This window comes from Cupressus sempervirens, chromosome 1, assembly GCF_028749045.1.
Source record: "Cupressus sempervirens isolate cs-2001-9-10 chromosome 1, ASM2874904v1, whole genome shotgun sequence".
Lineage (NCBI taxonomy): Eukaryota > Viridiplantae > Streptophyta > Pinopsida > Cupressales > Cupressaceae > Cupressus > Cupressus sempervirens.
In genome coordinates, this window is record NC_143118.1 from 705246913 (window position 1) to 705535270 (window position 288358).

General features: G+C 38.3%; 2 protein-coding genes across 9 annotated transcripts; one reads left to right on the top strand and one right to left on the bottom strand.

Moving 5' to 3' along the window:
* Window positions 1–33280: 33280 nt before the first annotated feature.
* Window positions 33281–234174, bottom strand: LOC149579892 (uncharacterized). 8 transcript variants are annotated; one of them, XM_089787654.1, is made up of 8 exons: window positions 234082–234174; window positions 216706–216860; window positions 212843–213561; window positions 143269–143503; window positions 81076–81241; window positions 37915–38085; window positions 33847–34001; window positions 33281–33589 (listed from the first exon to the last, which is right to left on the bottom strand). In XM_089787654.1, exons 3-8 carry the CDS (start codon window positions 213480–213482, stop codon window positions 33361–33363), a joined length of 1596 nt encoding a protein of 531 aa, XP_089643780.1. In that variant the 5' UTR covers window positions 213483–213561; window positions 216706–216860; window positions 234082–234174; the 3' UTR covers window positions 33281–33360. The 8 variants fall into 8 exon arrangements, with proteins under 8 accessions (XP_089643780.1, XP_089643800.1, XP_089643772.1 ...); XM_089787674.1 differs by having other exon boundaries at window positions 33770–34001; XM_089787646.1 differs by lacking the exon at window positions 216706–216860.
* LOC149579893 (uncharacterized) lies at window positions 123876–124396 on the top strand. The gene is made up of 2 exons (XM_089787632.1): window positions 123876–124169; window positions 124274–124396. Exons 1-2 carry the CDS (start codon window positions 123876–123878, stop codon window positions 124394–124396), a joined length of 417 nt encoding a protein of 138 aa, XP_089643758.1.
* Window positions 234175–288358: the final 54184 nt, after the last annotated feature.

Here is a 288358-nt window from a genome sequence, read left to right on the forward strand (position 1 = left end):
TCAGAGCATTATTTGTGGCACTGAACATTATTTTGCTGATTATGATGTATGATGCTTTATTTCAGATATTTGATTTCTGTAGTTTAATGGTTTATAACGTATATGCTAATAAAATGAATGAATGCAAACTAACACTTTGAATCTCTAATTTTAATGAGTAGAATGAGATGAATGAATAGATTATAGAAGAATGGATGTTTTAAATTTCATGAAATTGTTGATGCGTATTTATATATATATATATATATATACATGTGCTTCTCGAATTACTGACGTGTGCAATGAGTGTGCAGAAAATTTAGCCGGGAAATCCAATGGGAAGACAAAAGCTGAACCCCATGTTTATTTTGTGCTATATTCTTTTTTTTTCCTAGTCCATCTTTAAGGTGTATTTTCTTTTGGTAGTTTGTTTCCCCTAGTTTTATTGTCCATATTAAATCCTTAAGTCTTAAAAACTTCAAAATTAAGTACCCTAGGGGTAAGGGTATGGGTTGGGAGTGTTTTCCACTCCCCAAGTCTCCTTGGTTGACCTTTATGGTCACTCAAACACTCCATCTTTGCTTGAATTCGAAATTGGTTGTCACTTCATAGGTTGGTGACCTTGACTCCACCAAGGGGTTTACCTTAAGCCTAGTTAAGTAGTTTCTTATTTAGAGGCATTTTGGAGGTAGTGGAGGGTTGTTACCCAATCTCTAGTTTTAGAGAGCAAGCTTGAAGATTGAAGGAAGGAGAAAGGAAAGAAGCTCTTCTCAAACTTCCATTGTTGCCATAACACTTGTGGAGGTAGGAATTCCTCTCTCATGGGCTTAGCTTTCATTTTATTGATCATGTTTGAATCTTGTTTATAGTGTTGTGAAGGTTCTTGTCTTTATATGTTTGTGTGTATTGGGAGGATATTGGAGGGAATTTTATCTTGTTTTGGATTTCATTTCTTGCTTTGTTGAGACCTTGTTCTTTGAGTTTTCATGGGGATTGTGAGGGCATTACTCACCCTTGGATAGGGAAGAAGTGGCCATGTACGGGGGTAGGGCTTTAGTTGGACCTCATTGCTGAGAGTCTCCTTTCATGGTGAGAGGAGGGAAAAAGGGTAGGGTGTATGGGCCCCTGCTTGTCATCACCTTCCTTATTGATGTTGTGAAATCATGTTTATGAAGAGAAAATGAATACCCTTGTGATTGGAGCCCCGAAAGGGCCTTATAATAGAATGGAAATTCTCAAAATTGAAGCCTCGAAAGGGCTATGTAATGGAATGGTGATTGACTTCTCCCATTGGGGGGGGTATGTTTGAATTGTTTCATGTTGTGATTTTCCACCTTGATTCAGTTTTGTCTTCCCCATTATTCTTTATTGTAAATTGAAGTTATTTGGAAGATAGCACATGTTGGAAATTTGTAGAGATTTATTTGAGTTGTAAAATGATGTAAAATGGATTGGATACTTGGAAGTATTGGGCAATGACCTCGGGTTTTCTTACTGGTTCTTTCTCGAGTGGAGCCTTTGAACCAGGATGAATAATAAGAGAAAGAAAAAAAAAAGATTATGAGAATTTCCTTGCATTGCTCCCATGTTTCTTTGGAAATTTGCGTAATGTATGTTAAATGGTCTTCTCATTGTGTGAAATTTGTTATAGCCAATTCCACCATCTTTTTGTTCATGCATGTTATTGTGATGAAAGTTTAAAAAAATTGGAAAGGGATATGTGAGAGAGAATTTTGGTTGTGTTGAGACTATATTATTTATTCTCAAGCCTTGGAATGTATTGAAGAAAGAAAGGAAAAATGTATTGAGTTATCATATATCTTGTATGATGTATTGAGAGTGTTGAATGATAATCTTGAATATGGAGAAATATGTTAGGAAAGGCTGAGTTCAAATAGACATTAGAATGGTATGGAGAAAATATATGCATTTGAATTTATAGAGAATTTAAACATCCATTGCAATCCTTCTATTCTTCCATTCTCATAAAATAATTAGTTGCATTATGTATAAACTTGGATTCATATACAGTTGTTGCATTTGTATGTGAAAGAAAGTAGAATTGTATTGATCCAACAACAAAGGAAGAGAAACTAAAGTAAGTTTATAAAAATGTTATGAGCAAATCATTTGATTAATTTATGGTTGTGTTCAAGATGTAATATGCAATGTATAGACTCACCAATCTATTGACACCCATGTCTCAAGATCAATGGAGAAATTTGATAAAGACTTAAACTCCAACACAAAAAAAAAATAGAGGCCTGTAGGTGCTCAAACTTGCTGGAAAATGTATGGGCAAACAAAACAAAAAAAACCCCTCTATTACAATCAATAAAATATAGAAAATCACCCTTTTAATATAGGTATTCAATGGGTGGGGCGACCTACCATATTAATTGCACTCAACAAAAGAAAAAAAAAAAAATTTATAAAATATTGAATTCGGGCAGAGCCTGCGGCTCGTACCCGGCGGCCCCAGAACCCGTATGCGTGGATGTCCCCACGCATACACATGCATGAGGACCATGCATTTTAATGCGTGGGATCCCCACGCATGTGTATGCGTGAGGCCCACGCATATATTGCGTGGAAGCCTCACGCATATCAATGCGTGGGGCAGCGCATTTTTTTTTTTTTTTTTTAAATTTTAGTTAGAATTAAATTTTGTTTAATATAGTTTAGTTAAAATAGTTGTTATAAGTTTTTTTTTTTTTTATATTTAATCATTAGTTTAATTTATAATATATATTAGTGAAGTTCATTAACAACTCATTATTATTTATAAATTTAATAATACTTACTTAACGAATTTAATAATTAATGAATATTATTAATTAAAGATTCTTTCTAAATAGTTTTATCTATTTTATTATTAATTGTTAATTTGTAACGTTAATTATTAATTTATGTGAATGCAAATATAATTATTAATTAATGTAATTAAGGATAACTTAAGTAAGTTTAATTATTCGTTTAGCAATTCTTAATGAGAAGTTTATTTTCGGGGTTAGTAAAATGTAGTTTAAATTTTATATGTCTTGAACATTAGAATTATATAGTTTAAAATGTGATCTATATCAATTGTAGGGACATGCAATCCAGATTAACTCATAGATTGTATGATAATTTTATTTTTACTCCTTTGTCGAAGTTGATGACTAATTCATATGCAAAATTGAAATTAATTGTATTTAAGGAATTTACTAATGTTCTAAGAATGTAAATCTTTTAAGGGGTTGTTAAATCTATTAATTAATTGGGCCTTCTAATTAAATAAGATTAGTTGTTAACTGAATCAATTGAATTGTTAAGAGTTCGTGTAATCGTCTTCTTGGCATCCTTGTTTCATGTGAACTTAACCATGTCAACTTAGTACACTTAAGTTTTAAAAAAAAAAAAAAAAAAAATTTGGTGTGTTTTTTTGGCCATAATTTTTGGGCATGACACAACTAAAGAAAGGTATAGATCAAACAACTTACGAATTATGGTATGTCTATAAACCTAACATCTATTATTTCAAAGTATTTGGCAGTGAATGTTATATCCTAAAAGAGTTAAGAAAAGGAAAGTTTGATGTGAAAAGTGATGAAGGCATTTTCCTAGGATACTCTAATAATAGCAAAGCATATAAATGTTTGAATCTTTCTACTCACAAGGTTATAGAAAGTGCACATGTTAAAATTGATGAGTTTGAAGAAAAGAGTGAAGAAGAAAGCAATAAAAAAATCTAAAGATTATATTAAAAAATTCTACTTTGAACTTGATGCATTACCTATTATTCAATAGATTACCCCACTCAAGTCACCTAAGTCTAGAGTGTCAATCAAGTTGCAGTTAGTGCAACCCAAGTTAGAAATAGTTTGAATCAAGTCTTAGATAGAGGAACCTAAGTTGCAATCTGTGGGAGCTAAGTCTTAAACAGAGCATAATTTGGAAATTCATAGAACCTTTGAGCATGGTGAACCAAGTGAATCTAGTCTAGAATCTAGAAGTAATATACCTGTACTTTGTATATATGTCAGAAGGCATCATGCACCTGAGAAAATAATTGGAGATTAGACAAAAGGCATAATTACAAGGAAAAAAATAAAAAGTTACATGTTTGTTTACTAAATTTGAACCTATAACTATTAATGATGCATCGAACATGAAAGTTGGATAGAGGCAATGAATGAAGAGATTGAGAAAATCGAAAGGAACAATACTTGGACTAGTGTTCCTAGACCCAAGGATAAAAATGTAATTGGTACAAAGCGGGTATTTAGAAATAAATTGAACAAAAATGGAATAGTCTAAAGAAATAATTCAAGAAGTGCAAGGGATACGCTCAAGAAGAAGGCATAGACTATGGAGAAATATTTTTTCCTATTGCTAGACTTGAAGGAGTCAGAACAGTACTTGCATATGTTGCATTTAAAGGATTCAAAGTGTATCAAATGGATGCAAAATCATCTTCCTTGAATGGAATTCTAGAAGAAGAATTCTACATTAATAATCCTGAAGGTTTCTTTGATCCAAACAAAAGAGACATTGATGCAGAGTGATCACAACAAAAGCTTAGTGAAACCACAAAATCCTAAGCCTTCAAGGTAAATCTACCATATCAACTCTTCTAGAGCCCATAATGACGCCTAATAACTTTCAATACAATCACAAACTCCTACACAATCTTTCAACCTTTAAAGCGGCTTTCCCTCTTAGTGATTCTAGGGATCAACAATGGGGAAATGGGCTCCAATCTCTTCTCTCGACCAAACCAACACTTGGAGCATTCCAAGGGACACTCAAGGATTAGGTTTCTACTAAAATTTGGCTTCTCCAACTTTGTTTATGCAAAGTTTCTCTTAAGAGGCCTAATTCTCCTTATAGCCTTTTTATTGGTTTTAGGATAGTAACTTGGTATTTTCCAATAGAACTTGGCTAAAAAACTAGAGTTTTAGATATCCTTTTGGAAGTTATATTAATTCCACAAAAATCAAGTTTCCAACTTACTCCAAAACCCATGAACAAAGATGGGTACCTAGGTCTGATTTCTTGGTTTAGAAGGTCTTAACTAACTTACTTCACCATGAAATAATCACTCACCATGTTCTATGGCATCATTTGGAGCCTATCCTCAAATTCCTCAATTTCTTAATGCATCTTGGATCCTCTATACAATAGGGACAAGATTTACAATAGGCCTATAATGAACATAGAGATCAAAAGAGATGAGAATGCAGATATCAATCATAGAGCTTGCCACATAGTCTAATTAATAAAGAAATGGATCCAAAAAGATTTCAAGCTTGATCCAATTCCTCATGCTATTCCTCTTCAAGCCACAGCATGGCCTATTAAAGGTACACATGCAAAAGTTACAGTACCAACCTTCCAAGCTCAGTCTCTAGTGAGTCTAGAAATAGTGCATCAAAATGAGTGGGAGGTTGAGTAATTTGAAGTTGACAAGGGAGTTAAAAGGAAGAGAACCCCAATAAAGGGCAAGCAATAAATGTCTCAAGCTCAAGAGCCTCAACTAGAATAGGTAATTCCTGAACAAGCAGTGCCCCAAGCTGACCCAACTGCTCAAGTCCAAGAATCAGGGAATGTGCCTTCACAGTAAGAATAGGCACAACAAGAGTAGGAGGGAGAACTAAGGGTGCCACCACCATCTACAGAGGAAGAAACCTCCCCCTCAGCTTCTAAAAAGGTCATGATTAGGCCCACTATGGTGCGAACAAGGAGGAAGTTAAAGAAGAAAAATACTCCACCAACACATGTGCTCTAGACAATCTCATAAGCTAAAGCAAAAGAAGAAGAGGGTGAGAAAATTGAATATGTCCCCTTGAGTCAAAGGACTCACTTAGCATGGGCAATAGAAGAGGAGAGGAGAAGTAGCTCAACATTGACACCTCCATCTTCTCCTAAAGAATGTATTCATGTTTCCACATCAAAGGATGAACAACAGCAATGGATAGATGATATGGAGGGGCAAGAAATGTATTTCTTTAATCTATCCAATTTTGACTTCATGCTAATGGGTATTGAGATGGTGGGAGAAAAGATAGGAGATACCCCCAGGAGTGAATCCTTAGGAGAGGACTAGAGTCAAATGTTGTCTCTACCTCAAGGACCCTTGAGCATACCCCAACCACCATCGCAAGACTTCACATTCATAGGAAAAAGCTTAGCAACACCACTTCCTCAGGCTACAAAAATAGAACAACAAGCAATGGAGGAAGCCAAGCCCCAGCAACCGCAAGCCAATGAAGTATTGGAGGAAGGGAAAACACCTGATGAGCCTCAACAAACTCCTCACAATATAGAGGCTAGAACCTTAGCCCATGTAAATAGAAAGACTCCAACTAGTGATCTTCCTCAATAGGAAAAGACTCCAGAGAGGATAGACAAGGGAAAAGGGCCTACAATGGAAACCACCTCTTCAGTCAAGTATGTGTCTCCAATAGGCACTACACTAGCATGGATGAAGAGGGAGGTTATATTTTGTCAAAAGAAGCAACTAGATTTAATTTCTAAGGAGGGAATGAGAGAGTTTGTTAAAGTCATCAAGAAGCCTGAGCCATGTACGGGTGATGCATGAGCACTATCCTTCATAATAAAAAACCAAGATCAGGACTTGTTGCCACATATAGATATTCCTCCTCCACATGTTAACACTAAGGAACTAATTCCTAACTATTACCAGATCTAGGAGGTCATGTTGGGAAGGCCCACAGTAGATATTTCAAAAGTGATGATCACTATGGGCATGAAAGAGGTGTTCAGACATATGGACCAAGATGAGTCCAAGTTTCTAATGTTGTGGAAATAAAAAAGGTTTTGGCAGGCTATTTGCATGGAGTTGTAGGCCCAATAGACATGGATAATCTAGAGATCACTCTTTCCATTGCATTAAAGAGAAAGGAGAAGGGGAGTGTACAATTGGATTCATTTTTTAGAGCATTTTAGTAATGGTAGGACAAATCTGAGGAGAGAGGTATACAAACAATATAGGGGAACTTGAACCTATTACTCCATATTCAATCGACTGCGGATAAGCTGGTATCTATAGTAAACAATGACTTTGGATTGATGTATGAGGTACACACCTAGGCTAAAGACCTATAGGTGCTCCAATCAATAACAGGTCAAAGGTAGCGTATGCTCATGGAAGTATATAAACCTGAGGAGTTGGATAAAGTTGATGATTGGATTGAAAAGATATTTATTAGCAATAAATTCATGGAGGGTCTACATGAAGATATTTAGAAAATAAGAGATCAAACTCAAGAGAAAATTTTGGAAATAGAAAGATATTACAATGTTGCTTTCCTTGAGATTTTTTAAGATGAGTCAAAGGCTAAGCTCAATATAGTGCAATCAGTAGTCTGAAAATTTTGAGGAACCTTTGAAGATGCTTCATCGAATGAAGATATCAAGCAAGGATTCATGACTGAAGAGGTATTTTGTCAGAGCTAGACACTAAACTTGAGGATTTTGTAGAAACCTCAATAGAAGTCAGCAATTATTGGCAAGTTGTAAAGGATAAATATGGATTTTTGGATTTACTAGAGGCTACCCAAGTAATGGAAATTATCAATAAATTCAAGGGGAAACATCCAAAAACTATTTTGGTATAAAGGAGAATGAAACCCAGATGCTAAAGATTTAGTTTTGACACTTGGGAAAAGCTTGCATTTTTGGAACCTATCATTAAGGTGCACAAGTGCACTATTCTCAGAGGTGCACTAATTTTGAAGAAGCAGAAGTGCACCAACAGTTAACTACCAGTTGTTATTTTAAGAGCATTGCATGCATTGGAAATGCATTTTGACGACAGTTCAACTCCCAAAAACATTCAAAGAAGGTCAAGCTTCCACTTTTAGACCTAGGAATGTATAGGATCATGGTGTGTCAAAAAGTGGTGACCTAAAACTTATTTAGTTTTGAAATTCCTCAACTCATTTCAAAATCTATTCCAACTTTTTTCGCACCCATCCTAATACCAAACGCAAACTATCATACTTTTATAAGGCCTATTATATATTTGGATAGCAACCCTACATGGTAAAGTTTAAAAATGTCTCGAAAACATGTTTTTGGCATGTTCTTGTGTGTTTCCTACTTCAAATATGTAGTTGACAACCTTTTTTCACCTAATAAAATGAAAGTGTTTGTTAAGAATGTTTGTAGCTTTCCATAAATGTAATGTCTATCAAATTATGAGTTCAGTAAGTAATTATTAATTATTTTATAATAGGGTTATGTATAAATTGTTGATTGACACACTGATTTAAAAATAACTATAAATTTCAAATGGTGCAACATTTTTAAAATCCAAAAGATGTACCACATTCTATACTTCTTCTACTATAAGGAAAATAAAAGAAAAATTTAAATTTTTTAGAGTTTTGAATTAGTTAAGGTGGTCAGACATAAGAGTTTTTTTATTACAAAAATAATATAGCAAAAAATTATTAATTAATTGTTTATTTAGAATAAAAATACCCAAAAATATGTGCCACGTTTGTGAATGAGTCTAATACTTATATCTCTAATCTTATTAAAAATATTATCATTTGATTTTTCTTAAGGTGGTTAGACATACGTCTACTTATTTTTGTCCTAAAATTTTTATACTATTGCATTAAAATTAAAAATTTTGACCAATCAATTTTTTTTTTTTCAGATAAGGCCTAGTAGTTTAGAAACTAAATTCAATTTCCTAGAGATTCTTTTCTATCAACTTTTTGATAGAAAGTTCATAACAAGTTCAAAATTGCACGTCAAGTTGACATAACACTAATTTTTTAATTTTTCGTTGCCACTTAAAGGCATAATTTGGTTTACCATGTTCTTGCATGTAACTAGCTTCTAGTGACCCTCAAATCGTCTTGCAGTTTCCTTCTTCTTATGCACTTCTTCTTTCATTGCTTGAAGTCATGTAAAGGATCATGCGCTCATTAATTGATATAAACAAGTCTGGAGACCTACTTAGCACCTTTAGAGAGTCAGTTTGTATATAATTAGATTTTTTTTATTAGTTTTTGGCATGAGCTACATTTTAAGAACTCTCTCTCCTAGCAAAAAGAGAGGAGATGATTTTTTATAAAGACATGGATGTAATATGTACTCCAAGCCATTATTTTGATGCAATAATATATGCTATTGGTGCTCTCATTCTAAATGTAGTTATTCTTGTTGGAGTGTGTTACTTTTGTGAATGCGTGTTCATGAATAATAATGGATCCAATGGCTTTATTGTGTTGTTATGATTCTGCAACCTTTTAGTTCTATTTCTTTTCTCATCTTAATGAATTTCACTAGCGTACCAAGTTGGAGAAAATATCACCTATTGTTCCTGCATAGCTTCTTGTCTCACATGAGTGCACTTTTCATGGCCTTGTGATTTGATGAGAAATGAAACATCTTTTGGATATTATTGAGTTCCCATTGACGATTGCATTAGTGGAATTAAGGAAGTGTTGCTCTTATTTTCATTAGTTTCCTACCCAATCTTTTCAATGATTTAACTCATAGACATGTTGTTACTATAGTTTATGTCTAATTAGGAATTTCCTTTTCAATTTATTTCCTTAATCTCTCATTACCTTATCTTTGTTATTTTCTTTTCTAACACTTGGTTAAAATAGGAATTCATATAGCTGCATTGATAAGTTGCATTCATCATAAAATAGAAAATACCAAAAATATATCTCTTTTGTGGTTACTTTTCAAAACAACAAATCAAACATCTTGTCCAAAATCAATCAAACCAGCGAAGGCCTTCTCATGAACATACACATTTATTTTCAATTAAACGAATTCTAGTAGGTCGCAAGACCACCTAGAACCTTGGAGTTGATCCTAGATTAGCTTTTCAAATGAGGAGTTTGAAAGCATTCTTGTTGTTAATCATCATGCAAAATGACAGTTCAATAGAAGCAACACTAGAAGGAGGGTCCCAAACCATTAAAAAGAGAAAAACACCTTATTGTTTTGAAATTTTGTAGTTTTCAAAAGTTCATAAAATTTTCCATCAAAAACTATCAAAAGGTGCACAGGTGCATTATTTTGAGAAAGAGTGCTTTTCTAGAGGTGTACTTTTTTCTAGAATTGATGCAAGCTAGAAGATCTCGATCCGCCATCTCTGTTTTAGTGAGCTTTAAGATCTGTAGATAGTGAACCAGAGTTCTTATAACTCAATCATTTTTATAAACCTCACAATGATAAAGGACTGCCAAAAATTCTACCACTTCCATTCCAAATTTCATCATCTCTAGTTCCACCTCCAAACCAACCTCCACCCATTGTTCCACAAAATACTCCACCAATGACCTTTTTTGCAAATACAGTAGATTCACCAATTAACTTGTAAGGTGCACTTAATGACCTTCCCAAGAATCCAAAGAAATTTTTCCCAAGGTTCATCTACATAGAAACATGAACATTTAAAGACCATATCAAAGTCTTTAAAGAAATATGCAATCGAAAGAAAGTCCAATGGGAGAATGTGGTCCTCCATTTATTTCCATACTCATTGGGAGAAGTTTCCTTTAATTGGTACATGAATTTTCCACCAAGATGTATCCAAAATTGGGTCATCTTCAAAAAAAATATACTTAAGCAATTCAAAAAATTCGTCAACCGAGCTGTGATACATCATTAGTTCATATCAATAAAAAGGGATCCAATAGAGACCATTTCACATTTAAATCATCGCTTTCATATGGCTTACCACAAGTTGGAAATACCCCATACTATACCAATTAAAGTTATAATCTAGATTTATCTTAATTATATGGACCATCTAACTACTATATTTTTACGAAGGTTGTCTATTGCAAACATTAACCCATTAGAAAAAGTCTTTGACAAAGCAATTATCTTTACCAAGCAAGCCAATCCTAATGGAGGAGGATTGATGGTCCCAGCTCAAGCGACTACAATGATACCAACATATCCTACTGGAACACCAATGATGCCTAGTCAATTCATTCCAATTAATCTAGTCCCGCTACAATAGGCACCAACTGTATTGGTTCCAGACATAACTTGCTTAGGATATGAACCTCCAAAAGTTGCTTTATTTGAGCAAAATATAGCAATATTCACTGAAGTAGAAAATAACTTTGCATCTGAGATTGGTCAACTCAAGAAAACTATGTCTCATATTACCAACAAATTAACCCATTTGAGGTTGTCACAAGGACAGAACAATAACTTTCAGAGAAGAAATGCATCCCCTTACAACAATAACTATGGTTAGAACTACAACAAGAATTTAAGTGGAAATAACAACGTAGGGAACCATTACAATCCTCCAAATCACAACAATGGCTTCCAAAGATAGAATCAACAATAGAATACTCATCCAAATAATGGAAGCATCCATGTTGATAATAACAATAATGCTCAATTTGTGTACATCAACCGGTATGATAGTAATCAAAATGTACCTAATGATGGTAGCTCATATTTCAATAGAAATCAAGAAGTGAACTAACACTTATGAGGCAATAACAGTGAGTCATCTATGCAATACAATGCTATGATGTTAGAGTCTTATGATTCTCCACAAAATCCTGAAATGGAAAAACCAACTAGTGAAGAATTCACTTTTCTATTCAGTCAAGAATTGGATCCTCAACTAGTAGAGATGTTAGCTTTTCAAAGTGACAATCAGAATACTTACAATTTACATAACCAAAGGGAACATATGACCAACGGGATTCCTCCTACCTTGCATCCAACACCATGTGATCCAAGAGCTAATAACAATCTAGTATCTAATGTAGATGCTCAAAAATTGTTCATGTAGATACTATCTAATCCCTTTTTCATACTAACTCATCCCATTTTATCATTTCACTAATTTTGATCTTTTGGCCAAACTTGATTATGTTTCAACAATATCCTTCATCATTCATATCCCCTTTCAAATCAATTGCAGATCGCTTCAAAATCAATTCACATTTCATCCAAACTTTCTAGAATCAATCAAAAACCATTTCAACATCATTAGAATCACATCCAATCAACTTGGAATCATCCCAAATCAGCTCTAATCAACTTGTAATGTATCAAATATCTCAAATCAATCATCATCTGTCAAACCCTAGGCATTGTCATGTCCCTTAGTGCATTGGTAACCTATCAAATCAAGTTGATACAATCTTAAAAGCCTAGGTTGTGATGTATCTTTTAACTTTAACAATAGTTATTCTTGTTTATTATGTCTTGTAGGTGTGAATAACATTAATCAAGATAATACCAAATCTACAAACTAACACCAAAACACATCTTGAACCTTGGATACTATCAAAATTTGTTAAAACATTACAAACCTTTTGTTAAACACTTGAAACTTTGAAAACATGGAAACTTGTAACCTTAGGGTCCTTGGCGTGATTTAGTCTTCATCATTGCATAAGACACCATTGCATTTTTCATTCTTTGAGCTTCACACTTGCTTCCTATAAGCCTCATTTTGCATCATTTAGTCCTCAATTTGCATTCTATATGTTTCATATTGCATCCCCTACACTTCATTTTGCATCTCCTATCCTTTACCTTTCAGCCCTCAATCTTCATCTTGCATTCCTCAACATGAGTTCTTGCATACTCTATCTCTCATTTTTCACAACCTAGTCATCATCCCTCATGTCCTAACGTTCATTTTTCATCCTTATTCTGATCATAACACTATCCCCTATCATCTAGCTCTTTGAAACAACAATCTAGAAGCCGCCAAGTCCAAAATCGCTCTAGTTTCAAACCACTTTACTAACCACACTTTCAAACTGCCAATTGTGCTCTAACTAGCCCCAACTGCACCAAAAGTGAGTTGGATCTATCTAAGCACACTTGGTTTCTTTAACACCTAGTTTGGACTTCTAGATATCATTTTGGGACTTAAGGAGTGCCACCAGGTGCCTGGATAGTTCTCCCTTGTTAATCATGTCTTGAACTTCTTTCTACATATCCTAACCCTAGTTTTCACACCTTAGGCTTCATTCCTCAAGTCATAACCTTCATTTTGAATCTCCAATTTGATCATAACATCATCTCCAACCAACTTGCTCTCTGGTATAATAGTATGGCAATCACCCGGTCTATGATTAGCAAACATTTAACCTAGCTTCCCAACTAGGTATGAAACTACCAACTATGCTCAGAATGGACCCAACTGTACCCTAAGTGTAGTTGGTACTGTCATGGTGCATTTGGTGTTGTCATAGTGCACATGGTGGCTAGAATGACCATTTTGAACCTCAAGACTGCATTTCGTGACTCTCGAACTACCTCCAAAAGCCTATATAGGTTCTCATTTTGAACATAACCCATAACATCATTTTGCACCCAAAACATCATTTTTCATCCTAGGATCCTTGGATCTTACATATCTAATGCACATAACCCTCATTTTGATCCTACCTAAACCTTATTTTGAATCCAAAACCCCTTGAACTTAGTCAAAAATTAGAACGAAGTATGAGTTTTAAGAGTATCTCCTAATGTTGGTGGATAATGGATCTTGACCATAGTCTTTTTGTCATTTTCTTGGGTCAAACTCTATCTATGTCTTGATGGATTTGACTATCATTTTTATCAACTTCATCTTTTTCATTTTTATCTCTTTTGATCAAGATCTAAAGTCCATATTCACAAGGTTAAACTCTTAGATTAATACTTTCCAAATATTTCTCCTAAGTTCAAAACATTGCATACACCCTTATCATAGCATTATCATATCTTGAGTCTCCCTAAATGTCATTCTAATTAACCCTAGTTGCATGATCACTCCCTCTTTCATTGTCCAAAACCCTAGCATCTTTTCTACTATTAAAATTTGAAAGAATTTGCCTTAGGGAAAAATTCACCCAACAACTAAGAACTCAAACACAAGCACAATTGTAGACCAGAAAGACTATGATTAGAATATCGATGTATTCAATTCAATATACATTAAAGTACACTAGGAGTGCCTATATATAAAGGCCTCTGAGATGCATCTAGAATGCCTAAGAATCAACTACATGATAAGTCATACAACTAGGCACATGTCCACTAGATATGGGTTATCCTCTATTAAGCATGGAAGTAAGTGAGATGATGAGAGGATAAGCCTACAAGGGTGTAACATGCAAATTTATGTTGTAGCAACATGTGCTAAAAAGAGAGTATGAATAACTGTGTTATCTACATGACAACTCAGTGAATGATACAAACTTCAGTGTTGTAGACACCATGTGCTAAATTAGAGTTGTGTACTTCTGTGTTGTCAACATGACAACTCATAAAAGTGTGCAAACTCCTAAGTGTCTCAAAAAAAAAAAAAAAAAAATGTAATAATCTAAGTAAACTTAAGTAAAGTGTAAATAGTAAATTTGTGTTTACACCAACAAAATCTAATCAACTTGTCTAAATCATTTGTCAAAACCACCAATCTTCTTGATCCCATATCCCCATCTTTCATGTTCCAAACATCATAATCAACCTTAACATACCTCCCTTTTCATTATCCACATTACATACAACCTTTGACATCACTCAAGACTACCCTAGTCAAAATCTAAAACATCATTCACATTTGCATGTATGCATCATTATGTTAGGTCATTTACATCTTGCATATCATAGCCCTAGGTCATTTTGCACTTCCTTAGGTTGAATACACTCTAAAACCCTTAAAAAAACAAAAATATTCATATCCTTCATACCAACTTCGAGATTATCAAGTTTCACCCTATTTTACCAACTATACCCTTGTTTTACCAACTGCACACTTTAGGTGCACAATTGGTAGTTTCAGTGCATAGTTGGTAGTTTCAGAGTGCACTTGGTAAATGGGAAGTTCATATTAGGTTCCAAACACTAAACTACATTTCCAAACCTTGCACTACATCCATAAACCCTAGGAAACACGTAAAAACACTTAGATCATCCATTCTTTGCATATTTGTCATCCAAACTTTTTTTCTTACTTGCATACCTTCAATTACCAATTGCATACCTTCTAGGCCCCAAGTGCACCAAGGGTGCACTCGGTACTATCAGAACCTAGTTGGTAGTTTATGTACACACTTGGGAGGCAGAGAATCAATTTTAACATTTCTCTATTGCATTTTCATCATTAGGTATCATGACAACGCTTACAAGGACACAAGAAATTCACAAACTAGAAGAGTTGTATCAACCCTTGTTTTCTAAAGTATAAACACAACCTAAAGCTCATCCAAGGTAGAATAAAACTAAAAAACCCTAGCAAATACTTGATAAAGATCAAACTGAAGTCTCACAACCTTTTCTTGTGGAGCTATTAAGAATGTATCTACCAAATCCTAACCATCAAGAAATGTTACAATCAACCATCAACAACACGTCTACCATGAAGTTCCCTCAAAAAACTTCCCCCACATGGAATGGTTCAATGGAGCCCTAATTTTGAACCCATATTCATGCCTATACCATCTAGATGTAAAATTGTACTTGCAACACCAAAGGATGAAGAAGCTTGCTCATTTGAATTTAGTTGACCTAGCACAAGTATATTAAATCCTTTGAATATACAAAAAAATAATTTACATGTAAGTGATGATGTTGATACTGACTATGGCATCAATGACAAATAAGTGGTTAGGGCTTTCTAAGACAAGAAATTCTAAAATAGCTGTAAACTCTTGGCAACCCAAGAAATCATCAAATTTAATCCAAATTTGGAAGGACCCAAGTCTAAATATCAAGGTAATTTAACATTTGAAAACATACAACCCATGATTAATTTAGACTTGGACAAGGGGAAACAATCTTTGGAGTTTTCAAACACAAAGATAACACCTATAAGGTCTCACCAATAATCAACCATTGAAATTCTCCAAAGTACTTTCGAATACATTAATAGCAACCCCTTGTTTGATGACCCTCCATCAATCTCACAACAAAACTCTTCCAAAGTACCCCAAGTGGATGTTAAGAATTGACCTCAATCAAATAATGCAACAACAAGACATGCCTAAGGGGGCTTGAGCTCTAGGGATGCCAAACATACCTCCTTTGGAGGGAAATCAACAAAGTATACCATTTCTCCTAACTCTACCCACTATTATGGCATCAAGTGTCATGGAGCCCCCTATGAGTATAACATGTAAAACATCAATTGCAAAAACCCCTATTGACACACAAAGGAAGAGTCTTATCAATATTTCACCCATTCCCCAAAGGAATGTAGCCCATTGTCATATAAATATGATGTCTCAAGGTGAAACATCAAACACCCAAAAGTATCAAAATGAAGACCTAACATGATGTTCACCTCTAAAGGATATAATCAACTACCAAGACAACAACAATCTCAAGTACACCAAGGACCCAACATTGCTAATGCACAACAAAGTCAAAATCCACCTAACATGTAGACAATATATCAAAATCAATATGCACAACAACAACCTCAAGTGGTGCAAGGACCTATTATCCCTAACACATAAACTAGTCTAAATCTACTTGACTTACATGCAATGTACCAAAAACAATTCCAAAAACAACAAGCCATGTTTGCTAAGTTACAAGAGAAACTAAAACAATAGTTGGAATAGCAAAGATGCCTAGAGCAAAAAATTTCCTATCAACAACAATTGTTACAAAAAAAACATGTGCCACAGATACCTCCACAACAACAATTGCATAAATGGCCTCTCATTCAACCAACCAAGGTATCTCATCAACAACTCCCAACAAATGGCACAACAACCACAAGTGATGCAACAACAACCCATGGTACAACAATTGCAATCTACACCACAACAAGGAACATTTTATCTTCGAGGTGCCAACATACCTCACCAACTAGAGACACATCACCCGAGTCTTTAGATACAGAAATGTCAGAACCAAGTATACATAGTTTTGTCCATAGCAAATGATCTACTCGTAGACATAAAAGACTTAGAGAAAGGCTTAACACTCAACACCCTAATCAGGATTTACTACAATATTTCAAACAATTAGCCAAACAAGTTGAGGCATTAGGAGTCCAGAAGAAACAAATCCTATACACAAAAAGGCATTTACATCATAATCCCTTTGACAAAAATATACATATGCCTCCATTCCCAAAACATTTCGAGGCACCAATATTTGAAATGTATCAAGGAAAAGGAAACCCAATTGACAACATCAGAAAATTATGTGTCACTTGTACTGAACTCAATGATGAGCCCACATATCTCATGAGACTATTCCCTCATTTTCTTAGTGTACTCACACTTGAATGGTACTCCAAACTACTCAGTAATATCAAATCTTGGTCAAAATTAGGAGACAAATTCATATCCCACTTTTCTTGAACATAACAAACAAGGTGACACTATCTGATCTATTCTCAACAAAATAAAAGACGGGAGAACCATTCATAATGTTCCTATTACATTGGAGAAACATTGTCAGTTAATACTCACTGAATATTCTTGAAGAATGACAAGTTAATTTGTGCATAAAAAACCTAATCCCTAATTTAATGTACAAACTAAAGATCAAAAGTTCGAGCACCATTGTTAAGTTATTGAAAAAGGGAACTAGCATTGAAAATGTCCTCATCTGCATAGGCATCCTCAAGACAAACAAGGAAAACACCAATACAAATTCGTCTAATGACAAGGCAAAATTATTCTCCAAGAACAATAATGTAACCAATGATGGTATTGTGGATGCACAAATGATCAGCATGACACAACCCCAAATGACTCAAAAAGGTCCAAATCCTACAAAAACACAAACTCCTAACCAAATATCACCTCAACAACAAAAAATTGAGTCCTTGACACATGATAGATTGCGAGAATGCCCTAGAAACAAAGATAGAAAATTTACACCCCTAGGGATACCACTCGAGAGTGCACTTCAACAATTATTGAGCAATGACTTCTTATAGTTCCCTTTGGTCAAAGATAAACCATCAACAAAACCCTATTGGTGGGGTGGCAACAAATTTTGTGATTATCACCACACCAAAGGACAAAATACCAATTCGTGTTTCCAACTTAAACATGAAATCCAAGACCTTATTGATGACGGTGTGATCATAGTCAATCCATCACTACTAGTATCCAATTTTGGTCATGCTATTTTTAAAGATCCTTTGGGTAATCATGACAAAGGGAAAGCCTATAGTTAAAACTCAAGCTCCTAGGATAATGTAAATTACACGCACACTAGCTATGACTACACCATCAATTGTTTCAATAATTCTGACTCCCGTATATGCACATCCACCTTAAATGTTGAAGATCCTCATTGTGTTGTCACCACCCACCGCATTCAGATTACCTTACTTGGAGTACCAGCTAGACCTATAGCCCTAGTTAGACCTACCACCTCTACTAGACCCACAACCCCTGGTAGACCTGCTAATCCTACTTCTTTAGATCACACCCTTGTATACTAGCTTGGAAAAACCCCGACACAAATATCCATCATGGATTTGCTGTGTGCGTCACTCCAGCATCAAAAGATCCTTGACCAAGCTTTAAAATAGTCCATAGTACCAAACAACATTGATGTTTCCTAGTTCCAGGCCATGGTTGGGAACCTATCCACATTACATCATATCACCTTTCTGCCCTGAGATATTCCTAAACACTGAACTAACCATAATGACCTTCTTAATCTCGAACTCTTTATCCATAATACTAATGTCAGATGTGTCTTGATAGATGGAGGAGCAAGATTGAACATATGTACCCTTAAATTTGTCAAGGGTTTGGCTTAATCTAAAGAAGATGTGGATCCCTCTCATAGAATCACAATAAAGGCCTGTGATGATGGTGAACACTTCTCCAAGGGTGTTATCATATTCACCATAAGAATTGGTCAGGCTATTGAAGAAACATTATTCTAGGTCCTAGATATCGAAATGAATTGTAACATGAAAGCGGTTCTTTCTACATATCATTAGTGTCTAAAGTTCACCTAAAACAATGTGGAGGTTACTATTGGTCAAGATCCTTTCTAGTTTTGTGCTAATCTAAGAGATGTTACTTCATACCAAGTCCCAACAAACAATAAAGTACAACCCACAAATTCCTCTAAATATGTGGATCCTGATATACTCCATATTAAGGCCAAGGAAAATCTGAAGATTAAAGACAAAGGATGTGGAGAATACTTTGTGTCTCAAGTATTCCACATTAGGGAGTCACCACTTTCTCCCCAATCTTATGGTAAATCACAACTATTGCAAGTAGAACATTCTAAGATTAGTACACAAAATGCAAGTTCTATCAATTTCATTAGTGGAGGTGGCGTACATGAAGAATATGTCTATGAGAATACATATGTCTGTATTGAGAAAGAAAAAGCAGAACAAGAACCCACTTTGATATCTCCTAACAAGTATGGACCTGGGTTTTCTATCATGTAGAAACAAGGATATGATGGATGTAGTGGTCTTGGACCTCAAAAACAAGCAATGATTGAACCTATCACTACAAAAGGATGACCTCCTAGTTTGGGGCTTGGATTTGAACCATTAGGAATAGGTCCTCCTAGTACTAAGGTACCCTTGTGTAAGACTATGAATGTTTTGAATGATGAAAATGCATTGATAGTCATCATGCACTTGACCATATATTTTTTGGCCCTAATAGCCTACCTATGGAGAATAAATATCTTACTATTACTCCACCCATCGCTCAAACCAATCATACACCTTGGATCGATACATTATGGGATCCAAGTCCTCCAGCTTTTGAGCATGAACCCAATAATACCACTGAATCTAATACCCATATATATACCTTTGACCAAAGCCCATTCAACATTGATGATTTCCCCTCAAGTTATCCTGAACTATTAGATTGGGACTAGCATGGACCACTAATCTTCAACCACTTTGACAAAGATGATGTTCTTATAAATGTCTTGGAACTATATGAAGGAATTAAAATTGATGGTTATATAGAAGAAATCCCTCTTGAAATAAACACATTGGCATATTTTGGGGAGTCAACTACATCTTCCAATGGCAAAATTGAAAACAAAGAAAAATATGGCAATAATAGGTCTGTTGGTGAAACCCAATAGGTACCATTAGATCATGAAAAAGAAAAAGTTAAGCATCTCCTAGTGATACAAAATAAGCAAGCTGATACAATGAATATAAGTGTTCCAACTCTCAACATGCAACAAAATCTTTTTCTCTCTACACTTGAGCTATCTCGGTCAACGTTCATGTGGGAAGTCATTGGTCTCAATCCTCCTAGTTCTTCCTTATATCAAACTATTTATACCAAAATCTTACTACCTAATTTATCGAACACCAAAAATCAAACCTCTATTCAGAAAGCCTTTGAGAATGTCATCATCAGTGACATCTTATACCAAAGATTCATTGACCCAACTATCCTCAGATGCCTTGATTCACGAGACGAATATATTGTCTTACATATGGTACACAATGGTATATCTTGAGGTCATTCTAGTGGTTTGATTTTAGCTAAAAACTGGGAATGAATCCTACATAGTTATAGTCACTTATGCATTCAAAGGTTATTAACTAGTAGCACTGACAACAAATTCATTGCTAGCATTTGTTAGCAACATCAATGATTATATCTAAAAGTCTAGAAGAAATATCAAAAAATGGAAAAAAAGAAGTCCTGGAAAAAAACGAAACAAAAAAAATCACAAAAAAAAAGTCATAAAAAAAATGGATGCCTTGATGAAAGCCTAGCAAATAGACATCTTGGCACAAAAATTTGAATCAAGAGAAAAAATTTGGTCAAAAGTGAAAATTTGGCAAATAGGCACTTTGGGCAAGTACCATGGTGAAAACCTAGCAAACATGTGCCATGCATAATCAATTGTTGCTCCTCCATCTATCAAGATTCTATCTAGTTTTTCTCTCTTTTGTCATTCTTTGATGACATCCTTCATATTGCAAGACATCCCTAGTCCTTGATCATGGCCCATGAACTAGTTAATATCTATTGTTATCTTAGCCAAGCATTGCCAATCTGTACATACTCTATCTTTGGCCTTTGTACATAGTTTGTGTCTTGTCTTAGGGAATATCACCTACATGGTGAGTGAGTTTGAAATTGAAGTGGGGGCATATCCAAGTAAGCACATCTTATCCATTGGACTCTTCACATATTAGATTGGAGCTAACATTTGTGAATCCTTTATGATCCTAAGAAAATCACAAAAATGATAAAATATCCTTAACAAACCCATAAAAATCATAAAACGTCCTGAACAAACCCATAAAAATCATAAAATATCCAAACAAATTCAAACAAATCATAAAATATCCTTTAAAATTTGTTAAAAATCATAAAATGTCTTGAACAAATCCATAAAAATCATAAATGTCCTGAACAAATTGTTAAAAATCATAGAATGTCCTACAAAAACACTAAACATCATAAAACATATTAAAATAAACCCTAAAAATCATAAAATGTCCTAAAGAAATGAGTAACACAAAAACATCAAATATCCTCAAAAGCCCTAAAAATCACAAGACCCACCACAACTTGCAATAAACCTTGTAAATACTCACTGTGGATAATCACCCCTTTTGCTTAAATACTTGCACTTTCACAGACTGAAACTTAAAGCACAACACTTGAATGACAATCACACTATCTAAGCAATGTCAACAAATAATCAATCCAACTTGTCACTATCAACCAAACCAACAATCTAACCTTTCACATTGTCAATCTGTCAAACACTCTTTGAAGACCTCAAACACTAAAAAGAAAGTAATAATGGACAAGAATAATTGTTGGCTCACGTTATTTAGTGAGTTATTTACTTTTACTTTGTTTTTCCTCTATCATGTTCCTATGCCACTCAATGATATAAACTGATCTATGAGAGCAGTCAAGATGGGTCATGGTCATATTTTGTTTTCTGTCAATTAAAATGTACCTTTGAGAGTCTAGGGCATGTATATGTGCCTTAGGAAGGATAAGATCATTTTTGTTCTACATCATGCTTTTTTACGCAAAAGGTTTGCATTTATGCTCTGGGCCTCTATGACCATGATGCATTGCATTCCATCTGCCATATCAAAATAAAGCTCCATAGACATATAGTGCACTTTATGAAAGAAAAAGTGCTCACCTCATTCCAACTAGTCCTCATCTCATCCCCTCTACCTTCTAAAATCTATTTCATCTACCATCATGGTCTTGTACTCTAATACACCAAAAGAATTATCATTCTACATTCCTTTATATGTCAAAAGTCCAAAAAACCCAAAGCAATACATATATGCATAAACATGGTATTCATATCATGTTTTACATTTTATTTGCATTCATTCTATATCATTTTAGATTTCATTGGCATTCATTTCATGAGAAAAAATGTGGTACAAATAAAGATATAATTTCCTAAGCATAACATGTGATAAACCAGCCAATGATGTCATCATATAAAGTCCACGTAGAAAATCATAAATGCATCCATATAAAACATATAAAATATGTTCATAATCCATCACATATAGTCATCATAACATGGTACATCTCATAAATGTCTCAAAAAGTATCAGAGTACATGATCATGGTTTACATCATTACTAATTGCCTGTAGGCATGAACAACAAAAGAGCATAACAAAAACAAAAGAAGCCCCTCTACACATGAGCATGTCTAAGTTAACCAGTATTGTCCCTAGCCTCACAGCCCCTATCCAGGCTTAAGAATGATCCCTCCCCTATCTATGGTGGCCCCATTGGTCTCATCACCCCTCCACTACTATGTGTCCTATGTCTATGCCAAGAGATAGACCTTGCTAACCGATAGCTCTCTATCCACTACCCTAGTGGTACTACCATCTCATAGTGATCCCTCCAATATTGTGTCTTTGTATGTGTTGCTACCATCATATTGGCAAACTCTTGAAATGATGTATCACTAAAATTGCTAACAAAGTCTTGCGACTCTTAGATGACCCTCTCTGCTCTTTGCATCATTGTGTTCCTCTCTGTCATAGCCTAGTCCCGCATCGCTATTGTTACATCCCTCTCTACTATAGCCAAGTCTAGTTAAACCCGGAGCTCTCTAATCACCTCCATCAACTCTAACTCTGAATGGCTAGGCCCTATCTATACTGGTACTAGCATCCCCCCTATGTCACCCATTGGATCCTCCTCTATGTCCATCACTACAACATCCACACCTCTATCCTCCTCATCATCTCCCCCTCGTCATCCTCTCCCCCATCATCATCATCACCCACACTATTCCCATCCTCATCATCATCTTCCTCGTCGTCCTCCCCCTCCTCATCATCATTCACATCTCTCTCATCACCATCCCCATCCCCGTCATTACCATCCTCATCCCTCTCATCACCATCCCCATCTCCCTCATTATCCTCTCCCTCCTCAGTATCCTCCCCATCCTCCTCATCATCCTCTCCATCATCGTCATCCTCCACCTCCTCGTCCTCACCATCCATGTCCTCCTTGTCATCCTCCTCCCCATCTTGCTCTACTTATGGTCTTTCCCATGGTACTGGCACTACCAAATCTATCAATGGCCATGGTTGATGCTAAGAAAACTACCAATCATATGATGGCATCATACCTTATCTATCACATCTTCTGCTACTCCCCATGACCTTGGTTGTAGCTCCTCCAATTGTGCATAGGCTACTTGTGTCCAAATTGGCACTCCTCACTCTCTGATCTCTACCCTAGATCAAGTGAACAATGTAATCCCTATAGGCACATCCTACCTCTCACCAAACTTCTATTGTACTTGCTCCAACAGATACATCTCAATCACCAAGTACCCAATCACTGTGGTCCCTATTAGATAGTGCTCTTATCTGCAATATAGAAGGTGGACCTCATCATCATTCCACATCACGCAATCTAAGGTCTCCATACAAACTATTTCATCATGTCCAACTGATGCCTAAAGAACTGGGTGTATCGTAGTGGTCCTCGTGCTAGTATCCCTCTAGAGTTGTATGCATAAGGCATGTCCTCAACCAAGTGCCTCTCCATTAGTAGCCTAAATATGGAAATATGCTAATAAGCCAAATCTACAGTAATACCCCCACTAGTGCTAAATGGTAACCCATCTTTATATGCAATTTGGTGTAGTAATGTCCCAAAGATGCATACATGTTCCTATCCATAACCATCGTCTCCAACACCCAGTCCCATCCTATAGGAAATCCATGCCCTTACCTATCTAGTGTTAGTAGTCCACTTACAACAAAGCTAATCATAGCAATAAGATGCTCATGATGCACCACCAGTAGCTCTCATCCAATCTCATAATCCTAATTTACTAACCTTGTGTCTTTGCAGCAAAACATTTAGTACAATGTTGCTCATCCGCTCACTAGATCATATACAACCAACTTCCCATGAATCAAAATCTAGAGGATGCGCCATACATCCTCTAGAGTCACCATGGCTTCTCCCATGGGAAGATGGAATGAATTAGTTTTTGAGTGTCATCTCTCTATCACCATCGTCAACAAACCCTTGTCCCATCTCACTTGAAGCATGAATGTAATGTGGTAAAACCTAAGCCTTGCTAAGATCTCTCATTCCTCAGCAATCATCTAATGATGTAAAGTCAATCTATGTGGTATGTGGCCCCTCGTTCGCAATAGAGATAGGTCCTCATGCATAACCATAGGTTGTTTGTCAACCTTTTGTGGCTTTCTACCAAGTCTAACCTACGTTTGACCCATGTTCGACATAGTTTGACCATTTTAGACCTTAGTTTGACTAAGTTTAACTTTTTTAAACATGTTTGACTAGGTTGACCTATGTTTTGAACTCTTTCTAGGGTTTTGAACATGCCTACCAAGTTTCAGGTCATTCTAAGTTCGTCTGCATTGGTTTTGACCCTCTCTCTACCTTTCTGTCAACTTTGACCCAAATCTGACTTAGGTTTGACTAAGTTTGACTTTTTTGAACATGTTTGACTAGATTGACCTATGTTTTGAACTCTTTTTATGGTTTTGAAAATGCAGACCAAGTTTTGAATCATTTTGAGTTTATTTGCACTCTTTTTAACCCTTTGCATCGCTCCCTATCAACATTCTTCCAAATTAATGTAACCTAAGTTTGACCATCGTTGACCACTTTTGACCATGTCTGATCAAGATAACCTATGTTCTAACCTTTTCCTATGGTTTTTGGCATGTGTTTCAAGTTTTGGGTTGTTCTAGGCCCACTTGGACAATTTTGGGGGGCCTAGAGCATCCTAGAGCACAGTTGGGGCCGCCAACTGCACTTAGTGCACACTTGGTCACCCTAAGTGCACTCAGTGCACAATTGGGTGTGTTTTGAGTGCACTTGGAGTGTTTTGATGCCCTAGTCAGCCCCCAAGACCCCAAGTGGGCCCTGTTTGACCCCTAAATGATAGTGAAAAGCATCAACAATATAAAATACATAAAGGAGGCCTCGATGTACTCATCAATGGTCCTGCATCTACTTGACATTGATGGGTATGCACTCATTCTCCATGATGTTGTTCCCTAGTTAACGGTTCCATTCTTCTTTCTCCAAATCTCTTTCTTCCAACTAAGAGGGTAAAAGTGACTTCCAAACCTTCTACAAGCCCTTTTATAGCCTTGTTGCTACCTAGATGGATGTGCAAGAGGCATGTTTTGTGTTGGTCGTGGTGCTTTTTTCACTTTAGACCCCATAATTTTCACATTTGAGCTCTAACTTGTGATCTGTTAGTTGTTATGGCTTAGCCTTCTCATTGTTAAAAATTGATCTATCAATTTCCTTTTTCAATTAATTTCTCAAGGGGGCAACCATATATACCACCCCTACTGGGGCATGCTTCTATGGATTTTGCATCAATGTTCTTTGACACAACACTCTAAATAACATTGTATTAAAGAGGGGCAAAATATAGATGCTCAAAAATGGTTCACATCTACTGTTAATCACTTTTTCATACTAACTCATCCCATTTTCTCATTTCACTCATTCTGATATTTTGGCCAAACTTGATAATATTTCAAAAATATCCTTCATCATTGATATCCCCTTTCAAATCAATTGCAAATCACTTTGAAATTGATTCCCATTTCATCCAAACTTTTTGAAATCAACCCAAAATAAATTCAACGTCGTTGAAATCATATCCAATCAACCTAGAATCATCCCAAATCAACTTAGAATTATCCCAAATCAGCCCTAATCAACTTGTAACATACCAAATATCTCAAATCAATCATCATCTATCAAACCCTAGGCATTTTCTTGTCCCTCAATACCTTGGTAACCTATCAAACCCATCAAATCTGATCTTAGTACTATAATGTCCCTCAGCACTAGGTCAAATCTATCATTTTTATCATCCAATCTTTGATATTGTCAAGTCCCTCAATGTCGGATCATGGCACTATCCAACCAATTTAATAACATTGATAGTGTCTTTTGATGTTATTATGATATGGTTTCAATCCTTAAGAGCCATATCCCTTAAAACCCATTAGGTTTGAAATTATGTTTCTAGTACTCTCAACAGCATCATCATACCATTGGTCTTTCTTTCAATTGTATAGTCACTATAGGAAAATGGAGCTACATCAAATGGAGAAGAAAGGACGTGAGCTACAATTGAAGAGGGAGTTTGACTTGTTTTATTTCCTTTATGCTTCAATTGGTTTTCATGGTAGATTAGAAGGGCTTAGTGTATGTTTATTGATTTTTGTGGTTGCTCATAGTATGATGTGTTCTAACCCATTTTCTAGTCCTACACCTACCAGAGCACCCTACATTGGGCAACAAAATCAAAATCAAGGGAACATGCCTACAATCCTAAAGAATCCTATATGGGCAATTGAAAAGTACAATGCAGTGGAAGATCTGAAGAGAACCAAGGCTAATATGTCCAATGTTTGATATGCTACAAAATTGTCCTAATCAAAGAGAAGTAGTGATGAGGACTCTTGATCATGCAAAGGCAATGTCTAATAAAAACATAGTCCCTCAAAAGACAGCATCTCAATAAATCGATACTTTTGAGGCAATGCCTACCACTTATAAAGATAAGATTGAAGTGTCTCCTTTTTTGCTTAGTCTTTGAATTTTTGGAAAGAACCTACACAATTGTCTCATAGATTCAGGAACTTTTTCCAATGTCATGCCACTTTAGATACCTCAATGGTTGGGAGTCACTCCTCAACCCTCAAATGATAGTAATACAACTTGACAAGATGGAAGTGAAATTTATCAGGGTATTGAGAGATGTTAGAATACAATTAACTATAGACCCCCAAATTCAACACATTATAGACATACATGTGGTTGAAATTCCCAAAACATACAAATTATTACTAGGTAGAGAATGGACAAAGTGCTTAAGAGGATGGTTCTCAACTAATTTTACTCAATTATGGCTACCTTGGAAGGGACTTAATAAACAAATCAAGATTGATGCTAAGCCAAAGTTGAAGACAATGATCATAGAATACAATGCACCAAATGAGGTAGCATTTTTTCAAGCTGAGTTGCACTCCTACAAAGTGATGTCTCTTGACATAACTATAGCTAAGAGACCCAACCATCTAAATAAAGAATCTGGAATCGCTACCCCAAAAGAAGAACTTGTCACTCAATTTGTAGATAGTATGGTTACAAACATACAATTCTTAGGCGAGGAAGCACACCCAAATATTTTGCTTCTTCCAAGATTCTGCAAGATGCACAAAGTCAGTCATTCATAATTTGAATGCTCACATTATCAGGGAGCATTTGGTAGGGTACTAACTCAAATAATGCAATCCAAAAATGGTCAAGTTCTAAATTACGTAGAAAAGGAAAGTTCAAATTTCTATGTGCACATCTAAATTTGTGGGGATTGATGAAGAAAGAGAAGATTCTAATGCGTCATTTAGTGACACTTCTTTTGATATTGGGGATTTATCTAATCCTCCACCTAGAATGATCAAAGTCCTAAGGAGAAGATGTTTTGTAAAAGGACAAGGTTGGACCTCGGTGGTTGTTCATTTGAAACCCCAAATTGATAAGATCGTCGAATTAATTATGAATATTCAAAGTCAACAAGAGGAAAAAATAAATGGCCCTTGTCAAAGATAAACTGTAGCAACTCACCAAGTCCACCACATGCAAGATTTCAATGGATCCCAAAGAAAAGATCTTTTAAAACTCAAGTAAAAGAAAAGCTACGTACAAATAAACATAAGTCCAAGAAGACCAAAGAACAGCCAATTTGGACACTCAGGTTTGATAGCTCTAAATGCAAATTAAGAGTTGGTGCAGGTATTGAATTAATTAATCCCTATGGTAGGTCCTTTCATGCAGCATCACTTACAATTTAGATGTACTAAAACAATTGCAAAGTATGAAGCCTTTAGTCATGGACTTCTCTGCGCATTAGAGAGAAATCAAAGCTCTCATAATTGAAGGAGGCTCTCAATTGGTCATTAGACAGGTGAAATCAATCTACTCTTGCAATAATAGGAGACTACTTATGTAAGAAAAAAGAGTTTGGGACTTATTGGAAGATTTTGAGGCCTTGAACGTAAGGTCCATTCCAAGGAAGAAGAACATGGTATCTAATGCCCTTTCCATTTCAGCAAGTGCATCGCAACCCATTAAAGGAACAAAGCTAAAGAGATTTCCAGTTGAATTGGTTGATGCCCTATCTATTCCAAACAACATTACAAACTTCCAAGTATTCCAATATGACCATCATATTAACGAGTTCATTATGTGCAACGGACTTTTCAAAGGACAAGAGATTGATGATACTCCTAGTGACAAACCCAAAGATGATGAGCTAGAGGATGAAGATGGGATTATAAATTTGAAGACCAATACTATTCCTAAGGGGATGGTAGAGTTGGAATGCATCCTCAATCAAGATGAATCAGCATGTAGAAAAGGAAATGTTGAAGAAAAGGGGATTGAAGATGTGATTCATATAATCTAGGCATGAAAGAAGATCCAAAGATGGTGAGAATTGGAAAAGTGTGTAACCCTTAAGAACAAGATTTTATGCTTCGATTGCTTATAGAATACAAAGACGTCATACCATGGAGTTATGAAGAACTCAAGATGTATAATCCTTAGATCATCACTCACAACATTCTATTGAAGCCTGATGCCAAACCCTTTTGTCAAAGACAGAGATTAGTGAATCTGATAATCAGGCCTTTGATAATGAAAGAAGTACAAAAGTTACTTGAAGCTAAAATTATCTTCCCAATCTAACATTCTACATGGGTTGCTGACTTGGTTCTAGCAAGGAAAAAGACAAGAGAAATTTGCCTTTGTGTGGATTTTCACAATTTGAACTTGGCTTCCCAAAAGGATATTTAACCTTTGCCCTCGCTTGATGAAGTATTGCAAATTATGAATGGGCCTAAAATGATCTCTTTTCTAGATGGATATTCTAGATACAACCAAGTAATGGTAGATGAAGAAGATAAGTTGAAAACTGTATTTACAACAAAATGGGGAACCTTTGCATACCGAAGGATGCCTTTTGGATTGATCAATGTAGGAGCCACATTCCAAAGAGTGATGGAGGAAGAATTCAAAGGGCTAATAAACAAGTGCATAGTTTTCTACATGAATGACCTTACTATCTTTTCTAAAGATAGGAGTACTCATATTGTAGACTTGAAACAAGTGTTCAACCAATGTCGAAGATATGGCATATCACTCAATCCCAAAAAGTGTTCATTCGGGTCATAAAAGTAAATCTTCTCAATCATATTATTTCTAAATTTGTGATATACATTGATCCCAAAAGGATAGAAGCCATTCTTAATCTATCATTTCCTCATAGTCGTAAAGAGCTAAAATATTTCTTTGGAAAAATCAATTTTGTACTTAAGTTCAAAGAGGAAATGATACAAGAGGATCACCAATTGCAAGAAATTGGTCTAAGAGTTTTGACAAGGGAAGGTGAGAAAATATTGTTGCATCAAGCTATCATAACCATGTTTAAAAGGATGAAAAGGGATTAAGGTGCCCCTGCAAACGTAGAAACATTGGTTGTTGAACTAAGGGCCCGTTTGGTGAGCGGAATAGGAATATGTATTCTGGAATACGTATTCCAAAAATTTTGAATTCCTTGTTTGGATGCACCAAAATGGGATTGGAATACGAGGTAAAATAGGAGTACGTATTCCAATTTTGGCCCAAAAACGGGGTTTTGCAATTCCATCCAAATAGGTGGTATTGGAATACGTATTCCTATTCCATTTTTTTTTATTTCAAAAAACATAAATTTTCGGGTCCGCGAATTCTCATCAAATATTGGCTGAACCAAACGGAGAACAGGAATACGTTCTATTCCGGAATACATATTCCTATTCCGCTCACCAAACGGACCCTAAATGGCTATATTCATCAACTAGTGGCCCTAATCAATCCTTGGGATCCTCCTTCCAACATATAAGTAGCTTTAGAGGCTAGGGGTTGAATTTCCAAAGCAAATCAATTTGTGTTACCTTATATAGAATGGCATTAAGATACAAAGAAAACAAGAGAGGAAATAATAACAAAAAAAATTGAATGTACATGAGACAATGCTTATGTAGTATTTTTAATTTTTATTTTGTAACAATCCGAGTTTTGAACTTTAAGACTTCCACTTCCCCAGTTCACTGCTAGGCTGCGGGTGGGACTCCTGCATTGCAGTTTTGCAGATCATGAAGAAAACAAGTGTGGATTAGTTGTTGGGAGCCACCATTTTGATCTAGAAGACAAACGTCCCTACCGAATGGTCTAGACAAATCGAGTTAATCACCAAGGACTATAAAAACCTGATGAATATCTTGTTTTTTCTACTGGGGAATCTATCGATAGACTGATGTAGCATACGGAGAATTTTGTAGCACATTTTGGCAGTAAAAAGAGCAAGTTGAAATGAGGGATATAAATGAGATCACTTACAGATTTTAAGCAACTTTCCATAGCGACTACACTGTGGAGATCATTGGTTGGATAATGGTTGTCAAGCACGTATTGGTAAACATTAAGGAAATTTAGATCGAAGATGCCAGTAAGAAGCTGAGAGCATTCTGAAAAAATAAGCAAGTGCAATTAAAAGGCATGGAGACCCCAGACATCAACGAGGAATTCAATGAGTTATCATCACCTTTGATTCCGCCTTCGTAAAGTTCATGGCCCATCTCTAATTTGATAGCAAACAATTTTTTTATAATTTTTGCAACAACATCGAAGATGCTTTCCTAGTCGGTAAGAAAAAAACGTGGAAGTAAACTGCAGTCCCTTTTTTGCTCAATTTTTAAAAATTTTGGGCATCAAATCGATGATATGTCCATCGATTCTCCCAAGGCTCGAGCTGATGAAGAGCTGCAATTTCTAAGGAAAACTCATGCAAATCCTGAAAATGCGTTTTTGTGCATGTTACAGTTCCACTGCCCAATCTAGACTTCATTCCCGAAATTCAAAGCATGTTTTGGTGTGAATGAAACCCATTTCTTGTTGCTAACTCCGTAAAGGAGTTATCCAACCATTCATTAATAATTTAAGAGTAGTTTCAGCTATTTTAAATGTTGTTTTAATTTTATTTCACCCTCAAATCATGCCTAGAAACCCTAGTTACAAATTTGGCAAAATTATAATTGTAAAACTATTTAAACTCCAAATTTGCTCGTAAAAAGGGCAGGAATTCTTTATGTGAATACTAACTACAATTGGCATTGCAATCTCAATGTGTCAAACTGTTGATCTTTGTGAATTTGAATGAAAAAATTCAGATCAAGAACCCTTTGTGGTGTTCAGAAGTTTTGCTTAAATCATTGAAATTGGTGTTGATTATTGAATACTTTCTTGTTGTGCTGGATAAAATGGTTGAATCTTTTTAATTCGTACTTTGGAGGAGAAATTTGTCTTGAATATGTGCATTGGTATGCTTTGCAATTTTTAGTTTTAAGAAATCTTGTGTTATTAAATTTCTATTGATGATAGCATTGTGTTATTATAAATCGTGGGTTTCCTGATTTATAAATTGAAGGGGTTTGGGAGTGGAGACCCTAAAGGGTTTGTTGGGCAAAAATGATAAGCTACAGAAGGTTTCAGATGTGAGAAAAGCCAGATGATAAGGAGTTGCAAAAAGAAAACTGTACAATTAAGAAGATCAAGCAGAAATGAAAAAATGCCTTTGTATGCCAGAATTTGTGAATTTTTCTAACTACCTTTTTCACTTTTTTTGGCCTAATGACCTTTAAATTCTGCCCAAATTCTGGTCTTCTCTACTTCTTCCCTTGCTACTTTTTTGTTCAACCTGATGTGGATAAGTTTGAGCCAAAGAGTGAAAAGAAAAAATACTCAGTATTTTCTGTATAATATGTTCATACACACCCAAGAGTCCCTCAAGAATCTGAACTTAGGAATTGGTAACTCCCTGGGGAAGAGTACTCATCAGGACTCACCTCACAAATCTATGGCAAGCTGGCTCACCAAGGCATAGGACTTGTGAGTCCTGACAAGTCTCGCAAAGTGCTATAACACTGGTAGATATATTACAAAAACCAGTACCTTATGTGAGCCAAGTTGTATTCTATTTCAAAAGCCAGCACTTTAAAGGCACCAAATGAGCTGAATACGTTAAGTGTAGCTTACAAAATATGTTTTCCCAGAAAAAATAAGGATATAAGCTGTTTGGAAAAATGGGGAAGTAAAAGATAGAAGTGAAAGAGATAAGTGAGAATTTGTGTTCGTATGGTGCTGCGTTTGCTTGATCAATTGATGGCATAAAACAAGGTTGTTATTCAGTTGGATCAGACTGTTTGTTGTCAAATGAGACATGTTTCAATGATTATTTGAGGATAATACATGATTTGGTAGATTATTTGCTTTTGCATTATTTATTCTTCTGTTTAATGATTTGATGTGGAAATTACCATTTGAATATGGTATGTTACTAAACTTTTGGATCAAGGATACCAGAAACATATAAATGTTTAGCATAGAGAAAATGAGAAATACAAACTTATCTAACATGATGAGGTTGAGGGTTCCAGGATCAATTTGTCTTATCTAAGTTGTTTCAACTCCATGTTCTTTGTAGATGGGGGGACAACCCTTTACTGTACTAGCACTTGCCATGAAAGAATTCAGCAAATGAAATATGTTGCAAATAAAATCAGTTAAGGGGACAATTACAGGTTAGTCAGGATATCTAAGAGAACAAAAGTATGACTGGGACCATTACTCGATATGCACGTTAAATTGTGCTGTCTGACTTGCATATGGGATATACATTTTACTATCCAACTAAAAATATCAATGCAAACCAACAGAAAGGAGGCCAGATTATGATACTTTTGAATAATGATGTCAGAAATGCTCAAAATTGTAAACTGAGGCAAATTTACATCTAATATCGGTTAGAACTAGATATTATCACTCATGTCTGGAAAGTGGAATTCGGTAATAATAGGAGCAAAGACAAAGAAAATAGTAACTAAAGTAGCCACAGAAAGAGTGAATACTGTAAACAATTTTTTGGGGTCTCTCCTTCTAACTAGAAGAAATCCTTCTTGACTGGAAGGCCCATTAGCTAGAACAGGGCAAACTAGAAACCCAAATATGAGGCCGGCACATGCTGCTCCCAAGTGCGTCCTACCATGGTACAACAAATTGTGAGTTATCCAGAAAGAAAATCTCAATGCTCTCAAATCTATATCAGAAAGTAGATGTGAGAAAAACTTAAAGGTAACAAGTTAACATCCCTAACCTGTAAAATATATTCTCAAGTGACCTAGAAGAATTGATAAGGAATAACAGAGGAAAACAATTCACCTCTCAGAGGAACATATTCAGAAACAAGAAACTGCTATATGGTCTGGAACTGCAATAAAAATGCTTCACATACATACCAATCATCAATAGGGGCCAGGAAACTCAAGCCAACGCTTATTGCACTGGCAAGAACCACTTTCTGAATCATAATATCTGCAGTTTCGTCTCCTATTGCCTCCCTGTTTTGGAATAGACACACGACCCAACAACCAATAATGGCAAAAATTGGACCCTGCATTTTTCCAAAATAGGAGCTTCATATACAGAATGAAAGGTATAGGTATGTCTGCAATAGTGCAATCTAGTAGCAGGCTAATTTTTAAATTAGTAATCTGAAAAAATTACAATCTCTTAGACATGAATATCTATAGCTTAACCAGTAAACGCTCCTTTTAATAGAGATTTGAGATATGCTGAAACCTGAGAAGTTCCAAAAACTCGATGTCAATCTATATGTTCTCATACTTGTGGCGGGATTGCTTTTGGGGCACTTCTTAAACATATCAAAACTGTATTGATCCTTAAATGTAATTACTAATACCTTCTTTCAAAAAATTGTAATTTTCAAAATCATTATTAAGAGACACATTATGTATAAAAATACCAAGCCTTCAATGTTCTCTGAGCATCCACCTCTCCTCATACACATCAGAGGTCAAATTTTCTGTGGGATGTAATAAGCACCTCAACAAAAAATACTACTTGAAAACTTCAAAAATATTGTTGCTTCAATAGAAGAACTTGAGTTTGTAATCTTCTCTATGAATCTTCCAACAAATTTTAGCAAGTGCCTTGTTCGGGTTGGCCTCCTTTACATATTTGTATTGATGTGTATATGCGTACATATACACATCCAAAACCATTCTTTTATGATCAAGTATGAGTATTGACAAAAAATTAAGTGTTTGTCTCATTTTGCACATTGTTCTTGTCTTGATAAATCTTTATTCTTTGTTCGTAATGGTGAAAGTAATCACAAAATTTGATACCCTGCAACCTACCATACAGGAACTTCAGAAATCCTTTTCTTAACGAGAAATTTCAGATTAAAGTGGAATGATATAAAATCATAAAACAATAGTTATATAAAATCAAAAGCAGAGTTTGATAGCTTAATGCAAAAATGCATTAATAATATATCAGTTAAACTACAGGAAAATAAAAGTCGGAAAAGATAATGAAACTTATCATTACAAACCAAATTACATTTACAGATCTAGAGAAGAGTTGTAGCACCACGTATGTTGAATTGATCAAGGCTATAAAGCAGTATTAAATAAGAATTCCAATGTGAGCCTTCGTATACTCCTTAATACAGAAAATCATTTTCAGCCATATACATAATTATGACAATTGCTAGACAGCTCCAAAATCTGAAATTTATTTTCAGAATCTACTTTAAAGAAAATAACTATAGTAAATTGATTGCAACCATGCCAAAATTGCAAAGGACACGGCTATCCTCCCTCCAAAATGCACTGTTGACCAAATTTCATAAAATCGAAAACATAGTGATTTGTTTTGAAATTTTCAGCATTCGATCTGCATATTTTGTAATAAAAAACAACAAAAAATTTGAGAAAAATTCAGTGTTTTCGTGAATCTGGAAAAAAACATGTTTGACCCTTTTTTGTCTTTTAGTGCATTTTGTCTGGAGATTAGCCAGCCCCAATTGCAAATACCACATGCTTTCTGGTCATTTATATTCCGTAAGTACAGAAAACTTGATATTGATTCTTCACTAGATTTGTTCTGATTTTATAGATGGACAGAATTCTAACTTGCTTAAAAACTCAAAACATGTGAAACACTGGGATCCATCCCCTGCCCCAAAACCTAAAGTCCCGATTCCCTAGCCATTTTGAGGATAGCAGGATGCCGGAGGGATGTCCCCCTGGCATCCCAAATGCCTGCTCAACCTTCAAAATGCCACAAAACTCCCCTGCCATTGGTGGACAGTTGAGGGTAATTTCTGGGAGGCCAACCGTAAACTATGACAAGGAATGCTCCCAATTGTTAAAAAAACAGATTAGTTTTGTTGGCTTCTATAACTCTGTAGGAGAATCAAATATGTGAGAATCAAAACAGTTATACTAATTTCAAATGTATGTGAATATATTCAATGAAATATACATTAAAATTTGCAATTTTTAATTTTCCAAGTCATGCCAAGTCTAGGTCTCAATCCTATGCTTGAAAAGTTTCATTCCTGAGTTTTGAAATTAGAAGAATGTCGTGTTTTATTTCTTTGTATAAGTGTACTTTATTTACTCCCAAAATGATTACTATTAGTATTTGCCAATTTGCCACTGACCATAGTCACTACCATTGGATGATCCCCTTCTACCAGAGGATGATAGTGACTCAAACGGATCTATGTCTTTGTATATTGATAGCCCAGATGAAGCTTAGTTTCATAGCCTATTTGTATTCTGATGGTTGAGACTTAAAGATATTAGTAGACTGTGGTTTCTTGATGTTTGAGACTGCTGTTAAAATTCTTTAATGAAATCTGTTATTCTGTTATGAAGTCTTGTTGGCATATTGATATTGTTGTTATCAGTTATTCACATATCTCTCACACTTTGTCTCTCTCTATAACGTATTTGTAGATCAACAGAAGATATGTGTTGTAATTGTAACTGCTGGGACTAATCGAGATGACACATCTGATCAAAAGGGCCAAGGAAAAATCTGTTATAAGTTGTGACAATTACAAATGACATATTCAATAAGAAAAGAACTCCTGACAAGCTTGGGACACTATGAGAACTTGAGATGAGATATATATAAGGAGAATAGGAATTATTTATTGAGACCTAACTATACGATGATTTGGTCAAAAAGATGATCTGCTCAATAATCATCTAGCCATGCTCAAAAATACAAGAGACCAACTTATGTTGGATGAAAAAATATTGAAAGAGTGTCTTGTACAGACATTGCATTAATGTCTCATCAACCCTTTCAACCATTTGTATCAAGCCTCAAGTAATCAATAAGAGCTAATTCCTTGGTAATTTCTGAGCTATGTAAACTTCTCTTGTATGAAGAAAAGCTATTTCTGAGCAAAACTTTATGCCAAAATACGATGAAGAACGAAATTAATTTTTAACCAATATAAATAAGGAAAATACAAGCAAGAAGATTGGAGAAAGGCTATTTTCCTCAAGGAACAAAGGTAGTTTCCTTTGTTTCATAAAACTTGATTGTCTTAAGGTGGATTACACCATTTTCTAATTGTAACACTAAAATGCAGAGAAATGTAATAATGGTAGTAATAATGGCAAAGATACAATGAATGATTTTGCTCTTTACTAGCATGTGATAGACAGAAGGAAGTGACTTGTGAGAATACGATGTTTTGTTCCTTCACGATTGATTAACTCCACAAAACAATTTAAAATTGAGAGAGAGATGCAGGAGGTAACACAAGAATACAACATATGGATGGTAAAATCATGTACAATATTTCACTATAGTAAAAGAAGTCAAGATGATCTATTTGAGGTAGAATTCTAATCTATTTATACATTTGAATCTATGAGACATGCTAAATTCAACCACCAAAGGTAGATGTAAAAAACTTGGATAGCAAGTAAAAGAAATTTGTATCCATTTGGATCCAACAGTAACAGCCAAGTATCTCGATCGGAATGAATCTAACTCAAAGCATCCAAATGAAAGCCCACATTTGGTGACCCAAGGGACCCCAAAAGGCAAATTTAAATCAAATGACCAAACAGTAACAACCAAGTATCTCGATCGGAATGAATCTAACTCAAAGCATCCGAATGAAAGCCCACATTTGGTGACCCAAGGGACCCCAAAAGGCAAATTTAAATCAAATGACCAAACCTGGTCTAACTGTGTTCCTTGTTGGATGAGAATGGAATTTGTAAGATTATAATTTCTTGAGGAGATTAATGATGAACAAATTTTCCAATGTAATAACCAAGCAACAATAGATGCAGCAATGCACCAATATGAAATCCATGAACTCAAACGCACAGCAATTTTTCTCTTCTGATAAACGGAAAATAGCATTGTTCCAATGTTCTCAAGACAATCGCAATAATATTTCAGATGTCTTATCTAATTGAAAATCAAAAGCACAACACTGACACAATGACCTGATAACTTACCGTACCACCTATGGTAGCATCCGGTGTATGGAAAAAACTCATCAAGTTTCCACATATTCCTCCAAGGAAGTAAATCATGCAAAATGCAAGTGATCCATAAGCACCATCAACCAAGGGTCCAAATGTGAGAAGTGCCCAGGAACTGAATGCAACATGCAACAATCCAGAATGCTGTAACATGGCAGAAAACAAAATTCATGGTTAATTAGTCTAGACACAATATTAAAAAAGATATATATATATATATATATATATAATTTAGGGTTAAAAGCTGACACATTTGAATTCCCGAATAACTAAACTCACTTTCATTTAGCACTATATCATTTGCAATCTTGCAGGCCCTGTCTTTTGATTCTATAGAAAATCTTCACTTAAAATTCTCATTTTTGATACCAAGAGCCCTTGCGGTGATGACTCTTATTACAGAAAAATCAAATGAAATGCTAGACCATAGAATTAGCAATTTTATTTTAAGTCAGATATGTAAATCTCTAGAACAGTCTTTGCTCATGTTCCAACTACAAATCATTTTCAGAAGAGTTTACTTTAACAAATTACCACATAATAATTTGATTTTCCAGAACAATACCTTTAAAGATCTTGATATGTAATTGTAACCCATGTATCGTTAAAACTAAAAATAGAAAATCCATTTTAGTACAATTATTTTGAATAAATAATCGCATTTGTTTGTAAAGATAAATATGAAATTCAGCTAAGCTCTTTTTTCCAAAAGGAAATTCAGCTGAACTCTTTTATCCAGAAGGATAGCTACAACATTAATTATTTTAGAGATATATTTATTCAGCATTGTGATGTCTCACAACGGATTCTGGGGAAGCACATACTTTTTGGTTCCTTTGATTTATTCCTGATAGGAACTATGCTAGGAAATATGTCTGTTAAAAAACAGATATATTGACTTTTGAATAATACCAAGAATATAAACCATGTTCTGATGTCCGCCTTGAAGTCATGGATGATTGGCAGAAACCCTCAGCCTATTTTAATTCTTGTCAGTTAATTAGGGAGACATTAAGGGAATAATAATTAATTAAATTGGTTGCTGCCACTTAGTGTGTCAATTAAGTAGTGGTGGTGTTGTTTCCCCACCAGGTTGATCACAGGCTTGTGAATTCACTGATCTGATGTGCTCGTGAGTTTGGGCCCCAACTATGTAACAAGAGGGTGAGGTCCCCCATTTGTGGCATCACTAATTCATAGCTCCAAGTCAAAAGCATTTCCTGTGGAGTCGGAAGGCAAGTCATGCTAGCATCACCAGCCATGTTAAAAAGTTTACCACGCACTTTAAAAAAAATTGATTAGATTAACTTGTCTAAATTAACTCAATTTATGGCCAATTTACATTTAATTCGTTATTTTATCAAAATTTGACAGTTTATTGAAAAAGAAACTTTTGGGGGGTCCAAATGTTTTTTATTTTCTTAAAGGTAAGTACTACTAGAGGGGGTAGATCCCTATATTAAAATCCAGAAGGATATTATAATACTTGTAAGATTCAGTTAATCCTGCAATTCATTAATTTCTTCAATTTATTGGGAAGAAAATAAAGTCCCTGAAAACACTTATATGATTGGCAAAAGAAGCCAACTCACATTTTTCAATACCCTCCCCGAATAGCACAAGAACCTTTGCAACAAAATAGTTCTTTTTGACAACCTCATCATCAAAAATACCTGCACTGTAGCCACTTTTCAGATTAATTTTTAATAGAAAGAATGTCAGTCTTCACCTCATGAATGCTCTCTGTCTTGACCAAGTTGTTCATGGAAATAGTGGAAGGATGTATGAAACTGATTGTCTGTGCAAAATTTATGAAGAAAATCTCCAATGGCATCCCATCGTGGATAATGTCTATTTGCAAGTTCTGATTGCTGATGGCTTGATTGACAACATTTTTTATCACATCTTCCTCCAATTTAATGGGCCTAATCAATTCTTGATCAACTGAATCCTCCAAACACCTGCATTTCATACCAAAGACTTTGTGCCCAGAAAAATGGGACCATTTGCTTGGCAGCATCACAGCTTAATTAAATAGAGCAGGCCAAGCACAATGTTGAAGAGCACATGCCACCCACCCCGCAAACCCAAGCACTAAATGGAAGTCGAGCACCATGATACAGCAGCAAACTGACTGCTAAGAACTGCCAATAGAGCCTCTGCTGCAAAAATCCTCCAACAAATAGGTGTACACAGGCTGATAGAAAGCACAAGGGAAACGAAGTTGTTAGAAACAATAGTCCACCAAGATAACTAAGAAGGCGGGGGGGTGGGATGAATCAGTTATCCAACAATTAAAACATTTATCTTTTTTAACCAAACTTAATCATTCAACCAAAGTAAACAACAACCACAATAAGATGCTCATAGACAATTACACCAGATATGTTGACTAGGGAAACCCTTGATCAGAGGGAAAACCCGGTGGGAATGATGCCCACAAGATGATGTACTAATATAAATATTCCTTGTTAGAGGATGGACCCTGTTAGGAGACTTTGAATCCCTATTAGGAGATCCCAAACCTGTTAAGAGTTGTGTCAACCTTGTTAGGAGTTGTGGTATAATATATGCAAGAAGAGCCCACTGCCCAAACATGCAATTTCAACTACAAGAAGAGCTCACTACTCAAACAAGTAATTTACTGTTATCTTCCTCTTTCCTCTATCATGTCAACCAAACCAATTACTGTCAGACCTTGTAGACTATGTCACAAACCTCGAATCACTTAGCAAAACCTCGGCAATGAAGTTTCCTTCACTTCCGCATTGCTCTACTCAACTTTGCATTCCGTACTCTCTGTTGCTTATCATTGATCACAAAGTCATATCATCACATACCGTGACGTAATGACCCTCCTCAAATCTGCTCTCAAAAATGCTGATGAAAGCTCAAGGAATTTCATCAAACAATTCACATGCAACGGACGTATGACTGATATAGTATTTTAGCTGGCTTTAAATGACTCTTTTTTCAATTTGCATCAATGAGAATCTTGAGCTAGAAGACTCCAAATGGACTACATAATGACCTAACATGAGTGTGCTACTAATTTTGACAATATTCAGTGCATATATATGATCTAAGTATGAGAAATGAATACCTACAGCCAACTAGCATTTTTACAAACAATTGGTATGCAAACTAACTAGTTGATAAATAATGATATTGAATTGCTTAAATGACACCAACAACTATTATCTTCTTGATTGTAATGAAATTTTTAATACAATGCTCATGAAATATGGCCAAGACTTTTGGCATTTACATGGATTACAAAATGATAATGCTAGTATAATGCACACTTACAGCTGAAACTTATAATGCCTTAAAAACAATACTAACAAGGGAACTTGGTTGTAGATGGCTGTAATAATTTCCTTCAATGCTGCCCCTTCTACTTTACTTTTCCGATTTGCTTTTTCGAATTGCTTTTTCTGATCTACTTTTTGAACTGCTTTTTTGAGCCTACTTTTTCGGTTCCGCTTTTTCGGACTGTTTTTTCGTATTTGCTTTTTCGGACTGCTACCATGTTAAATCTCAAGACCATATCTTTCAATGGCGTCAAGATTTCCAGCTTGAAGGGATTTCGTCTTTCAAACTATTGAGACATAATCTTTAGAAAAAATTTTAATTTTTTTGATATTTCCAAACATACTAAAAAGAAGCTCTTCCCTTTCTTTTATAGTGTTCTCACAAGAGCTCAATCCTTCGTTTTCTCCATTTGGGATAAAACATCACTCCCTTTATGTAACTTATGTCTCCAATGTGTTATAAAATAAAGGGGACTCTTTTAATTTAAATATTTCCCACAAACTGTAGTCTATGCATTAATAAAGTTAAATATTTAAATTTAACTTTATAAAATAGCTTTATCAATGCATAACAAATCTTATCAATGATAAACAAGTCTTCTTGTCGATTTTAAACAATTACCATCGACATACCGCTGCCACTAGATGTCCGACCATATCCAAGATGACTTACTATAAATAGTAAGTATGCCCAAAGTTGCCTCAAAACCCCACAGAAAGACCTAGAGCTGAAACTATCTAGGCCAAATGGCCTCTAAGTCTCTTTAATGTCCTAGTTAGCCTACGGGACCATGGAGAAATAGGCTAACAACAACAACATGCTATAAATGCTAAAAAGGGGACATTACACATGATAAAGGAAAATGTCCTTCCTTTATACCAAATTTACAAAACAATTCCCTAGTTCGGTTGTTAGACCTTCTCAATTAATTATTATAGGACCACATTAAGAACACATTACACTTAGTGATAACATTAATCTTCCATCTTGCAATTTGAATAACTTTCCGTACATGCAATATTATGACGAGCGAGCTTAGCCACGTCATCCTCAACATGTCTTCTCCATGTCCTCAACCTCGATCCTCAAGATATCAACTCTACTAAAAGATATAACAAGTTTACTAGAACATGCCTCTGTAAACTCTATCTCAAAACATACATCACCAAAACTTACATAACTTCTTCTAGACTTATCCTTTCTTCTTCTGACATTAATTGCATATACCAGATACTCAGAAGTATCTCCCATAACCTCGGGTAGTCATAATATTCAACTAGTCGTCTATACCAACTTGATCTTTCCACTGTTCTTATTTTAGATACCACAGAAAACTACTATGTTGACATCAATGACAAACTTAATCATGAATGTAACATATCATCATAGTAGTACTCCCCCATAGGAATATCATCAGCATTCATGCTTCCAACCAATCTTCCAACAGAAGTATCCTACACAATCTTAAATTTGGCAATGCTTTATATGTGTGAAATATCCCACCCTTGATCTGAAGTTTTAATTTTCTAATTGAGGGATTTTTTTTACTTGTGATTTAATTGCTCTTTATTTTTTTAATCTAATGTTTTTGGAATAGAAGTACAAGGCCAAATTTCACAGTTAAACCCTTGCATGCCAAAATTAAATTAAGCAAATATAGACATACCCGAATTGTCTGGCAATAGATAGTATATATTTTCCTAATAAGTTTGTTGACTAGCTACATGCAATTATCACATTCTGGAAAGTGACGATCAATCTTGGATTTTCATGCCTAGATTGGTGAAATGCATACAATAAATTTAATCATCCCTTTGCAGCCTTGTTTGGTCCAAAATGCACCATAAGAAAGCCAAACACTTTGTTTACCGCATAGGTTAATTAAGAAATGCACACAGAAATGCGAGCATAATAAATCTCCTTATACAGTGCCACGATCTCATGTGCCAACTTCTCCAGCGGAGTGTTGCGCGGCCCCAATTTCGGCTCACTGGTCCAATCCGCCAACATCTTTGGTGTCTCGACTACTGGCCAACCCCTCTCCTCAAAACATGAACAGAACTGTTGCAGACAAATCTCTCTGATGAAAGCTCGAACCAAATGCCACTCCCTCCGCCGAGTTATAGCTTGCAATGCCAAATCATGTCCCTTCCTTAGCGCAACCTTCATAGCCCTAAGGTAGTCTCTGCACCTATCCTCATCCAACCCATAATCCTCCTTTGCAAAGCCCTCCATCATCCATTCGGCATCACTATTTTGTTCCTCATCTGCGAGGAGCATGCCCACATCCGATGCGGCCTCCTCTGCTCTCGGCGCGACCATGGCCTGTGACACCCCCACCTCCTAAGGCTCTAGTCCTGTAGCTAATACACCTAGGTGCACGGGGGACTGGATGGATGGACCAACCTCGGTAGGGACAAGTCGGACTGCTGTCTCAAGAAGGTGTTGGCTCTATCTATTACCTCCGACTGCTTTAACTATGCGAACTCCGTGCCCTCCTCCTGCTGTGCTGGCTGGGCTGGCTGTATTGGCTCGGCAGACGCTACTAAAGCAGACGAAACAGTGACGACTGCATCACAATCAATCACTTCCAAGCGAACCTTGGGCTCAAGCTCTGGTGCTTGTAATTGGACACTCTGCGAGGTTGGCTACACTGGAACAACATCTGCTATGGCTGCAGAAAGTCTCTCCTGGAAGGGTTGCTAGTGTAATGACAGTTGTCGCTAATGGGACACACTCTGCTACTGCCCGAGGGACGTCTGCTACAGCCGGCGGGGTCATCACAACCGGTGCATGACGCTGACCAAAACAAGGAATGTGTGATGTGGGAGCGGACAAGTGCGCCAAAGTTGACAACTACGGCAGGGTGAAAAATGTGGGCTCACTATCTGCTGGTTCACTGCCCACCTCCGCGGAAGTACTTTCTTCCTCATACCCCGCCCCGCTGCTTTCCGAAGTCTCCTCCCGTCTGCTATCAGTGTCCTCGTGTGCTACCTGCAATCGCCAAAATACCTTTTTCTGTCCTGCGGCTATCCCACATGTCTAGATGTTGCCAATAAAATATCGAGGCTCTCCCGAGCCAACTTCCCCCGAGGTGACGCTTCAAAATCATCCATGGGTATCTAATTAACCGCTACCTCTAGAAACAAGCCAATCGCATGATATGGCATAAAGAATGTGTGATGCTGAAGCGTCATGAATTCCTCCATCCTATCGGCAAAGTCCGAAGCCCAATCATACACCGTAGTCTGCATGATGCCATTCATGAATACAACCTGCGGCAATGCAATATCTGAAGCTCGAGTCGCAACCGTTAACCTACTCTTGATCACATCCATAATGCATCTCTAATGACCCTCCCAAATGAAATCTCTATGGAGCCCTCTACATTTCGACCGCTTAACCACTGAATCCATCTCCTCGGGTGAAAGATCGCGGCCCACTAGTTGTATCCAATGCTCCTTCCTTTCCTAAGAGAGCTTGTGGTTTTTAATTTCCACCTTCTTACTGCCGGGGCCGGAATGCCAAAAACCCTCATGAAGTCCCTTGGTTTAAAAGACACCGTCATCTGATGCTTTTTGTACATAAATGTACTTGTTCTACTGTGCTGACTATATGTCTTTATCATAGTTCGCAAAACTGATTCAAATAATCGGATGGAGAAAATTGGAAGTTGGATGGCCCAATGTACCTGTGCCCATATCAGAATCTTCTTAATCTGGTCTGCCTCCAGGGTCTCATGCCACCATTTTCGACATTCACTGCCATTAAGACCCTCAAACTGGACAGTGAGATGAGTAAGTTCCTCCTTGACCTTCTGTTTCTTGCTAGTGGAACCCAACGGCCCTGCAACTCGGATCCCAGATGCCAAAACCCTTGCATTCTTTTCCATATGTGCCGCCAGCTGACTCTTCCACTGCTTCTGTTTGCCTGCCGATTCCATGCAATAACGGCTTCTCCTTCCTTATATAGGTTTCCTCCATCTGTTACAAGAAAATATCCCACTTTGCGGAAGAGGTAGAAGACCCTGCCGTAGCCAATCAAAGGACACAAGCACACCTTTCTCACGGGAAAATAAGGTAGCGGGTAACCTCGGGGGGAATCTTGCAATGAAAAACAATACACAACCAACCAAGCTATCCCTTTGAAGTTTCTCCTTTGGCAATGAGAAACAGAACTTTGAGAATCGAAGATCACAGTGGGAGTAGATTTTTCTGAGCTCGTTCCCAAGCATAGTCGGGCTTATCCAAAGTTCGATATGTTCTAATAATCAAACCCTCCATCATGCAATTGCATCAAACAGCTCCAAGTCACCAACCAATTCCTCCCAAGAATTTTGAGTAAATCCACAGGACAGAGCCAAGCATGCACGGACTGTGTAAATATCCTCCCTACGCTGAAGAAATAGAAGCCTTTCTCAAAAACAAGAAGATGAAGACGACCTAGAAGATAAACAAGAAGATGCAAAAGCACTCGCACTCGGAGAAACCTGCCCGTAACTAGGGAAAGACTACAGCAGAACACAGCCCGCGGGAGAGGATTACATGCATGGGGCAACAGTCGCCTAAGAATGAGTCGCTGCTCACATGCGTGGAGAAGCCCGTCAATCCAACATTCGCACGTCCACCGAGATGCCACAGTTGCTGTCCACGAAAAGCTCCAGCAGAGACGAACCCTTATCCTTTATTCAAGGATGACTACAATAGGAAGCAAAGTCTTCGAACCCTTGCACTGGAATTGTAGTCTGCAACTTAAACATACGCGATTACATCATTTTATTTACAACTTAAACATACTGAAGTCACCGCCATAGTTACTGCAGACTTAAACAAACTCATCAATGTGAATTACTATCCTATGGAAGCGACATCGATCAATAGGTGTTGGCGCCCATGATCTTGCTGATATGTTTATTGTGCTTGTCCTTCCATTTGATTCTCAAGAAGCCTGCAGAGAAGAATTCGTGCCTGGAATGGTCATTGCGTTCAACATAGTCTTAAGATGAAAAGAAACAGTCGTAGCCCCCGCCAAGAAACGCATTCCTACAGTTGGACAAGCTTCCATAGACAGGTGCTAGCGGAGAGTTGGCCGCAGAGCAATCTCCCGCGGACAGATGCCCGCGGGGCATCTCCCGCGGACAAGTGCCCGCGGGGCATCTTCTGCGGCAGGTGGCCGCAGACAGGTGCTCGTCGAGCATCTTCCGCGAAGAGTTACCCGCGGGGCATCCTCCCACGGCCCACTCAACTCTTTGTTTTCTTTTTTTCTTTTTTTTCTTTTTTTATTTACAATAAATATACACCTCACCTCAGTTTGGCATCGAAGCATCGCCATCCTCTGACGACAATAACGACGAGGGAATCATCTAGGCGTACGGCGACGACGACAGTATCTTTCTAGCTCGGTATATTTTCAATTTGGATCCGTTGACTGCTTGAGGTATCTCTTCCCAGTGCAAGGTTGTCAATTTGATTGCTCCATTGTCAGCGACCTCCCGGATCTGGTATGGTCCAACCCATCTAACCTTAAACTTCCCCGGCTTGATTTCATTTCGCCCATCGTACTTGAGTACCAGCTGCCTCGGCTAAAACTTGCTGAGTTTCAAATGCTTATCATGCCAAACCTTGCATCTTTTCTGTGTCACTTCTATCGCCCATTGTGCCAACAATTGCTTCTCGAGCTTATTCAAATCATTCAGCCGCTCCTTGAAGCTTTCGACGTCACCTAGCTTGTTTTCCAGTGCTATTCGCAAGCTCAAAATCATGAATTCCACTGGTACTACTGCCTCCTATCCAAACATTAACTGGAATGGTGTATGCCCTGTCGTCACCTTGTACACAGTGCAGTAAGCCCACAAGGCAACGGGTAAATTTTCCTCCCAATCTGCACCTTCAACCGTGCAAGATTTGTAGATGATTGATGCTAGGATTTTATTTGTAGCCTCGGCCTGTCTGTTTGCTCTCGAGTAGTATGGACTCGACAATGAATGATAAATCTTGAACTGGCTGGTGAGCAGTCAAATGACATGATTAACAAAATGTCCTCCCCTATCACTTGTTAATTACAATGGAATTCCATACCTGGTAATGATCTATTCATAAATAAACTTCGCAGTGCTGACAGCCGAGTTATCTGGTAATGCCCGTGCCTTCGCCCACTTGGTCAAGTACTTTGTTGCGACAATGATGTACCGGCACCATCGAGTCTTGCTCACCCGCAAGTGTCCAATAAAATCTAATCCCCACCGCTCAAAAAGTTCCCACGCATGGGAGGGGTTAAGTGGCATGAAGTCTTGCTTCAGCGGCTTCCCGGCGCGTTGGCAAGTGTCACATCCAACTACCCATTCCTGCGCATCGTTGTACACTGTCAGCCACCAGAGGCCTGCGAGCAATATCTTTCGAGCAGTGATGTCAAGTCCCATGTGTCCTCCTGCAGGATCCTCATGTGCTTCTTTTCACACCCACGGTATCTCCTCTTCTAACACACACCGCCGAAGAATATGATCCGGCCCCATTTTGTAGAGCAATCCATTGATCAATTGAAAGGTACGGCTGTTGATTATCAACTTGCGCCTTTCACTTGGTGGCATCTCAATGGGAAACTGTCCTATTGACAGGTACTCTCCGATACTCCTGTACCATTCCAGCAATACTACAATCTAAAACAGTTGCACGTCAGGAAAGTCGTCATTCACACCCTCCACTAGTTCCGCTATTTTGATCTACGACAGATTGTCAGCGCTGACATGTTTCTTCCCCAGCCGGACAATGATTTGAAAGTAAATTTCTGCACGAGAAGTAGCCATCTGTTGATCCTTCCTTGGATGACAGATTTATTAATCATGTACAACAAGGCCTGGTGATCAACATAGAACACAAATGGCGTAGCAAGCAAATAATGACGGAATCTTTGCACAACATATACCATTCCCAATGCTTCTCGTTCAGTCGTGTTGTAGTTCTTCTCCGCCTTTGATAACAACCGGCTGGCAAAGTATATTGGGTGATCCAGCCCGTGGTTACCTGTCTGTGCCAGGGTTGCTCCGATGGCATAATTGGAGGCATCCACATGAACATGAAATTCTTTATTCCAGTTCGGATATGCCAAGATGGGTGCAGTAGCCAGTCGTACCTTCAGCCCTTCAAATACCTCGTCTTGCTCTTTGTCCCATCTAAATGATTCTTCCTTGCAAGTTAACCTGTCTAGCGGGTATGACACCTTGGCAATATTTTTGATAAATCTCCTGTAATAGCCTATATGTCCGAGAAAAGACTTTACCTCCATCACATTAGTGGATGGCTGCATTTCGAGAATGACCCTCACCTTGTCGGGGTCTATCTTCAATCCTTCCTTACAGACAATGTATCCAAGCAGTCTTCCCTGCGAAACTATGAATCGGCACTTTTTGGGGTTCAATGCTAGCCGCGCCCTGCGACATCTCTCCATGCATTCACCAAGTGCTACCAGGTGTCTGTCCTCCGCACTGAATACTAACCAATCATCCAGGAATGCTTTGAAGTTGCTCACGGACATCTTGTCGAAGATGTGCAGCATAATCCCCTGGAAGGTGGCCGGCGCGTTACACAACCCGAATGGCATCCAATTGTACACATAGACCTCGTCTTCAATGACAAATGTTGTCTTAAATTTGTCCTCCGCTATAGAGTTTTGATTGTCCATAAAGGAGTAGATTTATGTCCGTCGACCTCCTCCAGAATGTTGTCTATGAATGGAATCGGGAAGGGATCCCTGATCGTGACTACATTCAGGCATCTAAAATCAACGCATATGCAGATCTGAGTAGTATCCTTCTTCAAGGAGATGACTATTGGCGACACCCATTTGCTGGTCTGTACCTTGAAGATAATGCCAGCTTCCAGCATTTGGTTAATTTCCTCCTTAACCCGTGCCGCATAGTTCTTGTTCATCCTATAGGGTTGCTTCCGCACAGGTACTGCTCCTTCGATCAGCAGGATGCGGTGCACACACAACTCCGGCAATACTCCCTTGAGGTCCTTGTATGTCCATGCAAACACATCCTTGTATTCCAGAAATATCCTGAATGCCGCTGCTTTGAGTACTGGATCCCAGTTATCTCCAACTAGTATATTCTTCGGCTCTAACTCATCCCCCAAATTCATCGTTTGCAGCGTGGCTTTGTTATACTTAATTGTCTCCCCTTTACTAAATGTATGAGCGGGTGTAACATCCAATGGTGCCTCCCCCTCCTTTACCTTAGTAACCTCCTTCGGAAATTCATTCCCTCTCGGACCTTCCTCAATTGATAGTACATTGCAGCTGTGAAACAATTCGTAGTCCTCCATTTACCAGTGGAAGAGACCATTGATTGAGTCCAGATCATCGTCTGTTGAGCCTCCGTCCAACTGCAGGACTCCCTCCTGATCCAGTTTCATCTGTTGTTTTCCTTCATCCTCCTCTTCCTCAGAATCTGATGACAGGGCCTCTTCCCCTGCCATTTGGGTGAGCAAATCAATGACAAATCAGCGGCCTTTACTTTCCAGTGATAAAGTGTTCTTCTTCCAATCGTGTCGGCCTCTCGCTTCGATAAGCCACCCGCGGCCCAAGATGGAGTTGTATCCTTTCCTCTTCAATGGAATCACCACGAAATCCAGCAAGAACGGCTGAGTGCCAATTGTTACCGGCTGTGTCGTGAGGATACCCAACAGTGTAATGCCATGTTGATCGGCTGTCAGCAACTGAAATTTCAGAGGCCACAATGTCAGTTGTCCAAGCTTCCTCCAAGTTTCCTCCGACAATACATTTAGGTCGGACCCTCCGTCAACTATTGTGTTCGTGAGAACACGTCTGAGGATCCCCATCTCGACAACTGCAAGGTGCCGTCTGAATGTCAGTGCCAGCAACATCTAATCTTCCCCGCCTACAGCAATCTCCTTTTCCTTCCCTCGACTTGGTTCTCCTAGTAACTTGGGAACTGGCGTAATATTTGTGAGAGCGGATTGGAGATGAGGCATGGTGAGGAGCAAATCATTTATCTTTACTGGGACTTCCGTCTGCAGAATTTGCCGTACTATGTTTTGTTTCGCGGAATTTCTTGTTGAAGTGCCAGTGGTGTCCTTCAACTGAGGTGTTACAGCTTGGAATACTTTTTCAACCTCCACCCATGCTTCTGCAAATTTCCTTTTTTCTTCGGCGAGGCCCGGGTATTCCTTTGCTTGTTTCCCCGTAATTGCCAAAACTTCTTCCTCATCCATCTCGACAGTGATCAAGTTAACTCCGGATTTTGGACACTTGGAGTTGTCGTGATCGCCGGGTCCACACCATCTGCACAATAATTTAGGTGTATTCGCTGTTGGACACTCTTGCGCAAAATGCCCCCACAAATTACATGCTCGGCACTGTACGATTGGCTATCCGTTCGCATCATACTGGATTGGGCTTCTGCTGGTATTGTTATTGTTATTGTTTGCATTGTTATTGTTGTTTTGTCCATGCATATTATTCCTATATCCTCTGGATGTGGCACGTGCATTATTGGTGTTCCCGCTACTACCCAACAGGGAAGTCTCCTATGCAAGAAGCACCTGACGTGATCCTCTGGTTTTCATGTGAAAGGGTCATTCCTTTGTCGAGTGGCCCATGATCTGACAAATGTCACGGAATTGATTCTTTGGATAGGATCCTTTTGTATGACCGTCGGTCTTTCGCTCCGGGCACCATAGCTCACTGCTTTTTGGCTCCTTCTGCATGTTTTTAAACTCCATCATGCGGATCATGTCCTTCTGTAGGGCGCAGACCTTCTTGCTACTGCCTTCATCGTCATTGCTATCCTCTCCGGAAGGCTCGTCATCATCCGAATTAGATGAGCTAGTCTTCTTCTTCTTCTTCTTTGTCTTCTGCTGACTTTTGAGGTTCAATGCTCTATTATAGGCTTCTATGTATGACGAGGGCGGCACAATTTTCATTTTCTTCTGCAAATTTGGGCGCAAACCTTCCACAAACCACCTTTTCTGAAGTCCGTCCACTGGCTTATTTTCCATTTTGTTTATCAAATCTTTTAGTTTCCTAGTGTAAACGCGGACCATTTCGTTCTTCCCTTGCTTAGTATTGAAGATCTCTACTACAATTTCATTATCGTCATGTAACAGTTGAAATTCGGCCAGAAACTCCTTTTTAATGTTATTCCAACTGTCAAGCTTCTGCGGATCAGTACTAGTAAACTAGTCAATTACCACGCCCCGTAGGGTGGCCAGAAATTGCCTCATCAAGTCGTCTTCATTAGTTATCCCATTTTCCTACTAGATCGTTTCACATGTTTTGCAATGTTGAATGGGATCGGTCGTACCATCGCCATCAAACTTCGGCAGTTTCTCTTTTGGTCCGGCCATCACGATTGGTTTCTGTAAATAGGCGTTGCTCGGTCCTGCAATACTAGCGTTGTTCACTCCCACACTGTGGCTTTGCACTCCCACACTAGCGGTCTGCACTCCCAAACCGGTGAACTGTTCTCCCACACCGGCGGACTGCACTCCCACATCGGTGGACTATTCTCCTATACCAGTGGACTGTTCTCCCACACCATCGGACTCAATAGCTGCGAACCTTGGTGAAGAAGGGTCTTCTGAAGTTGTCCCCTACGGAAGTGTATCCTAGATGAAGAGTTCACTCCACGCTTTTGCTTCGTCGGCACTCCAAGCCGTGCGAGTCGATGCTCTTTCATCTGGATTCTCTTCCCTCGGCAAACACAAATTCAAAAACTCCTCCCATGCTTCTTCCACCAATTCCACCCACTACCGAGTTTCCTCCAAAAATTCTTCTGTGCTCCGGTTTCCGTCTGCAATCTTCTGAAATCTCCTTTGGCGCTTTGCCTGTTGTGCCAAAATTAAATTTTCTTGCGCAGTACATACTACAGATTCCATCTTTTCCCTTGGCCTTATTTCAATCCTTGTTAAGCTGATTTGACATTAATCTTCATTCCTCCCACCTTCTAGGTTCATACGGCAATGGTGCCAAATGTTTACCGCATAGGTTAATTAAGAAATGCACACAGATAATGAACACGAACAACAAAACTCCTTAGATTATTCACATATGCTAATAGATTACATAACTGGTGATAAGATGCCTTACAATGACCCAAGAGGGTGTATAAATACTTTCTGCCGAACCTTCCAGAAGAGGTCCGTCGGCTACAAAACAATCCTAATCTACCCGTCGGCCCGTCGGCAACAAAATCTTTACCGAGAACAACACCCTATCAGCTACAAAATACACAATCTGCCGACTACACACTTCCTCTTGAAACCCTCAAATTGGTATTCTTAACAGTTGCAGTAATATTCCTTTTTGAGATGTAGGCAATAACTATTCAAATCTGCCCTTTAGAATGCCTTATTTAGATCTGCCCTTTAGAATGCTTTCAACCTCAACATTGCTAAATTGTGAATATATTCTTGATCTGGTGCCAAATTCTATGAAATTAAGCTCAATTGAAACCCTTGAATGAAGCCTCCTAAGATTGATGCTCTTGAATGATATTTCACATGCAAGCATTCAAATTATTGGGAGTTTTATTCCAAGAAGCCTAAAATTTTCTGATCGCAGCAAATGCTTGCTCACAGTTTCTCCCAATTCTTCCAAAATGCAATCTTCAATTATGATAATAATTATAGAGCTTCAATAACCCTTTTTATGCCTCCTCCAAAACCCACATACATTTCCATTATTCTCTTCTAACATTTTTAACACTATTAACGATCTCCATTATTTTAATTTGCACCATTCTCAAATTTGGGTGGCCACTTATTGAAAATACTTTGGTGACTTAAGTCACTTTATTGTTTTAATAAACTTTGGTGACTAACAAAGTTACTTTATTGTTTTATAACACTTTTTATGCCTCCTCCAAAACCCACATGCATTTCCATAATTCTCTTCTGACATTTTAAACACTATTAATGATCTCCATTATTTTAATTTTCACCATTCTCAAATTTGGGTGGCCACTTATTGAAAATACTTTGGTGACTTATAAAGTCACTTTATTGTTTAAATAAAGAAACTCTGGTGACCAATAAAGTTACTTTATTGTTTTAATAAACTTGGCTCTGAAACCCTAAAATGCCACAAATGACCCCCTACAAGGTCCACCAATTCCTAGATGGGTTCCCTATCCATTGTATTAGCCTACAAGAACCATTTTTTATAGGTTAGCCCTGATTAAGACTGAAAGCGACTAAGAAGGGGACTTCACAATTTGCCAAGACCATGTCCACCAATCCATCTCAATTCTTTGCTCCAAATTCAATTCATTCTTACACATTTTGAATCGTCCCTTTGTTGACTGAAAGACTTTCCATATGGTTTGCTTCATGATACATGTGTTTTATTCAACAAAATCTAAAATATTTCTCATTGCTATCCCACGACCCCTAGAGCTACCTCTCTCCTCTAACTTGAATTTGAGTAGCAAATGCAATGTTAGAAGTGATCCCGAAGAGGATATGAGTTGAGATACACAACATGCTCTCCAATGCCCCTTTCACTAGATATTAGTCAACACTATAAAATTTATTAGATTTCATTGGATACACCATACAAAACAATGGTCCAATCACCGTGAACTTAGATCATTAGACATCCCAATTAGCCAAAATGGTTGAAACAACTACACCCATGAAGGAAGCCAAAAAATTAGTTTCTAGTGTCAAGGCAATGTGTTGGTTTTTTATAGATACTAAAACCCCATTAATGAAGCTAGTAAGTTATATACAACCTCAATACTTTCTTGTAAAACTCCCTGACTTTCTAGGATATCACCTACTTAGTTTTCTTCTCTATACACATGTTAAGGAAATGTTTCCTGATGCATCCAAACAGTTCCATATCTTTTAAATCCAAGGTTAATGCAGATTTTTGAGTCGCATTGGTTCACATTTCCTAGTCCTTTTTCCACATAGAGCCGAAGTCCTTGAGAATGAGGCTCCATTTCTACATAGTTATTGGTGGTAAACCAAGCTTTCTAGATAAAACCCACATCCAATTGGTTCCAGATTCACTTAAGTTGCTCCATCAAAGTTGAGTTTGTATCTTCCATTTCCAAGTGCTTCTCATTTGGCCACATAGCTCTTATTGCATTGGCTTTTTGAATTCCTAGTAAGCAATTTTAACTTATTCCATTTCTTCTGAAATTCTTTATACTAATTTGTATAATGGATGTTGGTCCTTGTGAATTTGTTTGCATTAACAATTCTAGAGATTCCTTCTTTATTTTTCTTGATTAACTCTTCAATCATTAAGCTTTGATAGAAAAAAGTCCTAATTTATTTCTTTCACACATGTCATTCAAGCATTCAAGGGGCAACAATCTAGATATCACCCTATGAGTCATGATTCTTCATGATTGGCTAGCTAATCAAGAATTCAAACTGGTAACGTCTTGAAGAACACCCAAGTATTTGTTGGTGAGGCAGAGAGAAAATTCAACAAAAGGAGTTGATGGTTTCACCATCCATCTCACGTAAGAGGCATATGTTTGATGTAATATCCCCATTTTTTAGCAGGCTCTTGTATTTGGCTTGGTTAGTTCACCATCGCAATCCTCATGAACTAATAGTGGGGTTCGAGGGTCTCAATTGTGGGGTTATAGGCTTTCCAACAGCCTATGGTGTGTTTTGGTTTTGGGTGAGGGACTTACTATTTATAGTAAGTCAAAGTGTTGGTTTCGATATGCTCAATTGAGGTAAAGGAGTTGAGTGATGCTCTTAGTTTTTATTTCAGGCTTTTGGTTTGGGCTCCGAGAATCTTGGAGGGAGCATCTATTTATAGTAAATCACCCCGTTAGGTTCATTGACCTTCTTTCTTCATTAGGATCACTCTGGTGTTGGTAGATTTTGATTCTAATGCTTCTTCAATTGTTTTCACAAGCTGGCTGAATTATTTTTATTCATCTAATTATGTCAAGGTTGCTATTTTGTTGGTGTTGTACGTTGCTCACCTCAATATCATAGCTTGTTGGAATCAAGTTGAAAGATTTTAAATCATGGGCACAGGAAACAGTGACCTTTTGTGTCAGGATATTTTGTTATGGTAGAAAAGGTCATTTTTGGGAACCAAAAGTAATCAATAAATTATATTATAATAACACTTTGTTATATTTTAATGTTGTTGTGTGGAAACTTCTTTAGTGGAGTTCATTTGGGAAATTTGTGCCATTTGGAGATTATAAATCTAAACCCATTTGATGAGAAAAGCATCTGATCATTTGATTATCTTATTTTGTTTATCGTCTTTGTGACGTTTTTCTAAAGCTTTGATTTTAAATGCCCTTGCTGGATTATAAGAGTTTGAAATCTACAGCTGAAGTATTGTAGATTCAATTCTAAGAATTATTCTGAGACTGCTTGGCAAATTGTTGTGAGGTATACAATTTGTCGTTCATCCTGACCGTTGCTATAGTTTCTAAGGAGAGGGTTTTAGTTGACTGAATTTGTGAAGAAAATTAGAGGCTGTCATTTTGCATCTATAGGCAGCATTTGGGTTTTATCCACGCTTGGAACCTTTCACAAGGTCCAAACATCATCATTGGAGGCTGGGAAAATATTTATTGGAGCTGTGATAAATGTTTCAGGAGTTGCGTTCTATAGTAGGCCTGCATTACCTATAATTGGAGACCTGTGGCAAAAAAATTGAAGCTGCAATCTGTGCTTGAAGAGGTTCACAACACCTGTATTGGCTGTGTAAAAATAAATTCAGGTTCCATTGATATTAGTTTTAGCAAATTATCTTCAGTTTTCCTTTGCTATCATTTGTAATCATTGGAGTTGCAATAAATAAAGGTTAATTTCTGAATTGAATATACTGTAGCTGATTTGTTTTCAACATTATTATTTCCACTAAGTATTTTATAATTGGTCATCTAAAGATTCAATGAACAAACTCCATGCATAAAACATATTTGTTTATTCATCAGCATTACAATCGCTTAAAGCTTACTTCCCAAATGTTTGACGAAATGTCAATCAGTTAAATAATTAAGAAATTTAGTGTTTGTCAAAGCAAGAGCCAGTAAGGGTTCTTATGATGGTATCAGAGTGATTTCCTGCCATCTTGTGCGATAGGAAAATATTTATTAGTTCAGATATGTTGTTGTATATGGAGTGATCAGCACTCTAGCTTTTTTCAGCTATGGACAAATATAGGAGACCTAGTAGTTCTGGGAGCTGGCGGAGTACTGTGGAGAATAGCAAGTAAATAAATGCCTTGAGGAAGAATATGGAAAAACTTAAGCTTCATTAGAAGAGGTTGGCGGAGAGACTGTCAGATCCAGCGATGGTAGATAGGGCAGCAAGATATATGGTTTCAACTTTTAGGAGACCGACCCCAAGGATGCAGGGAAGAAGCCTTGAGCCCTCTCTGGTTGGCATTCAACAGGCAGATGTACCTATGTTCAGTACGGCATCCACTAGTCCTATTTCTAGTTCTAATGATGGACTTTCCACACAGAGACATGTGGATGTATTAGTGCCACTGGTGGAAAGCAGCACTGAGCGTCATCGAGTTGAGGATTCCAGAGTTGCTGATGTGGATAGTGAAAGTGCTATTGGGGCAGTAGTTACTGCTGATTGTCATACTCTCTTGAGGAGGGCATTGTTATTGGAGATTTATATGTTAGTTGTTGTAGTGTTGCTTCAGTGTAGGAGGCAGCTACTTCCTTAGGCGGGATCGATGCATGTATGGAGTCTCCTTGCTTCGATGTTGGCGACTTGGGTGTTACAATGGAGTCATTAGATGTCAGTTCATGCTCTAGCATTATTGATTCACAGCCTGATATTGAGTCAGGTGAAGGCAGTTGAGCATTTGTTAGGAGATGTGGATACAAAGAGTATGGACACCTCTGATGATTTGTTGGATGATGCTATGAACTCCATTGGGTATGATATCCCTTGCCAGGTATCAGGTGATGACTCTAAGGAGGTTTTGGATGGGTCCTAGGATCAAGATTTACAAGGACTTTCTATTGAGTGGGAACCAGTCATGCGAGGAGATCAATACAACAAGGGTGTCCACTTCTCCATAGGAAGTGTTGGTTGAGATACCAAGTAGTTATATCTTGGTTGTAGAGGTGTGCGAGGATGATATCATACATGTGGTGAGTAGTACTAATTCAGTTTCCTATCACGGTGTAGATAGTGAGGCAATGTTCTTGGAGAGGAGTCAAGGTTACAGAGGCATCATGTGACTAGTCAGCTGAAGGTGAGTGATAGTGACATCACTTCATCTCTAGAGGATTACGATGCTACCTGTCAGATGCTAGCTACATCTGGTTGGAGTACTCCATTGTCAAATGAACATGGTGATAGTAGTCTTTACCTAGCAGAGGTTCATGCACTTTGAGATGCTATTAGAATCTTGAAGCATAATTATTCACAGTTAGTTGCTGACAAGGATTACCTTCTGGAGTGGGGTAGCACCTGTTATGAGACATAATTAGGGAAAGAGGAGGAGGTGGTTGAGCTCACCTAGGAGCTTGAGGTGACTATGGACTCTCTTCAGTATACTTAGTTGGCTCTCCAGGAGTCACAGTCACGTTTGGATAAGTTGACCATGGAGTTGGAGCTCAGTCCACACCAACTACAAATCCCCTTAGCAGTGAGTTTACTTCCACAATTGGGTATGAGTGACATGATGATGTACCAGTCACATCCACCCAAAATATGGGTGCCGTAGGTATAGCGAAGATGAGAGCATTAGTGGAGACGAGCTCTCATCGTGATTTACTTCCTTCTACTAGAAGAGAATCTATTTCTTCATGTCATCTAGTTCATAGCATTGGACAGTTGGCAGTGCCATGTTTTTAGAGGGATCAATTGTGGGTTGCGAGGAAGTAGGTTGATGCTTCCACATTAAATTTCTACTGCACAATCTTTCACGGAGTATCTTTTGGAGGGTTTGGATGTGCAAGATGATTCATACAAAGTGTTTGAGGGTACTCTCATCCGAGGTTCTCATGCTATTAGGAGGGTGGTGGAAAAGATTGTAGAGATTTTTTCTACAATTCTTCCTCGCGTAAATCTTGGGTTTGCTAAGAGAGTTGTCTCAGATCCTACCTGATAAGTAGTTTAGAATCAGAGATTGGAGTGGTCTCTTGATTCTTAGGTCGATATTAATGAGCTCTTGACATAGATTTGGAGTTTTTATTGGCATTACACTGTGAGGCGTGCTCATCACTTCTCTCTTGACCCATAAGTAGAGGATTGGGTTTCAAGTCAATGTGGGTGGCTCCAATTTCATACCATCCATCATAGGATGGGTTAGCACCATCTCTTGCATATGGGATCAACAGCTACAAGTTAGACCACTTGCAATATCCACACAACCAAAACAGTTTATTAGAGGTTGGAGTTGGTGATAGTGATTCAAGTACTTATGGTCATTATCATCTCCACAGTGCAGTTGGGTGTGAGTGTCAGTTTGATAAGGACTCAGATGTTGGCAAAGTTGGTATGTCAGTTAGACTGAGTTCTGATGAGTTGTTACTGCCATCAACGCCTACAGTCAATTTCCAGATGATTTTGTCTTTGATATTAGTTATTTTGGTGTTGATGCTACACGAGTTGTTTGTACATTGCAAGGATAGTAGGCAATTCTACCCTTGGGGTTTGGATGAACTGTGATGTTCATTTGCTCTGAGATTTCTTGGGGACAAGCAATCTTATGGAAGGAGGACTCTAATGTTCCCATTTTTTAGCAAGCTCATGTAGTTGTCTTAGTTCACCATCGCGAGCCTTGTGAGGTGACAGTGGGGTTTGAGGGTCTTAGTTGTGGGGTTATAAGCATTCCAATAGCTTAAGGTCTGTTTAGTCTCCGTTTGAGAGACTTAACTATTTATAGTAAGTCAAACTGTTGGTTCCAATGAGCTCAGTTGAGTTAGAGAAGTTGAGTGATGCTCTTAGTTTTTATTTTGGGCTTCTGATTTTGGCTGAAAGAATCTTGGAGGGAGTGTCTGTTTATAGTAAATCACTCTGTTAGGTTCATTCGTCTTTCTTCATCAGGATCACTCAAGTGTTGGCAGATTTTGATTTTGATGCTTCTTCAATTGTTTTTGCAAGATGGGTGAATTATTATTATTAATCTAAATATGTCGAGGTTGCTATTTTTTTTGGTGTTGTATGTTGGTCATCTTAGAATCATAGCTCGTTGGAACTGGGTTGAAAAGTCTTAAACCATGGGCACAAGAAATAGTGGCCTTACATGTCATAATATTGTGTTATGGTGGAAAAGGTCAATTTTGGGAGCCAAAAGCAATTAATAAATTATATTATAATGGCACTTTATCGTATTTTAATCTTTTGATGTAGATGCCTCTTAAGTGGAGTTCGTTTGAGAAACTTGTGCCATTTGGAGATTATAAATACGAGCCTATTTGATGGGAAAAACATCCGATCATTTGATTATCTTATTTTTCTTATCATCTTTGTGACATTTTTCTTTAGATCTGATTTTTTGTGCCCTTGTTGAAGTATAAGGGTTTGGGATCTACAACTAAAGTATTGTAGATTCAATTCTAAGAATTATTCCGAGATTGCTTAGCAAATTGTGATGAGATATACAATTTGTCATTCCTCCTAACTGTTGCTACTATTTCTAAGGAGAGCGTTTTAGTTGATTGAATTTGTCAAGGAAATTAGAGGTTGTCATTTTGCATCTATAGGCAGCCTTTGGGTTTTATCTACGTTTGCAACCTTTCACAAGGTCCAGACATCATCACTAGAGACTGGGAAAATATTTATTGGAGCTGTGATAAATGTTTCAAAGGATGTGTTCTATAGTAGGGCTGCATTCTCTATAATTGGAGACCGGCGGCCAAAAATTTGAAGCTAGGATCTGTGCTTGTAGAGGCTTACGACACCTACACTAGCTATGCAAAAATAAATCAAAGTTCCATTGGTATTAGTTTTAGCAAAGAATTTGCATTTGTTCTTTTCTATCATTTGTAATCATCAGAGTTGCAATAAATAAAGGTTAATTTCTGAATTGAATATACTAGAGCTGATTTGTTTTCAACACTATTATTTCCATGGAGTATTTTATAATTAGTTGTGTAAAGATTGAATGAACAAACTCCAAGCATGAAACATATTTTTTTATTCATCAGCATTACAACTGCATCAAGCTTGCTTACCAAATGTTTGACGAAATGTTAAATAGCTAAATAATTAAGAAATTTAGTGTTCGTCAAAGCAAGAGCCAGTAAGGGTTCTTACATTTGAACCATGATATCCACAACTTAGCCTATCCCCTATCAATATTTTCTTGTATAGAGTTGTTCACAAGAATGCACCAGTCTTAAGAAGAACACACATTTGCCAACATATATTTATCGACCAATTTTCCTGTTCTGACCTTTTCACACCATCACCCCATTGCAAATGGCCTCCCCCACTTTTTACTTTAGTTGGTAGTTGTTGTTTCATCTTAGTGGTGGTATGGAAACATCCCAAGGTCTTGGAGTTGTCTTAGGTGCAAGATTGAGACCTTTGAGGTAAGCTGAGCATCCAATATTCAAATCCTCAGTTGGCTTGTTGGGATCTTGATGGTCTCACAATTTAATCTGCTCATCATGGAGGATATCAAACTTCGATTAATCCCACATACTAAAAACAAAATGAAATAAAATCAAGATTTAAAGCACCAAGTTAAGAGCCTATAGTGCATTGAGTTTGCATCCAATTTCGTTCAACACTTAGTCATTTTCAAGATGCTTTGTTCAAGCCCAACTACCCCCTAGTTTCCGCCCACTATTTAGATAGGTTGGTTGCATTGTCAAATAACATGAAGGATTGATTAAAATGCTTGAAGTGATAAAGGGAGTTGTTAGTGAGAGTTGACAAAAGATGAAGAGGGCATAAGTTTAAAATATAATCCGAGACCAATTGGATATGAGACTAATCCAAATGTTGAACACCAAAGAGCCAAGCCAAAGCATGGTGAAATCAAAACAAGGGACAACCAAAATCAGTTTTTTCTATGCCTTCAACACTTGTCATCCGTAGAAATTGTGTATTGGCCGATGGGTCGCTTCGGAAAGGAAATTGTGTATCGGCCGACGGGTCCCTTCGGAAAGGAAATTGTGTATCAGCCGACGTGTCCCTTCAGGAAAGTTCTTGTTATGTAGCCGACGGGTCCCTTCGGAAAGGTTTTTGTTATGTAGCGACATGTTGTATGTGGCCGACGGACTCCTTCGGGAAAGTTCTTCGAAAAGTATTTATAACCCCTTCGGAAAGCATTCTAATCATCATAGGAGATGATATCTTACCATCGAAGCATAATGTACTATTTGGCATATGCAAATAATAATAAGAAGAGTTCTGCTGTTGCTATTCGTATTCATTGTCTGTGTGCGTTTCTTAATTAATCTATGCGATAAACATTTGGCGCCGTTGCCCGATGGACCTGGTACGCAGGCAGGCGGATATGAATTAAATGCCAAATCAGTTGAACAAAGATAAGAATAAGCTGAAAGAAAAAGATGACATACATGTTGCGCAGGAAAATTTAATTCTGGCTCAGCAGACAGAGCGTCGAAGGAGATTTCAGAAAATTGCCGACGGAAACAGGAGCGCGGAAGGATTGTTGAAAGAGACTCGACAACGGCTTGATTTGGTGGAAGAAGCGAGGGAGGAGTTTCTGAACCTGCATACGCCACGGGAAGAGAATCCTGACGGAAGGAGATCGACTTGCACGGCTCGAAGTGCCGAAGGAGCACAAGTGTGGAGTTACCTTTTCGTCCGAGATATACTTCTGGAACGAACAGCTTTGGTTGACGAACCCTCTTCTTCACAAAACAGCGCGGAAGTCGAAAACAGCGCAGGTGTTGAAAATAGCACGGAAGTCGAAAATAGCACGAGTGTTGAAAACAGTGCGGGTGTTGCAAACAGCGTGGAAGCCGAAAACAGCGCGAAAGCCGAAAACAGCGCGGGTGTAGAAAACAGCTCGGGTGTTGGAAACTGCGCAGGTGTTCAAAACAGCGCGGGAGCTCAGAACAACACAGGTGCTCAAAACAGCGCGGGAGTGCAAAACAGCACAAGTACACAACAAAACTCTCAACATACAGTGATCATGGCAGGTCCGAAAGAAAAGTTGCCTAAATTTGATGGTGATGAAGCAACTGATCCCATTCAACATTGTAAAACATGTGAAACAATCTGGAGGGGAAATGGCATAACAGATACAAACGAATGGATCCGACAATTTCCTGCTACCCTACAGGGTGTTGCGATTGATTGGTTTACTGATGCTGATCCACAAAAATTAAATAGTTGGGATAACATTAAGGAGTTCATCGCAGAATTTCAACTTTTGCGTGATGATAATGAAATTGTAGCGGAGATATTCAATACCAAGCAAAAGAAGAATGAAACAGTACGGGTCTTTGCCAAGAGATTGAAGGACTTAATCAGTAAAATGGAGAATAAGCCGGCAGATGGGCTCCAAAAAAGATGGTTCATTGAAGGCCTTCACCCGAAGCTGCGGAAAAAGATGAAGATCGTGCCACCATCAACATATGATGAAGCGTACAATCGGGCAATGAACCTCGAAAGTGACCAGAAGACAAAGAAGAAGAAAAACAGCTCGTCCGATTCAGATGACGATGCATCTTTAGGAGAAGATAGCAACGATGATGAGGGAAAAGACAAAGAAGAAGAAAAACAGCTCGTCCGATTCAGATGACGATGCATCTTCAGGAGAAGATAGCAGCGATGACGAGGGAAGCAACAGGAAGGTCCGTGCCCTCTAGAAAGACATGATGCGGATGATGAAGGAATTCAAAAACATGAACAAGGAGACTAAGGGCAATGACCTATGGTGCACAGAGTGCAAGAAAGAAGGCCATACGAAGGGATCCTACCCGAAAGATCAATTTTGTGAGATTTGCCAGATTCTGGGACACTCGGTAAAGGAATGCCCTTTCAATTTGAAAGCAAGAACACCGCAGCAAGTGTTCCTGACGCAGGAGGCATCCCCGTTAGGAGGGAACGGGAATACCAGTACGGAAGGTGCCACATCGGGAGGATATAGAAACAATCAGCGCAGTCAAAACAACAACAATAATGGTGGGAGGAGTCGAATCCAGTACGATGCCAATGGTCGACCGATAGTTCAATGCCGCGCATGCAATCTGTGGGGTCACTTCGCCCGAGAGTGTACAACAGCGAACACACCGAAGTTGTTATGCAGATGGTGTGGACCTGGTGATCATGAAGATGCTAGGTGTCCGAAGTCGAGAGTAAACTTGATCACCGTCGAGACGGACGAAGAAGAGGTTCTGGCCATCACACGGCAGCAAGCGAAAGTGTACCCCGACCCAGCGGAAGAAAAGAAGAGACTGGAAAAAGCATGGGCTGAGATCCAGAAAGCAACACAGGCAGAAACGGCACACTTGAAGGACACGCAGAGTACCTCCGTACGGAACTGCGCAGAACAGAACATTGTATGGCAAATATTGCAAGTCGAGATACCCGTCAGGATAAGTGATTTATTGCTCACTATGCCTCAGCTCCAATCGGCACTCACAAACATCGTTCCCGCTGCTCAACTACCAGGAGAACATGGAAGGAAGCAGGAAAGTGGAGCAAGTGCAGCGTTCAAAAAGGAGAAGGAAAGTGGCACAAGTGCAGAAGATCCGATGCTGTTAGCTCTTTCATCCGGACGCTATTCGGCAGTCGTTGAAATGGGAATTCTCGAGACTGTATTGACGGAAACAATTGTGGACGGAGGGTCCGGTGTCAATGTGTTGCCTGAAGACACTTGGAAAAAGTTGGGACAGCCGACATTATGGCCGCCTACATTCCAGCTGCTAACGGCCGATCAACATGGAATCAAGCCATTGGGAGTCCTGACGACACAACCAGTGATGATTGGAACACAGCCATTCTTATTGGATTTCGTCGTGATCCCACTGAAGCGGAGAGGATATGATGCCATTCTGGGCCGAGGGTGGCTGATACAAGCCAAGGCGAAGCACGATTGGAAGAAAAATACTTTATCACTTGAAAGCAAAGGCCAGAAGTATGTCATCGATCTACACACTCAAATGGTTAGAGAAGAGGCTCTATCGTCGGATTCTGAAGGAGAAGACGATGAGAGGAGACAAAGTATGGAACCCGATCAGGAGGGAGTCCTACAATTGGAAGGAGATGATGATCTGGATTCAGTAAATGGTCTTTACCACTGGCAGATAAAGGATTACGAGCTCTTTCCAAGTTGTAATAGGCTAAGGATCGACGAAGGTAAGAAAGAAGAAAGAAATGAATGTCCGAAGGAACATAGAGAAGCCAACGGAGGAAATGAATGTCTGAAGGAACATGGAGAAGCCGAAGGAGGAAATGAATGTTCGAAGCAACACATAGAAGCCGAAGAAAGAAACACGGGTATGACTGAAGTTGAAGAAAGAACATACATTACGAACTCGAAAGGAGGAAAGATTCTACTGTACAATTGCGCAGGAAGAAAGTATTATGTCGAACCACAGATATAGCAGAAAGGTACCGGCAGCAAGGAAGACACACGATATGGTCTGCACAGGAAACAAAGAGGAAGGGTTCAATAAAAGTCGTAGCAGTACAGAGTGAAAGTGTTATTGACGGACAGAAGGGGCAGCTGACGGAGTCCATGGTAGTGAGCTTCGGGAACAAACTGGGCGATATGGAGATGACACAGAACAGGCGTAGCAGGTTTCAACTCAGACAATGGGTGTTGAAGTACGACGATCGGAATGAGATCAAACCAGGCAAGTTCAAAGTTAAGTGGGTCGGGCCGTATCAGATCCGAGAAGTAGAGGACAATGGAGCAACAAAATTATGGACTTTGGATGGACAGGAAATCCCTCAGGCGGTGAATGGCTCGAAGCTGAAGGTATACCACGGCCGGAAGACTTCTGTGTCACAGAATGGCCTTCAGGAGACCCCTTCGTCATTGCAGACCGACGGTAACGACGATCGAAGGAAAAACTGACTTTGCTATTCATTATTATTCCAAAAAAAAAAAAAACAAGAGAGAAAAAAAGTGTCATACGGTTTTCAGGATTGGAGAAAAAATTTCATAATTTAAGTGTCGTACGGGTTTCATGGTTGGAGGAAAATGTTCATAATTTAAGTGGCGTACGGTTTTCATAATTCAAGGAAAGTACCGTACGGTTTCCATATTGAAGAAAACAGTACCGTACGAAATTCATAGCCGATGGAAAGTGTCGTACGGTTTCCATATTGAAGAAAACAGTACCGTACGAAATTCATAGCCGATGGAAAGTGCCGTATGGTTTCCATATTGAAGAAAACAGTGCTGTACGAATTTCATAGTCGAAGGGAAGAATACCGTACGGCTTCCATTTCGAAGGTTAGTGTACGGTTTTGCTGTAGTACGGCTTTTTCTTACAGTGTACAGTTTTTTTAAGAGTTGCATGTTGTAACACTAAGACCACCGTACGGATTTTAATAGCTTGAGAAAGTACGGACTTTTTCACTGTGTGGATTTCACTACTCACCGTACGGATTTTATGAAGACTTGGAGCGTACGGATTTTTAGCTATTTTAACCATGTAAAATCACCGTACGGTATCCCTATATGGATTTTTGAGGAAAGCCATTGACACTGCGAATTTTGGCCGTACCGTGCACAGAATTTGGAAGTAAAGACAGCATACGGAATTTACAATTTGGAATGCAAGACTTTGGAGGACATTACAGGATATTGCATAAGGAGTTGATACAGTGGCAGGATGTATGGTGTAGCTATACATTGGTAGCACAGAAGGGTGACAGGAAGTTTTCTACTAATAAATAAAAAATAAAAAAAGTCGACAAATCAAGATTGCTCAGAATGAGTATCAGATGATGCCATAGGGAAGGGGAACCATCAGTGATTGCCAAAAAGAGTGTAGAATCGGCAGGAAATGACAGAAATGGTGTGTCCCGTGCAGTTTTGTGTGGGTCTCAAAGTGCTAATTTGGTCTTGGCGGCGAGGGGCGTTGCCCCTCGACCCCGCCTTGTACTGCAAGGAGCGCACTCGAGGTGCGAGGGCGTTGCCCCCTGGACCCCCAATCGTTGCGGATATTAATCATGGGAGTCTGACCAGTTGAGAAGAATTGGAGCTGCTGCAGGCATGGAGTGTCTGTGTACCAGAGGCACTGAGAGTAGGTGTTGGCCGTGAGGCTATCTTGGTGGATGCGTAGAGAGCTCGGGAGGAGCTGATCATCCAGTTGGAGGCAGTGCAGCGACACTTGGCTCAGGGTACCGAGGAGTTGGAAGCAGAGAAAGCAACACAGGTGGCTATCAAGCTCAGCTTGAGGAGTCAGTATTGTGTTAGCAAAGGCTATAGATGCAACAGGATGAATGTGAAAGTGATATTGTTGTATTAGTTGTTTGAGTTTTGTTCTGTAGTCGTCAGGAGACGACTTTTCTTTTTGGGGGGGATGATGTCATCCGTAGAAATTGTGTATCGGCCGACGGGTCCCTTCGCAAAGGAAATTGTGTATCGGCCGACGGGTCCCTTCGAGAAAGTTCTTGTTATGTAGCCGACGAGTCCCTTCGGAAAGGTTTTTGTTATGTAGCGACATGTTGTATGTGGCCGACGAACTCCTTCGGAAAAGTTCTTCGAAAAGTATTTATAACCCCTTCGGGAAGCATTGTAATCATCATAGGAGATGATATCTTACCATCGAAGCATAATGTACTGTTTGGCATATGCGAATAATAATAAGAAGAGTTCTGTTGTTGATGTTCGTATTCATTGTCTGTGTGCGTTTCTTAATTAATCTATGCGGTAAACAACACTTAGAAAATTCAATATTTTAGCACCCAATAAAGCTCCTATTTCCACCGTAACCTTATGTTCGAGCCCAACACATGTTTGATTTTCGAGTTCCACATGCACTTGCACCTAACACGATGGTGGTTTTCGCTCTTGTTATATGCATTGCACCCAACAATTGAGCAATTCCCAACTTGAACAAGGCAATGACAATGTTTTAGACCCAACTATCCTATGATTTTTAATCCATGAGACAATGTTTTGCACAAAACTAGGATGGAATTTCAACTTCAACAAAAAGTAAAGTACAAGCAAAATGCCCAACCAAGGGGAAAATTCTCAATTTGATCAGCCTGGATGCCTTGCATCACACCCAATGAGCATGTTGAATCCACTCTTAACATCTTGTAAAGTGCCCAACTATCAAATCTTTGAAAATGTAATGTGAAGTGCCCAACTCACTTGTGATTTCTACTCCAAAATGCCAATGTAACGCTCCCAACAACTGTTCAAAATTCACCCCAAGTCAAGTAATTGAGCCCAAGCGTAAGATATTATCTTCTCAGAATTGTGGGTTTTGAGATTGCTATGGAATCAATGGGCATATACACTAAATTTTATCAATTTCATTTAAGCAAAACAATTGTTAATATCTCGTAGAACCTATTTTGCTAAGGATCATCAAATATTTAGGTCAATTTAATACGATTTGGGATTAGTTGAATTTCAAAGGGGTCTACTTTATAGTAATGGTGTATGGGAAGCATTAAATTTGTTCCTTTCAAGTGTAGTTTCTATAAAGGGATGTTTTATTTTTAATTTAGTTGAAATTTTCCATTTTATGAGTTTAATGTATTTAATTCTTTTGTTTCCCAAGGTAACTATGAAAAAGGTTGCTTGAGCACAAGGAGAAGCTATCATAACTTCAAAGATATATTGAATGAACTCAAGCAAAAGATGGAAGAGGAATTATAAATTAGAGAGGTTCAAAACTTCAAAGATACATGTCAAAACATGTGTGCAACATCAAGCAAAACATCGAAGTAGAACAAGTCACAAGATATTCATTGAGGATGCAAGAGGATCAAGGTCCAAGTTCAAGTTCAAATCGTCAAGGCAAAATTCAAAGAGCAAGTTGTGCAAAGAATATGAACAAGTTAACAAGTGAAGAAAGGTCGGCATAAACTAGAATTTCCAAAGGAAATTCAAATTCAATTAAAAGATACATTGTTATCAAGCACTACATCTTTTCTACACATGCAAGAGCAAGGTCATGATATTAGGATGACATAAAGATTGTAATGTACGCAATTTAGCAACTTCCAGGAACAACGGTTGGTCAACTCATCATCGCAACCCTCATGAGTTGGTAGTTGGGTTTGAGGGTCTTAGTTGTAGACTTGCCATTTTTAGTTAGCATATTTTTGGCCAGTTGCTATTTTTGGCAGGACGGAGTTGGCATAGCAGTGATGGTCATTCATTCAATCATTTGCTCAAGATGAGATTTTTTTTTGGGGAGTCACATTTATTGCATTAGTTATAAGGCTTGTAATTATTGATGCACTATATAATATTAATGCACTTTACATTCTAAAGTGATGTGGTGAAGTTCAAGCCTCTTTAGTGAAAGGTGTAATGTTGAAGCCAAGTTGCACAGAAGGGATTATATATATGACTCTCATTTGGTGAGAAAGGCATCCAATTGAATATTATTTGCTATTGTAGTTGAGGGTTTGAGTTTTGAGAATTGCCTTTGCAGTTATCTTGCAAATTGCTGCTGTGGTATAGCAATTTTGCCAATTGCTTCTCTGTTATTTCTCTCTATATCTGAGAAGTCAATTTGTGTTGGAGAAATTGCCATCATTTGAGGAAGATATTAAGCTTATATGTTCTAATTGTACCTGCGCTTGGGATTTGGGCAAACTGTGTATGAATTGTGGGTTGCCATTTCACATTCTGAGGAACCATGTTGATCTACATTAGACTACTGATACCTGATAGGCAGTGTTTCATCATTCCGGAAGGGCTGCAATTGTTAAAATATCTGGCGTCCAATAAATTAGTGCCCATGATCAAGCAATTGGGGCCAGCATTCAAGATAACAACCTATGACTTACTTATCTAGCCCTGCGATTTTTGACATAGACCTGCCCTTGAATTTTAGAGCCTGTGATTTATTATTCAGGGGGCTGTGACTTCCTATAGAGGCCCTGCATATGCTAGGAAGCTCGCAAATATATTCTCTAAAGCCTGTGTTTGGATAATAGAAGACTTATTTAATTACTAGAGAGTTGTGATTCATTGGTGAGCTGTGAAAAAACAAGGCAAACTTGCCATTTGCATATTTCTAGGTTCCTTATCAAATTCATGTCATTTCTAGTTCTTCTTTTGCATGAATCAATTACGCGATTGGGCTTTGGTGCAGTAGTTCAATTAGCTTTTGTTTTTAGAATTTTAGTTTGAAGCATTTATACTAAAAAAACAAAAAAACTTATAAGCATTCAAAAATACAAACAACAAAAAAACAGAGAAAAAACACAAAAATTACATCTCAGTATCATCAACATTTTAGCAATGAGGATTGAGGATCTTTACAAAGATTTCAAGTATATAAAGTATCTACATCACTTCTATTAGTTCAAAATCATGGCAATGAGAAGATTTCAAAATGGTAGACGATAAAGAAGATTCTTGAAGTTAAATGGGAATATATGCCATCATAATCTATTGAATGCTTGATAATGTTGAGAATCAAGAGATTTTTTGTCATCAATAAGGAATTATTCAAGTGTATAGGATAAGCATGATGATGTGGTATACACTCATCTTCAACCAATCAGAAGGCTCCAATACATGTGCGCAGGAACATCCAATTAGATCATGCCAAATGTACCTGTGGAGTCCACTTAATGCTTCTACCTAACCAATTTTCTGATTGGTCAATTAAAGCAACGTAAGGTTCTCATTGGCCTACAAGGTGGTGCTTTTATGTAATTGGACAAGCATTTAATTCTTGTAGCTAGTAGTTATCCTTGGGCTTTCTTCACATAATTATGGCCCTTGCTTTTGAATCAGTCCTAATCGTTCATTGTGTTTGAACAAGTATAAAGGTAAGACTTTATCATTTGTAAGAAGAGATTTGGAGGATTATTGCAATAATACTTCCAAAATTGTTCGCAATTTATTGTTGGTTCTCATGATGGATTACTTGTGCAATTTGAACTATATCATGGTTTCTACATTTCCTCAATTAGAGTAGCTTTCCATCTATGTTAAGCAAAAGCATAAGTAGTTGAATGGGAAATGTTATTGAACAGTGAATTATAATGAAGCTGGTGTCCGTACCTTTTGATATTCATTGATTGCAAATATCAGGGCAAGGTTAGTCTAGGCCTAATTGCAAGCATCTAACTTCAATTGGAAATATTAACTTAGACTGCAGCTTCATTAGGTTTTTGAATGATTTTTGACAATATGAAAATCATACCTGCATCCTTAGAAGTAAGCACCCTCCTTTGCGTAGTTGGATTGGCAAAGAAATGATTAGCTAAAGTTTCACCTCATCATTAATGATCTCTTGCATTGCTAAAAGTAGATTAGATTTCTCAACCCATTCCTATTTGTAGTTTTTTTAATTAGAAGTAGTTGAAGAGCTCAAATTGCTAAATCATCCATATTTGCATAGTTGACATCCATTGAATGAGTAGTGTAAGTCCTCAAGTGATTACCAACAAATCACATCAATCAACTTAGTCAAATCCACATTAAGAAGGAACCTTGAGGTTGTCTTAGTTAATAACACAAATATATACATGTTTAGCAGTTTTCAGGATTGAAGATTTGGTGTTTAATCTTGAAATATAAAAAATTTCATCCTACATATTAGAGTGGTTGCGAAACTCACATCAACATGTTCATTTTTCTCTACACCTCTTGTATTACATACCCCAATTTATCTAAGTATTCCCCAAACCTCATCCTCCTTTAAAAGCATAATCCTACGATTATCTAAGGTTTGAGAAAATATATTTTTAGCATTCATTGGGATTCAAAGTCCAACGATATTTACCCACACATATCATTGACCAATTGCATTGTCCTCTCTTCTAACATAGTGTCTGACATGTCTTCCATCATATTGAAATATGCACATATCATTGACCCCTTGGCACGCATCTTGGAGACTGTGATGCATCATTGGTATTGGAGACCTTGTTTGAGATATCTCTAATTGCAGGAGACTTTCATCCACAATATCCTAAAGACTTCCATAGTCTCCTGTGTAAAAGGCATCGTCTTCCTCACAGATATAACAAAAAACATGAACTTTGATACAAATTTTCATATTTCCCCAAGTATGACATTCTTTTTCTTAAGGAATAGCCAAGAAGGAACTCTGGCTAAGGAGTTCGATATGGATAATCATGGCGAAGATGTGTAGGTGATAGATATAAGATTTTTCTGATTTTTGTTTTATGTTTGTGCATCAGCTTGGTTTGCATGAAGCTAATGTCAATATGTAATGTTCAATAAGGGAGAGCAATTGTCTAGGTCAATATTCAATTGATTGGGTTACTGGTTCACTTTTTTCTTTTGAAATCGCAAAAGTTGAAAGAGAAAAGAGGGTGACTGCATTCAGAGTTTTTGAAGACATTGAACCTCAATCATGCAAGATGTTGGAGGATGTTGAAGCATGTCTTTCAAGAATATTTAAGCGGGGCACTAGATAAAAAGGTAAGTTATGTCTTAAGTGATTTAGTTGTGGAAGGATAGAACATTTTTCTAATGATTCCAAGTATAAGGAATATCTTGGTGAATCAAAAGACAGTGATAGAAAGTTAACTAAAAGAAAGGTGATTTTGAAAAGAAATCAGTTTCAAAGGCAATGATAAAAAGAGCTTATGTTCCAAGGAAGAAAACTTTTTGAAGACGAAGATACTAACAAAATAATTGAGGAGTCTTTGTTTTTAGCTATTTCTCAAAAGAAAGAGATGGCATCGCATGCTAAAGTTGTTGCAAAAGCATGGGTTATAGATTTTGGATGCTCAAATCATATAGTAGGAGAGAAGAGAAGATTTGTCAAGTTTGAAGAATATGATGGTGGAGTGATTAGATTTGTCGGAGAGGGAAGTGCACAAATAAAAGGCATTGGAATCATTTCAATTGATGGTAAGCATAGAACTAACAGTGTTTACTATGTTGGAGGTTTGAAACATAATTTGTTAAAATTTAGTCACATGTGTTAGAATGATTATGAAGTTATGTTCAAACGTGATGATTGTGTTACTACTTACTAGAGAGAAATAGATTGGTAAAAGAGTTATTGAGGGTTTTAGGACTGTCGGACATGAGAATTCATGTTTTCTAACTTAATGCAATAGAAGATGGGGTGATGAAGTTGAAATGGAACTTGAAAAAGAGAAAGTAGATTTCTCTTTGCTAAAGAATCATGAGGAAAGAAAGGTTTAATTGGATGTTCTAGTGGAAGCCGAATGGATCATGGTGGACCAAATGAAAAAAGAGGATAAAAAGGATTTGGCCGTACGACATTGATAAGTGGGCATGAGTGGAATTTTGACCAGACCATACAACTGCCTTGAATTGCATGGACAAAGCATACACTATATGATAATTTTTCATATAGACTAAACTACGCCCACCACTTTTTTGATCCACAGGGAGTTGCATTTGATGGAAGTTGGCATTGTCACCCATGTAAAGTTTATGCAAATTCTGCTATATATCAGACTGAGATAATACCTTTATAGTGTTTGCTGAAGATGATCTTCCATAATTCAGACTTGTATGAAGTGTTACCAATAGTATAAATACTATTCTGAAAATGTTTAATCTCTGCAATGATTTGGATAGGGTAGTATTGCTAAAGGAATAGACCATGTAATATTTGTGTGTCCTTTATCCACAAACGTACCCTATATAAATATTGCAACCAAAAGGCATGTCCCTAGAAGGGACATATCCCTACCTAGGTCAGCCCTGAATTGTTCTCTTTAAAATCGGCGACTTTTACATGGAGACATATGTTAATACATTAAACTAACTAAGAATGATTTAGTGAATCCTTAACTATGTTGCCCAAAGGAGACGCCAATACCTATAAAGGAGAAGAAAATTACTTATAGGCTTTACTTCTAAGGGATTTCATGCACTCTCAAATCTGTACAATCTGTAGAATCAGATCAATATGAGATCGAAAGTTACAAAATTAACACTCCCTCTTAACTTGATAATCATACTAAGAGAGAACATATCTAGCATCATCAATTAAGATGAATAAGCATACATTGATACTCTATATCTATTTGAATCTTCGAAACATGTGGTATCATTGAACACATGATACTATGTCATATTACTGTACCTGCGATATGACTTATCACTTGTGATAACTGTATTGCATGGAAAGCAATATACAAGATAAAACTTGGAGAATGATTAAATTCTTCCTTTATCCAAGTTGTGACTCATAGGCACTGGTTGGCCTATATCACAACATGATCCTGAGTTAAAATCTAACAAAACATAGGATAAAATCCGGAGAATGATTAAATTCTTCATTTATCCAAATTGTGACTCAGACATAGAAATGTCTACATCACAATATGATCTTAAACTCATTTAGATCTGACAATAGTTCTCTACTGTTCAACACATTATCTAAGAGATCGTCATCTCTCATAATGTCTTTTATACAAGTGTTTATTATCTCAGAGATCGTCGCCTCTTAAATAATGAATACAAATGGTGAAGCCCATAACAATCAATAGCCTGACAGTAATAATTTTAAATTCAAAATTATTAATAATTAAAGAATACAAATGTATTACAATTCAACCATACCAAGTCTTTTCCTGAAGTGGTCTATCTTCACTCGAGAGAGAGGTTTGGTAAGAGAATCTGCTATCTAATTTGTAGTACAAATCTACTCTAATTTTACAGTATTCCTATCTACCATATCTCTTACATAATGGTAAGGAATTTCAATATGCTTGGATCTGGCATAAAAAACTGGATTCATGGAAAGTTTGATAGAACTCTGATTATCACAATGAGCAATAGTAGGATTCATGGGTTGACCAAATAATGCCACAAGTAACTTTATGAGCCGAACTGCTTCTCGAGAGGCCATTGTTGCGGCAATGTATTCAACTTCTGTGGAACTCTGTGCTACTAATGCATGTTTTCTGCATATCCACAATATCATTGCTGAGCCTAAACTGAAACAACATCTCAAAGTGCTTTTCCTATTAGTAACACTTCCAGCCCAATCTGAGTTTGTGTACCCATGCAAGTCCAAGTCAACTTTCTCATACTTGAGCCCAAAATTAAGAGTGCCTTGTAAGTACCTCATGATGTGTTTGACTGCAACTAGGTGAATCGCATTTGGCTCACACATAAACTAACTTAAGGCATTAACAGTATAGCAAATATCAAATATTGTAGTTACCAAGTGCGTAAGAGACCCATCATCTGTCTATAAAGAGTAGAATCTATGGAGGGTGATTTTGCAGCTGCTTCCTTAAGTTTTTGTAGATTAGTCTACACTGGAGAAGACATAGGTTTGTAGTTCCACATTCCAAATCTCTTCAAGATGTCTAATGTATACTTCCTTGATTAAGTATGATTTCAGAATTCTGCCATGCTTCCAGTGTTGGGAAGTAATGGAGTCCTAGATCTTTCATTTCAAATTCTTTGATTAGATCTTTCTTGCATTGATCTATAAAATGATCATTACCTGTTATTAGTAAATCATCAATATATAGTATCAAAATTATCATATCATCTTTATCCTTTTTATAATAGAGATTTGGATCAGCTTCATTCTTGGAGAATCCTAAACTGGAGAGATACTTATGAATTCTTTCATACCATGCCCTTGGAGCCAGTTAAGCCCATAGAGAGCTGTCTTGAGCTTGCAAACAAAGACTTTAGGGTTATGATTTTCAAATCCTTCAGGTTGTTCCAAATATACCTCTTCTGTAATCTTTCCATTCAGAAATGTTGTTTTTACATCCATCTGATGTACTTTCCATCCCTTCAACACTACAATAGCTAGGACTGCTCTTATAGAGGTGTATCTGGCAACTGGAGCAAAGGTTTCTTCATAATCAATTCCCTCCTTCTGAGAAAAACCTATGGCTATGAATTTGGCTTTATATTTTTCAATGCTACCATCAGTAGCATGCTTAATTTTAAATATCCACTTAGAAGAAACAATTGATTTTCCTTCAGGCCTTGGAACAATTTCCCCAATATCATTCTTAATAATGGATTGGTATTCTTTTGCCATAGCATCCTTCCAAGTTGTATGTTTAATAGCATCTGAAACATTGGTTGGTTAGTCACTCAGATTTATTGCATAACAAGAAAATCTGTTGGGTCTTTTGCTTTCTCTAAAGGTTCTAAATGGTGCAGCAAAGTCTTGTGCTTTCTCTACACTCTTCATGGCCCAAAGTGGTCTTTTTTTTGGATTTTGAGTTTCCTCAAGTTTAAGATTTTTAATTTCATCTTCAATTTCTTCAATGTTCTCCCTCTGAAACTCAGATTTAGTATTTTCTTTAGAACTAGGTAAGGGAGAGGGATCTTCAGAACTTAGGGCCCTTTTGAATGCTGAATCTTCTTTAAATATTACATCCCTACTAAGTTCAATGTTTTTCTGACCAGGTATGAAAATCCTATATGCTTTAGATGTTTCACTATACCTGACAGAAAGACCTTTCCTCTTGGAGGGTTCTAACTTATTTCTCTTTTCTTTTGGGACATGTATATATACTAGGCAACCAAATATCCTAAGATGGCTTATATTAGGTTTAACCTTAGTAAAGACTTCTTCAAGAGTTGTATCTCTAAGGTGGGAGTGAGGACTTCTGTTTTGAATATAGACAGCAGTACAAGAGGCTTCTTCTCAAAGATAATATTCTAAATTTTGATCAAATATCTTAGCTCTTGTTGCTTATATAATTGTTCTATTCTTTCTTTCTACTACCCCATTTTGTTGTGGGTTATAAGGAACGATATACTCCCTCTTAATTCCTACTTCTTTATAAAACTCTTTAAACAAATTTGAAGTATATTTCCCTCCATTATCAGTCCTAAGAGTTTTAATCTCGTGTCCTAATAAGTTTTCAATAAGGTTTTGAATTCTTTAAATCTCGTAAGGATTTCTTTTGATTCTTTGCATTTTAAGAAGTAGATCCAAGTTTTCCTAGAGAAGTCATCTATAAAAAGTATACTACCAAAATCCTCCAAGAGAAGGAACAAACAAAGGTCCACATAAATCTGAGTGGACTAATTCCAAAACATTGTTAATTTTTCTAGTGCTAGCATGAAATAGACTTTTGGTGTTCTTACCTAGAGCGCATCCTTTGCATATGTTTGAATGATCTTTATTCAACTTAGGTAAACCAGTTACCATCTTTTCCATAGTTGATAAGGCTTTGAAATTTAGATGTCTTAACCTTTTGTGCCATATTTTGTTTATATCAGCAACTTCATGAATTAAGGCTTCAATAGGTTGACCAGGTTTTGTATTTAATTCATACAAGCATCCCTTTCTTCAACCAATCAACTTTGATTGCTTGAATGAAGAGTTCTTAGACTAGGTCATTATTTTACCGTCCATGAATGCAACATTATGTCCATCTTCAAGTGTTGTAACATAAATTAAATTCTTCTTTATTCCTAGTACATAGAGTACTCTTTTGAGATGTAGAGAAATTCTTGACTTCAATCTCAAGGTGTAATTCTCAATTCCTTTGATTGAATGAGATGAATTATCAACGACGGTAACTTTGCCATCAACTTCTTCCGATATTGAATCTAGTACTTCTTTGTATCCTATAATGTGTCGAGATGATCCACTATCAATTACCCATGCTTTGCTTGATACTTTACTTGATAGTCAGAATACAATACATGATTCTCAAGATAATAGTTTTATTCTTTCCTAGTAACATTTGTACAGTTTACTTGCTGCTTTGTATTCTTAGGGCAATTAGATCCATAGTGTCCAATTTTTTCATATTTGAAGCATTTTATTTTGGATAAATCTTTCTTAGGTTTTTCATTTCTTTGATTTCCTTTCTTGTTTTTGAAGTGCTTCTTCTTATCTTTATAGGAATTTGTGTTGAGAACATGAAGTTTTTCATCTTCAATTTTCAATTTTCCTCCTTTCTTAAGTTTCCTAGATTCTTCTTGCAGGCAATCTCCTTTAAGTCTATTAAAGTCTGGAAGATTGTCTCTAGCACTTATTCCTTGTGAGAATGCTTCTAATGAATCTGGTAACCCATCTATAGCCATAAGTGTTAGTTCCTTGTCTTCAATTATGGTCCCTATACTTGCAAGTTCATCTCTTAGACTAGCCACTCTTAGGAAGTAAGAGTTCATAGGTTCTCCCTTCTTTATCTGGATATGATTTAGTTTCTTTTTTAGTGCAAGGGTTCTAGTTGCATTGTTAATCTCATATGCATTTAATAATGCATTCATCATATGAAATGTTGTTCGATGTTTCATTGGCATAGGTACTATTTCATTTTCACTCCATCTAATATGATTTGCATGGCTTTCCTATTTCCTTTACTCCAGATAGTTTATTAGTTTCAACATCAGGTTGCTTGGATGCTTTATCAACAAAATGTTTCACATCATTGTCTTCAAGAATCATAATAATTCTGAATTTCCAAAGAATGAAGAGTTCTTTTCCATCAAACCTATCCTGGGGTCTGATTGTGCTTGCCATTGAAGATAGAAAGATGTTGTTAAATATTTAAAGTCTGATTGTCAATTTGCAAAGCCTAGGTTCGACTACCAGAGCTCTGATACCATATAATGTTTCTCCAAATTCTGCTATAAATCAAACTGAGATAATACCTTTATAGTGCTTGCTGAAGATGATCTTCTATAATTTAGACTTGTATGAAGTGTTATGTCATGTCCCCATTTTTGGAGGCAATTTGATTTAATTAATTTAATTAATTAGGTTGTCCAAAATAATGAATATTTTATGCGGATGACTAATTAATTATTTTAATTAAATAAATAAATAGTATTAAGTTAATTATTTATAAAGTTATCAAATAAATAAATATTAAAAGGTAACTTTATATTTAATTAATTTAATAAAGTGACTTGAATTATAAAATATTTTATAAAGTCACTTAATAGATAAAATAAAATAATGTTCTAGAAGCTTCTGGAGAAAGTGGAGGAAAAAGAATAAATAGGCACCTCGAGCTTCATTCTAATCATCCAGATTTGTTGTTGCTGATGTTGATGTTTGTTGATGTGCATTGTGGAGCCTAGGGTTTCTGCAATAGTCACAACTAGCCATTGAGAACGAAAACTCTCAATTGGTACGCAATTTTGAGGGTGTGAAATATCACTTGAATTATTGCAGCTGGGAGGAAGATACTTCAGTCTTCTATTTGTGCTACATTGAGAAAAATATTTGTGGCCATTGAGAACGAAAACTCTCAATTGGTACGCGATTTTGAGGGTGTGAAATATCACTTAAATTATCGTAGCTGGGAGGAAGATATTTTAGTCTTCCATTTGTGCTACATTGAGAAACAATATTTGAGTACAAAAAGCAGGCCGAAAAAGCAGTTCGAAAAAGCAGGCCGAAAAAGCAGTTCGAAAAAGTAGGCCGAAAAAGCAGTTCGAAAAAAGCAGGCCAAAAAAGCAGGCCGAAAAAAGCAGACCGAAAAGGCAGAACCGAAAAAGCAAGTCCGGAAAAGCAATCCAAAAAAAAAAAAAAAAAAGCAATCCGAAAAAGCAAAGAAAATTATTACAGCCATCTACAATCAGGGGCGGCAGCTAGAGAGGCACGACTTGGGCACTTGAGGAGGTTATTTTCTGTTCAGTGGTATTGCAATACATTTATTCTCTAAGGCGACTTCATATGCCAGGTCTGATGTGTATTTTCATAGTTGCCTTTCACTATAGATTGCTATTGTAATTGTCATTTCGTATCAAACCTATCATTCATTAATAGATACATCATTCATTTTTACGTTCCTCACAATGGCATCAGCAATCCATGGCTTTAGTTGTATTTAATCATGCATGTGATTAGCGTACTGCTGTAGGGGAGTATTGAAGTTAGATATTTAGTGTTGCATTAGTTTTCATTGGCAGCTGTAGGTGCATATTACTTTACCAGCAATCATCATATTTTGATATCTTTGTAAATGCCAAGAGTCTTGGCTAACTTAGTATAAATATTGTATTGGATACTCATTCTCAATTAAGGAGATACAATTGCTGGTCATTAATAGTTGTCTTTGAGCGTTAATATATCATTTTTATCAGCTAGTTAGCTTGCATACCAACTGTTTGTTAAAATACCAGTTGGCTGTAGGTGATCATTTTCATGATTAGAACTCATATATGCATTCACTATTGCCAAAATTAGTTGCATATTTATGTTAGGTCATTGTTTAGACAATTTGGAGTCTTTTGTAAGCATTCTCTTTGAGGCAAATCCAAACAAGAATCACTGCAGCAATTTGAAAAGTTATATCAGTCAGAGGACCCTTGCTTACAAAGTGTTTGACGAAATGTCAAACAACTGAAGTATAAAGATTTTTGGTGTTGGAAGAAGTTATAACCTATTGGGTTTATTACATGTTACCAATAGTATAAATACTATTCTGAAAATGTTTTATAGCTGCAATAATTCGGATAGGGCAGTGTTGCTAAAGAAGCAAACCATGTAATATTCATGTGTCCTTTATCCACAAACATACCCTATATAAATATTACAACCAAAGGGCATGTCCCTAGAAGGGACATGTCCCTACCTAGGTCGGCCTTGAATTGTTCTCTTTAAAATCACCAACTTTTACATGGAGACATATGTTAATACATTAAACTAACTAAGAATGATCTGTAGAATCAGATCAGTATGAGATCGAAAGTTACAGAATTAACAACCCAAGCCATGTGACCATCAAACTTATGGAACATTACATGCATCAGGAAGATATCATAATTGAGCATTGTGCTAGGCAACCATAGGGTGACAAATGCTTTCTATGTACTAGGAATTGAAGAGACAAATGTAGTTCCGTGATACAATCGCTACATTCTCTTCGGAAGTACTTCCAAAACTTTTGAACTATCGAGTTTAAATACAAAGTATATTGGAAAAAGATAGTACTCTAAGGCATGTCCATTGGAGCAACTAGAGTAGCCAGTACAAAGAAGGAGGATCCTTTTAGGCATTTTATGTCTACAAAGCCTTCTCCCCACCTCTAAACCACTTATACCTATCCCTCATGTCATTTCAAGGATGGCAAGAAATTAGGGGCTGTCCCCAATCATTTGCAAAATTTAGGAAACATCTTAGAATACATACCCAAAACCAAGGGCATTCAGGAGTACAGACACCTATGTGCCCATGTTCTTGGGATGGACATGGATATCTTAGACATCCCTCAACCACCTCAATGACAGCCAAGCATCCCCCCATGGAAATGAAAGGCCAAACCACTCATTTAAATAAAAAACATATTAATTTTTTTTTGTTCTTATGGGATATATAGGTGCGTGTCATTCCTACAAACCCTCCCACACCCCCTATACACCCTATAAAGGCTAGCTAACATGGTTGTGAAAGGTAAAGGCATATTATGAATTGACAATAAAGTACACACCTAGCAAGTCTAGCGATTTCTCAACAAATACCCCTAGCTTAATAGGAGTTAAAGATGAGAAAAATCTGATCAAGATATAAATGGGTCCAATAAAAAAAAGTTTTTTTTTTTTTAAATTCAACTTTAAAATGTCAAATTGACACATGAGAAAAAAAAATTGTATCTGCAAAAACTTTCTAAACCATATTCTAATAACCTAGGTGGTACCAGACAAGGGAAGCTTTGGGATGACTCAATTCATCCACATAACTTCTGAAAACTGCATCCACTCAACAAAAAAAAGCGAGATAATAATCATAATTTGTGAGAAAATATACACTAACAACTCACTAAATAGAAGCTTTCTGCTCCAGCATACCAGAAATGTCGGTGTTATCAATCTCCACCATTGCCCATCCAAAATCAGCTCATTTATCTTTGCTCCATAAAGTAGGGGCAGTGACATACTCCCAATATCTGAACCTCTAACTGGACTTGCAAGCTCAAAAAGGTAAACTGCTATGTTGATTGCAATGAGAATATTTCTGCATAGAAGAAACATATTCGTGTTTACAACTCAAGGTACTTAACATCTTTCATGAAAATTCGATATCTAAAATTTAAACAATTTGCACAGGAATTTAGAGCTTTAATTATTCAGAACAAAGCATAGCAGATCATCTTATGAAACACATGCATGTAGTTGTGCAGGGCAGATCAGATTAAAAAAAGTAAACAGCTCATAGGACAAAATCATTTCTAGGCCGAATCAAATGGAAAAATCCACACTCCGCATTCCAAATAAACTTAAATATCTGTTAACACATACAGACTTGGTAAGGAACAAGGCAATTTCTGATCCAACTCCTACACATAACACAGACATGAATAATCTTTCTGAAACTTAAACTATGGAAAGAAGGTAGTTTTCTCTCACTTGCAATCAAGGGCCTACAGGACTGTCAAGGGTTGCAATGGATGTGTACTCACCATGTTCAGATAGTATACTAGATTTAAGAAGGCAGAAGCTTTGGCAAGCTTCATTATTATTAAAATTGGGAATGGTTTGTAAAATAAGATAATAGAGATCATGATTATTTCTATATTTATTGATTTATTTCTATTCTGCTTGTTGTATGCAACAACTTCACATTGAAATGGAAACAAATAACATATTTTTTTAAAGAAAAACCAGAAACATCTAATCCAAGTGTTGTTCCCAGCTTTAGCATGATACAAATTCACAAATGAAATTAAAATCAGAGCAGAGAGGAATACAACACTGGTAGTTTGGTTGGAAGAGAAGAAATTTTAAGTATACAGTCATGGATTTACATTGACCATTTGAGCCATTTTATTTGCCCTATCCGATTTTTCCTCTGAATATAACTTATGATGATATTACACACTAAATGAACTATTTTGAATCATTTTCAATATATTTGTAAGTCGCTACATTTTTCCTATTACTTGGCCAAGTAGTGTTTAGTTGCTAATATAACTATATTAATTCATCCGTTGATTTTATACTATTTTGTCAAGTTCCTGAATCTTTTGTTGAAATCTCAACCAGGTTCTGTGGGAATCAGTTTGATCTGCATAAAAGATCAGGGTTCAATGAAATGTTGGGTACAACCTGCATTTAAAATTTTAACCCTGATATCCCTCACTAAGATCTCTTGGATTTAGAAGCATACCTTCCCCTGCAACCACGGAACATCATTTACTTTAATGAGTGAAATTGTGTCGTGCAGATTTGAGATTTTTAGCAATAGAATGCTTTTTGAGGGGATATTTATCGCTGATAAGTAGAAACCAAAAGAAGAAGAAAACAAAAAAAAGCAGTTAAACGCAGGAGCTCCAAAGAGAGTAGACATAAGAGCAATTACAGAACTGTTTGTACACAATTTTGTAATCAATTTGGAAAGGTTTTCTGACTTATCTCTTTCTAGGTCTCCCTTGCCTTATTTCATTTGTTCTCTCCAATACAGTGGTATTAGAACCAAAGGCTTTAGATTGTATTGAACATTAGAGTTCTAGGTATTTTGATCTATTTTGAGTTTGGCAGGGACGAAGATTAAAGTTGGCAGTGGCAACCTATTAAAATAATTGTTTTATTTGGCTAATAATGGTCAATCGGAATATTAAGATACCTTTTAGTAACTTTCTTTATTCTTCAGTTCAGCTCTTATTCAGGGGTCTTACTTGTTATCGAAAGATCTTTGTGATATCTTATTAAGGAAACTTTTGCTCTTTAATTAATTAACAAATCTTTTAATTCTCGGAGTTTTAATACCTTATGGTATCAAAGCTTGGGTCTATGGAACCTCAGGATTGGTGAGTGTGACAATTCCATAGACGATGATAGTGACGAATTAATAAATTATACAATGCAACAGAGAATTTATTTCACAATTTTTGTAAGGAATTGTAGGAAGGGTTTTTTGAGCAACTTTTTAAATTAATAATCGTCAGTTTTCTACTCAGGAAAAAAAAATTGTTGGTTTTTATTCCAAAACAATTTTTTTTTCCTCCAGTAAATTGTGTTTCTTTAGATTAAAAAAATCCGTGGATTTTTTCTACAAATTACATGGTCTTTCATTTGCAAAGTCATGCCATTTGTTTCTTGTTGGTAATCACGGATATCTTCTGCATAGTCTTTAGTTTATTCCTAATATTTTCTGCTTGCAAAGCGACCAGGGCATCCTACATCACAATTTTTGAACATTTTTTATTTCAATAATTGTGTTCGTTATTGTGTGTTCTGCCGCGAATTGCACCACCGAATCAGTTTGTGCATGTTGCACCTAGGGTTGCAATTTTCAATGTTGTGCCTATAGTTTGTTTTGTTTTTGTTAGTATCAGTTGTTCCTTTTATGCAAGGTTGTGCAAAGATCCCTTTTTTTCCCTTTTTTCCAAACATTAGTTTTTCTGCTCAACCATTGATTTATTGGCTACATCTATAGGGTTTCAAGGTGCATGATCTCTGAGTTTTAATGATTTTTTCTGGAAAAAAATATCTTTCGTCTTCTAAGGGCATCTAGTGGCCTTAGCCCCGTTTTGTCAAAATCGAGGGTTTTAGCATCGTTTCTTTAACGATTTTTTATAAATAAAAATTAGAGATATTATTTGGCTGATTGGATTCTCAAACTAATTTTAGCATTTTTTGCTAAATAAGAATTCCATTGCAGTTTTCTTCATTTTCTATGGGTTTGGATAAAGGAGGGAGAGCTCCATTTCCCAACATCATATTGTAAGGCAGTAAAAAATTACAACACCTAGAGGTAGCTAATGCTACAAATCTTTAAGTATAGGTGTCTTGACTAAATAGTGCTTCATAGATCCCAATAGCTATGAGCATAAGAATTAGGTTAATCTTTAGTGGTTACTAGAGTGCATTTTAAGGAACCATGATGCAGGGACCTCCCTAAACACACCATATAAACATGCTCTTTTACAGAAAATGAGGGTTACCCATAGCATAACAAATATAATTGCACCAAAATTACAAGAACAAAAATAACTGAAACTAGAAATTACAATATTCTATGGACTATAACAATCTTGCAACAAGAAGTACAATTCAACTCTCAAATAAACAAGAGTTCTGCTCCTCTTCAGATAATCGGTCCCTTTGAATTATCCACATCACTCTAGATGATCCCCTCTATTGGCATAACTGTCTCAAAGCTTGAAGACTGACCAGTAGAATGACTATTGGACTTGGCTATGACGATGTTGTCATTGATGTCAAGTCACAAGAAGGAACCAACATAGGTAGAGAGAAATGACTGAAAAGGTACATTGATCTCATGTGTCCTATTTGCTTGAGATCTCCAAATCTATTCATTCACTTGCTCTTGCCCTCCAAGAACATGTTTTTGCTTGAGATCTCCAAATTTATTCATTCCAAATCAAAGAAATCTTAGTTTCGACAACAATCTGATAAGAGGAAATCCCCTTTTCTTCTTGTCAACTGCTGAAATGGTAATGGCTCTTTATGGTCATTGCCTAGTCTCTTTCATGATGCAGTGGGGTCCGCTAATAATTTGGCCGTTACTGAAACTCATGAGAGTCCCATTTGCCCCTTCCTAGATACCTTGTATACTAGTGGTTGTTAGTTTGCAAAGAAGAGGTTCGTATGTCTGGTGGGGTCCATGGGTCCGGGGGTGTTGCTTGTTTGATTAGAGACGACATTTTCAAGTTCACATCAGTGGTTCACTCTAATGCCTTTGTCAGATTCATGTGGGTCTGTATTGGGCGTCGGAATCACCATCAAAGGGACATCTTTCTTGCAGTATGTTATTTTCCACCGAACTCTTCTCCATATGCTATAAATGATGTTGAGGATGGGGATCCTTTTGGTGACCTTCAAGAGAGTATCTCACAGTTTGTTGCCTTGGGAGATATCATTATTCTTGGTGACATGAACCAAGAATCTTCAGACTCCTATACATGACCATGGCTCTCATTCAATTTGGACCTCTGAGATTGATCTGCCCAATATGGGACTTCAGCGTATCTTGGATGATGCCTCTGAGCCGCTCTCTTGTTATGGTCGCCACCTCCTCTAGCTCTATGAGTCTTCTGGTTTGTTGATCTTGAACGGTTTATCTTCCTTCCTTGGCTCTAATCTCTTTACCTACTAGCCACACTATAGTGGTGTGAGTGTCATGAACTATGTCATCACCTCTTCTTTCTTCATTCCCTCCATTCACAATTTCACCATTTCTCGTCTCTCCTTCGCTGACCATGCTCTTTTTAGCATTGCTATCCGCTTTTCATCTCAACTGACACTACCTGCACTCCTATGCTTCTGCTATGCCGAGGATGATGGTGGGTTTTTTCCTACCACCTTAGGAGACTTCTGACACCAACTAGTTTCAACAATTTGCATGCATCCTCTACCATGTTTGATTTACTTGCTTCTACCATTTGGGTGTCCACTCTCCTTGCTATTTCTCGCCGCTCCCCTCCTCTCAGGTCTAAGCATCGGAATACTTGTCCTATGAATCAATGGTTTGAGGCCAATTGTAAAGCTTTCTATTATTCTATTCACTCTGCTTTTGAGACTCACTCCCTTGTCTTTGCCCACCTGTGTTTATTTTATCTTTGTTTTCTTTGCCACAAGAAGCATTATTTTGCTTCTTCTCAGTGCAGATCCCTTTGCTCCACGCTTATTTAGAATTCCCAAATCTTCTAGCATACCCTTTTCCAAAGGTGTCCCCCCTCCCCCGCCCTCCATCCTTGACTTCCACTCTTTGATCTCCCACACCATTACACTTTATGACATTCCTAGTCAACCACCACTTCATTTCACTCCATCTCCTTACTACCATCTATTCACCTCCTCCAGTATTTTTGAGGCCTTTAGATCGATGAGATGCAATAGAGTTGCAGACGAGGATGGTTTTTAGGCAAAACTTTTCAAACTTGGTGCTTCAGTTCTTGGATCCTACCTCCCTACACTCTTTAATAGAGTGGTATGTACCAAGTTTCTTGAGTCTTGATCGCAACATGTGATTTATCCTATTCATAAGTCTGGGCCTACTTCGGACCCAAGTAACTATATGAGTATCATGATCGGGCATGCTTTTGCCAAACTTTATGCGACTGCCCTTGACACCATGCTATCTAGGGAGCTTGACAAGAGAGGGTGTAGGACTAAAGGAGAAGCTGGTTTTCGAGTTGACTATCAGAGTATGGATCACATCTTCACACTGAGGGCTATCATTGAAGCTAGGCACCGCTCTGAGAAAGTCTATTGCTATTTTGTGGATTTCCGCAAGGCTTTTGATTTTGTTCCTAGGATGGCCTTATTTTAGAGACTTAGCGAGATTGGGATCTTAGATATGTTGTTGACTACTATTATGAGACTGTACGAGAAGGTGACTGGTAGACTCAAAACACCAGAGGGCTTCTATGTTCTAATTCAGAGCACCATTGGGGTGAAGCAGGGTTGCCCTGTTTCTCCTACTCTGTTTGGATTGTATATTAATGAGCTCGAGGATTCCTTGTGAACTCCTCGCAACTTGGTGATGGGTGTTGTTTGCATCAGGTGTTGATCTCCATTCTCTTTTTCACAGATGATGTTGTTCTCTTGGCCTCTTCTCTTGACAGTTTGCAGAGACTTCTTGATGATTTGGCTTCTTCTTGTGATCAGCGTTAGCTCATGGTCAGTCTGGCCAAGACTCGGGTTATGATCTTTAATTGACCTCTCATCTTCATTTCTTTTTTCAAGGATAGGAGGTTGAGATCAGCTCTTCTTATATGTATCTCAGGGTTAAGTTTTCGAGACCCTACTTCAATTTGAGTCCAGCTATCCAGTCCAGGGTTAGTAAAGGCATTAGTTCTCTGGCCATTCTCAAAAGACAATGCTTCGGACATTATTTTCAGGACATTTCATCCAAGCTGTCCCTCTTGGACTCCTTGGTTAGACTGAATGTTCTCTATGGCTCGATGGTTCGGGGACCTTCTCTTCTTGTTTCTGATTGGGCCTCTATTGAGCATATTCAGACATTGCTTTTACGACGTATTATTAGATGTCATAGGCTCACCCCCCACAACATTGTCTTAGCCGAGTTTGGAGATCATCCTTTCAAACTTGCAGCCATTTTTGACTCCGTTTGGTTTCTTCATCGGCTTCATGGCTTTATGGATTCAAATGTCAACCGACATAGATACTCTTATCTGGCATAACATTCTTCTGTTGAGATTATGATATCCGACACTAGTATTAGATCTCATTGTCAATATGCCCTGGCCACCTCTCTGTTGGGTTTAATAAAGATTGAGATTGATCATCTTCCTCCATACCAATTCTTGCTAGATGCTCCTGCTCACCTCCTCCCCTCATGTCAAGAGTTGAACGAGTATGTCAGGCAGGATATCTATAGACATTACATTATCACTACTTGGAGTAATCCTCCTTCTGGATTACGTCCTAAGATGGCCTTTTATGCAAAGCATTTTCTTGAGATTCAGAACGCTATTATTGTGCATCCTGCTTATCTTTATTGGCTTTAGTGTCATACCCTATGCATCTCATTGGGTTCCTTCAGATTTGGCTCTCATCGTCTTCGGGTCCAAACTGAACACCATATGGATAGAGAAGATCGGATTTCTAGACTGTGTACTTTGGCAAAGATTGAGACTAAGACCCACTTCATATTTCGTTGTCCTATCTACTATGAGATCAAAGAGAGATTTTACTGCTTATTCAAAGATTATTTTTCTCTTTCAGCGTTCTTCAGCCATGTTGACCAACAGTGTCTTGCACTTTACCTATAGGAGGCCACCCAACTTCATGAGCAATTCCGCAATTAGCTACACCTTAGGTTCATACCTCAAACCAGCTCATTACTGCCTTTTTCTCCCCCTTGTCTCCACCACGAGTTGTGAAAAGGCCATCCATTATCACTCCCTCCAGATTGGTTAGACACTATACCAATCTTTCCAGGCAGTGACACTCCTCTAGCGGTTCTTGGCAACAATCTATCATTCTAAATTGTCCACAGTTATATCCTTCTATGACTGATTTCTTTGTGCCAAGGAATGATCCTTAGTCCTTACCTTGGTTTTCTTGGTGTCGTGTCTTGTTTTGTTTCTTCTTCATCACTGTTTGGTGCTCCTGCTTTGGCTGGCTCTTTTGTTTGTATGCTCAGTGCCATAAACCCCTGTGGTTTTTTGTTGGACATTAATATTATTATCTTATCCTATCTTATCTACCTAGGGTCGTTTTTGCACTTGAATGCATTCCCATGCATTTGCCGTCCAAATCCATGAAGAAATCTTTGCATTTCATGAATATTAGAAGCCATGTTTTTGGCAAAAAAAGTCCATTCTTGCTTGATTTTGATCATGTTTTTAGCTAAGGGGCATTTTGAAGTTTCCATACATGATCTTTCTATTGGCAAACACGTTTTTGCCCTTCATTTGCAAAATCAATTCACTTTGGAGCAGATTTCAAACGAATTTTTGATGAAAAACATTCCAAGAACTTGCATTTGCATTTATTAAAAACGTTGGTATATTAAGGGATTGTAGGGTACGTTTTGTGCATTCTTATCAAAAAAGGCCTCTTTCGATGCTCTTTTTGAATTCATCATTGCAAGGTTGAAGAGGTCCAAGTTTATTTGAGAATTTTTCAAAGTTCGAACTTCCTCCCCTTCATTCTTGGCATATTAATCTTCAAGGAAGCATTTTCCATTTTGCTTGTTAATTCATTCTTATCTTGTTATTTTGATTCATGTTTTAGCTTGATGTTACACATTTGTTGATGTAGATGCCATGAAAAGTGCATTTTCTTTTTAAAAATGATGAAAAGTCTCATTTTCATACTTTTGGGTTTTTTCCCAAATTCCAAATTTGATTTTGCATGTTGAAGTATCTCGTTTGTTGACATGTTTGAGTCTAATACCAAAGGTACATTTTTTTTTGTGCTTATTTTCGTTGTTTGTTTGCTTACCTTTTTGTTTTTCTTCATTTGAAAGAAGTCACAAGTTCTTTCCCAAGAAGTTGAGCTTATTTCACTTCACTCCACCTTCCATCATCGCATGCAAGTGCATCATTTCATTTCATGCCAAGGCACATTGCATCCATTCCTTTCATATGTAATTACACTTCATGAGCAATTACATGTAACTTCACTTTTCATGTCATAACACATCTCATCTCATTCTCTACATGCAATTACATGTAAACTCACCTTCTATCCACATTTATATACAATCTCACTTTTCATTCCCAATCTCATGTCACATATACATGTAATTCACCTCTCATGCAATGACATCTTGACAACTCATTTTTGACTTAAAGTCACTCTTTAAAAGTCAAAAATTTTGATTTGCATGCATTCCCATTCATTCAACTTTTATGCCTTAAAGCATATCCATAAACGCTCACTTTTATCTCATATTTCCATCTTCTCAAAGCCATATTTCAGCCCTTACATATGCATGTTATATCCTTTCAAGATCATCACACTAGATCTTTCAAGTGTCTAATCCATACTCCAAAAATTTTTTGTTGATTAAGCATCAACGTTTTTATGGAAACAATATCCTCTGATGATGTGTTCACATTTTGGAATTTTCATGCTACAACACAAGCACAAGAAATGCCCTCATCCACAAAATTGAAAGGCAAAATGAAAAATCAATATGATAAAGAATTGGCTCAGACAACTCCATCTCATGTCACATCTATTATTGATAGTGTGTCAAATACAAAGATCAAACATGTCGACATGATTGATTTGTTACGAAAAATAGAAGCTCCTCCCAATCATGAAATAAACACATCAAAAGGAGTAATACTCATTTGGTGTCTACATTTCCTATAATGCCCTAGAACTGGAATTTGATCTAGGATGTGCAAAGCATTTCAGTCCAAAGTCTAAAATGACCAAGGATGCAAATGGTAATGTCACTATTAGTCTTGATCCTGAGGTTATTGAAAAACTTTCAAAGTACCACACAATGCAGAATGTGTGGATTTGACAAAAGAAGCATCTTTGGAAATATGGAATGAAAAAAAGGGAAAATATCAAAAATATGTTAATTTATATCAATTGGATTCGAAGAGAAACAATTTGTCGAGATGGCCTAAACTCATTCATAGATCGAGTTTCAAGCTAGAATACAAAGACTTGATTACTCTTCTCAATAGAATATGCATGTTGGTAAACAAATTTATTCTTTTTTTATTATGACTCTTGAATGCCCAAATTATGAACAATATCTGATTGCAAGCAGTTGAAAAGCCACTTCTGGATAGATTGGCCTTTCTCTAAATTAATAGGTACAGCTCCCTATGGTGGATTTGCAATGAATTATGTTTCATTCCTAAAACTAATATGGGGGTGCGTTCTTGACCCGAGAACAGAAGAGGTAAAACCGAGCTAGACCTAAATAGGATCTAACTCAGGCAGAAAAAGATTTCTGAAGAATTGATTAAGTTCATGAACCCACACATCTTATGAACTCACAAAGCTTAATTACTTAAAATAGCATAACAACTAATACAAAACTAAATTAACTAGGATCTGAACTACAAAGAAGAAGAAGTTAACTAAAAGGAAAAGAACGTTTAAGAGATTCCTCTTTGAACATGCAATGACATTACTTATCACATCTGTTCACTGCCTCAAAACAGGGGAATGAAACTCCGTTCTTTCCTTTCTTCAATTTAGAGAAAAGAGAAAACATATAACTAACAACTAACAGAAATAGAACAAAAAATAGTTGATACAAAATACCATTCAATTGACTCTACAAAATCAAGTACTTCACACCAAAAATTTGCCGACCTTTTATTAATCTTTCAATTTCAGACATATAGGATTCTGCGATGACCATTACAATAGAAGTTTGTAATAACCCCAAAAGGTTATAATTTCTTCAATCACAAAAAATCCTTATACTTCAGTTGTTTGACATTTCGTCAAACACTTTGCAAGCAAGGGTCATCTGACTAATAAAACTTTTCAGATTGCTGCAGTAATTCTTGTTTGGATTTGCCTCAAAGAGAATGCTTACAAAAAGACTCCAGATTGTCTAAACAATGACCTAATATGAATGTGCAACTAATTTTGGCAATATTCAATACATATATGACTTAAACTACTTGCAAAATGCAGCTACAGAAATTAGTAATTATGACAAATACTTTGGATGCAACCTAGGATGGCATTAATGCACTTACAACCAAGTGGCATTAATATAAACACTTAGTATGCAAAATTATAATATTATTTATGTCAAAAAGAGAACTTACAGCCAATTGATATTTTGTCAAACAATTGGAATGCAAACTAATAAGCTGATCATCAACTCTAGAGTTGCAATATAAATAGTCTAAAAATTACAACGCTCTTTCAATTGCAAAATCCTAGCCTTCCTTTGATACCAATAATGCCAATTGGCAAACAAAGACAAGTACAATGTAAAATAATGAAGTGCTGAAGCTATATTTTGTACTCAGCTGAAAACTTACATTTCTCAGAAAATATGCCAAATGAGAAGTGAAGAACCTGATTGTGGATGCCTGTAATATTTTCCTTCAATGCTGCCCCTTTTGCTTTGTTTTTTTCCGATCTGCTTTTACCACTTGTTTTTTCCGGATTTGCTTTTTCGTTTTTGCTTTTTTGAACTGCTTTTTCGGATTGCTTTTTTCGGAGCTGCTTTTTTGGCCTTTTTTTTCGAACTGCTTTTTCGGCCTGCTTTTTTCGAACTACTTTTTCGGCCTGCTTTTTTTGAACTGCTTTTTCAGCCTGCTTTTTCGAACTGCTTTTTCGGCTTGCTTTTTTCGAGCTGCTTTTTCGGCTTACTTTTTGTACTCAAATATTTTTTCTCAATGTAGCACAAATAGAAGACTGAAGTATCTTCCTCCCAGCTGCAATAATTCAAGTGATATTTCACACCCTCAAAATTGCGTACCAATTGAGAGTTTTCGTTCTCAATGGCCAGTTGTGACTATTGCAAAAACCCTAGGCTCTACAATGCACATCAACAAATCTCAACATCAACAACAACAAATCTGGATGATTAGAATGAAGCCCGGGGTGCCTATTTATTCTTTTTCCTCCAGTTTCTCCAGAAGCTTCTAGAACATTATTTTATTTTATCTATTAAGTGACTTTATAAAATATTTTATAATTCAAGTCACTTTATTAAATTAATTAAATATAAAGTTACCTTTTAATATTTATTTATTTGATAACTTTATAAATAATTAACTTAATACCACTTATTTATTTAATTAAAATAATTAATTAGTCATCCTCATAAAATATTCATTATTTTGGACAACCTAATTAATTAAATTAATTAAATCAAATTGCCTCCAAAATGGGGACATGACAGTCCACCCTTCCTAAAATTGCTTGTCCCCAAGCAATGGTTGAACAATAAACCAATCAATCCGCCTGGATCCCAAATGTAGTCATGTACTATACTGCTATCAATCAACACAGGCTCCTGCAATATCCTCTGCAATATAACCAAGAGGAATCCATAATCAAACTGACAATTACAGCTCAACCAAACTCCAAAATCACAACTTAGTTAGAAACCCACGAGACACAAACTCTTAGAAAATCAAAACCCAAGTAAAGTGGACAAATGAAACTGCCAACACAATAAATACCATCAACGCATCCCACTGGCCTATACAGAATGTACAATCCAACTCTGCAACAATGGCGAACGCTCCCGAATGAAACTGTACCCAGTATGGAGAATCCACACACTGTACAACTCCTGCAGTCAACACAACTTTGCAGATCAACGGCCACTATTTCATAACCATAACTCCCATGCACTGCTGATGGCGAAAAGACATCACAAGATAAACAACAAGAAATGGAACCCAAACCAAATCTGCCTGCCATCAACTCCTCAACACAAGGATCAAAGGCTAACTGATGTACATACCCTGCAGTATAATGCTGATAAAAAGAACCAACCTCAGTTAACAGCTCACCATGAACAAGTGATACAACCCACTGTGACTGATCACCAGCTAAGTCAGGAGATGTCATAGCCAAAGGAGTAGAATCAATAACTACAACCGCTGAAGCATCACTCCCAAACTCCTGCTCTAAGTCATGTATTATCAAGCTGTCAACCGCAGAACCTATCGCCATGTCATGCCCATCACAACTCTCATCCCGAGGTATCAAACCATCCCATAACTGATGACAAGCACTAGGAACCAAAGTACATCTCTGTATCATCATCTCATCAACATGGTCATCAAAGGTAAATTGATGAGCATACCTCACAGTGTAATGCCGATAGAATGCGCTAATCTTAGTCAATGGCTCAGACTGCAATCAATCACTAACCAAGCTGCAACTGACTACTACCTTCGAAGACATCACCAAGGGAGTAGTATTACTAGCAGGAACCATGCCAACTGCCGGCTCACCAACATCACACATGATCTTTGATACATCTCTAGTCTCTGTGCCATCAATACTAGAGGCCACCACCATGTTAGGCATACCACAACAATCTGCTACAGCACCCAACTCAACTGAACCTGACTCTAGTGGGAACGAACTCGATATGCCAATGTTAGTATCAAGGATGGATGCATCCCCATCTCCACTATCAATCTCGACCATGGACATCCTCGAATCACTAGACACCACAGCTTGTGACTGTACAGAATTTGGTAAAGACTGCAGTCGCTCTAACTCCACGGTCACCTTAGCCAAATGAAATTGTGACTCCTTGAAAGCCAACTATGTACTCTCAAGAATCTCAGAAGTCACCTCGAGCTGCTGAGTAAGCTCACTCACCTCATCTTCCTTGGCCAATAATGCATCGTATGCTGTACTCCCCCACTCCATAAGATAATCTCTGTCGGCTACCAACTGCATATAATTCTGTCTCAGAATCCGAATAGCCTCCCATAAAGAGTGGATCTCTGTCAAGGAAAAATAACTGCCTCCCTGCTCATCACTAGTAGGAGAACCCCATCCATAAACTGCTAACAACTGACGAGCAGCATCGAAATGCTGGCAAGCGATAGCAATGTCTAGCTCACTAACTCTCAACTGACTGGACACATGATGGCATTGGCTAAACTGTCTCCTACAAACCTCCTCTGACGCACTGTCTAAAGGAATATCCTCAAAGTTACTGATCTCTAGAGTATTACCATCCATATCTTGCAAATCAACTCCAAAGCTCATATCAACATACAGAGTATCAAAAACTGTAGCACTGTTGTCCAACTCCTCTGTACCACAAGAAACTGCCAAAGAAACTGTCTTCAAAACTGCCCACTGCATCCTCCCGGATGTCATCAATGCCAATATGATCCTGGGACTCATCTGTACACACTGCCAAATATGAAAGATCATCAACACATTTCGGCAAGAATGGTCAACTGGATATATGAACAAAGCCCAACACTAGTGTATAAAAACTAATACCAACATCGGACAAGCTGCTGGCACAAGAAAAGACAACACCGTGCAATCTGCTAATCAAATCCATGATATCACCCAAACAATCACTGCTACCAAAAAGTGATAAAGATCTCCAATCGACTGAATCCCAAACGCCAATATAACAATCTCGAATCCATATCCGTAAACTAGAACCAGCTGGTAACTCAAGCAAACTCCTCACCTGAGTAATATGATTAATACCAACTAACTCCACATACCTGTCTGACATTTTCCCTGTATCCTGAATGTGAATGCAAGATGAACTCACAACATTATCAACGACCACATATGATCTGCCTGCCGCAGAAAACTGAGTATCAGGAGTGCAAGATGAAAGTAAGCTCAGCTCCATGCCATGCTCATTCCCATGTCTCTCCCAGTCCTGTAATGCCAATGGAGTATTCATCCAAGAAGCTCGAATGTCCTCAAGCTCGCGAGAAAGCCTGTCAACTTCCTCCTCCTTCCCCCTCAAGGCATCTGAATAGTCTCTGACAAGTTTAAGAAGATGGTCACGATCTAATAGAAGATGTAAATAACTCAACTTCATCGTTCCCATTCCTTCCCTAATCGCCTGTAAATCAACACAAGAAGACTTCGCCTAAATTCCCTTGTGTCTACCTTGTAACTAAATCATCTGGATGTGATCCTCTATCATATCCCACATCCTGTCATGATGAGATAATGAAGTCACAATACTATCTTCACTCACCTTCAACTGGCTGGACAAATCATGTGAAGTACTACCATCCTCATGTGAGGAAGCATCTAACTGTGCCTGGTACTCTCTCTCAGCAAAGTCATGAATGCTCAATGTTTGCTCATCTCTACCAAGTATCTCACCATCATGCACAACATCTTCATAATCATCAATTGAACCCACTATGCTATAGTCACTGCCTGTTGGAACCAAACCGTCCTGAGTACCTGAGACATCACCCTTTGGCAGCCTGTATACAACTATCTCAACTTGAGTACCAAGTTGACAGTTACTATCCATCAACGTAATATCCTTCACCACTTCTTCCTGTGGCTGAACTGAAACCTCTGACTGGTTGCAAACTTGTTTCTCGAACTCCTCATTAAGGTTCTTAGTAACATCTCTCACTATATCAATCAATGCTTTGCGAGAAGATTTGCCAAATCAAAATCCAGTCGACTTATCCACCTTAGCTGGGTCGGACAGCCTATCATTTATATGGTGGTGCTTAACCAATAGTTCAGACATGTTATGCCTTATTTTCCTAAGTTCATCTTGAATGTCTGAATAGCCATCCTTTCCACAATTTCGACTCTGGATACTGTGTCTATCAATTGTCCAAGATTGTGTCCTCAGAGACTTTGTACTGTACCTGTCCATTCTGGATAAAGTAGAGTGCTGATCACTCATGTAAGTCGGTTCTCACCCCATAGGATGGCAAGAAAACCGCTCTGATACCACTGTAATAACCCCAATAGGTTATAATTTCTTCAATCACAAAAAATCCTTATACTTCAGTTGTTTGACATTTCGTCAAACACTTTGCAAGCAAGGGTCATCTGACTGATATAACTTTTCAGATTGCTGCAGTAATTCTTGTTTGGATTTGCCTCAAAGAGAATGCTTACAAAAAGACTCCAGATTGTCTAAACAATGACCTAATATGAATGTGCAGCTAATTTTGGCAATATTCAATACATATATGACTTAAACTACTTGCAAAATGCAGCTACAGCAATTAGTAATTATGACAAATACTTTGGATGCAACCTAGGATGGCATTAATGCACTTACAACCAAGCGGCATTAATATAAACACTTAGTATGCAAAATTATAACATTATTTATGTCAAAAAGAGAACTTACAGCCAATTGATATTTTTTCAAACAATTGGAATGCAAACTAATAAGCTAATCATCAACTCTAGAGTTGCAATATAGATAGTCTAAAAATTACAACGCTCTTTCAATTGCAAAATCCTAGCCTTCCTTTAATACCAATAATGGCAATTGGCAAACAAAGACAAGTACAATGTAAAATAATGAAGTGCTGAAGCTATATTTTCTACTCAGCTAAAAACTTACATTTCTCAGAAAATATGCCAAATGAGAAGTGAAGAACCTGATTGTGGATGGCTATAATATTTTCCTTCAATGCTGCCCCTTTTGCTTTGCTTTTTTCCGATCTGCTTTTACCACTTGCTTTTTCGTTTTTGCTTTTTCGAACTGCTTTTTTGGATTGCTTTTTTCGGAGCTGCTTTTTAGGCCTGTTTTTTTCGAACTGCTTTTTCGGCCTGCTTTTTTCGAACTGCTTTTTCGGCCTGCTTTTTTCGAACTGCTTTTTCGGCCTGCTTTTTCGAACTGCTTTTTCGGCCTGCTTTTTTCGAGTTGCTTTTTCGGCCTGCTTTTTGTACTCAAATATTTTTTCTCAATGTAGCACAAATAGAAGACTGAAGTATCTTCCTCCCAACTGCAATAATTCAAGTGATATTTCACACCCTCAAAATTGCGTACCAATTGAGAGTTTTCGTTCTCAATGGCCAGTTGTGACTATTGCAGAAACCCTAGGCTCCACAATGCACATCAACAAACATCAACATCAACAACAACAAATCTGGATGATTAGAATGAAGCTCGGGGTGCCTATTTATTCTTTTTCCTCCACTTTCTCCAGAAGCTTCTAGAACGTTATTTTATTTTATCTATTAAGTGACTTTATAAAATATTTTATAATTCAAGTCACTTTATTAAATTAATTAAATATAAAGTTACTTTTTAATATTTATTTATTTGATAACTTTATAAATAGTTAACTTAATGCCACTTATTTATTTAATTAAAATAATTAATTAGTCATCCTCATAAAATATTCATTATTTTGGACAACCTAATTAATTAAATTAATTAAATCAAATTGCCTCCAAAATGGGGAAATGACAAAGTTCAATTGGTTCATCTCCTCAAAGAATGACAAATGGCAAAAAATCAGTTTGTCGTATTGCAATAATTACATAAGAAAGTGAAAATGGGGCGGAATGTGAATCACTTCATCTTCTTCCCCTTTTCTACTTTTGTTCTATAGGCCTTAGCAGCAACTATGATTGGGATTAGCTCTTCATGCCTAGGCACGTGTATGTTGGTGTATCTCAAGAGCCACTTAGAATGCTCCTTGGCCAACTCCTTCACAGCATTCAATTGATTTGACAATTCCTCCGTGGCGACATGTATGCATTCGCTGAGTTTCTGGAGTTCCGCAACTCTGTTTTGGTTACTAAAAGATACATCAATCAAACTATTTAAGAATTTGGAGAAATTTTCCTTCATGATGTTTATCCCAATGAGTGCTTTCCCTTGGCCACTAGTCTGTGAATCTATATGTAGCCCCCTCATGAGTTCAAATCCTCTATCTTGGGTCTTCTTCATCTTATCCTCTATTTCCTTGAGTCCTTTTATGCTAATAAGATCATTTTTGACTTGAACAGCATGCTCTGAAGCCATTCGGACAAAGTTTCGTCTCCCTTTGGCAAGATTTTTGCTTCAACGGCTTCCTTTGCCTTCATTTGAATGATCATCTTTAGAAGATAGATACAATCGTTGCTCTTCACTCTTTCTCCGGCCAAAGTACTACTATTTGTTAAGATGTTATCCTTCTTTGTTTCCAATCTTAAGATAACATTGCCAATTTGTTCTATAATAGAGACTCCCTCTAATTTGAGCTTTGTAGTCCAGTCTTTACCAATTTGGCCAAAGTGCCTATCTTCTTGAAGTTGAGAGATAAGGACTTGAACTTCGGCAGCAGTAGGATTTCTTGTTACTAATACTCCGGAGATAGTCGCCAATGGAGTGACCAATTGTCTGATGAATCTGTTCAACTCTTCTATCTCAGCCTTCATCCTAACTTTTGACAACTTCAGGTTTTCCAATTGTCCCTCAATTACTTCATTGGTTGACTTCCACAAGCCAACCTTGGTGTCATGTCTGCCCTCTCCAAGGTCCACCAAGTGCAAAGTAAAATCATCAATAGTCATATCTTCAATTCTTCCTTCTTTGTTGGGCTTGGCTATCTCCATGTTAGGTGCCCTATTTCTGGATCTTGCCCAAGTATAGACAAGGTTTTCTGCTTCTTCACCTTGGTTAATGCAGATCTAGAACAAACTACAAGGGATATGGTATCCTTGGCTGGGGCGCTTTCATCTTTGTTTTTTCTCTTTCCCTCCAGAGTATCCTCTAACCAGGAATCAATGCCTATCACCTTGGAGGCTGTCCCAAGTGAGTCTATGCTAAACATCTTCTTGACTAGAGTGATTGTCATCGTAGTTGAAGAGAAGGGATTCTTCGAGGCCTGAGAAATGAGCTTGGAAGAGCTCTGGCCTTTCTCCACCTCTGAGGTTCTCTTTGTTGCCTCATTAGATTCAATAGATTCATTGCTACTGCTCTTTCCATCTCCCAAATCTACTATCTGCACTGGGGAGCCACTGGGTTGCAGAAGTGTAGCACTTACAAGCAGAACTGGGCTATGATGAGGTGAGGGAATTGGGGTGACATTAGGAGAGGGGACTGGTGTAAAATGAGGAGAGGGAACTGAGGAACAACACTATCCTTTGGCTCCCCCATCTTCTTCTCCTCAGCATCAATTCGGGTCCCAATAACTGGGAGGGAGCCATCATGACAAGTCTTAGCTATGGGGATGCTCTTGTCTGGAGGTTGGTCACCTCCTCCCGAAGGTTGAGTTGGTCCTTGAGTTATAGCTAGTGTTATGCTTGGTGTAGCGCTCTAGGAGGAAGAGGGAGTTGTAGTTGCTGGAGAAGCTTGAGTGGTTGTGCCTTTACTCTGGCTTCTTTTGGCTGTCCATTCGACCCATTTTCCAGTTCTTTTGATGATTCAGGCCATCATGGTGTCTAAATCTTCCTCAACATCCTCATAAGGCTCCGAATTGATAGGAGTGTTTCTTAACTTAGTCAGATATGTATTAATATACATATATTGCCCATCATCCTCCAATCCTTCAACATTAAGATTGATATTATATATTTTTATTTGCTCCACTGTGAGCCTGGCGAAAGCACGATCTCAACTTTCAAATTCATCTTTACAATCCGCCCAATAATCTTCAACCGTGGTAATGTGTTTGATCACACTCTCAATCTGCAACACCTCTCTAGCATATCCATTCAAATCAAACATAGGTCATTCAGATCAAACATGGGTCTCAAGACCTCATACATCTTCAATTTGTATTTCATCTCGAACACGTTGAGCATATTCTCTGCATCAGATCGGGACTCGCAACTGAAAGCTCCTACTTTCATAGGGAACTCATATCCCTTCTTCTTCAAGCTTCCGCTTAGCACATTCACCTGGACCACCTGCCTCACGATCTCTATCAACACGATCATGTCGCTCGGATTCCTAGGCAATTTCAGGGAGAATCCATCGAAAGCTGCAAGACGCAAATATGAGAAAGATGAGAACTGAATAAAATGGCTTCCAAACTGACTAATAGCCGCCATTGCCTCCGGACTGAATCTCCTCTCCAGGCATCCTTGGAGTTCCCTGCAAATTCTCATTGTGAATGCATCATTAACTTTGACATACTCAGCATAACTATTTTGCAATTGCAAACATGGATAGAACTCATAACACTTCACATCATCAGGAAAGTTTTCTATTCTTGGAAGGCCTGGCCATAACTACAGAGATGCTAGTATGTAAATCAGAAAGGAAGACATATAGAAAGTGTTGTAGAAGTTTGCAGCGCTGAGAGCATTGGAAAGATTTTCACTTACCTCATGAGCCCAATCAATATATTGCATATCTAAAGAAATAACTTGTACCAGAAAGAAATACTGTTCAACGAAATTTAGAGCTTCTACCTCACCTTTCAGTCTGTGGAGGAGAACCAGAATGTTTACAATCTTAGGTTTGAGATTAGTACCAAATAGAGTTTTGGGGACCTTACTCTTGGCACTCTATAGTTTTTGAAACTAGGATTGCATAATTTCCTTTACACCATCTTCTTTGCAGAGAACTCAGAGACTGCCCCTACTATCAAATCCAAAAGCTCCTCCCGTTGTAGAACTCGGAGGCAATTCACCATAGTTTGCTTATCAATGGAGATTAATAATGTGTGATCAGGTAACACAATCTATCCAGTATCTAGATTATAGTGATTTATGCACTCATAAATCAATTCTGGAGCTTGGACTGCCACCAGCAAACAAACTACATCTACTAGTCCACTTCCTCGGAGCTTCTCAGTTATGGAATGAATCAGCTCCGACCTCAGCCTCCTTTGGAAATCTTGCATATCATAAAAACGGAGTGAAGAATCTGTGAAATTCTGCAAGGTGGACTTGATTCCATTTAGCCCATCAAAACCCGCAAACCTAGTTGTCATTTTGTCTGAGAATGAAATAAATTGAAATTTTGAATCTAGATGAAGAACAGGATATTGAATTTGCAAATACAGATTATTTGAAAGCGTTGTGCAATTTAACAAAATAACAGTTCAAGAAAAAGTAGTAGTTTGAATAACTATTATGTTTCCATCTATATAGGAGTCTCAATTCATCCATTGATCTTCAGGATTCTCACCACACGAATGAATTAAAGGATAAATCCGTTGAAACAATAAATCTGGGAGCTCTTATGGATATTTCGGTGTCTTTTCACTGTTTCTGTTGGCCCAACGGTAACTTTCCTTTAATTTGTACTTACTTTTCCGTTTCCTATTAAGTTTCGGAAAATTATGAACAGAGTACCCTGTAAGGAAATATCCGCCTAATTGAATTCTGCTCAATATAACTTTCCCGCAATGGTTAGATTGTTTCCATTATCATCTTAAGATATTTTGTGTAATTTGTGGGCCCAATCCACTTACAAAGTTGATTTTCTCATGAATGTGGAAAATCGTCCTCATGGGTTGAAAACCTGCCGAGGAGAAGACAATTCTCATTTTTCTGCCTAGGCTTTCTTTTAGACTTTATTCTTTGAGTTAATATTTCCTTTGGATTCGGAAAAGCTTAAAAGGACTGTGAAAGTTGAAAAGGGACACACTTTCTCGTTTCTTTCCTTTATAATTGCCTTTGGCAAAAAACGGACTTCGTGGGTCCAAAGCCCGCCGAGGAGAAGTCGGTTTTGAGTTTTCCGCCTAAGATGATTCTGAGTGCTATGATGAATCTTGAATGTTTCCCAATGTAGAATATTGAAGTGAAAATAGAGATTTTCCATAAGATAGCTCATTATCTTCTTACATCGATCCGTGAGCCTCATTTGTTGCTCTTTTCGGGAGATCCCCTTCATGGGTAGAAAACCTGCCGAGGAGAAGGCGATGCTCAATTTTACACAAGCTTCCTTCTTTCATCGAAAACATGATAAGCCATGAACAAGCCTAGCTTTGTGAATAACTTTTGCATGTTGTAAGAATCCTCATCAAATTAGGTAATAAGCTACCCGTAAACTCATAACAAGGAAAACCACCCGGCCATGAAATGTGGGATAAGGGAAAGATGAAAAATCCGATAGAGACTCTTTTTACCTAAGAGGAATTAAAACTAAACCCAGACATACTTAGGCTTAACTGAAACACAAAATTTTCCACTTTTGCAAAATGGTTATAGGGTGAAAAGTGGGGTAACAATGCAGTCTCAAGGATTACAGTGATTTTGAACAATGGATGTACAAGTTCATATTTCAAATCATTAGTAATAAGGAAAATATCTTTTGGGGAAAGCTTATCAGCACTATGCTTTGTGAGCAGCTACTCAATGTAGGAACATCAGGAACATTCTACAAGAATTCTTATCTTGTCTATATTGTTGCTGCTATGAGATATTTTCCAGGACTTTCAACCAAAGCAGACCGTCTTCAAGTTCTAGTTTGGGAGTCTTATGATTAGATTACTTTGACAAATAGCAAGTATCACTATAAGAGAGTTCAAGGTGCATTCTGTGGACATTTCTAGTGCTTGTTTGATAAGCAGTTGTCTATCAAAAGAGTGTCTAATGAGGCTTGGGATAAGGTTAATCAATATGGCTGCATCTTTCTTCAGTTTCCAACTTCTACCTATTTGAAAGTTGGGTATTTCAAAGGAGAACCATATACCTTACCTAGGAAATGCTACTGATAGGATCATTCTAATGGAATTGACCAAACAACTCATGGAGGTTCAATCTGATCAACATACTATACATAGACCAGGTTTTGGTATTTCTTCTGCTAAACCATTGGCGATCGGTCATTATATGATCATTTATGTACACAAAGCAAAAGCCATGGAAGCAAAACTTTAGTTGATTACATTGAAGAAGTTCAAAGTTAGATATCTAATATGATTTTGATTATAGAGAGATGAATTCAAAAATTAAGAAAGCATTTACTCATATTCATCAAATAGAAGACATTTGAATTGATATGTGGATAGAGTTGGATATCATGAAAATGGACTACTACACGTTAACATTGCAGCAGATTATTGATTTTAATATGCTTAAAATTCCATCTGATTTTCAAATTGAAGATGACAATAATAATCTTGATCCAGAATATCATTAGGTTGGTTTTGATAAATGATGCCCTTTTCCCATTTAATGGCAGCTAAAGAAAGTACTTCTATCATTAATCGATTTCAGTCCATCTTGGCAAACACTAACAAGTGGTTGAATGTTAAACCCCACATGGCTCTTGCACTCCTATCAAAGGTCACAAAAGGGTCAATCCAAAGTTAGGTTTGGATTGTGGAAATTTTGGTCCACCTAGAACGAAGTCACAATTAGAAATTGTGGTCAAAGATGATGCATCTTTCTCTAATGTAAAGAAATTTCTCAAATTCAAATTGAAAGGGGCAAAGAGATTTAAATTATTTCGGACAACTAAACAAATTCAAGAGTCAGAAGGAGAATCAGATGAAGGACTTGATGAAGAAGATGAGGAGAAAGGAGAAGTCATGATCATATCTCCTCCATGGCCTACACAAACTCAAGGACCATCTATGCAGGAAGTACCTTTTTTGGGTGCAATAGATGATGATGTGGATTCATTCTCCACTGTCTTCACGCCTTCTATCCTAACCTCAGAAGTAAATACATCGGCACTTCCTATATCTTTAGTAGCTCCTCCCATTTTAATAGCTGAACAATGCAAACACTTAGGGAATGTGTTCGAGGATTTTCCAACCCTCACAGAAGGTTAAGTTTCTCAACTTGATACATCCCTAATTGGTTTTGAGTTGTTCATGACAGAATCCTTCTATCATGCACCTATGAATTCAGCTGTACAAATTGAATCCTGCTTGGTCACAAGACAGATACAATCAGAACCAATGCCAACAGTCTCCACTATACCTGTTTCTAAAGATAAAAATTTCAGTTTTCTTACATGGTTGAGCAAGATTACGATGAAGAGAAGAAAGGTTACAGTACCCCCAGATGACCTTCCTATTAAGAAAACTAAGTCTAAGTCTTTGAAAAATAAGATTGTTTCTAGGATCATGGTCGATTCTAAAAAAATTAAGTTTGCAGAAGTTGTTGAACCATTAGTGGACAAGCCAATTGAAGAACTCAGTCGTTCTGATTACAAGTTCACTAAAGTGGAACTTGGAAAGCAGTCATAACTAGGATGTTTACAAGATGCACAAGACATACTTGCCACTGTGTCCAAGAGTAATCATGAATTATGGGAGAAGAAAAATCAGCTCAAACATGAGGTTGTTCATTTAAATTAGGTCATTCGACAGCAATCCTCACAACATGTAGTTGTTGTATCCCAGACACCTAAAGAGAAAAGGATAATAGAAGCTACAAAGTCTTGGATGAAAGAAGTCATTTTTAAAGGAGTATAGGCCATTACAAATACAGCCAAAGTCCTTAGACATATCAAAATTATGGAAGAAATGGTACATGATTTGATTGCATCTTTGATTCAAGAAGCTAATACTTTGAAAGAAATTTTGAATGACTAGGATGAGATCGCCAAATTTGATCTAGATGCCATGGTCACGTGTGATGTTCTTCCATCTTGTGAAATGTTCTATAGAGATCATGGATTCATGAGTTATAAATATGAGACACTGAGAAAGTTTGTAACAAAGTTGCAAGCAAATTTAGAAGATTGCAAAGCAATAGAAACTGGAATCATGAGCGACTTGGAACAAATGGGATGTCAAATTCTTTATAAACACGGTAACTTAGTTGTAGTTGAAGGGATGACTGCAGAGTATATAATCAGGATCGGTGCTGATTTAGATTCTAAGGATTTTGGTTTTCATAAAATAAACAGGTTTGCTTTGTACAAATCTTTAGCAAAGCACTTACAGGGTTCTCTATCAGGGAATTCTAAGATTGTGAAATCAGCTTATGTCGATGCAATGAGGATAGAAGCCATTTCAAAGATAATGGAGATTTCGGATCTTCTTACAGTGCGTGATGTCATCATCAAATTCAAGGCACTAAAGAACAATCTTTAAGATTGTTATTTTGTTTTCATGTTTGTAGATTGAAGAGGATGTATTTCATGAAGTTTTGTAATTACATGTAATTCGGTTGTATGCATGGTGACATGTAATCCAATAATTTCTCTTTATAGTCTAGAAGCTTTGACTATAGCTTATATCTCTTTCTTGATTCACAAAATAGTTAGGATACTTTACTTTTGGAAGTCTTTGTGCCTCAACTGTAAAGATTATTCTTATAGAATAGATTAAATCGGACTTAGAGTCAAATCGGTACACTTTCAACTAGCCTTTGAGTTAGTGTCAGTTTACTGATATCAACATTTACAACTCTAGATAGAAGTGTAGTTCAAGGTTTCCTCTTGCCCATTACTCGCTCTATAAGTGGATTCTTTCCTGAAAGCTAAGAGGAAAGAACATTGGTAATATCCTTTCAAATCTCTTAACTTCTTGCTTACCTTGAGTTGATCCAAGGAATGGTGAGAAGGGAGAGTCTTCCCTTCAAGGTAGGAGAGACTCTGTCTCACACAACGTGGCTAGTAGACTATGTACTTTATCACAAATGCCGTAATACTTGCCCTATGAACCAATGGTTCGATGCAGACTGCAAATCCTTCCATTATTTTATGCGTTCTGCTTTTGAAGCTCGCTCCACTAACTTTGTCCACATTCGCTATTCTTATCTTCGCTTTCTTCGCGGTAACAAGTGTTCTTTCGCCGCTTCCAAGTGCAAATCCTGTTGCTCCACGCTGATCCACAATTCCCACCTCTTTTGGCACACCCTTTTCCCCCGCAATTCTTCTCCTCCCTTCGCCCTCGACTTCTGCTCCCTTACCTTGCACACCATAGCTCTTTATGACATTCCGGGGCAGCCTTCTATCCATCCCTGTTCGCCTCCTTTCGCCCACCTATTCACCCCTTCCCACATTTTTGAGGCCATCAAATCCATAAAGTGCAGTAGAGTTGCTAATGAGGAAGATTTTCATGCTGAAGTTTTTAAGTTCAGTGCCTTAGTTCTAGGACCCCATCTCTCTATTCTCTTTAATATAGCGATCCACACTAGTTTTTCAACTTCTTGGTCCAAGCATTTGATTTATCCTATTCACAAGACCAGCTCAGTCTCTGATCCGAGAAACTGCAGAACCATATATTGAGCACACGTTTGCCAAACTATATGCGACAACCCTTAATACTCTCTTATCTGGTGAGCTTGACAGGATTGGTTGCAGGGCTAGAGGACAGGCTAGTTTCAAAACAAAGTATCAGACTGTAGATCACATCTTTACCCTACAGGCTATTATTGAGGAGGCTAGATACAGATCAAAGAAGATTTATAGATTCTGTTTCTAGGGCGGCTTTGTTTGAGAGGCTTAGAGAGATTGGCATATCTGAGATGTTACGTACCGCTATCATGGGACTATACGAGACTGTGGTTGGCAAATTCAGGACTCGTGAGGGTTTCTGAGATCCGATCCATAGCACCATTAGGGTTAAGCAGGGTTGTCCTCTCTCTCCTACATTGTTCGGGTTATATATTGATGAGCTCAAGGATTTCCTACGAAGATCCTTGCTCCCTGGTGATGGCTGCTATCTTCACCAGGTTCTGATCTCCATACTTCTTTTTGCTGATGATGTGGTTCTCCTTGCTTCCTCTCTAGACAGTTTACAGAAGCTTCTTAATGGCTTGGCTTCCTTCTGTGATCTGCGACAGCTTGTGGTTAAGTAAGACTCGGATCATGATCTTTAATTGTTTAAAGATTCCCATCTCCATTTCCTTTTTCAGGGCCAGGAGATCGAGATCACCACATCCTATTCTTATCTAGGGGTTAAGTTTTCCGGACCACAATTTAGTATGAGGCTAGCTATTCAGCCCAGAGTTAATAAGGGCATGAGTTCTCTTGCTTTGCTTGAGAAACAGTGTTTCGAGCATCACTTTTAGGATGCCTCATCTAAGTTATCTCTCTTGGACTCCCTTGTGAGGCCTACTATTCTATATGGTTTTGTGGTTTAGGGCCCATCTCTTCTTGGTTCTGATTGGGCCTCGATTGAGCGGGTTCAGACTTTATTTTTGAGACGCATTATTAGATGTCATAGGTTCACTCCTCATAGTGTTATTTTTGCAGAGTTCGGCGCTCATCCTTTCAATCTTGCGGCAATTTTTTATTTGGTTTGGTTCCTCCACCGCCTTCGTGGTTTTGTGGACCATGCTGGTGATTATGATCGGTACTCCTATTTAGCTTATTGTTTGTCTGTCTAATACGAGTCCTGAGTCTGCTTCTCGTGCACGTTATTGGTATGCACAGTCCTCTTCTCTGCTTGGTTCGCTTGGGATTGATATTGACCGCCTCGCCCCCTTTTAGTTCTCATTAGATGCCTTGATTCATCTTCTTGTTTCTGGCCAAGGGTTGAATGAGCATGTCAGACTTGACATCTATAAACAGTATTGTTGTCAATTAGGATTACACTTAGTAAGATGCAAAATTTAGCCATCTTGTTGAAACATGGAAATTCTCTCGAGTGGTAGGTTGTCCTAAAATGAGAGATGAATCTTCGGAAGCTAGACCGGTTCCTAAATAATGATCACCTAAAACTAAAGTTATATGCGAGATAAAGGATGAGAAGTGAACGACAAATAATAAACACTAACCTAAATGAGGTGATACACCGATGGTTTTGAATGTAACTTTAATCAACTCAACACAAATTACGCAAGACACAATTGATTCACAATATTCAGACAAACATGCAACTACAAAAGTGATTCTATGCAAGGACCGGAATCTTCTGCTTCGAAAGGAAAACCTAAGCTTTACCAATTTTCTACAAAAAGAACAATGGACAAAAACAAAGACCTATAATGACACGTATCAAGATTCAAATCTGCAATAAGAATAATAACCTTAAATGAAGGACGAACACAACATAAAAGTAAAGAATCCACAATATTGCACAAGAATCAATGAGAAAGAACTGCTGAATCTATATAACTAATGCTGAAAAACCTCCGCTACAAATTGCTCTTACAATCAACTCAAAATCTGCAATGCGCAAAAATCTGAATCCAAAAGAAGATACCTCATAATGAGGTGAATGTACAATAAATAGAGCTCATAATCCTAATTCGGATTTCAAGGTCATGCCTAGAAAAATAAGTCAAAAATGATACAAACTATGAAAAAGCCCTTGAAAACTTCTCTCAACCACCTGTCCAACTGATAAATAACTGGAAAACCGCCTCTAGCTCCTCAAAATCATGCATAAAACCCTAACTCGGATCTCACAATCAACCCAAAAATATAGCATGTAAAACACCTCAAAAATATGCAAAGTATGCATAAAACAGGCTGCCATAACGAACTACATGCCAAACTAGCCTTAACTACTCCATAAATCACCAAAAATAGCACTAAAGTGTCATCATTGCATGGGAAACTCAAACTGCCCTTAGCCTTCCAAAAACAGTGCCATGTTTGACTCCACAGTCTAGATTTCGAATTGTGAGTTCGAAAATAGACACTGAACTTCTCCCCTTTCATTAGGAATTAAAAAATTTGTTAGCTCCCTCTTAACCTCTTTATTATTATTGCACTTAAATTTGATATTAATAAACTGATTTATTTATCAATTTATTAACATTAATTACATATTTCATGCAAATAATAATAAATAAATTCTTTTGTTTAAAGTAAAAATTATTATTAATTAATTGATTTTTTTAAGCCACCAATTAATATAATAATAATAATTCTTTAAATAGAATAACATAATAATAAATATATTAACATAGCATGACTCTAATGTTAATAAATAAACCATTATGTTATTTCACTTTCCAAATATTTGAGGATGGACCCGAAATTTTATGAAATGAAGCTTAAGGGGTTTTAAAAGGCAAAACAAAGATGAAAGCCACTCATTCGATGCATTTCTTGGAAGGGGGAAGAAGAAAGGGAAAAAGGTGGAACCCTAGCCTCCATGTCTCCTGGTCCTGTGATTTTCTCCATGCTTTCTTGTTGACTGGATGCCATTTTTCTTCATTTTCCCCGTGAGCTATATGGTCGTCATTTCTTTGTTGGACGTTTCTCGGCATGAGATGTCTTCATACGGATTTCTTCATGGATGTCGTGAGAATTATTGGCATTTGCTAGCCATCTCTTTGTCTTGCTGTAATAGATGCCATTTTTTGGTATTTTTCCGCTGGGTTTTATGAGTTGTTGAATCTTTGAGAGTTCTTTCTTCATCTTGCCATGGCCGGACGTCTTGCACAAGGTCAATCGTTTTTTTAATGGCTCTTTTGGACGCCAAGCTTGCTGTTCACAGATTTATCATGGATGCTGGGTTATTCTTGTGAGTTTGATTTCTTCCTCTCATGAGCTTATTTTATAGCTGTTAGATACCATTCTTCTTGTTGATGTAGATTTAGTTTGTGGCTCCATTTTCTTACTATGAGCTGGAAAATTTGCAAGAATTTGTTGTAACCTGCTGTTGTTTTTTTTGTGATTTCATGCCATATTGTTGCTAGCATGAACTATAGAAGTTGTTTGCTGTAGATGAATGTTTACTGCTGTAAAAATATACCTCCATTTTATGTTATGATTTCTAGAGGGTTTCTTCTTTTAATGGTATGGGTTCCATATTGCATAATTTAAATAGTGTTGGAGTTACAATATAGGTTCTTGCTGTTTGAACCACCATGCATCTTTATTTCTGCTATTGAACGGAAATTTACATACTATTATTATGAAACTGTAGCTTCATTCTTTTTCTGGATTTGGTTTTATTGCATAAACTCTGATGTTTGTAAATTGTTGTAGATTGTCTTCCCTGCCATAGCTAATGTAGCTGAATATTATCATAGCATGAATATTTACATCTTACTATTATATTGGACGTGGTTGTTCTATGATGAAAATCCCTATTTGTTGTATGGTCTTTGGGAAAATAAATATGCTGAAACCTCTTAATATCTGCTCCTAGTATGACTGATCTGCCCTGATATAGCTGATTGCACCCTTACTGTCAGAATAAAACAATGATACTTTTCTTTATGAAGTGATTTATAGTAATCAGTCTGAAGCAACACAATTTCACCTTAGATTTTCCATTTCTTTCTGTAATATGTATGCTCAGCAACTTAAAACACCTAGTTCAATATAAAGGCAAGCATAACATAGCAATTTAAGAGGTATGTTAAATTGGTAACAAGTACATTGCCACTACCTGGGTTAACCCTCCTGGTGGACTACACCCACGGATGTCCTTTTACGCGCAGCACTTTTTGGAGATATCTGATGGTATTATTGTTCGTCCTAGTTATCTTTCCCGAAGGTGGTCTCACGCTTTGCACATCTCTTTGGGGTCTTTCAGTGTTCGTTCTCACCATCTTCAAGTTCAAACTAACCATCGTATCAACAGTGGGGAGCGGATCTATAAGCTTTGTACTTTGGGTGAGGTGGAGACTGAGACACACTTCATTTTTCATTGCCCCATTTATTATGAGATCAGAGGGAGATTTTTCTGTCTGTTCCAGGAATGCTTCTCACTCTATGATTTCTTTAGCTATTATGATCAGCACTATCTCGCACTTTACCTTCGAGAGGCCACTATGCTCAATGATAGCACGATCCAGTCACTACTTTCGCATTAGCACTCGTCTACTCAGCTCATTGCTGCCTTTTTCACGCCATTATCCCCTTTGCATGGTGTGAAAAGGCCTTCTAGCTCCACTAGATCTACCAAGTATTCCAGATGTGTCAGATCCTAGACCGGATATTTGCACCAACAACACTCCTCTATGAGTGGTCAAAGGCAGGGCCTTTACTCTTCGGCATGCTTATCATTCAATGACTGATTTCTTTTCGCCCAGAAAGGACTCCTAGTCTCTCTCTTGGCCTCCTCTCTAGTTCTTTGTTTGTTTTTTCTTGTTGTTGTTTGTATTTATTTTTCGAACACCTTTGTGTGCTCCAACTATTGTCAGCCTCATTGTTGTAATCTTGCAGTCCCATTGACCTTTTGTTGGTCTTTTGTTGGACATTAATATTATTATCTTATCTTATCTTGTTAGTTAGACCAGGTCAAAGTTGGTTGAGTTGCTCCCATTTTTTCCTCCTCAACTCCTTTGCCTATATAAAGGAGTGATCTCTCATTGTAAATCATCTTTTATTATTGTATGCAAGAGAGCTCTGGAGAAATTGTACAAGCATAACTTTGATTGTGTAGCACCATTTTGAAAGAAAAGTGAATACAAAGAATCAATTGAAATTGAACTTTGATTGAGTGAAATTGTTACTTGTGCAACTTAGAAGCTTTGACTATGATTTGCATTTGTTATCTTTGATTCATGTGTTTGTGCATACTTGGCAATTGAGTATAAAAAGAATTAGGAAGCAATCGGAGCCGAAGCTTTGACTGGAAGCGGTTGTGGAGATATATAGTCTAGAAACTTTGACTATAGCTTATATCTCTTTCTTGATTCACAAAATAGTTAGGATTCTTTACTTCTAGAAGTCTTTGTGCTTCAATAGTAAAGATCACAGTAACGAGAATCACCTAAAAATCGCATGAATTGGCGATTCACCGATCAAATTCACCCTGGACAATTTTTTTTTGAATCGGAAATCACCATAGCCGATTTTTCCTAGGTGAATCACATGAATCGCCGATATCAGCGATTCATGCAAAAATCGCATGAATCGGCTCAAAAAATCACCAGGAAATCGGCCGCAGCATGTAAAGTATGGAGTTGGAAATTTTTAAAAAATAACTTGTTTTCTTTACTTTCTTTTTGACCTATTTTCTTTGTTATAACCTTAAAGGGCCTTCTATTTGTTAAGCATGAGTATAAGAGAGGAAAAGTGAGAGAGAAGAAGAGAAAAGAAAAGCCATAAGTTTCTAACCGGCAAGAAGGAAAAGCACCAAAGAGATCAGTAGGCCATTTGGGGAGCCCATCAATTGCATTGGGAGCATTAAGGAGTCAATATCAACACTCCTCAACTCATTTGCAAGAGGTAACTGCTCATTTTTTTCTTGCATGTTAGCGTATTATGCATTTTTTGTTAAATTTTTATAGTTTTCAAGATTTTTAGTGTAGATCTTGAATGTTCTTTATTTTTACTAAGTTGCAAACTAGGGTTTGTTGTTTTGTAGCTTTTATTAGCTTCAAACTTTGATATTTAACATAAAAAAATTTATTGCAGCAGCCTTTGCTCTCATTTTTCACAAATTTGCAATGGGTAAAAAAGATGAATTTTGGAAATATAAAGAAGAGTTTCCTGGAAGAACCAAATATGAAACAAAATATATGTTTTGTGAAGAAAAAATAACTTCTAGGGGCATTTATAGATTGAAATACCACTTTGCTGGTATACCTGGACACGATGTTACAGTTTGCACTCACCAAACTCCTGAGACAAAATGCACTTGCTTAATGGCATTAGAAAAAATTTAAAAAGACAAAGCAAATAGGAAAATGCAAGTTGAAGGGTTAAGGAGTATTGGCTCCCATGTTCTTGCATCCGCAGCCGCATCCACATCTACATCTGCATCTGCATCTGCATCAGCTTTCACATCTATCAGCCGACTAGATGGTCCCCGTAGTGTTTCTGTAGCCGACGGATTAACTGTCGTCGGTGTTTTGTATTTTGTAGCTGACGGGTAAATAGTTTGTAGCGGACATAATGATTGTGGCCGACGGACTCCTTGGAGAAGGTTCAGCGAATAGTATTTATATCCCGTCTAGGATCATTATAAAGCATCATCTTCTATCTTCTATGTTCTATCATTAAACTTATCAAGCATAATGTATGTCTGGCATATGCGAATATAATTCTGCTATTCTGTTCCATTGTCTGTATGCGTTGATTTCTTTACCAGTACAGTAAACATTTGGCATCGTTGCCTTATGAATCTGGAAGGTGGGAGGAATGAAGATTAATGCCAAATCAGCTTAACAAGGATCTGAATAAGGTCAAGGGAAAAGATGGAACCTGTACTACGCAAGAGAATTTAATTCTGGGACAGCAAGCCGAACGCCAACGGAGATTTTAAAAGATTGCCAACAGAAACCAGAGCGCCAAAGAATTGTTGGAGGAGACTCCGCAGCGAGTGGAATTGGTGGAAGAAGCACGAGAGGAGTTCTTGAATTTGTGTTCGCCGAGGGAAGAAAATTCAAACGGAAGAGCATCAACTTGCACAGCTCGCAGTGCTGAGGGAGCACAAGCGTGGAGTGACCTCTTCATCCAAGATACACTTCCACGAGAGACAACTTCAGAAGATCCTTCTTCTTCACCAAGGTTTGCAGCTGTTGAGACCTTCGGTGAGGGAGTTCAAACCACCAGTGTGGGAGTGTAGACCTCCAGTGTAGGAGTTCAAACCACCGGTGTGGGAGTGCAGACCTCCGGTGTGGAAGTTCAGACCTCCGGTGTGGGAGTGCAGACCTCCGGTGTTGGAGTAAACAACCCCAGTGTTGTAGGACCCAATAACGCCTCTCTACCAAATTCAGTTGTGATGGCGGGACCCAAAGAAAAGCTACCGAAGTTTGAGGGCAATGGTACAGCCGACCCCATCCGACATTGTAAGACATGTGAGATGATCTGGCGGGCAAGTGGAATCACAGATGCCAATGAATGGGTCAAGCAATTTTCAGCAACCCTACAGGGTGTGGCGATTGATTGGTTTTCGAATACAGATCCACAAAAGCTAAATAGCTGGGATAACATTAAAAAGGAGTTCCTAGCGGAATTTAAACTCTTGCGGGATGATAATGAAATCATAACAGAGATTTTCAATACCAAACAGGGGAAGCATGAAACTGTTCGCGTCTACGCCAGGAGATTAAAAGACATAATAAACAAAATGGAAAGCAAGCTGACGGACAAATTGTAGAAAAGATGGTTCGTGGACGGCCTACGCTCGAAGTTGCGGAGGAAAATGAAAATTGTGCCACTGTCGTCATACACGGACGCTTATAACAGAGCCCTGGACCTCGAAAGTGAGCAGAAGACAAAGAAGAAGAAGACTGGCTCCTCTGATTTTGATGACGACGAGCCTGCCGGAGATGATAGCAGTGACGATGAAGGCAGCAGCAAGAAGGTTCGTGCCCTACAGAAGGATATGATCCGCATGATAAAGGAGTTTAAAAACATGCAGAAGGAGCCAAAAGGTAGTGAGCTATGGTGCACGGAGTGTAAGACTGACGGTCATACTAAAGGATCGTGTCCAAAGAACCAATTTTGTGACATTTGTCAGATCATGGGCCATTCGACAAAAAACTACCCCTTTAACATGAAGACAAGAGGATCTCCGCAGGTGCTTCTCACACAGGAGGCTTCCCCGTCGGGTAGTAGCGGAAACACGAATACCGTCGATGCTACATCCAGAAGATATAGGAATAATCGGCGTGGACAAAACAATAACAACAATCACAATACCAATACGAGCAAAAGCCGGATCCAGTATGATGCAAATGGACAGCTGATTATTCAGTGCTGCACATGTAACTTGTGGGGGCATTTTGCGCGGGAGTGTCCAACAGTGAATACACCTCAACTATTGTGCTGATGGTGTGGACCCGACGATCACGACGACTCAAAGTGTCCAAAATTCGGAGTGAACTTGATCACTGTCGGGGCGGACGAGGAAGAAGTTCTAGCAATTACGCGGCAACAAGCAAAAGAATACCCGGACCCCGTCGAAGAAAAGAGGAAATTTGCGGAAGAATGGGCGGAGGTTGGAAAAGTATCCCAAACAGCAACACCTCCAGACACCGCCGGCACTTCAGTGAGGAATTCTGCAGAACAAAACATAGTACGGCAAATTTTGCAAACGGAGGTGCGAGTAAAGGTAAATGATTTGCTTCTCACCATGCCTCAACTTCAATCTACTCTTTCAAATATTATAGGAGAATCAAGTCAAGGGAAGGAAAAGCCACCGGGAGAACCAAGTCGAGGGAAGGAAAAGGAAATTGTTGTAGGAGGAGAAGATCAGATGTTGCTGGCGCTGACATTCGAACGGCACCTTGCAGTCGTCGAGATGGGGATCCTTGGACATGTTCTCACAGACACAATAGTTGACGGAGGGTCCGGCATAAATGTATTGCCCGAAGATACCTGGAGGAAACTGGGACAGCCGACATTGTGGCCTCTGAGATTTCAGCTGCTGACCGCCGATCAACATGGCATTAAACCACTGGGTATTCTCATGGCACAACCGGTAACTATTGGCACCCAGCTGTTCCTGATGGATTTCGTGGTGATTCCGTTGAAGAGGAAAGGCTATGACGCCATTCTGGGTCATGGGTGGCTTATCGAAGCAAGAGCCCGACATGACTGGAAGAACACCTTATCACTGGAAAGTAAAGGTTGTCGATTCGTCATTGATCTGCATACCCAAATGGTAGGGGAAGAGGCCCTGTCATCAGATTCTGAGAGAGAGGAGGATGAAGGTAGACAACAGATGGAACTGGATCAGGAGGGCGTCCTCCGATTGGACGGGGGATCAACGAATGACGACTTGGATTCCGTCAACAGTCTCTACCACTGGCAAATAGAGGACTATGAATTATTTCATAGCTGCAATGTTTTGTCGATTGAGAAAGAATATCGGAAGGAGTTTAGTGAAGTAAAGGAGGGGGAGGCACCGTTGGATGTTACACCTGCCCATGCATTCAGTGAAGGGGAGACAATCAAGTATAATGAAGCTACGTTGCAAACAATGAATTTGAGGGACGAGGCAGAGCCGAAGAACATACTAGTCGGAGATAATTGGGATCCAGTACTCAAGGCCGGCATTCAAGATATTTATGGAATACAAGGATGTGTTTGCATGGACTTACAAGGACCTCAAGGGAGTACCGCCGGAATTGTGTGTGCACCACATTCCGCTGGTGGAAGGAGCGGTACCTGTACGAAAGCGACCCTACAGGATATCCAAGAACTATGCGGCACGAGTTACAGAGGAAATCAACCGGATGCTGAAAGCTGGCATTATCTTCAAGGTGCAGACCAGCGAATGGGTGTCGCCGATAGTCATTTCATTGAAGAAGGATACTACTCAGATCCAGATATGCATCGATTTCAGATGCCTGAATGTAGTAACGATCAAGGATCCTTTTTCGATTCCATTCACAGACAGCATTCTGGGGGGGGTCGCAGGACATGAAATTTACTCTTTTATGGACGGGTTCTCCGGCTACAATCAGATTTCTATAGCGGAGGAGGATAAGTTGAAGACAACGTTTGTCGTTGAAGATGGGTTCTATGCGTACAACCGGATGCCATTTGGGTTGTGTAATGCACCGGCCACATTCCAGCGGATTATACTGCATATCTTCGACAGGATGTCCGTGGGAAACTTCAAAGCCTTCTTGGATGATTGGTCAATATTTAGCACGGAGGACGGACACCTAGCAGCACTTGGTGAATGTATGGAGAGATGTCGCAAAGCCCGGCTAGCATTGAATCCCAAGAAGTGCAAATTCATGGTTTCGCATGGAAGACTACTCGGACACATTGTCTGTAAGGAAGCATTAAAGACGGATCCCGACAAGGTGAGAGTCATTCTTGAAATGCAACCATCTACTAATGTGACGGAGGTAAAATCTTTTCTTGGGCATATAGGTTATTACAGAAGATTTATTAAAAATTTTGCCAAGGTGTCCCACCCGTTGGATAAGTTAACTTGCAAGGAAGAATCATTTAGATGGGATAAAGAGCAGGACGAGGCATTTGAAGGGCTAAAGGTACGACTGGCTACGGCACCCATTCTGGCATATCCAGACTAGAATAAAGAGTTTCATGTTCATGTGGATGCCTCCAACTATGCGATCGGCGCGACCCTGGCACAGACTGGTAATCACAAACTAGCTCACCCAATATACTTTGCCAGTCAGTTGTTATCAAAGGCCGAACAGAACTACAGCACGACTGAAAGAGAAGCCTTGGGAATAGTCTATGCTGTGCAAAAATTCCGTCATTATTTGCTTGCAACACCGTTTGTGTTCTATGTTGATCACCAGGCCCTATTGTACATGATTAATAAACCTATCATCCAAGGGAGGATCAGCAAATGGCTACTCCTATTGCAGGAATTTACCTTCAAAATCATTGTCCAGCCAAGAAAGAAACATGTCAGTGCCGACCACCTGTCGCGGATCAAAACAGGGGAACCAGCGGAGGGTGTGAATGACGACTTCCCTGATGCGCAGCTATTTCAGATTGGGGTACTGCCAGAATGGTACAGGAGTATTGGCGAGTACCTGTCAACAGGACAGTTTCCCACTGGGATGTCACCAAATGATAGGCGCAAGTTGATAATCAAGAGTCGCACGTTTCAATTGATCAATGGATCGCTCTACAAAATGGGGTCAAATCATGCCAATAGTGGCATGTTGTGATGGGTAAGTTGTTATGTTGTTATCCTTGCCATCAAGGTTCAAATCTCATGGGGATGAGGTCCCCCGTTTGTGGCCTCACTGGTTCATAGCTCCAGGTCAAAGCGTTTACCCCTCTTTGAAAAAAAATGGGGTCGGATCATATTCTTCGGCGGTGTGTGTTAGAAGAGGAGATACTGCAGGTGTTGAAAGAAGCACATGAGGGTCCCACAGGAAGACACATGGGGCCCGACACCACTGCACGGAAGATATTGCTCACAAGTCTCTGGTGGCCGACGGTATAAAATGATGCGTGAGAATGGGTCGTTGGATGTGACACTTGCCAGCGGGCCGGGAAGCTGCTAAAGAGAGATTTCATGCCACTTCATCCCTCACACGCGCAGAAACTTTTTGAGAGATGGGGATTAGATTTCATTGGACCACTGAGGGTGAGCAAGACTCGACGGTGCCAGTACATCATTGTTGCAACGGAGTACCTGACCAAGTGGGTGGAGGCACGTGCGTTACCAGATAACTCGACCGTCAGCACTGCGAAATTTATTTATGAACAAATCATTACCAGGTATGGAATCCCATTACAATTAACAAGTGATAGGGGAGGTCATTTTGTTAATCATGTTATTCGACTACTCACCACTCAGTTTAAGATTTATCATTCACTGTCGAGTCTGTACTATCCAAGAGCAAACGGACAGGCAGAGGCCACCAATAAAATCTTAGTATCCATCATCTACAAATCCTGCGCGGTTGAAGGTGCTGATTGGGAGGAAAACTTACCCGCCACCCTGTGGGCTTACCGCACGGCTTACAAAGTGACGACAGGGCACACACCATTCCAGTTAATGTTTGGACAAGAAGCGGTAGTCTCAGCGGAATTCATGATCTCGAGTCTGCGAATAGCGTTGGAAAACAAGCTAGATGACGACGGAAGCTTACAAGAGCGGTTAAACATTCTGAATAAGCTGGAGGAGAAGTGATTGCTGGCACAGTGGGCGACGGAAGTGGCACAGAACAGACGCAAGGTCTGGCATGATAAGCATTTGAAACGTAGCAAATTCCAGTCGGGACAGTTAGTTTTGAAGTATAATGCTCGCAATGAAACGAAGCTGAAAAAATTTAAGGTGCGATGGGTTGGACCATACTAGATCCGAGAGGTTGGTGACAATGGAGCAATCAAACTGGTGACCTTGGACGGACAGAAGATGGCTCAGTCAGTTAACGGATCTAAATTGAAAATATACCGCGCAAGAAGGGTGTCGTCATCGCCCTATGCTCCCATGAATCCTCTGTCGTCGTCATTAAAGGACTATGAGGCGGCGACGCCAACTGGAGGTACCTCTGTAATTTAATTTTTTTTAAAAAATTGAAAAATAAATAAAAATAAAAAATAAAAATAAAAAAATAAAATAAAAAATTTTAAAAAAATTTAAGAAAAAATTTGAAAAAAAAAAAAAAAGACAATTTGGACAAAAGTCCTGCGGGCAGAGTCTGTCCGCGAGTAGACAAAAGTCCCACGGGCAGAGTCTGTCTGCGGGTAAATGAAAAGCCCCACGGGCAGAGTTTGTCCGCGGGTGGACAAAAGTCCAGCGGGCAGTCTGTCGACGGGCTTTACATTTCCTTGTCCGCGGAGTTTGGGATGTAGCACGTCAATAAAACAAAGGTTATTCTTCGCAAGTTATTTCGCAGGATCATCATATCCAATCTTCGCTGATGCTGGGAGGTGCTCGATGCTAGGCAGAACGGGAGGAGAATGAAGTTTAGTTTGCACGGATGTGAAAGACTGTCATCGGAAGCATCTTAAGCTGCGGAGTTCCTCTTGGCCGCGGGTTCGGCTTTGCAACATTTTTCTTTCTCCCATAACATCGAGGAAGCTGATCGGCAAGCTTTGAAATCCTGTAGTTTCTTGAAGTTTCTCAGGGCTTCGCCCAAACTTTCGCCTCATAGAGTTTGGGAGAAGAATCTCTATCCTGTTGGGCCTCAATAGTGAGATGATACATAGTTCCCACTACCACTTGCTGCTCCATTTTCACCACTCGGCTGAATGACAAAAGCCCTCTCTCATTCTGTTGCGTCTGAGCTCCTCTATCTCCGTGTTGTTCTCAAATCCCTGCACAACTTGCTTTCCTACACTCACCATGTTTTCAACTGCTTTCCCTCCCTCGCCTCCGGTCAGTACCGGTGATCGGGTTGTGTAAAATTTTGAAGGATTTAATTGCACAAGATTGTGTAAAACACATGCGAAGGAGAAATTTCGGAGGCAAAGCTCATTTGTTGGGTATTGTTCGCATTATTGGAAGGATTGTTGTTCGACATTTGTCGCACGCAGCCTTATTTTTCCGCAACATAGGGGTGCTTATTACGGCATATTCTTTTGCCTCTTCCGCGGGGTAAGATTTTTTGTAACGGACGGAGGAAATATATATAAGGGAAAATAAGCCATTTTGCATGGAGTCAGCAGGCAAGCGGAAGTCGTGGAAGAGTCAGTTGGCAGCAAATATGGAAAAGAATTCTCAAGAGTTTTGGCATCAAGGATTCGAGTTGCAGGCCCCTCGAGTTCTAGTAGCAAGAAGCAGAAGACCAAGGAGGAACTTACTTATCTCACCGTCGAGTTCGAGAGTCTAAGTGGCAGCGAATGTCGGAGGTGGTGGCAGGAGACCTCGAAGGCAGACCAGATTAAGCAGATTCTGATGCGGGCACAAGTACATTGGGCCACCAGCTTCCCATTTTCTCCATCCGTTTGTTCGAGTCACTATTGCGCACCATGATAAAGACATATAGCCCGCGGAGCAGAACAAGTACATTCCTGTACAAGAACCAGCAGATGATGGTGTCCTTTAAACCTAGAGATTTTACTAGGGTTTTCGGCATCCCTGGCCCCGATGGCAAGAAAGTGGAGATCAAGAACCATAAACTCTCACAGGAACAGAAGGAGCATTGGATAGATCTAGTGTGCCGGGATCTTACACCCATGGAGAGGGAGGCAGCGGTTTAGGGGACAAAGTGCAGAGGGCTTCGCAGGGACTTTATTCGGGAGGGTCACTAGCAGTGTATCATGGACGTCATCAAGAGCCAATTGACAGGTGCCACTCGAGCTTTAGATATAGCATTATCGCAGGTTGTGTTTATGAATGGTATCATGCAGGAAGTGGTCTATGATTGGGCCTCAATCCTGGCTGACAGGATGGAGGAATTTATGACCCTTTAGCAGCGAACATTTTTTATGCCGGACCATGTCATCGGGCTATTTATGGAGGCTGCAGCTAACCAGATTCCACTGGATGATTTTGAGGCTCCTCCAAGAGGCAAGTTGGCAGACGGGGAGCCTCCCATATTCTATTGGCGACACTTGGATACAGGAAGATCAGCAGCAGGCCACAAGAAAGTACTCCGTGGACTGGATGCTTCAGTAGGGACAGATAGCGGACGGGAGGGCACTTCGATGAGTGACGAGACTGAGTCCATGGAAGAAGAGGAGAGCACTTCGGCGGAAGTTGGTGATGAGGCAGCAAGTAGTGGGCCCACATTCTTTACCCCTCCCCAACTGTCAACTTCGGCGCACTCGACTACCTTCCCGACAGTTATTCCGCCGTTTGGCCAGCACCACGCCCCGGTCCTCATGTCTCCTCCAGCGGCGGCCGATGTCCCACGGACAATGACGGAGATGGTCCCACAGATAGTGACAGATGTTGTCCCGCAGACAGTTGTCGAGATATTGCCGACGGCTATAGCGGAGGAGATTCTAGTTGTACTAGCAGATGTCACCGTCACAGTCTCACAGAGAGCACAGTTGCCACCATCGGAGCCTGAGTCGCAGGTTCGGTTGGATGTCAATGATTGTGATGCAGTTGTCACTATTTCGTCATCTTTTTTAGCAGAGGCCGAGTCAGCCCAGCCAGTACCGAAGGAGAACATGGAGCTCACGTAGATAGACCAACCGGAGGTGATGGATAGAGCTAGTGTTTTTCTGAGGCAGCAGTTTCGACTCACTCCTGCCAAGCGAGGTCCGTCCATTCAATCTCCTAGGCGTTCAGGAACATCACTAGTAGTAACAGAGCCTCAGCTTCAGAAGGAGGGAATGCCACATGCCGTGGTTGCGCCAATAGCAGAGGAGGTGACACCGGATGTGGGCATGGCTCCCGCTGATGAGGAGAACAGTGATGCAGAATGGTCATTGGAGGACTTCGCCAAGAAGAATTACGGGTCGAATGAGGACAGGTGCCGAGATTATCTCAAGACTATGAAGTTTGCGTTGAAGAAGGGACACGATGTGGCAATTCAGGCCTTGACCCGGCGGAGGGAGTGGCATTTGATCAGAGCATATATCCGTGGGATCTGTCCTCGACGATTTCAGACTTGTTTTGTAGACAGGGGTTGGCCGGAGGTGGAGACAGCTGAGATTGGGCTACTGAGCCGAAGTTGGGACCCAGTGACACCCCTATGATGAAGTTGGCACATGAGATTGTGGGATTGTACAAGGATGTGTACTATGGTCATCGACGTGTGGAGGCGGACAGGGTTGCAGCAGAGAGATCATTGGCAGCTGAGAGGGAGGCTAGTAAGAAGCTCGCCGCTAACTTGGCCGACCAGCAAGCAGCATGGGCCACAGAGCGGGCAGTACTACTGGCAGATATGGCAGCAGCGGTGCAGGAGAGGGACGTGGCTAGGCTAGGTACAGAAGCGGCAGTCCGAGATAAGGATGCGGCTGAGCACAAGATGCAGTTAGCTAGGAGACAGGCTATGGATGCGGCACTTCTTCTGAAGGAGGCCATCGAGGTTAATTCTCAGATTCAGACAGATCTCCGCATCAGGACAGAGCAGGTGTATGAGTTACGTCGCCAGCAGCACACTTTTGGGTCGCCCCCTTCTCTCTAGTATTCCTCCTGTTGTCTGTAAGTTGTCTCCTAATTTTGTTAGTCATCAGGAGACGACTGTTCTTTCTTGGAGGGATGGTGTCAACCGACTGGATGGTTCCGGCGGTGTTTCTGTAGCCGACAGATTGACTGTAGTCGATGTTTTGTATTTTGTAGCCGACGGGTAAATAGTTTGTAGCGGACATAATAATTGTGGCCGACGGACTCCTTCGGGAAGGTTCGGCGGATAGTCCACCAATACTCATTAACATAACCCAATTTAACGAAGGAAATATCCCGTCTAGGATCATTGTAAAACATCATCTTCTATCTTCTATCTTCTATCATTACTCTTATCAAGCATAATGTATGTCTGGCATATGCGAATACAATTCTGCTATTCTGTTCCATTGTTTGTATGCATTGATTTCTTTACTAGTACGGTAAACAACATCCGTAGGTTGTGTTGGAGAGGGTTCTTCTAGGCCTCCTTTTTATCCTAGTTCTTCTGCTCGTGCTAGTGCTAGTGCTAGTCGGTCACGTACTGAGACAGAGTCCCACACCAATCTATTGCAGCCTAGAGTGCGAAAAAACAAAATGGATAGTTACTTTGTGCCCCGCACTACTCCTGGTTCCCAACCCACACTTGAGGGCAGGGGTTTGAACAAGGAGATTCATGATGCTGCCAGAAAGGAGATATGCAAATTTTGGTACTTTTGCAACATTTCATTTATTGCAGCCAGGTAATTGATTCTTTTTTCTTTGTTTTCTTTAAAGTTAAAATTAAAAGTAAAAGTAAAACTTTAATTATATCTACTTGTTTTATAATTTGAGTCTTTGACATCTAAATTTTTATTTGTGACAAGGCTCCTTATTGGCAGAATATGATAGATGCAGTTGCTATTTGTGGTCCGGAGTTTAAAGCCCCAATTGAGGCTGAGTTGAGCAGATACCTCTTGGATGAGATGGTAGAGGACATGAGGGTTGACCTCGAGGAGAACCGAAAGGAGTGGATTGCAAAGGGTTGCACCATCATGAATGATGATTGGACAGATAGGAGGAATAGAACACTCCTCAATTTTCTTGTATCCTGTGGAGGTGATTGATCATTCTACTTTCCTACATACATAATTGTAAATTTTGATTTGTTGAATGCTAATTTGTTGATGATCCATTTAATATTATAATTCATTGTTTTGTTACTTGTAGGATATACCATGTTCATCAAATCCATTGATGCTTCCACACGTAAAAAATGCTACATACTTATGTGAGGCTATTGAGGAAGTCATAGCAGAGGTGGGGAAACAAAATGTGATCCAAGTGGTGACGGATAATGCAGCAAGTTATGTTGCTGCAGGTAAACTTTTAACTTTTCAAGTTTTGAAAATAAATTTATTTGAATTTTAAAATTTGAATTTCTAATTGACTTAAAATTGTTGTAAGTAAACTTTTGATGGAGAGGCACCCCAACATATTTTGGTCCCCTTGTGCGGCACACTGCATTGACCTCATGTTGGAGGAAATTGGCAAGCTTGAGTTTGTCAAGTCATGTGTGGAAAGGGCAAAAAAATATGCAAGTTCATTTATAGTCATTCATTTGTCCTTAGCACAATGAGGAAGTACACAAGAGGCAAGGAGTTAGCTCACGCACGTATCACGATGTTTGCCTCGAATTTCATCACCTTGCAGTCCTTGTTGACATCAAGGGATGGATTGAGGAGCATATTTGTTGGGCAAGAGTGGATTTGCTCTTCCTATGCTACGACCACTGTAGGGTTAGATGTGGCAAATTGCATATTTGATGAGGATGGTTTTTGGAAACCCGCTAGAGAAATCCTTAAGGTAAATTTATTGCAATTTAACATTTAGTATTTTACTTTTACTTTAAGTTATATTATTTTATATTTAGGTTTTGACTCAAATTTTTCGTTTTACTTTATATGTAGGTCACTGAGCCCCTTGTAGCTTTGCTACGAACTGCTGATAGGGAGAAGCCCTCTATGGGCTACATTTATGAGGCCATGGATAGGGCCAAGGAGGCCATCAGAGCCCAATATACAGGAGTGTAGGAGAGGTATGGCCGTATTCGGGACATCATCGATAGGAGATGGCAAAATCAGCTCCATCGACCTATCCATGCAGCAGCTTACTATCTGAATCTGGCATTTAATTTCCGTCCTAAGTTCAAGGCAGATGCGGAGGTTCTCACTGGCTTATACACAGTGATTCAAAGGTTGGGTAGCGATTAAAATAGCGCTGCTACAATTGTTGAGCTAGACCAATTCAACAATATAGAGGGGCCACTTTTCTCTAGCAGGATGGCCATAAATGCTCAGACAACACTTTAGCCAAGTAAAAATTAATTAATATATTCAATGTTCATGAATCTAGATTCTAAACTTAAAGTGGATTATATAATGCATTAATTTTAGAGTTGTAATTTGTAAATAAGACTAATTGTTTTTGTTTTTCCTTATTTCAGATAGATGGTGGCAAATGTTTGAGGCCACAACCCCAAAGCTTCAAAAAATTGCCATCCGTATTCTGAGTCAGCCGAGCAGTGCTTCTGGATGTGAGCGCAGTTGGTCCATGTTCGAGCACATCCACTCGAAAAGGAGAAACAGATTGATAGTGCAAAGGTTGAATGATCTTGTCTTCGTTCATTACAACCGTCATCTTAGGATCAGACAGATTTTGGGCACTGACTCCTCTCCGATCATTCTGGAGGAGATTGATCCAGAATCAAAGTGGATCACAGAAACTGTGGAACCAGTCTTCACTGAGGAAGACCGCTCATGGGTTGACCAGGTGGATGTAGAGGCTGAGGCTGTGGCCATGGCAGAGGAGGCAGCTAGAGCACGTTCAGGCATTGGTAGACACGTGCGCACGCACAGACACAGGCCCTAGCGGCGACGTTCTTGAGCCCATTGCCCATGCAGGGGACATGGCTCGGCAGTTCTCTAGGACCTACCTTAGACACCTTTCTCATAGGCACACTGGATACTCAGAGGCTGAGGTTGAGGCTGCAGCAGAGCTAGAGGATGATGATGAGGATGATGAGGCTTGAGTTGGAGCTTTGTTTTTATATTTTGTTTACACTGTCTACATATTGATAGTGATACTGAATCATTGACAAACATACGTTTCAAACTTTCATGGATCTTCATCTTAGATTTATACATACATTTATTATTTGATGTCTTATAGATCTTCGTGATTTCATCTTACATACATTCTATGATTTGAATCATTATGATCATTTGATTTTTATTTACTTCAGCTAGCCTACAATTTACATTTTAGTACATAATAATAACATAGTTACGTATGTGATGGATTTTATGTTTCATGTTTATGTATGTTAAGTTTTAACTTCTCTTTGATGATGTTATAGTGTGTTTAAGTTATATTCAATAAAGGGTGCAAGAAATAAGTCTTAAATTGTTAAAATCTCTACATTTAAAGAGTTTTTTCAAATTTGCCGATTCATCACCGATTCACCCCCAATTCACCCCCGATTCACGATTCGATCCGGCCGTGCCGATTCTGATTCTCGTTACTATGGTAAAGATTATTCTTATAGAGTAGATTAGATCGGACTTAGAGTCAAATTGGTACACTTTCAGCTAGTCTTTGAGTTAATGTGAGTTTATTGATATCAAAATTTACAACTCTAAATTTAAATTCAATGTTTAATATTACGAATTAATCATACCAAGTTTTTATCTGAAGTATTTCAACTTCACTTTAGCAAGAGGCTTAGTAAAGATATATGTTGTTTGCTCATTAGTACTGATGTACTCTAGTTGAATGATTCCTCAATTCACCATATCTCGAATGTAGTGGTAACGAATTTCATTATGTTTGGAACGATTGTGGAAAACCGGATTAGTTGAAAGCTTGATGCAACTTTGATTATCATAATGAATCACAGTGGGCTTCAACGGTCTTTTGAACAAATCTACTAACAACTTTTATAGCCATACTGCTTCTTTAGTACCCAAGGAAGATGCAATGTATTCTGCTTCGGTGGAACTTAATGCAACTGAAGATTGTTTTCTACTGAACTAAGAAACCATTCCAGATCCTAGACTGAAGCAACATCTAGAAGTACTCTTACGTTCAATAGTACTACTTGCCCAATCGGAATTAGAATATTCATGAAGTTCGATGTTCACTTTATCACATTTGATCCACATGCCAATAGTACCCTTTAAATATCTCAACATGTATTTAGCTACATGTAGATGTATCTTCTTTGGTGCACACATAAACTAGCTCAAGGTGTTAGTAGCATAGCATATGCCAAGACGAGTATTCATCAAATACATTAAAGACCCAATGATCTGCTTGTAGTAAGTAGAATCTATAGGTTCTAATTTGATCATATCATCCTTCAACTTGTGTAGATTGACTTCCATAGGAGTAGAAGCTGGTTTATATTCCATTATTCCAAATATTGTTAAAATGCCGACTGTATATTTTTCTTAATTCAAAAAGATGTAGTTGTCCTGTTGCCAAACTTCCAATCCTAGAAAGTAGTGAAGAAGACCTAATTCTTTCATTTCAAACTCTATTGTGAGTTCTTGTTTGCATTTCTTTATGAGATGTTCTTCACCTGTTATTAAAAAATCATCAACATAACACAAGAATAATCATATCATCACCATCTATTTTGAAGTTTAAGTTAGGATCAACTTCATTTTTAGAATATCCTAACTTCATTAGATAGTTGTCTATCCTTTCATATCATACTTTAGGAGCCTGTTTGAGACCATATAAAGCTATCTTTGATTTACAAATGTGAGTTTTTCTATCCTGAGTGTTGAATCCTTTTGTTTGCTTGATATAAACATTTTCTTGAATTTTTCTATTTAGGAATGTTATTTTGACATCCATTTGATGAACCTTCCATCCTTTGGATGCTGCAATAGCCAAGATGATTCTAACTGAAGTATATCTAGCAATTGGTGCAAATGTTTCTTCATAATCAATGCCTTCTTTCTGTCAGAAACCACGTGCTACGAATCTGGTTTTATACTTTTCAATGCTGCCATTAAATGCTTGCTTGATTTTAAACAACCATTCAGAAGAAACAACTAATTTGTTTTTAGGTCTCAGTACATCTCATACATCATTTTTTCGCATGGAGTTATATTCTTCAATCATTGCTTCTTTCCAAGATTGATTTGAAAGTGCTTCTTTAATATTTGAAGGTTCAGTTTTTATAAGTTCAGTTAATAATGCAACATAACATGATTGATTTCTCGTTCTTTTACTTCCTTAAATCACTTCATTAGGTTCAACCTGATTTTCTTCTATCATGTTCCTGGCCCAAAGTGGCCTCTTTTTATTATTGATATTTTTTGAATCTTCATGATTAGACGTAGTAGTAGAGGATGGTTCAATATCATTCTCCCTCTCAATTTCTACTTGGCGATTTTCATCTACTTCAAGAATAGATTCAGTAATAGATTCATCATTGTTTCTAAAAATATTAAAGGTGATATCTTATTCGAATTTCACATCTCTACTAATCTCAATTGTTCTTTCACCTGGAATTAAGATCCTGTAGCCTTTTGTTGTTTCACTGTATCCAATGAGTATCCCCTTCTTTCCGGATGGTTCTAGTTTTGTTGTTTTCTCTTAGGGATGTGGATATAAATAGGACATCCAAATGTTCTTAGAGGACTTAAATTTGGTTTAATGCCCGTAAATATTTTTTCAGAAGTGTTCTCTAATACTGAGTGTGGACATCTGTTTTGAATGTAGACTGCAGTGTTAGAAGCTTTAGCCTAGAAGGAAGTATGAAGGTTTTGATCATGCATCATTGCTCTGGCTGATTCAACAATTGATCTATTTTTACGTTCTGCAACTCCATTTTGTTGAGGATTATATAGTATAGAAAACTCCCTCTTAATCCCAACAGTGATGCAAAAGTTTTTAAAAAATTTGGAGATGTATTCACCTCCATTGTCTGATCTTAGTATTTTTTTTCTGTAGGGCTTTGAATTCTTTGAATTTTGATAATACATCAGCTGATTCTTTCTGTTTCAAAAAGTAAATCCAAGTTTTTCTAGAGTAATCATCAATAAAAATTACATAAAAGAAGCACTCATTAAGAGAAGGTACAGAAATAGGACCGCAAAGGTCAGTGTGAATCAGTTCAAGAATGGATTTTGATTTGTGAACACTTTTAGGAAATGATTGCTTAGTATTTTTGCCTAAAGCACATACTTTGCAAATACTTAAGTAATCAGTTTTGAGACTAGGTAAACTTTTTACAATTTTTCCTATGGATGATAATGCACGATAGTGAAGATGACCTAGCCTCCTATGCCAAATATTGGTGGAATTTGAAGTTTCATGACTAAGAGTTAGGTTTTGATTATTGCAAAGTTTATATAGACTTCTATCTCTAAATCTGATGAAAATGGCTTTCTTGATATTAGAGTTCTTTGGCCAAGATAGAACTTTGTCCTCTTGGAAAGTGATTCTGAATCCTTAATCAGCAAGACCAGAAATAAAGACTACGTTTCTTTTTATTCCTGGTACATATGAAACATTTTTGAGTTGGAGGTAAATTGAACAGGAACCAATGCCTTTGATAAGATGAGTAGAGTTATCTCCAATGGTAACTTCTTCTGAGGATTGTTCTGAGAAAGTTTCAAATTTGTCTTTAAAACCGATGATGTGCCAAGATGCTCCATTGTTTATGATCCAAGTGTTGTGGTTTGAGTTTAAATTCACTTGAAAGAGCTAAGTAAAAAGCATAGTTTTCTCTTTCTTCTTTCTCTACTTCCTCTCTTTTGATTTCTACTAATGCTTGAATTCTCTTCTTTTCAGGTCAGAAGTTATGGGAGTGACCAATTTTATCACATTTGAAACATCTAACTTTGGACCAATTACGTTTCTTATATGATTTGTCAAATTCCTTTCTATTATGTTTGAATTTTCTTTTCTTGATTGAATTTACATGAAGTGCTTGAATGTCTCCCTCTTGATTTGTACTTAGTCCTTTTGAGACTAATGTTGATTCTTCTTGTGTGCATTCATTCTTTAATAAATCAAATTTAGGTAGTTCAGGTCGAGAGCTTAAACCTTGAATAATGTTTTCCAAGACAGAAGAAGACCTCTTAGTGCTATCATGCTGAGTTCTTTCTCATCAACTCGATTTTTCATTGTCGCAAGTTTATCTTTAAATTCAAAAATCCTTAGAAAGTAGGATGTAATAGATTCTCCATTTTTCATCTTTATATATAGCAGATCTTGTTTTAGGGTTAATAATCTACTAGTATTGTTGATTTCAAATGTATCTCTTATAGTGGAGAACATCTCAAAAGCAGTCTTCAGACTGGATATGGATGGAAGAATATGATCTTTTACAGAATCTATTATAATTTTTATTGCTTTGTTATTGTGTCTATTCCATGTTACTTTCTCTAGATCATTTTCAGGCATGGATATGTTTTTTTCAATATACTCTTCTAATTCCATTTCTCTGAAAGGGGAAGATGAGATGGAGCAATTGGCGAGCTTCTGTAACTCAACATCGAGCTAGGGCAGTCGTGCCCTAGCTTGTCTCTGTTCTTTCTATGTGTGCGAAGGTGGGGGGTGGTTTTTCGATTGTGCGAGGGTGGGTAGTTGTTGCATTCGTTGGAGAAGGCACTGGTTTGCCCTTTTTTTGGATGCCTTTCTACGGGTAGGTTGCTCGGCCTTGTGGAGGTGCCTGGACGGATTCCCTTGCTATGGATTGTCCAAGGCCATGCGTGGCTATGGGTATGGGTCAACCTTCTAGGGCTATGCCTAATATGGACTTTCATGCTACGGTGGGCTTGAGTCCGCCAAGACAAGTGGTGAGGGTTTTTGAAAATGCCCTATTTTCTCAGATTACAAGAGCTACGGAATCGAGCTCGCCTGGGGGATCTCGGATCACGAAGATTAATGGTTGCCTCGAGCGTTGCAAAGAAAGACCCAAACTAGAAATCCCTTTTGAAATGATTGTGGAGGATGTTGAATATTATTCTAAGCACTCGTTGTATTGCAAATTCTTGGGATTAAGAGTTTCTCTTTAATTTCTGGAAAATTGCGCTCATAGAATTTGGGAACCAGAGGGCGAAATAGAGGTCACGTTGCTTGCAAATAACTTTTTTATGGTCACATTTATCTGCTTGGCTGATCGCAATAAGGTTTTTGAGGGCAAGCCCTATTTTTACAACTAGGTTGGGCTATTCGTCAAGCCATGGCATGCAGGATTTAATCCCTCTGAGGAGCTTCCAAATGGTGTTCCATTGTGGGTTCGGTTACCCAAATTTCCAATAGAATGTTGTCGTGAGAATGTTCTTCATATGCTTGCATCAATGCTCGGAAAGCCAGTGGGGTCTTCAACACAAACCTTGGGTAAGAAAGTAATGACTTTTGCTCAAATTTGTGTGGAACTTGATTTGAGTAGATCATTGCCAGATGCGGTGGAAATGTGTGCGGGCTCACATTCTTGGGTGGAGCAATTGAATTATGAGACCCTTCCTTTCTGATGCTGCCTCTATCATGAATATGGCCACCTATTGCGAAGATGTCCGAAGGCCAAGTCAGTGGAGCAGTAGCCTCCGCCTCCTCCTTGTAACACTCCTGGTGCTGAAAAAGGGAAGAAGCCTATTTCTGGTGAGGGCAAGGAAGCTGAGGGTTTTGTTCAGGTTAAGGCTCGAAACCGAAATAGAGGTCAGAAGAGGACTCTAATGGAGAGACAGGATGAGGATACTTTCAACAGGTTTGAGGTCTTGGATGAATTGGGTCAACAAGAAGTTAATCCAAGATTAATCAGTGTAGATCAATTAGTGGCAGATTTGGACTAGAGAAAACCTCTTCCATTCCTCCTCCTGCTCCTCATGTGGAATCTGCCATGCCTATGGTCACAGATGGGTAGACAGGGGGCTTAGATGATATTAGGGTCAAATGTTGATTTGGGACAGGGAGAAGAGGGTGCTACCCTTCCTACACAGACTATTGTTTCGGATATGGATAAGCAAGGTAAGTCTTCTCCTCATCTGGGCATTTTTCAAAAGGAAGGCAAGAAGCGTGTTTCAGAGAAAAGTGTTAAAATTGGACGAAAGAAGGATTTGGAGAAGATTAAGATGATAGGGGAGACTTTGGTGGAGTCAGGATCTGTTAAGAACTAGGATTCCCATTTTTCGACTCCTCTGAAATGATCATTATTTCTTGGAATGTAAGGGGCTTGAACAGCGGCGCTAGACAAAAAGTTGTTCGGGAATTAGTTAGAAGTCATTCTCCTGATGTTCTTTTTCTTCAGGAGACCAAGGTTTCTGTTGAATGTATGATGAGTATAGCACCTAAATTGTGGAAGAATGGTCAATGTTAGTGCATTGGAGCTCAAGGATCTTCGGGGGGTGTGGCATGTCTCTGGAACCCATGAAAGATCCAACCTTTGTCGTGGATCTCCTTTAAGTCCTCCTTATCCATGGTTTCATTATGCCCTGAATCAGGAGAATCTGTTCTTTTTTCCAATGTCTATGCTCCTGTTGAGTTCCAAGGTAAACTTCTTGTATGGAATGGAATAATATTCATTTTCTTCGTAGCTTATTTCCTTACTTGCCATTGATTATTGCTAGAGACTTTAATGCTATTCTTGATTTAACTGAAAAACGGGGAGGTAATGCAAGACTTGAGCCCTCTTCTGTATTATTGTGGGATAATATATCGGCACTCAATCTTGTGGATATCAAGCCTAGCAATGGTCAATTCACTTGGAACAATAGAAGGGTGGGTGACAAGTGCATTGCTGAACGATTAGATCGCTTCACGGTTTCCTTTTTTTGGGTGGGCGGATTGTGGTCTTCCAATTCTGAGATATTAGATTTGAGAGGTTCAAATCATTGCCCCATAAAGCTAGTTATTTCTTCAGCCTGGTTGCCTCAAAAGCCACCATTCAAATTCTAGCTCATGTGGTTAAGGGACCCAGACCTTTATGGATGTATTGCTGATTGGTGGAAGGATGGTAGGCCTACTTTTGGTACAATAATGTATATTTTTGCTAAGATCCTCCAATATGTTAAGTATCAGCTCAAACGATGGAATCGGCAATGCTTCGGAAACATTTACCATGAGAAAAATGCGGCTCAAGCAGAGTTGAATGATATTACCAGGTTGATTACGAAGGATGGGGTGTCTAAGTATTTGTTGCGGGAGGAAGCTAGGGCTTTAAAAACCTTGGAGGAATGGGAGCTGAGAGAGGAAATCTTTTGGAAATAAAAAGCTCGGGTTGAGTGGCTTCAAGATGGTGATAAGAATACTGCCTTCTTCTTCAATTCGGTGGAGGCCAGAAGACATGGTAATTCTATATCAACTTTGGTGACTGACAAGGGGGAGGTTCTCTCTTCTACTCGAGATATCTCGAATGAAGCTGTGCAGTATTTTGCTTCTTTATTTTGGGAGGAATCGCAAGGGGACTCAACTGATGAGGCTCAAGTCCTCTCTTTTATTCCTCCTTTGATTTTTTTTGAAATGAAAGAGCATCTTATGAGTGCCATATCTTTGGAGGAGTTAGAGAAGACCATTTTCTAGATGAAAAAAGGAAAAGCTCCCAATCCAGATGGCTTCCCGATTCAGTTCTTCTAGGAATTTTGGGACATTATCAAATTAGATTTATTGGTAGTTGTTCAAGAATCCCAAAAGAATAAGCAAATTCTTTGGGCCCTAAACTCTACCTTCCTTGCTCTCATCCCCAAGGGGGAGGGGCTGATCGGTTAAGTCAATTTCACCCTATTTCTCTTTGCAATGTTACTTATAAAATTTTATCTAAGTTGATTGCTGATAGGTTAAAAAAGTGGCTTACACTGCTAATCTCTAAAGAACAAAGTGGCTTTGTGGCGAGCCGCCAGATTTTGGATGGGTTGGTTGTGGTTACTGAGACTATTCATTCCATGGCCAATTATAAAGACAAGGCTATGTTCATCAAGCTAGACATGGCCAAGGCTTATGACAAAGTTCGTTGGTCCTTCCTCCAGAAGGTTTTGGGAGCCTTTGGTTTTGAGGAGGAATGGATTTGTTGGGTTATGAGTTGTGTGAATTCCACTTCTTTCTTAGTTTTGATTAATGGGGAGCATTCTAATCTCTTTGGGGCCTCTCGAGGTTTATGGTAAGGTGACCCCCTCTCTCCTTACTTGTTTCTTCTTTTAGTGGAAGGTTTGGGATGGTTGATAAAAAGGAATGTAGAGTGGGGCTTCATTTAGGGATGGCAATGGGGAGGGGGCGTTCCTATACAATCTCACCTATAGTTTGTGGATGATACGGCTTTGATGGGCATGGCTACCATTAGGGAGGCTTCTAATATGCGCAAGGTGTTGGATGTTTATCTTGCTACTTCAGGCCAGTTAATTAACGAGGGAAAGTCTTCCATTTTTTCTTCAACACTCCACCATCCACTCAGCGGAGTGTTGCTCATATTCTCAGATTCCAAATTGGGAGTCTTCCATTGCTATACCTTGGGATTCCTATCTCAGCTGGCAAGCCGTCTAGGGATTCTTGGCAGGTTATTCTAGATAAGCTCTCTGTCAAAGTTAATCATTGGACCCATCATTGGCTATCCTTTGTTGGTCGGGTCCAACTACTCCAATATGTGGTTCAGGCTCTTCCTCTCTAAAGGTGTATGATTCAGGTGGTGTCGATGAGCTTTGTTAGGGGGCCTTGATTCCTTAGCAAGACAGTTTTATGGGCTGGTAAGTTATCATTAACTAAGTGGAGCCTTATTAAATGGGAGGTTGTTTGTGGCCCAAAACAGTTTGGTGGTCTTGGATTACGGCAATCATTGTTATCTAGTACTGCTCTAGCAGCCAAATTGTATATTGTCCCAAAGGTATGGTCATCCAATATCCTCATTTGCGTATATTGTCCCAAAGGTATTGTGAAGTTGGATGGTCAAGGGTAAGTGACTTTAAGTCCTTTTCCCTTTAGGGGCAGTTGGTGGAGGCAAGAAGGAAGAACCCAGAGGAATGGCCTATTTTTGGTTTGGAGGTGGAGTGCGTTGAGCTTCATTACATTCTTTCTTGTCGTAATTGTAGCGCCCTTATGGATAATGATGTGTTGGCCTGGTCCCCTAATCCCAAGGGTGCTTACACTGTTTCTTCTAGGTATCAAGAGTTGCTCTCCCAGCAATTTGTGGGGGGGGGGGGGGGGGGAGAGGTTCATTGGTGGAAGAAAGTTTGGAATAAGTTTTCTTGGCCAAAGTCTAATTGCTTTATTTGGACTTTGGTCTGGAATAGATGCTTGAATTGGGACAATATTCAGAAGAGGGGTTTTTCTGGCCCTTCGAGGTGTGTTCTCTATAGTGGTGGAGAGGAAGACTCTCCACACTTATTTTTCCGTTGTTTCTTCACCCTACAGCTAGCATTTCTGGCGGGGTGTTTGGAAATGCCCATGCATTCATGCCTCCTCCCTAGCGGAGTTTTGGACGAGATTGGGAAGGCCCCCCTCCTCGGCTCCCTTCTTGCAAGATGTTTGGTATGTTGGACCTATCTTTCTGCTTTGGCGAGTCTGGTTGGAAAGGAATCAAAGAATCTTTTGGGGTGAAAAATTGGGGATTCAACAGGTTTGGATTAGAATTATGGGAATGATCCAAGATATTGTTCAAGCTAAGAGTGAGATTGTGTTGCAGCTTGAGAAAGGTGATGCCGAGATGGCTGATAGGTTTGGTATACAGGGGATATCTCCGGCCTCAGGTTGTGTCAGGAGAGGTAGACGTGTGAAGCAAAAAGTTCAAAGGATGGGGAGATGGCTGCCCCCTCCTGCTAGTTTTTTGAAAATTAATACAGATGGCTCTTCCAAGGGTAATCCAGGTCTGGCTGGGATTGGTGGGATTGGTAGAGATTCTTTTGGATCAATGGTTTTTATTTTCTCGGCTAATAAAGGGATGCAGACTGTTAATAGGATGGAAGACTTGCCTATCCTATATGCTTTGAAGCGAGCTTATGCTCTAGGGTGGCGTAAGGTGAGTTGTGAGGCTGACTCTCAGGTTCTAGTCAATCTGCTCCTTGAGAGGAAGTTCTCTGATGTTAGCTAGTAGTTGTCTACAATAGGGCAGCAGATATTATAGGTTAGCTCTTTGATGGATTTAGTGTCTTATGCTCATATTCCAAGGGAATGGAATAGGGCAACCGATTGTCTAGCAAAATGGGCGTCAGAAAATATAGATGGCGGGAAGATTGATGAGTGGGAGCAGATGCTCTACGAGTTATGTCAGGACCTGGAGAGGACTCTTGCAAAAGATGTAAGTGGTATTGGGGAGGGATGATCTAGTTCTTGTCTTTTTATGGTCTCTGGTGGTTCTTGGGGCTTCGGCCCTTTGCTGTTTTGTATTGAGTTGTTCTAAAATTCAATAAAGTCTTTACCCCTCTTTTTTCATTAAAAAAAAAATCCATTTCTCTTAATATTTTAATGACTCTAATTTTCCGTGATGAAAAATTTGATGCGCCCTCAAGCCTATCTTCTAGCCTTACATGATTCACCATTTTGATTTAAGAATATAATTTAACTTTTGTAAATCTAAGACTTTAGATTTAATTCTAAGTAATAAATTTTCTTATCAGAATGGCTCTGATACCATGTTAGATTTTATAGTCTCTTATAGATAAAACTATTACAGTAGATATGGATAACAATAGATATTCTTACTTGAATAACTGTAGTGCAGATTTGTCCTTCAAATGATGAATGATCTCTAGTTGTTGAGATGCAAGATATCCTTCAATGTATATCACTGATGACACAGACTGAAGAATGAATGTGCTGATTGTCTTCCAAATCAACTCGAAGAGGAGAATACTTAAAATATATTCTGCAATATTAATGTGCAGATCGCTGAGTCTGTGATGCCTTGGATTGATGACATTCCCATCAGTCTGCACTTTGTTTATATAGGTATTAGAAGGGTCATGCCCCGTAGAGTCATGACTCTACGTGGGGTCACGCCTCTACGGAGGCACAACTAACTTGTCAGCCGACTGGATGGTTCCGGCAGTGTTTCTGTAGCCGACGGAATGATGGTCGTCAGTGTTTTGTATTCTATAGCCAACGGAATGATGGTCGTTGGTGTTTTGTATTTTGTAGCCGACGGGGTGATGTCCGGCAATGTTTCTGTATTCTGTAGCCGACAGGGTGATGTCCGGCGGTGTTTTTGTATTCTATAGCCAACATCGTCGATAAATAGTTTGTAGCGGATAGAATATTTGTGGCCAACGGACTCCTTCGGGAAGGTTCGGCGGTAGTATTTATATCCCGTTTGGGATCATTGTAATGCATCTTATGATATGATATGCTATGTATGTAATGTCTGGCGTATGCGAATAATAATATAATTCTGTTGTTCTGTTCTATTGTCTGTATGCGTTGATTTCTTTGCCTGTACAGTAAACATTTGGCGCCATTGCCGAGGAATTTGGAAGATGGGAGGAATGAAGATTAATGCCAAATCAGCTTAACAAAGATCGAAATAAGGCGAAGGGAAAAGATGGAATTCGTACTGTGCAAGAGAATTTAATTCTGGCACAGAAAGCCGAACGCCGACGGAGATTTTAGAAGATTGCCGACGGACACCGGAGCACGGAAGAATTGTTGGAGACTCGGCAGCGGATGGAATTGGTGGGAGAAGCACGGGAGGAGTTCTTGAACTTGTATTCGCCAAGGGAGGAAAACTCTGACGGAAGAGCATCAACTTGCACGGCTCGCAATGCCGACGGAGCACGAGCGTGGAGTGATCTCTTCGTCCAGGATAGACTTCCGCGGGAAACAATTTCTGAGGATCCTTCTTTTTCACCAAGGTTCGCAGTTGTCGACACCTCCGATACGGAAGTGCAGACCGCCGGTGTGGGAGTTCAGACTGCTGGTGTGGGAGTGTCGATTGCCGGTGTAGGAGTGCAGACCTCCAATGTGACAGTGCAGACCTCCAGTGTTGTGATGGTGGGACCCAAAGAGAAGCTGCCGAAATTTGAAGGCGATGGTACAGCCAACCCCATCTGACATTGCAAAACATGTGAAACGATCTGGAGGGCAAATGGCATAACTGATGAAGACGACTGGATGAGACAATTTTCGGCAACCCTACGGGGTGTCGCGATTGATTGGTTTTCAGATATGGATCCGCAAAAGCTGGATACCTGGGATAAGATTAAAAAGTTCCTGGCAAAATTTAAACTCTTACAGGACGATAATGAAATCGTAGCAGAGATTTTCAATACGAAACAGGGGAAGCACAAAACTGTCCGCGTCTACGCCAGGAGATTGAAAGACTTAATAAACAAAATAGAAAGCAAGCCGGCGGACGGATTGCAGAAAAGGTGGTTTGTGGACGGCCTACACTCGCAGTTGCGGAGGAAAATGAAAATTTTGCCACCGTCGTCATATGTGGATGCTTATAACAGAGCACTGGACCTTGAAAGTGCGAACAAGACAAAGAAGAAGAAAACTAGCTCCTCTGACTCTAATGACGACAAATCTGCTGGAGATGATAGCAGCGAAAACGAAGGTAGTAGCAAAAAGGTTCGTGCCTTACAGAAGGATATGGTTCAAATGATGAAGGAGTTTAAAAATATGTAGAAGGAGCCAAAAGGTAGTGAACTGTGGTGCACGAAATGTAAGACCGACGGTCATACTAAGGCATCATGTCCGAAGAACCAATTCTGTGACATCTGTCAGATCATGGGCCATTCGACAAAGGACTGTCCCTTTAACATGAAGACAAGAGGATCTCCGCAGCTGCTTCTTACGCAGCAGGCTTCCCCGTCGGGCAGTAACGGAAATGCAAACATTGATGGTGCCACATCCGGAGGGTATAGGAATAATAGCAGAGAGCAAAACAAAAACAATGCAAACAATAACAATAATAATGAAAGCTAAAGTCTAACCTAGTATGATGCAAACGGACGGCGGATCGTTCAATGCCGAGCATGTAATTTGTGGGGTCATTTTGCGCGGGATTGTACAGCGGCAAACACACCAAAATTATTATGCAGATGGTGCGGACCCGACGATCACGAAGATTCCAAGTGTCCAAAGTCTGGAGTAAACTTGATCACTGTCGACACGGATGTAGAGGAGGTTCTGGCAATTACACGGAGGCAAGAGGAGGAGAAGAGGAAATTGGGGGAAGCGCAAGCGGAAATTGCAAAGGCATCGTCGACAAGGAAATCTCAGTTGAAGGACATCACCGGCACTTTGGCAAGGAACTTCGCAGAACAAAACATTGTACGACAGATCTTACAAACGGATATACAGGTCAAGATAAGTGACCTCCTTCTCACAATGCCCCAGTTACGGACGGTCATTCTGAATCATACACCGTTTCCGAAAGCACCAGAGGACACAGGAAGGGATAGTAGGGAAGTGATGACAACAGACCCAATGCTGCTAGCACTCACATCCGGACGGCACCCGGCGGTCGTCGAAATGGGGATTTTGGGAAATGTTTTGACAGACAATTGTCGACCGAGGGTCCGGCGTGAATGTGTTGCCGGAGGATACTTGGAAGAAGTTGGGAAAGCCGACATTGTGGCCACCTGCATTTCAGTTGCTCACGGCAGACCAACATGGAATCAAACCGTTGGGAATCTTGAAAGCGCAACCGGTAACAATTGGTACGCAACCAGTTTTATTGGATTTTGTGGTCATTTTATTAAAGAGAAAAGGATATGATGCTATTCTGGGACGGGATTGGTTGGTGCAAGCAAAAGTAAAACATGATTAGAAACGAAATACCCTATCAATGGAGCACGGAGGCAAAAGATTCACAATTGACCTACATACACAAATGGTCGGTGAGGAGGCAGCATCGTCAGATTCAGAAAGTGACGGCGAAAGTGACGACGAAGCAAAGAGGAGAATGGAACCAGACTAAGGAGTATTGAGACTTGATAGAGGATCGAATGATGACGACCTAGACTCGGTGAATGGCCTGTTCCACTGGCAGATAGAAGACTACAAACTGTTTCCGAGTTGCAATATGTTAACGGTCGACGAACATGAAAAAACATAGGAAAATGAATGTCCGGAGGAACGCAAGGAAGTGGAAGAAGGAAAAGCTGCCATGGCTAAAGCTGAGGGGAAGAACATACAGTCTGAACACAGAAAAACGAAAGATCCCACTGTCCGATACATGGTGAATGCACCGCGCGGAAAGAAAAGGTTACACCGCAACATAAAATTAGTGGAAGGGCACCAACAACAAGGAAATAATCCAGTTGTGCGACGACCACAGGCACAATGGGCGACGGAGGTGGCACAGAACAGACGTAAGGCGTACGACGGTCGGAATGAAATCAAAGTGGAAAAATTTAAGGCCATATGGGTTGGACCATATCAGATTCGAAAGGTCAGCGACAATGGAGCGATCAGATTATCAACTTTGGATGGGCAAAAGGTACCTCCAGCAGTCAACGGATCCAAATTCAAAATATATGGTGCCAGGAAGACTCCGTCGCTGTCACAGGATGGCCAGCTGACTCCGTCGTTGTTGCAGAATGGCGATGGTCAGAGGCAAATTTGAGGTGCTTTGTATATTTTTTGAAAAAAAAAAAAAAAAATTTTAAAATAAAAATTTTAAAAAATAAAAAATAGAAATTTACAAACAAAAAAAAAAGAGAACAGGGGCCCCGCGGACAGAAAGGCCCCGCGAGCAAGTCTATCCGCAAGCGTAACAGATAGAGGCCCCGCGAACAGAAAGGCCTCTCGGACAAGTCTGTCCGCGGACGTAACAGATAGAGGACCCGCGGGCAACAGCTGTCCGCGGGCAACAAAGGAACTGTTCGCGGGTTAATTAAAGCCCCGCGGGCAGCCTGTCCACAAGCTCTTAAGACAAAAACATTCTTTTCCAAGCAAAGCCCTGCGGTCTTAAATACTTTATATTTTTTTTTTGGGGTTTTTTTCCTCCGAAACCTCCAAACATCTCCTCCGCACGAGCAGTCTTCGCCAGTAAATAGGAAGGCCGCGGACTTAAAAGAAAGCATTCTTGCCAGACGACTCCGCAGGTAAAAGGAAGAGGACCGCGAGCATAGAACTTAGAAAACTCCTCCGGCCAGCAGACTTCTCCGCAGGAATACAAGATTTCGATGCGCTTTCTTGGGTTTTCACTGTGCTTCAGTTGAACAACATAACTGGCGTCGGCATACGGGGGAAGGCTGTTCTCATTTTTCAGGCAGTTGGCCATCATTCTTTTGCCGTTGGCAGTTCTCAATTTGTGCGCTCGGCAGTTTTCGCCAAGAGGCACACTAATTTCGTCAGGAAGGAGAAATTGCCAAAAAAAAAAAAAAAAAGACGACAGATTCAAGTTGTTCAGAATGAGTTACAGATGATGCCAAAGGAAAGGGGACGCATTTGTAGTTGCTAGAAAGAGTGCAGAATCGACAGAAAATGACAGAAATGGTGGGTTCCGTGCATTTCTGTGTGGGTTGCGAAGTGCTAATTTGGCAGGGAGCGCACCCGGGGCACTGCCCCTTGGACCCCCAGTCGTTGCAGATATCAGTCATGGGAGTCTGACCAGTTGAGAAGAGTTGAAGTGGCTGCAGGCATGGACTTTCTGTGTACCAAAGGCACTAGGAGTAGGTGTTGGCCGGGAGGCTGTCTTGGTGGATGCGTAGAGAGCTCGGGAGGAGCTAATCATCCAGTTGGAGGCAGTGCAGCGACACTTAGCTTAGTGGACCCAGTGTTGGAAGCAAAGAAAGCAGCACAAGTGGCTATCAAGGTCAGCTTGAGGAGACAGTATTGTGTTAGCAGAGGCTATAGGCACGGGACGAAGTGAAGCGATGTGACAGAAGCAGATTTTTCTTGTTGTAGTCACTCTGATAATATATTTTGTTTGTTAATGTCTCAAATATTTTGTAATTGTCGTCCGGAGACGACTTTTCTTTTTGGGGGGGATGGTGTCAGCCGACTGGATGGTTCCGGCGGTGTTTCTATAGCCGACGGAATGATGATCGTCGGTGTTTTGTATTCTGTAGCCAACAAAATGATGGTCGTCGGTGTTTTGTATTCTGTAGCCGATGGGGTGATGTCCGGCGGTGTTTCTATATTCTGTAGCCGACAGGTGATGTCCAGCGGTGTTTCTGTATTCTGTAGCCGACGTCATCGGTAAATAGTTTGTAGTAGATAGAATATTTGTGGCCGACGGACTCCTTCGGGAAGGTTCGACGGTAGTATTTATATCCCGTCTGGGATCATTGTAATGCATCTTGTGATATGATATGCTCTGTATGTAATGTCTGGCGTATGCGAATAATAATATAATTCTGCTGATCTATTCTATTGTCTGTATGCGTTGATTTCTTTACCTGTACGGTAAACATAACTAATGTTAGTTACACTAAACCAATGTAATCAGAATTACCACAAGACTCCCAATGGCATATAACCCAATCATGTTGAGATGTCCGCCAATAATCTGAACATGATACTGACTGCTGATAATGTTTATCAATCATCTAATACAAGAAAAGACAATTATCTAAACATAAACATATATATATATATATGTGTGTGTGTGTGTGTAGGTAGGTAAAATCAATGTCTATTATCAGATAAATCTGATACAGATTTGCACATGATGATGAACATCATTACTTCTTCTGATGCTACACATCAACAAATGCTTGGATATTGTTTTAGAGGCACCTTGAAAGATTGAGTTTGGCCAGCACAAAATATATATCTTATAGAATGCATGGTGAATGTGAACACCTATTGCAGCTCAGACAAATGACTTATTTGTTCGACCAACACCTACAATATGGATTGACTTCATAGAATTAAGGAAACAAGAGGTCATGCAATTCGTGGGTATGATTCCTTCTATAGCATTGGATGACATTACCGCTAAGAATTTAATCTGTGTGCTTTGACTTCTTCATTTCTATATTTATTTTTTGCACTCATCGAAGCTTCTAGTGCATAGTCTCTATTTGTATGTGCATGCAAAAATAAAATGCTATTTGAAAGGATGTGTAGAAAAGTTAATTAACATTTGAGGTGGTGGGCAAGTTCCCATCTTTAATCATGAACCTTATTGGAAGCCTAATACTAGTGGCAAGTTTGGGAGATTGAAGATGTCACACATAATTAATGTACATTACTAGGGGTTTCTTGTATTGAGTGGAGACGGTAGTAAACCATTCATATATTTACTTGTGATGTGTGAAAAAATTGACAGATTTCAATCGTGGCTGAGACAATAACTTTTAACCTTGTATTGTTATGCAAACCTATGTGCTAAGGTTGAGTGCTTGAAGGTGGAAGGACGGTCACTACACACCCAAAGGTCAGATGTAGTGTGTGGAATAATTAATGGGCAGCTCTCATAACCATGAATTAATGATAAGTTATAACCATTTAGTAGTGTTAACTTTTAAGCATAGGAATGGGATCACTCATGAAAGATTTGGGATCGTCATTATTCTTTTCCTATTCACATGGGTACCGATGAACCATAATATATCGAAGCTTGCTGATATTCTTGAGCCTTGAGTAGGACTAATGCAAAATTTATTTTTCTGTAATGTTTTGCTGATTGGTGGTTGTTTTCTCCTTTTACAAAAGATTCAAGACCAATTCATTACACAGGATGACAGTTGCTCACCACACTTAATGTCACAAATGCATTTCAATGTACAAGGGAACAAGACAGTATTTGACCATCTCCATATCTCTATAGCTAATTTTTATGTAGAAGACAGAAATGAATGAAATAATGAGGTTGTTCTCTGCATATTCCACTTTAAAATGTCAGATCTGCATGCATCAACATAAGCGATAAATCAAAAAAAGCATTTTTCCATTAGATTTTATGCCTTTATATGGTTATGGATTATGCAAGCATTGTGCATGATTTTGACTATCACTTTATACAAAGAAATGACCATCAAAATCAAAAACCTTTAAAATGGCTTACATCAGATAAGAGTTGTAATGTCCATCATACGAAGGAAGGAGCTCATCAAAGAATCCTTTCTTGTCTTCAATCGACTTTGAAGCCTTTTTTTTCTTTGAAGACTCCAATTCTTTTTCCACTAAATTCGCGAACTCTACAAGCAATCTAGCAATCTCCTCTTCAGTTGTTAAGTCATTTCCACTTTTCTCACCTTGTCTAATGCTAGGGATATCATCTTTTAAAGGATCTTTTGCACCTGCAGGTTAAGATTTAATGTCATGGAAAAAATCAGAACGAATTATTGTTGCTAAATTGTCATTGATGTCGTGAAATGTTTGAAGACATTTATACAAAGATAAGCATATTAATAATGCCAACTTCCTCAGTAGTTATGTGTTTTAAAAACAGAAAATTTATTAAGGAAAGATGAGACAACAATTGTAAATAACAATTCTAATATATTTGTTTGCAGTTATTATTACTAATAATCATGCAGAAATCATGCTTAATGGTATCAATTAGCATATGGAACAAGCATCAATCGTAGATATGAAGACAAAGTGGGAATAAAATTAAAAAGGAAATAAACCAAAAGTATATCAAGACAAAATAAAATAAGACAAAAAGATGATGTGATTCATTTAGTATTTTATTATAATTTTCTTTCCTAAAGGTGTGATTCAATTAGTATGCTGGGCAATAAATAAAACATAAATAATAAAGTACAATTTGGCAAGGAAAAGAGGTATATTTTCTTAAGTAAATATTTCTCTAAAAGATGTGATCTTAATTAGTTTCTTAAAAGGTGGCATAAAAGACAAAGGAAAATATAATTAAAATGTTAGCAAGAAACTTGATAAGAGTGATTTTATGAAGACTTTCTTTTAGTGCTACAACAAACAGCAATTAAAAGAGATTAAAGGCGACAATTAAGTGAGTAGACATGCCCCTTCACTTCTAAAGAGCATGACCTTTAGGAGATAAAGTTATATAAAAAGATATTGAAGTGTGATTGAACTATGTGTAGAGTGTGTGCTTTGAAGACAATCAAGTATATAGACACCTGATTTTAGAAGTGTTGTAAATGAAAAGATCAGATTAGATTTGAGGAGGGATATGTGAGGGAGTGATAAGATAAATTTATTAATGTCCAATGATTGACCACAAAGGGTCAAAGGGATTACCAAGTACAGAACAAGGGGTCAGTCCGTAGCAAGGACACCAAATGATGCCAAAGAAGAAAGCAACAACAAAAATAAAAGAAGAAAGAAGGAACCAAAGGAGAAAGATAACCCTCCCAAACCCAATCAAGGGTTCCGAACAGCCATGAAGAACTTCTGAATTGAAGGCTAATCAATAGGACCAGTTAGAATCCTAGTCTTCCTTGGAGTGATCATAAAAGAGGTAGGTTTTTGCAGGTGGGATCTAGTCCTTAACCTCACAAATCAGGAAAAAGGGGCGGTACCAAGATGATGCTTTGTATCGTGCACTAAATGAAGCCCTATGAAAAATAACATAATAACTTGGCATGGCAAAGGCATCGTGGGATGTGTTTACCATATGGATTAATTAAGCAACGCACACAGGAATTAGACACGAACAGCACACAGTAGAACTATTATTATTCGCATATGCCAACAGTACATTCCACTTCCATAGATATGATATGTTATATAATGATCTTTACAATGCTTCCCGAAGGGGTTATAAATACTTTCCGACGAACCTTCCCGAAGGTATCCGTCGGCTAAGTACATTATACCCGTTACAAACTGTTTTCCTGTCGGCTACATAACAAGACTTTTACCGAAGGGACCTGTCGGCCGATGCACAATTTCTACCGACGACATCATCCCCCCCAAAAAGAAAAGTCGTCTCCTGACGACTAGCAAAATTACGAGACAATCCATAATGAAGAATAGAAGAAATACTAGAGAGAAGGAGGGGTCCCCGAAGAGTGTTGTTGACGACGCAACTCATAGACCTGGTCAGTCCGGATGCGCAGATCTGTCTGAATCTGTGAATTAACTTCTACGGCCTCCTTCAGGAGAAGCGCAGCATCCATAGCTTGTCTCTTGGCCAACTGTAATTCATGCTCTGCTGCATCTTTATCCCGGATAGCTGCGTCCTTCTCCTGCACCACTGCAGCCATATCCTTTAAGAGTTTTTCCCGCTCTGCTACCCATGCTGCCTGTTGGTCGGCCAAATCAGTGGCTAACTTTTCTCTGGCCTCTTTTTCAACTGCTAGGGATCTCTGAGCTGCAACACTGTCTGCGGCCCTATCCGCCTCCGCACGCTGCCGCGCATAGTAAACTTCTTTGTACAGTCCCACGATCTCATGTGCCAACTTCATCACTGGAGTGTCACTCGGTCCCAACTCTGGCTCAGTGGCCCAGTCCGCCAACATCTCTGGTGTCTCAACGGTCGGCCAACCTCTATCTACAAAACAAGTTTGAAATCGTTCAGGACAAATCCTACGAATATACGTTCGAATCAAATGCCACTCCCTTCGCCGAGTGAGAGCCTGAATGGCCACATCATGCCCCTTCTTCAATGCAGACTTCATGGTCCTGAGGTAGTCCCTGCACCTGTCCTCATCTGACCCATAATCCTCCTTGGCGAAGTCCTCGAATGACCATTCGGGGTCATTATTGTCCTCCTTATCAGCGGGAGCCACGCCCACATCCGGTGCCACCTCCTTTGCTGTTGGTGCAATCACGGCATGTGGCATTCTCTCCTCCTGAGATTGGGGCTGTGGTACTGGTGTTACTTCAGAATAGCTGGGGGACTGAATGGATGGGCCACGCTTGTCAGGGACGAGTTGGAACTGCTGCCTCAGAAAAACACTGGCTCTATCCATAACCTCTGGCTGTGCTGGGTCCGTACACTCCTGTGCTCCTCCGTCTAATACGTTCTCTACTGGGAGTGTCTGGGTTTCTGCTGACGGTGCTACTGTAACAACTGCTGCTGGCTGACTTAGGGCAAACGCCCCGGGTGCTGCTACCGGAAGTGCTTCAGGAGCTGACGAAGTTTCTCGGTCCACGGGTGCGGCCAGGTGGGCAAAGCCGACCGCAAATCCTGCCCCTGGTCGGACAGGAGAAGGCCGTACCCCATGTTGCCATGGTACGGCTAGTGTAACTGCCTAGTGGGATCCTCCAATCATCAATATCGGTTGCCGAGTTTGTCCAAACCCTGGAATGTGAGCCATGTGCAGACCCCGGGGTGTCAATTCGGAAGTCATAGGGACTGTAGTATGCGGAAATAGCAAAGGAGTAGCCGTGACGATCTGAACCTCTTCATCATCCTCGCCCTCCCCTTCGTCTTCTTCCATACTGTCCTGCTCAGAAGATGTCTCCTGTCGGCCGCTATCACTATCTCCTGCCATGTCTACCCGTGGCCTCTTTTGACCTGCTGAACCCTTCTGCCCAGAGATTGTGTCCAAGTGCTTCCATTGCATGATAGGAGGTTCTCCTGGAGCCAATGGTCCAGACTTCGCCTCTAACTCTTCTGATGGAATCACCCGTGCTATAGCATCCAAGAATAGACCAATGGCGTAATGAGGCATATAGAATGTCTTGTGCTGGAGAGTCATGAATTCATGCATCCGTTCAGCTAGCACAGACGCCCAATCATACACTTTCCCAGTCATTATGCCGTTCATCATAGATACTTGCGGAAATGTGATATCCGATGCCCTAGAGGATCCCGTGAACTTGCTTTTAACCAAGTCCATTAAACACCGCCATGGCCCTTCCTGAATGTCGGTTTTCTTTAAACCCCTTCCCTTGGATGTCTCGGCTAATGCCGCCTGTTCTGCTTCAGTCAAATCTCCACAAACTAACCTGATTAAAAATAGCTTTCCATCCTTTGGAATTTTTTTCGGCTGAATCTTCTTGCCCTGCTGCCCTGGAATGCCAAAAACCCGTGTGAAATCTGTTGCTTTGAATGATACCACTAAGTTCCGTCCCAGATACTGAAATGTGCTTCTGCGAGAGGTTCTGCCATATGTTTCAATCATGGTACGCAGATACCCTTCATAATCTCGAATGCAAAAAACAGGCATCTGAATGGCCCATTCCACCTGCGCTTTTCTGATGCTTGCTTTAACTGGATGGTCATCAGGGGTTTCTTGCGACCATTTCCGGCAATCCGTTCCATTTAATCCCTCAAATTGTATAGTCTGTGGTGTGACTTCTGCTGCTGCAGGTGCTACCGCCTTACGCTTCTCCTTGCTGCTACTCGAACCCTCATTCAAATTGCCTGTACCTGCCATGCTCCTCCTGGCTTCCTCAAGTTTGGCCTGCGCTAATTGTTTTTTCCACTGTCGTTTACCTGCAGACTCCATTATCTTTTTCTAACGGTCTCCCCAAATCCGTACAGTGAAGAATTAGTCCGTACGGTGAAGAGTTCTTTCAAAAATATGTATGGAAAATTGCCACCCTTGACATGATTATCCCAATCCGTACACGCAGGAAGAGATTGAAAATCCGCTCAATGTAGAAGTTGGAAGAAGAATGAAATAACAAAGCCGCACCTCACAAATCCGTACCAAACTTTCCCTCCTCAAGTCCGTACGGTGGTTGCATTCATTGCCCGCCTGTGAAAAATGCAGAATCCCTACAGTATGTCGTATTATTGTTTCAAAATCCGTACATTGCCTATTAAAATCTGTATTGCTCAAGTTTCCAAGGAAAATCCGTACATTGCCTTCAGTTCCCCTCTTCCTGAAATCCGTACACCACAGGGATGTATTTCTGATGGAATCCGCACTGCCTGAAAATTGTACAATTTGTGGAAATTTCCGTGCATACAAAAGTTAGAAACCGTACAGTGCAAGGAAAGTCCGTACGGTGAGAAATACGGTGCTTTTTGAATCGTACTCCACTTAGGAAATCCGTACGGTGTATTTAAAACCGTATCATTCCCCAAAATCCTGTACTCAGAAACCGTACGGTGCCTTTTAAACCTGTGCTCCCTTCCAAAAATCCGTACGGTGCAAAAACCGTACGGTGCCTTTAAAATCGTACAAGAAAGCCGTACGGTCTAAAAACCGTACGGTATCTTTTTAAAAACCGTACTTCATTTAAGAAATCCGTACGGTGCTTCTTTTTTTTTTTTTTTTTTGAACAACAAAAAAAACAGTCAATTTTCCATTCGACCGTCGTCACCGTCAGTCTGCAGTGACGGAGGGGTCTTGCGAAGGCCATTTCCTGATTCAGAAGTCTTCCGGTCGTGATAGATCTTCAACTTCGACCCATTCACCGCTTGAGGCACTTCATGTCCATCTAAAGTCCATAATTTGATTGCTCCATTGTCCCCTACTTCTCGAATTTGGTACGGCCCGACCCACTTAACCTTGAACTTACCCGATTTGATCTCATTTCGGCCATCGTACTTTAATACCCACTGTCCGGGCTGAAACCTGTTCAGCTTCAGGTGCTTATCGTGCCATGCCTTTCACCTATTCTGTGTTACTTCAGTCGCCCACTGTGCCAATAATCGCTTTTCCTCTAACTTGTTCAGTTTATACAACCGCTCTCTTAAGCTTTCCATGTCGCCCAACTTGTTTTCTAGTGCTATCCGCAAGCTTGGTATCATAAATTCCGCTGGTACTACGGCCTCCTGTCCAAACATCAGTTGAAACGGCGTGTGTCCGGTTGTGACTTTGTATGCCGTGCGGTAAGCCCACAGAGCAGAAGGTAATTTCTCCTCCCAATCTTCCCCTTCGATGGCGCAGGATTTGTATATAATTGATACCAGGATTTTGTTGGTAGCTTCGGCCTGTCCGTTTGCCCTTGGGTAGTACGGACTTGACAGCGAATGGTAAATTTTGAACTCCGTGGTGAGCAGTCGGATCACATGGTTTACAAAATGTCCTCCTCTATCGCTGGTTAATTGTAATGGAATGTCGTACCTAGTAATAATCTGCTCATAAATAAACTGTGTTGTACTTACCGCTGAGTTGTCTGGTAGTGCACGCGCCTCCACCCATTTAGTCAAGTACTCCGTGGCAACCACAATGTAATGGCATCTTCTGGTTCGGCTCGTCTTCAGGGGTCCTATAAAGTCCAAACCCCATCGTTCAAAAAGTTCCTGAGCATGAGAAGGATTCAGAGGCATGAAATCTCTTTTCAAGGGTTTTCCAGCTCGCTGGCATGTATCGCATGCGACAACCCATTCCCTGGCGTCATTGTATACTGTTGGCCACCATAATCCTGCTAAAAGTATTTTTCGTGCAGTTGTGTCCGGCCCCATGTGTCCTCCTGCCGATCCTTCGTGCTCTTCCTGTAGTATCCGTGCAATCTCCTCCTTCAGGACACAACGCCTCAGGATCTGATCGGGTCCCATTTTATACAACAATCCATTAATCAGCTGAAATGTTCCACTTCGGATCACCAACTTTCGTTTTTCATTTGGTGGCATGGTATTTGGAAACTGTCCTGTGGACAAGTATTCGCCGATGCTTGTATACCATTCTGGTAGTGCAGCGATCTGAAATAGCTGTGCGTCAGGGAAGTCATCATTTACACCGTCTGCCGGTTCCCCTGTTCTGATACGTGATAAATGATCCGCGCTTACATGTTTTCTTCCTGGTCGGACAATGATCTTGAAAGTAAACTCCTGCAACAGAAGTAACCATCGGCTGATTCTGCCTTGAATGACTGGTTTGTTGATCATATACAATAGGGCCTGATGATCTACATAGAACACAAATGGAGTGGCCAGCAAGTAATGTCGGAATTTTTGTACAGCATAGACCATCCCCAAGGCTTCCCGTTCGGTGGTGCTATAATTTTGTTCAGCTTTTGATAGCAACCGACTGGCGAAATAGATCGGATGATCCAACCCATGGCTTCCCGTCTGTGCGAGGGTTGCTCCAATTGCATAGTTCGATGCATCCACATGCACGTAAAACTCCTCCTTCCAATCTGGATATATTAAAATAGGTGTTGTAGCCAGCCGTACCTTAAGTCCCTCAAAGGCTTCATCCTGCTCCTTGTCCCATCGGAACGATTCTGTCTTGCAAGTTAATCTATCCAACGGATATGCTATTTTGGCAAAATTTTTGATGAACCGTCTGTAATACCCTATATGTCCAAGGAAAGATTTTACCTCTGTCACATTGGTGGACGGTTGCATCTCCAATATGACCCGTACTTTGTCCGGATCTGTCTTTAGTCCCTCCTTACAGACGATGTGTCCGAGCAACCTTCCGTGCGGGACCATAAATCTGCACTTTTTCGGGTTCAGGGCCAAACGTGCACGACGGCACCTTTCCATACATTCGCCCAGGGCTGCCAGATGTTTGTCCTCCGTACTGAACACGGACCAGTCATCCAGAAACGCATCGAAATTTCCGACGGACATCTTGTCAAAAATGTGTAGTATGATCCTCTGAAATGTGGCAGGCGCATTGCATAGGCCGAACGACATCCGATTATAGGCATAGACTCCATCTTCTATGACAAATGTTGTCTTCAGTTTATCCTCTTCTGCGATTGAGATTTGATTGTAGCCGGAAAAAACATCCATAAATGAGTAGGTCTCGTGTCTTGCTACCTCCTCCAGAATGCTATCCGTGAATGAGATCGAGAACGGATCCTTGATGGTGACCGCATTGAGACATCGGAAATCAACACATATTCGTATCTAGATGGAGTCCTCCTTCAGGGAGATCACGATCGGAGAGACCCATTCACTGGTTTGTACCTTGAAAATAATTCCAGCTTCTAACATCCGATTGATTTCTTCCGTAACCCGGGCCGCATAATTTTTGTTCATTCTGTAGGGCCTTTTCCGTACGGGTATTGCTCCTTCGATCAATGGAATGCGGTGCACACATAATTCAGGTGGTACGCCCTTCAGATCCTTGTATGTCCATGCAAAGACATCCTTATATTCTAAAAATATTTTGAAGGCCGCTGCCTTTAGTACTGGGTCCCAATTGTCCCCTACTAATATGTTCTGTGGTTCGGCTTCATCTCCCAAATTCATGGTCTGCAACGCGACTTCATTATATTTGATGGGCTCTCCTTCAGTGAACTGATGTGCCGGTGTCACATCGAGTGACGCATCTCCTTCCTTTATTTCAGTAAATTCCTTTGGGAAGGCATTGATCTTGTTTTCTTCTATTGTCAGTACATTGCAGGTTGGAAACAATTCATAATCCTCTATCTGCCAATGGTACAGACCATTTACTGAATCCAAATCGTCGTCTCCTTCCAGCCGTAAAACTCCCTCCTGATCTGGTTCCATAATTTGCCCTTTTTCATCCTCTTCTCCCTCAGAATCTGACGAAAGGCCTTCTTCCCCGACCATCTGAGTGTGCAAATCAATGATATACTTTCGGCCTTTGCTTTCCAGTGATAAAGTATTTTTCTTCCAATCGTGCTTTGCTTTTGCTTGTATCAGCCATCCTCGACCCAAAATGGCATCGTACCCCTTCCGCTTGAGAGGAATCACAACAAAGTCCAACAGGAATGGTTGTGTTCCGATTGTCACTGGTTGCGCTGTGAGTATGCCCAAGAGCTTGATTCCGTGTTGATCGGCTGTTAACAGCTGGAAGGTAGGTGGCCATAATGTCGGCCGTCCTAACTTTTTCCAAGTATCCTCCGGTAACACATTGACACCGGATCCTCCGTCGATGATCGTGTCTGTTAGCACCGTCCCGAGAAGGCCCATTTCCACAACGGCTGGATAGCGTCCAGATGAAAGGGCTAACAACATCGGATCTTCTGCACTTGTACCCACCTGTTTGTCATTGGCTTGCTCTACAGGTTGCTTAACACTCGGAACTATATTTGTGAGAGCCGTACGGAGTTGAGGCATAGTGAGCAATAGATCATTTATCTTGACAGGTATCTCCGTATGCAATATTTGCCGTACAATGTTCTGTTCTGCACAATTCCGTACGGAAGTACTTGGCGTGTCTTTTAGGTGAGCCGTATCTACCTGTGTTGCTTTTTGGATTTTTGCCCTTGCTTGCTCCAATCTCCTCTTTTCTTCCGCTGGGTCAGGATATAGCTTCGCTTGCTTCCGAGTGATGGCCAGAACTTCTTCCTCGTCTGTTCCTACAGTAATCAAATTTACTCCAGACTTTGGGCACTTGGTATCATCATGATCACCAGGTCCACACCAGCGGCATAGCAACTTCGGTGTATTTGTTGTTGTGCACTCCCGGGCGAAGTGACCCCACAGATTGCATGCGCGGCATTGAACAATTGGCTGACCATTTGCATCGTACTGAATTCGACTCCTTACTCCATTGTTGTTGTTGCCACCATTGTTGTTAGTGCTGTTGTTGTTTGGACCGCACCGGTTGTTTCTATATCCGCCTGATGTGGCACCTTCCGTACTGGTGTTCCCGTTCCCCCCGGACGGAGAGGCCTCCTGTGTCAGGAACACTTGCTGCGGTGTTCTTGTTTTCAAATTGAAAGGGCATTCCTTTATTGAGTGTCCCATAATCTGGCAGATCTCGCAAAATTGCTCTTTCGGGCAGGACCCCTTCGTATGGCCTTCTTTCTTATATTCCGTGCACCATAGGTCATTACCCTTAGGTTCCTTGTTCATGTTCTTGAACTCCTTCATCATCCGAAGCATGTCTTTCTGAAGGGCACAAACCTTCTTGTTGCTTCCTTCGTCATCGCTGCTATCATTTCCTGAGGATGCATCATCATCTGAATCGGACGAGCTGGTCTTCTTCTTCTTCTTTGTCTTCTGGTCACTTTCGAGGTTCATTGCCCGGTTGTATGCTTCATTGTATGTGGATGGCGGCACGATCTTCATCTTCTTCCGCAGCTTCGGGTGAAGGCCTTCAATGAACCATCGTTTCTGTAACCCGTCAGCTGGCTTATTCTCCATCTTACTGATTAAGTCCTTCAACCTCCTGGCAAAGACCCGTACAGTTTCATTCTTCTTTTGCTTGGTATTGAATATCTCTGCGACAATTTCATTGTCATCACGCAAAAGTTGAAATTCTGCGATGAACTCCTTCTTGATGTTATCCCAACTATTCAATTTCTGTGGATCAGCATCAGTAAACCAATCAATGGCAACACCCCGTAGGGTTGCGGGAAATTGTCGGATCCATTCGTTTGTATCTGTTATGCCACTTGCTCTCCAAATCGTTTCACATGTTTTACAATGTCGAATGGGATCAGTTGCGTCATCACCATCAAATTTAGGCAATTTTTCCTTCGGACCTGCCATTATTACTGTATGTCGAGGGTTTTGTTGTGTACCTGCGCTGTTTTGCACTCCCGCGCTGTTTTGAGCACCCGCGTTGTTCTGAACACCCGCGCTGTTCTGGACACCTGCGTTGTTCTGTGCACCCGCGCTGTTCTGAACACCCGCGCTATTCTGTACACCCGCGCTGTTCTGGACACTCGCGCTATTTTCAACACCCGCGCTATTTTCTGCTTCCACGCTATTTTCAACACCCGCGCAGTTTTTTGCTTCCACGCTGTTTGGTGAAGAAGAGGGTTTGTCAACCGTAGTTGTCCGTTCCGGAAGTATATCTCGGACGAAGAGGTCACTCCATGCTCGTGCTCCTGCACTCCGAGCCGTGCGAGTCGATCTGCTTCCGTCAGGATTCTCTTCCCGTGGTGTATGCAGGTTCAGAAACTCCTCCCTCGCTTCTTCCACCAAATCAAGCCGTTGTCGAGTCTCCTTCAACAATCCTTCCGCACTCTTGCTTCTGTCGGAAATCTTCTGAAACCTCCTTCGACGCTCTATCTGCTGAGCCAAAATTAAATTTTCCTGCGCAACGCGTATGTCATCTTTTTCCTTTAGCTTACTCTTGTCTTTGTTCAACTGATTCGGCATTTAATTCATCTCCGCCTGCCTGCGTGCCAGATCCATCGGGCAACGGTGCCAAATGTTTACCGTATGGATTAATTAAGCAACGCACACAGGAATTAGACACGAACAGCACACAGTAGAACTATTATTATTCGCATATGCCAACAGTACATTCCACTTCCATAGATATGATATGTTATATAATGATCTTTACAATGCTTCCCGAAGGGGTTATAAATACTTTCCGACGAACCTTCCCGAAGGTATCCGTCGGCCAAGTACATTATACCCGTTACAAACTGTTTTCCTGTCGGCTACATAACAAGACTTTTACCGAAGGGACCTGTCGGCCGATGCACAATTTCTACCGACGACAGGATGTCAATGTTGGAGTGTCTAGTCTCGAAGCCTAAGGGACTTTCGAAAATAAAACAAGACACCTCTAGTTCGTAACTCTAAAGAAGGTGGAGACAAAACTGCAACTCCCTGAAGAGGTAGTAGAACTTCCCTTTGATCTCATAGTAAAGAGGATAGAGAAAAATGAAGCACTCCTTAGACTCAACCTCCCCAATGTTGCAAAACTGACATATCCAATGCACTCTATCCATATGGTGTTTGGTCTCACATGAAACCAATTAGAGCCTGCCCTAAAGGAGCCAAGAGGGTTCTTGAGGGAATGAGGCTAGTGGAGGGATAGGTAGGAAAGGCGAGCAATGAGTTTGTCCTTTAACTCCAATATGTGCTCTGCATAGAAGGCCACCTTAGGGAAAAGGCCTTCATAGGGGTTAACCCAAATAGTGTGGATGAACTTCCTGTAGATGTCATCTCTAATGCACCTATTCAACTCTTGGCAAGAAGGAAGAAGATGGGGGAGTGCATCAAGAGAATACCAGAATGGAGGCAGGCAATCCATCTCAATCCAATAGACCCAAGAAGGGCTGAAGTCTTAGCAAACAAGCCATGAGCCCAATCAGAGAAGATAGTAGAAGCAGCAATAGACTCAGAAGAATAGTAGGCCAACAAGGTTTATCTATGATGCCCCTCACATGAATCAGCAAGCAAGAGTCAGAAAGGATTGCAATCATCTTATAGAAGATCTATGATCAAGCTTTGACAGATTTGTCGATAAAGTTAGTGAAGAAATAGATATTGAGGTTGGTGCCTCATTTTGGTGAAGTTGGTGCTTCATCTTTGTGAAGTTGCAGCTTCATATTTAAGGGTTGGTGCCTGCAAAGTGAAGAAATTGGACTCTCTTAGGAGTTAGTGCTTGCAAAGTAGAGAAATTGGATTCTCTTAAGGGTTGGTGTTTGTTGTGTGGTTTTACACCATTGTCCCATTACAAATAGGGACCCCTCTTTTCGTTTTAGCTGGTAGGAATCTTTGTCTTTGGCGATTTTGGTTGGCAGTTTTTTTGTCAAGTCTCTAAGTTCAAGTAAGGTTTGAGTAATTTTGGCTCGTTGGGAAGCAAGTTCTAATCTCGAGTTTATGCGAGCAATTTGAGGCCGCTTAAGGGAATTTTCGTGGCCTAAGTCCAGAGGGAAAGTGAATTTTTTTTTTGGATTTGGAAGAGATGAGTTTCTATGTTTTAAAAGAGGACAACGTTTGTGCGAAATCTCCCTCTTGATGGAAATTTTAGATCTTCCGAAATCTCCCCCTTGGTGGAAATTTTGAATCTTCCGAAATCTACCCCTTGGTGAAAATTTTGGATCTTCCAAAATCTCCCCTTGGTGGAAATTTTGCATCTTCCGAAATCACCCCCACCTCATTTCTCCCAAAGAATCCCAAACTCGACCCTTTCATTTTATGGTAACTCAAAAATTTCAAAGTTAGGAAGATGAGGAGAAGAAATTGACAAATTTTCCAAAAGATTTTCCTTTCAGTGGAAGTTTCACTCTCCCAAATTGTAACCCCCATAGGCATTAGAAAATTGGTTTGTGGCATGGAGACAACATTACGATCAAGAATAGGATAGGGAATTGCCAAGGAACATTAGAATGAAGAATCCTTAGGAACACCAAGTCTTGGTGGAAATTTTAGATCTTCCGAAATCTCCCCCATGGTGGAAATTTTGGATCTTCCGAAATCTCCCCCTTGGTGGAAATTTGTGGATCTTCTGAAATCTCCCCCATGGTGGAAATTTCACATCTTCTGAAATCTCCCTCATTGGTGGAAGTTTTAGATCTTTCAAAATCTCCCCATCTGTGGAAATTATGGATCTTCCAAAATCTCCCCCTTGGTGGAAATTTTGGATCTTCTGAAATCTCCCATTGGTGGAAATTTCAGATCTTCCTAAATCTCCCCATTGATGGAAATTTCACATCTTCTGAAATCTTTCCCTTGGTGTAAATTTCACATTTCCCAACATCTCCCTTGTCCCTTCCCCATCTACTACCAAGCACTAAGGTGGTTCTAGGAGGGAGCATTCTGTCGCTTAAATGGGAACATTCAAAATTTGGATTCTAAGGTTGCCCTCCCCTCAATGGTTTTGATTTTATTTGCAATAAAATTTGAATTTCTGGACAAAAGCAGCAGGTTGGCCCTTAGTTTGGGAGGTGATTTTAACTTGAATTTTTGAAATTTTTAGGCCAGATCGGCCCCTTTTGGGTTTTTCTTTTGAAGACTATAAAGAGTGGGGTGGGGGGGGAGTATTGGCATTTGAGGCACCAAACCAAAGCATTTCCTCTCTGATTTTAGCAGCGTTTCTTCTCTGATTTTAGCAGCAGCCTTCTTTGATTTTAGCAGCAATCTTTCCTAAAAAAATTTGCAGCACTTTCAGGCTTGCTCATTGGCAGCGATTTCCCAAGAGGAGCAGACCATTCACCCTATCTGTAGCAAGCAGCGTTTGGGATTTTGAAAGGGTAGCATGGGCTAAGTTGGGGGATGATTCTCATCCTATCGCGGAGTAGCATTCTAAAATTTTAGAGAGCTAGTGGGGTAAGGGATGGGCATTGAATCCCTTGGCTGCCTATCATTCTATGCTTTAAGTAAAAATCTGATTTATGGTAGACTCATGGTTTGTTGTGGGAAATTGAAATCTTGGTTCAGGGAAGGATGTTAGGCCCCACATTTATATTAATACTTTAAGGATATTTTAGTGTTCCTCTTGCATGCCATCTAAGCTTGATCTCAGGACTCACTTGCGTTTTCTTGTGGCAGCTAGAAGATGACTGGAAACAGGAAGAAGGCAAGGCAAGTCCAAGCAAGGAAGGACACTGAGGATATGGCACCATCACCCTTCATTCCAAAATACAAGATCGGAGATACCAATTTGGGTCCCCTTGATATGGTTCAAGTAAGGCAAAGGATGACAAGGGTGCCCAACTCTAAGATGGCAAAAATGATAGTGGAAAGCAGGATTGTTGATGCCGTTGCCTTCCCTCCTACAATGCAATGTCTAGAGTTAATCCTAGAATGTGCAAAGAATTATAATGCTCAAACAAAGACCATCGAATGTAGGAAGGAAAGGAGAGTGGTGGTATCCGCAAAGACTATAGCCATGGCATTCAACATACCTTCTCATGGAGGCGAGGTTTGTATCACCCAAGAGCATGCCCAAGAACACTACTCTAACCAGGTGGATGCTTGTGTGAAAAGGATGAATGAGGAGTGGATGGCTCAACCATGGCAACACTACTCTAACATACTAGGACTTGGCAAGTTAACCATATCAGACTTCAACTGGGAGATTTTAGACCTAATTGTAATGTCAAGCCAAGTGATGGGTGAGCCATAGGGGGGGCGTATTTCAACCATGGACGTACCACTTCCTAGACAAAATTTTATCAAGAGAGGTGAGATTCGCTTGGGTAAAGATTATCAGCATCAACATCGAACTTCAATTGAGGGCATCAAAGGAGGCTAAGAATGCAAAGGACACTAGGGCATTCTATATGACATCCTACCTGATTTACAACATAGCTCGATTGTTTAAGTTTTCTAGGCTAAGGCCATTGGGAATGTGAGGTTCTGAAAAGGAAGAGTGTTTAGTACACGAATGCTATCCACAACTCCACCTCCATAACCATAAGGAGTTCAAAGTCTTTAACAATGTATTTGCTATGAAGATTGTGAGGCAGTTGCAAGGGGCTCTGGAGACAAGCTTTTTCAAAGAAGCAAAGAAATTAATCTAGGAGTATGGGTCATGGTATATCCGGTATGACAAGTTCACATATATTCGCATGTGCGGAAGCACGATGTGCCTGAGGAAATTACCAAGGTACCTGACAAATCAGATAATTCTAATGGAGGTGGTAAGGAAACTTCACTCCTATGATTGGATTCAAAGGGATAAGAATAGGCCAGGTCTTCGATTCCCATTTAGCCTTAGTGGTGAATCATGTCCTTACTTGGTAGTGGCAGAATTGGTAGATACTAAATTAGAAAGCTTTGGGCTGGGATTTCATTGTGCAAGGAAAAACTTCGACCTGGTGCGGATGATCAAAAGGGCATTTTGGAACCAATATTCCCACATCCCGCACTTAGAGGATCATTGGGCCAATAAAAGTGATGACTTTGAAGCAAGGAAGAGAGCATTCTCAAGACTAACCGCGGATGAAATAAGGAAGTACAAGTGGAAGGGAACTCGGGTTCCCGACCAGTTGGAGGATGATAGCAAGGTGGTTAGAGAAGACTTCGACAGCACCAAGAACCACGCACTGGATCCAATTGATTGGGAGCGCGAAATGGAAGTTAGTTTGGAGGCCCTAATGATCTCGATTTCCCTTAGCACTCAAGAATGGTTGGATCAGAAGATGTTGGAATTGGCAAGGAAACAATGCATTTGACTTACCATAAGATGAATGAGGTTGAAGAAAGTGAAGTAGAGGAGTCATCTGAACAACCACAAGCATCAGTGATCAACAAAGGGATCTAACAGGAAGAGGAGGAACACTACAAGGGTGTCACTTGGTGAAAATTCGAGGGGGAAGGAGGCTAGAACCAATAAGACACCAGTTAGAGGAAAGGCACGGACAGCTCCCCCATCCAAGGACAGCACCACTTCAAAGAGAATAAAGACCACATCCCCCAAAAGGAGGGTGGTACACCAAGAAATCTCCTCAAAGTCGGAGGGCAGTACAAGTGAGAGTTCTTTAGGATATTCACATTTGAGTGTTTCCCAGGCAACGATACCCTCTGCACCAAATGGAGGCGATGATGAGATAATTGATATTGAAAGATCCTCTCTGCAAATACAGATCATGCATACAAACAAAGACCACAATGCAGACGTTGCAATCATGCCAATGCAAAAACATAAAAGGATGGAGCCCAACCTAGGACTGGGAGAATGCACTGCACCTGATTGGTTATGGGATACATTGCAGGGGGAGCAAGGCATCGTGGATGCAAGACCTATTGATAATATTGAAGAACTTTTAGGTCGGGAGGAGGAAGAAATGCACCTAGCAAGAAGGTTGGCTATGGTAATCTTGGGTGACTCTGCGAATTGCAAAGCTCAAAACGTAATCCCTAACGTAAACAATACAAAAGATGATATCCAAGTTCAGGGCTATGAGGTAGTGGAGCACAAGTTGGGAACCACCACGAAGGATATAGAGTATGACGAGGCTAAAGGAGGTCTTGATGCCTTGAAAAGAAGTGGAAAGGAAAATCACAATAAAGAACAAGTACAAGGAGGAGTGTCAACAGTTTCTGGCATTCTACAGAAATGCACACAAGCCTATTCAACAAGTAGATCACAATGACCCACCACCACTAGCACTAAAAAGAGGGGACATAGAGGGGATGGAAAGTGTTGTGGCCTCATTAAAGGAAACTCGAGCCTAGATGGAGGAAACAACATGGGAGGTATCAGCATTCCTTCCGGGTTCGTGTAAGTGTTCCATAGCCTTGCATTGCTTAGAGACAAATCTCGTACATATGCAGACCTTTGAGATAAATTTCACCCCATCAAAGAAAGAAACATCCCCCAGTTGTGTGCCTGATGAAGGTTCCTAAGTAGTTATTGCTAAAAGGGAAGGTAATCAAAGTGGGACGATGGTGTGATATAGAGTTATGGTACTTTTCCTTAGTGTTGTTGAGCTATCGTTTTGTACGATGCTTAACGGCAGGAATCTTTTTGAACTCCTCTCTTGAAAAGATGATCTGGGATCAACTCCAAGGTTCTAGGCAATCTTGCGACCTACTGGAATTCACTCAGTTGAAGAAAAATGTGTTTGTTCACAAGGAGGCCTTTGTTGGTTCGAATCAATTTCGAATAAGATATCAATATGCTTGCTGTTTCAAAATTAACCACAAAAAGAGAGATGTTTTTGGTATTTTTTGTTTGTTTAAATGAATGCAATCTAAGAATGCAACTTTATGAATTCCTAATTTAACCAAGGGTTAGTAAAGAAAATAACAAAGATAAGGTAACGAAAGATGAAAGTAAATAGCATGAAAGGGAAATTCCTAATAGACGTAAACCACGGTAACAATGTGTCTGCAAGTTAAATCGTTGAAAAGATCAAGTAGGAAACCAATGAAAATAGGAGCAACGCTTCCTCAAATCCATTGATGCAATCGTCGATGGATGTTTCACTTCTTATCAAATTGCAAGGCCACAGAAAGTGTGCTCATGTGAGACAAAAATCTATGTATGAACAATAGGTGATCGCTTCTCCAACTAAGTATGTTAGCAGAATTTGGAAACAGGTGGCACACACCAAAATTAAAAGATCGCACAACAAAATTATTGGCTCCATCATTATCATGAACAAGAATTCATAAAAATAACACACTCCAGCAAGAATAACTGCACTCAGAATGAGAGCACTAAAGGCATATATTATTGCATCAAAATAACAACTCGGAATACATATTTAATTCCTCAATTTATAGGCAATCATCTCCTCAATTTGTGTTGAGAGTGAGAGATTCCTTCAGGCAAATATATGCATAAAACTAATAAAACAAATCTAATTATCTACAAACTGACTCTCTAAAAGGTGCTAAGTAGGACTCCACCCTTGTTTGTATCAATTAATGGGTGCATAAGCCTTTGCATGTCTTAACACAAATAAAGAAGAAGTAGATAAGAAGAAGGAAGCTATAAGAGGATCTGAGAGTCACTGAAAGCTCTAAAAATGGAAGCTAAACCTTCTCTAGGTGTTTCTAGGAGTCAAACTACTGTCAAAATGCATTTCTGGTGCATGGAAAGCTCTAAAATTGGAACTGGCAGTTAACTGTAGGTGCACCTCTGACTTCTTCAAAACATTCCGGTGCACTTTCGGAGAAGCACACTTGGACACCTTGATGAAATTTGTGTAAGGTGCTCAATTCACCAAAAAATCAAAGTTCTCATTTTTTAAAATAGTTTCTGTGTTTATCTTAGACCAGGTCTGGGAGCACTCTAGTGTACTTATTTTGCCCTTTTTGATGATTTATACCCTCTTTATATCCAAACATTTTCATAGATTTGAACTCCTGCTTCTTCTGTATGAAATCCCAAGGCACCTGTTTTGAATCTTGTCATTAATAGTTGCATAAGATGAGGAACCTTTTCAGGTTCATGTGTCCAACCTCTGTATCTTTGATCTTGAGTGCAAATTCATCAATTAAAACTTACATGTGACTCCTTTGAAGGTGAAGGTTACCAGCTTAGGTGAGATCTCTATTGCTGTTGATAATGAAGATGCTATGATAATCTGTGCACATGCGCATTATGCACCACACCTTCATGTTATATGCACTTGCACACCTTCGTGTTATGCACATCTTCGTGCACTATGAAGTCCATTCCTTGATTTTTTCTTCTCTCTGACAGCTCGATCCTTCCCGATCAGAGACTAGGTGATCCAGATTATCCAAAACAATCAAATGTTTGAAACTTTTTCATATTTTTTAAACAAGATTTTTTAAGCGTTTTTAATTGGCTTTTTCGGAGGTCTTCTGCTCAAAATTTCAAGTTGAAACTTTCATCAGTCCGTAAAATAGGGTAGCCAAAGGCTCACTGTCTTAGGGTAGCTAAAGGCTCACTGTCTTATGGACTAAAATTAGATTTTTAGTTCTTTCCAACAATGTAAACGGTTTTGAATTCTAAGCTCTAGGTCAAAAGTTATGACCCCGACAAGTTAAGGATGTCTTTTTTATCTGTACAAAGAAGCAAACATTAATTATATTGTGTTGAAAAACCCAAAACAAACCCAAACTGACAAAAAACCTAGCCCAAAACACTTGAAAACAATCAGAACAGTCAATTTCTCCCCCAAAAGTCTAGAATGCAAAATAGCACACCTAGTGCACCCTTACAACGCTTAATGGTTGTTTTATGACCATTTTACCATAGATGCACACCTTTGCACATGTGCACCTTGATGAGATGCACACATGCGCAACTATGCATTCTAGGTGCAAAGGGGAAAAAGTGTCCCTTATGTTTTTTTTGTGCAAAGGGTGTGCACATGCACACCTTCATGGGGTGTGCATGGGCACACCCTTATATTTGGCTTTGTTGTTTTTTTAGAGAAAGGTGTGCATGTGCACACCTTGGATCAAAACAGTCAATTTCTCCTCCAAAAGTTTGGAATGCAAAATAGCGCACCCTTACAGCACTTAATGGTTCTTTTATGACCATTTTACCACAGATGCACACCTTCGCATGTACGCACCTTGATGAGGTGCGCACATGTGCAACTGCGCATTCCAAGTGCAAAAGGAGAAAAGTGCCCCTTATGTTTTTTTTGTGCAAAGGGTGCACACATGCACACCTTGATGGGGTGCGCATGGGCACACCCTTATATATGGCTTTGTTGTTTTTTAGAGAAAGGTGCACATATGCCCACCTTTCCTTGGATATTTGATGTTGTGTGTGAACAAAGGTGACCATGCACACACCTTTGGTGTTGTCTAATTTGTGTTTGTGTGCAGGTTTAGCGCACCTTTGGAGGTGCGGAGGTGTCGGGAGTGATGAGAGAAGAGCAGGGGGTCCCGAGCTTTTATAGGCCCAAAGCAGTGTGCACCCTTTGGAGGTGCCCACTTGCGCATGTGCATAGTTGTGCATCTCCAAAGGAGTAAAATGTGCACTTGTGCATCTAGTGCACCAACGCACCCCAGATGGGTGAGCTAAGTGCGCTAGTGCGCCCTTTAGCACAAAAAGACCTATCTCTTTAAAAAATTCTCAATTCTAGCACCAGATCTTCTCAGTTAGAGGACCAGGGCTTGACCCAGACTCCAAGTGGAGTTTCCAAGATGACTCGGGCCCCGAATTAGGGGTCTGGGAAACAAAAAAATTTACTAGGGGGTCACCATTTCTAGGAGAAATGGGGTGTGCATTGTGAGACCACAACAAGAGCATAGAGGGGATCTCTTTAAGGGGATAAAAGAGGATAGCGCCCAACTTTGTCTTTCTTTACATGATGCGATTGAGGAGGTTTTGGGAACCACAAAACTTGCCTTCAACATCAATGAGAAGAGCGAAAAGAACATGAACTTGGAAGTTTTGAGGAAAAGGTTGGAGACCTACACCGTGAAGGAGAATGGCATCAAGCGAGATTGTCTCGATGGCCTTTCATCCCTCAGGGCTCTCATGGCTTCAATTGGGGACAATGCCACCAAATGGAAGAGAACAATCGCCACAGCGAGTTCCGAGATGAATTTGGTGGATTGGAGGATTCAAAATGCACCCGTGCCTCCGATGGATGAGCTCAATAGCATGGCGTCTACATACATTGAACTAGCAAAGAAGGAAAGAGAAAAAGAAAATGTGATTTTGGATAATGATTTGATGTAAACCCATGTGGCATCTATTTTCTCATCGGGATGTCTGATTTTTATTTGCCCCACACTTGTGGCATCTTTTGGTTGGGTGCTATTCCCATGGAGTTCTACTATAAGTCTATTTTAAGGTATTCAAATCTCGTCGGTTGATGGGGTAGTAGCCCTAATTAGGGTTCGTAGGATTTAATCTAGGCCATTGATCTTAGTATAATCTTGGCCATTCATTGTACCCGAGTTCCCTATATAAGGACTACTCTTCTCGTGTGTAAAGAGAGGTTGTTGGAGAATTGTTGCAAATATAATGCTAAATTTGCTCTACTTTTCATTGTTGTGTCTTGCATGGTGAATTGTTGCAATCAAGTTTGCATTGTTGCATGGTTATCTACTTCTCTCATTTAGAATAGATTTTCATTTCAAGTTGTTAGAGTAGATTTTGTTTTAAAGTAGTTTAGTTTATGTGGGTGAAAGGGATTGTGGATGGTTATTTGTTAGACTTGAACAAATTCGGGCCACTAGCTTCTTACAGGTCGTAAGAATTGCCCTGTGTGGTAAGCCAATGATTAGAACCCATAACTTCAATTGATATTGAATATTAAGTTTGCATGTAGTTGATGAGACTAAAGGTGAAATATTGATTTGAAAACCTTTAGTATCTACCATAGAAGCTTGCACTAGGTGGGTGGAGTAACTGGCGAGATCACACCTAGTAGAGTCCAAGTCCATCAGTATTTCCTTCCATTCATTCTTTATTGTTTTTTGTTCAACGCACGATAGTCCACACACATGCGCATTGTCCCGTCCTTTTTGACCAATACCACAAATGATGCGAAAGGGCTAGAACTAGGACAGATCCATCCTTTCTCTAGAAATTCCTGAATCACCTTTTCAATCTCATCTTTGAATTTCTTAGGATGGTGGTACGGTGTGGTTATGACCGACTTGGCTCCTGCTTCCAACTCAATAGTATGTTCAAACCCTTGATGAGGCGGTATGCCAGGAGGAATGTCCTATTGCTACATGAAAAATTTATCGTGTTTACTCAAAATATCCTGGAGTTCATCATCTTGTGGAGGTGTCTGTTGTCCTTTTTTAGGTTCCACCGAGATAAAACAGTGTGCCACCCATGCAACGTCATTCGCCGAAAAATTGCATCCATCCGATGCCCAAAAACTTCCTTCGGACCTACATTTGCCATTCCGTGGACAACCTTCTTTCCATTGACAATAAATGTGAAGTCCATCTGTTTGAAACTCTGAGTGTATTCATCAAGTGTCTCTATCCACTGTATGCCTAGAATAACCTCCATGTCATCAAGGTCCAGTATGAAGAAATCCTCAGTCACCATGTGATTCGCCATTGTGATACTTAGCTGAGGAACAAGGTACATGCAGGGAAAAAGAGTCCCTCCGAAAACCTTGACTTGAAAGCCTACGTGCATCTCCGTAGGTAGACCTCTTCGCTTCACCAGAGATGAGTTAATGAAGTTTAGAGTGGCTACGCTATCCAACATCACCATAACCCTTTGTCCTTGAAGGGTTCCTCATACACAAAAAACTGTGCACCTCGGGCTACTAGCTAAGGCAATAGTTCCTCCGCATCGTACCAACGCTGCAATTCTCTCCGTACAAATTAAACTGACCCTGTTGGTGTCATTGTGAGGTTGGTTGTCTTCGGCCGGCATTTCTTCTTGTTCATCCTCATCATCAGACATGACCTCAATGTAATGGATCTTCCCTTTTCCAAGGCATCTGTGGCCAAGCTCCCAAGGTCCCTTGCAATTGAAACACACTTTCTTCCTCTAGAGTTCATGTCTGGTAGCTTTGTCCAACGATGGCTTCCTAGGCGGAGGTTTGTCCCTTGGAAACGTTGGCAGTTTGGAATGTGAGTAACTTCGAGAGGATGACACCAATGACGATGCCATACTCCGCGCTTTATTGCTTGCCTTCGACAGGGTAGCAAGATTGAACCCTTTTACCCAACCTTTCGAAGGTTCTGTCAGTTCGTCCATGAAGAGCACTACCCATCTTCTTTCGCAAATGTTTGTGACCAAGACAGAGAGTTTCTGAAATTCCATAATGAACTGATAACCGATCCTGTTTCTCTTAGTTGTGCCAAATCTTTGAAATTGAGTTTCGGATATTTACCATCAAATCGCTCTATCAATCTCTCTGTGAATTCTGCATAAGTATTTATTTGATCATGCCCTAATGTGATGGTGTCGTGATGCCACCGATTATGCGCAACTCCCTCCGAGTGCAACACCACAAATTTGATTGTTTCTTCTTTTGGCATAGGATTCAGCTAGAAGTAAGTATTGGCCTTCATTACCCACGCTTGCGCATATATGGAACCAGATCCGTCAAATGGAGACAGATTTGCTTTACTCCACTTTCTTCTGAGATCATTGTTAAAATATCCTCTGTTTCCACCTCCTGAATATCTCATTCTCAGATCTGCATAATCTTTGTAGGATATATCTTCCTCCAAATTTGCATTCTTCCAGTCTTCTCTCAGTTGTTCTTGCATCTCTTCAAAGGTTGGGTATTTCCCTTCGTATTGTGCCTTTGTCCGTGGGGGAAAAGACGGCATGGAATGCCGAAGGCGTGTTGGATGAGGGTTTGACTTACCCGACACTAAGTCCATACTATGACCATTTTGTTATCCGGATATTTTATTTTTCGCCAACTTCTTGAGTCTCTTCCATGAGTCGCTGAGTATCAATGATCTGTGCCTGATTACTGGCAAGTTCTTTCAATAGTGCCATGAGTTCGGCAGCTGTCGGTTCTAGTTCGACAACCATGCGATCAACAGAATGTGTCCTTCTCTTCTGGCTATAAACTTTCATTCACCGTCCACAGTCTGGTAGCATCAAAGCACTTTGATACCACTATAATGACCCGTTCCCATATACAAATCAGGAAAAATACTCTCCAGACAACTTTGGCGACTGGATGGAGTTCGTACGACGATTTGGTACTAGTACTAAGGATGTTGGGATGGCGTACGGTTGGCAATGGCCAACATATGGACAATTGGAGGATCGTACACAACAGTCTATATGGTATGCTTGAGGGTAGCAAATATGTTGTACGGTGGCTCAAGAAGGGCAGTACAGAATGTTTGTGCAGGTCGTACGGTAGGCTTGTGAATGTTGTACGGATGGCTTGTGAATGTTGTATGGGTGAATATGGAGGCCATACGAACGACTATGGAGGCAGTACAGAATCTATGAAGGTAGTACGGGGAACAAGGAAGGGGGTACGGGAAAACTAGGAGGTAATACAGAAGTGGGGTTGCTATACGTGTTGAAATGAAGGTTCCCAATCGTGGATGAAATATGGGAGATAATTATGCACCATAAACTATTAATCCTAAATTTATCAGACAAGCTGGATCAAGAGATTTGAACACAAATAATCCTTCAATTAATATAGATGCCGAAAGATGATGCTCCGAGTTGCCAATTCTAAGCGAAATATTGCAAGTGTCGGAATAGGGTGAGCGTTGAATCCCACCAAAACTGGAATGGCCAAATAGGGAAGATCTTTCACTTTTGAAATGGTGAACAATAGAGAATCCCAATTGGAATTCCCAATACAGAGAAATAATCCAAAATTGCATACGTAAAGACAACCTACGCGTCGTGCTTAAATACTCGTCAGGGACAACTTTCCTAGGGTGTACAAAGATAGCCGATGGTGACACAACTACATAAACAAAAAAATATAAATGGATCCGAGATACATTAAATCAATCGGCCCGTTACAATGGTTTTATAAAAATGATACATTTTATAACAGGAACATTACAGACTACACCTTTCCACCACTGAACAACAATCTCCTTGTCCAAGGCACCCATGAAGTATAGGCATTTCAGAAATCACAAGGGAATGGGCCAAGGGTATATCAAAGGAATTATAGGAATCATGAGCCCCTGACTTCCTCCATACCTCCAAATAACTTCAATACGCCCCCGCAACCGAATGCAAGCAACGTGCTTGGCTATCCAAGGGATTCTCCCAAGTATAGGCAAGGCAATAGCACCATTCTAAATAGTGATCAGACTAATATCAATGTAAAAGGTAGCTCTTGCAATCAAAGCACCAACACACAACAGGCAACTAGAAACCCCCGAGTGGTGCTAATTTGAAGAAGTTAGGTCAGAGTGTTATTGAAGAATTGAGGAAGGTGAAGATTATCTCCCACTATTTGAATTGATGAAAATAGAAGAAATAAGGGACGCGTTTCTCGACAGTTTGGACAACCAGAGGGATCAGGGGCCTCTCAACCAGAAAACAACAAACACATCTCAAAGTGTTGGGAGGAGTGCTCACCCTGTGACCAATCTCATGCCAAATGTGAACTTAGCGCAAAGCTTCTCGCATGGTAATCAAAATGGAATTATCTGTCAAGAGCCATCACACCCAGTTTGCATGGTTCAAGCCACTCCAAATCAAAATCAGGAAGCACCCATGGACAAAGGTAACTCTAAAGGACAAGCCAATACCAAGGCAAAGCAAGGCGATAGGACAACAAAGGTCGGGGAGTGCTAAAGCCAAGGTTCAACACTCCAATTGTATTCTATCAAGGAAAAGGTGAGCTAGCCCTGTTTCTACTATCAATTAGGATATTTGGGAAATTATTACACAACAGTTTGATTGATTCAGAAGTATCAAATAATGTCATGCCTTTGGCTATTTGTAGAAGGTTGGGGATCCATTCAGCGAGCACAAACAAGAAAGTTCCACAATTGGACCAAACAGAGGTGCCACTTGTAGGCGAGTTGAACAATATACATATGCAGTTAGCGTTTGATCTCGAATTGAGCAACATATCAACATTTCAGTCGTCGATATCCCAGATGGTTATGGACTCTTGTTGGGTAGGGATTAAGCTAGAAAACTAAATGGCTATGTGGCTACTGATTTCTTGCACATGTCGTTACCATGGAAGGGGTTACCGAACCAGATTCAAATTGAGAGAATGTCAAGACTAAAGATGACATAACTGAATATGGAGAAAAGAATGAGATTTTCTTTGCAGAGACGGATCTAGATCTTTATAGGCCGAAGAGTGTGGAAGTTTTAATGCTTCATTCATAAAGTGGCAAAAAGAGGAACGAGTTATTAAAAATCAGGATTCTACCAATGTGTTTATTGAAAGTGACCACGGCTCCTCTTCTAACGAACGTGAAGTCATGTTTGAAAACTTCAGAAACTTCGTATTGAGGGCAGTAAAACAAGGGCTTGAATTGGGAAGTCAAACATCTGTGAGAGATTTATTGCTACCCAACTGGAGTAGCATTCACGAAACATTTCATTCGGAACTATCATGCTCCATGTGTAATACGGCTTTGGAGCAAGTGGATAAAAGGATCCTAGGAGCATTGAAAAGGGACAAGGTACGAGAAGTCCTACTCATGGTTTCCAGGCAAAGGGAGACACCATTACAATCGGAGGAGGCCGGAAGTAGTAGAATTGGTGAAGAAAGACACTGAAAACGAGTTTTTTCAATAGACAATGGAGAAAGGGTAAGGGAAATGTCCAACAACGCAAGGTTAGCTCAAAATGGCCCTCAAGAGGATAATCAAGTGTGGACTTTGGCATTTGATGGATCCAAAACTAAGGTGGGATTAGGTATTGGATATGTATTGACTAACCCAGCAGGAGAGACATTTATGGCAACACATAGGCTACAGTTCCCTTGTACGAACAATATGGCTGAATATGAAGCTTTGACCTTGGGCATGTTGTGTGCCATTAAGAAGGGAGCAAAAGTGATTTCATGTATCAAGAGATTCGCACTTTGTGGTTTCCCAAATCTGACAGAAGTATGCATGTCATGATAAGAGATTGAAAAGATATAGGAACAGAGTATGGGATTTAATCGAAAGTTTTTGATGCTTTCGGGATCAAGTTTGGAATAAAAGTTGGCAATGAGGTGGTGAATGCTTTGGCACAAGGGGCTACCCCATTGGCGTCACTTTTGTTACAAGGTTTAAAGAAATTCAAAATGGAGTTCACCTTGGTTCTATTGGTACCAGAGAATGTGATGAACTTTCAAGTGTTTGAGGATGCCAAACACATATTAGACTTCCTAACTAGCTCAAAAGTATTCACTGCTCACATAATTGATGAAGATGAAGTTGAGGAAGCTAAGATTAACCTAAATGGGATCATGAACTTGAAGACGAATGTTATTCCAAAGGGTATGATCTAGCTGGAAAGATTGTTTGATATGGACCAATTTAGCAAGGTTGATTGCCAGCCTAGTGGAGGGGTTGAATGCAAGAAAGTCAATTTAGGAATGCAAGATGATCCCAAGGTAGTGTACATTGGAAAGGTTTGCACCCCTTGTAAGAACCCCAAATAGGCTCTATGCTGATCACTGTTTGTTTCCCTGAGTGTAATGATTGTTTTTTTGTTGGTTCTTGAATGTTTCAAGCTGCTTCTGGTTTTTTTTTTTTGAGTTTATAAAAGAGAATACAAATATTGAAACTAATTTACCCAAAATTATAACTCAAATCTAATTATAATGCTGATCGAACTCATTTATTCAGATGGCTCATACAATTTATACAATGTTTATTGTTGGAAGAATACATAAAAAAAACATCAGCATTAATAGTTGAAAAAAACCTGATTTTTGACTCCAAAAATGCAAACACGCTGCTGATTGCTCCCTCTCTAGGCAGCGCCTATCAAAATCTGCAATATTAAATCTCTGATTCTGAATTTACTGTAGCGCGGTACTGTTCACGGCACTGTTCACGTCACTGTTCACGGGCACTGTTCACGGTACTGTTCACGGCACTGTTCACGTCACTGTTCACGGGCACTGTTCACGGTACTGTAGCTGCTGTTATAAATCTGCAAACAGATCCATCCAATTTTCTCCTACTGAAACACAATATTGACTTCTGGATGAAGCCAACTCACAGGCAAAATTCGGGTGATATTTCACACCTTCAAATTGCATCAACTCTGAAGAAACTACGTCCTCCACAGTCTGAATTCTTCTCGAATTTGTAGAAACCCTGGTTTTAAATAATTCTCATAACATGCTCTTGAAGGAAGACAAGGTTTGTTTATAAAGACTCCTCAACTCCAGAATGAGGCTCTACGCTCAATGTGGGATAAAAGAATATAATAATAACATAAAAAATGTTATTACATTAGAACTTAGAAAACCCCTTTTAATTTTTCCATAAGCTTGGACCCACAATTAATTGAAATATGGCCCCCTTTTATGATATCATGACCCTCACTTAAGTTATAATATAAAAACATATTATAACTTAATAATATAAGCTCAAAACCAATAATGTTTATTCTAACTAAATAAACATTAATATCTCCATTATTACTCAACATTTTTGAATGTCGTCTGAACCGGGAGCTAACATGATAGAGCTGCATATGACCATACCCCTTTTCTAAAAATAGCAGGGGTCCACCTTTATAACTCCAAAATTGCTAAAAATAGCCTGACCAAGCCAAACTCATAATAAACAAACTCTGGCAACCCAGAAGTGTACTCTTCTCAGGTCCTTGGAAGATCTCCACACCAAGGTGACCCTCTAACCAATCCTACTAGCCTACGAGGGTCTCTGATAGGCTAATCACAAGCTAAAGTGATGTCTCTAGCTAGAAGGGGACATCACAGTCCACCCTCCCTGAAATTGCTTGTCCTCAAGCAATATCAACTCTGGATGCTGTAAAATCTCCTCGCTCTCCCAAGTAGCATCCTCTATCGGCAAATCCTTCCACTTCACCAAATATTCCCGGATGGTACGTCTCCTCAAGTTCCTTTCTCTGAAATCAATGATAGCCTCCGGAATCAAAACAAGTTTTCCCTCATCATCCAGGGGCGGTAATACTGTAGAAGGCACAATATGATGCCCCAACGCCTTCTTGAGACGTGACACATGAAAAACATTGTGCACCTTGCTCTCTGCCGGTAAGTCTAACTCATAAGCCACCTCTCCCACTTTCCTGATAATCCTAAATGGACCATAGTATCGTGGCTTAAGTTTCTCGGCACCATTCTTCTTGAGAGTGGATTGACGGTATGGCTGCAACATAAGATACACCATATCTCCAACCTCAAAAGTCCGCTCAGTCCTCTTTTGATCTGCGTATTGCTTCTGCTGATTTTGTGCCTTAGTTATATTATCCTTGAGAGTCTTAACAATGTCTTGACTCTCCTGTAACAAATCACCTGCACTGGGCACTCTACTGTCACTCAAAAGCAGATCCATAAAATTGGGTGCCTCATACCCATACAGGGCCATAAAGGGTGACATCTGAATAGACATGTGATAAGTGGTGTTGTAACAATACTCACAGAGATAAATCCACTTTACCCATGCCTTCTGTTGCCCTGTTATATAATTTCTGAGATATCCCTCCACCCATTTGTTCACTATCTCCGTCTGACCATCTGTCTGAGGGTGGTAGCTAGTACTCGGAGTGAGCTCTGTCGCACACAACCTGAATAACTCCTGCCAAAAGTGACTCATAAACCTGCTATCTCTGTCACTCACAATGCTCCGAGGTAAGCCATGTAATCTGAATATCTCTTTGAAGAACAACTCTGCCACTTGTGTAGCAGTGTATGTAGCAGTGATCGGAAAGAAGTGTGCAAACTTCGTAAGGCGATCCACAACCACATATATACAGTCCCTGCCTTGGGCTCTAGGTAGTCCTGTGATAAAGTCCATAGACAAACACTCCCACTTCCTATCAGGAATCGGAAGTGGCTGCAGTAAACCGGCTGGATAGGAGTGTTCCTGCTTATTCTGCTGGCAAGTGAGACACTCCCTAACATACTGAAGTACTTCTGTTTTGAGCCCCTTCCATGTGAAGCGCTCTCTAATCTGCCGGTAAGTCTTGTAGAAACCAGGATGTCCTGCCATAGGTGAATCATGAAAAGATTTCAGAACCATCCTTCTCACCGCTGATCCTGGGACCAAAAATATTCGCCCTTTGTAAATGATGAGCTCATTCACAAGGGTGTATCTGTTGTCCTGAATAGTCCCATCTATGAATCCAGTTGCCCAAGTATCCTTCGCATACTCTGCAAGGATCAAGTGTCTCCAATCCTCCGATATGTCTGTCAATAAGCTCAAATGGGGCCTACGTGATAAGGCATCAGCAACTACATTCTGCGTCCCCTTAAAATATGTAATATCAAAGTCATAGGACTGTAACTTGCTCACCCACTTTTGTTGCCTATCATTGAGATCTCGCTGCCCTAGAAAATGCTTTAGGCTATTATGGTCGGTTTTGATACAAAATTTGCTACCTACCAAATATTGCCTGAATTTAGCCAAAGCATGCATAATGGCTAACATCTCCTTATCATATATACTGAAGCTCCGCTCTGGCCCTCTCAATTTCCTGCTCTCATAAGCAATAGGGTGCTTCTCCTGCATAAGCACCGCTCCAATGCCCTCTCCGGAAGCATCACAGTGTAGCTCAAAAGGTTTGTTGAAATCTGGTAATGCTAACACTGGACAAGAAGTCATCAACTCCTTAAATTTCTCGAAACACTCCTGTGCCTCAGGAGTCCACAAAAAGCTCCCTTTCTCATCAAATCTGTTAAGGGTGCTGCATGCCTGGAATATCCATCCACAAACCTCCTGTAGAAACCACATAGTCCCAAAAAGCCCCTCAACTGTGTAAGGTTCACCGGTGAAGGCCACTCCACAATGGCACGAATCTTTTCAGGATCCATGCGTACGCCCTCTGCACTGATGATGTGACCCAAGTACAACAACTCTGTCATGCCCAAATCACACTTCGACTCCTTTGCATACAAGGATTCTCTGCCCAATATATCCAACACCGTGTCAAGGTGAACTAAGTGCTCCTCCCAAGATCTACTATATACCAAGATATCATCGAAGAAGACAAGTACAAATCTCCTCAACTGAAGATGGAAAACCCTATTCATTGTTGCCTGAAAAGTAGCGGGTGCGTTAGTTAGCCCAAATGGCATAACTACAAACTCAAAATGGCCACAATGACATCTGAAGGCTGTCTTCTCAATATCCTGCTCTCTAACTCTGATCTGGTGATAACCTGATCTCAAATCTATCTTTGAGAAGAAGCAAGCTCCATGAAGCTCATCTATCAACTCATCGATCCTGGGAATGGGGTACCTGTTTTTAATTGTCTTCCTATTAAGCACCCTGTAATCAATGCACATCCTCAATGTCCCGTCCTTCTTCTTTACTAACACCACTGAAGAAGCAAAAGGAGACTTACTTGGTCTAATGTGGCCCATAGCAAGTAACTCCTTTATGGTTTTCTCAATTTCATCCTTCAACCTCTTCGGATGCCTATAAGGTGTAATCATGATGGGCTTAGCCCCCTCCTCTAACTCAATGATGTGCTCAATACCCCTGTCTGGTGGTCTACCCGGTGGAATGTCACTAAACACCTTAGAGTGTTTAACTCTAAGCTCCTGAATATCAGGAGGATATTCAATCTTCTGCTGTCCCTCCTGTGATGGCATTAACATGCACTCTGCTGCCCATTCTACCTGATTATGTCGAATCAATCTAGCCATCCTCCGAAAAGAGACCATCCTGAGATCACTATCCCTAATTGCCTTAAGGATATGTGTCTTCCCATTCACTTTAAACCTCATCTCCATCTCCTTGAGGTTAAGAGTGAACTCACCAATATCGTGCAACCAACTCATCCCAAGAACTATATCTGTATCTCCCATAGGCACAACATAGAAATCTGCCTTAAAGTCATAATTATTAACTTTCAATGGGAGTCTAGTGATCTTACGATCACAATTGAGAACATAGCCATCCGCTACCCTCACTCTAATTCCCCCAAACTCCTCTGTTTGTATGCCACGCTTCTCCACCATCCTAGCATCGATGAAATTATGAGTGGCACCTGTATCAACCAAAGTTATAACTCGCTGTCCAGCAAGTACTCCTCTCATCCGGAATGATCCTTCTTGCTTAATACTAGTGAGACGAGCTTCCCTAAGTTGCCCATCTCCTTCCCCATCCTTGGACTCCATTTCAAACAAGTTTTCAGCCTTGTCTTCCTCTTTTCCACCATCCATTTCCTCTATATCAGACTGCTGATCTGAATTATCTGATTCTGATTCCTCATAGTATGCCCACATAACTCTGTTAGCTTTTCCCTTTGGCCTAAGAGGACAATCATGGTTTGCATCATAGGGTCCCTTACAGTAGAAACATAATTTTTTCTTCCTCAAATCATTTAATGTTTCCCTGTCAAAAGGTGCTGGAGTTTTATCTTTAGAATCATTTTTAAAATCAGTCCTCTCTGGTTTTTTATAAAATGGTTTGTTATCCTTACTAGAAGATGCTCCTTTGGACTGAAATTTGTTTGTTGGGACTGCATGTTCCATACTTCTTGCCTTTTTCATCGCTTCCTGTAAAGAAATAGGATCAAATGCCTTTATCCACCCTCTCAGTGGTTCGGATAGGCCCTCAATGAAAAGAACTATCAATCTACGCTCTGAAATGTTTGGCACCATCACTGCCAACCGCTGAAATTCACCAATGAAATACTCCAAGTTGCCTGTCTGTTTCAACTGTGCTAAGTCCCGGAAGTAAATCTCTGGATCCTTCTTATCAAATCTTTCAACCAACTTATCCACGAAGTCCTGGTACTCTGTCACCTGGTTATGCTGAAGTGTTACCATACCATGGTACCACCAATCATGTGCTACTCCCTCCAAATGCAAGGTGGCATATTTGATAGCTTCAATCTCTGTCATTGGCCTCAGTGCCAAAAATGTGTCAAGCTTATGAACCCAAGCTTGAGCTGTCATCTTACCACTCCCATCAAATGTAGGCATAGTAAGCTTGCCTGTAGCCCTCTTCAGCTCACTATTTTGACCTCTAGGCCTCCTATCCTGTCTGAGTGATCTGTAATGCTCTCTCCTCTGATTAACAAAGCGTTCAAAGGTCATCCTCTCCCGAACCTGTGGAGCTAATAATTCCCATTCATCATTTGCAGCCATGAGTGCATCTGCAAATATGGGGTCTCCTGCCGCCTCCTCTGTCGGATTTTCTTCTGGCTCCTCCGGAACAAATGTAGGGCGTGTAGGCCTATCAGCTGTTCTAGAATGGGTCTGTTGTGGTCTCTGATTACCTGTAGCACTCCTGTTATCTCCCTGTACTCCCTGTTCCCCATTCTGTCTAACAGGTGGGTTCATCCTTTCTACCATAGTAGTGAGTGCCTGTAATGCCTGTGTCATCTGCTGCTGCCCTGTAACCATTGCACGAAAGAATTCTCTGGTATCCTGATCATCATTATTCCTCCTGTTTCTAGGTGGACTACCATCATACCTCTCTTCCATATTTCCTGTTTCCTGTAGCTGTTCTCTGTCAATCAAAGCTCTCCTGCGGGTATAGTACCTGTGTGGTCCAATTTCCAGTGGCTGCATATGACTCCCAAACCCTCAGGATGGCAGGAACCTGGCTCTGATACCACTGTAAGAACCCCAAATAGGCTCTATGCTGATCACTGTTTGTTTCCCTGAGTGTAATGATTGTTTTTTTGTTGGTTCTTGAATGTTTCAAGCTGCTTCTGGTTTTTTTTTTTTGAGTTTATAAAAGAGAATACAAATATTGAAACTAATTTACCCAAAATTATAACTCAAATCTAATTATAATGCTGATCGAACTCATTTATTCAGATGGCTCATACAATTTATACAATGTTTATTGTTGGAAGAATACATAAAAAAAACATCAGCATTAATAGTTGAAAAAAACCTGATTTTTGACTCCAAAAATGCAAACACGCTGCTGATTGCTCCCTCTCTAGGCAGCGCCTATCAAAATCTGCAATATTAAATCTCTGATTCTGAATTTACTGTAGCGCGGTACTGTTCACGGCACTGTTCACGTCACTGTTCACGGGCACTGTTCACGGTACTGTTCACGGCACTGTTCACGTCACTGTTCACGGGCACTGTTCACGGTACTGTAGCTGCTGTTATAAATCTGCAAACAGATCCATCCAATTTTCTCCTACTGAAACACAATATTGACTTCTGGATGAAGCCAACTCACAGGCAAAATTCGGGTGATATTTCACACCTTCAAATTGCATCAACTCTGAAGAAACTACGTCCTCCACAGTCTGAATTCTTCTCGAATTTGTAGAAACCCTGGTTTTAAATAATTCTCATAACATGCTCTTGAAGGAAGACAAGGTTTGTTTATAAAGACTCCTCAACTCCAGAATGAGGCTCTACGCTCAATGTGGGATAAAAGAATATAATAATAACATAAAAAATGTTATTACATTAGAACTTAGAAAACCCCTTTTAATTTTTCCATAAGCTTGGACCCACAATTAATTGAAATATGGCCCCCTTTTATGATATCATGACCCTCACTTAAGTTATAATATAAAAACATATTATAACTTAATAATATAAGCTCAAAACCAATAATGTTTATTCTAACTAAATAAACATTAATATCTCCATTATTACTCAACATTTTTGAATGTCGTCTGAACCGGGAGCTAACATGATAGAGCTGCATATGACCATACCCCTTTTCTAAAAATAGCAGGGGTCCACCTTTATAACTCCAAAATTGCTAAAAATAGCCTGACCAAGCCAAACTCATAATAAACAAACTCTGGCAACCCAGAAGTGTACTCTTCTCAGGTCCTTGGAAGATCTCCACACCAAGGTGACCCTCTAACCAATCCTACTAGCCTACGAGGGTCTCTGATAGGCTAATCACAAGCTAAAGTGATGTCTCTAGCTAGAAGGGGACATCACACCCCTGAAGAAAAAGAAAGTATTGTCAGGTTAATGAAAGAGTTCCCAGAAGTTATAGCTTGGGGCTATAATGCGTTGAAGACCTATGACCCCTCCATTATCACGCATACTATACCATTGAAGTATGGAAGTAAGCCATTTCGACAACGCCAACAACCTGTCAATCCTGTGCTAGAACCATTGATTTACCAAGAAGTGAAAAAGTTATTGACGACAAGGAACATATTTCCTATGCGCCACTCAACATGGGTCGCTAACTTGGTCCTAGTAAAAAAGAAGAAAGGAGAGATAAGGTTGTGCATAGATTTCCAAAATTTGAATAGGGAGTCAGAGAAGGATAATTATCCCTTGCCATCACCAGATGAAGTGCTACAGATAGTGAATGGGTCCCAAATGATGACTTTCATGGACAGTTTTTCCGACTACAATCAGGTCTTAGTTCAAGAAGATGATAGATTGAAAATGACATTGACCACTAAGTGGGGCACGTTTGCATACAGAAGAATGCCCTTTGGCTTGATCAACGTTGGGGCTACCTTCCAACGAGCCATGGATTATTCCTTCAAAGACTTAAAGGACAAGTGCATTGTTATTTACATGGATGATATTATAGTATTCTCGAAGAGGAGGGAGGATCATGTTGGTGACCTGAGGAAGGTCTTCATGAGACGCAAGAAGTTTGGTGTCGCTCAATCCGAAGAAGTGTATGTTTGGAGTAACGGAGAGGAAGCTACTCGGACATGTCATTTCGGAAAAAGGGATCATGATAGATCCTAAAAGAGTAGAGGCCGTCTTGAAACTGACCCTCCCAGCCAGCAAGAAAGAATTGAGATCTTTCTTCAAAAAGATCAACTTTGTAAAGAAGTTCATTTCAAGACTTGTAGAGATAGTAAAACCAATGAATGACACACTCAAGAAGGATGCAAATATGGATTGGACTCCAGAGGCTAAGAGATCCTTCAAGGAAATCAAGGAAGCGATTGTCAAGGCACCAATTTTCACAAGTCCGAATTACGAAAGGCCATTTTACATGTATTCATTTGCTTCAGATCATGCTTGTGCAGCGATCCTTACACAAAGGATTGAAGAAAATAAAGAGCATCCTATTGCCCCATTTAAGGATGCAGAATTGAATCACCCCAATGTAGAAAAGCAAGCTTACGCATTGGTGATGGACAAAATGAAATTTAGACATTACATATTGAGAAGTAAAGTATACATCATAGTTCCTAATGTTGTTGTGAAGACTTTATTAATGCAAAATGAGCTAGGCAAGAGAAGAGGAAAGTGGGTTGCTACTATACAGGAATATGATATAGAAATTCAGCCAATGAAGTTAGTCAGAGGATAACAACTTGCACAAACAATGGCATGTGAGGGCTCAGTTTTGGTGCAACAAGTTTATGAGTTGGAAGATGTGTGCCCAGATGAGTGGTACAAGGACATCGTCTATTACTTATCGAACCATAGGTGCCCTTCACATCTAAATCGGGTACAAAAGAAGGTATTAAAATTGAAGAGCAAAAGATATATGCTACAAGGCTCAGTGTTGTACAAGAAAAACCATGAGGGTATGTACCTAAGATGTGTTGGCAAGGAGGAGGCCAGAAGGATCCTAGAACATTTTCATGATAAGTTCGGAACAGGACCTGGAGCAAGTTTGGCCACGGTGCATAAAATCTTGAGAGCTAGGTATTATTGGCCAACTTTGTTCAAGGACACACACGAGCATGTGAAAACTTGTCATATTTGTCCAACTAGTGGTACCAGAGAGAGGAATCCTGCGATGCCACTACAGCCTGTGATCGAGGTGAAGTCATTCGCAAAGTGAGGACTCGATTTCGTGAGTATGATCAACCCACCTTGCTCGGCACAACACAAGTACATTCTAATTGCTACTGATTACTGTACTCAGTAGACGAAGGCCCAAGCCTTAAAAAATTCTACTACCAAAATTTTTATCATATTTGTGGAAGAAAAGATCATCACAAGATTTGGATGCCCAGATGCTTTGGTTTATGATAACAGTTCTGCTTTTGCCTCATTGAAATTTCATAATTGGGCTTTTGATCATGGGATTATATTGAAATCTTCATCTAATTACTATCCCTAGGGAAATAGCCTAGCAGAAGAAAACAATAAGAACCTTTTGACTGTCCTAAAGAAGCTTTTAGATAAGAACCCAAGAGATTGTCATACTCAATTGTAATTCGCCTTATAGGCAAATAGAATGAGGTCAAAGAGCTCTTTAAGGACCTCCCCTTATCGCCTAGTATATGGGAATGACCCCGTCTTCCCAATCCAATTAAGGATCCCAACCCTAAAATTTCTACAAGAGTACTATGACTGAGAGGATAGAGTCCAAGCAAGGTTATCACAATTGATGCAACTAGATGAGGAGAGAGACGCAACATTGGACAAATTCACAAAACATCAAGGAGTAGTGAAGAGGTAGTTCAATAGGCATGCTAGAATCAAAGCTTTTAGGATCTTTGACCTAGTTCTTTACTGGGATAAGGCACATGAGAAAAGGGGAGATCATGACAAGTTTGACAAACTCTAGAAAGGGCTTTATCAGATTTTGGAAATCCTAGGAGAGAATTCTTTTAGGCTAAAGATGTTGACCGGAGAGGATGTCCCATTGCCTATCAATGGGCAATTCCTAAAGCATTACTTCTGAACCTGGGAGTCCTCCTGTAAATAGTTAGAGTAGATTTCCTTCCTGTTGGTTAGGGTAGTTGTTTCTTTTGGTTGTTGGTCCATCTATAGTTTAGTTGCTCATTTAATTAGTTTAGTTGGCGAGAGGGATCCAAATTTGTGACAAGGGTAGGATGTTAGAGAACACACTTTGGTATTTCTCCGAATAGATTTGTTTAGTATTTTTTGGGATATCTCTTTGTGCAGTTTCCTTGAATTGGAGACAGGATTTTTTGTACTAAATTTGGATTGGATTCATTATTTGGGTTCAAGTATCTAAGTCTTTCAATTATAACATTTTTTTACTCACACTTAATTTCTCTCAGTGCTTAAGGAGTTGTCAACATGAAATTGGGATCAGCAAAAATCATACACCTGCTTCAGCATCATTGTAGTCTTCCAAACCCTATATGAGTTCCATTGCTTGTAAGCCAAAAGAGAAGATTGGGAAGAAAAGAAAGGTAGTTGTAATAGAGGATGAAGAGGCTTAGCCCAATTTCATAAGTTCATCCATTTTGAGTGCATTTCCTAGTTCTTTAATAGGTGGAGGTGATATGATCAAAGGTTCCTAGTTCTGCACAAGTCTTATCCTTGAGATGTTCAGGAACATTTTTTTTGGGGTCGGTGCTAGATGTTGTGTGGTTTCACACCATCGCCCTATTGCAAATAGGGACCCCCTCTTTTCATTTTAGCTGGTAAGAGTCTTTCTCTTTGGCAATTTTGGTTGGCATCTTTTTTGTCAAGTCTCCAAGCCCAAGGTTTGAGCAATTTTGGCTTGTTGGGAAGCAATTTCTAATCTCAAGTTTATGCGAGCATTTTGACGCTACTTAAGCAAATTTTCATGGCCTAAGTCCAAAGGGAAAGTGAATTTTTTTTGGATTTGAGAGAGATGGGTTTCTATGTTTGAAAAGAGGATGATGTTTGTGCAAAATCTCCCTCTTGGTGGAAATTTTGGATCTTCCAAAATCTCCCCTTGGTGAAAATTTCCAATCTTCTGAAATCTCCCCCTCCTCATTTCCCCTAAAGAACCTCAAACTCGACCCTTTCATTTTATGCTAACTCAAGAATTGCAAAGTTAGGAAGGTGAGGGGAAGAAATTGACAAATTTTCCAGAAGTTTTTCCTTTCGGTGGAAATTTCTCAACTTCGGAATTTTCCACAGGTCCCCACATTGAATATCCAAATTTTAACCCCCATAGGCATTAGAAAATTGGTTTGTGGCATGGAGGCAACATTACGATCAATAATAGGATAGGGAATTGCCAAGGAACAATAGAATGAAGAAGCCTTAAGAACGCCAAGTGTTAGTGGAAATTTCAGTTCCTAAATCTCCCCTATGTGGAAATTTTGCATCTTCTAAAATCTCCCTCGTCCCTTCCCCATCTACTATCAAGCACTAAGTTGGTTCTAGGAGGAAGCATTTTTCCGCTTAAATGGGAAAATTCAGAATTTGGATGTTAAGGTTGCCCTCTCCTCAATGGTTGTGATTTTATTTGAAATAAAATTCAAAATTTCTGGACAAGGATCTTCCGAAATCTCCCCTTGGTGAAAATTTCGGATCTTCCAAAATCTCCCCCTCATTTCTCCCAAAGAACCGCAAACTCAACCCTTTCATTTTATGCTAACTCAAGAATTGCAAAGTTAGGAAGGTGAGGGGAAGAAATTGAGAAATTTTCCAAAAGATTTTTCTTTCAATGGAAATTTCTCAACTTGAGAACTTTCCATAGGTCCTTGCATTGAATCTCCAAATTTTAACCTCCATAGGCATTAGAAAATTGGTTTGTGGCATGGAGGCAACATTACAATCAAGAATAGGTTAGGGAATCACCAAGGAACATTAGAATGAAGAAGCCTTAAGAACACCAAGTCTTGGTGCAAATTTCAGATCTTCCTAAATCTCCCCTATGTGGAAATTTCGCATCTTCTGAAATCTCCCTCGTCCCTTCCCTATCTACTACCAAGCACTAAGGTGGTTCTAGGAGGAAGCATTTTTTCACTTAAATGGGAAAATTCAGAATTTGGATATTAAGGTTGCCCTCTCCTCAATAGTTGTGATTTTATTTGAAATAAAATTCAAAATTTCTGGACAAAAGCAACAGATCGGTCCTTAGTTTTGGAGGTGATTTTAACTTGAAATTTTGAATTTTTAGGCCAGGTCGGCCACTTTTGGGTTCTTGTTTTTAACCCTATAAAAAGGGGGGAAGTATTGACATTTGAGGCACCAAACCAAAGCATTTCCTCTCTGATTCTAGTAGTGTTTCCTCTCTGATTTTAGCAGCAGCCTTCTCTGATTTTAGCAGCAATCTTTCCTAATTTGTTTTGCAGCACTTTCAGGCCTGCTCTTTGGCAGTGATTTTCCCAGGAGGAGCAGATCATTCCCCCTACCTGTAGCAGGTAGTGTTTGGGACTTTGAAAGGGCATGGGCTAAGTTGGGGTATGATTTTCATCTTATAGGGGAGTATCATTTCCAGATTTTAGAGAGCTAGTGGGGTAAGGGATGGGCATTGAATTCTCTTGGCTGCCTATCATTCTATGCTTTAAGTAAAAATCTGATTTATGGCAGACTCATGCTTTGCTGTGGGCAATTGAAATCTTGGTTCAAGGAAGGATGTTAGGCCCCACATTTCTATTAATAATTTAAGATAAGATAATAATATTAATGTCCAACAAAAGACCACAAAAGGGTCTATGGAACTAAGAGCTTACAACAAGATAACAGAGAGAAGCGAAGCACTGAACGGTGTCTAAGGAAAGCAATCAAGAAATAGAAGAAAAGAGAAGTGCCAAGGAAAGGATTAGGAATCCTTTGTAGACATGAAGAATTTGATCACAGAAGGATATGACTACAAATGAGCCTTGCACTATCTTTGTGAGCTACTGGATGTTTACCGCATAGGTTAATTAAGAAACACACACAGATAATGAACACGCATACGAACAGCATAACTCCTTTTATTATATTCGCATATGTAGACATTACATTATGCTTCCATGATAAGATCTGATCATAAGATGAATACAATGCTTCCCGAAGGGGTTATAAATACTTTCCGAAGAACTTTCCCGAAGGAGTCCGTCGGCCACATACATGTAGTTACAAAAAAACCTTTCCGAAGGGATCCGTCGGCTGATACACAATTTCCTTTCCGAAGGGACCCATCGGCTGATACACAATTTCCTTTCCGAAGGGACCTGTCGGCTGATACACAATTTCCTTTCCGAAAGGACCCATCGGCTGATACACAATTTCTACCGACGACATCATCCCCCTCAAAAAGAAAAGTCGTCTCCTGACGACTATTACAAAATCTCTGAGACAAATCAACAACCAAAATACATTGACTGACTAACTGGTCTTCAACACTGTCACCTTAGCCAATCTGACATCTGACCCTGATAGCCACCTGTGCCGCTTTCTGCCTTCCAATTCCGAGTACACTGAACCAAGTGTTGCTGCACTGCCTCCAACTAGATGATCAGCTCCTCCCGAGCTCTCTACGCATCCACCATGACAACCTCATGGCCAACACCTACTCTCAGTGCCTCTGGTACACAGACACTCCATGCCTGCAGCAGCTCTAAGTCTTCTCAACTGGTCAGACTCCCACGACTAATATCCGCAACGACTGGCCCACGACTAATATCCGCAACGACTGGGGGTCTAGGGGGCAACGCCCCCGCGGGGTCCTGGGGCAACGCCCTGGGTGCACTCCTCGCAATACAGGGCACTGCCCCTCGCCGCCAAGACCAAATTAGCACTCTGAAACCCACACAAAAATGCACGGAATACACCATTTCTGTTATTTTCTGCCGATTCTACACTCTTTCTGGCAATCGCTGATGCTGCCCCTTCCCTTTGGTATCCTCTGTTATTCATTCTAAGCATGCTTGATTTTTCGACATTTTTTTTTTTTTTTTTAGAAAACCTCCTGCCACCCTCTGCCATGTTAAACCAATTCTTTATGCAATAACCTGGAATGCCATTCTGAATGCAATAACAAGTAGAAGTCGTACGCCATATTTATCATTTATGCAAAACCCGTACACCATATTATACTGAAAATCCGTACATTAGCTGCTTCAGAAAATCCGTACGATGAGCATGTTGGAAAATCCGTGCGATGGCTGTTTAAAAAATCCGCACTGAGAAAATAACATATATATGGGGAAATCCGTACGACAAGATTTTAACAAAGCCGTACGGTAACTCAACCTCCAAAATCCGTACGGTGACTGGCTCCCGAAATCCGTACAATGACTGGCTCCCAAATCCGTGCGCAGCATTGCAAAGAAATTCTAAATACATACGGTGCCTATCTGACTACATCTGGAAAATTTGTACAGCTACACTGCATTTGAAAAGTCCGTACGGTGGCAAGGACTCAAAAGCTGTACGGTGACTGCATAAAACCCGTACATAGCCTACCTACTAAACACCGTACGGTAGCCTTTTAAAATCCGTACATTGCATCTTTAGTAGAAAATCCGTACGGTGAGCAATTACAAGCTATACAATGACTTTAGAAAAGCCGTACGATTACCTGAGACATCCGTACGGTGACTTCTTACACTCTTTTTTTTTTTTTCCACTTTTCTTCTTTCTTTCTTTTTTCCACTTTTCTTCTTTTTTTTTTTTTTAGGTTTTTTCAATAGCAAAGTTAATTTTCCCTTCGCCTGTTGGCATCGTCGGTCTGCAATGATGAAGGGGTCGCCCGAAGGCCATTCTCTGATGCAGAAGTCTTCCGGCCGTGGTATACCTTCAACTTCGAGCCATTCACCACCTGAGGCACTTCCTGTCCATCCAAAGTCCATAATTCTATTGCTACATTGTCCCCTACTTCCCAGATCTGATACGGCCCTACCCACTTAACTTTGAACTTGCCTGGTTTGATCTCATTCCACTGTCCGAGTTGAAACCTGTTACGCCTATTCTGTGTCATCTCCATATCGCCCAATTTGTTCCCGAAGTTCACTACCATGGACTCCGTCAGTTGTCCCTTCTATCCGTCTATAACACATTCACTCTGTACTGCTACAACTTTTATTGAACCCTTCCTCTTTGTTGCCTGTGCAGACCGTATCATGTGCCTTCCTTGTTGCCGATACCTTTCTGCTATATCTGTGATTCTACGTAATACTTTCTTCCTGCGCAGTCGTACAGTAGAATCTTTCCTTCTTTTGGGTTCGTACTGTATGTTCTGTCCTTCAACTTCAGTCATATCCGCGTTTTCTTCTTCAACTTCTCTGTGTTGCTTCGAACATTCATTTCTTCCTTCAGCTTCTCCATGTTCCTTCAGACATTCATTTCCTCCATCGGCTTCTCTGTGTTCCTTCGGACATTCATTTCCTCCTTCGGCTTCTCTGTGTTCCTTCGGACATTCATTTCCTCCTTCAGCTTCTCTGTGTTCCTTCGAACATTCATTTCCTTCTTCTTTCTTACCTTCGTCGATCCTTAGCATATTACAACTTGGAAAGAGCTCTTAATCCTCTATCTGCGAGTGGTAAAGACCATTTACTGAATCCAGATCGTCATCTCCTTCCAATCGTAGGACTCCCTCCTGATCGAGTTCCATACTTTGCCTCCTCTCATCATCTTCTCCTTCAGAATCCGACGATAGAGCTTCTTCTCCAACCATCTGAGTGTGTAGATCGATGACATACTTCCGACCTTTGCTTTCAAGTGATAAAGTATTTTTCTTCCAATCGTGCTTTGCCTTTGCTTGTATCAACCACCCCCAACCCAGAATAGCATCGTACCCTTTTTGCCTGAGAGGAATCACAACAAAGTCCAACAGGAATGGTTGTGTTCCAATTGTCACTGGTTGCGCTGTGAGTACTCCCAATGGCTTGATTCCATGTTGATCGGCTGTTAACAACTGGAAGGTAGGTGGCCACAATGTCGGCTGTCCCAACTTTTTCCAAGTGTCTTCAGGCAACACATTTACACCGGACCCTCCATCCACAATTGTTTCTGTCAATACAGTCCCGATATTTCCCATTTTGACGACTGCCGAATGGCGTCTGGATGAGAGGGCTAACATCAGATCTTCTGCACTTGCGCCACTTTCCTTCTCCTTTTTGTCCACTGTACCTGCTCCACTTTCCTGCTTCCTTCCATGTTCTCCTAGTAGTTGAGCTACGGGAACGATGTTTGTGAGTGCCGATCGGAGCTGAGGCATAGTGAGCAACAAATCACTTATCCTGACAGGTATCTCGGCTTGCAAAATTTTCCGTACAATGTTCTGTTCTGCGCAATTCTGTACGGAAGTACTCGGCGTGTCCTTCAGGTGTGTCGTTTCTGCCTGTGTTGCTTTCTAGATCTCTACCCGTGCTTCCTCCAGTCTCTTCTTTTCTTCTGCCGGGTCGGGGTACACTTTCGCTTGCTGCCGTATGATGGCCAAAACCTCTTCTTCGTCCGTCCCGACAGTGATCAAGTTTACTCCCGACTTCGGACACCTAGCATCTTCATGATCGCCAGGTCCACACCATCTGCATAACAACTTCGATGTGTTTGTCGTTGTACACTCTCAGGCGAAGTGACCCCACAAATTGCATGTGCGACATTGAATAATCGGTCGACCATTCGCATCATATTGAATTCGACTCCTTCCGCCTGTATTATTGTTACTGCTATTGTTGTTATTTTGACCGTGCCGGTTGTTTCTGTATCCGCCCTATGTGGCACCTTCTGTACCGATGTTCCCATTCCCTCCTGACGAGGATGCCTCCTGTGTCAAGAACACTTGCTGCGGTGTTCTTGTTTTCAAGTTGAAAGGGCATTCCTTTACTGAGTGTCCCATAATCTAGCAAATCTCACAAAATTGGTCTTTCGGACAGGATCCCTTCGTATGGCCTTCTTTCTTGCACTCCGTACACCATAGGTCATTGCCCTTAGTCTCCTTGTTCATGTTTTTGAACTCTTTCATCATCCGAAGCATGTCCCTCTATAGAGAACGGACTTTCTTGTTGCTGCCTTCATCGTCGCTGCTATCTTCTCCTGAAGGCTCATCGTCATCTGAATCGGATGAGCTGGTCTTCTTCTTCTTCTTTGTCTTCTATTCACTTTCAAGGTTCAATGCCCGATTGTATGCTTCAGTATATGTCGATGGTGGCATGATCTTCATATTTTTCCGCAGCTTAGGGTGAAGGCCTTCAATGAACCATCTTTTCTGAAGCCCATCTGCCGGCTTATTCTCCATTTTACTGATTAAGTCCTTCAACCTCCTGGCGAAGACCCGTACTGTTTCATTCTTCTTTTGTTTGGTATTGAATATCTCCGCTACAATTTCATTATCGTCGCGCAGAAGTTGAAATTCTGTGATGAACTCCTTAATGTTATCCCAACTGTTTAACTTTCGTGGGTCAGTATCAATAAACCAATCAATCGCAACACCCCATAGGGTAGCGGAAAATTTTCGGATTCATTCGTTTGTATCTGTTATGCCATTTTCCCTCCAGATCGTTTCACATGTTTTACAATGTCGAATGGGATCAGCTGCTTCATCACCATCAAATTTAGGCAACTTTTCCTTTGTACCTGCCATTATCACTGTATGTTGAGGATTTTGTTGTGTACCTGCACTGTTTTGCACTCCCACGTTGTTTTGAGCACCCGCCTTGTTCTAAGCTCCCCGCTGTTTTGAACACCCGCGCTGTTCTGCACACCCGCGCTATTTCCAACACCTGCACTGTTTTCGGCTTCCGCGCTGTTTTCGGCTTTCGCGCTGTTTGGTGAAGAAGAGGTTTTGTCAACCGAAGTTGTCCATTCCGGAAGTATATCTCGGACGAAGAGGTCATTCCATGCTCGTGCTCCCTCGGCACTCCGAGCCGTGCGAGTCGATCTCCTTCCGTCAGGATTCTCTTCCCGTGGCGTATGCAGGTTCAGAAACTCCTCCCTCGCTTCTTCCACCAAATCTAGCCATTGTCGAGTCTCCTTCAACAATCCTTCCGTGCTCTTGTTTCCGTCGGCAATCTTTTGAAATCTCCTTCGACGCTCTGTCTGCTGAGCCAAAATTAAATTTTCCTGCGCAACGCGTATGTCATCTTTTTCCTTCAGCTTATTCTTATCTTTGTTCAACTGATTCGGCATTTAATTCATATCCGCTTGCCTGCATACCAGGTCCATCGGGCAACGGTGCCAAATGTTTACCGCATAGGTTAATTAAGAAATGCACACATATAATGAACACACATACGAACAGCATAACTCCTTTTATTATATTCGCATATGCAGACATTACATTATGCTTCCATGATAAGATCTGATCATAAGATGAATACAATGTTTCCTGAAGGGGTTATAAATACTTTCCGAAGAACTTTCCCGAAGGAGTCCGTCGGCCACATACATGTCGTTACAAAAAAACCTTTCCGAAGGGATCCGTCGGCTGATACACAATTTCCTTTCCGAAGGGACCCGTCGGTTGATACACAATTTCCTTTCCGAAGGGACCCATCGGCTGATGCACAATTTCTACCGATGACACTGGAGGAGTGTCGTTGTCGGGATAAATTGTTGCAAGGTCTCACAAACCTAGAGTGACCGATGGTGGTAGTAGTAACTGGCCTTTTCACACCACTTGGTGGAGACAAGGGTATGCAATAATGAGCTGATCCGAGGTATGACCGTGAGTAAGAAGTGACTGCAAAGTACTCTCACGAAGCAGGCTGGCTTCCTGAAGGTAAAGTGCAAGACACTATTGATCAATGTAATTGAAGAATGTTGAAAGAGAGTAGTCGCAGAACAGGCAATGAAATTCCCAATAATCTCACAAAAGATAGGGCAACGGAAAATAAACTGAGTCTTTGTCTCGACCTCAGCTAAAGTACACATCTAACAGATTTGGTCATCCATGTCCATATGATGGTCAGTCTAGATCTGAAGACAGTGAGAACCAACTCAGAAGGAGCCCAAAGAAATACACAGAGCATGACACCAACGTCGAGATAGGTAGCTAGGACAAACAATATATTTTAATGTTCCTCTTGCATGCCATCTAAGCTTGATCTTAGGACTCACTTGCATTTTTTTGTGGTAGGTAGAAGATGACTGGAAACAGGAAAAAGGCAAGGCAAGTCCAAGTGAGGAAGGACGCCGAGGATATGGCACCGTCACCCTTCATTCCAATATACAAGAAGATCGGAGATACCAATTTGGGTCCCCTTGATATGGTTCAAGGCAGAGGATGACAAGGGTTACCAACTCTAAGATGGCAAAAATGATGGTAAAAAGCGAGATTGTTGATGCCGCTGCCTTCCCTCCTACAATGCAATCTCCAAAGTTGATCCTAGAATGTCAAAAGAATTATAATGCTCAAACAAAGACTGTTGAATGTGGGAAGTAAAGGAGAGTGGTGGTTGTGCTATCAACAGACTGTAGCTATGGCATTCAACATACCATCTCATGAAGGCAAGCTTTGTATCACCCAAGAGCATGCCCAAGAACACTACTCTAACCAGGTGGATGCTTGTGTGAAAAGGATGAATGAGGAGTGGGTGGCTCAACCATGGCAACACTCCTAAAACATAATAGGACTTGTCATAACCATTTCAGACTTCATGTGGGAGATCGGAGACCTAATTATGATAGTATAACAGGTGATGGGTGAGCCACAGGAGGGCATATTTCAAACATAAATGTACCACTTCATAGACAAACTTTTATCAAGGGAGGTGAGAGTTGCCTAGCAAAGATTGTTGAGGGCATTAAAGGAGGCTAAGAATGCAAAGGATACTAGGGCATTCATAACATCCTACTTGATTTACAACATAGCTTGATTGTTCAAGTTTCCTAGGCTAAGGCCATTGGGAACGTGTGGGTCTAAAAAGGGAGAGTGTTTAGTACATGAATGATATCCACAACTCCACCTCCATAACCGTAAGGAGTTCAATGTCTTTAACAATTTATTTTCTATGAAGATTGTCAGGCAGTTGCAAGGGGCTCCAAAGATGAGACTTTCTGAAGAAGCAAAAAAATTAATCTGAGTATGGGTCGTGGTATATCCAGTATGACAAGTTCACATACATTCGCATGTGTGGAAGCACGGTGTGCCCAAGGAAATTACCAAGGTACCTGATAAATGGGATAATTCTAATAGAGGTGGTAAGGTAACTTCTCTCCTATGATAGGATTCAAAGGGATAAGCATAGGTCAGGTCTTTGATTCTCATTTAGCATTGGTGGTGAATCATGTCCTTCCTTGGTAGTGGCAAAATCAGTGGATACTAAACTAGAAAGATTTGGTTTAGGATTCTATCACGCAAGGCAAAATTTTGACCTGGTGCAAATGATCAAAAGAGCATATGGGAACCAATATTCCCACATCCCACACTTAGAGGATCATTGGGTCAATGCAGGTGATGACTTTGAGCAAGGTAGAGAGCATTCTCAAGACTAACCCCAGACGAAATAAGTACAAGTGGAAGGGGACTCAATTTCCCAGCTAGTTGGAGGATGATGGCAAGGTGCTTAGAGAAGACTCCGACACCACCAAGAACCATGCATTACATCCAATTGATTGGGAGTACGAAATGGAAGTTAGCTTGGAGGCCGTCATGATCTCAGTTTCCCTTAGCACTCAAGAATGGTTGGATTAGAAGATGCTGGAATTGGCAAGGAAACAAGTGCATTTGACTTACCATAAGATGAATTAGGTTGAAGAAAGTGATGAATAGGAGTCATCCGAACAACCGCAGGCGTCAAATGATCAATAAAGGAAGTCCAACAGGAAGAGGAGAAACAATACAAGGGTGTCACTTGGTGAAAATTCGAGGGGGAAGGAAGCTAGAACCAATAAGTCACCAATTAGAGGAAAGGCATGGCTAGAACCATTCAGTTGGATGAAGGCTCAATTGGTGTTAAGGGGGAGATTGTTAAGAGTGTTGACTTGGCGCTCAGCACCTCCTTGGAGAATAATGTCGTGGATCTGGGTAAGTCTCAACATTTGTATCAAGCATTAAGTGTTCAAGATTTTGGTGCAATGACAAACGCTACCTACAGAGGTTGACAAGCATAGAGTGGCTTTCTCTTGTAGATGCTTGTTGGGAGGAGGGTAGTTTTGGAAGTGGTTTTCGAGGACAGCTCTTTCTTCAAACTACCTTATGTAGGTGGGATCCCCTTTTATTGAGGTAGAGGAGAGTTTTTTTGGGGGATTGGATTTGTTCTTTAGAGAAATCGTTGCTGCTCATAAATGGTTGTTTTGGGTTCCATGTTAAATCCCTATTTTCTAGCTCATTTTTCCTTGTATTATCTCTTCATATCGCTATAAAAAAAATTTGAGGATTCTTTCAAATCTATATTATGGTTTGGGAGCCCTATTAAACCCAAGGTGGTTGTGGAAGCCAAGTCAAAACCCACTTTGGTTAGGGATACCTATCTAAACCACATAGTTTATGTTGACTCTTTGATGCTCCATATCCTGTGGTAGTCTCTGATGATGGTTTTGGAGCCATGTTAAAACCCTACATTATGGTTTTCAAAGCCTCCAAAACCACACAAATCTCTCTCCTTAGGAGATTTTCTCTTTGATGTAAGGTTCTGGCCTCATATGTTGTGTTCTTTAGGGCATGCAGTGCTTTGTATGCTATGTGATTTTTAGTTGATGTTTGTTTGTTGGCTTTGGGTTGTTGGTCTACAAATGCTCTATTTCACCTGGTGTATCTTCTAAGTGGGGTTTCAAATCCCCCTCAAAATTTGTTGTAGGGAGTTTTGGGTCCCCTCAAAACCTATTTTTCCCTTAATCAAAAACACATTCTCCATCAAGCTTCTTCAAATAACTTGAGTCTAGCCATGCTTGACTAAAACATTTTCTTCAAACCTATCATAGTTCAGTAAGAATACTTTGCAATGTTAAGAAAATCATTGCAAACCTTGTGGCTCCCTCTCTTACCAACCCCTTCCCTTGGGTGTGTTCTCTCATCAGGAAAACAACCCAGGGGTGATTATGTTGAACAATTTGAATAAATGAGAGGGGGTGAATCAGTTATTTGTGCACCATTAAAAATTTTCCAATTGTTTATAAGAACTTAACATACATCCACTGCTAGTTGAGATCATTTCGTTAAAGCATTGCAACGTCATCAAAAGATAAGCATTAAAAGAAAAAGTGCAATGACACAATGAAACCTAGATTTATATATAGAAAACCCAATATGGGAGAAACCACAAAGAAGCTAATTCTCATGAAATATATGATCATAGGTTAAGGTGCCACTAAATAGGTGATTTATTAAAACAAGTCTAACCACCTAAACAAAGGGTATTGTTGGTAGGATAATAGCCTAAATAATCGTGCCCTGAATATAGAAAGGCTCACAGTTGATAAGCTCACTGCTAACAGAATCAATAGTGAAACTAAAAAGGACAATAGTGTCAAACCTCTATAAATTCCAATTAAAATTGTTTGCACCCCATAATCAGCTTGTCTAAGTATTTTGCAATTCCATTACAGGTTCAACGCATGCAATTTATAAGCATCAACATGCATCTATAATATGCATACTCACATGTACACTCTTATACTTCCATTGCAGTACACTTCAAAAGATGCACACTCGAATATTGAAAGGTTTTCTTTATTTATACCACTATTCAAGACCATTTCTATCAGCCGAAATGACATAAACATGTGATACTATCAATGTACAAATTTAATTGTTACATTTAGTTACAAGCAACAGACCTAAATCTAGGAACATCATCACCATGTCATGTTATTATGACGTAGGTCATATATAGGATATAGCAAGATATAGCATAAATGTCAATGCCGCAAGAATGCTAGAACTAGGTCCAAAAGATGGAAACCTTATGATCAAAATGACAAACCGATGACCTCATATTTCACGCTAATGAAACCGAAAACCAATGTGAACATTCACCAAGACAAAAACTGTTTATCAGCACCAATCCCAATCAACGATCTAAAAGCCAACAAATTTAGCAATAAGTAGACTCAAAAGAATCAAGTAAACAATGTAATGTCCCCATTTTTAGTAGGTTCCTATAGTTGGCTAGGTCAATTCACCATCACGACCCTCGTAAGCTGACAATAGGATTTGAGGGTCTTAGTTGTGTGGTTATAGACTTTTCAGCAGCCTATGGTGTCTTTTGGCTTCATTTGAGGGACTTACTATTTATAGTAAGTCAAAATGTTGGTTTTGATGAGCTCAATTCAGTCAGAGGAGTTGGAGGATGCTCTCAGTTTTTATTTCGAGCTTCCGGTTTGAGCTCCAAGAATCTTAGAGGGAGCATTTATTTATAGTAAGTCACCCAGTCAGGTTCATTCATCGTCTTTCATCACTAGGATCACTTTGGTGTTGTCAAATTTCAATTTAAATGCTTCTTCAGTTGGTTTTGCAAGACAGATGAATTATTATTATTATTCATCTAAATACGTTGAGGTTGCTATTTTTGTTACTGTTGTTGGTTGGTCACCTCAGTATCATAGCTCATTGCAACCGAGACGAAAAGTTTTAAATCATGGGAATAAGAAATAGTGGCCATACATGTCATAATTTGAAGTTATAGTGAAAAAGGTCATTTTCGGAGCCAAAAGCAATTAATAAATTAGTTTATAATAGCACTTTATTATGTTTTAATGTTATGTGTGGGAAGCTTCTTAAGTAAACTTCATTTGGGAAACTTTGTGCCATTTTGAGATTATAAATATAATCTCATTTGATGAGTAAAGCATCCGATTGATCATTTTCTTTTGTTGTCTGCGAAGAGTTTATGAGTTTGCTGATTTCTTTGCCCTTGCTGAAGTATAAGGGTTTGGAATTAAAAAGTGCTTGGTAATTCACAGCTGAGGTATTGTGAATTAATTCTAAGAATTGCCTTCATTAAAGTATAGTATTTCCCTACTATTATGTACTGGTACCTACGAATTTCATTGTGGCTGGAGAATTTGTGATTTGGAATGCCATTATTGTCTACTGTTTGGCGCGGTTAAAGAGGAATATACTATGGCTGTCATCCCTGTACTTGGTTGGCAGTGATTTCAGACTTTTTGAAAGGCCGCAATCAATTATTGGAGGGCAGCAATCAAGTTTTAGAGCACCTAGGATTATAAGCAAAGAGCATGTATTTCTAAACCTGTGAGTAAATTGGATTATTTTTTGAGAGCTACAATCCATATTTCATCTATTAGAAGTCAATTTCTAGGTTCATTATTGCATTCTTGTAAATTTCCAAAAGTCAATTTTTAAATTGGATATTAGTAGCATTGCCATCAATTATAGAATTACTTCTAAATTGTTTAGTGGTGTTCATTTGTTCAAATTGATAAAGACTTAATCTATTTAAATTGTAAGTAGCTTGCTGTGAATTTAAAACATTATTTATTGAGTGATAATAATTTACCTACCAAATGTTTGACAAAATATCAAACTGTTGATTAACAAAAGCAAATTGATGTTTGTTAAGGATATAGCCTATTGAGGGTTTTTACAGTGGTATCAGAGCGGTTTCCTACCAGCCTGCAGGAATTGGGCTCAGTTTTTATTTTGTTCAATGCTGACTTTGAAGATTTTCAGATTTGATTTCTAGAGTGACCAGCACTTTATTTTCTCTAGCTATGGACAAACATAAAACTAACAATTCTAGAAGTCAATGGACTAATGAGGAAGTTAGGATAAAAATGAATGCCTTGTAGGAGAGTTTGGAGAAACTAAAGCTTCATCAACAAAGGTTGGCGGACAGCTTGTCGGAACCCATGACAGTTGAGAGGGCAGCAAGGTATATGGTTTCTACCTTTAGAAGGCCGACATCAAGGTCGCAAGGAAGGAAGCTTGAGTTTTCCCTGACATATTTCCATGATGCTGATGTACCTATATTTAGTACGATACCTGCTAGCCTCATCCGTAATGTTGATGATGTACTTATTTCACAGAGATTAGTAGATGTGACAATACCCTTGGTGGATAGCAACATTGAGCTTCAACAGGTTGAGGCTTCCAAAGTTGTTGCAACTAGTGCAAAGACAGTTGATGCAGTTGTCACTACTGACACTTTTTGCTCTCTCGAGGACAGGATTATTATTGGAGATTTGTTTGTGAGTTATCATAGTGTTACTCCAGTACAGGGGGCAGTTGCTTCCTCAGGTGCGACCAATACATGCATGGAGTCACCTACCTATGATGTTGGTGATTTGTATGTTACAATAGAGTCAGTAGATGTGGGTTCATGCTCTAGTGTTATTGATTCACAACTTGACTTTGAGTCGTGTGCAATATCAAGTGTCAACAGTTGAGGCTTTATTACGAGATGTGGATGCAGATAGTATGGACACATTTGATGATACATTTGATGATGCCATGAGTTGCATTGGGTATGATATCCCTTGCCAGGTATCAGCTGATGACCCTGAGGAGGTTTTGGATAGGTCCCAGGATCAGTGTTTAACAGATCTATCCTTTGAGGTGGAAGTTGAGACATGTGGGGATATTGATATTGTGAGGGTTTCCATTTCTTCAGATGAGGAGTTGATTAAGGTACATAGTAGTTGTATCTCGGATGCAGAGTTGTGCAAGATCAATAAAACATGCAATGAGTGATCTTGTGGTGGGCAGTTCTGATTCGATTTCCTATCACAGTGCAGTTAGTGAGACAGAGAGCTTGCATAGGAGGTAGGGGTTACAGAGGCATCATGTGACTTATCAGTTAAAGGTGAGTGATAGTGACATTTCTTCAACTCTTGAGCATTATGATGCTATTCGTCAGATGCTAGCCACATCTGTTTGGGGTGCTCTTGTGTTAGATGAGCACAACGATAGTGGTATTTCTTTAGCAGAGCTTCATACACTTTGAGAGGCTGTCAGGATCTTGAAGCATAGTTACTCTCAATTAGTTGTTGATAGGGATTACCTTCTAGAGTGGGGTGTCACCTGTTATGAGATGTTGTTAGGGAAAGAGGAGGTAGTTGAGCTTACCCAAGAGCTTGAGGTGACTGCGGACTCTCTTAAGTATATTTAGTTGGCTCTTCAAGAGTCACAGTCATAGTTGGATGAGGTTACCGTAGAGTTAGAGCGGGTACAGTCAACATCAACCCCAGACCTTGTTCAATTACGTATTGTGGTTGGTGGTGAGTTTTCTTCCATGATTGGGGATGAGAGACGTGATGATGTGGCCGACACATCCGTCCAGCATATGGGTGCAGTAGGCACAGAGGAAGTGAGAACATCATGGGAGATGGGCTCTCATGGTGATTTGCTTCCTTCTACCGGAAGTGAATCTATTTCTTCATTTCATACAGCTGGTATCATTGGACAAATGGTGGTGACACATTTTCAGAGGGATCAGCTCTGGGTCGCACAAGAGCAAGTTGATGCTTCCATATATAATTTCTATTGCAAAAAGTCTTTCATGGAGTATCTATTGGAGAGTTCAAATGTGAGGGAGGATTCATACAAACTATTTGAGGGTACTCTCATCCGAGGCTCTCGTGCTATTCAGAGGTTGGTGGGAAAGATTGTAGAGACCCTGTCTACTATGCTTCCCCAAAGGGATTTTGAGGTTGGGTTTGCTAAGAGCGTTGCCCAGGATCCTGCCCGACCAATACTTCGGAGTCAAAGATTGGAGCCATCTTCTGATTCTCAATTTGATGATGATGAGCCCTTGATAAAGATTGAGAGTTTTTATCGACATTACACTGTAAGGAGTGCTCATCATTTTTCTTTTGACCCACAGGTAGAGGATTTGGTTTCATGTTGGTGTGGGTTGGCTCTAGTTTCATGCCATCCATTATGGGATGGGTTAGCACCGTCTTCTATAGATGAGATTGATAACTACAAACTAGACCCCTTGCAGTATCTACACGCCCAAGACAGTTGGGTAGAGGTTGGAGTTAGTGGTAGTGTTTCAAGTACTTATGGTTGTTACCATCTCCACAGTGCAGTTGGGTGTAAGTATCAATTTGATGGGGACTCACATGTGGACAGAGTTGGTATTTTAGTTGCGTTTAGTGTTTACTGTATAGGGTAAATGACTTATTAATGCCTTCAGACAATAGACAAGAACATGTAACACAAAAGTATTCCTTTTATTATTCGCATGTATACAAAAGATACTACATTATTCAATATAATTGATGCCAAATGTATGCATTTTGTTTAAGTACATATATGTCCGAAGGGGTGACTCAACCATCACACAACCTTTCGGTTCTAATCTACCCGTCAGCTATACAATGTTTACCGACAACATCATTCCCCCTCAAAAAAAGTTGTGTCTGGATGACACAAAAAAGAAAAAAATTAACTAAGAAGACTCGGAAGGATGCGTCCCTGAGTGCATAGATCGACTTCGTCACAACTAATACACTTGCTCGGTACAGACCTCTAAATCAGCTTGGATCTAGGAGTTCTTTTCCACTACCTCCTTCAGCATCATTGTGAACTCTTGACATTCAGCTTCTTTCTGGTCATGGGCTGTCTTTGCTAACTCCTTCTCCTGTAGTGCTGCTGCAAGTTGTTGGTCTACCTCCTATTTCCCTCGTGTAACTTCCTCGAGTTGTGCTAACAATGTTTTCCGCTCTGTTTCCCATGCAATCTTCTAGGTGATAAGTCGGTTGGCCATCTCCTCCCAAGCCTTTTCTGTGAGCTCCCGAGCTTCTTGCCCAGCCTCTGCCCGTCGTCTCTCTATGAGCACCAACTCTACCAAGAGCTTGCTTTTCTCTATGATGTCGGTGAGGCAAGAATGAATATCCTTATCCTTTTCCTCTACTACTGGTATAGAACCCTCCATCCGTACCCTCCTTTCTACTTTCTCCAATGTCATTGTACTCTAATCTCCTACCTCTAGCAACGAAGGGCCCTCAACAACTTCACTATTCAACCATATCGCCTCTAACTATAGGTCCTCTCTCATGGCAGACTGGATAGAAGGGCCTTTGGCAACAAGGGGAAGTAGTCGTTGTCTCAAATGCTCACTCGCACGACTCGATGAGTTGATCTATACAGCTATTAACGCTTGGTGCTCTGCTTCTAGCATGCTCAAATCAGCCTTCTCACCTACTTCATCATCCAACAATGCATCAGCTATCATGACTACAACATCTATCCCAATCACCTCTAGTCGAACATGCTCATGTGCCCTTCTCTGACTATCTCCTACCTCCGTAACTATCAACTCTACTACTGGATGTGGCTGAGGCATACTCAGTGCCACTGACTAGGGTAATACATGCTCTTGTGGTATGGGAGTCAGTTCTTCTGATGAGTTGTTGCCTTCATCAGTGTCTCATGTCAATTTTCAAATGATTATGATGTTGATGTCCGTTATTTGGGTATTGGTGTTGCAAGAGTTGTTTGTATACAACAGGGATAGTACACAGTTCTACCTTTGGAATCCAAATGGATTGTGATGTACATTTTGCTCCAGGATTGCTTGGGGACAAGCAATCTTAGGGAGGGAGGACTGTAATGTTCCCTTTTTAGCAGGTTCTTGCAGTTGGCCAGGTCAGTTCACCATTGCAACCCTCGTGTGCTGACAATAGGATTTGATGGTCTTAGTTGTGTGGTTATAGGCTTTCCAGCAACCTATGGTGTGTTTTGGCTCCATTCGAGGGACTTATTATTTAAAGTAAGTCAATCTGTTGGTTCCGATGAGCTCAATTGAGTTAGAGGAGTTGGAGGATGCTCTCAGTTTTTATTTCGGGCTTCCAATTTGGGCTCCAAGAATCTTAGAGGGAGCGTTTATTTATAGTATGTCACCCTGTCAAGTTCATTCATCGTCAGGATCACTTTGGTGTTGTCAGATTTTGATTTTGATGCTTCTTCGGTTGTTTTCACAAGATGGATGAATTATTATTATTATTCATCTAAATACGTTGAGGTTGTTATTTTTGTTACTGTTGTTGGTTAGTCACCTCAATATCATAGCTCGTTGGAACCAGGACGAAAAGTTTTAAATTATGGAAACAAGAAACGGTGGCCTTGCATGTTAGAATTTGAAGTTATGGTGAAAAAGGTCATTTTCGAAGCTAAAAGCAACTAATAAATTAGTTTATAATGAAACTTTATTATGTTTTAATGTCATGTGTGGGAAGCTTCTTAAGTGAAGTTCATTTAGGAAACTTTGTGTCATTTGGAGATTATAAATATGAGCCCATTTGATGAGTAAAGCATCTGATTGATTATTTTCTTTTGTCACCTACGAAGAGTTTATGAGTTTGTTGATTTCTTTGCCCTTGCTAAAGTATAAGGGTTTGGAATTAAGAAGTGCCTAGTGATTCACAGTTGAGGTATTGTGAATTAATTCTAAGAATTGTCTTAATTAAAGTATAGTATTTCCCGACTGTTATGTACTATGCCTGGGAATTTCATTGTGGTTGGAGAATTTGTGATTTGGAACGTCATTATTGTCTATTGCTTGGCGTGGTTAAAGAGGAATGTATTGTGGCTGTCATCCCTATATTTGGCAACGATTTTGTGGAAGGCTGCAATCAATTATTGGAGGGCAGCAATCAGGGTTTAGAGCACCTACGATTACAAGCAAGAAGCATGTATTTCTGAACTTGCGAATAAATTGGATTAAGAGCTGCAATCCATATTTCATCTGTTAGAACTTAGAATTTAATTTCCAGGTTCATTATTGCATTCTTGTAAATTTCCAGAAGTCAATTTTTAAATTGGATATTAATAGCATTGCCATCAATTATAGAATTACTTTTGAATTGTTTAGTGGCATTCATTTGTCCAAATTGATAAAGACTTAATCTATTAAATTTGTAAGTAGTTGGCCGTGAATTTAAAGCATTATTTATTGAGTGATAATAATTTGCCTACCAAATGTTTGACAAAATATCAAACTGTTGATTAGCAAAAGCAAATTGATGTTTGTTAAGGATATAACCTATTGAGGGTTTTTACAAACAAGTTCACCAACAACAAGAAATGTAGAATGTTCTCTGTCAGATATACTCCTATTGATGACCAATTAAACTGTATCAAGAAAAATTGCACCAGGAGAATCAATAGAGGAAATTGGATACATAAAGACCAATCTAAGTAGAAGACGCAAGATGTCTTCATTTTGAGAAATGCTTCTATCAGGCTGACCATACTATCACCCATTCTGAGCGATACACACCAAAACATGTCACACAACAGTCAATACCAACAAAGTGTCGGTATGGATGTTTTGACATCAATGACAATCAACGCCAACACCAATATGCCATGTCTAACAAATTATAGATGTATTTTGTGATCTATTTTTAGCCCTCTACAACCAGCTCGCCTGATCTAGCTTTCTTATGTCCTCCAAAAGAAGGTCAAGGACATATGTTGCACAAGGAGTTTAAAACAATGTACTATATTTTTCTTGGAGGATCTTAACTGCTGTGCAACATATAACCCTGCATTGAGGTTATGATTTGCACCACATTATCAATTTGCTCCTCAATTACAGCTTCCTCTAACATTAAAGTTTCAGCAGTCTTTACCTTGTTGGAGGCATCCACATATGTCAAAAGCACCAAATCATCATAACAAGAAACCAAGATATAAATGATAGTGCAGTTATTCCCATTTGTCCATCCATTTGAAAAAAATGGTGCAGCCACATTGTTTCCATCATATTTTTCGCTCTTCTGCCACTTATGTGTTGGTGATTTAGCTTCAAGAGATAAGTTTCTTCCATATCTAAGATAGTTGTTTCTACTTCTAGTCAATGGACTCTCATTTACAACAGCAATTATCACTTCTATACTGGGTCGGTCTATGTAATGAAAGAGATTTTGTTCTTGTGTAATTGCAGACATTTGAAGAGTCATGTGTCGTGGCATAACTTGAATGATAATGACAGACTTTGTATTGTCAAAGAAAATGAAGAGCCTGACTCTTCATGGGCTAAATGTGGTGCCTTCTTCCTTTTATATTTTTGGTATTATGATGGAAGGCTATGTTCTGGAGTAGTGAAAATTGTTTCCAGTGGTGACTTATTATTGTGCAGAGTTTTTTCCATGCTATGCTTTCATTATATTAGAGAGGATACATGAACTGCATTTTATCTTTAGATTTAGGTTTTCTTTGTGAGATTTGCAATCAGACTCTTATTATTATTCAATAAAGTGTTACTATTGTGTGTTTGGGTTTTTTCCCTCAAGTGGGAGAGTTTTCCCTAGTTAACAACTATGTCTATGCCGTGTTATCTATTCCTTCTGAATGTTTACTCTTTGGCCCTAGAAACTGTCATGTCCCTACTCTAGCTCAGTCTAGCAGAGACATGTGAGTCAGCTTATTATGGGGTCTTGTAGGCTGACAGGGTTGGATAGAGACCCAGTATGGTTATTCAATGTTGGGGACTTGGTGTTCTGGCGGTTATTGATCAGTTGGGAGACGTTCCTTGTTTTTAAGAGACAGTTCCTATATTTATGGGGTTCATTCCTACTTTTTAGGAGGTATGATCATGCACAAGGTTGGGTTTCCATGAGTTTGCTCTTTGGGTTCAGTTTCAGAGGGATAGAGCTTGTTTCCTAAAATTTAGGAGCATCCCTAGATTTTAGGGATGAGACTGCCAGTGGATCCTTGATTTCCGACTTCAGTCACAGACAGGTGACAGGATGATTTTATGGTTTGTGATGTCAGTTGGGCATTTTGTAGCTATTTGGGTTATATTTTTAATATTTCCTAAGTTAGCGTTTAATAATTAAATAAGGCTAAGTTAATAGCCATTTTGGAGTAATAAGGGGAATTTTGACCTCATTTGGATGCGTACCCCTTGGTGTGATAGCTCATTGGAAAGGTCTTGAACTTTTCTAAATCTTTCTCTTTGGTCTAAGGGCGATTCAGTTAACGGATTTATGTCTATGGAGAAAAAGGGTCATTTTTAGTAACATTGCCACTTTAAAATAAGACTTAAATCAATTTTGTAACCCAACGCCTTTTGGAGTCACTTTAGGGTTCGATTTGCTTTGGAAGGGGTTATAAGGAGATGGAGGCACCATTCCTCATTCATATTATGCATTTTAAACTTGTTTACAAATTTGCTCTGCTTGGGCGATTTTATTCTGGGACGCAAACCCCAGGGTATTTACTGGCTGGGACGTAACCTTCAGCAGTATTTGGTCTTGGAATTTTCAGTGGTATCAACTGTTATCAGGGAAGGAGGATGCCATTTCAGCTTGGGTCTGCAGTATTGTTTAGCTGGGCACGATTATTGGTACATGGGAAAGTGAGCCTTGCAGCAATAGCCGCCATTTGCAGCACTTTGAAATATAGAGAGTCGGATAATCAGCAGCAGACGTTTGCATGTTCACAATCCTTTTCCATCAGCCAGTTTGGCGTCATTGTTAAGGAAAATGTATTGGATCCTTTATTTGGCTCTATAATTTAGAGATCTGCCTGGTACGATTTGTATCAATTCTGATTTTGCTGCATATTGTTATTTATTTTCAGACTCTTTCCATATCATTTGCTCCTTCTCATTTCTATGTTGAATAATCATCAAAAATGCAAAAACAAACAAACTCTTCTGCATTTCCATCTAGTTCTGCAAGAAAACTTTAATAAACAGGAAAAAGAAAATTAAAAAGAAAAAAATATAATTAAGCTACAGCAGATTAGCAGCAGAGATCCATCAGGGATCTTTCAGTGGTATCAGAGCTTACATCCTACCAGCCTGTAGGGTTTGTGAGAAATTATTACAACATTTTTTGGCTTCTGAGTATTGGATAAAAAGTTTTGATAATTCATTTCAACATCTGGGTACTCGCTAAAAAGTTTTGATAATTCATATTGGCATCTGGGTAGTCACTAGTTGGTGGATTGAATACAAATCTATGCATCCTGGTGGAGAAATACACAGGTTCTACGAGCGCAGGAGAAACCAGTGGCAAGCAGAGGCCACCAGAGACACAGATACCAACTATGGGTGAGGCACAGGGTGCTGCTGGCGACGGCATGCCTACAGAGGCAGAAGAAAGAGAGATGGTGCGGACCCTATTCACTACTCAGCCCAGGATTGCTCAGGCTTTAGATAGATTACAGGATACCTTGGAGCGTTTGGAGATGGGTGGACACAGAGGCAGGCAAGGTAGATCAGTTTCAGTGGCTGGTAGTCAGCGCAGCCATCAGTCCCATTCTTCAGTTGGGAGCTCCCTTCATTCCAGTAGGACGCATCGCCATCATACACCTACTACAAATAGGCCATTGCTTCCCCAATTCATACCAAGTGAACAGCCAGCACAGGTGGAACCACCAGAAGTGGGGTTTCAGGAGTCAGTTTTGGCGGCCACAGCTAAGTGGAGAGCTCTACCTCCTGAGGTTAGGGACGTCTTCCCTCTTCCCCAGTATTGTGCACAGCGTAGAGATACAAACAGGTTCAGGAGAGATCGTGGTAATAGACTACCACAGCAGCAACAGAATTATGACCTCAACAAAACTACTGGGAAGATTACATTGGCCCCATATAATGGCTCTAGGAGATACTAGCGCACGAGCTTGGGTCCACAAGCTAGACATATATCTTTCATTAAGGCCCATGCCTAAGCGTGAGGCTATTCAGTTTGTTGTGTTGCATTTAGAGGGGATTGCCTATGATTGGTGGCACCATGGATTGGTCACCCAGGATCATGCCCTAGTTCACTCCTATGCTGAGTTCACCGAGCGACTCATTGCACGGTTTGACCGTAAGGATACAGAACTTTATTACAGAGAGTTGGCTCACCTTAAACAAACTGGTCATGCAGAAGCCTATATTAATGAGTTCCAGCATATTGTAGTTATGGTACCTGATATGCCCCAGAAACGTAGTGTGATGTTGTTCATTGAGGGTTTGCAGGATAGGCTAAAGGGGTTGGTACGTGCTTTCCAACCAGCTACTCTTAAGGAGGCTATTGATGTGACATTGAGACTGGATACTGTTCCCACTTCTTATCAGGCAGATAAGAAACCATTTAGAGATTCATGGCCCGCACAGAAGGCCAATACATCACAGAACAAAGGAGGGACTTCATCTAAAACTCCTTGGATGAATCAAGAGACGAGGAATGAATTGAGGAGGAAAAAGTTGTGTTTTTCCTACAAAGAACCATGGGAACCAGGACACCGTTGTATGGGTAAAGGAAAGGTTCATTTGATTGAGGTGACTTCTGAGTTAGGGATGAGGAGGTTCCTGATACTGATATTGAGGATAATACAGAGGATGTTGAGCAGTTTCAGACACAGTTGGAGTTAGACACCCCTGAGCCTATGGCATCAGCTAAAGTAGCTATGGCTACCCTCTCCAGTTATCCTAAGTTTCATGCCTTTCGGTTGAAAGGTACACTTAAGGGTAAGCAAATCACTAGTTTGGTAGACACAGGTGCTATGCATAACTTTATTGATCAGAAATTAGTTGAGAGGCGTGGCTTACAGTACGAGGAGTTTGGTGGTTTTGGAGTGAAGGTGGCTAATGGTGCTATCTTGGGTTGTACCAAGCGGATTCCACAACTTAGTATTCAAATGGGAGATTATACTTTGATTGATGACTTCTATGTGCTTCCCATAGAAGATTATGATGTGGTTTTGGGCATGCAGTGGTTACAAGGTATTGGGCGTTACATTATTGATCACCACCGTATGCAATTAGAGTTTCTTTCTGGTGGGCAGAAGGTGGTTTTGAGGGCAGCGTCAGATGGTGGACCTAGAGAGGTGACTTCTCGCAGGATGGAGACCATCCTTAGGCATAATGATGCGCTTTGGGCTACATACTGTTTGGTTAAATCCAAAACACCCATATCTCAGGATGATCGTGTATTTCATGTGGACATTCAGTCAGTGATGGGTCGTCACGGTAGAGTGTTTGGTGATATACCTCCTGGGGTACCACCAGATAGAGGGTTTGAGCATGGTATAGAGTTGGAGGATGGAGCGAAGCCAGTGATTACTACCCCATACCGTCATCCTAGATCCTATAAGGATGAAATTGAGAAGACTATTCATGAGCTATTGGACATAGGTTTCATTCGGCCTAGTTCCAGCCCCTTTGCTTCTTCTATATTGTTGGTTAAGAAGAAGGATGGGACTCTACGGATGTGTGTAGACTATAGAGCTTTGAACAAGAAGACAATAAAAAACAGATATCCCATTCCGCGCATTGATGAGTTGTTAGATGAGTTACATGGGGCTGTCTACTTTTCTAAGATTGATCTTCGTTCAGGCTATCATCAGATACGGGTACGGGCAAAGGATGTACACAAGACTGCCTTCCGTTGTCACTATGGGCACTATGAGTTTCTGGTAATGCCTTTTGGCCTTACCAATGCACCAGCTACTTTCCAGTCCTGTATGAATCATATCTTCAACAAGCAGTTGAGGAAATCGGTTCTAGTGTTTTTTGACGACATATTGATTTACAGCAGTACTTGGGAGGACCACCTCAGACATCTCGAGGAGGTACTTAGCATAATGGAGAGTTAGTCTCTATTTGCTAAGCTCTCCAAATGTGAGTTTGGATTGAGGGAGGTGTTATATTTGGGTCATGTGATTAGTGCTGAGGGGGTGAAGGTGCATGAAGAGAAGATTCAAACGATTCAGAATTGGCCTGTTCCTCGGAACATTACTGAGTTACGAGGATTCCTTGGATTGTGTGCTTATTATAGAAGATTTGTGGAGGGTTTCTCGCAGTTGGCAGCACCTTTGACAGATCTCACTAAGAAAGGGGCTTTCAGATGAATAGAACAAGCACAGGGGGTCTTTGATAGACTCAAGGAGGTTATGAGTACTTGCCCCGTTTTGGCACTACTTGATTTCTCGTAGCCATTTGTCCTAGAGTGTGATGCTTCGGGTTTGGGTATAGGAGCAGTGTTGATGCAGAATAGACACCCCATTGCCTATGGGAGTAGGAAGCTGCAAAACAATGAAAAGTTGTACTCTACCTATGATAAGGAAATGTTGGCTATTATGCATGCGTTAGCTAAGTTTAGACAGTATCTTGTTGGCAGCAAATTTGTGGTGAGAACAGACCATAACAATCTAAAGTATTTCCTAAATCAAACAGAGCTCAATGATCAACAACAAAAATGGGTTAGCAAAATTCAGGCTTATGACTTTGACATCGAATTCATAAAGGGGAAGAATAATACTGTGGCTGATGCACTCTCTAGGAAACCTTCATTGGCTGCCCTATGTTCATTGAGCGAGATTTCAGCGGATTGGAAGGCTCAACTTTTAGTTGAGTACTCCAAGGATCAGTATGCTTGTGAGATCTTGGAAGGGTTGATAGTGGATGACAGATACAGTGTGGTAGATGATATTATCTACTACAAAGGCAGGGTTTACCTTGTTCCAGGTTCTCAGTTGAAGGAACAAATTTTGCATGCTCTCCATGATACTCCTATAGCAGGACACCCAGGATATGGTAAGACTTATAGGGCGGTTCGTGAGAGATTCTCTTGGAAGGGTCTCAAAGATGATGTTTTACGCCATGTCCGTGAGTGTATGACTTGTCAGCAAAAAAAGTCGGAGCATACCTACCCAGCAGAATTATTGCAACCATTACCTATACCGGAACAGAAGTGGACGGGGATCTCAATGGATTTCATTACAGGTCTTCCTTGGGTTCAAGGGAAATATTGCATTTACGTTGTTGTGGATAGGCTAACAAAGTATGCCCACTTCTTTCCAATTGTGTTAGATTTTACATCTCAGGTGGTTGAGTTATTCTTCAAAGAGGTGTTTAGACTTCATGGTCTTCCCAAGACCATTGTGAGTGATAGGGACAGCAGATTCATGAGTTCCTTCTGGCAGGAACTTTTTAGGCTAGCAGGTACTTTGTTGACACCTAGTACTAGTTACCACCCTCAAACTGATGGGCAGACAGAAATAGTCAACAAGTGGGTTGAGGGATATTTGCGTAACTATGTGTCAGGACAGCAAAAAGCATGGGTGCGTTGGTTGCATTTGGGCGAGTATTATTATAATACTACACATCATATGTCCATTGGCATGACGCCTTTCAGAGCTCTCTATGGATATGAGGCATTATCTTTCACTAATTTGGCATTTAGTGACAGTAGAGTAACCTTGGCTCAAGATTGGTTACAAGAAAACTAGGATGTCATGAGATCTCTTAGGGAGAATTTACAGCAGGCCCAGAATCAACAAAAGATGTACGCTGACAAGCACAGGATTGAGAGAGCATTTGAGGTGGATGATATGGTTTTTCTACGCTTACAACCATATCGGCAGAGCACCCTAAAAAGGGGGGGAGCTGAGAAGCTCAAACCACGTTTTTATGGTCCATACAGGATACTCAAGCGAGTGGGAGAGGTTGCATATGAGGTTGAGTTACCACCTGGCAGTAGAGTTCATAATGTATTTCATATATCTTGCCTGAAAAAGGCCCTTGGACAGCATATTACGGTTTCACCCGAGTTACCTCCTATGGATGAGGAAGGTAAATTTATTTTGGTCCCTGATGAGATTCTTGAGGTGAGGGAATGGCGGCTGAGAAGCCGGGTGATTCGAGAGTATTTGGTTCGATGGAGAGATCTTCCCATAGAGGATGCCACTTGGGAGGGTGAGAGCATTTTACAGCATCCAGCATTACAGTTGCTTGTGGGCAAGCATCTCCGAGAGGGGAGGACTCTCATGTCCCCACTCTAGCTCAGTCTAGCAGAGACATGTGAGTCAGCTTATTATGGGGTCTTGTAGACTGACAGGGTTGGATAGAGACCCAGTATGGTTATTCAATGTTGGGGACTTGGTGTTCTGGCGGTTATTGATCAGTTGGGAGACGTTCCTTGTTTTTAGGAGACAATTCCTATATTTATGGGGTTCATTCCTACTTTTTAGGAGGTATGATGCACAGGGTTGGGTTTCCATGAGTTTGCTCTTTGGGTTCAGTTTCAGAGGGATAGAGCTTGTTTCCTAAAATTTAGGAGCATCCCTAGATTTTAAGGATGAGACTGCCAGTGGATCCTTGATTTTCGACTTCAGTCACAGACAGGTGACAGGATGATTTTATGGTTTGTGATGTCAGTTGGGCATTTTGTAGCTATTTGGGTTATATTTTTAATATTTCCTAAGCGTTTAATAATTAAATAAGGCTAAGTTAATAGCCATTTTGGAGTAATAAGGGGAATTTTGACCTCATTTGGATGCGTACCCCTTGGTGTGATAGCTCATTGGAAAGATCTTGAACTTTTCTAAATCTTTCTCTTTGGTCTCAGGGCGATTCAGTGAACGGATTTATGTCTATGGAGAAAAAGGGTCATTTTTAGTAACATTGCCACTTTAAAATAAGACTTAAATCACTTTTGTAACCCAACGCCTTTTGGAGTCACTTTAGGGTTCGATTTGCTTTGGAAGGGGTTATAAGGAGATGGAGGCACCATTCCTCATTCATATTATGCATTTTAAACTTGTTTACAAATTTGCTCTGCTTGGGCGATTTTATTCTGGGACGCAAACCCCAGGGTATTTACTGGCTGGGACGTAACCCTCAGCAGTATTTGGTCTTGGAATTTTCAGTGGTATCAGCTGTTATCAGGGAAGGAGGACGCCATTTCAGCTTGGGTCTGCAGTATTGTTTAGCTGGGCACAATTATTGGTACATGGGAAAGTGAGCCTTGCAGCAGTAGCCGCCATTTGCAGCACTTTGAAATATAGAGAGTCGGATAATCAGCAGCAGACGTTTGTATATTCACAGTCCTTTTCCATCAGCCAGTTTGGCGTCATTGTTAAGTTAAATGTCCTGGATCCTTTATTTGGCTCTATAATTCAGAGATCTGCCTGGTACGATTTGTATCAATTCTGATTTTGCTGCATATTGTTATTTATTTTCAGACTCTTTTCATATCATTTGCTCCTTCTCATTTCTATGTTGAATAATCATCAAAAACGCAAAAACAAACAAACTCTTCTGCATTTCCGTCTAGTTCTGCAAGAAAACTTTAATAAACAGGAAAAAGAAAATTAAAAAGAAAAAAATATAATTAAGCTACAGCAGATTAGCAGCAGAGATCCATCAAGGATCTTTCAAAAACTACATCTGTGAGCAATCTACAAATTAAAAGTGAACTTTTGATTAAAAGAATAACTTACGTTTGGCAAAAACAAGTAATTGCTATAAAATTTTAAAAAACATAACTTTAGTCTACACTTGAAAAATCAAAAGTCAACATAAGCTATCAATATCCAAAACTAGAAGTTCAAATTTAAAAGTAAAACACTTGAAAACTAGAACAAGTGATACTTTGTGAATGTATAGTTTTGGGCAAAATATTTAGGGAAGCAGTGTTTTAATTGGTCTCTGACTTCTCGAATTAACATTTGAAGAGATGCAGCCATTATTGAGAAATGGTTCCTTTCCGTGCTGAGCATAGTTGAGGGATCTATCTTCCTTGTATAAGCTATAGAAGCCAAAACTTTCTGAAGGATAATCTGAACCTTGTTTGGAATGCATTCGAAGAAGCTGCTTTCATATTCCAGTGAGTTTGTATTGCTAAGTGTCATATTGTACAAAGATATGTTTAGAGCTTTAGACCATCAAATTGTTGTGAGGTGGGTGTAGATACGGGTTTCCCATGATTGAGCAGAGCATTGGAAAATCATCCATGCTTCCTTGTTTGAGTTATCCACTCCTACAGCAACTGTCTGGGTTTTTTATTGAAGATTAGAACAGTTTTGACGAGATGCAGCTTTGCTATTTGTTGATTTGGTTCAAATTGAAGTGCAGCCAGTAGCGTGAACTCCCAGACATTGTGCAACTCCCCTTCTTCTAATGACTATTTATGAGCCTTGTATCGGGGGGGTGAGCTACAGTTATTTGTTGTATCTATCATGGAATGGTTGTCAAATATCCTTTGTTTATAGAAATCTCAATCTTAAGGCACAGATATTATCTCTATCGCTATTTCGGAAATAGCCTCTTCTGGTCCTGAAAGCAGTAAGAGTTTGGGCTATGAGATGCATATGGTGATGGTTTGGGAGTTGGAGATTCATTCAAGAATGATTTTGACTGTCATCCAAACAATTTTCTATGTATTCATTCTATTGCTGCCATTAGACAGACATTGGTTAATATCTCTCTATATGGATGTTGTGAATTCAATGACCTGTGTATGTGGTGAAAATGTCAATGGTTGATTACTCCACTTGGTACCAAGAGGACTGAGAATTTGGAATTGCTGCTGACTAGTAATAGTTTTTATTTAATGAGTTGGTGCTGATGCAATCTATTCATGTATTTTGCTACAATTTAAGATGCAAGCAGTATACTCTGTGAATATGATTCATCAAAAACTTCAAGTTCTCATGTGGTTGATACCTGGACTTTCCTTATGATTTTATACCCACTTGTTAGTTGTTGTGCATGCTCATCAAACCATTATATGAATGCTTTGAGATTGGAAAATCTGGGTGAGCTTACAGGTAACAGTTTGCAAGGACTGAGTGACTGATGTTTCATCAGGATATGTATTGACACAAGGCTTCATTCAAAATGTATGGTTCACCAATCTGAATAAGTCTGAGTTTACAGTTTTAGGGTATTTCTCAAATTTGCATTCTTTAAAGAAGCAATCTACAAGTTTACAAATTCATGGTTGAATTCGTGACATTTATTTCAATGCTTGTTTGATGAATTTGTATCTTTTCATTAAAATAGTAATCAATGAGGTAAAACTATATGCATCAGCATTACACCTAAACTCACAAAGAATTATTTATACATGTTAGCAAATTGCTTGTTAAAATAACTTAGTGCAAAATTTTGGTTGCATTTAGGGGTAGGACACTATAGTAGTTGCCTTTCGGAGTACGAAAAATGAAGATAATAGCAGATCAGAAAAGTATTGTTTTCTGAGAAGAATTTAATGACACATTAAATGGTGAACAACTAATGTATTTGCAGAAAGAAAAAGAAATAGGAAATTGGCTTTATGTACTTTAATTACAATTGAAGTTCAAGAAATCTCTGGATGATGTTCTCTCTATGTTGGAAGAATTATATTCAACAATTTCCAAAGTGGACTTGTCAAATTGGAGGCTTTTGAATTGGACTTTGCAGCCCTCAATGCTCACTTTGGTTCAATGCAGGTTTTTGGAACATCCATGTGATGAAGTGAGACTTACAGTTGCTTCTTGTTACAGTGTGATCATAAGAATAACAACTCCCATAGACCCCTATAATGATGACATATTAAAGAGGGTTCTACAGCTGATTGTGGGGAGCCTATATGGGTTACATGATGTCAAAGCCTCTACTTTTGGTCAGAGGGATAAACTTTAAGAAATTTTGGCAAGAACCAGATCATTTATCATTATGTTTGATCTCAAATGTGAAAAAATTATTCTTCAAATGTTTTAACGCTTCTTAACTGAAACTAGGGAGCATCATCTAGACAAGGTAAGGACTTCTATGCAAACCATTGTCTCCTTAATCTTGGATGAGGATGGTGATACCCGCAAACAGATGCACTCAGTCTTGTTAGCCATTTGAAGGAAGGAATAGGCTACATCACCTATTTCTTATGGGTTCTGTAAGGACAGGAGTCAGAGGATTACTAGGTTATCTAAGACAGGAGTGGAAGATTACCATAGAATAATCTCCTCAGAGGTTATCATTGTGCAGATTGGTTTTAATTTCATAGTTTATTTCAGTAGTTTGCAAAAATTTGGTTAGTGAGAAGCAGGAGTTGCATTTCCAAATTTTGTTGTAGCTATCATAACAGCATATAAAATATATTACATTGTTATATCATGTTAAGGCATATTTTATCATCCCAAATAGTGGAAAGTGTGGTGAAGTTTCAATGGAAATTGTATTGTTTTGGTTGTTCCTGTTAGCACCATTTTCTCTCAGTATGAATAAGATAATTGCAGATATATTTTTTGTTCATTATCACTTGTGACAGCCAAGTATATATTTCTATAAGCTTTCAATCTGAATACGCATTCATATATCAATTTATATTGAAATTTGGGCATGTTGTGAGCAGTTATTTTGGCAATCTACTTGACAATGTTTGTTCTATTTTCATTTTTTTATGTATCTTGTTAGAGGGGGTTATGAATGTTCAGAGCTGACAGATTATTTGCAAGGGATATTACATCTAGACAAGGAATTAGGTTGTTCAGACGCACTTATAACTGTTATTGTATTTTGCTGCATGTATATTCTGAACAGCATTTGTATTTGGTACTTGCAGCCTGGACTGATGAAGTCCGTAGGATCTGTACCATATGCATGTGGCTATGGTTGTATCATTAACAATATAGCAGTATTCCAATATTGTTTTACTACTGTTTCCAGAAATCAGTGCACGAATCTGTGGTGATATATATAGCACTAACTGCAAGAAATATTTAATCATGAAGAAAAGCAATTTTGAGCCACTTTAACTACATGTATCAATCTTCATTACGGTAATCTTCTCAATGAAAACAGACAATTTGAACAGTCATGAAATGGGGAAGAACAGTAGCTAAATGAAAACTGAAATACATATAACACATCCAATAAAGTATCATGCCACAGTTTGCAACATCAAAACTGTTTTTTTTGTTCCTTCAGCTAAATGAAGGTTTTAGTGACAAGATTTCTCTAGAAGTTATAAATGCAAGAAACTTGATTAGTACAAAATTCTACCTGCAATTTGTTTCTCAGGATAACTTTCTAACATATTTAGGTCTGTTTTCATTGTAGTCTGCTTGTCTTCTTTGGTAGATTGACTTTCTTCAGATGGCAGTACTGATACACATTCATCTGGGTTTATCTGCAATTCTACAGTAGAAACATCTGTAGCTACAGATATATCTGGTGAAATAGAAACACTCTGGCTCTTATCTTCTTTTCCATGAAGCTTACTGAAATAGGAATCCAAGGAGCCTAGTTGTTTGTGTTTTCTGTGTTTCTTTTTAGATCCAAAGACTTCCAAGCCATGGCCATCTCTCTGATTGGTTCTGCCTGATTCTGATTCCAGCAAATTATGTGTTGTCGAGAGCCGTTTATCATTCTCAATATGTTCAGCAGAAATTAGCATGAAGTTCTCAGACTGTTTGGCTACTCTATAGAGGCTTAAGTATGCATTATTTTCCTTGCTCAATCTTACAAATCTCACATGAGACAGTTTCACTCTGTTTTCCTGTCCAATCCATCGAATAAAGTTGCTGACATTATGTTGTCTTCTATTTAAACTGTGAAAAAGACTTGATTCAGACAGTACCACTGGATGCATGTCACCACAGAGAGAATCCCTGCGTAAAGCACTTGAAAAGAGTGGATACATACTTCTTGTGGAATATTAATATGACTGAATAATTCTACTGTGGAAGTAATCCCCACAGATACATTCTCTTAGCAGCCAGCTGCATAAGCAATCCCACATCCAATCGATCAAAACACAATACATGGAATCAACCATAGATTAGTTTATAATGTACATATACATGCTGCAAACAGCTATTACAAACAGAGACTCAGAAGGTATGGTAAAGTTAATAGCAAAGTTGAAAGTATGGGCTATTAGCCTACTAAGTAACAAGAACAATGCAGGCAATCCACCCATTATTCAAACATGCAGCATTTACAACATGCCTAAATTAACATCATAATTAGTCAACAAGTAAAGTTTGTTTACGTAAAATCTACCAATCCTACTATATTTGCAGCTCCTTCAAAACTGTTCAATGAAATCTTGAATAAATGTAATCTTCTTCCATCTCACCCATCATAATTATCTATCTTTTGTTGACCATATTTAGTAACCATTGTGAGGTCTTCACTCCATTGCCCCATGAAACATGGGGACCCCCTCTTTTCTTGCCTTTCAGCAGGTGTTTGCTTAGTTTTCTGTAGGTTGGCAACATTTTCACAAGCTGAGGTTTGATGAGTGAGAGCGAGACAAGGAATAGTTGTGACAAGATAGGAGGTTAGACTTGGTAAAAATCAGACTTAACAAAATTTTGATCATATGGATTGGCAATTTAGTGGAAGCATGAAAAATCATGGCAATTAATGAATCGGACTTTAACAACTTTGTAAGGAGGTTAGCAGGGTTGTGAATTCAAGTCAACTTGAAGTGATAAAAAATCAAGTTCAAATCTTAAGTTATTTTCAGTTGAATTGAATTTTTCCTAAGTCCATGTTGATTTCCACTACACATTGAATGCACTCACCTAAGTGCATGTTGATTTTCAATGTACATTAGATGTGCTCGCCTAGTCCATTGTGATTTCTAGCGCACATTAGATGTGCTCGCCTAAGTCCATGTTGATTTCCACCACACGTTAGACGCACTCACCTAAGTCCATGTTGATTTCCACTGCACGTTAGATACACTCGCCTAGGTCAAGTTTTCCACTTTTAGATTTCAAGTTCCCATAAGTTGAAGATGTTTTCCACTTACCATTTGCAATGCTTTGCCTATGTTGGTGTGAGTTCCACCAAGCAATTGTACATTTCACCTAAGTGGCCTTGCATTTCCACTAAATGAGTTTTAAATTTGCTTAGTCATGGGTGGTTTCCACTTGGTGCGTAGTGAGTTTTCCTAACTTGGTGGTTTTTTCCACTGGACGTTTGTTGGTTTCTCCCAACTTGGTGGTTTCCATTATTGAATAACTCAGACTCAGCAAATTGAAAAAATGGAACTCAGACTTGGACTCGGAAAAGACTCGGACAAGAACTCGACAAGGACTCGGCATTAGAATAATGTGTAGTTTTACCCAAAAGAAAATCAATGCATTTTAAAAATAGAAGAGCCATAATAGAAACATTACACGTCATATAAATCTCAACACTCAATATTCAAAATTTCATCATAGTTTCAAATTTTTAAATGTATATCCAACATAAGTTTATAAATGTTTACAAAATGGTGTATAGTGATATGTCCAAAGGACCAAATGTGGAAAACAGAAAACTAAAGACCACATCTTCATTTTCCCTCTCCTAAAATAACTCAAGTTTTCAGGCCTTGAACTAGTAGGTGTTGAGATATTGAAATGAGGAGTTAATTCTTCTGCTTCGTCATCAAAGTCCTTAGTCTTTGTCATCCTCCATTTCATCAGAGTCACACTAAAACCTTGTTTTGAGAAAGCACAAAGAACAAATGACTCAAAAAATGGAAAAAAAATCAAATTATAAGTTGTTGGGTGTGTCCAAGTAGCAACAAGAGTCCATCACAAGGACTCGTGAGTCCAGGCCTTGGAATATTCAAGAACCATTCAAGGATAAGATGAAAACATTTATAAATTATTAAATGACAAATATTTAATGCAGATCCATATTATCTAATCATAGATTCGAATTTAATTATAAGGGGCCTCGAATTTGATCTCAATGGCCACGAATTCAGGTCAAATTAACTTTAAAAAGCCACGAATTTAATTGGGAGCCTTAAAATTAACTCCAAGAGGCACAAATTTAACGGAAGAGGTCCAAGTTGGCCTAAACATAGAAACACCACCAGGCCTATATAAATTGGGTATTGAAATCCTTTTAATACCAAATCCAAAATTTGATCACATACAAGCAGAGCAGCTTGAGTTCATTAAGAATGAATTTTGCAAGTGCAGGTCAAACTTATGCAACAGCATCTTACACGTTGGAAATCTGAATTTGGAGACACTATTATAAGCAATTGAGATCAAAATCGAAATATCTCCAAGGGCTGGACAAATTGAAGGAGCAAAGTTCAGATTCAACAAATATATTAGGCAGTGAGGGAGTCAACTAGTTCCAGACTCAGAAATTTTCATCAGTGGTGAGGTAAATTACATTGTATGATGTTTTATTATGTCTTCAAGACTGTAGATGCATATTTTAAGTATAAATTCAATTAGAAATTGAATGATGAGATGGTGTCATAAATCTAAGATTCAGCTTGATCATACTAATACATCTCAGATCTGGACATCTTAAATCAGAAGTTCGTTACAATTGAAAAGTGGATGATAGCAAAGGGGTGTGAATGTGCTTTCAAATTAAGTGTTCAAATTTGATTAAGTGAGTCTTAGGGCTATCTTGATCTTGGTTAGGTGCAATCAGGTTGAAAAAGATTAAGTCTTGCATTTTGAATTCATGAGATGCTGATGGGAAAGTTGTTCTAAGTTTACTTCTAGACATCATTGAGAAGGTTTTCAAATTGCCAAAAACTCCAAAATGTGCAAATCTGAGAAAGGAGAATTCACAGCAACTATGGAATGAGAAAAAGCTTGATTACATCAAGTTTGCAATTGACAACTGATAATTCATCAAAGAGAATCAGATGCTGTCAAAAGATGCAACACCATGGTTATCAAGATGAATGTAGTGACACAAAATACAGGAACTCCCAATCCTGTGATCATCCGCAATTGCATCACCAATCACAAGGCCTTTGATGATAATCTACAAGATTGATTCAGCAGTTTCAACATTTTCTTCATCTTTAGTTTAAATGTGTTTTCAGCTTTGTAATTCAAAAAACATGTTGCATGTAATTGACTTGCATGCAATCGAATCACACATACCTTAAATAGTGGAATTGAATAAGTCTTCTTTCTTGTTTGACTTAGTCAATGGGTTGAGTTTCTCCCACCTTTTTCTCTTTTTTATTTCACTCCTTTGCCTATATAAGGGAGTGACCTTCATTGTAAATCATCATCTTTTCATATGCAAGAAAGCTCTGCAAAAGTTGTGCAAACATAACTGTGAAATGTTTGTGCAAGTTTTAAAGAAGGTGAATAAAAGAAGCAATTTATTTCGAAGTTGTGTCTCAAAATGATTGTAGTGATATAAATTGGGAGCTATGACTACAATTTGTGTTGCTATCTTTAGTTCATGCAAATCTTATTTGTATTTAGAGCAAAGTGAATATAAGAAACAATTTTTTCGAAGTTGTGACCAGAAACGTTTGTAATGGTATAAATTGGAAATTGTGCCTACAATTTGTATTACTTTCTTAGTTCATGCATCTTATTAAAATCAGTTACTTTCATGGTCATGTGCTGAAATAACTTATAGGATAGAATTAGAAATCATCTACTTTTGGATGTCCATGTGCCCCAATAGTAGTTGGTGAAGATAGAATTAGAAATCATCTACTTCTAGAAGTTTGTGTGCCCTAATAGTAGAGGCCTTTAAAGGATTTCGTGGGAGTCTGTGAGCTCCCTATGCATCCTTATACTATAGAAAAATAGACTGATCTAAGCTGGTACACTTACAATCAACCTGTGAATTGATTTGAGTTTATTAGTATTACTATTCCAATTTTAAAATAGAAGTGTAGTTTTAAAATATAAGTGTAGTTAGAGATCCATCTTGCCCATTACCTGCTCCTTCAGTAAGTGGATTCTTTTCGATATTAGAATAGTTTAAACATTCAGTACAATCATTTCAGCTGTATATAATCAGCAGAAGAGTATCAGAGTTTAAGTATTTACAAAACATCTAAGCACTAAAAAGAGTTACATATCAAGTGCCTATCACATGTATCAAAGATGGGAAGTATATATACCATGTGGATCTTATAGAAATAATATAAACATTAGAAAGTATCAACATTATCAAAGAGTTGAGGTTGACAGAAGAGATAATCATCATCCTTCATTCAGGCCCCAACCGTCATTGATTTCCAATGATTGAAAAAAATTGTAGCAAATAGTTTGTCATTCCAACCTGCCAAACATATTCCTCAGGTGCATTATTGTTAGAGTTTGTGAAACTTCATAAGTAGTTTTAGTAGAAGTAGAATCCTATTTATCATTGGAAATGGTTAACTCTTTCACCATCTTCTCTAACTGGTTTAAATCAGCAGGATCCAGCATATCTTTGTACTACTCCAAATATTGTATAGCCTTGACTTCTTCTGGGTGAATGAGAATGCAATAACCCCAACCGGATATAACTTCATCAAACACCAAATTCTTTTATAATTCAGTTGTTTGACATTTCATCAAACACTTTGCAAGCAAGCTTTGATACCACTGTAATGACCTAACTGGCTCTCAAACAATCTATGCTGAAGAATTGATTTCTTTTATTTGTTCTTGAGGTTTTGCAATTTTGATACAACAATATAGCAACAAACTCAAAGATTTTGCAATAATAATTTCAACTCAAATATTTAGATATTACATAGGGAATATATATTTGAAAATTTCCAGATTTCAATATCAACTTAGATACTGAGTATTTTTACAAAATACCAACAACCCAGTTGATACAATTTACAATACCTAGAAAATTTAGAAGTTACAATCCATGAACTTATAGGTAAGAAATGTCTTAAAACCCTCTGAAATGAAGACTAGCAGCAACAAATAATTCTTCAAAAAATAAATGCAACTGCAGATTTGGAAAATGTTGCTTCCAAAGTGCAGATAGAAAATAACACCCAACAACAAATATAAATTGGCCCTCAACCAACTCCAAATTAACCAACACACAATTTGAGATAACAATTCCAGTGAATCCCTTCACAAATTCTAGAACAACCTCTAGCAGCAAGAAAAATTAAACTTCTCCTCAGCACAATTTGCCAAGCAATCTCAAAATTGAATCTATAATACTTCATTTATAGATCCCAAACCCTTATACATCAATAAGGGCACAAAATTTCAAAACTTCAAAAGTGTCACAAAGACAACAAAGAAAGATAAGATAATCAAATAATTGGATGCTTTACTCATCAAATGGGCTCATATTTATAATCTCCAAATGGCACAAAGTTTTGCAAATGAACTTCAATTAAGAAGCTTCCCACACACAATATTAAAATATAATAAAGTGTCATTATAAACTAATTTATTAATTGCTTTTGGCTCCAAAAATGACCTTTTCCACCATAACTTAAAATTTTGACACGTAAGACCATTGTTCTTGTTCCCATGATTTAAAACTTTTCGTCTCGGTTCCAACAAGCTATGACACTAAGGTGACCAACAAAAATAGCAACCTTAGCATAGTTAGATGAATAATAATAATAATTCACCCGTCTTGCAAAAACAACTGAAGAAGCATCAGAATTGAAATCTGACAACACCAAAGTGATCCTGATGATGAAAAATGATGAAGGAACCAAATGGGGTGACTTACTATAAATAGACGCTCCCTCCAAGATTCTTGGAGCTCAAAACAGAAGCCTGAAATATAAATTGAGAGCATCACCCAATTCCTCTAACTCAACTGAGCTCATTGGAACCAACAAATTGACTTACTATAAATAGTAAGTCCCTCAAACTGAGCCAAAACATACCATAGGCTAATAGAAAGCCTATAACCACACAACTAAGACTCTCAAATCCCACTGTCAGCTCACGAGGGTCGCGATGGTGAACTAACTTGGCCAACTGCATAACCTTGCTAAAAATGGGGACATTACAGAGAAGTACATCATCTTGAACTAGCATCATAAATTGGGCCATAGAAATCTCCAAGGAGAGAGAAACCTGAGACATAATAGAAAAATGCATGAGTTTACAAATAAACCTAGTAAGCCTTCTATTTTTCTGCTGAAAGACATCTTCATTTCTCGCCTTCCAAAGGAACCATAAGATTTCACATGTGAGAACAGACCAAAAGGAATTGAATTTAGAATCAAAAGCTTCAACATAACCAGCTAAAATTTCACTCCAACAAAGACTTGGTTTGGAATTAATGGGGTTACCAAGAAAAATGTACCAAATCATGATAGAAAAATCACAATGAAAAAAAAAATGTTCAAAAGATTCAATTGAATCACAAATCTTGCATTGCCCAGAGGTAAAACCCAATAACTCCAAATTAGATCCTAAGGCAAGTTTTTTAAGTAAAAGTAACCATCTAAAACATAGCTTTTTGGTTCAACGTTTGACTACCAAAAGTCCTGGAAAAAGAAACACCAGTCTAAGAAGGGGAAGCACCATCCCCACCCTTGGATCACTCTTTGGTAGGTTTCTAGATCAAAGACAAGCATATTGTATATTCGTTTCGTAGAGACTTCATTAATCACCATTCCATGACACCACATCAATTGTTTGAAAAAGTTATCAGAATCAATAACCTTTGAAAAATTACAATTATCAATTGCCTTGGTAATGAGTGTATAAGTTTTCTTCTAAGTCTGTGGGATGTCATACCTAGTTCCAATTTCATCCCATGTATCCAAAGGGTTATCCACAATTAAATCACTGACTAGAGAAGCACCGAATACAATCCAATGTTTGGCTGAGCAACTTTGCGTAAGTGCCAAAGGTTTTCCATTTAGATATAATCCCCACCAAATTGATCTATCTGAAACAATATAAGATGGAGAGGGGCCCAAAGCAATTTTGGCTAGTAAGAATATCTTTGAATGAGTCCAAGCCTTCCACAGGTTAGCAAATACTTCAAAGCCATAAATCTTAATTTTAAAGTCCCCTAATAATAGTTCACAGAAAGGAATATTTCTCCAATTTTACCCTTTGAATATGCAAGAGCATTGAATGTTGTGCCTAATGACAACCTTCTAAGGTTCCTTACCATATATAGCCTTTAGGATCCATTTAGAAGCAAGAGCAATAGCATGTTTTTTAAGATCTTTCAATCCCAACCCACCATATTGCTTGGGCTTACAACATCATTGCCAATTCACACAATGTCTTTTTTTATTCCCCACACCATCAAACCACAAGAAGTCTCTCAAGATTATTTCAATCTTGTCCATTTGCTGATTTGCCATCAGCCAAGTATAGGCAAAATATAAATGATGTGAAGACAGAACTTTCTGCACAACTTGAATCCTCCCAGCTAGAGAGAGATAGTGAGCTTTCCATTTGACATGTTTCTTTTGTATTCTATCATAAACCCATTAGCACATATCTTTAATTGAAGGATTGACAACAAAAGGAATACCAAGGTACCTAACAATCTCATTCAGGTCTTTCCATTGCCAACACATTGACCGTATCCAGTTAAGCAGAGAGTCAGACCATCCTAAAACAGAAGATTTATATGGAGCAACTTTGGAACCTAAGGCTGAACAAAAGAATTTAAGTCTATATTCCCTTCCTCAAGTTCCATGAATAAAGCAGTGTCATTAGCAAACTGGAAGTTCAGTATGGTGTCTTCATTAGGAAGTGTTAGCCGACTGGATGGTTTCGGCGGTGTTTCTGTATTCTGTAACCGACGATCCGGCGGTGTTTCTGTATTCTGTAGCCGACGGTCCGGCGGTGTTTTGTATTCTGTAGCCGACGGTGCGGCGGTGTTTCGGTATTCTGTAGCCGACGATCCGGCGGTAAATAATTGGTAGCGGATAGAATAATTGTGGCCGACGGACTTCTTTGGGAAGGTTCGGCAGTAGTATTTATATCCCATCTGGGATCATTGTAAAGCATCATCCATTTACTATTGCGAATATTATTTTGTTGTTCGTGTTCAAGAGACCCCCGCGGAGTGTAAAGTCCCGCAGCATATTTACTCCGATAGAGAAAGGAGGAAGACTGATAGCATAAGTTCCTCTGGCAGAAAAAAGAAGAGAGAGCCCCCGCGGGCATTATATTTTATAAAATCCTCGCTGTTAACCGCCAGTGAAAGAATACTCCGCGGGTAAGGAAACAAAGCCCGCAGGTAGGAGAAGAATGGGCCGCGGGGAGGAGAACATAGACCGCGAGAAAGGAAAGATAGGCCGCGGGTGTAATTAAAAGATTCAGCTCTGCCAGTCAGAATTTCTCCTCCACTCTGCAAGGGAAAAGACTTCCACGGGGAAACAGAGACATAAAGAAGAGTTCTTGTTCTGCCAGAAGGAGAAGAATTTCTATGTGCAGAGGGATTTGTGGTGGATTGTAGAGGAAGCAGTATAAAAAAAAAAAAAAAAAAAAACGACGACAGAATCAAGTTGTTCAGAATGAGTGACAGATGATGCCAAAGGGAAAGGGACGCATCTGTGGTTGCCAGAAAGAGTGCAGAATCGGCAAATAATGACAAAAATAGTGTGATCCGTGCATTTTTGTGTGGGTTGCGAAGTGTTAATTTGGTCTTGGCCCCAGGACCCCGCGGGGCTCGACCCCGCCGGGGGCGTTGCCCCCTAGACCCCCAGTCGTGGGAGTCTGACCAGTTGAGAAGAGTTGAAGTTGCTGCAGGCATGGACTTTCTGTGTACTAGAGGCAGTGGGAGCAGGTGTTGGCTGTGAGGCTGTCTTGGTGGATGCGTAGAGAGCTCGAGAGGAGCTAATCATCCAGTTGGAGAGTGCAGCGACACTTGGCTCAGGGTGCCGAGGAATTGAAAACAGAGAAAGCAGCACAGGTGGCTATCAAGGTCAACTTGAGGAGATAGTGTTGTGTTAGCAGAGGCTATAGGCACGGGACGAAGGTGACAATGATGTGTCGGAAGCAAATTTCTCTTGTTGTAGTCACTCTGTAAATGTATTTTTTGTTAATTTGTCTTAGATATTGTCAGTCGTCAGGAGACAACTTTTCTTTTTGGGGGGGATGGTGTTAGCCGACTGGATGGTTTCGGCGGTGTTTCTGTATTCTGTAACCGATGGTCCAGCGGTGTTTCTGTATTCTGTAGCCGACGGTCCGGCGGTGTTTTGTATTCTGTAGCCGACGGTGCGGCGGTGTTTCGGTATTCTGTAGCCGACGGTCCAGCGGTAAATAATTGGTAGCGGATAGAATAATTGTGGCCGACGGACTTCTTTGGGAAGGTTCGGCAGTAGTATTTATATCCCGTCTGGGATCATTGTAAAGCATCATCCATTTACTATTGCGAATATTATTCTGCTGTTCGTGTTCAGTGTCTGTATGCGTTCATTTTCTTTACCTATACGGTAAACAGGAAGGAGAGGACCTTTAATAGGAGTACCGAGGGAGGGTGCTCTAAGAATATAATATAAAAAATCAACAGCTATTACAAATAAGGAAGGAGCAATGGTACAAGCTTGCCTAATTGACCTCCCAAGGGGAATAGGGTTGGTAAGATTGTCATTCACATCTATAACACTAGAAGAGTCTTAAAACAACACCTCTATCCATTTGCAAAAATATTCTGGAAAACCAAAAGTTTTGAGCATTCCAGTGACAAAAGGTCACTCAGTTCTATCATAGGCTTTTTCAAAATCAAGCAGAATCATAGCCACATTTTGATTGTTCTCCTTAGCCTACTGCATAGCTTCCCAACTTGTTATTAAATTCTCCAATATATATCTTCCCTTAATGAAACGTGTTTGCGTGACAGAGATAAACTAATCAAGCATGTTTTCAATTCTTTTAGCTAACAATTTTGCAATGATCTTATAGGAAATATTCAATAAAGTTATCAATCTCCAGTTTTTTATATCAGACTTATCTCCACTCTTTGGAATCAGCTTGATCAAACCTTTATAAATATTTCCACCTAGAGATCCTCTATTGAATGAGTCCTCATAAAGTGCCAACAGCTCACTGGAAATCCAATCTATATTGGTTTTGTAGAATTCAGCAGGAAGACCATCAATTCCTAGAGATTTATTGTTAGCTAAAGAGTTCATAGTCCATTTAATTTCCTCTAGAGTGATAGGATTACTGAGTCTAGCACAATCTTCATCTGAAACTTTTTAGGCTATCAATTGAAGACACTTATCAAGAGCCTCATATTCAACATCAGTCATCTCAGAAGCAAAAAGCTGAGAATAGTAGTCGAAGAAAGTTGCTTTCATTATCTCTGGATCTGTAGAGAGTTCATCATTAATATGGATATTCTCAATAAGCTCCCTTTTGTTTTTAGCCCTGATGTATTTAAAAAGTATTTAGATCCTCTATCTCCTTCAATAGCCTAGTTCAGTTTTGATCTAGTCTTCTGTCCTTGGATCTTACAGTTTTGAATCTTCCTCAGAGAATTTTTAGTCTTAATCAGAGCAGTTTCTAGTTCTAAATCTTGGATCCTGACCTGAAGTTCCTTCTCTAACCTATTAAGGCTAGCTAGTGCCCTAGTCTCATCCACATTCATATCCATGCTCCTTTTTTCCCCAATAATCTGAAAGAGCTTTTGCCAAGCTTCTACTAGTCCTTCCCATATTTCTCTTGGTTGAGTATTGCCACTTAACATCTTACACAAAAAAGTCACCTGATGAAGTGCACCAATTGTGGCTTGATCTTTAAGGAGGGAAAGATTAAGCTTAAAGGGATTCTTAGAAGTTATCCTAGGAGTTTGTTCTTCAAGCTTTGCAGCAATGGGAGAGTGATCTGAAGGAGAAGCAACCAGGTTCATTTTGAAAGCAAAAGAAGGTGGAATCTGCATATTATCTGTCCAGCCTACAATAAACTCTTTGAGAACCTTTTTTATTATTACACCAAGTGAACCAAATGTCTTGGAAACCAGATTTTCTTCTTTCAACAGGGTCGAACACATTAAATTTTCTTTTAAGTTTGTGCTAGAAGAATAATTCATTTCCTTTCCAACTAAAAGAAATACCTCCTACTTTTTCCTCTCTAAATTCAACCATATTAAAATCACCAACAAAGATCCAATGAGTAGTAGGCAGGTAAGATGTACCCCATTCCCATAATGATGCTCTATCTCTATAGTCATTGGGTGCATAAAAATTGCAAATCCCAAAGCTCTGACCATCCTTACTAAACATAATCCACATGGCCGTATGACAAGGAGAAACCCCTCTATTTACAATATAATCAACCCAATTAGTGTTAGCCGACTGGATGGTTTCGGCGGTGTTTCTGTATTCTGTAACCGACGGTCCGGCGGTGTTTCTGTATTCTGTAGCCGACGGTCCGGCGGTGTTTTGTATTCTGTAGCCGACGGTGCGGCGGTGTTTCGGTATTCTGTAGCTGACGGTCCGGCGGTAAATAATTGGTAGCGGATAGAATAATTGTGGCCGACGGACTTCTTTGGGAAGGTTCGGCAGTAGTAATTATATCCCGTCTGGGATCATTGTAAAGCATCATCCATTTACTATTGCGAATATTATTCTGCTATTCGTGTTCAGTGTCTGTATGCGTTAATTTTCTTTACCTGTACGGTAAACATTTGGCGTCGTTGCCTTATGAATCTGGAAGGTGGGAGGAATGAAGATTAATGCCAAATCAGCTTAACAAGGATTGGAATAAGGCGAAGGGAAAAGATGGAATCCGTATTGCGCAAGAGAATTTAATTCTGGCACAGCAAGCCGAACGTCGACAAAGATTTCAGAAGATTGCCGACGGAAATCGAAGTGCGGAGGAATTGTTGGAGGAGACTCAGCAGCGGGTGGAATTGGTGGAAGAAGCACGGGAGGAGTTCTTGAATTTGTGTTCGCCAAGGGAAGAAAATTCAGACAGGAGAGCATCAACTTGCACGGCTCGTAGTGCCGACAGAGCACGAGTGTGGAGTGACCTCTTCGTCCAGGATAGACTTCCGCGGGAAACAATTTCGGAGGATTCTTCGTCTTCACCAAGGTTTGCAGCTGTCAACACCTCCGGTGTGGGAGTGCCAACCGGTGTAGGAGTGCAAACCTCCAGAGTTATGGCGGGACCCAAAGAAAAACTGCCGAAATTTGAAGGCGATGGTACAACCGACCCCCTCCGACATTGTAAGACATGTGAGACGATCTGGCGGGCAAATGGAATCACAGATACCGACGAATGGGTCAGGCAATTTTCAGCAACCCTAGGGGGTGTCACGATTGATTGGTTTTCGAATATGGATCCGCAGAAGCTGGATACATGGGATAACATTAAAAAGGAGTTCTTGGCGGAATTTAAACTCTTGCGGGATGATAATGAAATCGTAGCGGAAATTTTCAATACCAAGCAAGGGAAGCACGAAACTATCCATGTCTACGCCAGGAGATTAAAAGACTTAATAAACAAAATGGAAAGCAAGCCAACGGACGGATTGCAAAAAAGGTGGTTTATGGACGGCCTACACTCACAGTTGCGGAGGAAAATGAAAATTGTCCCACCGTCATCATATGTGGATGCGTATAACAGAGCACTGGACCTTGAAAGTGAACAGAAGACAAAGAAGAAGAAAGCTAGCTCCTCTGATTCTGATGACGACGAGCCTGCCGGAGATGATAGTAGCGACGACAAAGGTAGCAGCAAGAAGGTTCGTGCCCTACAAAAGGATATGGTTCGCATGATGAAGGAGTTTAAAAACATGCAGAAGGAGCCAAAAGGTAGTGAACTGTGGTACACGAAATGTAAGACGGACGGTCATACTAAGGGATCGTGTCCGAAGAACCAATTCTGTGACATCTGTCAGATCATGGTCCATTCGACAAAGGACTGTCCCTTTAACATGAAGACAAGAGGATCTCCGCAGGTGTTTCTCACACAGGAGGCTTCCCCATCGGGTAGTAGAGGAAACACGAATACCGCCGGTGCTACATCCGGAGGGTATAGGAATAATAGCAGAGGGCAAAATAACAACAATGCAAACAATAACAATAATAATGGAAGCCGAAGCCGAACCCAGTATGATGCAAACGGATGGTCGATCGTTCAATGCCGAGCATGTAATTTGTGGGGTCATTTTGCGTGGGATTGTACAACAGCAAACACACCGAAATTATTATGCAGATGGTGCGGACCCGGCGATCACAAAGATTCCAAGTGTCCAAAGTCTAGAGTAAACTTGATCACTGTCGGCACAGATGTAGAGGAGGTTCTGGCAATTACACGGAGGCAAGCGGAGGAAAGGAGAAAAGTGGGGGAAGCGCAAGTGGAAATTGCAAAGGCATCATCGGCGGGGACATCTCAGTTGAAGGACATCACCGGCACCTTGGCAAGGAACTTCGCAGAACAAAACATTGTACGGCAGATCTTACAAACAGAGATACCGGTCAAGATAAGTGACCTCCTCACAATGCCCCAGTTACGGACGGCCATTCTAAATCATACACCGTTTCCGAAAGCAATAGAGGACACAGGAAGGGACAGTAGGGAAGCGACGGCAACAGACCCAATGCTGCTAGCACTCACATCTGGACAGCATCTGGCGGTCGTCGAGATGGGGATTTTGGAAAATGTTTTGACAGAGACAATTGTTGACGGAGGGTCCGGCGTGAATGTATTGCCAGAGGATACTTGGAAGAAGTTGGGAAAGTCGACGCTGTGGCCACCTGCATTCCAGTTGCTCACGGCAGACCAACATGGAATCAAACCGTTGGGAATTCTGAAAGCGCAACCGGTAACAATTGGTACGCAACCATTTTTATTGGATTTTGTGGTTATTCCATTGAAAAGAAAAGGATATGATGCTATTCTGGGACGAGATTGGTTGGTGCAAGCAAAAGTAAAGCATGATTGGAAACGAAATACCCTATCAATGGAGGGCGGATGCAAAAGATTCACAATTGACCTGCACACACAAATGGTCGGCGAGGAGGCAGCATCGTCAGATTCAGAAAGCGACGACGAAAGTGATGATGAAGGAAAGAAGAGAATGGAACCGGACGAAGAAGGAATATTGAGACTAGACGGAAGATCGAACGACAACGACCTAGACTCGGTGAATGGCCTTTACCATTGGCAGATAGAAGACTACGAACTGTTTCCGAGTTGCAATATGTTAACGGTCGACGAACGTGACAAAACAAAGGAAAATGAATGTCTGGAGGAATGCAGGGAAGCGGAAGAAGGAAAAGCTGCCATGGCTGAAGCTGAAGAAAATGAACGCATACAGACACTGAACACGAACAGCAGAATAATATTCGCAATAGTAAATGGATGATGCTTTACAATGATCCCAGACGGGATATAAATACTACTGCCGAACCTTCCCAAAGAAGTCCGTCGGCCACAATTATTCTATCCGCTACCAATTATTTACCGCCGGACCGTCGACTACAAAATACCGAAACACCGCCGCACCGTCGGCTACAGAATACAAAACACCGCCGGACTGTCGGCTACAGAATACAGAAACACCACCGGACCGTCGGTTACAGAATACAAAAACACCGCCGAAACCATCCAGTCGGCTAACAATTAGGTCCCACAAGTATAGCAACTCCCCCTCTACCTCTTTCATGATTGGAATAGAATGCAAAGGCTTCGTCCCAAAGCAATTTAAAAATAGTGTAGGCCTGGAATCCAACTACTTTAATCTCTTGTAGAAATATGAAATCTTTTTGCATAATCTTATTACACCATCTTCTCACAATATATTTTCTATCATTCATCTCCAAACCTCTAATATTCCAGCTATGGATTTTGATCATGCTCATGGTCTTTAGAGGTGTTCTTCCCATTATTATACAATCTATTAAAGCAATAAGGGATATCACCTGCTTACTTTTAAATCCATTTGAATTGGTTAAAATCTGATTATCATTTCCTTTTCTTTTCTTGCTTCTTTTTTTGGTGACCTCAACAAAAGGAGACTCTATCTTTTTCTCAAAAGATATATCCATCCCTGAAGGCTTCAAGCCATTCAACTGCAAGTTCTTACCAGCCATAGACTAGTTGGTAATCTTAACCATCTCTGCCTGCTCAACAAGGGTATTAAGGGCTAGTTGTTGAGCATTAAGTTTGGTGGGGACTTCAACCAAAAGTATTGGGTCTACATTTTCCTTTTGACAAATGATGGATTTTAACCTGTTGGGAACAACTGGGATGACCTTAGAGGAAGGGATGCCATCATTAATAGGCACACTCTCAAGTACAAATAAAGGATTGACAATAGCATCAAAATCTCCCTCTAAGGGAGACTAGACATCCTTATGTTTAGCAATCTCCGTAGGTATAAATGATTCTAAATGAATGTCAATATTGCCAAAAGATGGCTCTGTAATTTTTTCTTTTCCAGAACTAGGTATTTTATTACTATTATTTTTTTTAGAAACTTCAAAATTGGTTGTCTGCATTATAGTTAGATCCGGACAGTCTTTTCTCGCATGCCCATTTCTTTTACAATGAAAACAAGCACCTTAATTACCCAGTCGAGAAACTTTCCATAAGAAAACTTCAGAATCAATAGAAAGAGAAATATTATCATGAAACACAATTACGGATTCAAAAGCAACCAAAATCCTAGCATTCAAATGTGGAAGGGTAGTCTTAGACAATTCTATTTGCAAAACCGAGCTAATCGGCTTCAATAATTGATGAATAAAGGGCCAAAACTCAACATTGAGATTCATAATTTCTACACAGCTAGGTTAAGCCTTAGTAGAGACTTCTTCAACATTTCCAATCAAAGACCATGGGAAGGCTTGAAATAGGGATTTACCCACATTCCAAAATCTTTTACTAAGTATTCTTTCCTGCATATTGTGGGTTTTGACAAATAAAACAAAAAGCCCTTTTTGAATCATTCTGCAAAAAGAAACATGAATTCCAAGTTTCTTACCCCATACATTACAAGTCCATTCATCAAAAAGCTTAGGGGAAGGTAAAAAGTCTTCATCCAAACAAGCAAAGAAAACTGCAATATTCTTTAACTGAGCTTGTTCAGCCCTAATAGCTCTTACCATATTCTCATTCGGTGAGAGAGAAAGGGTCTTCAGTTCATGGGACGAAGACTTACCTTCCTCCTCTCCTCCACTGTTACCAAACTCAATATTTCCTCTGCCTCTGAGTCTATCTCCATCGGTTGATGGTCTATCGGTTCAGTTTCCATCAGTAGATACCTTGCAAACTTTAGCAAAAAAACACCCTGATGGTGGGCAAGATGTCGTAAGCTCTTCAGAGACAACTTCCTTGTAAGATGGTTTCTCCTACAACTTTTTCTTTTCCTGTGAAATTCCTTGATTATGTATGTTTATATCCTCATCCTCTTCCATTATTTCATCCAATTTTATACCGTCTCCACTATCAGCCATGATTGTAATCCTCTTTTCTCCCACGAGTGATCCAAGGTGAGGAAATAATGACAGCATAGGGTTTGATTATACACAAGGAAGAAACTTGGTCGACACTCACAGGCAGCACAAACAAGAAGAATCAATAAAACACCAGCCGAGAATAAAGAGAACAAGCAGAAAAATCAATGAAAACAAAAGTTAAAGGTGTTGGTGGAAAGTTGTTCCAAGTTTACATCTAAAAATCATCGAGAAGGTCTATAAAATGTCAAAGATTCTAGAATGTGCCAACCTACAAAGGAGAATTAATGACAAATTGAGCAAGAAAAGCTTGATCAGATCAAGTTTTAAATGACAACGAACAATTCATCAAAGAGAGTTAGAGGCTATCAAAAGACGTAACACTATGATTATCAAGGTGAATACAGTGGCACAAAATACAGGAACTCTCGATCCTGTGATCATCTGGAATAGCATTGCCAAGTACAAGGCCCTTTAAACTAATCCCTAGGATTGTTTCATTTCTCTTATGTCTTTCTTCTTCTTCTTTTTTCATGTTTGTAATTGAAGAGAATGTATTACATGAAAATGTGTAATTACATGTATACAATTTACATGTGTAATGACATGTAATTCAATAATTGCTCTTGTTAGTTAGACTGGGTCAAAGTTGGTTCAGTTGCTCTCACTTTTTCCTCCATTTTCTCAACTCCTTTGCCTATATAAAGGAATGCCCCCTTATTGTAAACATCCTCTTTTGTTGTATGCAAGAAAGCTCTACCACACTTGTGCAAGTATAAGTTTGATTGTGTAGTACGAATTTGAGAGAAAAATTAATAAAAGAAGCAATTGGATTCGAAGCTTTGACTAGAAGCAATTGTGATAGAGCAAATTAAAAGCTTTGACTATAATTTGTGCCTATTTTCTTTGATTCATGTTATTATTGTGTGTTCAATAAAAGAACGTAGTGAGTTAAGAGGCAATCGGAGCCAAAGCTTTGACTAGGAGAAATTGTGGTAATACATAGACTTGAAGCTTTGACTATAGCTTGTGTTACCATCTCAAATTCACGAAAAATAGTTAAAATTTCCCACTTCTGCAAGTCTTTGTGCCCCAATGGTAGAGGTTTTTCTTATAGAATAGAGATCATCTACTTTTGGAAGTCTTTGCACTCCAATGGTAGTGATTTTTCTTATAAATTAGACAAACAAAACTTAGAGCCAAACCGGTACGCTTTTAATCAACCTTTAAGTTGGTGTTGGTTTATCAGTATCACCATTTCCAACTACTAGATAGAAATGTAATTAGAGATTTCATCTTGCCCATTACTCATTCTATGGGTAAGTGGATTCCTTCCTAAAAGTTAAGAGGAAAGAATATCAGTAACACCCCTTACAAAATCTCTCAACTTCTTGCTTACCTTGAGATGATCCAAGGAACGGTGAGAAGGGGGAGCCTTCCCTTTAATATAAGAGAGACTTGGTCTCATACGCTATGGCTGGTCTACCTATTTTCAACTGGATTTTCACAAAATTGTCGGTTGCAAAATATTCACCCAATAGGTTTCAAAGGAAGCAACAAGCGATCTTGGGATTCTTTTACCTTTGGGTTGTAAACTCTCTCTCTCTCTTGTCTTCTTTTATGCAGTGAACAGTTTCTTTTATAATTTATTTGTACTTTCCAATTCCTAGTTAGCTTATTTAGTCAGTGATCGGTCTTGCACCTTTCTGGCTTTCGTCTTTGAGCCATGTCCATATAAGATGCACGTGTCATGCTGATATCCTGCATCTACATTGTACTCCTAGACTTTTGCAGGCATATAGGACAATGATCTAACAGAGCCAACCAGTTGTTCTTGTCCGTTTCTGCTAATCAAAATATTTATATTTGTTAGTGCCATAGAAATATTATGTTTCTTCACTTTATCTTGCATCCATTTGAGTTTCAAGTCCTATCTAGTTGATTTATCTTCTTGATCAACCTAGCTCTGTAATGACCCTCTCTATAAAGGCCACAGAAACCCTCAAACTGAACTTAGGAATTTTGTCAAACACTTGGCGTGTAACAGTAACAATATTCAGAATATGGTAATTTCAGATTTGATACTTTCAGAATATAATCACAGAATTACAATATATATAAAGCCATTGAACTATATTTCAATTACAATGCAATAAATTCTGAAATTATTTTATTACCAATTCTGGACTGATTATTACAATGACTGTATGACAGCAAATTTCCCCAAAAATTGACATATATTTCAGAATGCAAGAACCTGGTTTGAAGAACTATGGAAGAACACCACGTTTTGCTGCAGATCGTTGATGAAGACCTCCAACCGCACCCCCAAATTGTCCTTAATTTGCTGCTGCTGCCCAAACTAGCAGGGCCGTACCAGGCCGTACCTGTACGGCTGCTGAAATAAAATAATATTAGGGTTTTGGGACCCCCAAATGCAAGGAAAATGGGCGCCTAGGGTTAGGTAGTAACCCTGTAAAACCAAAAAAAATAACTCCAAGGGGTTGAGGAGATATGAGCAATTATGTGGTTCCGAACCCTGCTTTGCCAATTCTGAAAATGCACTTATTCTGTCTTCAAACTCTTGTCAAATGCTTCTCCAATGATAGGGCAAATCTGAAATCCTTATTCCAACCAAAAACAAACCCTAACAACGAATTCTCAATAAGCTCCAATGAGATGGCTGAATACCAACTCCAATTATGCAACAATTCAGGTGATATTTCACACCCTCAAAGTCGCCAATCCAAGGGAGTGATTCGTTCCCAAAGATCGAATAATTTGCAGATCCAAAGTCCACAAATGTCTTCACAATGAAGAAGTAGAAGAGTTCTCCAATCCAAGCATGTCCAAATGAGAGGCCCAGCCCTCTATTTATTCACTTTTCTAAGAAGTTGCTAGAACTTCTAGAAACATCCTTTATAATTTCTCATTATAATGCACTTTTTTATAATAAAGTAATTTTATAAAATAAAAAGTGCAACTCAAATTAAAATTATAACATGTGGGCCCCAATATCACATAATGATAAAATATAACCTCTTAACACTTCTTCAAGAGCAAGATATGACTATCTGATCCGCAGAATTGACTCTCTTTCCACACCATTTGCCTACGAGAGTCTGGAATAGGCAAATCCATGATCAATGCCATGTCGAACTAAAGAGGGGACATTACAAGCTCACTAGAGCGCTAGTTCAGTAAGGAGGCTCGAGGGTTGATTCGTCTCTTGAGACTCTATCAATATTTTGGGTGGTGAATTCCCATCTCCACAATTATCATTGGAATTGATACAATTCTTGAAGATGTCTGAAACAATCTTTCTAAAGAGAAACCTTTATATGTTGTAGGAAGCATGACTATCTATCACAAAGTTCTTGGTACAAGGACAAATGCAGGCTATATAGCTCAGTGGACAGTGACTATTTGAATATCTTGTTCAAGACATATCTGAAAATAGTTGACAAATGACAAGTTGCTAGCCCCTGGAAAACAAAGTCAACAACTATAAACCAAGTTTGGTTTTCTTCTACAAGCCTGCTACATATTTGTAACTAACAAACTAGGTAAGGAGCACAGTATATCATTCAAAATAGAAGATCATCACACATTTCTCACCACAGATGTATTCTCCAACACTCAATTAGAATATTGCCCTCTATATAACTGTACGTGGCTATTTTTATGGCAATAAAGAAACATATAGGTAAGTGTGTGTTATTCATTGCATTTCCATTTGATTATCTATTTCCCTGAAGTATTTGGAATTTGGGCAATTTCCCATTTATAGCAATTTCCAGTTTTTGAGGAACTTAACACATTGCTAACTTCTACTGTTGTTTTTTATTGTTTTCCATAGAAATTTGAGACAAGAACAGGACCGATAGCAATGTTCTTTTGCTTTCTGAGACATGAACTTGGAATAGTACCCATCAAAACTAGAAGCTCCAGCAATTTACAATACTCGGCTGACACCCATTTGAAAACGTGACTAGCCTTTGACAATATACATATACAAACACACATTTGATAATAAATAAACCCAAAACTTCCACAAAAGCCATTGAAAAACAGCTGTATAAACGTGAATGATGAAGATGTAATGAATTCCATCGGAAGAACAGCTGCTAAGTTGGTATTAATAGCATACCAGGGAGATGAGTATTATGGGAATCCCGTACACTGGGTTTCGTTCAAAAGCAGTCGTCCTCAGCCATTCTTTAAATCTTATCAGCTACCATTTAAATCTCTAAGAGCAACTTTAATTTCAAATAATAGAAAAAAAATAAAAATTGGGAGCACATCCCCTTCGATCCAGACGGACTAATGGGGAGAGAGATATTGTCGTTATCAAATCTACGTTAACCATTCAAAATAATTCGTTTACAATTAGCTTATCCATATTACGTGCGGGGAGCACTAGATTTAATATGCCCAAGGTGTAGATAGGAAACTAAAACACTAGGAGCGGCCGCCCTGGAGAGGGAGGGAAATAAAGACAACTAGCAAATCTCACATACAAACTTAGGGCCCGTTTGGTTGCAAGCGTAGGAATTGAGAATTAGAATAGAAAATTTGAATGAGAATGGAGAATGAAGAATAGGAATGGAAAACTGCAATCCGATCTTGTTTATCCCTTGTTTGGTTATGCAAACTTAAATTGGAATAGGGTTAACTTGCAATCAACGCCATTGGAAAATCGCTGAAATATTTGAAAATATTTCTGAAGATACAATTGGCGCTATTGGAAAATCGCTGAAATATTTGAAAATATTGAAAATAGAGTTCCAGCGCTCACCCCAGGTCAAAGCGGATTTGAAAATTTAATCAAATTTGAGAAAGTTAAAATGAATGCAAGAATAGCAATTCCAATTACAGGTATTTTTTGGAATGGACAAAAGCTCATTTTGGGGCTAAAATGAGAATACGTATTCCTATTCCCTATTCCTATTCCACGCACCAAACAAAGAATACAAATCATACTCTAATTTCCTATTCCTATTTCGGTTGTATTCCAGCAACGAAACGGGCCCTTATGGAATTTAGTTTTAGTACGGAACAAAGATACGCATTTAGTATTATTATGGGGTTGGAAGTAAAGGAGGTTTAATTTCTAAGGAAATCTCGTGTTTCTGTACACTTAAGTTGGAGTGGTTTTTAGATGGCCGAGTGCTTGAGAAGTTCTCATGCTATCACATATATACAATGAGTGTTAAGTGTTATATTCATTTTTATGAAAAATAGGTTCTTGTGAATGACTACTCATGAAACATGAGTTAATGACTAACTCAAAAAATTCAAAATTTAAGCCTAATAGTAATATCACAATTTGACTTGATGTCAAAAATATCTCATACTTAGTAATTGATGAGCTTATGCATCTTTATAGTGAATCGTTCATAAGGCATAACACTTGTTGAAGGTTTTGCAAATGGGATTGCAAGCAAAGTGTGATTAACCTTGGAAGAAACTTCATGGTTAATGTAATATCCTCCCCTGATTTGAACTTTGACTTGTAGAAATTTAACTTAAGGAATATTGTCAAACACTTTGTATGCAAACTCATAAAGCTGATTTCCTCAATAAATTGCTTTCCAATGAGTAGATTTACGAACAACTATGAAGTGACATTAAAATGCATAATACACATCATAACATTTTCACAAACACTTGGCACACATTCAACAGTATATGAAAAATCTGGAAACTCTTTCAATCTGCTGATAAAAGGGTGATTTTTAAATGTAGATGTGCACTTACAGCTGCCTTAAAGGCTGCAACAACTATTTAGACTTGTATTCAACAATTATTATGCAAAGTATCAAAATTTGACAGAAGAAACCTGGAATTAGTTGCCGTAGTATTTTGCAGATGTAGTCGGCAGCCCTCCAAACTTCTAATCAGCCGAAAAAACAAGTAAACTTGATACCAACACTGTTCACACCGTACTGTAGCAAAATACTGTTCATGCCGACTATAGCAAAATACTGTTCATGCGGCACTATAGCAATAACTAACTTCAGATCTGCACCTCAAACCCTTGTAAATTTCTTTATGCGAACACCCCAAATGAAACCCAGTGTGTTTCCTGAAGTGAAAACACCCTTGATCCTCCTGACTGTGTCTTCCAACAGCGAAGAGAATGCTAGCAAAGAGGGATTCCGTCCTCCAAGCCCGATAATCAGATATCCAGCAACATAACATTAATCTTCATCCAAGCATACAAAAAAAAGCTCTTCCATTTCTTTTATAGTGTTCTCACAAGAGCTCAATCCTTCGTTTTCTCAATGTGGGATAAAACATAACTCCCTTTATGTACCTTATGTCTCCAATGTGTTATAAAAATAAATGGAACTCTTTTAATTTAAATATTTCCCACAACTATAGTCTATGCATTAATAAAGTTAAATATTTAAATTTAACTTTATAGAATGGCTTTATCAATGCATAACAAATCTTATCAATGATAAATAAGTTTTCTTGTTGATTTTAAACAATTACCATCGACATACCACTGTGACCGAATGTCCGGCCATGTCCAAGATGACTTACTATAAATAGTAAGTACGCCCAAAGTTGCCCTAGAACCCCTTAGAAAGACCTGCAACTGAAACTGTCTAGGCCAAATGGCCTTTAAGCCCCTTTAATGTCCTAGTTAGCCTACGGGACTGTGGGGAAATAGGCTACCGACAACATCATGCTATGAATGCTAGAAAGGGGACATTACAGTCCACCCTTCCCAAAATTGCTTGTCCTCAAGCAATTTCAGCTCTGGATGCTGCAATATCTGCTCATTTTCCCAAGTAGCGTCCTCGACAGGTAGGTTCCTCCACTTCACTAGATACTCCCTGATAGTCCTCCTGCGAAGCACCCTCTCCCTAGAGTCAAGTATGGCCTCGGGAACCAAGATAAGCTTTCCCTCATCATCAAGAGGTGGCAATACTACTGAAGGCACCACATTGTGACCCAATGCCTTCTTAAGGCGTGACACATGGAACACATTATGCACTTTACTGTCTGCAGGCAACTCCAACTCATAAGCTACTTCACCCACTCTCCTGATTAATTTGAACGGTCCATATTAGCATGGTTTCAATTTCTCTGCTCCACTCTTCTTGAGAGAGGACTGTCTATACGGCTGTAACATGAGGTACACCATATCTCCCATCTCAAAAGACCTCTCAACCCTGTGCTGATCAACATATTGCTTCTGCTGATTTTGTGCTTTTTGCAAATTTTCCTTCAAGGATTGCATAATGTCCTAGCACTCCTGCAAAGTATCCTTGGCCTTAGGCACCCTGCTGTCCCCAAATAACAAATCCAAAAAATTAGGAGCATCATACCCGTACAGTGCCATAAAAGGGGACATTTGAATAGACATATGGAAAGAGGTATTATAGCAGTACTCCCCTAGATGTAGCCACTTCACCCAAGCTTTTTGCTCTCCTGCAATGTAGTTTCGAAGGTACCCCTCAACCCATTTGTTCACTATCTCTGTTTGCCCATCAGTTTGGGGGTGGTAGCTGGTACTCAGAGTGAGCTCTGTTCCACATAACCTGAACAACTCCTGCCAAAAGTGGCTCATAAATCTGCTGTCTCTATCACTGATTATGCTCCGTGGTATCCCATGTAGTCTGAATACCTCTCGAAAAAATAGTTTTGTTGTTTGTGCTACTGAATATGTAGACGAAATTGGAAAGAAATGTGCAAATTTCGTCAATCTGTCTACCACGACAAAGATACAATCCCGACCCTGTGCCTTGGGGAGGCCTGTGATAAAATCCATGGAAATGCTATCCCACTTCTTCTCTGGTATGGGTAGGGGCTGTAGTAAACCACCCGGAAAAGAATGTTCCTGTTTGTTCTGCTGACACACAGGGCATTCCCTCACAAACTAAAGCACCTTTGATTTGAGTCCTTTCCAAGTGAAGCGCTCTCTCACCTGCCGATATATCTTAAAGAATCTGGGATGTCCTACCATTGGTGAATCATGAAATGCCCTCAAAATCTTCTGCTTCATAGCAGAACCGGGTACTAAATAAATCCTTTCCTTGTAGATGATCAGATCATTTACGACAGTGTATCGACTATCTTGAATAGCTCCCTCAATAATGCTAGATGCCCAACTATCCTTAGCATATTCTTCCAAGATCATCTCTCTCCAATCATCCATGACTATCCCAACAACAAGCAAATGAGGCCTTCTAGATAAAGCATCTACAACAATATTTTTCTTCCCTTTGACATAGGCTATGTCGAAATCATAGGCCTGTAATTTACTCACCCATTTCTGTTGCCTGTCATTAAGGTCCTTCTGTCCAAGGAAATGTTTCAAGCTATTATGATCTATTTTTACTGTGAACCGACTTCCCACTAAGTACTGCCTGAACTTAGCTAGCGCGTGCATGATTGCTAGCATCTCTTTGTCGTAGATGTTGTAGGTTCTCTCCACACCTCGTAATTTTCTACTCTCATATGCGATGGGATGTTTTTCTTGCATGAGAACAGCTCCTATGCCCTCTCCCGAGGCATCACACTGCAGCTCAAAGGGCCTGGTGAAATTTGGAATGGTTAAAACAGGACATGTACTCATCAGCTCCTTAAACCTGTCAAAACAATCTTGATCCCTCTCTGACCACTTGAAACTATCTTTCCGTGTCAAATCTGTAAGTGGTGCTGCTATCTGTGAAAATCCCTTCACAAATCTACGGTAGAACCCACAAAGCCCGAGAAATCCCTTGAGTTGTGAAGTGTTCCTCGGTGGTGGCCAACCTAGAATGGCCCTGATCTTGTCTGGGTCAACCCGAACACTTCCTACACTAATAATATGCCCTAGATAGAGCAACTCTGTCATCCCAAACTCACATTTACTCATCTTGGCATATAATGACTCCCTCTCTAGAATACTGAGCACTGTATCAATATGCTTCAAATGTTCCTCCCAAGTACGGTTGTATATCAGTATATCATCAAAAAATATCAACACAAACTTCCTCAACTGATCTCTGAACACTCTATTCATACAGGACTAGAAAGTGGCAGGGGCATTTGTCAACCCAAAGGGCATGACTAAGAACTCAAAATGTCCATAGTGGCATCTAAAAGTTGTCTTCTCCACATCCACCTCTCTAACCCGTATCTGATGGTAGCCGGATCTCAAATCAATCTTGGAGAAGTAGCATGCACCATGCAATTCATCAATAAGCTCATCGATGCGCGGGATAGGGTATCGGTTCTTGATTGTCTTCTTGTTTAGCTCCCTATAATCAATGCACATCCTCATTGTACCATCCTTCTTCTTCACCAATACTACTGAAGAAGCGAGAGGACTTTTGCTTGGCCATATGTGCCCCATGTCAATCAACTCCTTAATTGCCTTTTCTATTTCATCCTTACATCTCTTCGGATGGCGGTAAGGTGTGATGATAATTGGCTTAGCCCCTTCCTCTAATTCAATAACATGCTTGATTCCCCTATCTGGGGGTCTCCCTGGAGGTATCTCACCAAACACCTTAGTATGTTTGGTTATTATTTTTTGTACATCAGGTGGATACTCTTGTTTATGTTGCTCTGTCATCTCAGGCATTACTCTAAACTCTGCTGCCCACTGCACCTGATCATGTCTAAAGAAACTCTGCATCCGCTTGAGTGACACCACTCGAAGTCTCCCATCTGACAAACCTCTGAGCACTATCTTCTTACCATTTGCCTCAAACCTCATTTCCATTTTCTCAAGGTTAAATGTAAACTCTACCAGAGACTTCATCCAGTTCATCCCAAGCACCATATCCTGATCACCAATGTTGACCACAAAGAAATCTCTTGTCATGTCATAATCCCCCAAATGAAGCTGCAAGTTGGAGATTTTCTTGGTACATTCAATTTTGAAGCCATCGGCAACCATCACCTTAAATCCCCTATGCTCCTCTGTATGTAGCCCTCTGCGTGTCACAAACTTCTCATCAATGAAGTTATGTGTCACCCCTGTATCAATGAGTGCCACAACTCTCTGTCCATCCAAGGTTCCCCTAACTCTGAAAGTGACGGCCTCCTGTATACTTGACAACTGAGCTATCGTGTTATCACTGCGTGCTTCCTCCTGTGAAGAACTATCATCATCTCCATCTGATTCGGATGACTGCTCTGAATCTCCATCTACTGACTCTTCGGCTGAAAAGTACTCCATCTGCTTAGCTTTTGCTTTCAATGGACACTTATGTGACAAATCCCAAGGCTCCCTGCAATGAAAACAAAGCTTCTTCTTCCTGAGATCATTAAGTGTCTCATTGTCCAACCTCTTACTTTCCTCCTTAGCTGGTTGAACCTCTTTATGAAAAGGTTTCCTGTCCTTATCTTTCCTTGAAGGGAAACTCTTTGCATGGAATTTATTTTTTGAAGATGAAGAGGAATCCATGTCACGAGCTTTCTTAATGGCTTCCTGCAAAGTTGGAGGGTTGAGAGCTTTAATCCACCCTCTCAATGGATCAGCTAACCCATCCATAAATAGAACTAGTATCCTCCGTTCAGATACATCTGTTACTAACACTGCAAGTTTCTGAAACTCTGAAATGTATGTTTCCAATGATCCCCACTGTTTAAGCTGAGCTAACTCCTTGAAATGGAGTTCTGGATCCTTCCTATCAAAACGTTCAATCAGCCTCTCTGTAAACTCCACATATGAGGTAATGTGTGCATGTCCCATAGTGACCATACCATGATGCCACCACTCGCGTGCTAACCCATCCAGATGAATTGTTGCGTACTTAATAGCTTCTTCCTCGGGCATAGGGTTCAATTGAAAGTATGTGTCAAGCTTTTGAACCCAAGCTCTTGCTGTAGACTTTCCTGAGCCATCATAATATGGTAACTCAAGTCTCCCTACTTTCTTCCATAGCTCATAGCTCTGGTTCCTGTCATGTCCACGTGGCATATGTTTCATCTGCACATCCATATACTCCCTAAAGGTAATTGCAGCAGTAAAATTTGGCCCTCCGGCTTCCCAATCTCTCCTCAATTGGTCCTGTATATCAGTAATTTGGGGCTCTGGTACGAGCTGCTCTGGAGCTCTAGGAGGAAATGTAGGAATCATGGGCCTTGAACTCACTGTCCTAGCTCGCTGAGGTGCATGACCGAAATTGTTCCCAACTTGTTCATCTTCATTATGTGTCCCATCCTGATCATTTCCATTCTGATTGTTACCATTCTGATTATTTCCTCCACCCATGTTAGCATTCAACCCCATTTGACGAGCCATCATCTGCATCATAAGATCCAATCTCTAATTTTGTTCCTGTGCCCTTTGTTCTGCTACTCGCTGACCTTGTACCAAGGTCTCTAATAACTATAAGAATCTTTCCTCTCCAGGCTCTGGACCGACATTCCTGCCTCCACCTAACCTTGTATTCCTGTCATCTCGGTCACCCATATTGCTATCTTGATCAAAGAATACCTCCGCTGTGTCTATATGACTGGATTCTATACCCCCCTGTACGGATGAACTAGACTGTTTGCTTTGCAGGTCTGAACTCCTACTTTGTCTTGCTCTGGTATTGCAGAAATTATAAGGCCCCTGTCGCATGCTCAAACATAAATGCTCTGATTTTAGTGTTTTGACATTTCATCAAACACTTTCCCCTCTATCCACCAGTTCCAAATTTCCTATAAGACCTCCACAGGATGGCAGGACTTATAGCTCTGATACCACTGTAATATCCTCCCCTGATTTGAACTTTGACTTGTAGAAATTTAACTTAAGGAATATTATCAAACACTTTGTATGCAAACTCATAAAGTTGATTTCCTCAATAAATTGCTTTCTAATGAGTAGATTTACGAACAACTATGAAGTGACATTAAAATGCATAATACACATCATAACATTTTCACAAACACTTGGCACACATTCAACAGTATATGAAAAATCTAGAAACTCTTTCAATCTCCTGATAAAGGGTGATTTTTAAATGTAGATGTGCACTTACAGCTGCCTTAAAGGCTGCAACAACTATTTAGACTTGTATTCAACAATTATTATGCAAAGTATCAAAATTTGACAGAAGAAACCTAGAATTAGTTGCCGTAGTATTTTGCAGATGTAGTCGGCAGCCTTCCAAACTTCTAATCAGCCGAAAAAACAAGTAAACTTGATACCAACACTATTCACGCCGTACTGTAGCAAAATACTGTTCATGCCGACTATAGCAAAATACTGTTCATGCGGCACTATAGCAATAACTAACTTCAGATCTGCACCTCAAACCCTTGTAAATTTCTTTATGCAAACGCCCCAAATGAAACCCAGTGTATTTCCTGAAGTGAAAACACCCTTGATCCTCCTGACTGTGTCTTCCAACAGCGAAGAGAATGCTAGCAAAGAGGGATTCCGTCCTCCAAGCCCAATAATCAGATATCCAGCAACATAACATTAATCTTCATCCAAGCATACAAAAAAAAAGCTCTTCCATTTCTTTTATAGTGTTCTCACAAGAGCTCAATCCTTCGTTTTCTCAATGTGGGATAAAACATAACTCCCTTTATGCACCTTATGTCTCCAATGTGTTATAAAAATAAAGGGAACTCTTTTAATTTAAATATTTCCCACAAACTATAGTCTATGCATTAATAAAGTTAAATATTTAAATTTAACTTTATAAAATGGCTTTATCAATGCATAACAAATCTTATCAATGATAAATAAGTTTTCCTGTCGATTTTAAACAATTACCATTGACATACCACTGTGACTGAATGTTCGGCCATGTCCAAGATGACTTACTATAAATAGTAAGTATGCCCAAAGTTGCCCCAGAACCCCTCAAAAAGACCTGCAACTGAAATTGTCTAGGCCAAATGGCCTCTAAGCCCCTTTAATGTCCTAGTTAGCCTACGAGACTGTGGGGAAATAGGCTAACGACAACATCATGCTCTGAATGCTAGAAAGGGGACATTACAGTTAAGTATGGTTGAGTTGGAGTGTATTGAGGTGGGTGACCTCCCAAGAACTTTGGGTGCTTCACCTTTATGAGCATCACCTAAATTCAATGAGTGTGTTTCATTCATTCTCATGAGAGATGAGCTCTTGTAAACCATTATTGATCAAACACGAGTCATTGAGTTTGACTCAAAAAATATACAGTTGAATCATGATAGCAATATCACAATTTAACTTCTTGTGAAAGATATCTCCTACTTATCAAATGATGAGCTTAAGGGAGTTCAGAATAAATAGTTCATAAGGCACATTAACACATTTAAGGTTTACAAATAGGGTTGCAATCAAAGTGGGCTTAATCTTGGATGAAACTTTGAGATTAAGAGTACTTAAGTTGGAGTAATAGTGAGATGGGTGACCTCTTGGGAAGCCCTAATGCTTCACATCTATGAGTATCACCTAGATGCAATGAGTGTTAATGTTTGATTCATTCTCATGAGAGATGGGTCTTGTGAACTACTATCATGAAATATGGATTCTTGCGAACTACTACTCATGAAATATGGGTCAATAAATTTGAACATAGTTGAATCTTAATAGCAATATCACAACTATTACTACATTAAATTATATAAATGTAGTGTCAATTGATTTGTAAATTAAAAATTATTATTTTAAAATTAATTGGTGAAGAATCATCTAATTTTTTTATTTCTCTCGAGAAGAATATGATAAAGAAAAAAAAGACCATTATATGTGCATAGACTTTGTGACATAATAATTTTAAAAATTATTTTTTGACAATGCACATGGGTAGCAAAGTTACCCTAGGCCTTGGCTTTGCCCCCTAATGGTATTGAGTTTGACTCCAAAGCCCAGACTCACACCATGCACCTAGCTTATAGGTGGCTTGGTACATCTCTAGAGGATTAGTATCACCTCTTCTTAACCCAAACTTAGTAATGAGTCCAAGGTAAGGTGGGTTGGTGTTGGCAATTAGAGCTAAGGTAGGATGATGGGTGTTGTCATTAATGGAAACATTATGATATATTACTACCACTAATGACAAAAGTTGAGTATGAGATAACTTAGAAAATTGTCTAAGTATCAAGTAGGAATACAATTGGCATAGGAAGACTATTTTGTTCATTGAGGTTTACACGGAGAAAATATATGCTCGCGAGCTTAAGGGAAGTTAGCTTAGACACCTTAGAAGATGTGTGTAGGGCCACTAAACATTATTTTGAGATTTGAATTTTTTTGGTAAGATTTTCAATAATAGGTTTGATATTGTACGAATAGAGAAGTTGGTAGAAGATTGACATTTTGGTCAAGGAATTATTTTGACTTGTCAAAACAAGAACTTGACAAGGTAGGGATGACATCCTAGATGTTAACCCTCACATGGTAGATTATAATTTTGAGTTTTGGAAACATGTGAAGAAGAGTAAAGTCGACAGTTTAAATATTTTAGTATAAAAAAGGACTTTTTGATTAAGTGAGGTATGCAATTGTATAGTAATGATATAATTTTTATATGAGCACTTTGATGGTATTGTGCACATGCAAATTTGACGATTATAGAAGATCAGAGTAATTGTATGAAAAATTTGAAGCAAGGAACTATAAGGACCAATTGGATATTGAAGATATCAACACATTAAAAGTTTTTGAATCTATCTATACTTCTTATAAAGTTGTATAAGCCGTATGAGTAGTAATCTCAACCTTCCTATATTATACTTACAACTCAAATAAGGTTGAGGCTTCTAACGAGGCTTAGTCCTCTAATAAGGAAAGATACACTATATCCATGTAATAGACTCCTAACAGAGTCAACACCTTTCAAAAGATATTTTTGATTAATAGATCATTTTGCGGGTATCGTCCCCACCAAGGTTTCCCTAGTTATCAAACTATAGTGTTGTGGGTTTCTTTATGTTACACATGATACTAGTTTTTAGTTTACTCATAAATGCAAGTTTAAGGTTTGTAATTGATATCAGTAGCCCCCCCTCCCGGCACCCTCGACTCTCAGTTATATTGGTGGAGATTACTTTTTAACAATTGGTACTAAAGCATCAGGTCCTTGAAGAAAAATCCTAACTTGATGGATATCACTATAGATTCAATGGATTTGTAGAAGAACCTTAAATAAAATCTTGAGAAATTAGATCATGTCAATGATAAAAGGAGAAAAATGAAGACTAAGCATAGAGATTTCATTCAAAATATGAAAGATCAAACTGAGAGTTAATTATTGAAAATGGAAGAGTTACTTGAGAATATTAGGGATTAGGAATTAGCTGCCAAGCTTAAGAAGGAGAATGAGATTATAAGACATAAACTTAAGATCACCACACTAAAGATGAGTTTGTTAGCAAATGAGTATAAAGTGGAAACAAATTTAAGGTTTAAAAATGCAGATCTAAGATCATAGCTTACCAAGTTAACATCAGAGCTTGAAAGTAAAAAGTTAAAGTGTGATGGACTTGAAAAATATAATTATATAGTAAAAGAAGAACTAGTGCAAACCAAGCAACATCTTGAGAAATTGTATACAAGTATGGAGAAAATTGATGAACAAATCAAGCCTAGAGGAGATATGACAGTAATTGGCTATATTGAAGGAGAGTCATCTAAGGGATCAGAAATCACATAGGAACAAGAACTTCTACAAGAACTTATTCAATCATTACATTAGATCAATCAAGTGTTGGCTAAAGTTGTCACTTGATGTAAAATATGTGGCAACCTAATGAGTTTGAAAAGTCAATAAAACTTTGACTAAGGTATTTGGTAAAGTGAGTGTATAATGGTAAATGTGATCTCAATCTTATTAACGGTTTGAGTGCATGTGTTACATGGGCATTTAATATTATGTTGCAATCACTTTTGGGTTAGGTTACTTAACTAAGTATGGACACAAAACTTGGTCTTTGTGATGCCACTTGGTAATGATATGTGGTGGATTTCAAAATTATTGTGTTTTGGTTAAAGACTCTTAAAGGCTATCATAAAAGAAGCATTTCTATTTTGTTTATACCAAAATAGAAGGTATTATGTTTTCACGGTTATTGAAGGTCTCTTTTGTGCATTACATTTTGGGTTTTTAGTATTATATAATTTTTTTTCATTTGATACCATTTATGTTGATTTTCACAACAATTGGTAAAAGGTATTATGAAGCTTTTTCATGGCAACCATAAATAGAGGGTTTTTATTCTTCTATTTCACAAATTCTTTCTTTCATGAAGTTTGACATTTTTTTTTGTGTTGTCTTGTGTATATACCACATAAAGAGCATTGAAATGGAATTTTTTTTAAAGTCTTTCAAAGCCATGAGCAGTAAAAAAACAAATACAAGTAACATGTATTTTTGCCATGTATGTGCCAAAATAATTATGTCATTTTTGAGGAATAAAGTTAAAAGTTTTTCTTTCAAAAATCTCTCTAAATGAATGATGGTTTGAATAAAGGGTCACAACTTGAAAGAATAATGTACTCTTATATTGTTGTTCTACTCTAGTAAAACCATTTGAAATAATAGTGAATCATTGAATGTTTTGAAAATATGTTAGTTTTAGTTAACATTGATTATACTTCTTCTTTTTTTGGGTTTGAAGTTTGTTAATCAGTTGTAAAGGAAATGGTAAAACACTTTGAAGAAATGACATTGATAGTTGGTTCATATTGAAATCTAAAGTCAATTTTTTTAGAATTCTTAAAATAAGAATTCTGACATTTAACGACATAATTGTGATCCAAAACAAATAGAGAATGGCCTTTTCTTTGAAAGGTTTGATAAGATAGTTCTTAGTTAGTTATATGGGCTTATTCTTTAACCCTAACAGAGGGTTTTTGTATTCTTCATCAATAAATTTTTGGTTTGGATGATCAGTTATAACTGGACTGTTACTGTAGTTGCATGTTCAAAAAGTTTTTTGTAAGTGTTATGTTTCTTCAAAGATTGAAAACTAAAAGGATGAGAAAGTTGTGAGTCAAATTTTTTTTTTCATGAAAGATGTAATGTACAATTTCAAATATTTGTAACTAATAATTAATTAGTGAATGTAAAGTTTTTTATGCTATCCCTATATGAGGGAGAATGAATGTGCATAAAAGACAATGGAGATGAAACATTGAAAGGCACATATGTACTTTCTTATATACAAAATATTTGTTCAATTTTGGAAGCAAAATTGTATGGTTATCTCTCTCTCTCTCTCTCTCTCTCTCTCTCTCTCTCTCTCTATGTGTGTGTGTGTGTGTGTGTGTGTGTGTGTGTGTGTGTGTGTGTGTGTGTGTGTGTGTGTGTGTGTGTGAAATCAAAAGCATACATTTATGTGTACATGTAATCTGAAAGATATGTTGTAAAAGGAGAAGAGGAGTTGAAGCTCATCTTGCAATTGTAGATGCAAATAGATGTAATAAGAGTTGAAGCTCAATAAAGATACAAGTTCATTAGAGTGATTTTTTCTCCATGAGAAAATAGTATGCATTTTAGGGTTTTCCACTTAGCACACAATTCTTTTGTGTTGTCTCTTTTTGTGACTTGTGTTATTGCTATGATATCTAGTCTTTTCTTTTATCTTTTTAGTTTATATGTGGATGTTATGAAATAGAAACTTGTTTATTTGTTGTTTCAAATGTTCTCTAAACTTGTTTAAAAATTAAATCTTCCCTATTTTGATTCACACCCCTCCCCTACATCAAAATAGTCCTACTTCCAACAAGTGGTATCATAGCATAGGGTCCCTTCCTAGGTTTGCCCATAGGGATTATCCAAGGATATTGGAAGTATCAATGGAACAAGCTAAAGTTTCTTCTCTTACCTAAGCCCGTGATTTGATGATATAGAGTACAATTTTTGGAAGGTCATGATGGAAGCCTTTATAATTTTTTTGGATGTTTATATGTGGGAAGTTGTTATAAAATATATTGTACCCAAAACCATACCTATAGATCTTGATGCAAAAACCAAGTATGAACTTGATAAAAGGGACAAGTTTACTATTTTATGTGGCCTCACAAAAAATGTGTTTGTCAAATTTATGTATTGTCAATCTGCTAATGATATATGGGTAAAATTAGAAAATTTTATCAAGGTGATTAAAAAGTAAAGGAATTAATGTTAATAACTTTGAAAACTCAATTTGATAATCTAAAAATGAATGAGGATGAAAGCATGTCAACCTATTTCTAAAGGATTGATATATTAGTGAATGCTAGAAGGAGTTTAGTAGAAAAAATTAGAGAATTTTTCCAAAATGACTTTACTCAATTACAAGGAACTCTAACTACTTATGAAATGAGAATCAACAATAATATTGGTTCTACTTCAAAATAAATAGCCTTTAAGGCTGAAAAACAAGATGAAAGTGATTTAGATATAACAAATGCTCATGAAGCATTGCTGGTTAGAAAATTGAAAAAGAAATATCAAGGAAACTCTAAATGTTATAACTGTGGGTAGTTAGGACACTTTGTTGCAAAGTGTCCCTCTACTAATCAGAATGAAGATGATGAAAATTTTGGAAAAAGCTTTCAAAAATAAACCATGGAATCAAAACAAAAGATTCAAAAAAAATAAAATGAAGTCTTTTTGTCAAAATAAGACTATGATGAAGAATCAAATAATCTAGGTGAAGAAGGAGAAACATTATTTATGGCTGAAATAGTGGATGCCCAAAAACCAGAAATTATTTCATCAAAATCTTCATCTTATTCAAGTGAAGATATAGATCTTGAAGAATAGCGACTTTTCTCTTTGCAAGAGATAAAGAGGTTAAATAAAGTAGTCTCTTCTCATGAAATAAATAATTAGAATTTACAAGATGAATTAAATAACATAAATCAACTTATTGAAAATCAAAAGGTTTTGTTAAAAGAAAAGGAGAGAAAGTTAACATTGATGCAAAAATGGATTGATCAATTGGATTCAAAGAACAATACGAAAGAATAGGGTGAGTCTTCAAAACGTGTCTTAAATCATTTGTTCAAAGGTTATTGTTTTATTTGTAACCTATTTGGTCATAAGGCTTATAGTTGTAAGTTAATTACAAATGAATCTATATATGGTTTTAAAAGATAGTTAGATGCTTTAAGTGTTTCTAATATGGCCATTTTGCAAATCAATGTAAACTGAATTTAAAACCTAAACAAGTATGGGAACCTAAAAGCATGAATATAGAAAAGTCTCCAATTGTGGAAACAACCTTATTTGTGCACAAACCTGCAATGTGGGTTTTAGATAGTGGTTTCTGCCATCATATGACTAGCAAAAAAAAAAAAAAAAAATACTCTAAAAGTTTTTAATGATGGTTTTGTCAAGTTTGGAGATAGCTCAAGTGCTTACGTTATAGGTTGTGGCTCAATTTATTTAAATAAAAAATCTCCTCTACATGATGTATATTATGTAGAGGGTCTAAAACAAAATCTCCTAAGCATTAGTTAGATGTGTGATAGTGGATATTCCATTTCATTTGATGCTAAGGGTTTTTCTATCAAGAAAAAAAAGAGGACAAAGTTATAGCAAGAGGATTAAGAATATGTGGAAATATATGTAATCTAATTGGTTCAATAGTTTAGAAGTTGTCTTTAATTAAAACTTATCTTATGACTCAAGTTGAAGAGAATTGGTTGTAGCACAAAAGATTAGGTCATCTAAATTTTGATACTCTTGTAAGAATAAAAGAACAAGGTTAGAGGCTTACCCCAAATTAGTAAACAAATAAGTATATGTGAAGAATGTGTAAAAGGAAAAAAAAACTAAATCCTCTTTAAACATGAAGGAATATCTTTCTACTAGACCACTAGAACTCGTACATATTGATCTATGTGGTCCAAACAAAACACTATCTTTGAATGGTGAAAAATATTTTATGTTATTTGTGGATGACTATTCCATAATGGTTTGGGTAAATTTTCTAAAACATAAATCTGAAGCCTTTTAATGCTTCAAGATATCTGAGAAAATGAAAAAAAGAGAAATTGATCTAAAATTAAAATGTTTAAGGTCAAATCAAGGTGGAGAATTCACCTCTTAGGAATTTATTGAATATTGTGAGAAACATGGTATCAAAATGCAATAATCAACTACTCGTACACTATAAGAAAATGGTGTTGAAGAAAGAAACAAAAAAATATATAGTTAAGGAAATGGCTCAAACAATGTTGAATGGAGAAAAAATATTAGATAAATCATGGAAAGAAGTTGTTCATATAGTTATATATATCCTAAGAGGGCTCAAATAGGAATCAAAACTACTTATACTTGTTATAAATTGTGACATGGTAAAACTGTAAATGTGTAAAACTTTATAAAAATTGGTTGTAATTATTTTATCAAAAAGGATAAGAATGATTTTGAAGGTTTCAATTCAAAGCATGAAGGCTCTTTCTTAGGATATTCTACATATAATAAATCATTCAAGTGCTATAATAATAGGATAAACAAAATTGGAGAAGCCATAAATGTGGTGTTTGATGAAAGCTCTTTGTTAAAGAACAATAGTGAAAAGGATATTGAAGAAATTTCCTCTCAAAGAATTGGACATATTTCTGATGATAAAAAATCTAACAAATATGATTTAACATATCTAATGAATAAGAAATTTGTTCAAGTCCTAAAATGACTAATACAAATCTAAATAACTCCTTCTAGAACCCTTGCCAAGAGACATCATGAATCTTTGGTTATAAGAGATAAAGAAGGAAGAATTTTAGCTAGAAGGAAAGCCAAAAGAGATGAACATGCACACATTGCTGAACATTTTTTCTTAATCTCAAAATTTGAACCCAAAAATATGGTTGAAGCACTCATAGCTCCTTGCTAGATGAATGCTATGCAAGATGAAATCAATCAAATTGAGAAAAATAAAACATGGGAAATTGTTCCTAGACTTGATATCAAAAACATCATTGGTGGAAAATGGGTTTTCTTAATAAACTTGATGAGAATGGAAAAGTTGTGAGAAATAAAGATAGATTTGTGTGTAATGGTTATGTCCAACAAGAAGGAATTGATTTTGGTGAGACTTTCACACTAGTAGCTAGAATGAAATCTATTAAAATATTTCCAGTATATGAATGTTACAAAAAAATATATTGTTTATCAAATGGATGTCAAAATAACATTCATGGATGGTTTCCTTAAGGAAGAGGTATACATTGAACAATCAGAAGACCAAGCACCCAGAGCTTGGTATTAAAGGCTGGATAAACATCTTATTGGAAATAAATTTAATTTTGGGGGCATAGATAACACTTTATACACCAAAATTATTAGTGTTGATATCTTAATAGTTGAGATTTATGTGGATGATATCATTTTTGGATCAATTAATGATAATTAGCCAAAACAATTTTCAAACATATTGGAATCAGAATTTGAAATGTCTCTTTCAAGTAAATTAAATTTCTTTATTGGCCTACAAATATTACAGTTTGAACATGGCTTATTTCTATAACAAATGAAGTAGGCTAAAGAAATGCTGAGATTTTATGATATGAGTGATTGTAAACCTGTTAGAACTTCTATGGAAACAAGCTGTAAATTTGTTTAAAATGACGATTCTCCAATTGTTAGTCAAATAGAATATAGATCCATGATTGGTAGTTCTCTATATTTAATAGCTTCCAAGCCTAATTTGATGCAAGCTATGTGTATGGTTTCTGGATTTCAAGATGCACTAAGGAAGTCTTGTCTTAATACTGTTAGAAGAATTTTCAAACACATTCAAGGAAAACTTGACTTTGGTTAATGACATCCAAATGGTAATGAATTTTCTCTGGTTGGATATAGAGACGTGGATTGGGGAGGTTCTGATGACAAAAAAAGCACCACTAGTGTTTCCTTCTTTCTTGGTCATCAGTTAGTTGCTTGCCATAGTAAAAAACAAGATTGTGTTACTTTATCCACTTGTGAATTTAAATACATTACTGTTATAGCATGTTTTACACAAACAAATATGGATGGCATATCAATTATTAGATTTGAGTATAAGGCATCAAACCCTATTTCTATCATGTGTGATAATACTAGTGCTATCACTAGTATGTTTGGCATTCATGTTCAACGTTAGGCCATTTTGGCTTTGTCAAATTCAACTTTAAAAAAAATTTATGATCCCAATTTCATCACAATTTTGATGAAATTGTTATATAAATAAAAAAATAAAATTCAAACCTAGTCAGTTCTATTTTGGGCAGATCACAGATAGGAGGTTGGGCTTTAGTTGTGTGTGTCAATTTGTCAATACTAAGTTCATATGTATGTTTTTAGTAATGATAGAAGGTAGCTATGATCTATTAATGATTTTAAGTGGATGAACCAACTAGGTTATATCCTAAATGAACTAGGGTATTTTTATACTATACTTGTATGAAAAGATCAAAGTGTGTGTTCCATATAATATTAAGAATTCTGTTTTAAGAGTATGGGGACCACTGACTATGTAGAGTCTACATGGTGAATGTATAGAATTAGTTGTTGCATAAAGGGAGGCAAACTATTTACAAAGGTTGCTAGCACATATATATTTTCATATTTGAAGATGGGGTCACATGTCAAATGCATAGGGCATGCATTTGACTGATTGTAGGGAGGCTCAATTTGAAAGGTATCTATACAATATGATTTTGCCACACATGCATCTATATTTTATGAGAACATTACAAATGAGTGGAGGCTGCCTATCCAAAGTTGAGGGTGTCATGTTAGAGGAGGATCAAATATTTCATCAAAGGTAAAATGCAAAAAAGGGTATTTTTATACTATACCCTGAAAAAGATAGATAACATAATTGTTTCATCTCCATTAGTAAACTATATGATGTGCTCTCAACATGTTAAAAAAAACTCACATCATGATGAAGGTTGATTCCATGACCACATTCAGAGGTAAAAGACTTCTAGAAGTTATATCATTCCATCACTATCTCTCTATTCTACACTTTACTCAAAGGTGACATTTCCTAAGCTAGTCCTTCCTCAATCTTCTATGTATTAAAACATGTAACCAGTCTACTTGCATCAGGGGTCCCATAACTATTCAATTCAAACTATAATACACAATGCTTTCATTTTGGAACTTTTAAAATAAAAATCTACATCTTTGTTTCTTGAGTGGAACCTGAAAGATATTTTTATTGAAAAATTAGATTTTCTCACTTATTTCATGATATAAATAAAGAATCAAAGATTTCAATAATTTATAGGAAACTTCTCACCATAGTCCAAAAAGAAATGAGAATGAAATTTCCAATAGGAGATAAAATCTTTTAGAAAATCACCTAGAGCCAAGAGAGATAATAGAAAACTTGTTTGTGTATTATGTATGCATATTCAAGTGGGTCCTAATAGGAGAACTATAAACAATACATGACAAGCTTAACAGTGTCTCAATGGAAAAAAGTAGTATTTATAGTCATGGGTCTTTTCTGCTCTCTTCCAAAAGGCAAGTGAGAATAGAACCATTTTAACACATAAGATTTAGAAAGGACTAACTTAGGCAATAAATGAGTCACATGCAATGATTGTGATGATATTTTTAACTATAGAACTATTTTTATTTAAATTAAAGATATTATATATGAAGATAACTAAACTATGTTTCTCTATATTCCATTTCTATTCATTTTGGCTTTAGTGGTATTATATTCAAATGCAATATCATTAGCACGATCTAAAAAAATGAAAGAGTCAAGATACATGCAATTTGTGAAGCTTTTATCATACTTATTTATCTAAGTTTTAAGATACCCATAATATTAAAATTCTATGTGAAACCTAAAGTTATTTTGAATTTTACATATTGTGAGTTAATTTATTTTCAAAGACAAACTTCTACTATTTACAAACCTTTCTCTAGAGGCATAGATGGAGACAAAAGAAAGCATGTAGTTATTTTATGTGCTTGGACCTAAACCAAGATATTGTGGTAGCAGTTTTGAATGGCCAAAGTGTTTGGGATTTCTGAAGCTGTGGAATTTAAAGCACAATTTGTTAAAAATACACCACAATTTCTCCTTATCTTATATAATACTTGGAAACTATACTTTTAAAATCAATAAAATATGTATAGAAATATTGTGAATCTGCCTCTTTAATATCAGTGAATCTTCTCCATATTTGTATTGGCTTATAGAGTTGCTCCTATATCAATTTTTCTTTTGATAGTTGCAGATACTGTCTCTTTAAATTCACATTGAAAATTGTACAAATCAAATTGGATTAATAATTATCAATAAATTTTAATTCTTTGATTTTTTATACAAATCCTTTTGAGTTAAACTATATATACTTAATTGATTGATGTTTCAAATGATAATTAGTGATTCATCATCAAGGAGAAGAGAAATGAGAGAAAATTTATAGAAATGGCCTTATAAAAAAGATAGTTAATAACTATGAAATATAATATAAAATCTAGTTATGGTAATTTTTAACTACTTCAACAAGAAATTGATATATGAAAATGGTTTTGATGATGGACACTTTGTAGTGGTAACTACCTCAAATCATTTAGCACCTAATGACATTATCATATTAGATCCTTCAACCTATAATTTGAAAAAAGTGATGTAGCATGTATAAACACCCTCCAAGTGAATAGTCCAAGTTAGTGAAATGTCCCTCTCCTTCAATAGGGTTTTAATTGGTGTGATCCTAAAACTAACTCTATTTCTTCTCCAGTATGATTTTCCCACCTTTATACAAACCTTAAGTTGACTTCTAAAACTAGCCTTTCGACCACTTGAGCCACTCCCTATACTACTCCTCACAAAAAAAATTCAACTAATCACAGTCTAGCCTTAAATACTAATCAATCTAAATTTGAGTATTCCCCTCTTTCCAAGGCTCTATTTTATCAGTCGATGGGCTACCTTACATCTACCTCTTTTAACATGATTCTAAAGTCTCTTTGCACTAATCATAAATCTTCTCATCCTTCACAATACTCTAATCTTTCTCACTCTACAATCATTAAATATTGGGAACTAAGCCCTTTTTAACCTTTTCGAACCCAAGACCAATCCCTTTGCTCTTAATTTTTTAATGTGAGAGCTAAATATTTCCTACACTCCTCTCTTCATACTAAAGTAGACTTCGTTGTTGACAGGGTAGTTGTTTTTCACTATGAAAAAAAACCTCAAGCATAATATTCTCAAAGATGAGTTTGTTTATTTCAAAGCATTGGTGAAGAGCAACAAAATGGTTATTATTAAAGTCAACAAAGTAGATGTTGTTGTAATTCTCGATAGCAAGAGTACACAATCAAAATTCTAGATCACTTACCTAATGATGATAGACAAATAACCCTTCCAAATAACCTTATTTCCAATAGAGTTTGTAAAGTTAAGCCTATGATCTCACATTCGTATTTAAAAAAATATCCTTCCTTAAAAGGAGATTATCCCTCTGAAATTCATGAACCAGACATACACCTTAGATCAATAATGGATATTTTTATCTTCCACCTATAAATTGGTTGTCTACATATGTTAGTTGATTTCTTCATTAATTGGTAAATTGGATTCCTTTATCAAATATTCCAATAATTTTTTCAATTTTATTTAGGATTAGAAAATGTGTAACCTTTAATATCTTAACCTTTCATCATAAATTGTACCCATATGCAATTGTATCCTCACTTAGGCCTCACTTTAGTGTTTCTAGCCTCTAATGCTTGATCATGCTTGATTTTGTTCACATTGGTTCAAATTCTAACATCTCTATTATGTTATGAACTTTACATCATTTATCCCACTTGAGTTCATAGGTCATGAGTACCTAGGGTGACCTTCTCTTAATGAAGGGTCATTTGGAGAAACCTTGACCTAGTATGAGGTCTCCTAGAGTGACCTTTACCCATGATAGAGTTACTCGAGGTAACCTTTCTTTTAAAAAGAAACCTAAATTTAAATAATTTTTTGGTTATCTTGTGAAAGAGGGAAAAAATATTCCATGTTTGCTTGCTTCAAAATTCCAATGGATTTCAAGGGGAGAGGTATAAAAGAAATCTTACTCCCTCCCTCATTTCACATCCAACTCTTTTTCAATTCAAATTCAAGAACATCGTAAGATCAAGTGCTCAGGCATCATCAAGGTGTTGAAGACTAGAAGTAAAGATCAAATATAAAAAATTCATGATGGCATCCATGATTGACCTTTCATTAAGTCAAATCTACAAGTCAAAATGAACATCTTTATAAGTATTTCAACATAAACAAAGAGTTGTGAAGTTATAATCAATTCAATTCTCAAATCTATTATCTGTTGCATTACATCACACTTTCATTTTCAACTAAGTTATTTCAATTTCATAGTTAATTCTAGTCTAGGTTTGGTCTAGGAAAACTCCCATCAACCCAAAACAAATCCTTTTTTTTTTGTAGGTGATAGTCTACAAAGGCATAATTTTGGATTCAAAGTAAGGAGATAGAAACTATATAGTGGAAAATTGGGCGAGGAATGCAACATAAAATATACCAAGTGAATTAATTCCTTAATTGACTGTACATTAGGAAATAATAATGTCCCTAATATGCTCAAAATGAAATTCGCACACTAAGTGGGAAAAAGGTTTTTCCTTCATCAAGTAATAAAATGGGAAATGATTAGATGAATAAAAAGATCTAATAGAGAAGAAGCTAAATGTTTAATATGCTTGTCCTCTTACACATTTACAGGGATATCAATACTAAAACAAATAAAATTAAAAATACAATAGAAAAATAATATCAATACTCAAATAAAATAACATTAAAAAATGCAAAATATAACTAATTATAAATAATATGAAATCAAAAGTACAAAAAATAATAATAATAACAACCAATGCATACAAACATAAGACCAAGTAAATGAAAAAACATAAATAAACACAAATACATCTAAATCACATGCACAAAAAGAGAAATAATAAAAGGGCATAAATAAACAAGAAACTCACAAACATAAAAAAATAACCTGCAACAAAAATGGAGCACAACACAAGCACCAAGCCCAAAGGAGACATCACCAAGTGACGATAGGCACATAGAAGGATATAACTACATTAGACAACTTTCAAATATCTTATAAGTACCTATATTACTAAAGTTTGTTTCCAATTTTCCAATTTTGATTTTATTCAGGAAACTACAATAGAAAAATTTCAAATGTCGTATACATGTACCAAGATTTGCAATCTAGATTTATACCATGTAAGATTGATTGAATATTATAGCCACTATTAAAAAAGTTTTTTGATGAAAATTTTCAAATTTCAAATTTCCAAAAGTCAAATACCCAATGCATTTTTTAGGGTTTGTTGAGCTCTTTATCTTGTTTTAGTGCTAACACTTCTAATGCCAAGACAACTTTGACTATTTACTTTTACTCTTCTAGTGCTAAGAAAGACTACGCCTGACAATATGAACCTAGGAAAAAATAAGGACACAATCGCTAGATTATGGTCTCAATTCAAAAGAAAAGGTGATGGAAAATGTTACTATCCTTGTAAAGATTGTAAGGGCTTAAAGAATCAAAGACTTCTAATCACAACAACTAAGAGATATTGTAGATGTTGATATCTAAGTCATGTTTCCTATTAGTGTCCAAAACATAGTAATTTCCTAGGCAATGTTGGTTGGTCATCACTACAACTGAACCATCCAAAGAAGGTTGTGCTACATGGACTTGTTTATATTTCACCTCATGTCAAACAAGTCAAAGGTTGCTGAGAACCCAAGTGGAGACCAAGTCAAAATATATGTTGAGTGAAACATATGGAGACCGAGTGATGTAAAGATAGTTTATGTTGAGTGAGTCAATACATGTTGATCTTATAGAAGCCGAGGGACAATATGAATTTTAGTTATGACTAAGTGTTAGGATATTCAATTGCTCAGTAAACCAATTTAGGTATATGTGTTTGTAATTGCACAAACACTTATGTAAATCATTTTGGTCAACTTTTATATGATATTTTTTGATTATAGAGACAACTAAGGAGATAATTATGTGTTTTTTCAGAGGAGATCAATCCCCATAAAGGCAGAGTAACTAATTAGAACAATAGAAGGACTAAGCAACAAAAGAATGAATTTTGGATCATTTTTTTTGATCTAGAACCTTCCATGATTGATTATTTAAGAAGGGATCAAACCCTAAATCATTATGAATGCAAAAGAAGCTTGCAAATGCATGAAGAGGCTAAGGATAGAGAAAAGAAGGCTAAGTTTGATAGAGAGATCAAATAGAGCAACCTAGCAGTGAAGGGTAGAACATACCAAATTAGATAAGGAGATAAAATTTTGACATTAAAGAGAAGATTTGTAATCAGCTTCATAAGAGAAAACCAAAGGATTAAGTACTAAGACATTATAAATAGTGTATTGGGGAAAATATCTTTAAAAAGTGGTTTTAACAGACCTAGTTAAATCTCCTAACAGAGTGCTTACTTTATTATAAGTTTAAATCCTTTAATCAAGGTAGGCCTAATAGTCTTGTAATGTTTTTAACCTAATAGACCCCATAGAGGGTAGATCATCATAAGTGATCAAAATTGTAGCCCTGATAGGTGATTTTTTTGTTGAAGTAGTTTCTGGGTTACCAAAATCTTTATGTTATGTGTTTACATTTTTATGTTGATGGATGTCATGTATAGTTAGATTTATTTCAGTTTTAGAGTTCATGATTATATGGTATATGATCTAGATATGAGATGGATTAGGAGTGAATGTAGTAATATGTTATTTTATTCAAGAAGTGAAAAGTTTTATAGATATCAATTCACTCCCCATCTGAGTATCTTGCTTCCAAATAAGACTTCTAACAATTGGTATATGAGCTTAGTTATCTTAAAATAAGTCTAATAGCTTGAGAGTTCAAATCTTGGAGATGGAGGCTTACAAATTAGGAATGATTATTGAGAATCAAATGATTGACATCCAAATCATACTACAACAACTTGAAACAAAAAAAGAGGAGTTAAGGAAATCCTTAAAGAAAAGGAAAGATATGGTCATATAGTAGAATGATACACTTTATAAAGAAGTAGATGCCAAAGAACTGCTCAACTGTGGGAGCTCCAATAAAAGTGACGTATCAATAGTAGACATATTGGACAAGAACAACATTCTGAGTGAAGTCAAAGGAGTGAAGAGAGAACATGAAATACAATCAGTAAGACTCTATGAAGTGACCGAACATAAGAAGAAAGCTAAAGAAGACAAAGCCATGATTGAAGAAGACAAGTGATAAATGACTACCAGACTTGAAGACAAGTCATTTGATGTGTAGAAGCTTACAAACAATCAGTTGAAATATATGAATGAATTATTACTTGCAAATTAGGATCTGAATAGAAAGGACATGGAGATTACAAATCTGAAATCACAAAGTGACCACTTGAGGAATGAGGTAAGATCTAAGAAATAACTTCTAGAGAGGATGAATAAGCCAAGTGAAGCTATAAGGTTCTTTGAAGAATTAATGAGATCATGAAGGTCATTTAGTGATGCTTCTCGACTAGGATATATCAAGCACTCTTCATCTACTGAAGAAGGAGAGCCATCCAAAAGTGGAGAGCAAAGAAATACAAAACCTAAAGTTAAAGGCTACATGTCATCATTGTTGCAAATTAGGACACACAAAAAACATTTGAAGAAGAAAGAATGGTAAGAAAAATCCTAAACCTAAGTTTTTTGGTAACTATTTTAACTGCAAGAAACAAAGACATCAAACACATGAATGTAGGTCAAAGGAAAGTGATACACCTACTACACCTAGATTTGAAAGACGTTGCTACATTTATCAAAAATATGGATATAGAGCTCAAGACTGTAGATCCAAAGAAAAATCCAATTGGACATCTAAGAAGAAAGCACATGCACCTAAGCAAGGTAAATCTTATAATTGGGATTATAACACATGGTATAGTTGTCATTATTGTAGAGAGTATGGCCACATTCCCAAAAATTGCATTAGGACACATTTTAGAGGCAATTATAAGAAATGGTTTAATGGAAGCTTAGTTTTCTTTAGTTTTCACAAGGTTGGACATATTAGTAAGAACTGCAAGACCTAAACACCAGCATCAAGAAATGAATACATCATAGCAAAAGGAAAAAATGGCATGGAACAAACAAAGAAGGAGATGAATCAATCTTGGAAAAATAAAGTAGAAGCTAGAGGTAGTGGATCAAGCAAAGATGAGATCACCCAATCCAACTAAGAAAAGGAGGTATGTGAGGAATTGTACACTTGAATGATATATTACACACCGGTTCCTAACAAGAGATGTGATTAAAAGTCCATATCAACATGAATCAAGATGTACTAGGATAGATTTGAGAGAAGAATTTGACAATGGAATCAATTACACTATTGAGCATCGAGCATTAGTAATACTATCTATATTAACTGAGCATTGCAATATGGACCAAATCCTTACAATAACTGAGCTGATGTGTTGGTCAAACTAAATGATATCAGCTGAGCTAAGTAATGAAGACTGAGTATTTGAAGGAAAAAAGTGTGAATAAATTTTCTATGTAAAGGCTGAAACAACTGTAATGCACCTACTTCAATACAACACATTTATTGTACATCTAATTCAAAAAATTGAAGGAATATATCAAATTTTGATATTTATTTTCATTTACCAAGTGATTTCAGTACATATAGGAAATTCAAAGGCAATTAAATACAATTTTAGTGAAAGAATGACTAAATCAAAGTGTGCCATGTCCAGGATTTGAAGAACTAAGTGAGTAAGATTTAAAGTGTCGATTTAAGCTCGTCTTGAAATTGTTGAAGTAAAGTAGTTTAAACCCTAGTTTCAAAAAGGCATCTACTACATCTGTATCTGTGCAAGAGATGTTGAAGGAAAAAAATACATAAATTGTGAGGAATGACCAATGTCCTCGACCCATGTGATTATTGTAGATGCATTTGGTGCCTTGACATCAATTCCACTTAGAGTCTTGATGGTTCACAATGTTTGATCATGCTACACGTGTGAGATTGCAAAGATTGGGGACTATGAATTATGAGCTTCTTACAATAAGCTATGTGATAATGGACTTTTGAAAGATGACAATAAGATTGTTGCCAATAAATGGTTTACTTGTGCCCTAGAATTTCCTAATGTATTCAAAGTGGAAGGGATAAAGATTTTACTAAGACAAGTACAGGACATGAAATTGTAGTTGCAAGGTGGATCAGTAAAGATCAATCAAGCAATCATTTAATGAGATACTAGTTATCCCACCTTGGAAAAAGTAAAGACAATGAGATGTTAAAAAAAAAACATTATTGAGGATCAAATGAAGGCCAATGGAATGACCAAGGAATGCCCATAAATGGAATTGAAGATCTAATTATTGAGTTTGCAATGTGTGTAATTACACACAAACTATATCAGTCAAGCTAACTAAATAATGTTTCATGCATTACAGTTGACCTAGGTTACAAAATGGTAAAGAAAGATCACGGTTATGACTTGGTTGAGCTACAACTATAAAAACTATCAGAAAAACTTGGACCAATTCAAAAGGTCGAGAATACTTCATGTAAGCTTGGATCTTTGCTAGTCTATGTATTTTTCTACATGTAAAATTCATTTCCTATAGCAGGCATAGTTGTATGGGATAGAACATGACCAGTTACTGAGAAGATCAATGTTTTTATTGAACAATTGGGTGAAAATTTTGAGACAATTGTGGATAACTATTTTTATGAGTTTAAGGGGAAAATGAAGAATATAATGAGGATCTTGCAATTGGTGATGGATCTCTAATATGAAGATATTTATTTCATGGTAGATGCAAATTTCACATATCTAAGAGGAAGTGTTACCAAGGGTTGCATGGTTAAGACCAATGTAATATGAAGTGAACATGGATGAAATCGTTGCAATAGTTACCACATGATTATCTCAAGAAATAGAAAAGAATGTTGAGCCCTTTGACAACTATGAGTCACCCAAGATCAGAATGCTAATGCAAACCAAAGTGCCCAAAATGAATAGCAAATGAAAGAAGATGATAGAAGATCTTGAGGGAAAGCTTGGAAAAGGAACACTTTAGATAATAGAGGGAAAAGGAGAAGATGAATATTTTGATGATGATGAAGAAGAAGATAAAAAATCAAAGGGTAAAGAGCTAGTTGTTGTTGAGCCCAAGGCAACTAAATAGAAGAAAATTATAATGATTGATCTAAAGGTAAAGAAGGATCTAAAGAAGAATGTAAAGAAGGAAGTTACTCCTCCTAAACCTGAGCAAAAGAGAGAATAATAACAAGATCTAAGTCAACTTAGCCCTTGACTGCTAAGACCAAGAAAAGCCCAACAAAAAGGAAACAAACTAAAGGGACCAAACAAAGCCTACCAAAGAGGCTAAGAAGAAAATTGATTTTCACATTTGATGAGGAGGATGAATAAGAAGAGACCAAGTCTAATGATTTGAGAAAGCTTCAAATCATACTTAGATGACCTCCCATGACAATTGATCAGGTATGTGAAAATATTAGGAACTCAATGGGAATATTAGGTTTCATACAAATTAAATATGATTCTTTAAATAAGGAAGATCAAGAAAAGCTTGAGAAAACCATGCTAGATATGATGATAAAATTTAAGTATATACCTATAGGATTCGGAAAGGGTATTTTTGAGGATTTGTATAATAAATTAGATACAAAATGGAAGTGGGCATTATCCATTGAAAGGAAAATAAGGGAGACTACACTGGCACAAACAATGCCTAATTTACACATATGTCTATTTCCCTAAGATATTTTTCCAAGAAAGTCATGCCAAAAGTAAGGGAATATAAAATTTTGAAGAATAAAGAAGATGAAGTTGAGAAAGAAAGCATCTTGATATGGAAGAAATAATTTGGATGCTACTTCCATCGACAAAAGAAGAAAAAGAGGAAGAGGGTAGAGATGTTATAGAGTCAAAAAGATGATGATGAACTTGAGAGACTAGAAGGAGAAGTGAGAAAGTTGGTAAAGCCCTAAGTGGACAACAAGATGTTTTCACTATAGAGGATGTTCCTAATTCATCACCACAGAATCAAAACATATTAACTATGGAAGACTTGCAAAATGTTGAATCAAATACAGTAGACAACTCTCTCCCATGCACTAATCCAATTTTGTTACAAATACAAGATTATCCATGGATTGACAGTGCATCAACTGCTACTAAAAAAGTTACATTAGTAATAGTTATTCCAGAACTAAGTGTTGATCAATAGGGAAAGGCCATCATTGTGATACCAAAGTCTACACATACTATTGATGAGAAAGTAGAAGAGAAAGGTAAAAGAGATAATTCTTCTCAAGATGCCACAGAGTAAGGAAAGAATTCAGAACCATCCAAGTCAGCAACAATTGGAAAGCCTAAGGAGAAAGAGGATATCTAATCTCTTATTCTATTGCCAAGTGTTATTCACACTGATGCATTAAATATTACACTTGTTCAATAGGTTACATCAACTCAAAAGGAGAATACTCCCATTGAACAATGTACACTTGGACTAAGCATAAAGGGGAAATAATTTCAAGTATCACTACCTAGTGACAATACCCCTTGGTCATAGATAATGACACATAAGTTTAACACACTAGAGACTCTAGTAATTTTATATGAGGTCATTGCACTACTCAAATATGACCTTGACAATATGACATTGGAGAAAATGTAATATCTACAAGCTTTTCTAAGTCACAAGACAAAGAAAGAACAACTAAGAAGGGAATTCAGGAAAAAGTATGTACTCCATGATATTAAAGACATTTTTGTTGATGCTTTTGATATTCATAATGTGAATGGGGAGAAACTAATTTTGGAAAAATTAGTGTATATAGTTGAGAAAATGAATACTATAGATATAGAGACCAATGAAAAGGTGATGTGATGGTTTAAGAAAAGTTTGAGCACAAAGTTTTGGAGAAAGTTTCAACAAAACTTAGAATAAGATAGGTTGAGCTTTCTAACCTTGTAACTATTTTGGAAGGGATTTTGACAATTATTCTTTCATTGTATATAAAACTTTGTGATGTTGATTTCTTCACTATGGAAAATCAATGCTCCATTGATCAACTATAAGAAGATACTAAGGCTTGTGCTAATTTGTTGAGCAAGAATGCAAGTTCAAGGTCACACTCATATAATAAATTGACATTTGGTTAAGGGAAATTAGCGAAGCTAATGGCTAAAGATAACAACATTAGATTTAAAATGATTTTAATACAAATTGTGTTTCTACCTCATTTGGAGATAATACAAAAGGAACTATCATTTGCACAAGATTTAGTTAAGGGATATCCTCATCTCTCAACTGCAGATAGTTTAGTTGATATTTCTAACCTTGTATCTATTTTGAAAGCGATATTGACAATTATTCATTCATTGTATATAAAACTTTGTGATGTTGATTTCTTCATTAGGAGAATCAATGCTCCATTGATCAACTGCAAGTAGATTTGAAGGCATGTGCTAATTCATTGAGCAAGAATGCAAGTTCAAGCTCAACTTCATATAATAAATTGACATTTGATTAAGGGAAATTAGTTGAGCTAATGGTTAAAGATAGAAACATTAGATATATATTGATTTTAATACAAATCATGTTGCTACTTCATCTAGAGGTAATACAAAAGGAACTATCCATTGCACAAGACTTAGTTAAGGGAGATCCTCATCTCTCAATTGTAGATAACTTAGTTGATCTAGCTTCTAATCCAAAAATCCAAAATTTGGTCCTGGAATCAATGATTAGAGTTGATTTTATCAAATTACATAACATTTTTTGACAAGTATCAATTGACCTTTGCAAACCCAAGCCATAGAGTGTCAAAAACAAGGGGGGAATCATTCATGACACCATTCATAGGGGAAATCAGATGAATCAACATCAGAGATCACATGATCACAAACATGTACATATATTGTTTATAGAAGAGTCAAGTTTTTTATAGAGTAAATTAAAATCTAAGGGGAGTGTTATTTTTTGAAAATTTGAAATTTAAATGATTTCTAAGTCATGACAAAGTGTTCTTGCCACTAATGTCAAAGGGGGAGATTTTTGATCTCTAAGCCTTATTGCCTATTAGTGTCCAACACTAAAAAAATTACTAGGCAGTGTTGGTTAGTCATTACCATGACCAAGGCATCCAAAGAAGGTTCATCTACATGGACTTGTTTATATTTCACTACAAGTCAAATAAGTCAAAGGTTTTCGAGCACCCAGTAGAAACCAAGTCAGAATATATGTCGAGTGAAACATATGGAGATCGAGTGATGTAAATATAGTTTATGTTGAGTGAGTCAGTATATGTCAAGCCTATAAAAGTCAAGGGACAATATGAATGTTAGTTATGGCTAAGCATTAGGATATTTAATTGCTAAGTAACCAATTTTGGCATATGTGTTTGTATAGCACAAACACTTATGTAAATCATTTTGGCCAACTTCTACATGATATTTTTTAATTATAGAGATAGCCAAGGAGATAATTACACATTTTTTTAGAGGACATCAATCCATAGAAAGGCAAAGTAACCAATTAGAAAAAAGGACTAAGCAGAAAAAAAAGAATTTTGGATGATTGATTTTGATCTAGAACCTTCCATGATTGTCTATTTAGGAAGAGGTCAAACCCAAAATCATTATGAATGTGAAGGAAGATTGTGAATGAATGAAAATGAAATGACAAAACAAAGAAGGCTAAGTTTGATAGAGAGATTAGATAGAGCAACCTAATAGTGAAGGGTGAAACAAAGAAAATTAGATAAGGAGATTAGATTTAGACATTGAAGAGAGAAGATTTGTAATCAGATTCATAAGAGAAAACCAAAGGATTAGGTACTAAGACATTATAATTAGTCTATCAAGGAAAATATCTTAACATAGTAGTTTTAATAGACCTAGTTAAAACTCCTAACAGAGTGTTTACTTTGTTGTAAGTTTAAATCCTTTATTCAAGGTAGATCTAATAATCTTGTAATGATTTTAGCTAAGTAGACCCCTGGTAGGGGAGATCATTAGAAGTGATTCATAATTATAGCCCTAATAAGCAAATTTTGTTGTTGCAATACTAAAGATTTGTGGTGTCATCCCCAGCCCAATTTTACCTTCACCTTGGAGGGTTCCTAGGTTACCAAAATCTTTGTGTTATGTGTTTACTCTTTCATGTTGATGGATGTTGCGTAGTTAGATTCATTTTAGTTTTATAATTCATGATAATATGGTACATGATCTAGATATGAGATGCATTAGGAGTGAATGCAATTAATGTATTATTTTGGTCAAGAAGTGAAAAGTTTTATAGATCCTTATTCACCCCCCCTTCTCAGTATCTTGCTTCCCAATAAGACTTCCAACACTAGGAAACATGGTCACATTGAAGGGGAAACAATTTTTGTCGATGGATGAATGTGGATTTCTAACTAGGGGAACATGGTGATGCAGCAAAAATTTTAGTGTACCTTTACTAGAGGTAATCTAGATCCCTGCAAATAATCACACAATAGAAACACAACATAAGATACATAATATGATACCAAATGCTTGACTCTTTATTCATAAAATAACTATTCACATGCAATGTGCTCAGTTGTAAGGTCTTTTGGGCTAGGGCCAAATACACAAAAATCAATTACAAAATAGTTTTGCAAGATCTCTCAAGAATCCAACTCCACACTAATCTCAGCTAGTCTAGATCCACACTCTGGTAGAAAACCCCAAGGAAATATTGATTTGTGCTTGCAATACCACCTAGCAATCTCCTAGTTTACCAAGCCTCAACTACTAGCCCTTCTCAAAATTCACTCATACACCTCATCCTATTCTCCGAGCTGGATGACCATGACCTAAGACTCCACACAATCCCCTTACTTATATCCAACTAAGCCACAAGTCGGCCTAGCCCATTACAAATTAAAATAAACCCTTACATTAAATGTTTGCATAAGACACAAGTCAATAGTAACACAAATTAAATACCCATACACAAAATAAATGCTAAAATTCAGCTCACATACAACTTGGGCATAACAGTGACCAAGACCAAACTGAGTGTCAAATAAAGCCATGTTTAGTGTTAGAATTCCACTAGCCCTACATGAGTTCCTTCACTAACCGAGCATGAGCATGTGCAGAGTCCTATAGAAGTAACTGAGCCCCTTCATTGACCAAGTTGACCTAAGCAACACTATTGTCAAGATCCTAGTGCAAACCAAGCTCCCAATATTTGCCGAGTGCCCCAAGCATCACTAAACATCTTCATTTACTAAGTTTCTTAGTTAACACAACAACCAAATCATACTTCATTCTTTGATTGTGTCCTCCAATTATAAGGGACCAAACCATACCATCTTGTAAGATTTCTAGCCAACCAAGGATGCTCTTGCATCACATGGAGGTGTAATGCTCCCATAGAAGAAGAAGATCTTGAGGTAGATAATAAAATTGAAGATGTTAGTATTGACATAGCTGATCATGTACTATATAACATGATTGAAGAAGTTGGTATTGGTGCAACTGATCAAGATGATGATACTAGTGCATCTGATGATGATGATGAAGATAACCTTGATGCACCTATATTTGAAAAGTCATACGAGGCCTGTACTAAGACTCCCAAACAACTCTTCTCTCTGACATATTCTTGTTGGTGAACTTCAAGGTTATGAATGGTATATCCAATGTAGCAATCTCATAAATGCTAAGGTATGTCATTTTGTCATCTTCTATGTTAGCATACCATTAATGTTCTTTATATTAACAATTTTTTTCATAAGTTAATTAGGGAGTGTTTGTTGCCACCATCAAACATTCTACTCACTCGTACCAAGAACTATCTGCCATTATGAAATATATTGGAATGGTGTATCAAGCAATACATGCATATCCCAATGATCGTGCTATATATCATAAAAAATATGAATTTGTAATAGAATGCCCTAATTGTCACATTAGTAGATATTGATCTGATCAAACAACAAAAAGGTGCCTCACAAGGTTCTTCGGTACATTTCCATTATTCCATGCTTGTAATGATTATTTAGGTGCTTTAGCTTTGCACAATTTATGGATTATCATGCATGCAATTGAAGTCAAGATGATATTATTTGAATTCCTATGGATGGTTCTACATTCAAGTACATAGAAGATACTTGGGCACTCTTTAAAGAAGAACCTCATAATATTAAACTTCCATTAACAACGAACAATGTCAATCCATTTGGAGAGATCATATCCATTTTACTTGGTCTAGCTTGCTTTTTTTATTAACAATAATATTCCTTCTTGGATTTCCATAAAGAGGGAGCACATAATGTTGGCAATGATTATACCAAGTATTTTTTAATTTAATAGTCATCTAAATTAATTTATAAAAACCACATTAAAATGGTCATAATAATTATGTAATGTTTATGTCCATTCAAATAGGTAAGAACCAAGTAAAAGATATGAATATATTTATTGAGCCCCTTATTGAAAAGTTTTTGGAGTTATAAAATGGGGTCAATATGTATGACATCTCTAGACCAACAGGACAAAGACAATTTAAATTAAGTGCAATACTTGTATGGACAACTCATGATGCCCCTGGGCTAACACATTTTTTTGATATGTATAACTATTAGCACATATTTTTCGTATGTTATAGTGCTAACATATTTTCATTGTCTATTTAAGATGGACATGATAATTACAAATATCAAAATTAACATATTTCATCCAAATATACACGATCTTGTAGGTCTTTAGAAAAAGAGAAAATTTGCATGCCTAGTTTGTGGTCCAAAGATGAAATCTCATCATTCAAAAAGTTTAGGAAAGTATGTGTTTGATGAGAATAGAAAATTTCTCCATAAAAATTGTAGGTATTGATTTAGCAAAGAAAATATTTTCAGTGGGAAAGAAGAGACAACATCAAAGCCACCAAGAATGACACCTCACTTATGGATTTGAAATACAATATAATAAATCATCAAGGTAATGTCATTCGATGTTATGGTTTTTGTTTGAAATATATATTTGGATATTGTCTTTTGTTTACTAATCATGTAATTGATGTTCGTGAAAGTCATTAAGCCAATGATGATCAACTTCCAAAAGGACTATAATGTTATCCTAGATAATTTATTAGGTTGTCATACTACAAGCATCTCCCAATCATGTATTTGTTTGATGCTATGCATATTGGAAAGAATGTAACAAAGACACTATGGAAAATATTGGATAGAATGCGTGACAAAGAAAAAATTATCAAAATATGTTGTGACATTCATGAATCCAATCATGCACTAAATTTTTTCATTGAATCAAATAAAAATTCAGATTGGATTAATATGTGTTCCCTTCCTTGGTGATGAGCCTCTCAAAGACCATTATTTTGAGAACCTTTTATCTTGTTTTTAGACAATTATCTTGCAAAAACATTTTATGACTCTATGGTTTAAGCAAGAGAACTTATGTTTTCATGAATATATTATCTATATGTTAAGACATGAAGATTGAAATATAGATAGTTCACATATACTATGTTTGCTTGAATCTATGGACTTCTATGGTATAATGAAGGAATATTACATGCTGATAAATGTTCCTCATCCATGCTATGTTTGGGTAGATTCCTTCCTGAAGCCATAAGATTTGCACAGAGTGATAGTTTGAACATTATACCTTTTCTAACATTGATGATGAAATAAATAAATATATGTAAGTGGAAGTTGTTGCATTCAATGTTTTGTAGGTACTTGCCATGCATATTCAAAGTCAACATTTCAATGCTAAGTCAAAGCTAACCAAATTGATGAATCATTGCAACAAGAAAACTATTGTGTGATTTCTATTATGACAATGCACAAATATAGCTCCCTTAGCCTACTATATTCTTGGAGTTAAATTGCAATTAATGATATTTTTGATGTAAACTTTATGAATGTGTAATTGATCCTTGTTGATGGAGTGATCATAGAAGTAGGAAGTTGTTGTAGTTTTCCTTTAAATAATGCTCACTGTAGCTTTGAAAGAAGTTTTTGTTGGAAGAAAGATAGATAGATTGTTTGTTCATAACAACAGTGTGTAATCTTGTTTTTAATCAGATGTGATCTCTTACTATGAATGAATAGAATACAAAGTTAAAGTTTCCATCTTCTGTCTGGATCATATTTTTTGTTCACTCATCCAAGGGGGCCTACTTGGTGAGTGAACTACTTTGTTAGAATAGATTTTATTTCCTTGTTTGTTTCTTTGCCAAGTAGACTTTTGTTGTTCTTGCAGCCATTGATAACAGAATCATTGAACTATTCCTATAGCATAGGTGCATAAATAGATTTACTATTTGCAACACTACTCTAAGCTTTAAGATAAGATGTCATTTTAGTTCCTAGCTTAGTTTCCTTTAGCATTCCTTTTCTATTTTAGTCGTAATGACTTAAAGAGGAATCATAGTATACACTTTGCAACCGCCCTCTCAAGCTTATGCTCCTAGGTTGACAAGATAAAATGAAATTAGTGTGTTATTCTTAGGAAAATACATGATTCTATCTAATCATGGAGTTAATGTGAAAGGATGTCCAATCCTTTGTTACCTAAGTATTTAGTTGACCGGCCATTTTTGGCACTGTTGTTGGGGAATGTGCCAATATAATTCAAACCTAAAGTCATTATGTTAGTTTAAATTTTATATTATTTTGAATGCATATAAGAAGAGACCTCCTTGTGATATTTCTTCCCCATAATATTCAGGAAGACAGTTTTAATCCTGAACCTAAAGAACCTCATAGCAAGAATGAAGAAGAACCTTTTGAAAATCCATCCGCTGCTACTCAAGAATGAATAACCTCATCCTCTGATGAATCCTTGCATCTGAATGATCTCTTTGCTAAACCTAAATACCAAGATAATCCACTTGCCCTTGTCATCTATCAAGCACTACTGCTAGTACCCCCTCCAAGAATGGCTTAGCCTCAACCTCAACCAACATTTCCTTTTCCCATCCCTCCTTAGCAAGGTAACCAAAATTTGAAGAATGTACTTGCTGTTGCACTTCCCAAGTTTTATGGCTTGATCATCAAAGACATTGAAACCTTTCTCTTTGAGTTTGACATACTATGTAGAAGTTATGACTATAGAACTGATGCCCACAAATTGAAGTTACTTCCTTCTATCCTCAAAGAAGCTTCTTTGAGATGTTTCATGAGGTTAGGTGCCAATGTTGTAGCAAATTAGCCTACAATGAGAAATTTTTTTCTCACAAAGTATAAGGAATATTACAGGGACAATATTTGAAAGAGGATGACATTTTCAAGATGTCCCAAAAGGATGATGGAAGTTTGGAAGATTATGTTTCTCGATTCATGTTCAACCTATAATGTAATACACAACATCAATTGAATGAGGAATCAAAGAAACATCCTTTTATAAGAGTTGTAAGTGATGGAAGTATTGAAGCTCTAGACCTTGTGATAGGAGGAGATATTACTTAAAAGACTTGGACTGATATACAAAGTATATGCCTAAAATATTCTAGAGCTACTATGAAGAAAGGTAGGGGGCTAAGAGATCTACCACATAAGTCCAATGACACTTCAGAAGTATCCACTATCGAATTATCTAATTTTCTACTAGACTTCAAGAAAGACATCATTATGATGTAGCCACTTTGCTAGACATCATGCAAGCTAGAAGAAAGAAAGATGAAGTTGATGCCATGTTGACTGATTACTGTCGACATTGTAGAGAAAAGAAAAAGCACTTTAGATGTAAGTTTATTATAAGTGTGGAGACACAACCAATACCAACTAAGTTCAAAGCCATTGATGAAAATGGAGAGGTACTTGATGTTGCTCAAAGAAGGCCATGGGATAAAAAAAAAGGTATGCCAAGATCCTCTTCATAGTTATAATAACAATAATCAATGGCAAAATTTTCAAAATACTAGTTTTAGTGAAAATAATAGTTGGCAATAACCTCAGCAAGGTTGGCAACAATCTTAGAATTGGAATACCCAATCTAGTCAATGAACCCTATTGCCACCACCTTAGAAACAAGCTCTAATGCCTCTTCCTATAGACACTAATACTCCTCCCAAATAGACCCAACTACCAGTTCAACCTAATCCTAATCCAAACAATACTAAACAATAGGCTCAACAACAGATATGCCATCTCATTGAATGATATTCACCTACGGTCAGGAACTACTCTTCTTGCACCCCAAAATACTATAATAAATAAAGTTGAAGATCCTCTAATTGAGCATATAAATGAGTCAAATCAGAAAACCCCTCCTATAGCCAAAGTACCTCTATTTCCCCATAGGTTGATAGAACAAAGCCAACCCATGAAGAACCATGTAGTCATTGATTTTCTTAATCAGATGAAGTAGATGACAGTAAAGATACCATTGTTGGATGCTATTAAGGAAGTCCCTACCTATAATAAAGCTATTAAGGAAGCATGCATTAAGTAGCAAGGAAGGAAGAAGAAAGATTTGAAAACCATTCATGTCCTAGGACAGTTGTATGACTTAATGCTATAGAAATTAACTATACCTAAATACTCTGACCTAGTGAGTCCTATAGTTACTATCACTATTTAGGGGATCCAAGTTCAAAATGCTTTGGTTGACCTAGGCACATCTATTAATGTCATGACAAAGGAGGTATTGTCTTAGTTGCATATCATTGGCCTTAGAGAGACACCCACCATACTTCAACTTGTTGATAGCTCTACCATTAAACTAGATGAGATGATAGAAGATGTTGCAGTCACTTAAAATTCTTGGGAGTATCCAGTTGATTTTTTTCTTGTCAACTCAAATGCTAATATGGGAGGATATCCTTTAATTTTATGAAGACCATGGTTGGCCATTGTAGATGCCTATATAGCTTGTTAATCTGGGAAGATGGCAATATCCAATGGTATTCATACCAAGAACCTTACTTTATACTCCCCAACTCAATCATTATTATAGATGACCAAGTAATCTAGTTAGACTTTGGTGATGATGATCTAGAGGTCAATTGCATCCATCAGTGGATGATGATAAGTAGAGAATAATTTATAGCTATTCGAGTAGAAGATGAGATCATTTCATCCATTATTTTGAATGAATATGGAGCAGAGTGTCCAATTTGTCCTCATGTTGAATGTATATTAGAAACCATTTTACCATCCTTAAATTCACCACATCATTCAGAAGCTCCACATTTTCTCCATTAATAATTACCTCATGAGATGGATTCTTCTCTTATTGCCCAATTACTCATGGTAGATAGGGTTATTAAGATAGAACTTGGTCTAGGCAAAGATCTAAATGTAAATAATGCCTTATCACACTTATCACCCTCTTAATAGATAACTATGTTGTAGTTATTATAGGAGAATCAAAGTGCATTTTCTTGTGATTACATGGACATGAAAGGATTAGACCCTATGCTCTACACTCACAAGATTTACATCAACCCTAACTTCAAACCATGGCCTTAGAGGAGAGTCAACCCCATTTTAAAAGATATAGTTAAGAATGACTTGTAGGAATTATTGAGTGTTGGTTTTATATGCCCCAGCTTTGATAGCCAATGGGTCTCACCCCTAGTTATAGTACCTAAGAAGGGAGGAAAATGGTGAGTTTTTGTAGATTATGGGGAGCTCAATTCAACCACTAAGAAGAAATATTTTTCACTTCCATTTATTGACCAAGTCCTTGACAACCTAGCTATAAAAAAATAATTTTCTTTGCTAGATGGTTTCAGTGGTTACAATTAGATTCAAATAGCCCCAGAAGATCAAAAAAATAACTTTCACCTACTCATGGGGAATGGTTGCCTATTCAGTCTTGTCTTTTGGCTTGTGCAATGCCCTAGCCACATTTGAATGAGCTATCATTAGTATCTTTTCATATATATTTTTTGATTGTATGGAGACCTACATGGATGGTTTTACTATTTATGGTGCTACTTTTGAAGAAGCAAAAAAAAATTTAGAAACAATACTCAAAAGATGTTAGGACTATAACCTTTCCCTAAATAGTGAGAAATGTTTTATGATGATGGAGGAAGGGGTTGTGCTAGGCCATTTCATTTCATCTAAGCGCATCCAAGTAGATCCAACAAAGATTGAAGTCATTAGTACCTTGCCTACACCAAAGAAGCAGAAGGATGTACATAGTTTTTTGGGACATGTTGAAAATTATGGAAGATTTATTAAAAACTTTAGTCAACTTGCAACACCTCTCTACAACCTACTAAAAAAGGATTCTAAATTTTTTTGGGACTCTAATTGTGCAACATCCTTCCTATAGCTTAAGGAAGTTCTTACCACAATGCTTGTTTTGAGAGGATCTAATTGGGGCCTACCTTTTCACATTCATATAGATGTCTCAGACTATGCCATTGATGTTTTGCTAGGACAAATAGTAGACTCAGTTGAACATGCCATTTATTTCATTAGTAAGATTTTGCAAGATGTAGAATTTAATTACATAGTCATTGAAAAGGAATTACTTGTAGTCATCTATGTCCTCAATAAGTTTAGATACTACATTACTGGATATGAAATATTTTTTCACACTGACCATTCTACTATAAAATATTTGGTGAACAAACCTGCAATTTCAAGAAGATTGGCTTGTTGTTTGTTGCTCATGCAAGAATTTGACATCACCATAGTTGATAAATCTATTAAGGCCAATGTGGTAGCCGACTTTGTCTCTACATGTCTCTGATGATCTTGTAGCCATTGATGATAGTTTTCTAGATGAGCACAATTTTTTATTATTCACACAAAACTCGCTAACTACCTCACCATAGGTAAAATTCCAGCTCACTTCTCTACCTGAGCAAGAAAGTTACTAGTAGAGAAGATATTTAATTATTTATGGATTACTAGATTTAAGTTCTATATCAGACTTGATCAAGTCATGCATAGGTGTCTAAGAGAGGATGAAACATATGATGTCTTAAAGACATGTCATGATGAGGCCTATAGAGGTTAATTTGTAGCCAAAAGAAAAACTTTCAAAATCTTAACATTTGAATATTATTGGTGAAGCTTGCACAAGGATGTAGCTAGATATATGAAGAAATGTGACAAATGTCAATGAATGGGAAGACCCACTAAATCATATGAAATGCCCCTGTAGCCTCAAGTAGTTGTCTCACTCTTTGACAAATGGGGGTTTGACTTTGAAGGACCCATTGAACCTACTTCACAAGGAAAATCCTACATTCTAGTGTGCACTAACTATGTAACCAAATGGGAAGAGGCTAAACTCATAAATCACCCAAGGGATATCAACATGGAATATTTTTTTATGAATCCATCTTTATACAAGTTAGCATTCCTAGGAAATTGGCATATGGCCATCACTTTATCATCCCTAGGCTAATGGTCAAGTAGAAGTTATTAATAGGGAGTTGGAATCCATTCTCACCAAGATTGTAGCACTCTATAGGAAGGATTGGGCCACACACCTTCCTAAAGCTCTTTGGGCTTATAGAACCACCTAGAAGTCCACAATTGGTTTTACTCCCTTTGAGCTTGTTTATGGTAAGTCAACAATAATGCCTATAAAATTTGAATATAAAACATTAAGGACTATCTTGGAGCTCAGGATAGAACTCACTATTTTCCAACAAGACCAAATCCTAAGTTTAAACAGTCTTGATGAATGGAGGAAATATGCATTGAAAAATATTGAGCTCATTCAACATGAGAGAAAATAATGGCATGACAAGTTTATCAAACATAAAAGTTTTTTTATAAGAGATTGGGCACCCTTTTATGACTCAAAGTACCAGCACAACCCAAGATAGTTCCAAACATGTTGGTTAGGACTATATGAGAATATTGCCATATTTCCAAATGGTGCAGTTCAACTATCTATCATTTTTCCCATTCACTTTAAGTTGCTTGTCAATGGGCATTGTCTCAAGCTTTACAATAAACTAGTTACCCATGAAGTGTTCCTGCAGCAATTTAGGGACAATGAGGATATTTTTGTTCCAGTAGCCAAAGAGTCTAGGTCTCCTACCCTGACTCCTGATACTTCTTGACTCCATTCAAGGCATTTATAATAAACACTTTCTTTACATCCATTCTACTTCACCTTCTTTCTCTTCCATCATACCATTCCATCCCATTGCTCTATCACTTCCAATGACCTTTTCTAGAACATCTTTCCTACAAAAATTGCCAGGTACCTACCACATAACTTTGCATACATTTTACTTTATTTTATTCATGCTTTGTTAGGATTTGGTATTGTTTATAATTATTCACTCTTGAAATATTTAATATCTTCTTTCAAACCAATTTCAAATTGCATGTAATTTCAAAAGTTCATTGAGATTACTAGAAATAATTGCATGTTTAATGTCACATGTCAATGGCTTGTCCTTTTATGATTGCGTCAATATGAAATTAAGGACATTAAAAGTAGTTAACTTCTAATGATGATTTATAATGTGTTCAAGTTACATACCTGTACACAAGCAAAAATTATGAAATTTGATGCAAGAAGGATATTATGAGATATTGTGCATTAAACTCTCCAAGTACACACCATTTTTCCTAGGGCCAATGCTTTAATATTGTAAACTTTGATTCACCAAGCTTTGAAACATCATGGTTTTTCCATAATTTAGCTGGAATTAACCATGGGTGGAGGTCTACAAAGGAACAAGCTAGTTGATCATAGATTTATTTTAGGTAATGTAGTCAGTTGTGAAATGTTTAGAAGAAGGGGATGGTTGGATTATTGTCTTAGTTTAAAGGGATTTGATGAAGAGACAACTCTTAAATTCATGAGCACCTTAAAGGATGGAGTTGTAGTAGTTAAAGGCCTAAGAATTGAGTTCTTAGAGGAGGTGGTAGTTGAGGTCATTGGGTTTCCCCAGGAAGGAAAAAATTGGGAGAAAGAGTTTAACCTAAAGAAAGCTAGGGCACAATTCAATATACACCAGGATCCTCCACTAGACATTGATAAGAAAAAAGGTACTTCTAGGTTATCCTTGCCAATGGAGTTTATTCAACTAGCCGTGTTTACTATCTAGTGGTTCACGTGCAAAGGATGTTACACATACCTACATGCCCTACATTTCAAAATGTTAGCTCACCTACTACATGATTACAGATAGGTAAACCTTCTAGATTTTCTATTTAACATTGTAAAGAAGCAAGCTTCTTTAGTGCAGTTAGGAAAATATCAGTCTCTCTCTCACCATTTCTTAATAAAATTAATCATAGAAAAGGAATTGAATAAGCAAGCAATTGGGTCATGGGAGGAGTTCTTGCAGTCAAAAGGGGTAGAGCCTAGGTTGGTTGGCCCTAGAGGCTAGGGTGTTGGATGAAGGAAGAGAACATCCACTAGTTTCTATAAAGTTATTCCTAGAGCTGAAAACTCTCTTGAATCCTCTCCCTCTAGTTCTATACTAACTAAGAAGATGATTTACAAAGCTAAACCCTCCATTGTTAACAAAAAGAGAAGCAAAAATATAGAAGTTTCTAGTGCTCATGAGGCCCCATCATCTGCTAATAATAGGTCTTCCATTGAGAAAGAAAAAAGTAAAATTTTGGAACCTAAAGCAAAAAGGTTAGAAAAACAACCAGATGAGGAGAGTAATCTTAGTGAAAACCTACATTCTCAAGAGGAGGAAGATCTAGAAAAACCTCCTAAAGTGCCTGTGGTGGAAATACTTGTAAGAAAGAGAAAATGAAAGAATCCTCCATGCTTGTCAACACCATCCATGAGGTGAAGTGTGAGACTCTCAAAGAGTAGGATTCCTAAAGCCTCTATTCCCATACTTACCCCTAAAGTTTTTGAATGTGAAAAGGAGTCCTCTCTAGAGGAAAAATTACAACAAACTAAAGCCAGTGAAAATTAGAGCAAAACCCAAAATCTACAACTAGAAGCTAATTATAGTGTTGATTATGTGCTTATTGATAGTGATAAGGAGTTTGGTGAGCTTGAAATATCTGTGGAGTTTGAAGAAAACCTTGACATTCAAGATATTAGTGAAAATTCTATAGAACTCCCTTCAAAAAATTATCTAGAATTTAGACCTAAAATTGTTGGGGAAGTAGTAGAAAAATTGGATCAAGAAGGGTTAGACACATTAGCTATAGTAGCCATTGAATCTAGTGGGCAAGAAAAAATAGAGAAAATAGTCATCATAAGAAAGAGAGAGTGCTCCACACTGTAGAGTGTCAACAAAACTCTTCATTTGGCACCTGAATGGATAGACCTCTTTAATCAAGAGCTATTTCCACCACCTAATCTATCTACACCTTTGTTTGCAAGAATTAATTTGTTTCAATAGCTAATATGAGAGAGAGCTCAATGGAAATTGGAGAAACAAAAATTAAAGCATGTTATTAATAAGAAAATTTTCTAGTTGAAACAAAGTCCAAATCAAAATGAAGTCCTAAAGAGAAGAATTAAGTAGATTATAGAATTGATTCCTGAGTTAAAGGAATTTAGGTCACTATCGCCAATACATGCTTTATTTGTTAAGGAACAATTTGCAAATTATAAGTTGACTAGAATTGTGGAAGGTTATAATTCCTCTATTTCTACCCCACATGAGTTTTATGATGCATTTCTATTTGTTCCCATGGCTTTGAAAAATTTATTGTGTAAATTGTATCTTTATAATTTAGTAGTGCCTAATGACACTGAATGGAACCCAGTCCTGTATGTAGGGGATGTGTAGTTAAGAGTTCTAATGTCATGGATACAGAATGAAATGAGAAGAGAACATCAAGCTACACCCTATAGGGAGAAAGAAATGACATCACCCTTGTTCACAAGGCCAGATGTTCAACATTGTAGACAAACATATCTGGATTGGATTTCTATTTTGGGCAATCATGTAGGACTTGGTATAGTGAGTACAATCAAAGAATGAGCCTTTATAGATTGGGAACACAACTTATCTCATAATTTTGAGACAAAAATTATTGCCTCAAGGCAATGATGGGTTAGAATGCCACATGATCTAAAAATTAGAGAACCTCACTCTCCACAAAACTTAAATCTTGCTACAGTTAGGATTCCTTGGTATATTGACTTGGGGAGAAATCAGTGCAAACATTGGTTACCATTAAGGTATATATCAACCCCCAATTCTCCTATAGCCACTACTAGTAGAAAATGATAATGCAAAGGATCATGATGTGACTGATGAAGTTTGGCACTGGAAGAGGCTCAAGACAAATTATGGTTACTTTGATTGTGTGAAGGATGAGCTAGGAGAAAGGATACCTAGTAACTGGAGAGTGAGTATAAGCTCGAATCAAGATTTTCATGATTGCTGGGGACCAACAATAGATCAGTTGGTGGGAATGATGAGCCTCTAAAAGATTATTATTTTGAGAACTTTTTATCTTGTTTTTAGAAAATTATCCTGCAAAAATTTTTTATGACTTTATGGTTTAAGCAAGGGAGCTTTTATTTTTATGAATATATTATCTATATGTTAAGACACGAAGATTGAAATATAGACCATTTAGATTTTTTTTTTTTGCTTGAATCTATGGACTTCTATGGTACAATGAAGGAATATTACATGCTGATAAATGTTTCTCATACATTCTATGTTTGGGTAGATTCCTTCCTATAGCCATAGGATTTGTAAAGAGTGATAGTTTGAACATTATACCTTTTCTAACACTGATGATGAAATAAATAAATATATGTATGTGGAATTTGTTGCTTTCAATGTTTTGTAGGTATTTTCCATACATATTCAAAGTTATCATTTGAACGCTAAGTCAAAGCTGACTAGATTGATGAATGACCGCAACAAGTAGATTATTGTGTGATTTATGTTATGACAGCACGCAAATATAGCTCCCTCAACCTACTACATTCTTTGAGGATTTAAATCACAATTAATGATATTTTTGTTGTAAACTTTATGAATCTATAATTGATCCTTGTTGATGGAGTGATTGTAGAAGTAGGAAGTTGTTGTAGTTTTCCTTTAAATAATGCCTGTTTTAGCTTTGAAAGAAGTTTTTGCTAGAGGAAAGATAGATAGATTGTTTTTTCATAACAACAGTGTGTAATCCTATTTTTAATCAGATGTAATCTCTTACTATGAATGAATCGAATACAAAGTTCAAGTTTCCATCTTCTATCTTAATCATATTTTCTATTCACTCATCCAAGGAGGCCAACTTGGTGAGTGAACTACTTTGTTAGACTATATTTCATTTCCTTGTTTGTTTCTTTGCAAAGTAGACTTCTTCTATTCTTACAATCATTGATAATAGAATCTTTGAACTATTCCTACAACATAGGTGCACAAAAAGATTTACTATTTGCAATAGTACTCTAAACTTTAAGATAAGATGTCATTTCAGTTCCTAGCTTAGTTTTCTTCATAATTCCTTTTATGTTTTAGTTGTAATGACTTAAAGAGAAATCATAGTATATACTTTGTAGCCACCCTCTTGAGCTTATGCTCCCGAGTTGACAAAATAAAATGAAGTCAGTGTGTCATTCTTAAGAAAACACATGATTCTATCTAATCATGGAATCAATGTGAAAGGATGTCCAATCCTTTAGTATTGAGGTATTTAGTTGACTAGCCACTTGGTTATTAATACTACATCAAAGAGATACCATAAAAGAAGCCATGCAAAAAATCAAAATTTCCATAGGATTTTCTACAAACATAAGTAGTCTCATATCAAAGAAAGGTGATTTTAGGTTATGGTTGAAAATGCATGATTGACATAGCTTTGTTAAGGCATGTCATGTTCTTCTCTATTTACAATACAACTATAAAAATTCATCTAGTTTTGATTGTATTATTTTATTATATATTGACAATATCATTTTATAATTATTGCAGTATGTTCTACCTCTATCTCTCCCACACAATTTTTACAATAGTGTCAAACAAGTTATATACGATCTTGGGAAATACATGAGGTATAATTTTATATTTGCATTTTTACCTTTTCTGTAATTTATTGTATCATTTTTTGTAAACTCTCATTTATATTATTTTGTATGTTAAATCTCTTCTAGGTGGTTGTCATTTCGAGAAATTGATTAAAAAAGATATAAAACATTCGAAGAGAAAAATTCCTCAACTTTTGTTTGAAATGAAAAAGTGTCCACCTTCAACTTTTTTCAATGGACAAGAACACTAACTCATACATCAAGTTGAGGAAATTGAATTGTGTGGTCTAGTACTAACTAGGTCAATGTAGATGGTTGAGAGGCACTTGCAGCTTTGAAGGGCTTGGTTTGACAAAGAACACATCTAGAGGGTTATATGGTAGACCAGACCATGGTATACATTAGCGAATATCTTCCCAAGTTTGCAATAAAGGTCCATGTAGATTGTATTTAGGATCCCAAATCCATTATCAAATTTGAAGGGGAGTACTTGATGGGGAAAGGTAGATCAAGGAAAGTGAGAGGTCATTATAAGATGTTATTTTAGTTATTTAATTCTTATAAATCTTCAATATAAGTTGTTTCTAAGTAGTCTATTTATTTTATATAGTTTCTCATAAGTGGGATGTACCACATTTGTATATTGTAAACAATCTTGATTGGATAATGGTATGGATTAAAAAATCTAAACAAAATAGTTTCTCAGCTACACACTTGGCTAGCAAGACTAGGAGTAGCACCACTCATTACAACGGATAGAGCCTCCTTGAGATATGCAATATCCAAAATCAAGAGGAGGAAACTAACATGGCTTTGGAGTGTTTAACTCTACAAATATTTTTTATTATTGTGAGTGGAAATCTCTAGCAAACATGTGCTCACTCAAATCATTCCTAGAGGTTGGATCACTTCGGTAGGCTCACTAAAGGTTGAATCAAACTTGCTTTGGATTCAAGGGTCCAAGTTTATAATTTTTCCAAAAGGGAAAAGAGAATACTCCTCTACCTCTTCACCTCACCAAAATTTACTAGACAAATTAATCACCAATAAATCCTAAATTTTCTAGAAGCTTTTGGGTTTTTGATTTTCCTAAAGGGAAAAGAGCATAATCCCCTAACTAAAAGATTCTCTTGGAAGAACCACTACCTTCCTTGCCTTCAGAGGGTACCATCATCCAAAGGGGTCTAGGTTTCTAATTTACTCTTGGGAATCACTTCAAAGTAATAAAGAGTATAATCCCCTATTCCTTCATCTAGAGATTAAACTATGTAAATTAAATCATGCAAAAGAAGACAAAACTTTGACAAGCATCCTGTAATCAAACCATTAGTAAGTTTGTATGTTTTTTTCAAGGTATCTTCGATACACATCTTGTAAACCACTATTATGTTGTTCCAGAAATCACAAAAATGCTTCGAAAACCAAAGTTCAACAAGAAACAGTAAGAATTAAATGTGAAATGCAATTGTTTTGGAAATGTTGATACATAGACTTGTGTGAACCTTTACACAGAGATGTACAAGATTTTTCTTTGTATCACACAAGAGAATGATCTTTTTAGGTGAATATATGCATTTATCTATGTGAAAAAATACACAAGACCGTGTGAGAAAATAAAATCCCCATGCAAGAAATGAACTTTTAGGGCAAGATTTATTTACAATTTATGAAAACTAAAACCTCAATGTCAAAAATAAAGATAAATGAGGCCAGAAAATTAACTTGTCCACCCCATGGTGGGTGCCAAAAATGTGAGTGCTAAATGTGGACCTTTGATTAAACAACACATTTCAACATAGTCATTATTTGTCAGGTTCATCTAGGAATGAACATGAGGTTGTTCATCTTGAATGACTAAGCAATTCAACCTATTTATTTCTATCTAGAAAAGGTTTGAACATGCTCTCAAAATCAAGAGTTCAATAACCATAGACCAATCTAAGAATGAAGGATTTAAAGGTTATATAAATGCAAGATTTAGGTTGGAATGAATGAAGTTAATCTATGTTTTTGAGATTTTCTTATGCAAAGTAGATATGAACTAATCTAGATGATTATGAAAATTAAGATAAGAACAAGATAAGCAGAATTATTCTAAATGGATGCAATATAATCTAAATGAGAAAGAAAAATGACTACAATAAAGATATTCAAATGCATGTGTATTTGAGTATTCAAAAAAATAGAGTTTCATTACTCAACCAATGCATCCTCTTGAAATGAGAGGCAAGAGGTTCCTTTTATAGAATTTTAGCATCAATCAATGATCAAGATTAAATCTAATGAATGGTGGAGATTTGAAGAGTATTCAGTTGAAATGACAAATTTCCTTAATTATAGGAGTTCACTAATTGCTTTTGAGATGAATGAGGAGCTAACTAGTTTACTTCCTTTTCTAATTTCAGTTAACTCAATAATTCCAATTCTAAATTGAAGAGAGAATATAGGAGAAGATATTTGATTTAATTAAAATAAATACAACCTCATAAGTGGATTTTCTCAATTATTTGTATAATTAAATTCAATAATTTAAGATGAGGATATTTAATTCCCCTTTTCATGTGTATTTTAGCTAAAGGAGGTGAATTTAATTTAATTATAGTGCTAGGACTTATAATCAAATTAATTCAATCAAAAGGATTATTTAGCTATATTAACTATTATAACAACAAATAATAATATGAGATTATAATATCTATTGATCTTCCATGTAGCCACTACATGCATCCTTTTTGTCATTATACTCAATAAAGTTATTGGAGGAATTGGGTAATCAAATAACTACATGTACAAGGATGGTAAAATAATAATATAATTTTTTTTGAAGTGGATAATCAAATAAATCCACGTGACTGCAAATAGGAATGAGTTGGTAGATGACAAGAATAATTTTTAGATAGCAGATTATAGTGAAGAGAGTGACAAGAAGACTTGAAACCTCCCATAGTAGAAAGTTCCTATAATCTATATGTTGCAAGCCTACTATTCCAAAATCTTAGGATTATAATTACTATTAGTAAAAAAAATCAATAAAATATATTTTCATCCTAAAACCATATTAAATATTACTTATATATATTAAATCACATGCAACTTAAAATGGTAAAATGGAATGAATTAGAATAGAAATAAAGCATGAAAGTGAGTATGAAGGTACATGGAATGGATTAAAATATGGGATAAAAATTGATTGTAAATGGTTCTCATCATTCCCCCCAACTTAACATATTGCATGTCCTCATGCAATCATTAGTATCAAGAGGTCTTAGGTTTAAATTCGTAACTCATTGCCTTCACCCTTTAGTATACTTCATCAAAATCTTCTTCATAGAAAGCTGCATGACTTTTCTAATATATTTTATATCAAAGCCTTTATCTTTTATTTCTTTCTTTTTCTCCTTTCATTTTCATTTTTTCATGTTTTTCTTTTCTACCCTTTTGTGTCTATGTCATTACAAAAATTTAGTTTCCATACTTAGCCATATGAAATAGGTGATAGGCAAAAAGAAATATGAAGGGACTGAATAACAAAATCAAATTATTATGCAGGTTGAAATAATGGTATTTATCATGAAATGATAAAGAAAAGGTGAAATAATGGGTGATAATGGGTGAATGGATAAGTAATTGGATGATACACCTCCCCCCAACTTAAAAGGTTAACCATCCTAGGAAACAAGGAGGGGCTAAGTATGAGTGTTGCAAAATGATCAATATATTAAGCAATATTAATAAAGGTAAGAGATAACACAATAAAAAATAAAATGACTATTTTAACAACTTGCATGTCAAGGGAAGCCAATGCATCCCAACAATATAGAAAATGAAGCTGCAACAAGGATCAAGGAGTATACCAAGAATTGCAACACTAGAAATGACCACCATCTAACTTAAAGTAGTAGACACCATTCCATTGGAAGGAAACAAAAACTATAAAGAAGTCTTGTAACTTGAGGAGCCACCAACATCTAGTTGAAACAATATAGATCACACTGAAGGGGGCAAAATTCACATTTCATAACACCTCAACTAAATGTGTAGTGTGTACCCAAGGTGATCAAAGACATGGTGATCACCGTAATGGAAGCACAACCACAAAACTACATAATAAGAAATGCAATAGATATTGAAAGAGATAAAGAGCTATAGAACTAGCCAAGTGTCCTTGAAAAATAGCTAGCTCAAACCAATTATTTCATTTTGTTTTCTCTTTTCTTCTCTATTTTTTTTTTGTATATTTTTTCAATATTTTTCTTTTCTTTTTCAAACTTTGATCATGACAGTTGACCATTGGCAAGCCAGTTTTCAATCACTCACCACTTAATGACATTGTAAAAAATAGTTTTCACCACTAAGAATTTATTTTGTAGTTAATATCCACCACAAACTAATTTTCAAATACTAATTGGCCAACAACGCCCAAAGGTTTTCATTGTTGGATCTTTTAATGGTTTTTTCCCCTAGTTTTTTTTTTGAATAACTACACAAAATCGCCAAGGAAATGGAAACTCTCATGTACAAAGAACTTCAGCCAAATCATATAGTTCCATGAAATTTATTGATAAAACTAATTGCTAGATGAAATGATTACCAATAGAAAGAAATTTACCTCACTAAGAGTGATCATTCATATCTCCATAGCATGAGTATTAGAATGTAGGATCCTAGCCAATACCTACCACCATATTGAAAAGATGATTAAAGAAATTTGGAAAACATGCCCACTCACCTGGTTGACATAACTGTTGGTTGTAGATGCAATTTTTCCTTAGTGTAGGCAATGTAGAGAAAGATCAATGTACCACTATAACTCATTCTCATAGCTTTAGATAGGTAGATGAATAAACTTATGATGAGAACATATGTAGAGTCTTTTGATTCCTCATTCATGTATTCATACTATGTGTGATGAAGAATTAGCCAAACATATAAGATCCATGGATCTTATAAAGCCAAGTGTTAGGTACAAAAGATAACTGATATCCATGAATATTGAACATATATTCCAATAATCTATTTATGACTTCCATGAGGGAAGTACAAAGGAACATCCTTTTATCTTCTCAATAAGACCATCAAATTTTATCATTGGATGCTAATTAAGGAAGCAATCATAAATTATCATGTGTGTGACAATATTGGATAACCACCATAAGAGACCTGCAACCACATTCCTAAGACCAAAGTATACCAAGTATAGTAATAATTTATTTAACAACTCTACCATGATATGTGATGTATTTTGTAGAATATGAATGGTAGAGTTATTTATATGAATAAATACTTGACAATGAATTCTTGTATAGAAAAAAGATAAATATTAACTAACACAAGAATGCATACCTTGATGTGATCCAGGTGTCACACAATTTATGAATAGTAAAGTCACCAATGAGAAATTCAAGGAGGATTTATTAAGAATCAATCAGAACTCAAGGGATTCCCCCCCACCTCCCAACTTAACTTCATACTACAAGGAAATGAGAACATTAATATGATAATATAAAGAATGTCAACATAGTTACTTTAGAATACCTTATTCCTTGATCAAAGATACCACATTAAGATCAATCGAGCCATCAATGAATAGAATAACACATTTTTATTAACGAACAATCATCTTAATGCAATGAATCAAGAGAGAGGAATAGATATGTATAATTAGATCCTTTTGAAATTAAAGATCATCTATTTGCAACTTATTTGGTCATTAACGTGTATAATCCCTTATGATTTTCCTTAATCAATTATTAGTTCCAAATTAATAACGATGTGAGGAATACACATTTTAACCATAGGCCTCTAAACATTGATATAAAAGTAATAGTGTTGATATATGATTGAAAAGATCATTTAAGTTACAACGTTGTTGTAAGAAGTGTTTTCAATCATTTTTTTGTCACTGATGTCAAACTTGCTATATATTGGTAAGATAAATGCTTATATGTTTCAAGCACTATCACTTAGTTGATTGATGAAGAGGATTTGATCAAGAAGTTGTAACAAAAGTACCTAGAGGAAAGGTTGAGTTATGATTATGTATTGAAGTGCAAGAATCAATAAAGACAATGATAACATAATGTATTTATGATTTACTTGGGGTTAAAATTTTTTTGGCTACACCTAGAAAGTTCAAATGAAAAAGGGTTGAACAAAGTTCATTTGCTAAGCTTGACCAAGTTGATAGAAGGTGCTGAGTAAAGATAGTGCAAGCCGAGCAAAAAAAGGTTAATTGGAGCCCAGTGAAAGCATTTTCTAGTGGATGCCGAACAAACTAATAGGTGCTAAGAAAGTTAGTAGATGTTGAGTGATTTTCAGTATGTGTTGAGCACTAGTAAAATCTAATTGATACCGAGTAACATAGTATGTGCCAAGCATCAATAAATTGATAATGCTGAGTTGCTGCATTATGAAAAAGATCAAAGATTCATCAAATAAAAGCCGACAAGTTTTTTTTCTTGGAACTTGTGAATTAGGAGGAAGATAAAATTGATGAGTTGGAGGCACAGAGTCTTATGTAAACTATTTTGAAGGAAAATTCAAATGGATTCTAGGAGAATTTTCTAGAGAAGACAAGATATGGGGTAGATACATTGTATCCTACCTAATCCTTGAAAACCTTAATTTTTAAGATGGATATTGAGTAAGAAAAATAGTTTTAATTCCCTATATCTAGGGGCACCTGGTCATGAAGCAAAGTTTTGAGAGAGGTGTCAAAAAGTTTTTGGATGCAAAAAATATGACAAGGAGAAGGAAGAAGGGTTTGCTTCATCAAGTGACCTAAGTAAAGAAGTCTGCAATGGAAAACTAGGCAAGAAGGCTTAATGAAGATGAATGCTTCAAGGGTGAACAAGCTATTAGAACTGCAAAGATTGGAAGCCAAGCAGAGTTGAGGATTGAATAAGTGATCTGTAAACAACAAGTAAGGTTGTAAGTTGTATTAGATCAAACTCTACTATTAGTCTCTAACAATTGTATTAGATTAGGGTAAATCCTTTGGAGACAGGTTGACCTAACAGTCATTGAAAAATTCTTTAATAGGGTGACATTCCAAGTGAATGGACTAAAGTATTTGTAAGAATTTGGTATAGTTCTGATACCATGTAAGAATTTGCCTCAGGGAAAAATTCACCCAAGATCATAGAACTCAAACACAAGCACAATTGTTGACCAAAAATGAGTATGATCAATATAGCAGAGTATGTCCTCATACATTGCTCTATATTGTATGTGATGAATGTACACACTAGGAGAGCTTGTATATAAAGGCCTCTTAGGACACACCAAGAACATCTCTAGAAAGAACTAGGAGATAAGATAAGCATGAAAACTAAGCACACATCTTATCCATCATTTTAGATGATAGGATAAGAATGACAAGGTGTATCTCAAGTGGAGATGTTGTAAACACCATGTGATTAATTAGTATGCTAACTCCTATGTTGTAGACACCATGTGCATAAATGAGGTGTGAAATCTTATGTTGTCAACATGACAACTCACAAGAGTACACATACTCCTAGGTGACTAATAAATAAATAATAAAAGATGCATTAACCTAAGTTA

Coding starts and splice junctions, on each gene's coding strand:
- LOC149579892 (XM_089787646.1), bottom strand. CDS start 213,482: ATGTATCCACTCTTTTCAAGTGCTTTACGCAGGGATTCTCTCTGTGGT. Junction 143,504..212,842: donor TCCTGAGAAACAAATTGCAG/GTAGAATTTTGT, acceptor CTTAACCTGCAG/GTGCAAAAGATCCTTTAAAA. Junction 33,590..33,846: donor CTGGCCCCTATTGATGATTG/GTATGTATGTGA, acceptor GTACCATGGTAG/GACGCACTTGGGAGCAGCAT.
- LOC149579893 (XM_089787632.1), top strand. CDS start 123,876: ATGTGTGGAAAGGGCAAAAAAATATGCAAGTTCATTTATAGTCATTCA. Junction 124,170..124,273: donor CCGCTAGAGAAATCCTTAAG/GTAAATTTATTG, acceptor CTTTATATGTAG/GTCACTGAGCCCCTTGTAGC.